General features: G+C 37.2%; 5 protein-coding genes and 1 long non-coding RNA gene across 8 annotated transcripts; 3 read left to right on the forward strand and 3 right to left on the reverse strand.

The window, feature by feature from the left end:
• Window positions 1-54,666: 54,666 nt before the first annotated feature.
• LOC106930738 (uncharacterized) lies at window positions 54,667-55,824 on the reverse strand. The gene is made up of 2 exons (XR_001420907.2): window positions 55,234-55,824; window positions 54,667-55,104 (listed from the first exon to the last, which is right to left on the reverse strand). It is a non-coding gene; the product is annotated as an uncharacterized LOC106930738 (long non-coding RNA).
• Window positions 55,825-62,329: 6,505 nt separating this feature from the next.
• katnbl1 (katanin p80 subunit B-like 1) lies at window positions 62,330-68,317 on the forward strand. 3 transcript variants are annotated; one of them, XM_015008490.2, is made up of 10 exons: window positions 62,330-62,470; window positions 62,964-63,088; window positions 63,219-63,256; window positions 64,466-64,736; window positions 64,815-64,930; window positions 65,012-65,062; window positions 65,699-65,788; window positions 66,463-66,567; window positions 67,743-67,836; window positions 67,952-68,317. In XM_015008490.2, exons 2-10 carry the CDS (start codon window positions 62,975-62,977, stop codon window positions 67,982-67,984), a joined length of 912 nt encoding a protein of 303 aa, XP_014863976.2. In that variant the 5' UTR covers window positions 62,330-62,470; window positions 62,964-62,974; the 3' UTR covers window positions 67,985-68,317. The 3 variants fall into 3 exon arrangements, with proteins under 3 accessions (XP_014863976.2, XP_014863978.2, XP_014863977.2); XM_015008492.2 differs by having other exon boundaries at window positions 62,364-62,470; window positions 62,982-63,088; XM_015008491.2 differs by having other exon boundaries at window positions 62,372-62,498.
• An 852-nt stretch (window positions 68,318-69,169) lies between these two features.
• On the forward strand, window positions 69,170-73,356 carry emc7b (ER membrane protein complex subunit 7b). Its single transcript, XM_015008493.2, has 5 exons — window positions 69,170-69,524; window positions 70,464-70,583; window positions 70,663-70,801; window positions 71,038-71,118; window positions 72,540-73,356. Exons 1-5 carry the CDS (start codon window positions 69,292-69,294, stop codon window positions 72,690-72,692), a joined length of 726 nt encoding a protein of 241 aa, XP_014863979.1. The 5' UTR covers window positions 69,170-69,291; the 3' UTR covers window positions 72,693-73,356.
• Window positions 73,357-77,044: 3,688 nt separating this feature from the next.
• On the reverse strand, window positions 77,045-92,461 carry chrm5b (cholinergic receptor, muscarinic 5b). Its single transcript, XM_015008485.2, has 2 exons — window positions 91,772-92,461; window positions 77,045-79,461 (listed from the first exon to the last, which is right to left on the reverse strand). The coding sequence occupies exon 2, from the start codon at window positions 79,385-79,387 to the stop codon at window positions 77,906-77,908; it is 1,482 nt and encodes a 493-aa protein (XP_014863971.2). The 5' UTR covers window positions 79,388-79,461; window positions 91,772-92,461; the 3' UTR covers window positions 77,045-77,905.
• Window positions 79,942-124,650, forward strand: aven (apoptosis and caspase activation inhibitor). Its single transcript, XM_015008486.2, has 7 exons — window positions 79,942-80,256; window positions 81,295-81,466; window positions 114,735-114,805; window positions 114,942-115,037; window positions 115,367-115,640; window positions 116,017-116,184; window positions 123,630-124,650. The coding sequence occupies exons 1-6, from the start codon at window positions 80,062-80,064 to the stop codon at window positions 116,151-116,153; spliced, it is 945 nt and encodes a 314-aa protein (XP_014863972.1). The 5' UTR covers window positions 79,942-80,061; the 3' UTR covers window positions 116,154-116,184; window positions 123,630-124,650.
• On the reverse strand, window positions 116,350-243,301 carry ryr3 (ryanodine receptor 3). The gene is made up of 109 exons (XM_088002273.1): window positions 243,254-243,301; window positions 242,994-243,115; window positions 231,117-231,228; window positions 225,958-226,182; window positions 222,974-223,078; window positions 217,726-217,746; window positions 211,813-211,887; window positions 210,291-210,369; window positions 209,977-210,089; window positions 206,781-206,880; window positions 205,518-205,611; window positions 203,988-204,062; window positions 202,910-203,066; window positions 201,798-201,962; window positions 199,559-199,680; window positions 199,297-199,477; window positions 197,709-197,844; window positions 196,251-196,346; window positions 196,053-196,171; window positions 195,742-195,875; window positions 192,411-192,652; window positions 191,206-191,398; window positions 189,829-190,045; window positions 189,164-189,268; window positions 187,218-187,321; window positions 185,431-185,514; window positions 185,189-185,348; window positions 183,687-183,831; window positions 182,537-182,742; window positions 182,274-182,448; window positions 181,971-182,179; window positions 181,596-181,759; window positions 180,840-180,888; window positions 180,575-180,735; window positions 179,119-179,281; window positions 178,177-178,263; window positions 177,786-178,012; window positions 175,614-175,826; window positions 173,162-173,765; window positions 172,260-172,460; window positions 171,048-171,150; window positions 170,221-170,355; window positions 167,479-167,752; window positions 167,290-167,404; window positions 165,460-165,592; window positions 162,285-162,388; window positions 161,250-161,385; window positions 160,653-160,814; window positions 158,811-158,953; window positions 158,463-158,583; window positions 157,698-157,867; window positions 157,029-157,249; window positions 155,992-156,082; window positions 155,643-155,783; window positions 154,370-154,533; window positions 154,173-154,251; window positions 153,984-154,073; window positions 151,821-151,964; window positions 151,529-151,591; window positions 151,380-151,455; window positions 151,172-151,298; window positions 150,865-150,980; window positions 150,720-150,787; window positions 150,516-150,637; window positions 149,792-149,841; window positions 149,656-149,716; window positions 149,324-149,562; window positions 148,752-148,833; window positions 147,881-148,011; window positions 147,668-147,786; window positions 146,729-146,927; window positions 146,292-146,386; window positions 144,829-144,974; window positions 143,733-143,820; window positions 143,563-143,655; window positions 143,303-143,470; window positions 142,104-142,163; window positions 141,880-142,014; window positions 141,096-141,208; window positions 138,739-138,835; window positions 136,967-137,079; window positions 136,151-136,202; window positions 136,020-136,076; window positions 135,835-135,934; window positions 135,503-135,582; window positions 135,343-135,419; window positions 134,506-134,579; window positions 133,847-133,861; window positions 130,888-130,968; window positions 130,726-130,814; window positions 130,514-130,642; window positions 130,335-130,439; window positions 129,523-129,604; window positions 128,156-129,438; window positions 127,171-127,223; window positions 126,936-127,098; window positions 126,338-126,424; window positions 126,017-126,214; window positions 125,796-125,926; window positions 125,682-125,724; window positions 124,708-124,835; window positions 123,885-123,945; window positions 123,646-123,792; window positions 119,804-119,938; window positions 119,335-119,491; window positions 119,196-119,260; window positions 118,019-118,119; window positions 117,896-117,947; window positions 116,350-117,207 (listed from the first exon to the last, which is right to left on the reverse strand). Exons 1-109 carry the CDS (start codon window positions 243,299-243,301, stop codon window positions 117,112-117,114), a joined length of 14,916 nt encoding a protein of 4,971 aa, XP_087858399.1. The 3' UTR covers window positions 116,350-117,111.
• Window positions 243,302-243,793: the final 492 nt, after the last annotated feature.

Consider the following 243,793-nt stretch of genomic DNA (forward strand, 5'->3'; position numbering starts at 1 on the left):
CTTCACATCTCTGATATTAATCACAAAGCTTTTAGGGAAACCAGAGTTTATCTTTTCTGAATGATGTCACCGCTCTTCTCCTCGTTTCTCTTTAAATTAAATAAAAATCATAAATGCCTTGAAAAGCAAGAACAGCCTCGAGACAAAAAGTGTCACATCCTCATCTTTAGCGAACGCCAACAAAAGCCAAGAGATGTTTTCTGAGCTCGGAACATGTCACTGCTGACATGATTATCCTCTGCTTGGCAGGACAGGAAAAATTCAACAAAATAGTGTTTAATACCAAGTGTAACAGGTTTAGGAGTAGTAGCAGTAAAATGTTGAAGATTTAAGGCTTGTCTTCTTTTTTTATTTTTTGAGTAAAAGTTTCAGTAACACTTAATTGGAAGGGGTGTGTATAAGATTGACATAAACATGATATAACACCTGTCATGGACAGGAATGACTCTTCGTAAATGTTTACAACTGTTGTCATGAAGTGTCATTCAGTAAATAATGACACTTTTATTGCAACGGTTCACTAAAAGCTGCATTAAAAGTCAGTTAAAAGTGTCAACTTTTCTTTATTCAATAAATGACACTTTTAATGCAAAGTTCAATTAAAACTTGCATTAAAAGTTAATCTAAAGTGTCAACTATGCATTATTCGGTAAATAATGTGAACATTTGTGCACCCTTTAATGCAAAGGTGCACTGAAAGTTACAATAAAAGTTAATTAAAAGTGTCAACTTTGCATTATTCTGTAACTAATGACTCTTTTAATGCGAAGTTCAATTAAAACTTGCGTTAAAAGTAACCTAAAAGTGTCAACTTTGTATCAAGAGTGTCATTATTTACCGAATGACACTTCATACCAGTCGTAAACATTTATAAAGACTCCTTGATGCTCATAACAGGTGTTATATCATGTTTATGACGGTATTATACACACCCCTTCCAATAAAGTTTTACCAAAATTTCTGAAGCAGACCGAATTTAGCAGAGCTTTGTTTAAAACTGTGTACACAGGACAAGTTATGCGAACGCATAATAAACTGCTGCAAGTTCATCAACAGATTGTTAAAGTGATGGCGTGAAGGCACAGAGCGGAAAGTAAACGCTGCTGAGTAATGACTGGAGCGCTGGTGGCTGTTTGGGTTTAGATGGAATCACATCGGGAGTGTTGAAAAGAACACATTCCTCCACTGTTCCTTGTCTGCCGCCCAATCGGGCGGCTTCTGTGATTCGGACTGCGCCGGGTGTTATTAGCTTTATCTGCACCAGGCCTGCCACTGAACTATGCGGCTCCTCGGTGCTTCCGCTGCCTCGTTTGCAGATAGGATCTGGGCTAAGTTGGAGCATCACACCAACAGCAGGGCATCCAGGAATAATCTGAGAAAAGCTGCACTGCAAAAACACAAAATACCTGGTAAAACTCTTGAGCCTGTGTCTACTGTCTTCTACTCTTCAAGTTAAATAAATTCAGCACGTTTTAGATTTTGAACCTAAATGTGCGATTTTGACTTAAAACAAGCTTTTATATCTTGTTTGATAAGTTACTTAAAAGTTAGTTTTATCTTTATTCAAGTGTACCAAGATATTTGTGGATGTTGACGTTAGAGCACAAAGTATTGACCATTTGAACGTGACGTTACTCTCTTTGAAACTCTGCCCTCCCCGCCATGATGGACGTCGAAACAACCAATGCGCTCCTATAAAGCCCATCAAAAAACGTACATCTGGTGGCCTAATATCGCTTTTATTTAATTGATTTCGCAGTAAAAGTGGTCACAAGGTGCTGCACAAAGAGACAAGGGTGAAAACCAAGCTTGTCATTTGATTTTAATAACTTTTAATGAGGAAAGATGCGGCGGTGATGGATAGAAGCCGTCAATCATAATGACTGTTAGCCCTCGGTGTAACCGCGGATTTGCAGCGAACACTTTTTACAAGGTAAGAAGATTAACATTCATTTACTTTATAAGTAAGTATTATTAGACGGATATGAAATATTGCATTATGGCGAAGGTACGCGTCTAACCGTTAGTAACCATGGAAACAATGCTCCACCGTCATGTAGCCTAGCATGTATGGAAAAAGCTGGTTAGCATCTCGTGTTCTGTACGTTTTTAATGCTGCACCGGTTTAAGTGGAAACGTTGTTTATGACATAGTAACATGAATCATGTGGTGTGAATTCAGGCAGAGTCGGTAATTTGATCAGGAGGGACGAGGTAGGGTCGGTTTCTAAGCCAACTTTTGTAAATCCCGCCGTCTGTCAGCCTCAACCAAGTGTGTCACGTTCACAGATAAATTAGCTCGACTCGAACAAGTAGAAACCATGAATAAACGGACAAAAACAACTTTGGAAAACAAATTCAGTCGCTCTGTTCAATACTCCTGTCCCTCACTGCCGACGTCCATCATGGCGTCTTGAGTTGCAAAGGGTCAATATTAAAGAATTTAAGAGGTTTTTTGTTGTTGTTTTTTTTACAGTAGCAGATAAACTAACCCCCTCCATAAAATGTGTTGATGGTGTACAGTGCAGTGAAACAGGTGGCTCATTAAAAGCTTATGCAGCTGCTTTGCTTGCTGGACTTAGACCCCTATTCATCCGTAGGCAGGAAAGGAAATCACATTAACAGTAACCCAACACATTCCTGCTTCAGATGCAATTTGCGCTGCAGCACTTTCACAATACACTTCAATCAGTGCTTTTTATCCTCCCGATATAAAAAAATCTCTTCTACTTTGTACCAGGGGGGAAACTTAACATTAGTCTGCTTGACAGATACTTATTAGTGGACAAGGTTTTAATCATGTTTTTGTTTTTCACACTGTGATTCTCATTATGTGCTGCATGCAAACCTCAAACCTCAGCCTTTACTCACCGCTCTCTTGCAGTCTTTACTCGCTTTGATCGGATGTTGTTGAAAGAAAGATGGAAAAAAAGTTACAAGTGGTACAGCAGGGGTGGGGGGGTAATTATTTTGATGTGGTTTTGTTCTAAATATTTGATCTGTGTTGGTGCAACAGCCGGAGAGATGCAGCAGGCTGTAGCAGCCGAGATTTTCCGGTTACGGTAAATGTGATCCAGAAGAAATCATTAGAGCTGTGTTGTGTCTGCTGGCCTTTGAGGGTGTTTGTCACAATTCATTCTGCTTTGAAGAGAGGAGAATAGCTGGATTTTATTTATTATTAATTTTACTAACACGTTTTTACAGGAGCAATAGAGAAAACAATCAAATTATACTGCAAAATCTTATCCAAGTTTTTGGACTAGTTCTTGTACACTTGAAACAAGACAAAACTAACTTAAAGTAATTTTTCTGCAAGATATAGGAGCTTGTATTAGTAATTATTTAATATTGCTTAAGAAGCTTTAGTTCCACAGGCAGATTATTTCACTTATATCAAAACATTTTTACATATTTTAAGTGAAATAATCTGCCGGTGGAACTAGAGAAGAAGATTTGGACATCTTCATGGAAAAGAATCATCCTCAACCATTTGAGTTCATTACAGTTCAGCTTTTATGTCTTCAGTGATGAGCATCTGCTGTGTGAAAGAATCAAAAATAGTTTCCCTCCAAATGTATCTATAAAGACAGAAGAAGCTTCTGGACTAGTTATTCTGCCTTTAACCTTTTTTATTATATCTAAGTCTTGATATTGTAAAGGTGGAAAAAGAGGATTTTTGAGCATCTGCAATATCTTTCCGTCATCTTTAAAACATCCATTTTAACCAAAAATCCACCAAATTCAGTCACACACCTGCAATTTTTGTTAAAGTTTTACAAGTCTTTGAATGAAAGAAACTGATTTTGAAAATTTATTTTGTATGATTTTGTTATTTTTTGTTACTAATATGAATTATTGTAATTTCCATCAGTAAAATACCAAAATTTCCACTTAACTTTATATTTTATTTTTACATATTAAATTATTGCTAATCTGACCAGTTACTCAGTACTGGAGTAGACTTTACACCAAATATTTTTTTACTCTTACTAATTTCTTGTATGGAAACGTTTTATTTTAACTTGAGTAAAAATATGTTGAAGTAGTACTAAACTTATTTGAGTATAATTTTTGGATTCTCCAACCACCTCTGGTGATGCGTCACATATGTAGTGATGAGGATTATTTTCTAAAAACCTGCAGCAGTGAAGGACTCTTTGTAAGTCACATCTGGTAACGTGATCTGTGTTTGGGTTTGCATTGTTGGCATTCCTCCGCGGCTTTCGCTTACTGTATGTCAGTGTTTCACACCGCCGCTCTTCACACACGTCGCTTTGTGCACCGACCCAGCCTGGTAGGAGGCAGCGAGGGAGACTTCTGCATGTGAAGCTGATGCAATTTATAATCAAAACTAAGATGGATGGAGAGTTTGTTTAAGCTACTGGATGGTTTCAGTAAATGTGAGAGATCTTTTCTGTAAGAATCAAGTTTCTTTGGCCGAATCGCAGCTATCCAAATATTTGGATGGGTGTGTTTTTTGGAGCATTTTAAGTTTAAAAAAGCATCAGATTTTTTTTCCCTTCAAACACTCAAAGGGTTTCCTAAAATATCTCTGTAAAATAAGAAGTGACAAAATCTTTCTAGACCTGCAAAATGTGCTAAATTCTGGGGGTGGGGTTTTGTTTAATTTCCCATGACCCACTGTCAAAGGCCAATTGGGTTTCAGCTAGTCTGCGATCTTGACCCAGAAAGCTGAGAGCAGTGAAGTCATTATTAAACCACTGGAAGAGCCAAAAGCAGCCTCACTCACTCAGTCAAGCCAGAAAGATCTGAAACAATATCTGAGGTCTCAGTTTCTCCAAAGAAACATGTTTTTCCACGTGTTTATTTAGTTTGCAGCTACTTTATTAGCAGAAATGAAGGTAATTTAAAAAGGTGTAAGAGGAATTACTTCATTTTGATTGTAAATAATTCCCAGGGGTTTGGCAGTGAGATACATGCTAACTTAACAGCTGGCTCATGAGGTAACAAATCTGGACTACAAAAAACTTAGAAAGTTCAAACTTATTATCTAGAATATATATAAATTATTCCTGTTTGGATGTAAATTTGATACAAAACATATTACAAATGAGAATGCTTAAGCAAAATGGCAAAGTAGCCCCAAAACATGTACACTGTAAAACATTTGAAGGTGGTTTAACTTGAAAATAAAAGTCCACTTGCTCCCTTGAAAATGCAATTTAATCCAACAAGAAAACTGTTTTGGTTTTAACTCAGAAATTAAAGTTCATGAGGGTTTTTTTTTAACAACAAGGGACAATATTAAGGAATTGTTTACACAATAGGAACTCTTATATCTGGCTGAAAAGTTACTTAAGTTAATTTTGTCTTAATTGAAGCTAGTCCAAAAATTCTTGGTAAGATTTTGTGCTTTTGTAAATTAACTCTGAGTTCTGTGTTTGTAGCAACAAAATGGTGTAACATAAACTACTCTATATACACACATACACACCTTTCAGTTTTAACTTCAAGGAGTGAAGTAAAAACATTGGAATGGTGAAACTAAAAATCCAGTTAACATAAATCCTCCAACACCTTGTGATTGTGCATTTGCAAACTGTCTCCAGGCAAGCACAGAAGCTAATTTGAAAGGATGTGCAGGTTGTCATTGGCTTTGACCACTCAAGATTTATTGGAACTGAGAAATGTGGAGCAATTTCTGACTGCCTGATGATGGCTGTAGCATGATGGGGTAATAAAATTTCTGGTGGACCAAACCCCTCTGCAGTCCCTTGTTAGCTCATTAGTGGTCGTTTCTTGGCGACTCTTTCAATGTTTGATAAAAATGACTGCCTTGGGGATTTTGTCACAATTTTAAGCCAAACAGTGACATAAGGTTTGGTAAAAACCCACTTTCTGCTTTTAGGTGACTGCAACGAAGACTTACCATCTGCGATTCAGTAACTGAAGCCATTTGTGACTTTGGGAGAAGCTTCACTCAAAATTAAATCTTCTGAACTCTGCTTTTCTGGGCATCATTTCATCTTTTTCTGTCATCCTCAGTTGAACTCTGTTGGAACATGCTGCTGCTTATTTCCAGTGGAGGTTTATGTTAAAGGGATCCATGAGTAGTTGTAACAATAGACTTTATGTGGGAAACATTTATTTTAGATGTAAAAGCAATACAGTAATAATACTGTAGGTTGTTTAGTTTTTATAAATTTTAATAAAATATTGTCACACAAATGTTGCCATGTTGTTCATGCTCCAGTGCATTATGGGAAAATGACATCAAATGGACGGACTGTGTGATCCGGTAAGTACTTCTATAGCTTTGTGTCCGGTTTGGCAGCAGCTGTTTAGGGTCTGATTTTCGTCCGGTATCGATAGTGGTTTTACATTGAGCACCAGTGTTCTAGCTTCGTTAACATGTCAAGTAGCAATAGTTCTGTTTGCATTTCAAGTAGCAATAGCTCTGTTAGTGCTGCTTGTGTTTGATGTTTCTCCCAGCGTCTGTAGCGCTGTGTCCAGTTCGGCAACAGCTGTTTAGGTTCCTGCCGTGGTCAAGTCGGATCGGTGGGTTCATATTCAGTACCTGCTGCAGTACAGCTCCGTTAGCATTATAAAGAGCTTCCAGCTCTACCTGGCTCAGCACAGCATTTATTTTTAGCTCATTAAGGTAATGATAACCTGTTAGAGCCTTTGTCAGTTTTGCTCATACAAATGACTCGAAGTCTTCTGGAGAGAAATGTTGAGCGCACAAATGTAGGTCCTTCGGAAGTTGTTTTCTTCTCCAGCTCCTCCCGCTGCACTCTGCTTACATCCAACAGTGACACAGTGTGGCATTATCTAAAATTGCAACAGTCAAACGCAATATGAGGTAAAATTAGCCTTCCTGTGTTTACAGATTCCAGTACAGAATGGACCTAAACATGTCAATAACCGAGGGGGTGAAAAACATGGCAACCTCCATGGGTGAAAAATATAACAAAAGATGTACATTTTAAAGTAATTATGAGTTTTGGCGTATCACAAACATCTATTTTTTTAGTTGATAGGAAAATTACAACACATCTAGGCCAACATGGTCAACTAATTCAGGGCTCTTCACTGAATCACAGAGGTGGTCCAACAGTTCATGTGGGCAATGTAACCTTTTTGGATGGAGAACAGTGAAGTCAACCAGACAAGCCTATTTACAGATGAAGATTCCTGGCACCAAATATTGACAAAGATTTAGATTTACCCTCTAAATCTTGTGTCAAACTCTTAAGGTCACGCCCTACAAAACCCCACTGCCTTGTTTAAAATCCCAAAATGGACCTTAACTACATTCCTGTGTCTCTCCTCAAACTGAAAGTGTGTAATAAGAGTAGAGTTTGTTTATTAAAGATTATGATTACATATTTAGTATCAACACATATGCTTGAACTCTGATACGCTCTGCCTCTAATTTAATGTTACATAAGTGTTCAAATTTTCTGGGAGTTTTTGGAAACTTTAAATGTCTGTAGCCGCCGCCATCACAAACTGAAGCTCACAGTCAACACAGCAACAAACCAATCAAAGAAAGAGTGAATCAGCATGAAAAAACTGCACAAATGACTCCAAAATCCCCACCTCTACCTCATGTTAATAACAGCAGCTGTGGGTATGAGACATCCAGCGCACAAGACAAAACATGATACCAGGTTCATAAGAATAAGACAAAGTTTTTATGATACTGATTAAAGTTTTCACAAAACACAAACTATCTAAAAAGCTGCAAAACTAGTCCAAGGAGCTTCAAACAATAAAGTATTCACTCCATGCCACAAGAACTCGTTACATCACTAATACCAGCATATTCAGATCATAGCCATTTTTATACCCTCTAAATCTTGTTCGGCTGTATGGAAGAGGATTAGTGCCACTGAAAAACAAAAAAGAAATCTGACTACTTTTTTCTCAGAATTTTTACTTTAAGTTTGAAATTAGTCAGAATGCTGAGATAAGTCATTTTCTTTTTCAGTGGCTTTAGTCCTCTTTCATACAGCTCTCTTCTTCAACAACACAATGTTAATTGCTCAGGCTACTATTGGTTGGTTTCGCATAACATCCCATTGCTATGCTGGGACTAATGGATTAGCATAAGTGGAGCAACCAGTAGCCAACAAAAGCAGAAAGCACAGAGCAGAAGAGCACCATGAAACACGGCAGGAAAAGGGATATCATCACAACATGCATAACTTTTCTTGAATGAAATAGCATGTGTAACTACAACGGCATATCAGGGCTATTGTGGATATCTATATATATAAAAGGAGAGTACATATCTGCCAAAGATCTCAGAAATGTTCCCAAAGAAATTTCCTGAACATTTCTGAGTTTCATATTTAAATAAAATTTCTAAGATGAATCTAAAATGTTTACTTTTTTTTTTTTTAGCAAATTTTCAACTTTTCAAACTCTGAATTCTTTTCTAGAAAATCTCTGAGCTAAATCTCAAAAGTTCTTTTTTTTTCTAAAAATTTTTGAATTTCAAACTCAGAAATTTCCATGTTTTTTAGAAAATTTCTTAGATTAATCTCAAAATTTGTTTTTTTTTTCTAGCGAATATTTGACTTTTGACACTCAGAAACTTCCATATTTTTCTAGAAAATTTCTCAGATGAATCTCAAAAGGGAATTTTTTTCTAGCATTTTTGTCTACTTTTCAAATTCGGACACCTCTTTTTTTTTTTTTTTTTTTTTTTTTTTTTTTTTTTTTTAGATTAATCTCAAAACTTTTTTTTGCAATATTTTAATTTTACAAACTAAAACTTTTGTGTTTTTCTAGAACATTTGTGAGATGAATTTCAAAATTAAATTTTTTTCTAGCAAATTTTTAACTTTTCAAACTCAAACTTCCATATTTTTTCAAGATTTTGGCAGAAATGTGTTCCTTTTTTTCTATCTATAATGACCCTAAAACGCTGTGGTATAAAACAGCATCACGAAAGCTTAAGCCAGGATATGAACTATTGCCTTACTATTTTACTTCCAATGAATAATTAAAACTCCTCCAGGCACAACCACTGCGGTAAGTTGATTTGCAGCCTTGTTTTTCATTTAATAATAATCTTGGCTGTCAGCACATTGTTATTTGTCAATGCTATGAACTAATTAAAACATTGTAATAAAGCTTAAACAAGTCACAACAAAAAAAAAAATCATTAGTCAAAGGAAAGAATAAAGACCTGCACAGTCTAGGAGAAATTCTCGTCTGCATTCAGTCATCTGTGAGGTTCAGGCCTGTCAGATCATGTCCAGTCTCTGATTTGCTTTTTCTCTCTCCAGCAAACTTGTTCTTGGAATGGTTTTCAGCAAAAATCATTAGCAGATTGTGTCTGTCTTTGCTTGTCTACGGTTTCCTCTTAAGTTGGGCTTTTGTTAAGCTTGTCACACTATGATGTTGCTTGTTGGAGAGAATAGTGGAGAATTTGTGCCTGCGGGGTCAGCATACTTCTCAGATTTAATATCTCCCTCTGAACCTGGAAGATAAAAGGATTTAATCATGGCTGAAGCAGCTGGAAAATAATCTTCATAACACCGCCTTATTAATGCAAACAGTGAATGTTGGCAACATTCACAAGATTTCAAGATTATTTGGGCATAACCCAAAACAATTGGTAAAAAAAGACTTTTCATTGCACATGTTTTTTATTTTTTATTGTTTTGAAATATCTATTCTCTGATTTAAACTTCCAGTTGGTACCTAGAATTGGGAGATTAAAATTCCAAATTGAATCTTAAGTTACCATTTTGACTTGATCAAAGTTTTGTACAAAGTTGAGTAATAAATGGGTTTCAAACGTTTTAAACCAGATATCAGATCCTGAGAACGACATTTTTACATGAAATGGAACATAATCTTAGACTGTTTCAACTTTTCTGGCTTTCACAGTTGTATTGTACAGCACACACCAGTTTGTTCAAAACAATCTCGGTTTTTCATGACAATCTAAGTGTTTCTTACAGCAGACGACTATCGGCTGCTAAAGCTTTCTTCAGTTTGTTCCAGAGAATGAAGCAACAAGTCATATCAAAACAAAGGATAAAATGCACAAAGCAATTAAGAACCTGAGACTTTTACTAACATTCTTGAGTTTTGAAACTGGATGTAACTTGTTATTCTGATGCTCTAAAATGTATTTTGAAAAATGCTGCCTTTTTATATTTATTGTTGCTCATTTTCTTTGCATTTTAGGTGCACAACAGTCATATCAATCAATCTTGAATCTTCTATGTGATGCTAACACACTTAATCTTGGGAATTGTGTTTAAACCAGTAAAGCACTTGGTTAAATTTTTGGTAAGGTAATTTCAGTGATTAATAAATAATTTTAGTTTTCCTACGTATTCATGCTCACCTAAAATTTGTAGACTCCATCAAAACAGCAGTTATTTAAAGTGCGAGAGCCATTCAAGCCTACATTATACTTTATTGCTACTCCTTGGATACCATTAATCATTTAAACATCTCATCATAAATGCCCGTAACTGAGTGGTTGTAAAAGAGCTACAGATGGAAAATGTTGGTGCAGAGCTTTATTTAATTCCTCTTCCCATAAAAATGTGATCAGACGCTTGAAAAACACGCTGTCATAATAGAAAACGGCAAAAGTCTACAAAATAAGTTACCCCCACCCCCCATATTGTTCTCATCCTAATTTGCAAGTGCACACACATCTTGCTAATTGTTTCAGTGAGGGCCTCGTTTACGATTTGCCCACACGATTACCAACCGTCACTCCTTATTTTCTCTTTTATAGATATTCTGACTCTGAGCTGTGTGAGAGCTCGCGTCTCTCTGAGAACGTTTGGGTTTCAGTGCGAGTGATACTCTTGGGAATAGCCGCAGCTCTTCGGCACATGAAAAGCGTCGTGTCGCTGCGGCGATGCTTAGACTGTCTGGCTCTGCCTTTGTCCTTCTGACTCACTGTCATCGCCGGCGTCGAGGCTCCTCTCATCCACCGGCCCTGTCCAAGCTCTTGTCTGGAGCGGCGCAGTAAAATCTTTCTTGGGTCGGACCGCATCACGGTTGTCAGAACTGAGAACTCCAAGTGCTGACTTCCAGTTGAGTCCTGAAGTCTTTCCCACTGCCTGAGCCAAAGCATAAGCAAAATATCTGACGTAGATTTGGCAGATGTTGATAAATAAGTTCTCTCAAGCTGCGAAAAAGTGCAGGATGTTTTAAAACTTTCACTTCTCATAGATGTCATCATTAGCAAGGGATCTAAAGTCGGAATAAAACCAACATTAATGTAAAATGTTCTGTTATCTAACTGCTTTTTTATGCAGTTCTCTAAAAGTGTCCATGTGGATCATTAAGCAGTGAAAGCACATGATTCTGCTGAAGGGGGATTGTATATCTTCTGGCAAAAAAAAACTAATATTTTTGTAAATATCTCTTGAAAAATTTCCAAAAAGAGAAAAATGTAAATACCAAAACAATTTATTTATTGAGGTCCAAATTTGGCCCAAGTTGGTTTGTTTTTAGCCCATCATGTCTAGTGTGCATCCATACAGAACGTTAATTTTACTTATTTTTTTAATACCAGCTGGGTAGAGATGCTTCACATTCCTTTGCTTGTAAGTTTAATAAATCGGAAGGATGTGGTTTAATCCTCCAGGCCTGTTGTTTTGCAGAGAGAGAGGAACTGTTGCTGTTGGGAACAGAGATCATCCTGTTCTTAGTAAAACTGCTACATGTCAAGATAATAAAGCTGTGCACCTAAGTGGACATTTGTTGGACTTTTGGGATAAAGGAGAACAAGAGTCGCTGGCTTAAGTTGGCTAAAGCTTTTCAGTTCAACCTGCTCCTGCCATTTTAACAAGATTAACATCTTTTTTTTGTTAGTGGAGGTATTTTACATAACTGAAGCCGAGTCAGACAAAAACTGTTCCCAAGGACGTAAGACTGAGACTGTGGGTGAAAATGGATAGAAATTCTCTTAACCTTGCTAAAATGTTGTTGCGTAATGATCTTTTTATTGCATCTCATCTCATGGATTTCACATGTGGGCCATTATGATCCAAGCACAATCAATATTTTTTATTATTACTGATGATTTTATGGAAAAGCAAAATACAATCTTCTGATTGCTCTTCAACTGGCATGCTTAAAACTATTTAGATTTGTTCTTAAATCCACCCTGACTCATTGATTTAGATTTATGTCTCAGTGAAAATACTCATGCTCTTTGACTGACATGACTTCTTCTGTGGATTAGCTGTTGAAAGGTTTGCATCTGTCCTAATCAGCTGTTTTTCTCGCTGCCTGCTCTCTGTGATGAAGCGGTAATAAACGTGACTCCCTGCTGAGCCTAGAAACCAACACAAAAAAGAACTCCAATAAGCAGATTTCACTCACTTTGGCCTCAAATCACAAGCTTTTGTTCACTTTCTTTGTCTGAGCGGACGCTGTGGACCACTGGGGAACCGTTTAACCAAAAGGAGGAAGAAGAGAGAAGTGTACATGTTACATAACTTTTTCCAAACTGAAACAGATTCCTGGCAAATTTGCTAATTCCTTTTTTTCTATTTTTTAATCCACTTCCCAATCCATTAAAAGTTGGACAGCTTTGATGTGATTTCCCCTAATATAGTTCTGGCCCATTTGCTTCTAATTTGATGGTTTGTAGCACACTCCATTTCCTCACTCTGAACCATTCACAGAGCTTTAATCGGGCACTTTTCTTGAGACTTTGAACCAAAGTTTTGGAGCATGGGGCGTGATTGTGTTGAGAACAAATTCCTTGTATAACTCTGAAATTGCTAATAATAGGGTTGGAAATCTAGATTAAGCAGAGAAATGTGTTTAATCATGGACTCGGGTTTAATAAAAATAGATTTGTTTGTTACCAAGCTATTGTTGTGAATACGCCACAAATTCCAGAAGATCATCAAAACAAATTCTTGGATGCAAGTTCAGATTCAAGCTTTTCCAATTTTAATGAAGTGGACGAAAATCACTAATGTGTCATTTTCTCAATTTAGTTTAAGTTGCACATATTGAACCAGTCCAAAGCAAAAGGCCTCCACATCTGGCTGCAGTGATTGCTAACTCAGCTGTCTTCTGTTTGCATGACTCAAACTTTTTACTTTGAGATGAAACTCGGCACACTTTGCGATTTTATCACCATTCGTTTGGACAAAACGAAAAAAATGTTGATATCAGAATGTACATCGCATTTATTTGATACAACTTCTCCTCAAATTTGTCACTTTTCTTTCTTTCATAATTAAGCAACTCTTCTGAATTTTGACCAATCTCTTTAGACCCCCAGCCCCGTCGAATTTAACTTCCTGTTTCTTGAAGTCTCTTGGTAAAACGTGATGCTACACAGTAAAATTAGCCTTGTTCTTTCTTTTTTTGCAGATTTTCTGCAGGATTTGCTTATCCTGTGCACACTTTTCATGTTAACTCTTCTTTTTCACTTTGACAACTCTTCAGGACGTGATTTCATTTAAATTTAATTTCTGTAACTTACCTGAAAATGTTATTTGCACTTTAAAAATCCTGTCATTTTGGGAAAGCTATGTGCAGCAATTTCAACTTTTTTGTCATCCATGTTATGGCAAAAACAGAAATCTCAACTTTAACCGACACTTCTTGAAAAAGGTGCTGCGAACGATCACAAAAAACAAACAAACATTGCAGTATTCTGCGGTGCAATGCTAAATATTTCCAAAAACAACTGTGACTCCAGTTTTCTTGGCCTCTGCTCACAACTTTTCTCTCACTCATCAACTTCTTCAGCTTCCATTTGAAGTAAAATTAATATTCAACTCATAAAAACGGCTTCATCATTGTTGTGCTTTTTAGCACAGATGGTGAAAAAGCCATTTCTGCAGAACCATTTCTAAGATTTTTTTTTAATATCCACAAAGTTGTGCCTTGTTTATTATTATTTTCCACCTTGTACGTGACACATTTTGCCTGTTTGTGTGACTTGGACCTATGAATCACTCGGCCTTTAAGCAGTTCCTGAACTCAACTTATGAACCAGTGTTGTTTTGAGACATAAAAGCATCAAATAACTGTACTGTGAATCCCTCATACTTCATTCGCAACACATTTCAAGCCTGAAACTTCAGGAAATACGATTCATTCATATGTCTGTTGTGTCGTCTTTGCTCATTTCACATCAGACGCTCGGTCCACTTCCTCTCAGCAGCTGCCTATAATCCACGCCATCTTCGTCTGGCACACAAGCCGTGAGTCATCTCACCTGAGGCTGATTTTTTTTAGCAGGAGGAATCCACCAGATGAACAGTTTTTGGAAAAGAGGATCTCTGGCTTCTGGAAATGGTTTGGATGTGCTTCCATAAAAATAAAAAAAGAACGTGCAATTTTAACTGTAGAATTATGAAACAATTATTCCTTCAGTTAATAACTTGATCAACAGTTATGCATCTTAGACATGCATTACTGAAAGGTTAGTGATAATCAGCGATAAGAGAGATGAACTTTGAATGAATTGAACACCTTGTGCAGACATTTAAATGTTATTAATGACCTTTTACTGCCTGATTAATGTTGGAAGTATTTTTGCTGTCTGCTTTCTCAGGATAACGCACCATAAGCATGCTTTTAAATAAATTAGAATAATTTCATCAGATTTTACAGGATAAGAACAAGAGAAGCCCAAATCTTCGCCATGCCAAAACACATGTATGCAATTTATTTTTATTAATTTTTTTATTTCTTGCCTATTTTATCTGAAAAAGTATATTTCCAAATACTGTCTGGCTTTTTCACATGAACATTTTTAAGCTATTTTTAAAATGGTTGCCTAACTAATAACATGGAGGCAATAAGACCAAACTTGTTAGTCTCATCTTACTTTATTTTTATCTTTTTGCATTTTACGAGTAAACATTAAGTGAACTGTAGATGTCTTTTTCACATATCTTCTCCCATAAAACAAGATGGACCAATCCAATCATGCTTGATCATTAGCCACATCCATCAAACATCATTGCACAAACTGAAAACATTTAGTTTTTACTTACCTCCCTGTAAAAAAATCATAATTAGTTCATTTTTGTTGTGAATTCATGTATGCCTATCTGAATCGTTTCATGGCATAACTTTCTGCAACAGTAAAGTCTTTGCTTCCTGTACACAGACGTGTCTATTTCCCCATGCTGAGATAATTGGCGCTTGCGTTCCTACGTGGAGCCCAGAGCAGGAAAACGCCACGCTGCTACCAGCCTCTTACAGAGCTGGGCTTGTTCGCAGCGGCGGCGGTGGGTGGCCTGAGCCTCTCAGACTGCAGCAGCGGGCCAAGGGAGCTGATGAGGTCAATGCCAAGCAACACAGGCAGAAGATAAGACTGTGTGTTTATGCAAACCGTGTGAGAAAAGTCACACACAAGTCTGGAAATGTTGCCTTTTGAAAGCATTCGCCGTTCTTTAAATGGCTCGCTTTGATTGGTCAAAGTAATGAGCAAAGTGAAGATTACGGTCAGTAATTTGAGCATTAGAAGGTTTCTGATGCATGATGGGTGGATGGATGAAAATTTGCCTGGCTAAATATAACTAAACTTCATTAAAAGTAAACATTTTTAATTAGTAACACTTTAGTTGAAGGGGTGTCTTAAGGCTGGCGTAATACTGTCATAAACATAATATAACACCTGTTATGAACATAAAAGAGTCTTCATGAATACTTATGACTGTCGTTTGGTAAATAATGACACTTAATACAAAGTTGACACTTTTGATTGAGTTTTAATGGAATTAAAAGTTTAATTATTTACCATGACAACAGTTCATGACAGTCCCATGTCAGTCTTATGCACAACCTGTCAAATAAAGTGTTAATAAATTATTTTTATTATCTTAGAAAAAGATATCGACTGAGTTCTCACACATTATTCCTGACCAAATACTACATGCTTCAGACTCAAATTTACAGTTTTACCATATAAATTCTCCATAAATTTAAAGAATACATTTCTGTCAAGGTCAGGCTTAAACAGATGAGATGCAGATTGGAGAAGCAGAAGAAGTAATGGATAGATAAATGGGGAAAGATGAATGGATAAACAAATGAGGAGGAATAAAATCTGAAAATATAAAATACTTTTCCAGACTTGTTCAGATCTGGGAAATACTTAAAGGACTCTCATTTTTATAACGATACCATCTGGGCATTGAAAAGGGAACTATTGTGTGCCAAAACAGGTAAACCCTCCTTTCATCCAAACCCAGCATTACACAAGTTTTTCTCATTCAAAAGTTTTTCTATGGATCTAAAAGAAATTATGAAATACTGTCTGTTTTTTCCCCCAAGTTTTATTAATACTGTACACTTTTAAAAAGCCAAGTCATTTTTTTCACTTTCACTCTTAAAAATTTCACCCTCAAAGCAAAGTAACTCCTATATTTGTCTTTAAAAATGCATTTTTCTTACTCTGACTGTGTGTATGCTCCTGTTTTCTGCACATGCGTGTGTACGTTTTCGTTTAGTCTCTAAAAACATTCCTGTTCTGTTCTGCACTCAGCACTTTCATAAACTGCTCTGAAGAAAGTGCAGGCCTTGTCTCAGCTACGTGAGAATCTAGAGAACTGTTTTATTTTACCAAACATCCTGCGAGAACCGGCAGTGGCAAGCATAACCCTTTCTTCCTTTTGGTGAGGTTGGAAAGGGAATGGAAAGAACGAGGTGGACGAACTCTTGAGATTATCAGTGACTGTCAGCGCGAAAGGAAACACATGCTGTTTTCTGAGTCTGTTTTAACACGGGACCACTTACTGTCAGGAGAATTTTCTCTTTGTTTGATGGATTCAAGGAGAACTGGTGAGTTTATTCCCAGGGATGGAGGCAGGCGCCTTACTGCTGCTACCTAAAGAGTTTTACTCACCTATTCTGGAATAGACTACTATGATGACATTACAGCAGACTCAGACTTTACTCGTCATTAACAATTTACTAAATTGTAATGTTTAAGGACTTAAGCACTTAAATCTTGGCTTTCCTTTCACTCTGGGCATAATAAAAAATAATCTGCAAGCCTAAACTTAAATAATTAACCATAGTCTAATGAACACGTTTTGCTAAATACTTCTCCTTAACACTTATTTATTTAAAACAGCTTCACAAAGTGTGGAGAAAAACCAATCTGTTCCACAGTTTAACCTCTTGTCATGCCTTCAAGACATTACGCAGGGCAAATCTGACCCACCCACCTCTACTGGTTGCCCGCCTATCAGACAATGAGAAGGGCAAGTTAACCAACGAGAGCGGCGGAGTGAAACGAGACTCATTTTAACGTAAAAATAACTGTTTATAAATCACATTATGACTTTCTCTAACATCCGCACAGCTTAGCTACTTTTTTAGGGAACATTTCTGAGTGTTTGGTTCCAAGATACACTTCTGTAAATATGTTGTTTCATTCCTAGATTTGGACAGATTTTGAAATGGTTCCGGTTGCCCAGCAACACCCATCATCTGTATTTTGTCAGTCGGAAACGGGTAGATTAATTTTTATAACACTTAAAAATGATTTAGTAGCTTAAAATCTATTAATGTCTTGTGTGCTTTCTGACCAAAACCAAAACCTGACGCTGGCTGGACTCAGCTAGCATGCTAGAATGTTCAGATTACGTGAACGTCGTTCGCCGAACGTGCGCGATGACGTTTTCTGGACGTCAAAATAAAACACCAGCAGAAGTCCAGCGGACTTTCAGTTGAACGTTCGCTGTAGGTCAAAATAAAATGCTATAAATGGTTCTGCCAGGTGTGTGGAAATGCTAACATGGCAGCAATTTTCATTGAAATGCAAAGTTTTCATGTAACAAATTGGAAAATTGATTATAGCTACTTAAAACACTTGGCAAATAATTTATTAATTTCACATTATTAACACTACAGACAACCAGGACAAAAAAGGGATCATACTTATTCATGTATAAGGCGTTAATGAGCCTTCCTTTGAACAAAGTAAATTGGTACAGTACAAATCAGGCAAAATCAGCACTTAAAAACCAACCACTGCTTAGAGATATGGATTTAAAAGAGATTTGTATTTATGTTTGTTTCCATATGTGCAAGTTTGGTTCATACCAGCGTTTTATTCATTTAATGTAAATAAATGCAACTCTATAACTAGAATATCCTTTAAAAGAGATTAATATTTGAAATTGATTTATTTACTTGAAGAATAAAGGTTTATATATTTTATATTTCACGTTATGTAAAAGCTAACCAACATGAAATGGAGCCTTGTATGTGATCAATTACAGGAAATGATTTGGCACCAGCCATCCAGTGCAGTCCAAACATCGACTGTACCCCCTGATGCTTCTGAGAAACCCTCAGTCATCATCCCAGCTTTATCTCCTGCTGCTTGGCTTAGATGTTGGATGTGTGTCGCATGTGTCTGTGGTAGATTTCAGTGTGAAACTGCACAAACAGGAAAAGTTGGTTTCCTTCCACATGGAGAAGATTGGCACAGGAAGTCGTCGTTCACACTCTGACAGAAGCTGTTTGTACATATTTGGTTTCTCAATTCAGAGTTTGACAAAAACTATTGTGCAGCCTAGAGACCACATTGCAGAAAAACTGAAGGATCCGCCTTTGTTGTGGTCGGACTCTCAGCTCATCGGCCTTCATGAGTGTGTGAAGTTAAACGCTCCTTAATGTGGGAATCAAAAATACTGAAAACACTCTCATTGAAACTCAATTAGGTACAAAGTGCTGGGTTCAGATGTTCTGGAAATTAAGATTCAGTCCACAGTTGTGGTATTTTAGAGAAATTAAGAGGAACTGAGCAATTATCATTAAACACTGATGGTTGACTAAACAAAAGCCTTGATGATAAAGGAGGAACCAACAATAACATAAAATATTCAGTCAGGACTTTGGGGTTTTATGCATGTTTATTATTGTGACTTCCAGTAGAATGATTTCCTTTTCTTTTTATCTACAATCTGCCAACTTAAGTATTGGTTAAAATATGGATTATTTTGACTGCCTTACTGTTTTAAAATGACATTAGGAGTTTCGTATTGATCAATAACAGATGTGTGCCTTCATGGATAGAAAACAAAGTTCACTCATGACACAAACCGTCGCTATTTTATATGTGAATTTGTTTTATTACTCACCTGTGAACCTTAACAAACATCCTGCACAGGTAAAGGATTAGGTTTAAACCCAATTAACATCATGACATAAATATAAACAACACAATTTAATGTCAACATTAGGAGGCAGTTTCAGCAGGTCCAGATAACTGAGTGACAGCAGTAAGTCATAAGGTAAAGCTATTATTATCGTGTGAAAACCTGCTAGATGTTCAAACCCAAAGCTGCTTTATAACTGGTTAAAGTTTGAGCAAATGCCATATAAGCTGCATTCATGGCTAATGAGAGCTTTCCATTTTCTTGGGCTCAAGCTTTTTGGGACCCAAAGTGAGGTTGAGGTTTTCTGTGTTGACTTGTTGTGCAGTGAATTTAACATTTAGGGGATATTCTGTCGACTGCCAGATTTAGATTGATCACAGGATAAATATTCTATAGTCCTCTTTGTTTCACCAAAAAGACAAAGAAACATTTGAATAAAGGCTTGTGAAAGTACACTGCGTTTCTCAAGCCTTTACTAAGGTCATTAAAATATTAATGCTGCTGATAGGTTACAGGAAGTGTGTGCTAAGAAGCTTCGAGACGGAGCTTTGTGTTTCACCATTTAGCTCACCACACAACAACGAAACTCACCTTTTAGGTTTTTCTTTGGACATGTCAGTAATTAGTGCTGATGTGATAATTGTAAATAATTAGGATCTCCACATGGAAGGTTATCACAATGGAACCAAAACCCTCCGTTACAAAACATGGGAGTGTGGAAGGCAGCAGCTAGGACCAGCGCCAGCAGGAACAATAGTTGCTCTGTGTTTCTTTCTTGGCTTTGAAAGCATCACTGGGTTCCTACGGTCGCCTTCTTGTTTGGGAGGCATTCCTCGCATTCTGCAAGTCCACAATTTACACGGTGGAAACTGATATTATGGACGTTTATTTTTTATTTAACTTTAAAGCAACCAACAGAAGGGTGCAAGTGTTAAAAACTAACATTTTGATGTGGACTGTAAGGATTTCACCCAGTTCTAAATCTAATGAGAAAACTGCTGAAACCAAGAGAGGCCAGTGCACTGTGAAACATTTGAACCACATCAGCGGTGTCAAACTAATTTTCGTTTTGGGCCAAATCAGGATGATGAATGCTCTTAAAGGGCCGGTGTTGCCAGAATGTATTGATAAAACCTGTAAACAAACTGTTAAAATATCAATGAATCCTTAAAATTAAATATAACTGAACATCTTTCATGAACGTTAATTTCTGAGTTAAACACAAAACAATTTTCTTGCTGACTTAAGTTGCATTTGAAAGCAGTTGGTGAACTTTTATTTTCAACTTAAACCACCTTGAACCTATTTTACAGTGTACTGAATTTTTTTTATTAGCAGTGACTTGCTATTGGAACTGAAATGGATGATTCAGAGAAAGGAAACCACCTCATCTGACCTACTGCAGGCACTATTAATTATCCTTTCTAAGCTTTTCCCCTCAATTAGAACTCAGAGTTCCAGGCTGTAAAACTCTTAACTCTGAATTACTTTGAGCCTGTTAAGTTCAACATTTAATTACCGCAAATTGACTTGTGAAAATTCAATTTTGTAGGATTAGTCTGTCCAATTTTTTCTTTTTTTTATCTTTATGATCTGTGTTCTGGTTTTCTCACTTAGGTTCTCGTTTTCATCAATTAGGCAGGCAAATACGACCCAAATCAATCAATGCAGTCCATATCTTGTTTAATATCACATATGAATTTATCATTCTGAACGCTCATGTTGCATTTTATCTGAGTTTTGCGTCACTGATGTGAGACATGCATCATAATTTTGCACCAGAGGAAACCAGATGCAGTAAATCTGGATGTAAATTGAAATGTATAATTATACAAAAACTGAACTTTCTGAAAAAATCTGTGTCTCTGAATCGCCGCTCTTGGCTCTGACTGCATCCAAAAAGACTTCCCTGCTGAAGTTGCAGTCAATGTTCCAGAAAATACCCCAACTATTAGTTGTGCTTTCTTTTTATTAGCTTCCTTCATGTTGTTATGAACTTGTGAAAATCACGTCGGCTGCCATTGCTCAACGACTCCATCCATTATTACGTCCGTAAACAATGTGCTGCTTTGATCCTTTGTTCCCCTGCACGTGCAAGTCGCTTTGGCGCTGTAAACTGGTCACACAGAAGTCTGATTGTGGTCACATTTAACAAGTTGTTTGAATAAACATTGGGATTTCAGCAAAAAAAAATCAAAACTGAGTTATAATACCTGCTATTTTGCTCTTTTTGCATTTAGTTTGGACTCTTTATTTTTGTGCTTTTCAATTTGTAATGCATTGTTTCCATCATAATAAGATCTGACAAGCTCATAAAGGAATAAGAGTCACAAACAGTTGAAATTCAAAAAGTGACCATAAAGTGCATTTTCATTCGTCAAAATACTTAATATAAATAAGCTGTAAAATAAAAACCACTAGCCTGATGAAGCTAAGTGAGGCCTAAATTTAACATGTTTTTGTCTAAGTGAACTAAGCGAAACGTAGCAGTCACGGCTCAGCTTCTTGGTTGGATTCCTAATGAAACCACATGGTTGCTAAATGGCATTAAAAGAAGTGCTGACGTGTTTGTGGGATGAGCAGTGGAGCGTTTGTGCCTCTGACAGCTTCGTGTTCTTTGTGCAGCTGTCGTGATATGGGGACGTTATGCGTCATATCTGCAGGAAAATAAGAAGTTTGATACAGCGTTCTTATTTAAAAGGGCATTACCAGCATATCTGTGAAAAAAAGGACATAATTTCCGTTTGTAACACGACTGATGTCCATATCTGGGCTCTGGCAGCTTTTTATTTGACAACAATGACGGTCTTCCAACAAACAAAACAAACTAAATATCTGAAAACCTTCATGCCTATAAAAGGACAGAGTCAGTTGTTTAAAAAAACAAAACAGTTTTTTCCCATGAATGTCTCTCAGCTGAGAGTGTTTGGCCTCATGGAAAGTATTAAGACATAAGTTACAGTTTGCACAAGAATCTGAATTAGTTTATTGGCAAATAATTGAATGATAAATTGTAAAAAGTGAAGTAAAACCTCAGCCAATTGATCCAAGTTATCGATTTTGCAGCAATCCAGACTCCTGAGCAAGCATGTGGGGACAGTAGAGAAGAACGACTCGCTTTTAACAGGAATCTGCAAAAATACCTAAATACAAAAACAAGTGAGGCACTGAAGACCTGAGTCACTTCCTGTGGTGAATAAAAAGCCTTTTATTTTAGAAATCCTTTGAAAAATTGTGATTTAAAAAATAATTTTGAGGAACAAGGATCTCAATAAGGATTTTTTCAACTTAAAAACAGAACATTCATTCACATGGACAAAGTTTATATTGTAGTAGTGTAACAAATGTATGTTTTATGAGCTTTTTAAAAGAAAACAAACTTTGTTTTATTAAAAAATTACATTTTGTTGATTCCTCCTAAGAAAATGTCAACCAAATGTTGATTTCTGAACTCTTCCTGAGTTAAAACATTAATATAACTTGTCCTCTTTGCTTATTCTGCATCTTTTTTTGTTATTTTGACCGTTTCTCATTTTCTGCAAATAAATACTAAATTTTTGTTTGTAATTTCAGAGACATGTTGTCCGTTGTTTACGGAATAAAAGAACAATGTTCATTTTACTTAAACATAAACGTATAAAAAGCTAAATCAGAGAAACTGATCATTTTAAGTGGCTATTTAATTTTTTTTGCAGTTTGCTTTCAGGTCGTTTGGTTTCTGCTGAGACTGCGAGTGAAAGTTCACCTTAGATAAAATTTAACCAAAGTGAGAAAAGCTGTTTGCAGAGGAACCCCACACAGCGCTGACCCGTTTCTGCTCCTGCAGGGGATTACATTCCTAACAGATGACTCAGACGTAAAAATTTAATTTGTCATATTCACCTGGCCGTATAACCAGCCCAGAAACGGTTCCACCGGTCGTCTTGTTTTCCATCTTTGCGCACATTAATCACCTTAAGCAGCCGGTAAGCTACATGATTCATGCTGGCGTTTACACCAGTATCTGTGCAAATACATGAGAGGCGTTTGATGCCTCGCCGAATCCAAAATAAATTTATGAAAGCCTAATTTTGAAGCTCATTTAATCATGTTTATTTTTATTATAATGTGCAGATGTTTGAGCTGATTAGACATTAATCCCTATGAATTTCCCAGAATGCTGCTTTAATGAATTACTTTGAAGAGTTCACCTCGTGATTTATCGTCGCCCTCAATAGAATAAATAATTAATAACTAGTCCAGCGTGTTATTAGAAAGGCGGTAAATGGGAACGGGCGTACATTCACAGAGTTTCTTTACAGACTGACACAGTATGGCAGGGGTGTCCAAAGTGCGGCCCGGGGGCCATTTGTGGCCCCTGTACTGATTCTGCAATTCAAAAATGATAGATGCAGATGGAGACTTTTGTAATCAAGGTAAAAATTGTTACCAATATCATTTTCTTTGTGTTTTTGTTACCAAGCTTATCCAGAGACATTTGCTGAAAATCCAACGTTGCTGCACCCCGTACATTTTTGCCCCCCAAAAAACCCATCTCAGAAAATTTAATGAAAAAACAAGGAAATTTGTTAGGAAAAAAAATGTCCGAATTTCAAATGTCAAAAATTTTCCATTAACAATTTGTTTTCTAGAGAAATTTCTGAGCTTAATCACAAAATTTCTGAGCTTTTGGAGGAAATTTACTCCACACTAGCCCTAATACACCGTCATAAAAAATCCCTTTTAAGTTTTGGATCTACAATAAATATGGAGCCACTTTATTTGTTTGATTTTAAGTTTGGTTTTTGGACTTTTAAGTCTACAATTTTGCCCCATTTGGCAAAAAGTTTGGACACCCCTACGGTATGGAATTTCAGAAAAGTATTTTCAGGAAAAAGAAGTCATTGGGAAACAATAGAAAAATGTTATCTACATTTTATTTCCATCCACTTATCTATTTTTAATCATCCATTCCTCTATTTATTTCTTCTTCATTGGTTTTCAGAGGTTCTGTATTCAAAGTCTTACCACTTTTGCCATATTGTTCCTCAAATGTCATGAAATTGATTATATTTTGCCTGGAAACCAACTGAATTTTAAACTGGAGAAGAATTAAGTTTTTACAAGATAATGTTTTGGAAGCATGTAATCGTCTTTTACAGCTGTTTTCACATCCATTTTCTGATTTAAAAGAATAAATCGACACCACTTCCAGTTGATTGATTAATGACAAGAATAATTGTATCGGCAAATATGATGTAATCATCATATTTGTTAGTAACAATTTGCTCAAATTCAGCAACAGAGGGTAAAAAATGGATGAAAAAACCAGAAGGAAAACTGTGATGAGCTCACCTTTACAAGTTGCTTCATAAAATTCACAATTTTGCTACAGCTGCAACCAGAATTGTCTTTGTTTGCCCCAGAGGAAAAACCCTGCAGAGGAAGATGAATATAAGCTTTAAAATGTGTTTTACTTGTAAAAGAAAATGCTTAGCGGATGCTCCACTGTGTTTAGGTCAGTAAAATATGAGAATGATGCTCTTGTGAACGTCAGGAACTCTTGGGAGTAGAAATATTTTTATGTTAATAAGCTTGCTTTTGTTTAGACAAATTCGGAAAAAGATTTTCACATGAATCTTTTGCCAGGTGAAACCTAACCTAGCCTATTTGACAAATGCCATGAAAACCACTAAATTTGTTCATTTTCATGCCAAGCTAATAACTTAATGGGACTTTTTGTGCTGCATATGCTTGGCCAGTTGGCAACACTGAACTCCTCTCTTTAGGCTTCCCCTGCCAGTGAAAGAGTAGTCACCAAAATGTTTTCCTTAAAGATCTGAGTGCAAGGAGACAGAAAACTCTCATAGATGAATCAGGAATCTGTTTAACTCCAGTCATTTCTTGCAGGAACCCTAGTCTTCTTGCAGAAGAAGACTGGAAAACAAAGATCTGCGCTCATTTCTTTGTTTTCCTCAAAGAAAACTCATAGATGGTTGATCTATGAGAGTTTTCTGTCTCCTTGAACTCTCATTTTTGAGGAAAACAAAGATCGGAGTGCATGTAGACAGAAAACTCTCATAGATGAATCATGAAACTCTAATCGGTTCTTGCAGGAAGACCAGTCTTCTTGCAGAAGAAGTCTAGAAAACAAAGATCTGCGCCCTGATCTTTGTTTTCCTCAACGATCTGAGTGCATGGAGACAGAAAACTCCTAGATGAATCATGAAACTCTAATCGGTTCTTGCAGGAAGACCAGTCTTCTTGCAGAAGAAGTCTAGAAAACAAAGATCTGCACCCTGATCTTTGTTTTCCTCAACGATCTGAGTGCATGGAGACAGAAAACTCCTAGATGAATCATGAAACTCTAATCGGTTCTTGCAGGAAGACCAGTCTTCTTGCAGAAGAAGTCTAGAAAACAAAGATCTGCGCCCTGATCTTTGTTTTCCTCAACGATCGGAGTGCATGGAGACAGAAAACTCCTAGATGAATCATGAAACTCTAATCGGTTCTTGCAGGAAGACCAGTCTTCTTGCAGAAGAAGTCTAGAAAACAAAGATCTGCACCCTGATCTTTGTTTTCCTCAACGATCTGAGTGCATGGAGACAGAAAACTCCTAGATGAATCATGAAACTCTAATCGGTTCTTGCAGGAAGACCAGTCTTCTTGCAGAAGAAGTCTTGAAAACAAAGATCTGCGCCCTGATCTTTGTTTTCCTCAACGATCTGAGTGCATGGAGACAGAAAACTCTCCTAGATGAATCATGAAACCCCAATCGCTTCTCGCAGTAAGACTAGTCTTCCTCCTTGTCTTCCAAGGGCTCCAGCCTGATCCACTGTTGATGAGACAGTTGTGATGACACCCACTCATCCTTCTGCTGCTGTTTGATAGTAAAGTAAGGGCTTTCCTGGAGAATATCCCCAGGCAGAGCGCTCTGTCCTCGTCTTTGAACATTCAGCGGGTTTACATTAGGAAGACGTGAGAACAAAGGAGTCCAGGGGACGGTGCGCTCCGCTTTCTGAGGCCCGCTTCTCGTCGTATTGTTTTAAGATGAGGAGAGAAACAGCAAGGTGTTATCCAGGAGAGGCAGAAATAAAACAGATGCAGAAAATTCCTGAAGACTGGAGAAGTTTAGACTGCAACACGTGGGGAAGGATTTCATAAGTTTCTCTTTTCATTTCCCTTTTTCTTTGATTTTTTTGTATTATAAAACACAAAGTCAACATTAGCGACTATTGGTTGGTCGAGAGCTGAACATTATTAGTGCTCGAAGCTAAATTAGGAGCTGAAAACCTTAAAGTTTTTGTAAGTAAATCTACTTTTTTGTTGATATGAAATTCACACAGATTGTGAACAACAATACAGTAAGCAAAACAACAAATTGATCCCCCCCAAAAACGTTATGGGTAAAAGATTGGATTGGTACGGAAGCCCCTACGGGACATGGGGAAAATGTTTCTTTTGCGTTCCCTTGCAATAAGCAAATACACCCTGGTCTATTTTGTATACAGTCACTAATGTCAGTTTAAAATTTCAAATATATTAAAAAGCCTCAGTAAAGTACAAAAAACTGACTGAAAATCAATTTATTAAATGCATGTCTGTTTGTGTAAGGTTGACTGTTAGTTTCCATTCAGACGACCAACACACAAAGACAATCAAGGCTGTCAGAAATAACTTCATTATCCCATGAAAATAACTCAGAAATAAGCCAAATAGTTTGGATGTCGTTGTTCTCTCTTTCTTTCCTTATCACAGAAAGTTTCTGTTTATATCTTAAGAGATGGAAGCCCATGTTTGGCCTGTTTTGCTTTTGTGTTTTGCACATAGGTTTGGTGCATTTCTATGCTCAAGAAAAAGACATAAAACTTCAGATATCTCACAAATGAGATGGAAAAAAACTTACAAAAACCTGATATTAGCAGAAAGTACAGTGGACACATTAAGAAAGACTTTCAGTGTTCAGTTATGCCTCATGAACTCATCACTACGTTATTGTGAGAGATCGCAAAAGAAAAAAAATCCTCCATGTCCCTTAGGGGGCTCCGTAGGATGTCACGGGGGATAATAAATAATGTGCACATTTACTAAATCCTTTGTGGAAAAGCTTTGTTTTTTTGTTTTCTAATCAAAGGAGTGTTTTGCTCTCATCTGACTTTATTCTTCTTTGTCCAAATCTTCTGAAGGGAACTTTAAACAGGCTTAAACATCCATTTTTTTCAGCAGTGGAGTCTTGTGCAGTGACTTTGCTTGGTATTTCTATGTTTGTGAAACTCTTTTATGGTGTATTCATGTTCTTTCTTCTTCTTTCTCACTGGAAGTCCAGAGATGCTGCTGTAACCATTTGCTGTTACTGCGGTTATGTGCAGTAAAACATAAGAAACCCTCTTCATAGACCATCAGTTAATATTAAACCAGCTGATATTCATTTGAACAGTGGGAAAGCTTTTTAAACACAAACAGATTTCAGCTGATTTAATGGGTTTTTTCCCACATGCTTTTATTCAAATGTACCATTCCAATTTATTACATATTACGTAACACGTGACACAGAGCTGATTTGTTTGATAATATGCTTCAGGTTATAGTAGGAGTATTCACTTCCAAGTCCAGAGTCAAGAAACTTGCAGCGAAATGTTGATGAGGAGTTACAGGAGTACGTATGGATCAGCAAACCTTTAATCAATTCATAAGTGTTTACTTTAAACTAGAGATCATTCAATCAAGGCAGCTTGTTTTCTGAATCAGGGGAAGTCAAGAAATATACTAGACAGTCAGTAACGTAGAGATCTAACAGTGTGGCACCCTATCTAAAGATTTAAAAGCTCCAATACCAATTCAAAAAACAAAAATGGATGATCAGATGCAACTTTTTTGACAATCAGTAAAGAAATGGAATCTGAAAACACATATTGTTCCTTTTTCCATACTTATTTCCACTATAATACTTGAATTCGATAGTTTACCAGAATAAATAGTAACCATTAAGTTAATTGTCTTATACAAAAACGTTTGTCCCAATTAGGTCAATTTAAGCTAACGCTATGCATGATATACAGACAGCAGCACTGTCTTTCATTTGGCTCAGACATTGTGGAAAAAAGAAGCTAATTATCCTGAGTAAAAAGATGTAGAGGTAAAAACTGTAAAATTACTGTGCTTTGACACAACTACAAAAGACTCTAAGGAACGTTTATAAATAAACCCAAATATCTTTTGTTTATATCTCCTTGCAGAGGACAGAGTTTCCTCCGTTCTGCAGTTTTCATCAGCAGGTCTCCCAAGTGAAGATGCAGAAAGCTCTCCTGAAGAGAAACCGCCTTCAGGACGACCACTCATACCAAAACACTGAGTGTGAGAATAAAAACAACTGCGAAGTCTGGCTTCACATGACAGAAGTTATCCACTGTTACTCTCACAGCAGCAATTACCATCCATATGAAGCTCATAAATAGCATCCAGATGTTGAATTAAACATTCCCAGCCTTCCTTTTCAATTGCTTTCACATTCAACTTTTGCAACTGTTCAGCCATCGCCTCTCACAGTCGTCTCTCGACAGCAACCTCGTGTTCCTGCTTAGTCATAGCAGAAGATTGCATGATGTCACATGAAGGAGACTGACAACAGATGTAGACTGAAGTCACTTTTAGGTATCTGTCTAAAGGTGAGACAAACCTCCATCCTGTTTGTCCAGAAGCTTTTCTGATGTTTACAGCTTCATATCACAAACTGCCTGACCCAAACAACAGAACTGCAAGATTACTTAAAATTTCATGACATTTTTCCAGTGATGTTGAGAGTTAATACTACACTGTAAAACATTTGAAAATGAAAGTCCACCTGCTGCCTTGAAAATGCAACTTAAGTCAGCAAGAAAATTGTTTTGGCTTTAACTCAAATTAAAGTTCATGAAGATGATTCAGCAACAGAGACAAATTGTCTAAACATTGGTTTTTAAGTTCATTAATCTTGAATTGTTTTAACTTAAACCAAATAATAATTTCACAATATGCAAGAAAAAACCTATCCTCATCTAGTTAAACATTTCTCTATTATTTTCACTCACATTGTCCAGTTAAAATAACTTCTTATTTTACTTTAAAATGATTTAAATTCTTGTTTCAAATTGAATGAACACAATTTCTGATCTGATAATGAAGTTTATTACCAGATTATTTGCAAAATGAAATTGCATTAAATAAATATTTATTTACAATAAAACACAAGAGTCAGATCAATGTAACGCACTTCTGACGCTAAGCATTCTGGGAAATAGTTCCCACTCTTTTTCTTCTTTCAGTTGCTAACCTAAAAACTAGTTTATTCAACAATTAATAAAAAGTTAACACAAGTTACTGCTGTAAGTTTATCTTTCACAAATTCACACATTTTAGTCTAAATTTATTTGACTTAAAGGGTAGAAGACAACAAAATGTGGCTCAAATGTTTTACAGTGTACAACTGTGATTGTGAGCAGTTAAATTAATGTGTCGGTTTATTTTGAAGATTGGGATATTTTTAGTGCTTTATATTAACAGAAAGGGGTTTTTGTTTGTTTTAGATGAGATACAAACACTAGTGAGGCGTAAAAGTTGTCTTGAGTTTTTAAAGAAATCCCTGTATTTTCTTTGTAGTACTAACCTAAAAACTCTAGTTTATTAAACTCTTGTAGGTTTGACAAAATTAATAAAAAGTTGACACAACTTTCTGCTGTAATCATGGAGAGAATATGAGATATTTACTGGTCCTTCCCTCTCAAAGCTCCACCTCTACAGTTCCTGGTAATTTTGAAAGCATTACTCAGGTAATCTGTTTTTACCCTGGTAGATTCGCTGAATCAGAGGTTTAATAATGGCTCAAGAAAACTACCCTTCTTCCTGAAAATACTTCATGAAGTAAAAAAGCAGCCAGCGGCACTATTCCACTCTATGAAATGCTTATAGGGCCCGTTTTAGTCAGCACCATTCGCACCATCTGCTTGTCCGTTCCTTTTCCATACTCGCATAAAGCTATTTATTGAATTTGCATTGCGTATCCTCAAATGAAATAAATCTCAAGAATTATTTGCAAAAAAAATAAAAAATAAAATATCTTGGTGACAATTTAATTTATTAGTCCTGAAATAGACGGTGACAGAATCTCCTGTAGTGGTCAGTATCACAGAATATCTGAAAAAGCCTCGGACTAACGCTTGGTTGTACGAATATGTGTAACTACTATCTGATGAGATGAAGCTAAATGTGTTAACTACTTTCTTTTTAAAAAAACAGCTGACATTGTAGAAAAATAACCTGCTTGTAAATTTAAGTTAATCAATGTTCCTACTATCATATGTGTCAAACTCAAGGCTCGGGGGCCAAATTTGGCCCACCATAGCTATTTATGCTGCCCTTTGGACTCCAGAGGAACGCATAAATAAAACCTTTAACAAAACATGTGTGCTTAAATATTATTGTATCAATCAAATCAAAGCATTTTGCTATTCCACCATCATGGAACATCAACACTTTTTTACGATAATGCTTAAATTGTGAGTTTACTGCAAATTTTCCATCAACATGGTCAGAAACATTTTGTTTTATGTGATACGAACTCCCACCAGCAGGTGGCAGTATTTCTAACTTCTACTACACTTCTTCCTCAGCTTTACTTGGTGTCATGTAATGGGCTCTTTGCACTGTATGGTGTTGACGTCACATCTGCATGAAACAATGCGGCTCACTTGTTTCCGCTTTGAGTTACCATGAGAGCTAGAAAAGACAGTCATATTTCAGAGGCAAAAAAAGAGAAATACTATGAACATTGGTGTCTTCCTAATATAATGGGCTTTTAAGTTTTCATTCATTTCCAAGCGATCTTGAATTAAGAAGTCGGTGGCTTGTAAATATCTGTCGCTACCAGCTAACGCCGCACAGCAAAGTTTGCAGCCTTCACTTCACTCCGGATCAGCCTAAAACTACCGGGGATACGGATGGTAAATAAAGGAGCCTCCCTGGGTTATTTCCATGGAATCACTTCTATATTCAGCCTGAAAGAGTTTATGGGAACCAGAGAGCAGACCAGAGCCAGACAGCCGAGCAACTGATCCACCTGTATATACTGCTGTAAACACCGTCCTATCTGAGCTCTTCAAGAAACAAGGTAATAAAACGAAATAACATGGAAACATGAAGCAACACGGTCATATTTTTCTAAAAGCAACAACGTTTGACCTGAACAGCTGAACTGTCAAGCTATGAGGCTTGTTGAGCTTCGTTGTGCTTCGGAAGTAAAAAGCCCGAACCGTAACCGAACCCCGTTAGTCTGTGACACTAACGACAATACACACACACAGAATACCTGAAAATAAGGTAAAAACATTGTCCGTTGGAATGTTTAGATACTTAAATAGCACATTTTTACAAGAACAATGTCCGAGAATATTGCCTACTAGCATAAGCTAAGGTTAATGTTAGCCACAAAGTTTAAGAAAGTAAAACTCACCTTCGTGTCAGTGAATGTATAACGAGGCGAACATCTTAAAACCGTTCTCCAGCTGACTTGTTGGGGCTTCGGATCGATGTACAAACCTTGGCCAAGCCCTGAAAGCACCTAGTGTAAAAGGCCATTTTCAATAGATCGGAAACAACCGAGCCGCTTTTCCCCAAACGCGGAAACTGAGGTGCAAAGAGTCCATAGTCGAACAAAGGTCACAAAAATAAAAAAAAAAGATTACTAACTCTCAGAGGGACTGATCAGTTTCAAAACATGTCCAATATTATTTCATTTTAAGAAGTTCTTATCGGGGCCATACACCGTTATTCATTGATATTTTAACATTTTAATGGGTTTTTATCAATACATTCTAGCACAACTGGCCGTTTATGAACATCTATGATGCTGAAAAGGCCCAAAATGACTTGTGGCCTCAAGTGACCGAAAGATCCTAAAGATGATGAGGAACCACTGACTCAAATTAGTGTCCAGGTTTACATTTACAGTAAGCTCTAAAAGAGCTACGGTGCTTTATGAATCTGCGCTGCTGAGTCATCCATTTAGTTTACTCGTCCAACCGCCAACATTGATTTATTGCAGTTTACTGGACTTTGAAGCGTTGAGTTTCATATTTAGCATCCTGCCGATAAAGACAAGCGGGTCACTGTGAGATGTGAACCCTGTTTTATGTTCCTGGTTGGAAAGGAATGTTGACTTAAAGCTGCAGAAGGTTAGATAAATACTTTTTCTGAGCATCAAAGGGGAATAACTGTGAATCCAAGATGGAATAAGTCTGGGAATATGGGCTGTGTGGGATGATAGCGGGATTAGAGAGCATGAGTAAAGCTACTGCTGAGTTATATCTTACAAATATCTCCATCCTGTCTTAAATCCTAATACGTAACAAGGTTTTACTGTATGTACAGTCCTGAATGCTCTATTTATTCCTGGTAAATGGGGATATTTGCTTTATAAGTACTTAAATGAATGAATATTACATCCAGTTTATCTGGCTCAGAGTGAAGCCACAGATTACCTTCTATAAATAGTCTGAAAAATGCACAAAGAGTGATTCAGTTATTGAAAAATAATGCATGCTGCGAGACATTTTGAATGTGGAAAACAATCTTTACTTCCAGAAGATTATCCTTAATATAAGAGGAGCAGCTGGCAACATAATGTTAGGCAAAAACCCTCAACATAATGGTTTGGAGCTAAAATGGTTTACGCAAAGCAAAATCATTTGCTGCTAGGATGGTCCAGTCAAAGCCCAGAACTAAATAACATTGAAGACTGACTTGAAAATAACTTCCTGATCCAGTCTTTTGAAGCATGTATGTAGTTTATGTTGTATATGTAATTGTATTTTAATAAATACACTAAAATAGTGTAAATTTTACACCCTTCGTTAAAATACACTTCATGTGTTATTAAAGAGTAAATTTCTTTTTTCCACTCTCTGGGATTAAAAGTTTAACGCTTTATACAAAGTCTATGAGTGCCACTAAGTGGAGAAATAAATATTAGGTGAATTATTCAGAAAATAGGTCTGCGTATCAAGCATTTGGCATGATGAGGTGAGTGAACCTTCTGGACCACTTAAATATTTTAGTTCTATAATAAATTAAGTTTTCACTTTTCTCAAAACACCACAACAGTTTCCAAATGAGCTTTAAAACTTCATGTGTGTGTTTGCAAACACTTAGAAATCGGTAGCTTATGTTCTTTAAACCAAGGCACGTTTGAGGCAAACTATTTAAATTTACGTGAGTTAAAGGTTTGGTGTCAGGATGAAAGTAAAACATGGACAGGTCATAAAAGAGGAAGATGCATTACGATTGCTGTCAGTCCAGATTGTAGATTCCTTCTGCGTCTGCCAACCCAAGTATTTTTGACTTTACAGTTAATAAATCTTCCGTTCTCTTTCACACACACTGACATGCCTGTTATGCTAATCGGTGCCATTTCCCTCTCTGTGTCCAGTAAAAGGCCAGTTTCTCTGTGATATTAAACACAACCTTTCCGTGTTCAGGTTTTTTTGGCTCGGCGGCACCAGCTCTGTGCCCACTTCCTGTAGGATCTTTCTGCTGCCAGCACATCATTTGTGCTGTAGGTCCAGACCTCAAGTTTGGACATGGAAACTCCACGATGTCAACTCTGAGCTGGAAAGATTTCCAACATGGACTCAACTCATCCAGAACCGAATCAGAACATGTTTAAATGTGAGATTTCTAACAGTGGAGGAACTAAAACTAACCAGATGATTTGGTTCAGCACTGAAAGAATATTGCTAGAGATTTGGAAGATCAAGGATAAATAATTTTCCTAACATTGTGTAAAGTAAAAATGTGAAAAGTGTGCTGTGCATTTTTGTTGAGACCCCCTAATTAATGCTGTTGAAACCAGAAGTTTTTTCCTGCTCCCTAAAGTTAAATCCTAACAAACTTCTCTTGTTTAGATTTACCCAAATTGTTTCTATTTGCAAAATACCAAAATAATGAAAGAATCTCTCAGAGATTTATTCATGAATGTCCTCAAAACCATTAGTGTTTATGCCTTTGTACCGTTTAATTTGAGTCAAACCCTTCAAAATCTCATCACAACATCTTGCTGGAGAAAATGATTTAATTTGGGATTAGTAGTTCCAATCTATTCTTTCCTGTATGTAGCTCAGTCCTTAACGCCTGGAGGCATAACATGAAATGGTGGAATATGTATTGTTGGATTTTGCTATCTTTAAATCAGATTAAAGTAATTTTAAAACCTGCTTAAGATTAGATGACATTTTAATGTTAAAGTTGATGGACTTTAAACCTACTTTTATAAAAGACAACTAAATCAAAATAAGGGACAATATAATTTTGTCCATGTCATGTCAATCATTTGGGTTTATATTGACATTTAGTTTAAAAAAAACTTTCTAAATTACATTTTCAAACAACATGCATGTGTTAAAATACCAAAAGTAATTTACAATCAGTATAAGTTTAAATATATAGGTATTAAATCCTAAATCATAACTGAGACATGTCAAAAACTGAGCCAATTCATGTATTTTCGGGTGGTTTTGCAACAATAGTACAAAGCCCACCAACATGAAGCTCCTGTTTCAGTACAACATTAAAATCCACCCCAGAATGCACAGGTCTTACAGCTTTTACTACACATTTGATGAATCTATGATAGCAATCAACAATCCTATAAATTTTCATCTTCTCACGTTGAGTTATGAAGTTCTGAAACTGTTTTCTCCTTCTAACAATGCAGACTATCAGTCTGGAGATTACAGAAACCCAAGGATAATAAAAAACAGAAGTTGATCTATTTGAGATGTGCAGCTAAAATACAAAATAAAGATAAATTAGAAATCAGAAAATAAATGACCTCATGCAACTGCAATGTTGATGAAGACGCATTGAGCTCTGGGGAAAGATTTGGGGAGCAGAGAGAGTTTAGCAGACAAGTCTAATTTGTCTCGGTCTCTGTGATAAATTTAAAATGTCATCACGGGAAAAAAAAAGCCTCGATTCACTGTTGGCACTCAGCTTTTTCTGACGTTAGATTCAGGAACCACTCAGCAAAACGGGTACCATGAAACAAAAAGTAGATGGTAGTTAGTGTGTTTCAGTAACTCTAACAGTGGTGGGCTGTCAGGACCTTCTCTGCTAGTCCTATAAAATTGAAAAGAAAAAGTGTAAAATGTAATCATATTTAATTTAATCTATAATGCAATTGTTATTCTACAAACGAGTTGCTTATTGGTGTTACTGAGATTTCTCTGTAATTTCCTACTTTAAAAAAGTGCCTTAAACACATCTGGCGAGCTGCTCCTCCTCAGGACCAAAGACATAATATTATTTTATCTTACCGTATATTATGTCTGAGTCCGGACTGCCGTACGCCGCAACAGACCATACTTAGCGTGACTGACAGAATTATCAGCCAATCAGAATTGACGTACAATGACGGTGCGTTCCACAGGCCCAGCTGTAAGTGAAGAGCTTCCCTTCCCCACGTGGTATTTACAAAATGGCAGCCGCATCCGCTTCTGGTTCACCTACTTGCTGACCTGTTAAAATCGCGTTTTTTAAGGCGCTCTTTCACGGACAAAATATAATAATTAATTAAAGCTGCAAGCAGCCTCGTTAAAATATGTAAATTTTATATGGGCTCTATGGCCAAGTTTGGTGAGTTTTTGAACATGATAAAGCCCCAAAAAGCCAATTCATTTGTGACAAGAATCATAATAATAAACAGCAGGATTACAATAGGCCTTCACAGCGCTTAGCTGCTCGGGCCTAATAATGGAAAATCCACACCAATCCTGGATTTACTAACACAGACCAGTAAGAACTTTGTAAGGCATTTTAAAGACTTTAACCATGAACGCTATGAGTGGCTAACAGCTAGCACTGAGCAAAACTAGCTATTTTGCTGGCCGTGTTTACTTTTCAACTCCAACAGGGGACATGGAATTACACTGGATTTTTTATTTAATTTACAAATAATGGGTGAGTGTTACTTTTCTATTACTTTCTCATACTACTAGGGATGCTCCAATCAGGTTTTCTGCTGCCGATTTTGATACTGATCATCCATGAGGCTGATCTCTGCTGTTCACCGATCTTTGCCGATCGCCTGGAATGGCTGTTAATCTTTTTGGTTTAGGTATAAATTATAGTGTTACGTGGCAAAATGAATGCTAATCAGAGTGGGTGTTGGTAGTTGTGCGCAACTTTACCTGCTATCTGGTCTATTTTTTCTGCATTGAGCCTGGATATAGCTAAACTCCGTCAAGTGCTTGTTTTTTAAATCCCATATTAGATTTGTTATGTTGCTGCATTTTGACGTGCTTCACCCCTGAGTTAATTTTCCGCCGCAACACGCAAACATCCTTGTTCACATTCAGAGTGTTATAGTTCCACACGGCAGGATTTGTTGCTGCGCGATTGCGCAGTGTGAAGGAAAGAGATGAGCTGCACACGCAGATTTTGGTGATCGGTAACAAGAGTCGGTGATCGGCGATAACCGATCATACACTTTTTCACGGAAATCTGCCGATTATGATCGGTGGCTGATTGATCGGCACACCTCCAGTATTTTTATTTATTTGCATATTATTGGATGCCTGTTGCTTGGTGTAGTGTAGTTATTGCATTGTCTTGTGTACTGTTCAGGTGTAGTTGGCATCTATTGAAGGCCCTGACTGAAACCCCATGGCACACCACTGCTCTCAAATATAAGACTTCCCCTTTCTTGAACTATTCAAACAGTGCCACTTTACTGCATATTGCTGCACACACACTGTACAGCAGATCTCCCTGTGTTACTTGAAGAATAGTGTGTCTCCTCCTGCAGGTGTGCATCAGGCTCATAAAGAGATGTCTGTCTGCGTCATGTTTGCCCTCTGCCCATATCATCATTAATGAAGTGGGATGAGAAAATAAGCGCCGAGGGGGGAAAAGCAACCGGCAGCCGGCCGTCTCAGCTTACCAATTTATGAAGCAGCTTTCATGAGCGCACAGGGGCCCCTGCTGCAGTCCCCGTCGAACACACGGCTATCTGTTTGCAAAGGGAGCTCTCGTGGTCTGCCTCTTCTGGCATGCAGCCTTGCATCCGTGCACTCCTCCTTTGCAAACCCTCATACATACCACTAACTGCACTTTCCACCTTTTAACCATTCATACCTCTCCACAGCCCTACAGCCTCTTTGATTCCCCCTCATTCTTAATCCGTTGCTTGGCTTCGCCCTCGCCTGGAATGTTTTTTCCACAGAGAAAAAAATATACCGCCATGCATCAACACCAGACACTGAAAATCTCCTCAATTTAGAGTGTGCCAGAGGTGAACAAGAGAGGCAAGTGCACAGAAGTTTACATGCAGTTGTAAGTTGATCCGCCTTGGAAATGTTTACCTGAAAATCCCGTGTCATTTTTTCCTTCGGGGCTGCTGTTCCTCTTTCAGTCTCCACAGAATGGGGCCTTTGTAAGCGAGAGGTTTGCCTTTAGAGCGCCTTCCTGGATACTCCGCTACTTTCTATAGCAAGTGCCTCATCAAATCACCTCCACAACTGCAGACCCTCTAAAATCCAAACGATGGCCACCATTCCCATATGAATGTGTCACACACACTGTAAAACAGCTGAAGGTGCTTTAAGTTGAAAATGAAAATCCACCTGCTGCCCTGAAAATGCAAATTAAGTCGGCAAGAAAATTGTTTTGTGATTTACTCAGAAATTAAAGTTCATGAAGTCAATTTAACAACAGAGACAAGTTGTCTAAACATTGTTTTTTTTAGGTTCATTAATTTTGAATTGTAAGTTTTAACTTAATGCTGCAACTTAAACCAAATAATTATTTCACAATAAGCAAGAAAATAAAATCTGAAAACTCTGAAAAATAGTTGTTTTAAACTTTGACATAATTTACAGTTCTGTACAGTAAGGTCACAGATTGTTATGGCCATCAAAATCTGTGACTAGTGTGATCCTGGCTATTTGAACATTAAATATTGCAACTGTAGGTATGACTCCCTCAAAATGCTCGTATGTGCTTATTTGTATGGTTGCAACACTAAATATACCTTAATATGCATTAACACATATAGTGGAAACCATCTTAGCATCACAGCAGAAGCAAACATCCATTGTCTTCCATGTTTGACGCTCTTGCTTAGAATTAACTGCTTTGCAAATGCCAATCAATAATGTGTGAAGGAAAACTTCACTTAGATATTTCAGCTTCTTGACCTGCATTTTTTATATGTTCTATGGAAAATTCTGCAAACATGGACATTTTTCACAAATAATTTAGTGACGCTGTGTTCATTGCATTACGAGTTCTGGTTATATGAAGTTTAGAAAGTTTGAAAAAGCATCAGCAAGCAAAACATTTGACTCTACAAAGTACAATTTCACACATTTTACCTTCAAATTGAAGAAAAGCAATAACGATAAACTTTTTTATGCTGGCCTAATGTTGCAGAATCAAGCAGAAAAACTGAAACTCGGTCACTTTTCCAGATCCTAAATGACATCTAAACATTTGTAAATAGCCAGCTGTATGTTAGGTGTGATAAAGTTTCAGAGAGCACTGACTGCCTCAGTCAGTCTGCGTCCTCTGGGACGTTTAGTGGTACAGACTGTCCCCAGGACCAAAGGCAGGTTAGGTAAGTTTACCATGCAGCAGCACTGCTAGAGCCCATCAGATAAAATGTCCCAGGACATTCCTGAGTGCCCAGCCGGAGCAAGAATTCCCGCAAAAGCTGGAATGCCCGGACTGGACTGATCCACCGGAGGATTACGTTAAACCTGGTGTAGCCGAGCCAGACGTAAAGGAAACACTGCAGCTAATATCGGCAAGAGATTAATTATTCTCATCTGTATTAACATACCACAAAATGTTCTTTGTGTTGTTTATTTCAAAAGATCAGACTTGGAAATTCGACAGACATGATCCAATAACCGTTATATGACTACACATTATACAATTCTGAGAAAAGGGTAGAATATTTTTTACTTTTGTCTAATAATCTAGTAATATTCAACTGTCAAGTACGAGATACAGTTTAAACCACGAGTCAGACTCGCCGTAGCTTTTTATGTGGTCCTCTAGACTCCAAATTACATCAAGACGTTCTTCCAGTTTTTCACAAATCTACATAATTTATAAAATCATTAAATCTCCCAAAAGAAAATCCTGTTTTACCACAAATTTCTCTCAAAATTGGTCAAAAGCATTGAGTTTAAGTGACTATTGCTTCAGCCTTACGTGATGTCAAGTTATAGTTGGTAATTGATACGGCGAGTAATAAAAAGTCACATCTAACATCATTCGTTAGTGCAATATCGTAAAAATTCCTTACAAATATTTCTAAATTGGCCGATTTCTAAATCTGCAATTTAGATTCCAAAAAAAACCAACAAACACAAGTTTTTGATAAGTTCCGAAATGAAAATGAGTTTGATACCCAGGACTTAAAGAAACTTCACATCTGTAATATTGTTCAAATAAAACCTTGCTTTAGGAATGGTGGGAATGTGTTGATACAAACGTCCGTCATAATTTTGTGATTATAATTTTTTTCAGCCATTGTTTACGTCCTGCAGAGTGACGATGCACGTCTTCCATCAATGATGATTTTTAGTGACCTGATGCATGAACAAACTTATTTATGAGTGATTTTAATTGCATTCCTTATTTAACTGAAACACCGCAATTGCAAAATTGTGGGTCTTTTTGACATTAAAGGAATATTGACAAAGTTTTGCACACTTTTGTGATGGAAACGCAGAGATAACCAATCCCATCACTTCAGCAACTCGTGGTGTCCATCGAATCCCCTTTCTTTTATTTTCTTAGCTGTATTCCTCTTTCGAGCTGCTCTCAAAAATACTTTTAGGCGAAGGAAAGAATGAATATGATCTTCTGTCTTTAAAAAGTTCAGACGGAAACCAGAGAAAGTGCCAAAAATCTGAACTGCCAAAATACTTGAACAGTGTCATCAGCCATTCGTATGTTAGAGTGTGAAACTTCACTTCTAAGAAATGCTAATAAATATTTTAAGATCAAACTCTTCCCACAATGCTCTGCAAGAAATGGGCAAGCAGTTATGCATAGCAAGCAATTACTTTTATGGGACATTTTCCACATTGATGCAAACGATACAGAGAGCTTGTATTTAAAACTGATGGAAGTTTTGCAGATGGCAGCAAAAGTGGAATATTAACTTCAGTACCTGCAGCCTCTACTGTAATATTTTATCTAAAAAAAAAAGGTCAATTTGTAAAGGAAAACAGAACTCTTCCTTCTCTGCAGTGTGTGCCAGCAACGTCTGGCCCTCAAGCATCAACAGCACCATTGTTTGTGAGCCATGTAGCAGAACTGCCTTTTTGATTTGGCCTGTATCCTCTGCAGTTGCTCCTGCGCCACAGGTAGAGTAAACATAGTTGGTGTGAGGTAGTTTTAGCAGGACCTCAGTGTATTCTGCTGAAGGTCAAAGTGCCTGTGAACAAGCTGTTCCCACTGTGAGGCAGCAGTGGATCCTGGCATTATGACAAGCCAGGATTTGGGTCTGAACTTCAAAAAGAAGAGAGCAGAAACTCTCCTATTTGGAAGCTAAGTTTATCTGAACTTGGGCTACAATTACCAGTCAATAAACTCTAAATTCATATGAAAACTGAACCTAAATTTGACCCATTTAATTGCTTTTCATGTCTCAACAAATACAAGTTGTAGATCAATACATAAACTGAATATAAAATCTAAGAGTTAAAGCACTGGTTCTGTCTGTATGTTTTCCATTGATTTAATCAACAGAATTTGGTAACGTTACCATGATTAAGGTTTGTTTAACAAGGCCTTCGTGGTCACAGTTAAACATGCGTGACTGACAGCTACTGGAGCAATTTCTATTAAATTGCAGTCATCTGGATGCAGACATGATGCACTAATATGATTAGTCAACAGTCAGACGTGCAGAATTGGCCACACGTGTCATGTTCTACAACCAAAGATGGCCGCACTGATTAAAGGCTGACCCACACAAAGGCTCCTGAAATCAGAACGAGTTGTTCTTCATTGTTCTTCGGTTGAAGGGATTGTTATTGTTATAATCAGTGAAATACAGTAATTTTTTTAATCTCCTTGCCAAACTGAAGACCCTCATTTAGCTTGATTTCTGTCGGGTTTGAACAGACAGCCACATGTTCGTGGTGTGGCTTCACCCCCAGTTCCTACATCTGCTTCCTGTGGATGGTGTGAACAGAATATGAATTAGATTCTGCTACTTGTGAGGACTTCTGTTTCAGATTTGGGTCAGCAGCGCCTGTACTGCAGCTCCTATCACTTCAACAAATTTGCTCTCTGGTGCAGAGCCAGGACCTCCACCCACAATGCACTCCTGTTCTGCAGTCTCCTTCTCCATGTTTGCAATATCGATACTACAGTTTCACATGCGTGGGAAGTTTCTAACAGTACATATTTTGTTGGTATTTTATGTTAAAACAAAATAAATAAAATGCACAGAATCATATGGGGCATCTGAATTATTTTTATAAGTAAAAATATGAAACTCTGGTGTGTGTTTTGCATTCATCTTTGGTAAAACTGACCTTGAAGATTTGGAGTCAGATTTTTTTCTTCTCTGCAAAGTATCTCAAGCTCAGTTAGATTGCTGTAAACATTACATTTACACATCTTGCCAAATACATTTACTAGAATCTTTTGCTGTTCGGGTTTGTTTTGGATTTTGCTTCCCTGCTTTCTTGCTTGTTCATAATTAGCTTTAGTTTCTGTCTACATTTGGCCACTTTTTTAGTAGTAGTTGTTTATGTAGGTTAGATCTGTTGTTCATTCCCTGTGTTTAGGTATTCCTTGTTGTTGTTAGATTTATGTTTTCCCACCCACTTCCCCTTACTACTCATCTCTCTCTCTCCCTCAGCCTGCCTTCTTCTCCACCCTCACAGCTGCACTCAGTTTGTAGTTGGTCTTGATTGTTCACACTTTCAGTGTTTAACCACCTCTCCTTTACACTCTCCTCACCATTTCCTTAAATTTGCTTCATATTTCCTTATATTGAATGGCAAATTAAGATCGACAGCCATATCTTGGTAGGTTTCCAGCTGTTTTAGATAATCAGTTGAAAATTAATTTAAGATGTTCAAATCTTGGGATATTTTTAGATGACCTAAACCTACTTAAAACTTCCCCAATCTATCTGTATCAATAATGCTTTTTGTTTACTAACAAACCAATCAAGCCATGACAAAACCATTTTATTTAGAGGTGCCAGTGTAAACGCGGATCACATTGCAAAATTTTATTTGTAAAAAAATCAATCCTCCAGTCTTCTTTCGTTGGTCTGTCACATAAAATCCCACTATAATTTGTTTATTGTAGTTAGAATCTGATAAAATAAACTGAAAAGGTTCAAGTGGTGAGAAAGAACAAAAATTAAGGAATTATTTTTTTAGGAAGTATGTTTTGCTGACCACTTAATGCAGGTTCTAATGTTTAGTGTGGCAGAAGAATAATTATTTGAACAACGTGGTAAGACAGGCTTCAATAAAACAGACAAGTTTATTTTCACCAACTTATTGAGTAAATAAAAATGGCAACTTCAAAAACCACTAATAAAAACCGCAAGGAAAGCATCTGCAACAGTTATATCACCCGTTCATAGATCCACTTATTTTCTCACTTCCTTGCAAGATTCGTTTGCAAATATCGCTCTGCTGGCTGACAACCACAGGCCTGTCTCACAGCTTTACCTGCTAACTTCCTCCGCCTCCTTCCGCTCAATTTATTTAATTTTCCTTCTTCTGGATTAGAGACCAAGCAGCCTCCAAAGGCTTCAGTGTGGCTGGTTAAAAGCTGGCCTCTGTTCCCTGAACCCTCACCCTGGTACCAGGAAGAGATTAAATTTCATTTAAAATAAATTTATGGTGTTGAAATGAGTGAAGCAACTGTAAAGAGACAGCTTTTTACATCAGATTCATGAGTTGTAACTTATTTTAAGCTAATATTTGTGGTCATTACAATGTGACTCATTTTATTCTAACAGCTAATTAAGCAGAACTACAACAATAAAATTAAACTGGTTTAAATGCATGCATCGTTAGGATCAATGTTAATTTGAGGCATTAATGATTGATCCAAGTTTGAATTTACAATGAATTTTCTTTAATACATGAATAGCAGCAGCTACCCATTGCCCTCGTATCTTTCCTCATTAAAAGTTATAAAATACAATGACAAGTTTGTCTGTTTGTGTCCCATGACCCATTTTTAAAGTGAAATCGACCAAATAGAAGCGATATTAGGTTATAGATGTCTGTTTTTAGACTAGCTTTAAAGGAGTACATTGGTTGTTTTGACATCCGTCATGGCGGAGTGGGCAGAGTTCTGGATAGCGTGACGTCAAAGGGTCAATAGGCCTGTTATGGAGACAACAATGTGTTCTGCCATCATCTCTTAAGGTAGCAGTGGCAGCCAATATAGAAGATTTCTGCACAGAATTATCTTTGTATCTTCATACAACTGTACACAACTCTGGGTAGGGCAAAACGGTAAACTCCGATGGTTATTGCAAGCCACATATGCTTGCAATAACATGCCACTTCATTGGTGTTCTGGCATGTCCTTGCCTAGCTTACCAAAGAGTTTCTCAAATTCACAGAGGCAGGTGTGCCAATGCTAGTACGCTCCTCATTCATCTTCTGCACAGCACTGCTCTGTGTGAAGCCCCAAAACCGCAGCTTCATTAACGGTTACATAACAGCTCAACAGATGCTCAGTGTGATGGTCCTTTGACCGAGCACTGACGCCTCTCTAGTAGACACTGATGTATGACCCTGAAACAGCCAGGCCCCGAAATCTTTTTCCAATCAAACACATGTGGGAAATTTGTCCGGACTGCTTCAGCGTCTCCAAGAAAACAGAGCCGTACTCGTACAGTTTCAATAACGTCAAGCTGTACTTAAAGCAACATTATGGACTAAAAATATACAGAACTCTGAGTAACTTTGGTGTGTCCTGACCTGACTGCTGCTGCTACATTTTCAAATAGTAACTGTTAAGTTCTGAGCAATTGGTGCAGATGTGTGCTTAAAAACACAAGATTGGAGAGAAAGGTGACATGGTTGCCATCGCAACTCACAGGTGGAGAAAATTTACACTAATAGCCTTGTTGCTAGGAAACTGACAGAAAATTAGGTTTTCTGGCTACAGTTCAAATGCAAAATGTATTTGTTACACTGGCATTATATGCAGTGACAATGAGTAATGAGGATGAAGAAAAATTGCAAACTGTTATAGGGTATCGTAGGATTTTCATCCATCCGCCGTCTATGCTGTGTAGAACAGTCTTTCTCAAACCTTTACAGACTGAGGACCACTTCCCCCATTTAACAAACACTCACAAACTCTCTAACCGAAATAGCATAACATCTTAATATACAACCTGAAATGAAAATAGTCTCTTAACTCATTGTCTTTGAAGGGTGGCCCTGTTTTGTAAATGTGATTAGCCACAGTTAAACCATGAATACATCTACTCAGAGTGTTTTGAGTTATTTACAGAGTCTGAAAGCATGGAATATAAGCTTTCCAATGATAGAAAACCCATGGAAATCAAAAAAGTTCCTTACTACAAGTGTTGTGTGCACTAATAACATTTTAGGGCTATTTGTAATTTAGAATCATAATGCAAGAAAAATAGACTTGACTTGCATTGGCAAAAACAGTATTTAGCCCAAGATAATTTTATTTTAGGTGTTAAGATGCAGTTAGTCAGCATGGGGCGTAGCTCTCTATGACCTACTCTCTTTCACCTAGGTAATGTTCTGAAACTCACCCTGAGAAACGTTCCACCAGCATCTTCGGGCTTGTGTGTGACTGCCACACACAGTACAATAAAGGTTAATAATGTTCTTTCTTGGAAGGATGCAGCTCTAATCCCCAAACATAGGAAAGGTAGATTTGATCTCAAGGTCATCAGACGGAGTTAAGTTTGGAAGGTAAAATATGCAGAAGTCCTGGGCCCCTCTGTTTCTGTAGTCTCAGGGCATATCTGAAGAGTTATGTCAGCAATATCAAACCGTACCTTGTCGAGCTGCCCAGACAGAAAGGGTCATTGTAAAACTACCTGACTCAAGTCCTAAAGGATCACAGTATCCGACACCCCCCCAGGATCACCGTGTTCTACTGTAGCCCAACCAAGATAACCCTTAATTCACTATTCAATAAACTGAAAAATGAGGCTTTGCTGAAAGCATATTTGGTTTTTGTTTGTCTCCCTTTCAACTCTTATTGAGCCCTTGTCATTCACCTAAAAGGATCCATGATTAGTTGTAACAATAGACTTTATTTGAGAAATATTTATTTTAGATGTAAAAACAATACAGTAACAATACTGTAAGTTGTTTAGTTTTTATAAATTTTAATAAGATATTGTCACACGAATGTTGCCATCCACCCATGGATGGATGGAGGTCAGACTGCTCTAGCTTCGTCCTTCGTTAGCATTTAAAGAGCTTCCAGTGCTGTCTGTCTATTGTTCCTCCCAGGGTTTTTCGCTCTGGCGGCAGTGGGGTTTAGGTGCTTTGTGGATAAAAACTGGTACGGCATTTATTTCTAGCTTAATGTGACAATCATCTGTTGGAGTCTTCATCAGTTTTGCTCGTATAAATGACTCAAAGTCTTCTGGAGAGAAATGTTGAGAGCGCAAATGTAGGTCCTTTGGAAATTGTGTTCGGCTCTTGCTTTCTCCCACTTTTATGTTTCTTTATTCATGTCACAAACGGCTATTCTTTTTAGTTAATAGGAAAATTACAACATGTTCACCTAATCTTGGATTACCTTAAATAAACCACTTCTTTCTCAAAACACTGATCTGACTATGCGGTAATGATAAAACTGTAACTGATCACTTTAATTTGAAATGAAAGAAGGTGGAAGAGAGTAGGTCATAGCTTAAAGTGACTCAGAAAGCCAGTGTCAGAATGAACTTTGACCTGTGGAAATAAAACATAATGAACTTCTGCAGGCTGTTTCACGGCTCCTGCTTGCAGATTTTATGTACAGAAGCATAAAAAGAAAAGGGTGAACAGCAAACCATCGACAAAATCCTCTGGCTGATCTCTAACAGATTACCTCACATTACCCGGGAATCTGTGAAGCAGCTTGTGATTTTGAGGGAATCAAAAATAGGCTAGTAAAAATTTCATTGCAGAAGCTCTGACGCACGAGTTCAAACTTTTTGGTATCAATCATTTGATTCCACCATGTGTTGAATTTATCACATGATAAATTTGTGCCTAAATTGAATTCGGCTTTTTTGATGTCTGTTTCCAACAAAATATTTGCTTCTGGAAGACTTCATAAAAAAGGACAAAAGAGAAATTCAAACTGGAAAACAATTCATCTATTCTATTCACATCTGCATCAAATTAAAATACATCCTTCCTAACATTTAATGCAAATCACTTCCTCGTTACCTAGGTAGGAGCAGAGTTGTATAGTAAATTTACTTGAGTAACTTTTTAAAAATTACTCTTAGCAGTATTTTTACTACGCTGTACTTTTTACTTTTACTTTGGTAATTTTATTATGAAGTATCGCTACTGTTATTTGAATAAAATTTCTAGATTCTCTAACCACTGAATGAAAAACAAACATGTTTTAACCAAAAATTCACCAGACACATACACACACCTGCAGTTTTGTTAAAGTTTCATAAGACTTATTTTTTTAAAAATTGATTTGGAAAATTTTTCTTTTGCCTGATTTTATTTTTTTGTTACTTATATGAATTGTTGTCATTTTGGTCCTTAAATACCAAAAATTTCCACTTAACTTTATAATCTGGTCCATCTGCTTATTTTTAATATTTATTTGGTAAACGTTTTGCCAAATACTTTTTTACTCGAGTAATTTCTTGGATAGATACTTTCTACTTGAGTAAAAATATGTTGAAGTAGTGCTGCTCTTACTTGAGTACTATATTTTTTTATGCCACCAACCTCTGCCTAGAAGAGGAATTTTAGTTTCAACCTACGTAACAGATATTAATATAATAAAAAGTTTATTTCTCAGTTAGCTTTGTTAAAGTTTACAGAAGCAAAAACAGATGATGTTGCTCTGTGGGGTTGTGGTAGATGCATTTAACGGGAAAATAGGCTTTTGTAAAATCTTCTTTAGGATTTTTTTTCCACTTATCTCATCTTATCACTTTAAAATGACTTGAGCATCTGCAAGCTTCATTGTAAAGATAGTAGCAAGATCTAAAGCAATGAGCTTTTTTTGTATCCTGGGTTGCAATGCCAGTCTCTTTTGCCTGTTTCAGTAAGTTTGGCCCCTAATGTCTTCCATACTTTGTGCCTAAATTGAGATTTCTTTCTGGTTGGACATGCTTGTAATACCTCATCTGGAAGCTGTCTGCATGGAATCTCAACAATCTTAATTGCTTCAGATAGAAACAAGCAGCAGCTCTACAGCCATGTCAGCTCCTCACTACATCTCAAAGGGTTAGGCCAGACACCCTTGAGAAAAGGCTCATTTTAATGGGTCTTATCTGCAAAATTGTTTTTTCAGTTGCAGCCTACAGCTTGTCACCAATGACTGACCAAAAAATGTTTATTATCCTTATAGTAGCAACTTTATAATTTTTTTGTACATTTTAGATCAACACCAATTTTGAGTCTCAGAAAGTGAACACCTTAATTTTTTTTTTATGCATTTAGATTTATTTTGCACAAGAACAAACCTTCCTTGTTATTAACCTGGATGTTTTAGAGCACTGGTTCTCAAACAAGAAGCAACTCAATAAATCTGTTTTACAGGTACCATTATTCTGATCCCCAGTTAAAATTGTTGTACAAAAGGACAGTAAAAGGTCTTGCACAAATTCTGTCCTGTTTGAACTGTTTCCTCAACAAAATTACTCATTAAACACTGCATATTATTAAAATTGTCTAAAACGTGTTAAAATATAATAATTCTAAAGAAAACACAGAGCTGATCCTAATACATAGCACAGTCACAATGAGCAACAGAAAAAAGGGGGAGGAGCTGTAGCTTACTGGTTGCTATGGTAACCACCAAACGCCAAGAGCAGGAGCTGTCAGTTACTGGTTGCTATGGTAACCGCCAACTGCCAAAAGCAGCATGACAGAACTTAATGCACCAATAAAAGTCTGGAGAAACAACTTCTTGACTGAACAAAATAAATTGAAAGAATAGATAAATTTTGACAAACTTCATGTCTGGTCAAGCTAAACATCATTGTATAAAAATAGACAAAAAAGAGTTTACTCACTAATTTTTATGTTTTCCTGAAAAAATATCAACACCTGTGCTTCAATTTAACTCAATTATCTAGTGAATCCTACTAATCCATGGCATCATCAATCAATTTCCCAAGTTGTTTAAAGGGAAAGTAATGTTAGTTTGTCCACTTTTCACCTGGAAGAAAGTATAGAAAAATCCTGATTCTTTTGGCAGTAAGTAAATAAAATGTTAGTTATCCTGTCTGACCTACAGGAAAAGCTTAGTCTGATTTAACGTCAGAATATGAGGAATAAAGTCTTTTTGTACAGTTATCTGTGTTCGACTGTGTACGTATGTATTGAAACCTACATATGTACAGTAGTACTGAATGCAAGTCAGTTCATGTTTGTCTTTCTCGTTGCGCCTAAGGTAACATAGCAACAAAAAAAGTGTGTTGCTTTCAGTACATCCTTCTTTAACCTTATGAATGAACGCAGTCAGTGCAGAGTCACGCAAACCACTGAAGAAGAATGTTTACACAAAAAAAAAACATTTAAAAAAAAACTGTTTGATCATCTTGCAGTTTTAGGTGATTCTTTGATGAGCGGGTTGTGCAGGTTTTTGCTAATGCATGCTGAATCTCCTCTGTAAGGTACACAGCCTGAACTGGGACATAAGCGAAGCTTTGAGTCGATTCAGGAGCAGACAGTGAAGATTAGATGTGCAGACAGATGAGGATGAGGAAGGGATGTCTTTTCAGAGTGGTTCCCTCATGGGAAAGGAAACACAATATTGTGCAGGTAGCCTCAAAAGAACGCAAGTTGTACTTTTTTTTTCAATATCACATTTAGCTAAAATTTAAAGAAGTTACATAATATAACAAGATAAAACTTCAAATGTACAGTTGAAAGAAGAAACTTACATATATGCCACACTGGGCTATAAGCCGCTAATATCTCCGCTGCTCTCGGTTTTTCACATCAATCTGTGATTTATTAAGGACGCAGCCCTACGTCACCAACGCCGAACCATGGATTCGGTCATGGCCGACCTTACGTGCAGCGGCTTTCGATCTGTACTGCCAGATCGAAAGGCTTCAACTTAAAAGATGCATCGTATGAACTTCTTCGTGTGGTTTCCTTGATGAGGGGGTATGAGTGTGAAGAAATTTCTCCAGCTGCTAGCATGTGCTTGTTCTACATGAAAATCAGCGCTTTCTTTTTCATTTCCTATTTTGACTTCCAATGATTCACTTCCTGCTAAAGAGCCCCACGGTGGTAGAAGAAAAATCCACATAAAAGCCGCACCGGGCTAATTATTTCTATTTGCAAAATGCCAGAAAACCTAGCGAGAACATAGAGATTTTTATTTTTTTAACTTTCTTTTAATTCAGAAGTTTACACATTCAGTCAGTATCAGGGATAATTGTGTTTCAAACTGTATGACTTGGGTCAAACCATTTGGGTTAGTTTCTTTCTCACAGCAGTTTGCTGGAGTTCTGGCCCATTCCTCCTGACAGAATTGGTATAACTGAGTCCTTTCTGTAGGCCGTCTCATTTGCAAACACTGTTTCTACCCTCTATTTCTCTGCACTGCTTATTGGTATCATCAAGATTCAAAAGTATTTAAGAAATTAACTAAAATGGAGGAAAACCAAAACAAGTGGGAACCAATAAACCTGACTGATAATCTGAATATGAGTTAAACTGAGGTACCATATCTTCACTGAGAGGTTCAAACTGAAAATATAAAAGAAATAGTTTGGTGCTGATGTATCAAACAGTAAAAAAAATTGAAAAAACATAATGTAGACTCGAACCAAACACGCACACACTCCTCCATACAACCTTTGAAAACTAAGAAAAAACAAAACCTTCAAATGTCTGTGTTTTACTGCTAAACATAAACTGTAATCAAAAGAAAATTTCAGTGTTTGTGTTGTATCTGTAAAACTGCTGCGGTCAAACCAATAGCATGTATGTGGTTTAGCTAAAGAGAAGAGAAAATTACTTATCACAATATTTTGAAATTATGTATCAATTTCAATTATTTTAAACCTTTATTTTTAAGTCTTTTCAGCATCTGAACATCTATGAAGTTCTGTATGGACTTAAAATGTGATAGAAAGCAAATTGTCCCTCCTTTTGGATGATGTTCAACAATATGGCTATTTTAACTGAATATTCCTGAAAATCAGAAAAGGTTGGCACAAGACCATGTTTTAGGCAGAAGCAGACTTAATTTTCCCAGCAACCATCCTCAAATGGTTCTGCTGTATCAGTCCTGAAGGCACGTCGTCTTTTTGGTGGGATGAACCTGAAAAATATCCAAAATGATATCATCTGACTCCTATTTAAATAATAGTAGTAGACTAAACTTTAATCATAAAGTTTGCTTCTGTAACTTTGACTTTTTATTGAATTTCTTTGAAAGTCGAACTAATTGGGAGCTACCATTGCTTGTTTCACCAACATTTTTTGTCCTCTCTTGAATCCTACAGCTGGATTTGACATCTGAAAAACGTTTTTGACATGCAGTCCATGCAACTTATCAGACACTTTCTGTTTATTCGATTTCTAATAGTGCCTGTGATTTGTGCAAACCACCAGATGTGTCTACTTTGTTGATGTTTGTTTGGTTTTTTTGTAGCTGGAATTACTACATGTTGGTGAGAAATATTTCTCTGTTTTTGCTATCAAGTGTGCACATGTGAGTCCATAATTTTACAAAATCCTCCAAGCATGTGATTTTCTGTCCTTTGTATTCAGTAAGCTAAACATTGCGCTCATACCGGCTGATTGTTGTTAAGATTTCAGGCTTATTTCACTTTGTTGTGCCCTAACCAGTGGTATTTGATGTGGAAGGCTGTTGACTGGGGTTCTTGTGTTTCCTCCTGATCAAAGAAGCATGCAGAAGCTATTTGGGTTTATTTATCCTGAAAGTCAACAAGGAGTTACTTCTACATCTGTGTTGATCCCATGTTTGCATGTTGCTGTGTTCATACCAAGAGTTTCATGTTGAGAAACGCTTTCCTGTGAAGATCGAATGTCACGTTAGAACCCAGTGGTTTAGTTTTTGCAGGTTTGTGCTTCATCACGTTGTCTCGAGAGAGGAGCTGTTATCAGTTTCATCATGTTTATACCTCAAAAAAGGTCAGCCTCTCAACAGGTTCTGGTTGTGAGCTGATAACGTGTACAGTATACGCCACATTCCTCCTGGCCTGACGTGGGTAATGTGATCCTCTATGAATGTCACTGATTAAGTTGTATTTTTTTTTTCCTTCTACTTCTTCATTGACTGGTGTGGAGCAGTAATGCTGCTGCTCTGGTTCTCACTAAAACCAGGAAGATGAAGCTCATCACCTCAGTTCTGCAGTCCTTATTCCAGCTCCCTGTAACTCAGAGAAAAGACTTTACCCTGTGTCACTCAAAAACACTAAAGACACTGCAAAAACACAACATTTTACCATGTATTTTTGTTCTAGTTTCTAGTCCAAATTTAGTAGACCTGAAATAAGACAAAACTAACTTACAGGTAATTTTTCAGCAAGAAATATGAGCTTATTTTAAGCCAGTAAATCCTTAATATTGGTAAAAAAAAAATACTAGTTCCATTGGCAGATTATTTCACTGTACCATGGGAAAAATATATTGTTATAAGTGAATTTATCTGCCAATGGAACAAGTATTGTTTTTCACCAATATTAAGGATCTTTGACTGAATATAAGCTCCTATATTTCACCAAAAAGTTACTTGTATGTTAGTTTTGTCGTACTTCAAATCCGCTAAGATATTTGGACTAGAAACTAAATCAGAAATACTTGGTAGGACTTCTGTCTTAGTAGGATTTTGTTTTTTGCAACCTTCCAGACCTCTCAGGGTTCTGGTTCTGGTTCTGGTTCTGCTTTGCATCCCCAGAACCGGAACCAAACATGGAGAAGCAGCAATCTGGAACAAACTTCCATAAAACTACAAAACAGCTGAAACACTGAGTTCCTTTCAATCAAGGCTAAAAACACCACATGTTTAGCGATGCCTTTGATAAAAAAAAAAACTGGAACATTAATTAATGTATTTGATCAATATATGATTAATATTCTTGATGATTTTGACGGTGGTATTTGACAAAATGTAATGTCTATTGCTCTTTTGGTTACTGTATCAGGTATTTATCATGTGAACTCCCTTGTTGCTGAAATGTGCTTTAAAAATAAACTTGCCTTGATCTGAGACCGATCTAATCTTCTGTCTGGGTTTATAAGATCGACCTTACTAGTAGAAATCAAAGCCGTTACTCATTTCTCTCCTTCAAGTCTTGCTAGATCAGTCCAGGTGATCTAGGAATCGCTGGATCCGTGAGTTCAGGAACAAGATGGTGCAATTTGGGGACCACTAAAAGCATAAAATGCTAGATGAAGTGAAGTTTTTCATGAAAAGAGAGATTCATTTTTGATCTAAGGTTTGCATTTCAGTTGAAACAAAACTAAAACCCCTGAAACAGACAGAAAAACGTTTTATTTTTATTAAATGTTTCTATATTATGAAACCACAAATTCATAGGTTGGTTATGAAGTATTTATGGATTTCTCTGTTAAATGAACTCCCAGATAGTTTAAGCAACCGCAGAGCATCCACCCTGCTCCATCAAGGTTTGAGCTGTATATAATTTAATAACAGGCTGGAAACCACTGAACGGTAACTGCAGCCTTTCGACAAGCCCACGTCTGGACACCCATTCTTGTCATGCCTGGAATCGCTCAGTAACTCGGCATTAAGAGACAAAACCTGGCAAGCAGGACGTCGGGGTCCAGAGGCCAGGCATTTGCTGGTGTTAAAGTCTTATGACCTCAGATACTCCAGGAATAAAACATTGACAAGCCTTGAGAGCAATCTGGCAACCGGGAGCAGGCAATGTGAAAGAGGGGATCAGAATGCATTTTACTTGCAGCTGAAGTGGGGTGCGGGCTGCTAATCTGTTCCAAAAAGTTTGCAAAATACTGTTTGATTTAGCTACTGTGGCCTGTTTGGGATTGGTATCATTTTGAGATTTCGTAACTCTTTTCTTGCCTCTGATTTTTGTTTTTGTGCCAGGAAAACAGTCCAGTGTTCAGTTAAATTAGTTATGCTTACTTGCAGATAAGCTATTGACTGTTTACAGCCTCTTTGTGGAACCACATCTGAACAAATCTGTGCAATTTCTTCAACATCTGACATTCAAAAATATGTAATGCTTAATGCTGTGCATTCTAACAACACTCCCAGAACCTTTGAAACAGAAACGAGCCCGCAGCATCACCAGCTCTCCACACCTGAGTGAAGTTGGTCCCCCAACTTCTTCAAATCAGACAAAATTGGTGTAGCATGTTTGTGCAGCAAAACATTTCGTCTGTGCTGCTATCATTTTAAAGATATTAAGAAATGTTTCCAGAGGTCATGAAAGGTCAACCATCCCTCCCACCTTCTTCAAACCAGATAAAATTAGTGTCAATGAACTCGACTGCATTTGTGCTGGTTTGTGCAGCAACAATGTTTTTGTGCTTCTTTGGCTTTGCAGATATTACTGAAAGTTTCAAGGTGATTTTGATTTAGTAAAAGTGTGGGGCCGGTTGACCTTTTGACCTTTAAACTTTCATTAAAACCAGCACAAACTTAGTCGAGTTGATCGACACCAATTTCGTCTGATTTGTGAGGGGGCTGGTTGACCTTTCATGACCTCTGGAAACATTTCTTATGTTTAAAATGACAGCAGCACAACTGAAAATTTTTGCTGCACAAACATTTGACACCATTTTTGTCTGATTTGAACAGCAACTTAACTCAGGTGCTCTTCCACCATACTTTTTCTTTTCAATGCCTTCCTGTAGTTTAAAAATAGAAACATAAATATTATTTCTCTGACTCCTTTCTTGTATCTTGAGTGACTTTAATTCAAAGTGTTGGATGCTTATCACTCCATGTTTGGTCACAAGTTGCGTGACAGCCTGCCCTGGACCGTGATGCAGACTTCACCTTTATGTACATAATGTTATTTTTTTTCCCACTGGGCCATTAATTTTCTGTTTGTGATTTTTAGTTCTTTAACTTTCTCACCAGCCTGCATACATTTCCTGTGGAAAATCAGCATTATAATCGATTTTCCATTTATGTTATGGTAGTCTGTTTGCAGTCGCAACTCTTATTTTAAATGTTTTGAAAAAAGAGCACAAGTTCAAACGTGCAGCTGAAGAACTGGGTCTGAAAAAGCGAAAAGAAAAGAAAGTCTGAGTGTGCTGTTTTTGTAACAGCACCGAACCTTTTTGTTTAGAGTCCATTGTAAAGACAAATACTCATGCAAACACATTTAATAACCTTCCGTCTTTTTTTCATCAGCTTTTAATACACAAATGACAGCTTCAACCTCCAACCTTTTTCCTGTAATCCTCGAAACTGAGGCTGTTCCTCCTCTAATGTCAATAAGATGAAGATTTAAAGGAGAAAAATAAAAGTATTGCACTATTTCTAGGAGCTTAAATACGACTTTTGTTGGGCTTTTGTTCAGAACAGTCGGTGTATTCTGTATTCATAGTTTCTAAGAGTTATCAGCTGATTTGACTACAAACCCAACATAAACTTTACATTCAGCTCCGGAGTTTAAAGAACAAGCAGGTGAGTTAAGTATCCTCTCCACCTGCAGGACGACAGAACAACAAGCTGCTTTTCTTCTTCATAAAGCCATTTGTTGATCAGTATTCCAGCAGACAGGTCTACCACATCTCTCCAACAAGTTTCATTGTATTTAGTTTCTGTAGAAAAACAAAATAATCCCAGTGAATTGAGCTGGTGGTCTTGTCTGTGGACAGATGCTTTCCATTCAAACACTCTCATGGTTCAACACATCATCAGGCTTGTGGCTCATTGACAGAGATGTTTACCTCTTCATGGATTGTGGAGGAGAATGTGCCCCCTCAGCTCCTTTCAGCTCTGCATATTTGATCCAAAGAGTGGTTGGATATTTTTTTGGTGAAGTGATCCGTGATGCATGCCAGGTGTGCCTCATTACTACTCAAGTGGGAGTTGAAGGGTGAGTGAGGGAGCAGCTGGGGCAGGATGGTGCAGTTTTGAGCACCTGTGTGGAAGAAGAACAGGAAGAGATAGAAATCACTGAGACACGGACATGTTGACGAACCTAGTACATTAACCCTCCATGTTTATCTGCAGCTCAGGGAAAGATGTATAGCAAAAAAATAAACGTAAAAAAAAAAATCTCATTAGTTTATGTAGCACATAAAACAGGGTTTATTCTGGCGTTGACAACCGGTGAGAACTGCTCACCAACGAAACCGACAACAAAATAACATATCAGAACTGATTCTCATACTTTGTATCTTTGTATTCTCCTCTCCTCTATCATTTCTCTTGCATATTTCTAATATTTATCTTCAGTTTTTACAATTCTTTCTTTCTCTGTGCGTCTCACGGCTTGTATGGAACTTAAATATAAACAAAATTAACTTCTATAATTTACTGCTACATGGTGCAAAAGTTGGGATGTACAGCTCAATGGAACATTAAGTGTAAAAATACTATTTATTATAGTTTGTCAATTTTTACCAACTAGCATATCGATAATGTTAGCACCAAGCATGAGACATTTTTGGCAGGGAACTTGTCTGAAGCTGCAACAACTACATGAAATTTCAAACAGAGAATCAAGTTTCAAGAACACTAACTACATAAAATGTATTTGTTTTAAGTTAAAAATAAAGAACCACAATTTCATACCTAATGAAGTTTTAGGACCAGAAATTTCTTACAAAAAGTAAATTGTGATGTTTTATAATCTCAACTCTCAAACAAGTCTATTTCTGACCACATCAGGACTTTTTATTGACTTCCAGTTAGTTTAGTTTCTCATTTTTTATGTGTAAACCTAAAGTTTAACCATTAAAATCAGATTTAGAACCCAAACTTTAACCTAAACCTTATTAAAACTTTAGCCTTGACTCCCAACTCCAACAAATGAGAGTTTGCCACGTTAGATTTATTGCTGGCATTGCAGCCATACCTGCTACTGTCACACATCCATTCGCATCCTGTTAATGTCCGGATTGCAAAATTAAAGATTATTTTTTGTAGTCAGCGATGCAGATCCTTAAAGTTTATTCATCTGTACCTACACTCTGCTGTATACTGACTTCATTCCTGGATGCTGGAAGTGGCACAATGAACGTCCTGTGCTGGGTCACTCTTGCATGTCTTCTTTTGGCTTCTTTCAGGCAAGCATCTTTAATTTCTGGGCTTACCAAAACACAGCAGGAAAGAAGCAAAACAAAAAAAAGGCTTGTGGTAGAAAAAAAAACGTTCTTGTCCATCATCAAAGAATCTAAAGCGGCTGGTTCTTCTTTGATGAAGGGAAGTTTCTTATTTGGACGAGTCGTGTGAGTGGGGCAGTGTGGCTAAAGGTTTAACAGGGTGGACTGTGTCTTACCTGGAAAATGCTGCTCCTGTGATGAATAAATCCAGCTCTTTAGGTCCTCTGAATCTGTGAAACTCTTGTTTCCTAACATTTAACCCCAATTTGTTGGTTGAGCTTCTACCAATATTTTTGCTCAAAAACTAAAACTCCAAAGCAAAAGCGATTAGGATAATCCAATATGTTTCTCAGACTATTCTTTTTTTCTGTGAAACATAAAACTTCCTTCTTTATCTCCTGATAATTTATTTTGTTGTGATGTTGCTCTTTGTAGGTCTGGGATACATCACTATCCCAGACTGAGGAATATTTTTTGGAGATAACAGATGCATGTTTTTGTTTTCTTGATCTAAAAATGGCAAAAACTGATTTAAATTTGGCAATCAAGTGAAAACATTTTCACATATGCAACTGGTTCAAACTGAATTTTTTTTTGATTTATCAGCATTATTATAATAAATCTTGCTATTTTATATGGATCTTACCAACAATGCTGGCTTGTTTTGATCAGTCTTAGCTGTAAGTCAGCATAAATACTCTGAACTTTATCTGCTCAGAGTCTAAATGCTCTGCATACACATTTAAAACAAGGTTTTTCTAGGTCAAGTGTGTCAAACTCGAGGTCTGTGGGCCAAATCTGGCCTGCTATAACTTGTGTGTGCTTAAATATCAATCAAATCAATGCAATTATTATCTGTTTACTGCCAAATTATATCAATCAGTCCCTCCAGTTTCTTGAGAATTATCGTGGAAATTCATGAAAAATCAACAAATCCCTGCACTTTTTTGCGCTGATAATTGGGAATTGATCGCAGATTTTTCTCAGGAATTTTCAAAACAGCTGCCTCAGCTTTAATTGAAGTCAGATTATAGTCCATGATCTAAACAGCGAGTGATAAAAAGTCACATTTACTGTCATAAATAAACGCAAATATTTCCAAATTGGTACCACAAACACTTTGATTTTTGTTGCATAAAATCACAAAAAGAATCATGAAATTCTGGAGGAACTGAAAAGAGGATTCATTGGTATTTTATCAGTTTGTGAACAGGTTTTATCAACACATTCTGGCACAACCGGCCCTTTAAGAGCATTCATGATCTTGATTTGGCCCAAAACGAAATGAGTTTGACGCCCCTGGTCTAGGTGACCTGTCAACTTTTAAAACCTCTGAGAGAAACGAGTCCAAATCTAAATCTAATAAAGCATTTTATAATCCTGTTAAACAAAATATGCAACCGTGTTTTTCATGCCAACTCTTTTGACTCTGTAATTGTCTTATTTTGGCGTGTGATTTAAAAACCTCTCTGGGACTTTGGTAATCATTTGGCAGTCTAAAAATCCCAGTGAAACCATTAAAGGAGATCTGAACAGCTGGATCTACCAGCTTTAATCAGTTACAGACAAACGCTGCCATCTAGTGCTGGAATGTGCATTTAACAATCTCTCAGTGTCTGTCATCTGTTTGCTGTGATGGGCCACCTACTTTGAGATTCATCTCATCAGACTATCAAAAAGAGATTCTCTGCTCCATTTTGATGGTCTGAAAAAGCTTGAATGTTGATGCAGAAGGTTCAAATGTTCTTGAACTTTCTGTTTTCTCTTTTTGTCAAGCTGTAATCATCACTGTATTTTATTTAGATTTGACGTGGTTGACCATCTCACAGTAGCATACCAACGTGAGATCAAAGAAAATGATACATGGTGATGATGCAAAAATTAGCCATGTTACTCTGATGCCCCTAAATTAAATTACAGAAGCCTCTGTATCGCTGTAAATATGCCAAACTTTTCATAGTTTATTTTATTTTATGATTCTCTCTTCATTTTTGTGTCAGTCACACAAAACACAATGAAATATACTGAAGGTTGAGGTTAGTTACATGTCAAATAAAAAAAAATGGTGAGAAGATTTTTGAGGTGTGAATACTTGGAAGTCTTGTTGTGTTATTTATCCATGGATGGTAAAAATCTTTCCTTTATGGAAACATTTTTTTTATTTCAATCTCATAATTTTAACTTTAATCTCAGAATTCTTCCTTTTTGTTCAGAATTCTGACTTTTTTCTCAGAATTCTGATTTTAATCTCAGAATTCTTAGTTTGTTTGTTTTTTTTAAGAATTCTGGCTTCTTCTTTTTTTGTCAGAATTCTAACTTTTCTCCAAGAATTCAGATTTTTAAATCAGAATGATTGTTTTCCCAGAATGCTGACACTAATATTCACAAATCAAAGTTAGATTTTTTTTTTCCAGTGGCCCTATTCATCTTCCATATTTATTTAGAAATATGGCACTTATTATTCCCACTCAAAGGCATAGGTAAAGTCCAGTCCTGTTTTTTACTTATAATTACACGCAGAGCCTGGTTCTGTTTAGGAGAAAAATCTGAGATACAGATGAACTTTCTGAACAGTGTAAAGGTTCCCACGCTGATCCAACCAGCTGGTGGCTTTTATTTCAGGGAAATTGCATCAGTGTCTCCTGCTGGCTTTCTGGTGATGCTCTCTTGCTGCCAGATGAAAAGAGGAGCTCCACCAAACACAGGATCTGTGGGGAATAATGGAAATATATACATCAGCTGAGGTTGGGCTAAGAGGGAGTTTTATGTTTTTGGAGCATCTACATTAAAATTCCTCTGGGATTTTTAATCTGAGCCCCAAAGCTCTCTGTCTGCTTTGAGATATTCACCCAGGAATGTTGAAATCTCTGCCTCCGCTGCTCTCTTGATGTCTTTGTCATCTTTTTCATTTCATTTGCACTTTGCAAACAAGAAGCCTTTTGTTTATGCGCTGAGCTGATTGGGTAACAGAGAGACTGTCATTTCAAAAATATTTCCAAATGATGTCAGTGCATTTACTTACGGTATATGGAACTCTGGATGCAAGGATAGCAGGTCAAAAAAACATTTCTAATCCCCGATCAGACGGTGTGACATGGAAAATGTCACACGGGCAGTAATTTTTTTATTTGCCAAAGTATAGAAAAGCAGAGTGTAGAATAAGAGAAATATGGAAGAGGATTAGGGCCACTGACTTTAATCTCAGTCAGTGGCCCTCACTTTAATCAGACTTATTCCTCAGAATTCTGAGACTAAATTCGGAATTCTGACTTATTCAGAATTGTGACTTTTTTGAGAATTCTGAGATTTGAGTCAGAATTCTGAGAAAAAGTCAGAATTCAGAGATTAAAGTCAAAATTCTATTTTTTTCCCCCCCAGTGGCCCTAAAACCAGGCACCCTGTAGTAATCTGTAAATTGAGAGTTTTTTTCTCCTTCCTTGTTTTGATAAAAGAAATTTGATCTACATCATTTCAAGATTCTCCACTTTTAGACCTGAAATATCCTCATATTTTATGAATACTTGACAAAAATGTCATGTTTTCTCTGCTTATTGTAATATACTTACCTGTGAAAGCGAAACGCAAATAAAGCAGAAAGGGTAATAGATTTCCAGGAGTTTGGTCAAATAAACTGGTCAATTTTAGTTAATTATTACATAAGTGCTGTAGAATTATTGGTCTTTTTTTTTTCAGAAAGTTGGAGTTGATTTCTTTGAGCTTCGTTTAAATAACAGTTTCTTTCACTCACAGCCGGAAGAGATTTTTTTCTGCACTCGCAAACGTCCTGCTTAGCAGTAAGCACATCCTGCTAAAAGAGACTTTCACAAGTATGGAGGGGATTTTATGCACCTCAGCCAATTTCCAGCTTAAATTTCAAACACCCACAGACTCCAGCAAACACTCTGCTTTTATCCGGGTGAAACCTTGTAATGTAAATCCTTCCTTGCTGATGTAAATCTGATAATGCTCTTAGTCTCTTTGTGGGTGGTTGTTTTTATCTGAGAAGATCAGACATTGAAATCTTTCCAAGTTATTACTTAAAATGTTTCCAATAAGCCTTAAGGGAGCTGGAATAAACAAGGTTTGTTGTGATATAATTGATTTATATCTGCTAGATGTTCAGAACTGCAAAAGAATGGGCAGAAAATGTTGAAATATTTTTTACAACCTTATAAAATTATTGATTTAGATTCAACTTTTTTATTTGAGCCCATTCACAGCCTGCTTTTACCTAAACTCATCATAAGACATCAATAAAAATGTCTGAACTCTTAAAAACACTCCATTTACCCTTTCAGATCCCTTCACTGTCATCTGCAGGGCCCTCTGGTTTGCTATTTTTCAGTTTAGTCAGTAACTTTTGCTGTTATTTGTTACAAAACTCCTACAGTGAAATAAAACAAGCACTTCTTATTCTAAATAACTTACAGTCAAAAATGTCACTAAAAATGCTTAGAGAAGTAGAGTTGGATCTAAATATCTTCCAGATAAAATGGAAATCAAACGACTTGGCCTCTTAATGCACCACAGATTAAGCTAAGAAAAAAAAAGAAAAAGAAAAACTTTAATCAAATATAGACATTTGTTTTGGAATATTGATCAGTTTGTCTGAAAAGAGAAACTCATAATTTGGTGTTTTTGTGTCGTGTATGCAGCTGGAGGCTGATCATGATCAGCCACAGATCACCAGAAATGTTCATATTTGTGGTTGTCTGGAGACAGAAACATCCACATTTTAAATGTGCAAGTTTCTCCAAAACAAAGCCCCATTGGTATGTGTTGGTTCATTTTCAATTCTTCCAGTATATGTTGGCTGGATTTTACATGCATTACCATAATGAATGAACCGTTAAACCTTCCAAAGAAAATTGGGTCACTGGTTTGTTATTGTTCCTATTGTCTTTGAATTAAGAGAATCAAAATGTCTGGCATCCAGATTGTCAATTAAATAAAAATATAATCTTGTCTGGGGAGAATTTCAGATATTTCCATGTTAATACTTAGACGGAGGAGCAACAAACAAATGTCATGCGAAGGAAAGCTTCTTTGTATGACATTGAAGGTAAGTATCATTGGCTTCCAGATTTATGTACTGAAGATTTCTATTAGTTTGATATACAGCAAATACATATTGAAATGCATAAGTTATATAAACACAGAAAAGGTAACATTAATTGGTGAAAGATTACATACACTCATCTTTTCATAAAGTTTAATTTTTCATGACCCTCTGTCTACACAGATCAGCATTAATAATAAAATCAGCATTTTATATCAGTATTAATAATAAAAATAAATATAAATACACAAAACGTGTTGGAAGAGTGTTTGGTGGCTGACTGAGAACATGAGAACGTTAGAAGAGGACTGATTCTCTGTCATTAAAAACAAAACAGAAAACTGTAAGAAGAACCCCACACACAAGACCAGGTCTATTTATTTATTTTAGACTTTTGTTGTTTTAACAGCTGTCGATTAAACTGAAAGTTACAACCTTGACATTATTTTGTGAGTCGTTTTACTTAGAAATCGTCCAGAAGCGCCGTGAAAATGCCGCTCTACCTTTACCAATCTGCAGTGCAGACTACCTACCACATGATGGCGCCATAGCGTGGCGTTACAAATGCTTGTTTGACAACGTCCACCAGTCGTCGCTAAAACTACCCAAACTCCATTCCTTTCTTTGCCAAAATCAATCCCACAATCCCGCACACCGGTGGTGTATTCATTTGAATGGTTAAACTGTGAGGCGTTAACATCGAGGTGGAGTTTTCAGTCTGAGTTTAACCAGTTTTTCACGTATTTTTTGGATTTGCACACCTGCGGGAGCTCTTACTACATCCTACAAAATGAGTCGGTTGGTATTCGATCCCCCGATGTAAATGGTGAAAACAGTAGCTTGTCGGAATTACCATTTGTTTTTATGTGAAGCCATATGTTCCCTGAAGGTGGCGAGGCTAACCTGTTAGCCAGCTAGCTCGTAGCAGCGGCCCAGCTCGTTACTTTCGACGTCTCCGTGTTTTCTTCGCAGTTGAGCTAAATGCTAAAAGTTAAAGCCACTTGTAACGTCAGTTGAGTAGTATTAACTGCCGTTTTATCAGCTAATGCTCACTTCCTTACATGGCCTGTTTTCATCTTTATGAGAGCTAGAAGTGTATTCTGAACTTTAATTTCGACTTTTGTTGCAGCTTAACGAGTCTAAATCGGGAAACGCCTATTTAATTAAAACGTCTACACTTAGATGTACCTTTTACATTCTTAGTTGATGTTGTGTTAAAAGATAGCCTTAATGTTAGTTGCCAGCTCCGGATATGTGAGTTATGCTATCAATGATTATGTTTGTTCAACAGTGTCCCTTATTATGGCAGCTGGCAACCATTGTAAGCAACGGGAAGTCTTTAAGGTCAGCTGCCATAAATCCAATGGCTTTCTGCGGTCCTGCCTGCATGTTTCTACTGAAAAGAACATGAAGCAGGTATGAATACCAAGAACTATGGTTTAATGCATTAATACAGTAAATGTGTGTTAAATCCTGGTGAAAGTGAAGTGTAGATCAGTGGTTTCTAGTAGTGGTAGTGCCCTCATCCCCTATCCTTTTGTTTTAGGTGGATTTTATTAATAAGGAAGAATTAGATAAGGACAGGTGAGTCTCTAATTTCACATCCGTGGGGTTTGTCCAAATATAATCATTCACTCACCGTCCCACAGGTTAGCCCTGGAATATTACAGGTAGACCTCAAGAAATTAGAATATCATCAAACCTTTTAAGTGATTGAAATCTAAAATGTAGCATTCACATGTTGCATTATCTTTAAATGTAGAATTAGATAGTTCAAGATCATTTCTGTTAATTTCACCTTATCAAAACACAACATTCAGTTTTTAAAAGAATTGGTGTACATTTTTGATTTGCCGTATCCAAACATATTCATTCAAATTATGTAGAAGGAAATTAGTAGGAAAAAATTGAGAAGGAACAGGGACAGTTACAAATTTGAGAATATTTTTTGAAGCAAAGTCCATTCAAATGGGGAGGTGTATAAGTTATGTGTTGTGGCTGACTTGATTTCATTGTAAACATAAATCCTAGATAAAAATCCACCCAGTTACTGGAAAATAATTGCATGTATTTTGATCCAAACAACACAGTTTTGTGAAAAAGTTACAACTGTATCCATCTGAAGTTTTGGAAAAGAAATAACTTTATTGTAATATTTTAATGAGTTTACAATAGTATCTTAAAACTTAAAAGTTTTTTCTTTTTCTGCAACCTTTAGTTAAATAAAACCAATTTATAACCCAAAATATTATGGGCTTTTAAATTTTGATAACCAATTTCCTGTACTAGATATTTGTCATTTTTAAACAGTCCCCATTTTATTTCTAGACTCCAACATAAGGACAAACATTAAACTTTTGCCAAAAATTGATGAGTAAAAATTTCTTCTTTACCTCATAATTTTGAAACTCACAAGAAAAATGGATCCCCATAAAAATATGCGAACAAACAGCTAAAACTTAATATTTAAATATTTATTTAAAAAGATTGAAATATTAAGTTTGAATAATAGTTTGGCCGTTTTTAGTCGAAGTTATTAAGGTCTGAAGAGCAGCAGATTGAAGATTCCTGGGTGGGCTAATAATTGTTTTGAAAGCTGAATTTTGTGTTTTCATTAGCTGTTGGTCATAATCTATAATTAATATAGTTAGTTTTCAGTGATATTCTAATTGATTGAGATGCTCCTGTAAGTCATCTTCCCATTCCATCAACACAGAATGTTTTGTGGCATTGACTCTCACTTCCTGCCTGAACGACCGCTGCTTTGGCCCACCTCTGTGTTTCTCCCCTCAGATTCCAGGTGCATCACAGAGTGCAGAGTCTGGGGAAAACACAGCGGCCGTTGCCTTGCAAGAGGAGGAGTTGTTCATCGGTGGAGGTGGGCGCAAAGCTGCACCGAAGGTCATCAAATGTAGGCCGTCTCCGTGGCCCTGGCATGGCCAACAAGGAAAATGAGGTGACATGCTCCGATGACGTGCGGGGCGTTCACTCCAGGCCGCCGATGAACCCTGCTGAGGCTTCCAAGATGGCAGGGGCCAGCTCCAAGTACGCGGACTTTACCGAGGTGAGAAACGGACTTGTAAAAGAACATTCACCGTCTTGGTTTTTCTCTTACACACAAGGATTTTTTATTTCTTACAAGTTATCAAAGGACCATGAAGCTATGACCCACATTCTCTTTGGAAGAGATCTCCGACTTAAAGTAGCCCTGACACTATGGCGAAGAAATGCCAGCGAGCTGGTGTCCTACCTTATCAGGTAAAAGTATATCGTATTATTTGGTGCTTTGGGCTTTTTCTCAAACCATGTGACTCATTTTTAGTTGTTTTTGCTCCTCAGAATACAAGACACAGGAGTGCTGCTTGACTGCTTACCTGTCTTAACTAACAAGTGAGTCACATTTCATTTTTCACAACTGGTGGTTTTAAAACGTAACATGTAGGATAGGATTATACAGCTGAACCTATAAGTTTACATACAGCAAATAAAAATGGATACACATTTATTTCTCACTCTCTGAAGCTAAATTAGACCAAACTTTTCTGGTTTTGTCAGTCAGAAGTACTGAAATTATTTCTATTTGGTAAATGTTAGAAACCTTATTGAGATTTTTTTTGTGACCATCTTTGAATTCAGAAGGTTACATATCAGGGAAATTTGTCTTTTAAACTTCTGGTTTCAACCGTACCTTGTCAATATATATTATGGTTATATTAATACAAATAAAAACACTTAAAAATATCAATAAATACCACAATAAATTATAAAAATCAATGTATTTTTAGTGATCTCAACTTCTTTTTCTTCATTTCATTTAAATATGAGTTGTGCTATTTTATGGCTGAACTGATTGTGTGACATAAATAGATGCTAAAGAGAGTCTACTGCTTTAATGAAATAAAGTATTTTACTTTTCTGCCTCTTCTATAGAAAATCCAGGTGTTCGATCATTAAATCCCCTTCGGTCAACTGTGAATCGTCATCCATTGATTATTTATGCTTCTTTTTTTTTCCTGATTTTATTAGCCTTCAAACTGAAGCACCATGTTTGTCACTTGGCTGCTGTGTTGACCTGCTGCCCCAAGTCAAAGTCATTCTTTCCAGCAAATTTGAAGAGTAAGTTCCTCTGATATCATCAATGTTGTATCACCACATCCATCCAAGAAGTTTTAGCTGTTGTGATTTCTTCCCTTACCTTTCCCTGCTAACCGTGGAGCTGAAGAAATACTAGTTTTTGTGAAAAGGAGGAAGGTGACAATCTTGGACTGCTTTGGTCACTTTATTCTGTATTTTGGAGTGTAAACTGTGAGAAAATATTTTAAATATAAGGGTCAAAATTTCTTAAGGACTTAAGAGATTGTTTTTCCTTCCATATTTGGGGAAATGCTGAAGCAGAAATTCCTTTCATTAGTTTTTCAGTTCCACTTAATGAAAGTATTACAACATAAACTGATGTATTAAAACACTTATTTAGTGTTTTTACACACTGAATCATTGTGCATAAGATAAGATGTTGTGTGCAAGTAAAAATATAAAACTGATGTAATTTTAATGTTACCAGAAATTACGAGAGGCAGAGGATGATATGACTAAAGTAAAGGAGTCGTACCGTTGGTTCAACACAATGCTACCTGCTCCCTTTAGCTAATTCTGCTTGCCATTACATAACCAGGGGGGCGCTCTTCTTCTTACATTATACAAACCTGTTGTTTGCGTCTAAGAATGACTGGGATGGGGTGAAAACCAGTCAGGCCTAACTACTGCATTTATTTATTAATTTGTTTTGACAGACACATAACGGTGGCTTTACACTGGGTTCAGTCCGTCATCAGGAAATGGTGGCCTGAACTTTCCAAAGCCGAGAAGAGACTGCAGGACAGTTGTTCAGAGGACAGGTGGGTGTGCCATGTTGATTACCGTCTTGAAGAATCTCTAAAGTTGAACCTTTGATCGTCTTGTGACACTCATATTTCAGAATGAGCGAGGATTTTAGCTCTGTTGACGACGGCAGCTGAATGTAGAACAAAATAAAATGCGTTCAGTTGAAATTAGTGCTTTCTTTAGTTCATATTAAAAGACAGGGTCAAGACTTTGGCATGTGCACTTAAAAAAAACTATCCAGAGGCTTTTTGGCAATAAGTTCATGTTTTGTGGTGTCTAGATAATGAGCTGTTTCAAAAACCTTTGAAATGTAAGGTTACAAATCAACAAGGACAGCCCCTCACCTAGCAACCGCAGGAAAGCCCATCCTGTCACCTAGCAACCAGAGCTGAGCTCCAGGATGTTTGGTCAGCAGGTTAAACTGCTGTACAATGGCTGCTGGAAAAGACAAGTGTTTTGTTTTTTACTTGCCATCCCAAAATCACCTACTAAATTATTGTTGATTGTGTAGGAGGCTCTACTAATGCTTTTCAAAGATGTATGGTTGTATGACCGTGCATCTGTTTGCAGTCATTTTCACATGCGAGTGTAAATGCTGATTTTTGGGGCAACTTATTTGGATTTGAAATGACTAGAGGCCCAAAAACGGGTAATTCTGAAAGGAGCTCAATAACATATGGAAATCTGATTATCTAAGAATTATTCTGTGCAAAACATTTATTAGGCCTATCCTAACCTGTTCAAGGAAGCATAGCGGGTCATTTTCCAAGGTTTCTCTCAGAAAACCTGGTGGTTGAGCGCTAGGGCAGTCATTCACCCTGCAGCCCGTTGTGTTTTTGAGTTAAAAAATGTTTAAAGTTAACGGAAAATTGGAAATGTCACTTAATAATTATGTATTATTAAAAGATTGGAAGATTAATACCTGAAAACCAACTATAAAGTCTTAAAAAATATAAACATTTTAAAAAGACTTAAAAAAATAAGCAATCCTTAGCCTGGTGGAGGCACAAGTAAAGCCTGGTGGCCCGCCAGGCTTAAAATACACCAGGGAAACTATGGCTTTAAGTTTGTAAGTTCTGGTAGTTTTCCAGGTTCTAGTTAAAGTATTGGTTGGTGTTGGCAGCTACGAGTTGTCAGCCTGTAAGAACCACTAGACAACACGTTGATAACACTTTTGTGTTTGTTTCAGGAATGTCGATGTCATGAAGCAACGACTGAAGGACTTGTGGAAGGAAGGATCTCGATTATGTTTGGTTACAGGATCAGTGGGAGAGCTGGCGAAAGTAAGTCCACTTCAACTGTAGTCTCTGAATATTTTTATTCAGTTTTAGTATTGTTTAATGACTTAAAAAATTATATTTTAATTAATTATCATGCTCTCTCTCTTTTGTTTTGCAGACCATTGAATCTCATCTCTCTCAACTGCCCTGACAGCTAATAAATGTAGCACTCTGAGGCATGTGACCACTACTGCTGATCATGGCTGTATTTTGAACTGAAAATGTTTGGCAGAGAAATGGACTGGTTCACTCTGCGGACACTCAAACCTCTTAACTGGGACTGAACTTGATCATTCAGACAAATCTCCTCAGCTGGAGCTGGGGATTCCTCTGGAGGAGGGCAGCAAGCCTGCACAGAAAATGACTACTTCACATTGAAGTGGACCGTCTTGTGAAGGGGCATGTTTAGTGGACCTCATGAGACCGGCCGTTATAATGCTCTATGAAGTGCCAATGTCTTTGTCTCTCACTAAATCACTTGTCTTTGAAATGCCCTGTTTTTTCTTCTTCTGTGTGCCTGGTTTCTCTGGAATCAGGAACTTGAATCTCCAAGAGTCTTTAAGTTATTAGTTGTCTTGCCTCTTCTCGTTTTGTTTGACCACCAAATGTCTAAACAAGTGATTCTTTTAATTTTCTTTTAAATAAATTTCCTAAAAAAAAATACAGTATTGCTTTTCTTCTTGCTGTGATTTGTCTATGCATTTTTGTTGAACCAGTCTTCTGTGACATTCAACATCAGCCTTCATAATATTGGATATCTCTGCTCTAGTCAAGTATATGATTGTAACGCTAGAAAAAAACTGTTTGGTCCTCCTTGAGAAAAAAGAAAATGTCCAGTTTGTGGTGATGGTTTTGGACAAAACAACAAAAATAAACTCAGACAAATTATAAGCAAAGTAAATGCAACTTTAAATCTCAAAACTTAAGCTAGAAACTTATTGCCAAATGTATACAGTTTAGTAGATGGAAGTGCAGTGAAAGCATATTAGATTGTTCCCACCAATCTTTGGCAATTAAAAACAGATGAAATGCCTAACCTAACAATCCACGATAGATTAATAATTTTTTATTTTTATAAAACTTTACCTTTTTTTTTTTTCTTCAGTCAGAGGCTCCACCTAGATCTCTGTAATACTGACCGCTACAGGAGATCGTTCTTACCAACAGCATTTACCTCTCTTTGAAGGAAATTATTTAATGTGTTGATACAACTTAATTTATCTCTGGTTATAAAATAATTTTTGAATTGAATTCAGTTATTCTAGTAAGAGTAATAAATAAAACAATTAAAAAAAAACATTTGGTACCGAAATTTGTATATCGTTTTTCCGGATGTGACGTCACTTCCCCGCAGAGACAGCTGATGTTGAAATAAGCGCTTCTCCCATAACCTGCCATCAAATACATGTCACTGCGAAGATTATTTGAGGTCGCTTTACTTTAACACCAACGGACAGCATGTCACAGAGGGGAAGCGTGCCGCTGTTATGGCTTTTCATTCAGGCCGGGCTCGTCCTGGTTAGCTGTTTCACCGACATGGAAACGGGGCCTGGTGCAGGCGTATCGACGCAGCCGAACGGAGATAAGTTCAAAATCGAGGGAAGAGCGATCGTTCCTGGCGTGAAAACGCAAGACTGGGTCTCTACGGCCAGAGTCTTGGTAGAAGGCGAGGAATATGTGGGATTTTTAAGGTAAGAAATTACTAAAGACTCTCCAGCGGTTAGCTTGTTTGCTAAGTGTTTAGCGTTAGCAGTGCTGGTTAGCATGTCAAGATCAGGTGACCGCACGGTTGATGCAGAACACAAATAATGGCTTAAAACTGGTAGATTACTTACATGTTAATACACCTGGATATAACTATACTAACCATGTACAAGAATTTGGTTAATTTCTACATAAACAGCACCTAAGGCCCGCATGCTAAATGCTACGTGTGGGCCTCTTGAGAGTAGAGTCTGTTGTCAACATGGTAACAGTTCAAACCAATGTTTTCTACAAAACATGACGGGTAATGGCTTCTTATTATACAAAACATTTATCTGCAAAGTTGTTTTCAAATATTGGAGCTAATGAGAATAACATGTTTACAGTACAAAACAATACATAACAGTCCTTTTAATTTCTTTTCTCTATGGATACAAACCAAACACTCGTTTCCAGGTGTAGTTCTGTGTTTAGATTGCTGTCGTTTCTCCTCCTCTCGTGGAGGAGAATTGCTTTCCAATTGCTTTGGAATTGCTTTCCAAAAAGCAATTTTTCCATACGTCATAACTCAAATGCAAAATGCACATAATAGTCAGTTATAATTGAACACAATTATTAAATATGCAATTAAATAATTACTGCCATATATGTATGTGTTACCCCAGATACGACAGTTGTCACTCTTGTACAGGAGGTTGGTGTCTTTCAGAAAATTGTGTGTTTACATTATCTTTCAGTGTTATTTCACTCAACTATTTAGCATATCTCAAACAAAAACAACACAATTTTTTTAATGTTGCTTTAATATTAAGGATACGATGTGTTGTGGTTGCAGAATGTATGATTTAAATCTGTTTTTAATAATATAGAAATCTTTAAAAATTACTATATTATTTGCAAACATTGTGCCTTTTTTTTCTTTACAGAACTGATGGGAGTTTTGCAGTTAATGACATCCCTTCTGGATCTTATGTTGTGGAAGTTGTTACCCCTACATATAGATTTGAACCAGTTCGTGTTGATATAACTTCCAAAGGGAAAATGAGGTAAGGCTTTACCATAATTTAAGCCAAAAACACATTAGTTTCAGCAGTGACCCATATTGAAAACATGTCTCCTCCACAGGGCGCGTCTTGTGAACTACATTAAGACTTCAGAGGTGATTCGTCAGCCTTACCCACTTCAGATCAGAGCCAGCGGTCCTCACAGTTACTTCATGAAGAGAGAAACTTGGGGCTGGACAGATTTCCTCATGAATCCAATGGTAATAAAACTAATCAGTGGCTCACTTAGAAATGACAATATCAGGAAAGCAATACTAGAGCTCAGGTCCTGTAAAAGGAATATTAAACTCGTTTATATTTCCTGTAAAATTAATTATCACTAATTGTGATGTAGATCTTGTCACATTCAGTTTACATATGAACCTGTTTAGACTTTTGTCACCAATGAATTGAACTCCAGGTGAATTCCTCATTTAGATGTTTGTTGCTTCTGCAGGTGATGATGATGGTTTTACCTCTGCTCATAATTGTTCTGCTGCCCAAAGTCGTCAACACCAACGACCCAGAGATGAGGAAGGTAAGGAACACCTTCAGGTCTCCGGTTGGGTGTTTATAACAAGCAGCATTTTTAACTGGTGTAAAAGGCATTCTGGCGTTTAAATGTTGACCTCGTTATACTGATTTGTAATTTAATAACTTTCTCTTAGAGAACTCTAAGGAATAAAATCAACTTTCTAGGCAACGACTGGCCAGAAAAGAGGGTTTTCGAGTTTCTTATCTGATTCAGGTCAACAGTCAATTTCTTGTTTAACATTTATTTACTTTGCTTTGGAGGAGAAGAGGAAGGTGTGATCATAGCAGAGAGAGAAAAGGGAAAGCAACCGTGCAGAATTGACAGTAGGGACTTTGAAAGTTAAAACCAGGACGGGTAAAGTTAAGAGAGTTGGACATGAAGCAGAGAAGAAGAAGGGTGGTATAAGATCTGTCAGGAGACCAAACGGAAAGGAAGCAAGGCTAGAAGCTGAAGAGCAGGGCTCACACTGCTCTACTTCAGTGTAGATGAAAAGAGAAATGAGGAGTTTATTCAGGACCTTCTGGTAGTGAAAAGAGTTTCAGATAGACTGATGAACCTGAAGCTCGAAATTTGAAATAATCATGGTCGGTATTCAGAGTTTCCCCCAGAAAACCTGCTAAGCTCGGTGGTAGAGCAGCCCACTGTGATTTTCTGTTTAATGTTAAAAGTCAGAAAAATTCAAAGGTGTACCAGCAGGCATCATAATTTGGAAATAACAGTGTGAGGCTTAAGCAGGGGACGCACACTTAATGCACACCCCTTTGCTTATTCCCTCTTTACTGTCAGTGGTGTATTAAAAATCCTATTTGAATTAAACAATGCTTAGCCTGGTGGGGAGGCAAGTAAAGCCTGGTGGCCCGCCAGGCTTATAATACACTCAGGGGAAACGTTGGGTATTGTTGGTGGTTATTCCCCACAACTGGGAAAAGAGGTGATGGGCAGGTTTGGTGTCTAGGGAAAAGACAACGAGGAACAGATGGGAAAGGGATGGAAATGGTTCTGAAGAGGCAGGAACACAGAGTGACTTATGATGGAGAACTTCAGCTTTTGTAGACATTATTAGTAACTTCAGCACAGTGGTTTTCAATGTGGGTACACCTTATTTGACTTATTTTGCATAAGTCTGAAATGAAACTGCCATAAACATGACGTAACGCCTGCTATGAACATGAATGACTCTTCATAAATATTTACACTGTCATGAAGTGTCATTCAGTAAATAATGACACTTTTAATGGAAAGATCAATTAAAACCTGCATTAAGTGTCATTACAACCCTTCATGACGTTCATGAAGACTCCTTCATGTTCATAACAGGTGTTATATCATGTTTATGACAGTCTTATGCACACCCCTAAATACAGCATTACAGACGACCGAAGGATGCTGGTCTGTAGTTTCTTAAATCCCTTCCATGTGTGCAGGAGATGGAGCAGTCCATGAACATGCTGAACCCCAACCCTGAGCTTCCAGACGTCTCTGAGCTCATGACCAAGCTCTTCTCCGGCTCCAAGGGCTCCAGCAAGACCGCCAGCAGCAGCAGCAAGGGCAGCAGGCCCGCAGCCAAGCGGAGGTAGTACCGTACCAACCTGCTGGAACTGACTCACTACGTCAAAGCAACATTTTTCAAGTGTCATTTCCCCCCTTTCCCATTCACCTGGGTCTGCTGTACAGTTTTCTCCATCAGTAAATGTTCTGAGCACACCGTGGTTTCCAGTATACTGTCTGAAACGGAGCTGAGTGTTTTGGTTTCAAGCTGCACTGTGGAAAATGTTTGCTAAAGCTATTATTCCTACTTTCTGATTGTCTGTCCTACTTGTGTAGTTTTCCCACTGCTGCTAAATTCCTCTATCTAAAGACAAAAAGAGCCTATATACATATTCAGAGTTTTTCTTTTCCTGGAACGTTTTGGTAATCCGACTGTGAATGAAATTGAAATTTTAAGATGAGTTCTTATTTAAAAGTATAGATAAATAAATTAAAATGCTATATAATCTTTTTTTATTTGAGAAGATCTGATTTGTTTGGGAGAAAACACTTGACCTCATTCTATGAATTATTATAGTGCACTGTATGCTTACATACTGTACATGATGTGCCTGAGGTGTATAAATTAAAGCAACAGTGGTTGGCAGGTAAAGAGTAAAGGAGGTGTGGCTGGTTTTCCAGGACTGCAGATTGTTGCTGGTTTTGCTTTTTAATAAAGTGGGAAGTAAAGTCAATATTAAAATCATTAACTCAGTTGTTTGTGTAAAATGTCCTTATTTCTTGATATTTAAGATTTTCCACATCTTTTCTACTAAGGCTGCACGTAGCGATTAATTTTCAAACATTCAATTCCTTTTTTTTAAATAAGAAAATAAACATTTTATTGCCCAAAATGCAACAGCATTGCATTTCTTTAATATACGCTTGATAATTTGTAGCAAAGGATGCATCTACTGCTAAAAAATACTTTCAATGTGATTAATTAATTAATAACTGAATAGCAGTTACAGAATTTGAACAAAGTGACGCAAACACTTTTACTTGAGGAGTACTGGGTAAAATATATTTACAAAGGTTATTTTTTATTTATTTAAAATGCTAAAATGACATGTATATAAATCATTCTTTTTTTTGTAAGTACAAACACATGGTTGGGGGGAAAACGACTTGTACGGAAGTGGTTATGGCTTGGCAATATGGCTGAAAAACATATTACGATATAAGCATTTCCCATCAGTCGACATTGACAATTAGATTTTTGTATTAAATATCCAAAATACTGCTAAACTAATGATGTGACCTTTCCTCTTTTATCTGCAATTTCTTTATGAGTTGCTTTGATTTTCTCCTTTCACCCCTATTTGTTTTTTTTTAAGCAGTTATGGGTATTTTGGATATTTTAAACAAAAACTAATCAGTAATTTTTGATATGAACTGATATGAAATGCACCCTATGTCCCCTGTTTTTTTCCTATCGTTTTTGGATGGGGTGTACTGAAATAAATTTTAAGATTTGGTACAATAACAAAAAAGCATTCATTCATTTTATCTTGATACTTTTTTTCGGCCATATTGCCCAGTCTTAGAGGAGATTATAAATATTTTTGACATGCTATTTCAATTAAAAAATAGAACATTGTTTTTCAAAAATTAAACTATTCTCTATTGTGTTTTTAAAGATGCCCGACTTATTTAGTTCTTGGTTGAATAAAACTGACTTGGGGTGCGAATAATTTTGACCCCAACCATAATATTTTCCTACCTGGAAACAGAATTACTGAAATAATGAACATGACTTTCACACTGTTGAGTCTTTATGAACGTCTGTCTGACTTTGTTTCTTTCTGCATTTATTTGGATTGTAAAAGTAAAAGTTCAGAGCAGCACAGATTCAGTCACAAATATAAACAAAACAAAAGGCACAGAGTTTATAACTAAATTCAACAGTGACAGATTTACAGTTGGAGCAGTATCGACCCTTTGCGCGTGACGTCACTGCCTTCAGAACTCTTTCCGCTCCGCCATGACGGAAGTCAAAACAACCAATGCGCTCCTGTAAAAAACGCACATCTGGGAGCCTAATATCACTTTTATTAAGTCGATTTCGCAGTAAAAATGGTCACAGGGTGCTGCGCAGTCGGCTGCACAAATAGACAAGGGTGAAAACCATTCTTGTCATTTTATTTTGTAACTTTTAATGAGGAAAGATGCGGCTGTAATGGAGAGCAGCCGTTAATCATAATGACTGTCAGCCCTCGGTGTAACCGCGGATTTGCAACGAACACTTTTTACAAGATAAGAACTTTTATAAACTTCATATGTAAGTTTGATTAGAAAGATGATATTCAATATTGCATTATGTACGTGTAACCATTGGTAACCATGGAGACGATGCCGCCATGTAGGCTAGCATGTATGGAAAGAAGTGGCTAGCATCTTGTCTTTTCTACCTTTTTAAGGCTTTCTCTGTGTAAAGGGGAATCGCCGATAATGACATAATCACATAAATCATGTGGTGTGAATTCAGGCAAAGTCGGTAATTTGATCAACACGTCAGGAAGGAGGAAGTATGGGTCGGTTTCTAAGCTAGCTGCTTCCTACTTCCGTAAATACCTCCGTCTATGATTCCCAATCAGGTGTGTTACATTCACAGATAAATGAGCTGAACTTGAACAAGTAGAAGCCATAAATAAACTGGCAAAAACAACTTTGGAAAACAATTTCAGTCGCTCTGTTTAATGCTCCCTTCCCTCACTTCCGCCGTCCATCATGGCGCCTTGAATAATTTAGTGACGTAGTTGCAAAGGGTCAATACAAAGTCATCATTCAAACATATAAAGTCTTTTTTACATGATGGATACTGGTAGGGATGTTATCCTTAAATAATCTCACATGTACATTACTGTTCAACTACTGCTTTTTAAAATTCACAAAATGCACAAGTTAGCCCTTAAACACAAGATAAGTTCCCAAAAGCCAGAAACAGAATGGAAGAAAACATCACCAAACCCAAACAGTGTACGTAATTTACATTTAATATTTACGGGTGTGAAACTTCACATATTCTGGTAAATATCTTTATACATAATTAATCAGATTCAGTGTTATTTACTGTATGTTCGGTTGAGGAATGGAGCATTTCTCTAAAACTTAGCAACAGTCATTTTGAATGCATATGAAGAGTTTAACATTAAAACCGATGTGCATCTTGTACAAGAACCTTACGGAACAGTATAAAATAAAACTTTAGATTGGGAAATTTAAACAGTTAAGCATATAAATTATAAATAAACTGTTACAATGTCTATTTTTCAAATTCAATCTCCCTGTTTTAACACTGTAATTGATGAAACTGCAGAATAAACAAACACTACTGCTATCTATATTTTGTACATGTATAAACACAAGTCCATATTGCTGCTCACTAAAGTCAGGTTGTTACAGCTCAGTGTTTTTTATATTCTAATTTTAATTTTAAGACATTCTTGATCTTGATGTGGCCTGAAATGAAAATGAGTTTGATATAGCATAAAACAAATTACAAATATCTGGCAAATAAACATGTTTACTGTTGAGTACAGTGGAGGATCCATGATGCTTTGGGCCTCTTTCGCTTCCAAAGAAAGGAATCTTGTTGCCTCTGCCAGAAACGTGAAAGTAGGGCTTCATTTCAACTGGCTGATTATCCTAAACATACGACTGAATCAACACAGAAATCATTCACCACTCTGAGAAAGTCTTCTCAGTCATCCAGAATATTCTCCAAAATTACCTAAAAGACGAGAAACGGTGAAGAAGCTGAATGAATTTCTGTGAAATGTTCTTTGTGTATAGTGGGACAACAGTCTCCTTTATTCTCTACATGCCTGGATTTATGAATAGGATTCCATGATGAAATCTTTTTCTTTTAAGATTTCATCGAGGCCTGGATAAAATCTCCTAAAACTTGATGGAAAAATGTTTTCTGGACTGATGAAACCAGAAAATAAAGATCTGGGGCACAAATTGAAAAGGTACACAAATTAGGAACGAAATATCTCAGTGAAGCATGGTGGTGGCAGCGTCATGCTCTGGAGTTGCCTTTAGTCATACTGAGAAAAACATTTTGTTGTGGATAAAATTAACAGCTGGAATAAGAGTTTCTTTTAGGATCAGTGAATGCCACTTTCATTTTGAAAATATTAAGTTACTTTAAAGTTGAATTGTACAGAATTTTTCATAAAAAACAAAGTAAAAAAAGCTTTATTTTGGTTGCTTATCCCAAAAACCTGGCTGGGTTTTGCACACCTTTGAGAACTATAGCATAATTATTTGCAATTTTTGACATATTTAAATTCACAAAGTTTATTTTATTCAATCTTAATTTGAGAAAAAGTGACTGAACTCAACTTTTTGTTTCTTTTTTGAAAAGTCACAATCACAGATACCTAACATCCCCTCGTTGTTATAGTTATAGTTAGAATTTTATTCAGAAGACATAATTAACAGCTGAGTTGTGAGTCTCAAAACAAAATACTTTTCCAGATAAATCACATCAAGAACCAGCAAGAAAATAAATACTGAAAATGCAAGCAGCATTAGCAGCAATAAGCAAGTGAATGATGGGTAATCTCGTACTAAGAAACACAAATTAATGTGGCGGGATGAAAAGTAAGGAGATTTTTCAGATACATCACCAAATCAACCTGTGTATCTGAATCAGCATTGAAAAAGATCAGTACTATGCAACAAATATAATAAACGAGCACTTCAAGCTTTTTGCACTTCTGTAACTTATGCTGGACCCAGAAACACAGATTGAAGACAACACCTAGAAAAGATACACTGAATTATCCTTATTTAATCAGTTTTTCTTGCTGTGAATAGTGGCAGCATCATTAACCACCATGGTACACAAATCACAGATTCTTCATTCTGAGGTTTGGAGGCATCAGCATCTGAAGCATCCGTTTCAAGAAAGGTTTTGGTTTTTTCATTCGTTCACATCGGCTCTTTTATACAAAAGTGTTTGAAAATCCGAGGTATGTTCATTCAGGGTAACTTTTGCAAAGCCTTTAACTCCTTCTAAATACACCCATCTACTGGGAAATGATGTGAAAATAGCCTTCAAATAAATCCATCTTTTACACAGAGGGGTGCTTATCTACTTTAATATGCTGAGTAAACTTTCCTTCCAGTCATTTTGACTTTTTCTCATTTTCTACCAACGTATATTAAATACAAAAACCACCACATTGCAAATGAATACTAGCAAATATCAACGGACGCCGTCATGTGGGGATAAAACGCATTAACCACCACATCAGTTCATTTTATTGTTGCCTCGCCTCCTCTTCCTCCACTGGCAGAGCAGGAGCATGCGGAAGGTCTTCTGGAAGGTCTTGTTGCACAGAGCGTAGCACATCGGGTTGACGGTGCTGTTGACGTAGCACAGCCAGTAGCCCAAGTGCCAAAGGGACTCAGGGATGCAGTTGGAGCAGAACGCGGAGATGAGCACCATGATGTTGTACGGCGTCCATGTGAGAATGAAGGCCAGGAGAATGGCGCTGAGGGTTTGGGCTGCCTTCTTCTCCTTCACAAGCACCATCCTCTTCCTCTTGGTGATCCTGTTCTTCATGGCGGAGTCTATGGGCTTAGAAGCGGTGGAGGATGACGAGGTGGACGGCTTTTTGACCGGCTGCTCTGGCTCTGGAGGGCACGGTTTTGGACTCGGTGGATTGTCATTTTTACCCTTTGAGCTACCTTTGAACTTGTAAGAAATTAAGCTTTTATGGCTCTTCCCCTGAGGAGTGGAACAAAACTCCTCCTCTGGATAATCTGGAACCTCTCCGTTCTTATTACTCTGTCCCGTCTGCTGCTCTTTGAATGATCCTTGTGGGGTTTCTATTGAAACCCGATGCTCCTCCTCCTCTGATGATGTGTAGCTGTTGAAAGAAGTGGTCTGATCTGCTTTCACCCATGCTTCATCTGACCTGCTGGTCATTTTAGTAACGTTACTTTGAGTAGACGAAGACCAAGAGGCCTGACTCTGGTCTCTTCTTTCTCTGGGGAAATGAAAACAAGACCGAATCATTGTCTTCTGTGGTTTATTCCCCTCTGGTACATTCCCAGTTGTGAGTCCTTGAAGCTCTGCAAGGTCTTTTGTCCGTTTCTGTGTCTCCTTGTAGATCCTCCAGTAGAGGATGGTCATAATTGAGACCGGGATGTAGAAAGCAGCAATTGCCGTTCCAAACGTGATCACGGGCTCGGTTAAAAACTGGATTTCGCACTTGTCGGGAGAAACTGTTCTCCTTCCTACAAAGTACTGCCAGCATAGAATGGGTGGCGCCCAAAGGACAAAAGACACCAGCCAAGCTAGCCCAATCATAATGGCGGCTCTCTTCGGTGTCCTCTTTGCCCTGTAAGTCAGTGGCCTTGTGATGGAGAAGTATCTGTCAAAGCTAATCACAAGCAGGTTCATGACTGAGGCATTGCTGGCCACATAATCCACTGCCAGCCAGAGGTCACAGGCAATGTTTCCCAAGGGCCACTTGTCCATCAGTATATACATGGTGTACAAGTTCATGGACAGCACTCCTATGATGAGGTCAGCAAAGGCCAAACTAAGCAGGTAGTAGTTGTTTACGGTCTTAAGCTGGCTATTTACTTTGAATGAGAGCAACACCAGTACGTTTCCAACTATAGTTATCAGACTGACGATGGCTGACACTGTAGCGATGGCTATGACCTCTAAGAGGCTGTAGGGAACTGTCCCATTGCCTAAAGTGCTGTTGTGGACATCCATTGTCTTCTGTTATTAGTTTTTCCTTAGTAGTAGTCAGTCTCCTCTTTGGGTCCCCATCAAGACGAGTTGGCAGCCTAAAATAAAAAACAACAACAATGTTGATACATTAATATAGAAAATATGATACAATGCTTAATTAATCATCAATAACTTTTTTTAAATGACTTTTTAATGATTTTAGAGATAAAATGGCTGCTACCAGCTCTGAGTAATTTCAGATTTTTAAATTGTGTTTTTGTGTTCAGAAAAGCTGAGTTTGGGTTACATTTAAGGTGGAAAGGGTTCAATCACAGTCTGACTACCCTCAAGCCATAAAAAGTAGTATGGTGATTTTTCATGTGCGAAATCATTTAATATATTAAACACATTTCCAACTTTTGTTTTCAAAGCTGCTATAGTAAAAACACTTTACTTTTTAAAAACAACTTTATAGGTTATTTTTTTTGCAATATCCATTTTATTTTTACTTCTTAATAAGCTTCTTATTAGACTTCATTTTGATATATGTTGTATTTTATATTTTATTATACTGTCAGTATTTAACTCTGAAAAGAATATTCATTGAGAAAAAAAAACTCAACCGGAAACATTTTTACGGGGACATATTTTGCGGCAGTACCGCTTAGGCGGTGCCACTCGCTAATGTGTCCGACACTCAGTTAACAACAACTGTTATGGAAGGTAGAGTCATGCGAGGCAGGGGAGGCGGATGGAGGAGAGGCGGCCGGGGTGGACACGACGCTGACGGCCATAACAGTGAGCACAGAGGCCGGGGGAGAGGCGGCCAACACCGCGGCAGGGGCAGGCGGGACCACCGGGGACGCGGACGCGGTGGAGGCTACCACGCCGCAGCAGACGCTCCCCAGCAGGTGAGAACCGCTGCACCAAACTTCATTGAATAGGATTACAACTCTTACTTTTTTTGTCTGCGAGTTAACAAACTCGGTTCTAGATAATAGTTTAAGCTTAAAATAAGGTTGTCTTCAATTCGGCATAGATTGGAGTTTAGTTGCATGTTTTAGACGTCCCCTTGTTCAACACACCTGAATTGAATGAATGTTTAATTAGGAGGCCACTGCACAAGTTCAAACATGTTGAGCTTGCTGTTCAAACAGCTGCATTGGAGCAGGGACACATCTAATATATGCAGGACACTGACTTTTGAGAACTGTTGCCTCCTCTAAATAAATGTAATGTTCATGTGTGACTCTGTAAACACTTTTACAATGAACATCCAGAACCTCAGCCTTTGAAATTACACCTAATTTCCTCCAGCTTGTTGAGTCATGTGATGCTTCTGACAGAATTGGAGGATAAACAATAGGGGCTCCTTGATTGCAATCATAGAAATAAGTTTTGTTACTTGGGGGCTCTTTGATTGCAATCATAAAAATCTCCCTGGTGCATCCACGCCTGCCGTGTGGTGTCTAATGACATGGCTGGGGGCGAGAATGGGCATCCTTTAGCTTGACTTAAAAGAAAGAAAGAAAATTTACTTTAGCATGTTTCCAGAGAATCATTACTGGAATAACTGCAGACAAACAGGAAGAGCCACGACTCCAACAAATTTAATGAGTCCACTGTTGACATGGCATGCTGTTTATCTTTTAACAGTAGGCATTGCTTACAGTTATGAATTACAAGAAAGTGTATGAAGTCCTTTTCTAAAGTGTGGGTTATTATAAATGAATGATTTGAGCAGATAAACTTTGATTAGTCTTAATTTCTGTGTTAAAACCATAAACGGTCATCATTTGATTAAATAGTGAAAATGTTTAAAATATAAATCAGTTCAAGTTTCATGATTGTTTTGAAAGAACACTACAATAATACTTCCCAGTTTTTTTGTTTTCCATTTGTCTTTAATTTTAGGTATTTTTTCCAACTTCTGTTTTGTTTTCCTTCAGCACCAAGACGAGGGGGAGAACCTTGAAGATGAAGACGACAGGACAGCGGTGTTCTCCAGAAGAAAGCTGGAGTCCAACTGGGACCGTTACGAGGCGTCGGAGAGGGCGGAGGAAGACGACGGCACGCCGTCTCAGAGAGGAACCGACTTCCATGTGCTGCTGGCGTCAGCGGGTAAGAGCAGATCCACTTCTGTTTTACTTTCTACTCTTTCTGCTCTCCAGTATCAGATTGTTTGCTGATGTTGCTTCAGTTTTTTTTTTTTGTAGAGAAAATCTGTTGTTGAATATCCCTGACAGTATTTGTTTTCTAATTGGCTATGCTGTGTTGCTTTGTGTGGGTTCTGATGTCGGCTTTGCCGCCTAGACAACGGCTTTGTTTTGTTTGGATCCCCTGGACTCTTTGATTTTGTTAATTATGTACTGCAAATGATCCAGAAAAATGTACAGTGCTGGTTCATTGAAGTCAAGCTAACAATGGCGGCATTGTTCTTACAGTGGGAGGAAAATATTACTATAATTGTTTCAGATTTTCTTTCTAAATCCGTCAGGTTGCCGTTTGAAATGTCAAAGCTTCAGCTTTCTTCACAGATTGTCTCTGCAGGCTGGTTAGATCACCCTACAAACTAAATGTGTTTAATTACTTTAAAAATTAATTAAGTAAAGGGCCAAATTACACATATAAAACAAATATTTAAAAATCTCTTCTTTTCTGTATAGAAAGTATTCAGACCTCTTTAAATGTTTCACACTTTGTTTCAATAGTCATTTGCTAAAATCAAAAAAGTTCATATTATTTCTCATGAATGTACACTCAGCATCCCATTTCAACAGAAAAACTGAAATGTAGGAATTTTTTGCAAATTTATGAAAAAATTAAAACTGAAATATCACACCTACAATGTCAAATATGTGACCTGAACTGATAAATAAAAAATAACTCTCAGGTCAATCAGAGTCCTAAAGTTTAAAAGACAAAGACAAATCTTTATATCACAACTTCTAGGTAAAATATAATACCATAAATCACTAGTTACTAGTATTTAAATGAGTGTATTATTTAGCAGATTGTCTTCTGAAATGTATTCTTATTATCTTTACAACTGAATGTAGAAAAATTGGTGTAATTTCATTAATTTCTGTGTTTTCCTTGGACTCACTGATACTGGGAACCGCGAACTTCATATCTTCTTCACTCAGTAATACCATCCACACTCAAGGTGTTTGTTAGTAGTTTGACCTAGTTGTGCTCTCACTGATGGGGGTTGGGGGGAGGAAACCGCCTATTTTTCCATCTAATCCACCCTAATCCTGCAGAGCTCTTATTTTAAAGTTTCCTCTAAATCACGGTAGAAGTAGCTGTACATCTTCATAACAAAAGTATTTGAATTTATTTTAATTAAAATGTTTTAATCCCCTAATTAATTAAAACAATTGTTTGTTCTACTAGATTAATATCTTTACTTGCATTAAAATAAAAGTATTATAAGAGCTGGAGACTGTTATTTTAATCAGCAGGTAATTATTAATGATTATGTATCCCATAATCCACATGTCAAACTCAAGGCCCGTGGGCCAAATCTGGCCCGCCGTAGCTTTTTATGTGGCCCTCTAGATTCTAGACCAAACACTAAGAGTGCTTAAATATTATATTATCAATCAAATCAATTCAGTTTTTATCTGTTTACCGCCAAATTATATCAATCAGTCCCTCCAGGTGCTTGAGAATTATCCTGGAAATTCATATAAAATCAACAAATCCCTGCATCTTTTTGCACTAATACATAATTGAGAGTTTATTGCAGAATTTTCTCAAAAATTGTCAAAAACCTTTTCTTGTACTAAACAGCTGCCTCAGCTTTAATTGATGTCAGATTATAGTCCATGATCTGTTCAGAAAAGTCACATTTACCGTCATAAATAAGCTCAAATATTTCCATATTAGAACCACAAACACTTAGATTTTTATTGTAGAAAATTACAAAAAGAATCACGAAATCGTGGAGGGACTGAAAAGACGTTCAATAATATTTAATTTTAAGCATTCATTAATATTTTAACAGGTTTTATCAATAGGTTCTGGCACAACTGGCCCTTTAAGATCATTCATGATCTGGATTTGGCCCAAAACCAAAATGAGTTTGACATTCCTGCCATCGTTCTTCCATATCTGAGTCACGTTTATCCTGTAGAAAATTCCAGAATCAGTAAATTAGGACAGATTACTTCACTTCTCTAATCTGCAGCTCTTCTTCTTGGTCTGCACGCTGTGGCCGTGACCTTCAACCTCTGCCTGCGTTCATACTTCCATTTTGTGCTTCTCATTTTCACGGATACAATTTTGTTGCATTTTTCTGATGTTTTGCGCTTTGAAGCCTGAAATGGGTTTCCTCGCTTTCAGGCCGGATCTTTGCTGTTTGTGTCATCTCTGACAGAACTACTGACGATTATCTGCCTCAGAAATCCCAGTCAGTGGGGCCTGTGGGAGCTGCGATCGGTTTGCTCGAGTTGTTTGTGTTTTCTCTCTGGCATATGCCAGATTTTCTAAAATGCTGAAAGTCTGTAATCATTTAATTTTTAGTAATGCTGGTTGACTTATTTTGCAGCGTTTCCAGTCAAATCTTACAGTGAGATGAAAGATCTAAATGCATCAGAAGTTGATGCTAAGTGTTTTTTTTTTCGTAATTGCAAGGGATTGCAAGGGGGAAAAACACTTAAGCATTTCAACAGAAACTAAAATTTATGAATTAAATCTAAACAATCTATTTGTCTAAAATGTCGTCACATGATGTCCCTACCAGCCTTTTTGTTTTTCTTTCCAACAGCCGACTTATTTTTCATGACAGATTGAAATTAAGCAGCCTTTCCTAATCCATTTAGCCTTTTTGTTGTCTCGCTCTCCAAGCAGCCGACGGCTTCTCTTATGAGTAATTCTGATATTTGCAAAACAATTTCCACACCTCTGTTTGCTTAGCACACGTCGTTATGTGTCTCTCTGTCAACATTAAAATATCTCCAAAGGACACAGTGAGCTAACAGACTGCCTGTCTCGGCTCTGGCAGCTGGTTCACTTCATAAAAATCAGACGAAACGATTTGCAGCAAACACTGTTTGAAGTACAGACCAATAAACATAATCAACTTACTTGTGCTGGTTTCTTTAAACAGCAGTTTAATAAGTGGCTCCTGATCTTGCAGCATTATATTTATATCTGCGTCTTACTATGAATTAGAAAAACTTCTCATGGTGTTTAATGCAACATGCACCATTATAATAAGTATCTAAAAGGCCTTAAAGACCAATTTGAGGAAGATTAAAACTTTTAGAATCAAATACTCTAACAAATAAAAGTCTATAGGCTCTTTAGGTAAATAAACTACCCATTCAATTGGTAGTTTATATGATATTTAGCTACTTACTGAAACTTTTTTCTCTCTCCTTCTACCAAAAACTGGAAGATAAAAGTTTTCAGTTTGGTGTTTTTGTCTCAAGTAGCCCTTTTTTTTTTTGAAGGATAATTTTGTATCCAAAGACTTCAAAATTAGTTTTGTTATTTTGTTTATTTACTTTGGATATTTAAAATGTCTTCCAGTTCCAGTGTTTAAATGTTGATTATAATTTAAAGTTCACTCATCTTTTAGAATGTGTTCTTGCATTAATGTTTGTCATTACATTATATTACTTAAAATTTATCTCAAAACAACAGTTTATCACAGTAACAGGAAAAATTTGTTGTCCAGCAGAATTTATGCTCTTCTTTGTGTGAATTCATTGAGATTTGCAGACACACTGAACCTTTTTAAGGTCCCATCGCAGCATTTTTTACAGGGATGAAGGCTTTGACTGGACCGTTTTGCAGTCTGAGCTTCAGCTGTCAGACAGATGGTCTCATGTTTTATCACTGTAATACTTTGGGTTTCAGAGGATTCTGTGGTTTACTCAGCGACGTCTACAAAAATAAAAACCAAAACCAGATCCTAACCTTTCCAACACCTGACAATCAGCATGCAGTATTTGGTTTAACGTCATAATATACGTTCTGGTTTCTCCTAAATATGGTGCTGATTTATTATGGTCTCATCCATCCATAATATACTGAACTAAATAGATAGATTTCATGCTGTAACTTCTTTTCTTGTTCACTATTTTTCTAATTATTCTGGATTATTCAAAAACTGTTTTTTGTTTTTTTTGGTAATTTGTCTTTACACCACATTTTGTCTGAATTTTTTCTCATTCCAGTCAATCTTTTACACTTTTTCACTGTATTAAGGGTGTATTAATTTTTCAACAAATGGCTTTTGAAGTTCAGTTTTTATTTCATCCTCTTACTACAGCGTAACTGAGTTGGTGTGTTTTTATTCATTGATTTTATTTAAAAAACTATTTGAAAACCTAGAAGTGAACACAGATGTACTTTCTTTCTACTGTAAATTTTAATACAGCTCTGGAAAAAATTAAGGAACCACTTAAAATGCTCAGTTCCTCTGATTTTACTTTTTATAGGTTTATGTTTGAGTAAAACGAACTTTTATTCTATGAACTACTGACATGTCTCTGAAATTACAATTTAGTTTTTATTGGCAGAAGATGAGAAATGGTCAAAATAATAAAAGATGCATTGTTTTCACTATTCAAACAAGCTAATATTAATTTGTAAACAACAATGCTCATGTTTTAACTCAGAGTTCAGAGGTCAACGTTTAACCAGCAGGTTTTCAACGGCGCTCAGTGCAGCGGGTTCTTGGTTTTCTCCAGAGCTGTACATTAAAGCGTTCCTGTTTTTCTGGTTGTTGTAGTGTAAATGTAAAGTTGTTCTTTTAAGTTTTTTTGACTCATCTTCCTTGCCTCTGTGTTTTGTTGCATTAGTCACCTACAGCAAGAGGCTGCTGCTCTCTAGAGGAGACATAATTGTACGTGGGCGGTAATGCTTTCACAAGTTGTTTTCTTTTATTTCACCATATGATATGACCAAAAAAAAAGAAGTACTGGAATCTACAAAACGTATACCGTCACCTTTTGGCTGGAGCTACTATAGATTACATATTATGCTTCTGCTTTCTGCTGTAAAGTGAAATCTGGCCAGAATCTACCAGAAGTATTTGGAGATTTTCTGTATTTTGGGAGAGGAATGGCCTGCAGCAATGTTTCTCACCATTTTGTAATGCATCTCATAAGGCTTGCGAATTTTAAAAATCTCAGGGCAGAAAGGTTGAAAGCAGAGCTCTACTTACGGCGATGGTGGAGGCGTTGGAAAGGAGTTTCATTATAGGAAGGTTTTTCAACATTTTAATCGACAAGCAAACGTATTTTATCTTTTTATCTCTAATGCCAGATTCTGCAAAATGAGAGCTTTAGAAATCCAGTTTAAATTTATTTTTTTGACAAGAGTTTCACACCTAACTCATATTTCCAGGATCAGTTCATTTCATTTTATTAACTCTGAAAGGAATATATAGGAACTGGACGTCGCCATTCCTCTTTTCGGACGACTCTTATGCAACCTGCTCTTGAAGTTTGCTGGTTTGCTGTTGCTGAATATTTAAATGTTAGATAACGTATCAAGATCAGCCTGCTGTTAAAGATATTATTAATGCAAATTAGCTATAAAGTATTCCAGGTTATGCAAAAGTAGCAACAGTGCAGCTGCTGCTGTCTTGGTCAGGTCTCCCTTGTAAAAATATAAAATATCTCAATGGGACTAACCTGGTTAAATAAATAGAATATGACTTTGATTTCATTCAGTTTTAAGTCGGACATGTGATGTTTTAATATGTATCCTGGAGGGACTGAAGAGATGTTCAATAATAAGTCATTTTAAGGATTCATTGATATTTTAACAGTTTGTGATCAGGTTTTATCAACACATTCTGGCACAACCAGCCCTTTAAGAGCATTTATGATCTTGAATTAATTAAAATTAAGCTCATGTTGGAGAAGCTCTGCTTCGTTACTTTTGATCTTTTTAAACACTTTTGATTCTTGTTTCTTGTGTTTTTCTTCTGGTTTGGATTCTGTGCAGCTGAAAGGATTTTTTTTTCCCCAAAAAATATTTTATTGAGATTTTTCACTTTGGAAATACAATCATGTATGTAAAAATGTATTCCATGATTTGGAATACATTTCCAAACGTGTTCAGATACGTATCTGAACACGTTTTCTTTGTGGTTATTACATCACCGTAATTATTCTTTCTCAACACAGAGAAATGAAAACAAAGAAAGAGAAAAACAAAACAAGAAACAGCTTCTCAAAAACAGGGGTATTCAAGCAGATTACAAACTGGTTACATGTAAATGTACACATCTATACAGCCTAGTACACTGCAGGTTCTGGCAAATCAAAACTCAAACAGTCCCTCTGACAAGTCTGAATTCTTAATAAAATTAATGAAAAGCCCCCAAATCCTCTCAAAAAGATACTGTTTGGATTTCCTAATATACGTTATTCTTTCTAGTGGCAAATTAGATGCCATCTGCTTTAACCACTGCGTGGCACTAGGTCTGCTGACATTGTTCCAAGCCAAAGCAATACATCTTTTTGCAGCTAATGAGCTTATATCTATAAAAGTACATTTATGCTTGCTGAAAGGATTTTTGCTCTTAGTTTTTTACTTTTAGGCAGTTGTTGTAGATGTGTAACCATGGCAACAATGCATTTTTTTCCTCTTTTTTTTTAACAACTGACGGCATCTGATTAGCATCTCAAAATTTCAAATGACACCTGAACTAGAACCTCAATTCCCTGAGGAGTTGAAACTGGAGCTTCCTGAATGTAGAGCAGGGAGAGAAAGAGGAAGTTCAAACCATCTGATAGAGGTGGAAAGATGGTTCAAACCATCTTTCCAACTACTGATGATGTCAGAGGCTTCTTCAGAGTTGTTGCGACACTGACTGCTACTGGAGATCCTCCTCTAATGCGTTACAGCAACATTTAGTTTACATTTTCTAATAAATAAAATGGTTTTGAATTTGATCATTAGTCTGCAAAAAGTTACAAAGCCATGTCCCAGTTAAGGTTCATGATTCCACAATAAGAAGGAGACTCTACAGAAACTGCATCTGTGAGAGTTTGAAGGAAAAAATTAAAATTAAAAATACATTTTCAGAGAAGTAAAAGCTTAAAGCTTCTCATGTATTCAGTCTGTTTTAGCTGACCGTAGCAGTTTAAAACAACTTGTACTTTTCCAGTCGACTAGAATAATTATACCTCATGTTAGTCAAGTCTACAATCTTATCTTTGTTAATTTGGCGCAATTTTTTTTAGCCGTTCAACATCTGTACATTTGCTTTTATCTAAAAAGGTTCAGAGAACTAGGAGATTTAGAAAGTAGAGGAACATAACGTCTTTGATACTAATTGTTGCACAATTGACACAAAGTTCAAATGTTCACTTTTGCTCAAAGATACTCCAAATAAAAACATGATGTTCAGCTGAAAAAACAGAACCAATCATAACCGTTTTGTGAAGACGCCTATCAGAGCGGTCTCTCCTCTTTATATGAGCATTTGTAGTTAGCTATTAGCATTCACCACTCGCTACATTTTCAAAGAGCTTCATGCCGTCGCCTGTGACTTCGGTCAAAACATTTTCTGGAGTTTTTCAGCTGTTTTAGGGCAATTTTGATCTGCTGAATCCTAAAATCACATTGGTTTTGCTCCATCAGGTCAACTTTCTGAGCTATGGGGCAACATAAACATCAAAATGCTTCTCAGGAGAATGCTTGTTCTCCTGAGGATCTGGGATCAATGTTCAGGAATTATTTACTTATAAGCATCTATATCTTATTAAAAGTTGATTTTAAGTTAGTGTTGTCTTACTTCAGGTTTACTTAGATATTTGCATTAGAAACTAGACCAAAAGTACTTCGTAAAATCTTGTGTTTTTGCAGTGAAGCTACATATTATAGTTCCAGTGTTTTTATAACCGCTATTAAAATCTGCATTTTACTGCGTGGCATTAGGGGAAAATGACATAAAATTATGTAAGCAAACTGTTTGCTTTAAATTCAAGGTCAGGCACATTTCAGATGCTTTCATGCGTCATCGATGTGTTTTCTAAAACCCATCCCGGCTGGATTTAATGAACATTTTGTGTCCTCCGTGATGGAAGGCAGCGGATATTTTTCAAGGTTGAAAACTTGATTAAATATTTTCAGAAAGGTTTTCATCACCTGGTTCATTTGCACCAGTTTGTTATTTATTCTGTTTGTTTCTCATCGGTGTTCCTGCGATGCTGGGGGTTGATTGTGTCGTCGCTGACGTCGGTGCGCCTGGTGCCATCCTGATATTATGAGTCTGTAAGACTCGGGGAAATTGCTGCCCAGTTATTTTCATCCTGGCGCTGTAATCCATCCGCACACATTAACACGAGGATCAATCCTCCTCCCCCGCAGCCGTAGTTTACCGAGGCCGCTAATGGGCACCTATCAAGGCTCAATCATAATGAAACAAAAGGAAATCGCATTACGGCGTCACTGATTTGGCCAACTGGATCAACAAACGCAAGGATGATTTCCTAACTGAGACAAATCTTCCCAATCATGTCGTTGATTAAGATTTTCCAGTTTGGTTGAGGATACGGCTGAACAGGTTGGACTCAAAGCGGAGGAATGATCGCAGTCGTTCAATTAGATCCTGGACGAAAATAGGAAGTGAATCATCGCAGGTGTTTGGTCCGTTTGTCTCCAAGTACCGACATGTGGAACAGCCCACTGAACAATCCGTGGAGTTGTTTAAAAATAATCATCTTTACAAAACCCAGAACAAATCCAAACCTGATTTGAATTCATAGCTGTTGCGTTTAGATCAGGGGTGTCAAACTCATTTTGGTTTTGGGCCAAATCCAGATCCTGAACGCTCTTAAAGGGCCGGTTGTGTCAGAGTGTATTGATAAAACCTGATCACAAACTGTTAAAATATCAGTGAATCCTTAACATTAAATATTATTGAAGATCTTTCCAGTTCCTCCAGGATTTCATGATTCTTTTTGTGATTTTTTTTTTTTTTTTAATAAAAAAAGCAGTCAGTTCTAATTTGGAAATATTTGCACTTATTCATGACAGTAAATGCAACTTTTTATTCCTCACTGTAAAGATCATAGACTATAATCTGACATCAATTAAGGCTGAGGCAGATGTTTAATACAAATAAAAAAGATTTAAAACATTTTTGACAAAAATCTACAATAAACTCAAGATTGTTGGTGCAATTTGTTGATTTTGTGTGAATTTCCACAATAATTCTCAATAAACTGGAGGGACTGATTGATATAATTTGGGAATAAATTGATAAAAACTACATTGGTTTGATTGATAACATGATACTTAAGCACACTTAGTGTTTAGTCTAGAACTTAGAGGACCACATAAAAAGCTGTAGCGGGCCAGATTTGGCTCCCGGGCCTCGAGTTTGACACCTGTGCTTTGAATGTTTTTGTTTGAGAAAGTGTAGCAGAAAAAAGCAGAAGTAGTGAAAGTTGATGCTTGATCTTACTAATATTAGTTTTTTTAAATGAGTGGATTTATTAGATTTAAATGTGATAGCTAGTGATTAGCTTGTATAAATCTGTTATCTGCTGCTTTTAGGAAGAAAACCTTTTACCAAAAGTCACAGCAAGCTGAAGTTGATTGTTTTCTGTTTAAGGTGGATTGGTTTGTTTTGTTGGTAATTATACATACACTTAATTAAGCTGAGTTTAATTACAAAAGTAAATCAAGGTTAAAGCCACCTACTTTGATTGATACTGTAAATCTTTTTTTTTATTATTTAAAAGTTATCCCTCTATTAAACAAGCTGCAGGTTATTTTTTACCTCTTAGGTGTTTACAAGAAGAAAAAAAACAGGAATCATCATTAGTCTGCAAAACCCTTATTGGTTCATTTACAAAATTATCAGGGTAAATATTAGATCTTTAAAAATGCAGATTTTGAACATTTTCTATTTCATGAAGGGGATTTTTATGTTTTGTATGTTGAGTCAGAAAGGCAGCTCATTTTTTATTTTAACTGCAAGGTGAGCTGCAAATTTAATTAAAAACAATCAGTTTAAGGAGATCTGGGTTTCTTCAGGAGGACCCTAACAGGAATTTTATTAACAAAACATACAGCAATTTAAAAAAAATCTAGTGTCATATTTTGATATAAATTTTCATTTTTTGCATCAACATGTCGCAATGAGCAGAATATTTTTTCCTCTACTGAAAGTATCATTTTTGGGGTTTTAAACATGTTTTGCTTTTAGTGTAAGGAACATTAAAAGTGTTTTAATGCTCCTTACTCTTGAATTATCTCAAATTTATTCAGCAATTTGGGTAAGTTAAGCGTTGATTAAATAACCTTTTGTTGCATAAGAAAATGCAGTTTCCCACCCAAGTTGAATGACAGTTGACATATTTTATATAAACTACGCCTGCATTTACGATGCAGCAATTAAAAATGGGTGATGTTGGAAGCCTGCTCTCATATTTGTCATGTACTCACCGCGACGCTCCAGAACAAAATGGGCGTTTGACCAGATCTTAATTTTTTTTCCCTCCCTCCTCCTCCTGTCTGGCATCGGTCGCTCAGTCTCTTCTCTCCGCGGTGCGAGTCATTTCTCCTCTCAAAGCGCTTGCCTCGCACCTTTCCCTCCCCTGCTTCTCCCTCTGCGCTCTCCTCTCCAACGAGGTGAAAAACACACTTATCAAATACAGGTAGGTCGCCACGCCATCTCGCATCCTCACCAGTTGCTAAGAACAGAGCACTTTTATGCAAACAAGTTTGTCAGGATCGTACGAGTTCTGCATCCTGCAGCTTTTTTTTTTTTTCCTCTTTAAGTCGAGGTGGCAGAAGCAACAGCTGTTGAGTATCTGCCTGGCAAAACCAGCCGAGGTTCTTCGAAGCCTCTGCCCAGATCTCTCGCCCGACAAACACGAATTCCCAAGAAGGACTTCTGGTTCCTGGGAGCAGTAATCACAGTTCACCGACCATGCCCTCTCCAGATCTGTGTTTTGGAGAGTCGGTCGTAAAGTTTCTCCAGCTGGAATTAAAGTGCAGTCAAAGTGTTAATCCTCAAGGCTGCACAGGATGAATCACTTTTTGTCACCTCACTGCTGCTCGGACGCCGATTCAGCCGTGAGCTGCTGCTGCTGCTGCATGACATTCCCTCGTAGATGGACCTCTCATGCTGCTTCAGAGCCCCGAGCAACACGCGAAAGAGGAGGTGGAGGAGACGGAGGAGGTGGAGGAGTAGGATGAAACGGAGGGGAGGAGCTGGAGGAGGAGCTGATGTGGGTGTCTGTCGTGCTTCAGGAAAATCTGAATGTTTGTTGATGCGATGACGGCGCAGCAGATCTTTATGCTCTCATAAGCTCTCCTTCAGTTTAACTTTCTTTAGACGGATTGTTTTATATTAAAACCACAATTATTTAAAATGATTCCTTGGAAAGTTTTGGACAAGAACAGTGTGTTGGCTTTAATGTTAAATTTATTTTAAATCTAGCAGTTATTTTTAATAAACTATTTATTAAAAATAACCTAAAATCTGCAATTATTGGTACTTTAACAAACACTGTGAAACAAAATACAAAATTTGTGACGCTATAGAACAAGAACCTAATAATATATACGTATAAGAAACTCAGGCTGCAGCTAACAATTATTTCAGTAATTGATTTTTCTGCACTGCAAAAACACAAAATCCTACCAAGTATTTTTAGTTCCTTATGCAAATGTCTTAGTTTTGTCATAATTCAACTTTACTAACTTAAAAGTAGCTTCGTGCCTAAAGTAATAATTTTATTTATTACCTTAAACATTTTAAGTAAATGACTCAAGTTCTTGTTCCATTGGCAGATTATTTTACGTGTTAAGATATTTTTCCCGTGTTAAAAGTTAAATTATCTGCCAATGAACAAAGTACTTCTTCATTAATAAAGAAATAATTTAACAACTGCGTCTGTCTTGGTGAAATGTTTTGCTGATTATTATTTAAATAATCAGTTCATCGCTATTGATCCAATTAATTGTTTCATCCCTGTAAGAAACGCACAAAGTGGTTTATCGTGTTGCAGACAGAACATCATATTTTGAACGTTTGAAGCAAACATGTTCCCACACAAATGAACAGACCAGCTTATTTATTTACTAAACCCTGCTGCGCCTCCTCTGCTCTTTCTGGTGCCGATTCTTCGAAATGCGGCCGCATGACGGCCAGACTTTTGGAGCAGTGGAAACCTGCAGCAGTTGGAATAATGCAACGTAATGCTGTGATGCAGCAGCAAATAAATAGATTATATTTTTTCCCTCCCAAAACAATATACGTCAGTCACTAAAAATATCCAGGGCGGTGGGTGTCCAGTCACTCTGGGCAAATTATTGATCTGCAGATTATGAAATTTTGATACTTGAAATATAATAACCCAGTAAATATTACACTCACTGACGATGATGTATTTGTGCAGCTCAGAGAGGGAAAATTTAGGAAAGCAAACGTCTAGTCACACAGATTTACCTATTACATTAAGTTTTCAGCTGCAAACTGCTGTTATTGCTGCACAAAAACATTTTGCAACTCTTGACATTTTTGTAACAATAATAAAGCTGTTCAACATTCAGAAAACATTACAAAATTAATGCTTGTGATTAACCCATATTTTACTCACTCAAACATGTATTTATGTAGACTTTCTCAATGTAAACAACATTTATGTTGTTTTTTTTTCTTCCTTTTTTCCACATCCTGTTAAACGATTTACTTGGTCATTGTTTAAGTAATCTCCATAAAGCTGGACAAATAGGCTTAACCAGCCAGATGGTTAAAAATGTTCCAGTGTATACAAATGGCCGGATCATGGTCACCAAGTGTCCGAATAACTAAGGGTGTTCCCCAGGGCTCAATGGTTGGACTACTTTTATTCAATATTTATTCAACCTATCATTTTTATGCAGGTGGTTATAATCATTCACTGGACTTGCAGTTCTTTAGTGCAGACTTTTAAAACTCTTCTTTCTGCTTTTAGTCAGGTTCAGTTGCACCAGATTCAGCTCAAGCTGGTTTTAAGTGGAAACAAATCATTACTCGCAGTTATTCCAACAATTAAAACTACCAATAGGGCAGAAACTGAGACGGTCATCTCTTTTTGAGTACCCGGTTGTGACCAGAGATGATACTTTCCTTAAAGAGCTCATTATTGTGTCCAAATTAAAATCTAAATTGAGTTACTTTTACAGAAACGAAACCTGTTTCACTCGAGTCTGAAATCTCATGAGATTCTCTTTTGGACTTTGGTCAATTGTTTATGAATTAACCCGAACAATATCTCCAGAAACTGGAATATCTGGTTAAGTAAAGGAAGTTATGACTAAATACATGTCCTTATGAATCATTGAGAATCAAAGTACTCGGCTGTAAAGGCTCAGAGGTTGTTGTGTTTGAATTCAGGAAGCATTTTCCACTCTGCAGAGAAACCTGTAGGGACTTCTGTTAATGCCGTTAGCACTCACTAAATGTACAAGTACAAGAAATGACATCACAGCAGCAAAGAAGATGAATCAGCTGATGTTATTTTTGTCTTAATTTTAGGTTCATAGGTATTTATAGACTTCACGGCTTTTCAGTTTACACTCTCTTGGTTCTCTGTCTGGGAAACAGAGTCAGTCCTTATGGAGTCCTTGTGGTTTTCCCTTATGGTTAATAAAAATCATAATTAATTATGATTAGGCGTCAGATTGTTGGTATTGTTTTTAGAAAGTATTCCAGTAGGCATCTGGGCTGTATTTATCTGATTAGGGCTTCCATAAACTCAGGATGAGTCTGAAAATCGGTTATTGAATCCGGTACACGTCACTTTCGCTGACCTGGGCCTCCTTTGCCTTCTGAACTGACTGCCTTACTCCTTTTGTGGCATAGATTCGGGTGACCAAGTTCCTCAAATGTTGGTCCATTTTGACCCAAAAAGAAACCCGAGAGCAAACATTTTCAGTCTGAAAGCAGGATTCTACGTCTGTCTCCTCTAAACTTCTCCTCCCGCTCACGCTTAGTCTCTGCTCGGAGCCAATCTTTTCTTGCAAAATTCAGAATACTCAGTTCCTGAGTATTTCAGAAACAGTTGACCTTCTGACACAATCTTGTGGACGAAAGACGTCAGAGTGCAACAACCAAACAGGTTCAAGACGACAGGCAACAGCAGCTCAACCTTGAAGCAGAAAAAACAAGTTGAAGGAGATGCAGCTGAAATTTCATTGTTTAGAAACAAAGCTGAATACTCAGACTTTAGTTTCTTTCGTCAGGAGATTATATGCAGTTATATCAGAGCGATGCTTCGTAATACCGTTTAATTTTCAAAACCTGAGCCAGTTATTTAAAAAAACTAAACGGTACGTTTCATACAATAAAAAACCCAACAAATTAGTCATTTAATGGTGCGCTCCCCAGCCTCAATTAACGATAATTGCCTTGTGTACTTCACACCTCCCACACTGCTCGTCTTCTGGTAACAATAGCAGCACCGATAATTGCGACGCATGAACCTTTCCACCAGCAGCGCGTCCTCAGCCGTCTCTCTGAATATTTTCAGGTTTTATCATCGACTCAGGTTTCTCATTAGCTGTGGCCAACCAAACGTAAAATTCCTCATCAGTCAGACAAACATCAGACAGTTTGCAGACAATTTTCTGCAGGCGGACACTCGTGTCATTAGTTACCCGGGACGTCAAGGAGCTGTAACTACTTTGGGATACTTTCATGATAATCTGCCTGATGTGGGGAATACATTATTAACTTGATTGATTGGATTGTCTTTTAGTGTCTCCCGTTAATCTGGAATGTGAAAGTAAGTCTGAGGAAAACTAGATGAATGGCAGCCATTAAGGCAAAGAAAGACGAGCTTAAGAAGGAGATTAAATTATTTGTTCTTCTGTTTTATCATTTGAAAACCCAGATTTATAGAGAAGCTCTGAGGGAAAAATGAGCGGGTTGTCTGGGATAATTGCTGTTGACTTGATGACCCGGGCCGTCTGACCCGCGTCTGACAGCATGACCCATCTGGGTGAGTAGACAGGGATTTTAAATTGCATGGAAACATTGCTCTTTCTCATGCTTCATTAAAAAATCACAAACTCGCATCCTTTACCCTTGGAGAATAGATTCTGAATCCCTTGTCTGCTCATATTAGTCTCTGAAGTTTGTAAGGCTGGGATTTTAAAACGCCTCTTCTCTGTGGATTTATGATCTCAACTTGATTTTCTTGATGCAACTGAACGGTGGTTGCTGTTTTTAACTGCAGCATTACAATGAAATATCCAGAGCCAAAATCGTCATTGAGTCGGAAATGTCATTTTTACGGCGACACTCGGCTGTCAGCAATTCACCGTGATTCCCTGCTTGTGTAAACTTGTTTGACCTGAAAGAAAACCAATGCAGAAGGTGGAATCAAAGGACGCGAAAACCAAACAGGACGGAGGAGCAGAGCCAGCCGTTGGCACAGATACTCTGGTCATTTTACAGAGAATCAAATCAAACTTGATTTGAATATCACATTTCAGCAACAAGGCTTTATATGATAAAAATAGAAAGTCATTGAACGCACAGTCAGCAGTTGAGCATGACTTTTTACTGTCGTCACACAGCAGAAACTTGATTGTTTCATTAATTATGTTTCAAAAGCAACTCAGTGTTTCAGCTGTTTTGCAGTTTTCTGGAAGTTCTTCCTCTTAAGAAACTTTTAGTCTCAGTAATAATCCTAACATTTTAGGAGCTTCTTAAAGTTACAGTGCAACTTTTATATAAAAAAAGTGTTTGTTTTTTTACATATTTGTTAAAACTGCCACAATGTTGAGACAGATAATCTTGATCTCCTCCCTGAGCTACTATTACCGCCTGAAGAAATGGAAAAACAGCCAAGCAGAGCCAGGAGGAGGATCTTAGCACTGCCAATCATCCTTATGTACTCGCTGCTAATGGGAGAGAAACAACTTACGGTGCGTTCACACCAAACGCCTTTTGAGACATCTGGTTTACATTCAGAGTGTATATGGAGGCGCGTCTCGCTGCGCGATTTGAAGCGTTTTGAGCGTTTGAGGTGCGTCTGACGCTGGAGTCAAAAAATCCGAACTTTTGCCGCTCAATGCAGAGCGTCAACCAATCAACAGAGACACATTTTCCAATGTGATCTCAGAAATAAAAAATAAAAAAAAACGATGGATGATAAACTAATTGTTTGCTCTCATCCTACAATCCATGACCAATCACGTTATGACTGCAGAGACAGGAATAGAAAGGATCTTGCTTGGATGAGGATCAGTGAGGAAGTTGGGATGTCGAGTACAGAAACGTTGAGTCGCATTAAATAAACGTTAAATATATTTATTTAGACGAAATATGCAGGAGACAGTGGAAGAGTTTGAGGGACACGTAAACCAAGGAGTTTCCTCTCAAGGCCTGACTAGAGCGATTTTGACACGTCTACAGCAAAATGTCAAGCGTCTGACTTCAAAATGCACACGCGTCGAACTTGAAGCATCAAACGTGTTTTTTACGCACAAAGCGCGTGCGTTGTGGATGCAGCATCACTGTCACAGGAAAATGGTTTATCTGCCATTGGTGGTGGTCATGCTAACTAGCTGTAGCATCCTCAACAGCAGAGAGGACATGATTGACAGCGCCAAGACCCTCCTCCTGGCTCTGATTGGTTGTTTTCGTCTCCTACTGTCACAACACATGGATAGTTTTACCAAATATGTAAAAAGGATATATTTTTATAAAAGCTGCAGCTCTAAGGCCTAAGAAGCCGTTCAGATTTTACGGTGGTAAAATTCAGTTCCATAAATTATAAAAATTTCCCTAAAATCTTAGGATTCTTGAAGGAAATGGTTGCATCTGTATTATCAGTCTAGACAGGAAAGAAAAACATCGCATGACCTTGAAGAACCCGTCTAACAAGTGGTGCGGTTTTTCAGGGGAAACGACGTCCCTGGATTGCGTGTGTGCGTAGCTGGGAACACGGTGAGCGATGCTATATGTCCTGTAGGCGTGCCTTTACAGAGTTTCACCGGAGCGTTTGGTTTGACTCAGCCGGACCGCAGCATCACTCTCTGTGTCTCTTCATGGTTTAGGTGAAGACGCCAACCTGTGTGACTGGTCTGGATGTGGTGTTTGAATTTCTGACTTTGTTCTTGTCACGTTTTATCCAGTCACGCTTTGTTTGAGTTTGGTGCTTATTTAAGGCGATCCTCAGATCTTTATTTAGATGCCTGAACGCGTTTTATTCTCATCTTCCTTTTGAGTCCATTTATATTTAAATATTTCACCTTATAATCAGATATGTTCACAAATCAGTCAAATAGAGGCTGGTAAAATAGATTAAAAACTGTCTGAGCTTTGTATCGGATCAGGACTTTATATTTTTAATGTCTTCCTGGACGTGGGTTCAAGTTTTGGATCAGTTTAAAATTCTGCTTCAGCTTAATTTTTTTTCTAATAGATTATCTTTCCCAAACACCCTGTGATACACTGTAAAATTCATGGTTGATTCTGTTAACTGGTTTCATTTCATTTAATTAACTTATTTCAAAGAGGTTTTTGAAAAAGTAGGACAAGAAAAAACCAGGAACAAAATAATTATCGTCTGAAAATGCTTAGGAAGAAGTGAACACGTGTTTAATCCTACTCCTTATCTCAGTTTAATGAAGTATGTTGAGCTAAGCAGCAAACATGAAGTTTTATTTATGCATTTCTATGTCAGATTTTTAGTTCTTACATTAACTGATTGAAAAATGAGACAGTAAAGAGAGAGTCAGATGTTTTCTTGACGCGTTCCCCATTCCTTTGTCAGTTTCTTTCTCTACGCCGAGTTTGAAATGTAGCCAGAAAAGTCTTTTCCTGTTCGGCTGTAGAGCAGCGGTGTCAAACTCACTTTCGTTTTGGGCCGAATCCAGATCATAAATGCTCTTAAAGGGCCAGTTGGGCCAGAATGTATTGATAAAACCTGATCACAAACTGTTAAAATATCAATGAATCCTTAAAATCAAATATTATCGAACATCTTTTCAGTCCCTCCAGGATTTCATGATTCTTTTTTAAATGTTTTTCAGTAAAAATCACAAAATAACGTTTTTGCTCAGACACTCACATGAAGTGGAAATGAAAACTGTCACTATTGATGTTTTTAATGTCTCAGCCAAGAACTAAGATTTAACAATTTCCCCAAAGTTGTTCCCTGAATGCAAAGATTAAAAAACATCAAGGAAGTGCATCTGACAGAAAAAGTCCGTCATGTTGCAAATGTATTTTTAGGAACAGATTTTAAAGTGATTACATTGGAACTTTTTAATAAAATATATAGAATTCATCTACTAATGAATAATAATAATAATACATGACACCTAGGAAGGCCACTTTAACATGAAAGCTATTAAAGATTTCTGAATCTGTTTGGAAATACTTGAGCTTATTTATGACGGTAAATGTGACTTTTTGTATGGATCCTGGATTATAATCTGACATCAATTAAAGCTGAGGCAGCTGTTTACAAGTAAGAAAGTTTTTGACAATTTTTGAGGAAAATCTGCAATAAACTCCCAGTTTTTAGCATAAAAAGTTCAGGGATTTGTTGATTTTGTGTGAATTTTGTGAATAATTCTCAAGAAACTGGAGGAACAGGTTGATTTGTCAGTAAACGGATAAAAACTGCATTGATTTGATTGATAACATGATGTTTAAATTCACTTCTAGAGCCGCGGTGGGCCTTTATTTGGCCCACAGGCCATAAGTTTTGACACGTTTGCTCTAGACGTTTTCATGTGTAATGAGAATCGACTTCTCTCTGTGCAGCAGACATGCAGACCTCGCCATCTGCTCGATTCATGGAGGTGAATCTCCAAGTCGGAGTCATTTGCTGCTGATCAACTATGTGATCAAAGCCTTTCATTCGCTCTCTGATTATTTTGTCTTTTTGATGGAAGAATGGAGACGGTTTTACTTTGAGTGCAACAGAACGGTTTAAATTACTCCCATCATGTTTCTGCATGGAGCCTTTCTCTCAATATCTTCTTGGTTTTCATACATCGGCTTCATTTCTTACTGGATATTTTGTGGCATTATCCTGAATTTGGGCTGATTGTGCAGAAAAATATCAGATACTCAGATACAGAGTAACGTATTAATGTAGAAATAATCAGTTCAGAGGATATATAGTGGTTCAGTAACTTGACCTGCTAACCAGCGGCACCAAAATCACCAAAACACCTGAAATAAACAGACCAGAATCAAACGTCTGATGTACTTACACCCTTTGGAGCGAATGCAAAAGTTTGGACTCTTTGCTGTCAAAGATACAAAAAGTAAATTATACTTAACTACTCATAGTGTTCTGAACTGGAAAACAAATGAAAATGTAGACTGATGTTTTGTCTACTTGTACTCCAGAGAAAGTGAGTTTTCTGGACGTGTTTTTGTACGTTGGTGTCAAAACTGGACAGGCGTGCAACTTCTCTATGCTTCAACATGCATCAGTATCGATTCAGAGGGACACTGAGGGTATGACTCAAACTCAGTTATTGACAAATAAACGCAGTGGAATAGTGATTACACCATTGTTTTTATTGCAGAAATAAAAACTGAGAAAGGCCGATGTGCAAAATGAGTTGTTAATGTGAAAGTTATTTTAAAAACAAAAGCTCTCTGCTCCACCCTCAACACGTTGCTGTAGCAAGCAGGTAGAAATGACGTATTAGAGCCGATAATACAGCGCAGTGGAAGCACCAATGCTACTATTTATACACCTTCCCTTCTTCCAATCTCACCAAAACACAGGATAAATCACCCAACAGCAATAATAACCACTACCAGACACTATCACTGTGTTACTTCTATGTAGTTGTGCATGTGAAGCGCACTTATCCAAACGGCGAATAAACAAAGATGAGCTGAGAATAAAAATCTGCGCTTACTTGCAGACGAGGTTATCTCCTTCTGTGAGCAGCAGCTGTTCATTCGTGGGATTCTGCCGCCATAAATCCAGTGGAATCGGCAAAGTCGTCTAATGAATCACAACCCGCTCTGCTGAGGCATTTTGCCTCTTCATTGAGGAAATATGTCCTGTTCGACTCGTTCTGAAAAGCTTTTGGTGGGAAAAACTTCTGAGGACTGAATACGAGTCCAAGTTGCTTTATAGACGCCGACTTCCTGGAGGACTGACTCATTACGCTTGTGGAGTCATGTCACAACAAACCAGTTGTATGTCAACCATACAACTGTAGTTTTATATTTAGTGTTGACCGGCCTGAAATATCAGAGAAAATATCGGCATGTTGTTTCAAAGTAGGGGAAGATTTGTGGCTCTTTTGGTTTGGAAACACTAGCAGGGTTGGTCAAGCAAAATGTGTGGTTTTAAAACTGTTGTTTAAGGTTGAATACAGAATTATTTTGACAATAAAAGGCTGCAAATCTGTCTGCATGAATAGCTGTGGACGGGGAACAGGTTAAGTTAAAACGTTAAGGTATTTATATAACCCTTTAGAGAATATAAGTCTAATATCACAAAATGTGGCTTCAGGGACAATTTTTCTTTCCCCAATAATTAGAGTATTTTATCTTGTTTCTAATTGTTAACTTATGGCTTCTGTTTAATTTTGTTATGATATTAAGTAGGTTGGTTGTCCCAATATTTCTTTTTTATTGGAGATACCATGGTAGTAAATAATAATAAGAGTAAACACATATTCCAATATGCATTATTTTTAAAGTTTAACACAATATGTTTATATTAAAAAGAAAAGAATATTTTCAGTTTTTCCTATCCAGCATCCTGAGTGTCTGTATCACTTTTAATAAAGTTACAAATCAGTCAGTATAAAAAATTTAAATTACAAGTAAATAAAATAAAAAATCAGAGAATATGTCACAAATTTACAGAAAGGCTGAAACGGCGACAGTTGTGCAGGGTTTGTTAGTAACAGCATATTTGGAGTCACAAATTATTACTAAATAACATTTGTAGTCACATAATGTCCACATAAAGATGTGCAAAATATTCTGTAATACAACATAAAACATTGACAGAGAAGTTGGCTTATTGTGTCAGGAAAAAGCTATTTAAATATCTGCCCATGATTTTTTGTAGAGCGCTTAAAATCTGACTTTATGTAACAAATTGAACTTGGATAAATTATGATGTACAGTATTACTGAATAAATTTAAATATTATTGAAAAGTAAATTTATTTCTGTAACTCAGTTCACAGACTGTAATGTTCTGACATTTAAAATTAAGTTTTACATCAGAGCAATAAAAAACATTTTCAATACAGAAATATGGGCTTAATTAAAAGCATGTTTATTATTTAATCTTATTTCTCAAAAAGTGCAATTAATCTAATAAGTACACTTCTTCCAAACGCATATCCTAATCTGTTGAATATTATTGGGTTTGAATGGATTGAACAGGTTAACATACGTCACTTAGTCTATCAATTTTTTTTAATTTTTTTGTAAAATAATATGATTATTATAGTAAAATAGCTCTAAATTAATGAAACTGGAGTCGGGGTTGTAATTATCTGCAGCTAGCAGCAGGACAAGTCATCTTACTTTCATGTTTTTTTTTTTGTTTTGACTCAAATAATCAATTTATGTAAATGTATAAGTGCCAGACTGGCTCTTAACCAAGAGCGTCCAGCAGAGAAGATAGCAGGAATTTATTATGATTGATGAATTTTGAAGTAGGAAGTGGTTGAGCCTCTCGCCTCTAAACAAATAAAAAACCTCACGCCTAATGAGAGCAGAGCCTCGGGTGGATTGGCGCTCCACTGATATGACTTTGACACAAACACAGCCTCGCCATTAAAAGTTAAGAGCAAAGACCTTCGCTCCTCTTCATCGCCTCGCCTGGTTTGCTCAGGATTTTAATTGCAATTAGCTCCGACAGTGATTTATCGACGCGTAGTGGGTTTCAGCGCCATGTCGCGGCGGACTAATTGGTTTGGTTAAAAAGGCGTGACAGGGAGGCGCTGCAGCTCTCAGCGGGAACATCGACTCTACAGGAAAGTTTACAGCTTTCCCTTCATCTTCCTCACCTTTCAAATCATAAACAATCAAATTTTATTTCTGTACAACATTTCAGCAGCAAGGCATTTCAAAGTGTTTCACGTCATAAAAACACAAAAATACAAATTACATTTTGCCGTCGTTGCACATCAGAAATATTGATTAATGTTTCACTGATTAAGTTTCAAACTCAGCTCCAACCAGGTGGGTTTTTAGTCTAGATTTAAAGGAACTCAACGTTTCGGCTGTTTTGCAGTTTTCTCTAAGTTTGTTCCAGATTTGTGGTGCATAGAAGCTGAATGCTGCTTCTCCATGCTTGGTTTTGGTTCTGGGAACCAGAACCAGAAGACCTGAGAGGTTCTGGAAGGTTGCTATGACAACAGATGATCTTTAATGTATTTCCTTACGAAGCCGTTCAGTGATTTATAAACTAACAGTATTTTAAAGTCTATTCTCTGAGCTGCAGGGAGCCAGTGAAGGACTGTAGAACTGGGTGATGTGCTCCATCTTCCTGGTTTTAGTCAGAACTCCAGCAGCAGCGTTCCGGATCAGCTGCAGCTGTCTGAGGTGACTAAAGATAAACGCATGGACGAGTTTCTCTAGAATAAAGATGTCAAACACGAGGCCGAGGGGCCAAATCTGGCCCATTGTCGCTTTTCATGCGGCCCTCTCGACTCCAAATTACATCAATAACTTCCTCCAGTTTTTCACAAACCCGCAATACTCACACAAAATCAACAGATTCTCACATTTTTTCTGATTTTACTGCACATTTTTCTCAAAATTGAGCGAAAACATTGGATTTAAGTGACTGCTGCCTTACTTGATGTCTAGTTGTAGTCTGTCATCGATACGCTGATTAATAAAAAGTGACATTTAACATCATTCATTACCGCTGATATCGTAAAAATTCTTTGTAAACATTTCTAAATTGGCACCATAAAATTTGTAAACTTGAATGCAAATCCTGGAGAGACTTGATCACTATGGAAAAATTTTCAATATTATTACATTTTAAGAAACACTTATTGAATGTTAAACAAACAGCTATTTATTAATATTTTAAAAGTTCTGTGGGTTTTTATCAACCGGCCCTTTAAGAACATTCAGATTTTTGATATGACCCAAAATGAAAATGAGTTTGACATCCCTGCTCTAGATCCTGAGATGTTAGTCCTCTCATTCTGTAAATGTTCTTCAGGCGATAGAAGGCCGACTTTGTAACAGTCTTTATATGGCTCTGAAGGTTCAGGTCGTCTCTACACCCAGATTTCGGGTCTGATCACTGGTTTTTAGTTGTAATAACTGACACTGTGCAGTTATTACAGATATTTCCATCCTCTCTGCACTTTGTTAGATGATCAAATCTGATTTGTCAGGCTTGTAATAGCGTTCAATTGCTCCTAAGTTTTCTTTGAAGCTGCTTCGCTTGATCTCATCTGGTATCTTGCGAGGATTTGCTGACGCTGTGTTTAAAAAGAGAAGAAATCATTCTCTGATGTCGGACCATTAATCTACAGATAAATGGAGGCGAAAGAGGGGACAGGGAATGAGTTTTCCTCTTCCAGTCACACAAAATGTCAACATTTCAATACAAAGTGTTACTGGAGACAGAGCAGCGGGAAAGTTTCACCTCCTGGTTCTGCTCAGTTACTGGCTGCTCCAGGTTCATGTGTGAAGGTTGTGTGTTTAGGGAGTATCCTAACCGTTCAGAGTAAACCGCTGCGGTGTTTGCACTGCGTGACGGTGAGCAGTGACAAAGTTTGGATAAAGTATTAGCAACACTGTACACAACACCGCACATCCATGGAGACCCGAGGTGTGTTTGAGATCGTTTCTGATTGGATAGAAATAATCTTTTGGATGATTCAGATTCAGAGTCTCTGGTTCATGCATGAATTATAATTCTTTGTCAGGATTTTCTTCTCAGTGTTTTTTCATAAAAATGAAAACATTTTTGTAAAAAAATCTTTTCTAAGTGATCAGTTGTAATTTTCAAGAAATACAAAGTTGTTTGGAAAATTACTTCATGTCACTATATATATATATATATATATATATATATATATATATATATATATATATATATTTGAGAGTTTCTACAGAAGGAGTAAGGAGTGGATGTTCCTGAGCTGCTTTTTCGTCTGTCGGCCATATTGGATTTAACAAAAAAAAATAAAAAATACTGATTTCTGAACTCTTCCTGAGTTAAAACATTAGTGTTGTTGTTTCTAAATGAAGATAAATTTGTTTTCTTTGAATTACTTGAGTTCTGAAAGCTCTGCATCTTTTTCATTATTTTGACCATTTCTCATTTTCTGCAAATGCTACATTTTTCTTTTCAGACATGTTGTCAGTAGTTCATATAATAAAAGAACAATGTTCATTTTACTCAAACATAAACATATAAAGACTAAAATCAGAGAAACTGATCATTTTAAATGGTCTCTTAATTTTTTCCAGACCATTATGTTCAGTGTTCCACAGATGGGGTTTGTAGGCTCGATCTAAAGGAACTCAGTTTAATATATTGATAAAAAAAATTAATCAAACGCAAATAAAATTTTGTGTAGCTTATTTTAGAATCATAAAAACAGATAGAATTTTACATTTTTCCTTAATTACGGTACAAAAGCAAGTCTCAACAGGCAGGTTTTCAGTCTATATTTAAAACAGCTCAGTGTTTCGGCTGGTTTGTAGTTTTCTGTAAGTTTGTTCCACTTTTGGTTCTGCAGATGCATTTAATTGCATTTAAGCTATTGCCACTGCATTTTTTAACTGAACACACTGTATTCCTAATTTTAATTTTTGTAATTTTTTCCCCCAAACAAGCTAATATGTTTAATGATCTTTAAAAAGCTGTTTTACTCGACGCTACTCAAGGATCTTTTTTTATTTAATTTTTCTCCATCATATACAACTGGTATGCATGTTTTCACAATGCGAGTGAGATAGAAATAAACACGCTTTAACAAGGTCCATGTTTATCACAAATCCACCTGCTTTGACTTTAGAAAATAGTTTCTGTACATTTTTAAGTTTGAGCCAAAAATTGGTGTGAGATTCAACACGACACTGTTTTGAGAAACATGTCGTTGCGTAGGTTTTCTTTTATCTCCAGCTTTAGTAGCAGAATCATTTCCTGTGAAAGCAGTTAAATAAACATGACGATGAGGGAAATAAGCATCATAAAAATAAAATCAAATAAAACAGGTTCTATAAACCTCAAACTGTGTTTCTCTGTCCCCAACAACATCCCATTTTCTCTCCAAATTCGGCTTTTTGAAGCTCTTGACTGAAGAGGTTTAGTCCTTCAGTGAAGCAGTGGATGTGCAGAGTGTAAATTATTTAAACAACAAACCCACATATTGAATCTGCACAAACTCATTCAGGACTATTTAACCTCTTCACAAAGTTATATTTTCATTACAGCACTACTGAAAAGTTCAGGAGCAAAACTTTTTGTTGTCTTTTTAAATATTGGTCCAAATTACAACAAATATAATCTGAAATAATTAACGATACAGAAAGTTCAATTTAAAGGATACAAATTCAGTTAATATCAATAATTTTATTATGTTACTTTAATATTCAGAACAAAATAATTCCAATCCATGGATTTTAGAAGGCTAGTTGATAAGAATAAAAATGTTTTAAAAAGTCGGCCATTTGCAAGAACTTTGAGGTTTCACAGTAACTTCTCAATTTGAGGATTTATTGGTTAATTTATGTTACAAAATAAAAAATCTTTTCAGATAAGTAGTTGGAATTTAAGCATAGGATTTCTAAAAGAAAATTAGAAAAATACTTATTTTATTTCACTAACACATTATATAAACTTTTAAATCCTATATTTCAGTTATTAGGATGTTGTTCCATTTAAGATTAAAATATTACACCAGATCCTTTTTAAAACCCGACTGAAATCTTATTTTTACTCATTTGCCTTCAACGTAATTATTCTTAGCTTTTATTGGTATTGTTTTTTAATTTTTTAACTGCTTTTTTATGCTTTATCTTATTTATCTATTACTGATTTTCAGCAATGTGTTTCAGCTGCGACTGGTTTAAAAAAAAAGTTTATACAAAAACTTGGGTTTAATGAAAAGTAAGAATTTCTTAAATGTTATTTCAAAAGTTAGTTTTAGACAAATGAGCCTCATCAGAATACAAATCCTAATTTCCTAAAATGTGTCTGTAATTTGCCCATTTTGTTCATGTTTAACAAAAACTCCCAAAATTTTGATGAGATATTTTCTTAAGAAAATTCTCATTTGGGAAGTTGGAGCGTAAGAAGAAGTTGAAATGAGTCTCATCTACATGATTTTGGCTTACAACAGGTTAATTTGTCTAAAACGGAGCGAAAACTTGGGATTTATAGTTAAAGTGATTCAGATCCAGCAGTCCTTATTTTTACGCCGAGGCTCAGCGCGGCGGGTGCAGAGCTGGGATGAAGATGAACAGCAGGGAGGTGAAAACACGGCGGCGCTGAGTGGAACAGGAAAAGAGCAGAAGCCAGCGAGGGCGAACAAAACAACCAAAATATAAAATCTAAGTGAAAAACGGGTAACAAAAAAATATGTTAGCATGAGATTTCAAGAGTTAATATGGCTCTGAAGTTATACAATATCCTAGAAAGATGATAAATGATTATTGAGCTTCTTTAAATATTGATTTCAGTTGAGCTCAATTCAATAAGCAATAAATCAATTAATCACATAGTAAATTAAAATGAGCTTGTTAATTTCCATTGTGATAATTAACATTTTTCAAAGAGGATTTTTGTTTACCGAAACTCTGTAATCCATTTCTATTTTGAGTGCTGTTTTTATTTTGTTTTAGGTAGTTTTGTTCATTTATTTTAGATATTATTGAGTTAAGTGTCCTTCACAAAATTAAAATGTATTTTTCTTTGAGATTATGAACTTTATCATTATTGTTAGGAATCCACGATATGTTTGCACCAACATCAGTATCAGCCGATTTTTAACATATCGAAATCAATCCAATAATAATAAAAAAATAAAAAAACTGGGATATGAACAACCAGTATTTTTTTATCTGTTTGTGGTTGGGTTTTTTCTATAGGTGTTGAAACAATACCGAATTATATATAGTATTGGTAAATATTAATATTAGATATCAATATCGTCCCTAATTATTATATTACTCCACATTACAATATTTTTTGTTTATTTGCAGTAATTTCTGGAACAATTTATCGTCCAGTTGTTATGGTAACAGACCTGGTTTGGGGTTTTTCTTCACTGAAAGTATTTGTCACTAGTGGTCTGCGGGGTGCCCCCTAGTGGTCTGACAGGAACTGCATGTTAACCGTTTACTTGCTGTGACGTCAGGTCAAAGTGCGACACTACAGTTAGCTTACCAAAGGATTGTTTAAAAATAATGGATAAATAACTGAAGACCTGGTCACTAAAAAGAAAACCTGAAGATACCAGTGGAAAGTCTGCAGAACTTTTGTTTTTGCATGTTATAATGATACATAACATGCCACAGGTATGCAGATCTAGGTCTGTGACTTTGCTGAATGCGATATGATGGTGACGATGCGTGAGCAGAGCTGTGCCCCACGCTGACTAACTACATCTCAACACCTAAAATAAAATTATTTACGTTGGGCCATCTACTGTCCGAAAGAAAATGTTTGTGCTTATTGTGTTCCTAAGTTACAAACGCCCCTAAAACATTATTAATGCACACAACACTTGGTAGTAAAAAAGTTCTAGATTTCCATCTGTTTTCTATCATTTAAATAACTCAAAACGTCACGAGTCGACTTGATTGTGGTTTTATTGTGACCAATCACATTTTCAAAACAGCGCCACCTTTTCACTTCAGGAGGAACAAAAACAATGAGTTAAGAGAAGATGTTGTGTTGATAAACTGGTCTAAACCTGAATATCAAACACATTTATTAAATGTTGCATTCAGCTGACTCTCTTTCCTGTGTTTTAGAAATTTGACAGCCATTTTTCTCGTCTTGGTTGGCATCTGTTGCTATGGTTCTGTCGGTACGACATGAGATGCTATTTCTATGGACACAGATCAGGAGGACACAGGCGGTGTAGGTGGGAGACATCAGCAGGTCTCTGCGTTAGACCGAACAAAGACGCTGAGGGAGGAAGAGGAGGATTAGGAAGATATTAAACAGAGAGGAGCAGGAGCCCAAACAGATGGAATGTGAGAGTGAGAGACTGAAGTGTTTTCAAAGTGAGACGCAGTTTGGCTTTAATGCAGATTTACCTTTTAGCACAGAAAGTTGGGATTTAGATCACAAGGCTGTTTTTACGGCATCATATAATTATCTAAAAACTGACTTGGTGTGAATAAATAAAACAGAATTGGGGATATTGATGCCACCGGGAGGTGTAGATTCACAAAGATCACTGTCATCAATAGGAAACAGTAAATGAATGAGTCAAACCAACTGCAGCATTTGCATTAATTAATCCATTAAATTGTGAAGAGGATCCGGCGGATGGCGCTGACCTCGTTCAGATGTGGTCTGCGTCGCGTATGGTGGCTTCTCTTTTAGCGGCCTGAACACAAATGTGCTCTGGACTTCATTCAGCCGTCGCCCACGCATCTGCTGTGCCTCCGCTGACTAACCGGCAAAGTTTTAGACAAGATTTGTCCAGAGAAAAAAGAAAAAAAATGTGTGAAACAGAGTTTGAATCAGTTACACAATTTATTCGCTTTTCATTTAGTCGGCAGACTCTTTCGTTCAGATGTGATCTATTGCAGATTTATCATTTACAAAAATGTATAAGTTCACAGGAGTTTTAAAACAATATTTTGGTTTAATTTATTTAAATTTTATGCTACTCCTACTGTTTTGTCAAAAGCCGTTTTATTTTAGTATGTTACAATCTGTATGTGGCATTTATTGCACACCACAAAAACATTATAAAACTGAAGTATAATAAGATAAATACGAAGGTTTGTTTTGTGTCTTGCATGTTTTTAAAAAGTCTGAATATCAAATATAATCAAACAAGAAATAATCAAAAATAGAAATAGATGCTATTAACTCTTTAAAACCGCACGTAGACCACAACAAGGTATTTTTTAAATATGTTTTTACAACATATCTGTTGCATCTATTAACTGTATATATTATTTATTGGGTTATTTGATTATATTTTAAGTTCAATATTATCAGTTAAGGCTGAGGCAGCTGTTTAGCACAAGTAAGAAAGTATTTGACAATTTTTGAGACAAATCTGCGATAAACACTCCAATTATGTTTTAGCGCAACAAAGTACAGTGATTTGTTGATTTTGTGTAAATTTGCACAATAATTCTGATGAAGTTGGAGGGACTGGTTGCTGTAATTGGTCAGTAACAAGAAAAAAACTGCATTGATTTGATAATTTAATCACACATTTAGTCGAGAATCTATTGGGCCACATAAGAAGCTACGGTGGGCCAGATTTGGCCCATGGGCCTCCAGTTTGACGTGACATAAAGAGCTGATGTTGATGTATTGATTATGTTGACTGGTCTAAGCAGTATTAGTAAATTAAACCAATCTAAAACATCAGTAAATGAGATATTTTATTGTTCATGATTATTGGCACCTTTGGATTTCCATCATGATGATTTTAATTTGTTTTAATTCATGTAGCTGCTAATGAAATTCCTGCAAAAGTAATGAAGAAATATGTTAACATATAAACTAAGTTCTGAAGTTAATAATTACTGTTAAAGATATTTTTTCCCCAAAGATCGTTTACGTCTCTGACTTTTCCTCTCGTTTCTTCATATAAATGTATTTCCAAAATGAACCGATGATAATTTAAAGGCCTTGATTTACATTTATTTGATCAGCAGTGCAGCTCAGGAATCAAATGACATCAGATCCTTATCATTTCACATCCTTAGCTTTTTATTATTCTCTCTCTTATATCATCTGTTACATAATGAAGCCAAGTTTGGAGGGATACAGCTATCAGGTGACTCATGTGCTCTCTCAAACTTGCGTCTCTGCCTATATCTGAATGTAAAATGAAACTTTGTAGAAACATAAATCTGCTGGAGAAGAAAACTGACTGTGTGGGCTGATGGTGGGATTTATTTCCAAATAAAAGATTATGAGATAAACGGTGCAAATTAATACCTGCTGCAGCTTTAATCTGAGCCGTTGTCCAAAGTTCACTGAATATTCGGTCAAACTCACGATGTGACGTCATAGTTTTATGCTTTATAGTGGATCGCCACAGAGTGGGAGTGATTATAGAGCACATGTGTCAAAATCGAGGCCCGTGGGCCAAATCCAGTCCACCGTAGCTTTTTATGTGGCCCTCTAGATTCTAAACACTGAGTGTGATTAAATATCATGTTCTCAATGCAGTTTTTATCCGTTTACAGTCCCTCCAGTTTCTTGGGAATTACTGTGAAAATTCACGCAAAATCAACAAATTGTGCTAAAAACTATAGAAGTTTATTGGAGATTTTTCTCAGAAATTGTCAAAAACCTTCTTACTTTCTTACTAACAGCAGCTTTAATTAACGTCAGATTAAAGTCCATGATTTATACAGAAAGTAATAAAAAGTTGCATTTACCGTCATAAATAAGCGCAAATATTGGAAATATTTCCAGATTAGTGCCACAAAGATTGACAAAAAGAATAACAAAATCTTAGAGGGACTGAAAAGATGTTCAATAATATTATTTAATTAATAAACTCATTGATATTTTAACAGTTTGAACAGGTTTTATCAATACATTCTGGCACAACCGGCCCTTTGCTTTAAATGAAATTTTTATCCAAATAATGCAAATCTGGCCATTTTAATGGACTTTTAATCCAAGCTTTAGTGCAACTTTGCATTGAAAGTGTCATTATTTACTGAATGACGCTTCCTAACAGTCGTAAACATTCATGAAGACTCCTTCGTGTTCATAACAGACCTCGTCACATTACCATTCAGTCTTCTAAAAACTGCTTTTTCTAGTTGCTGATTTATTAGATCTGAAATGAGCGTAAATACTGACTCTAGGCTATGTTATGTTACAGTCTGATAGCATTGAGTTTCTTTAGGTTCTAGTTAGTTCTGTTGCAAAATCAACGCCTGCTTTCATGTTATCACAGATCCCGCTTTTCACTAAATATTATCTGTTGACTTCTGATCAGCTTAAGATAGCATCTGGAGCTAAAATCGATTTCACTCCCGCCCCAGGCAGGATTTATGTGGTAAGACCCGAAAAGATCAGCTGTTATTGCGGATATCAATCACGCTCATGGCCGAACATAAAGGCATCTGTCGTTGAGCCTTCACTTCAAGCTGACATTCACATTTCCTTCTCTTATCCATCTGCGTCACAGTCGCTGTGTTCTCCGTAACGCCAGCCGGACTCAGTCTGACGGACACAAAGCCCTCCTGTAGCTGCGGCAGGTTGACCTCACTCACTTTTCATACAGCCAAGATACCAAGGACAACTGCAGATGGTGCCGATGAAGGCCGAGTGTAAAGCAGGAGAGTAAAATGAGCAGCAGTGACCGACGGCGTACATCATCTCCCGCTGACTGTCCATCTGCGTACGGCAGGCTGAATAAAAAATAGACATTACTTTAACAAGGAGATCTAACAAAAATGAAACCTGATCTTCCAGTCCTCTGGTTGTGTCCCATTTTCCCCCTGAAAGCCACAGAAAGCTGTAGTTTGAGAAAACTACAGCTCTGATAATGAAATCAAAATCCTGGTACGTACTTTTATTCTTCAAAATAATTTTGTGTTGTGTCCAGCCGATGTTCAAAATTGGTTCAAAATTTGATGCCAGCAAATGATTCTGACGCAGGTCATCACTTGTAATTAATAATTAAACATATATATATCTATATATATATATATATATATATAGATCTTTGGTACATCAACCTGAAGTTTTCGTTTTATTGGTTGGCTTGTGCAGTTTTTTTTCTATCTTTCCTTTTGCACTTCTGGTCTTCCATATAGATAGTAACAATCATATTGATGCTGCAGATATTGACCCTTTGCAACTACGTCACTAAATCATTTTAGCCGCCATGATTGACGTCGGAAGTGAGAATCGGGAGTATTACTGAAATTGTTTTCCAAACTTGTTTTTGCCAGTTTATTCATGGTTTCTACTTGTTAGCGTCGAGCTAATTTGTCTGTGAACGTAACACACCTGGTTGAGGCTCATAGACAGTGGTATTTACAAAAGTTGGACATAGCTAGCTTAGAAACCGACCCATTCCTCCTCCCTCCTGACATGTTGATATAATTACCAACTCTCCCTGAATTCACACCACATGATTTGTCACTTTGTCATAAACAGCGATTCCCTTTACACCGGATCAGCCGTACAAAAGATGAGATGCTAACCCGTTTTTTCGTACTAGGCTACGTGACGATGCGGCATTGTTTCCATGGTTACTAAGGGTTAGACACGGACCTTCTCCATAATGCGACATTTCATATATTTCTAATCATACTTATTTATAAAGTTTATGAACGATAATTTTCTTGTAAAGTGTTCGCTACAAATCCGCGGTTACACCGAGGGCTAACGGTCATTATGGTTAACGGCTGGTATCCATCGCCGCTGCGTCTTTCCTGATTAAAGGATTTTACAGTAAAATGACAAGTTTGGTTTTCATCCTGTGACCATTTTTACTGTCAAATCAACTTAATAAAAGAGATACTGGACGTCCATTTCTGTGTTTTTTGACCCATTGGTTGTTTAGACGTCCGTCATGGCGGAGCGGGAACAGTTTGTAAGAGGGTGACGTCACGTGCAAAGGGTCAATATTTTCCTGCAGTTCTTCTTTTTTTAGACGTCTTAGTTTTGTTGTCTGTTTTCTTTAATAGCTAAAATGTTTCTCTTCTCCTTCTGCCTCAAAGAAAGGACCGACTTACTGTTTGTTTCCTCTCTGTTTTGCATTTAAGAATTTTTAGCTTGCTTTTTGAACAAAGGCAGCCTTTCATCATGTTGTGTAAAAATACCCACAGGCGGCCTTTTATTCCACCCAAAGTGACATCCTTCTGCAGTGCTGCAGAGATAACCACATGCACGAAGCGGGCAGAGTGGTGCTTCACACCTGACACTGTGTCCTTGTTGTGCTGGATGTTGTGATTTCACTGAGCTTTCTGCTGCAGCGGTGTCTCGTTCAAACACCACAAGTTTTCTGTTATTTTTTATGAGTTTTAGCACCCTGACTCTGTTTATTAATAACACATTCTCGGTGTCTGTGGAGTGTTGCACACCAGAGCTATTGCTGTTAATGTTGTGAAAAGTTGGAGCTGCTGTAGCTCTCCAACAGCTCACACAAAGATGCTGATTGACTTCCGAAACGTTTTCAGATATTTTTGCAGCAAAGTGACGAATAAATTGAAACAGATGCTCATGAAGTTATTTCTGTTCGTCTTCCAGGGGATTCGTTCAGTCAGTTCCGGTTTGCAGAAGAGAAGGACTGGGAGACGGATCCATTCACAGCCAATCAGGTCAAACTTTCACTTTCATTAACCTAAATCAGGGTGTTAAAACCTTTTCATGATTTCTGTTTTATGGCTGCTTTGAGTCTTTGTGCTGCCTTTTCCTTTCAGAGGCGTTTGATTTTCTTTATTTTTTAATCTTCAGATGTCGCCGGTGGTTTTGGACCTTCCTGCTCTCGCCCAGAGTCTCCAACAAGTTCCTCTCCATCGGAGACTGAATCTGGAAGCTGAACTGGTTCAGGTTGGAGCTTTTTCTTACGTCTCAGGTGGAATTGAAGTGGTTGAAATAAAGTTGTGGCGTAAAAGATAATTAGGTTATCACTTAAAGGTATTTCTGTCTTTGACATTTAAAACAAGTGTATAAAGGGAATTAAATAACCTTTATGAGAAGCTGCTTCTAAGATGATGATTTTCCTTTTCTTAGCCATCGTTAGCATAGCTCTGTAAGAACACAGTTTGTTTTTAACTGTGGCTGTAAGTTTAGAAAGGTGGAAAATTACTTCCAGTTATCCTGATCTGTGTTTTTAAATAATTTCTTTAAGGTATTTACTCTTTGTCTTCATGTTTCAGGTCTCGGCACCAGCAGAGCTGCCAGCTGTGAGCCTCACACCTAAACAGGAAGTACCCAAATTTCCTCCTCTGTCTGCTGCCTTTAAAGGCCTCGGTACCGGTCAGAAACCAGCAGTGGGTTTGAACTCCCAGGTTTCCTCTGTGGCCGTTAAGCCTGAGGAGGAGGGTGATGAAGAGCTGGATGAGCTACTTGGTTTACAGAAACCCGGGTCAGATGATGCAGGACATCAGCTGAGCTGCAGTCCAAACGAGGAGAGACGATCTCCAGAGAAAGGCAAGTTTTATTACCGCCTGTTCTGCAGGTTGATGCTACTGATGATTTTTTAAGCATTATTTGTTAAATTTTTACAAATAATTATTTTTGTGTGTCCTTAGTTCTTTCACTATTAGAATTTTATTCTCAGAATTTAAAAAATAAAATCAACTTAGCCCTGATATTATGTTGTAGAGTAAAACTTAATTCAAAGTCCAAATAATTAGAAGCTGAAAATCAAGATGACGGCTCTGCGTGTGCTGATGTCAAAGTTTAACTTAAATCTATTTTCGGTTTTTGAATATTTATCGCCCAGCCCTGTATATGAAATGTTACCGAGATGCTTTAATCTTGTGTGGATTCAAACTTTCTTCTACCTTAATATTTTCTTCTGAAGGGTTTGAAGAAGTGAAGGAAGTTGCATCGGAAGAAAAAGCTTTAGACGAGGATGTAGCCCCTCCTAAGGCTGCGGAGGTCAAAGAGGCGATGACTGAGGAGGACCTGGAGGACTGGCTGGACAGCATGATCTCCTGACCATGAAGAAGATGCAGTTTAAAGACTGGAGGTAAAACAGGACCATCCGCTGTGAGGTTTGCAGGAATGTCTTGCATTTCTTTGGCTGAAGACAGCCGGCATGTTTCCGAAGTCAGGGCGTCCCAACCTGTGTTCAGTACCGTACGTTTCTCTGCCAGAGATTGATGGTCAAACAGGCTACAGAGGACACAATATATCATATTGCATCAGTTTATTATTTTCCTCCTACATACGTACAAATGGCCGCACAGTTTCAGCCAATAAATCATTGAACCAAGTTTCATAACTCTCCTCTGTTGTGGGGTTCGTCTACTGTGGAGAAGAAGTGCAGGGTGGGCAGGACACCACAGAGTAGGAACACAACCAAACTAAGCAACATTTACACAAGAAATGTCTAGATTTATACAACAAATGTTTTCTTTTTGTTCATTTAAAAGCCAAAAAACCGATGTGATTAAGACCAGAACTAGAGCACTGCTTGTGTTAAGAGGAACAAAGACTCGTTTTTGCATAGTTAATTCTTCCAAAGGCACGTTGGCACTTGATAGACACCTAACAGATTCGGCTCTGGTCCTGAAGGAACCACGTTCGTTTCGTTACACGCTCGAGCCAGCGTTGAAAAGGCAAATCATTTAACTCAATCAGCACTGATCCATTCCAGGAGCAAACGTCCACTCAGGTTGACGAGAAATTGTGCATTTACGGACATTCAGTCGTCATGCTGTAACCCTTAGCCGTGTTTCAGATGTCTACACACAACACATGGTGGGTTTAAGCAGGTGGGAAAGGCAATGTGAGTCAGAATCAAAACAAAGAGCTTTGCATAAATGAGCCGTTGGCATCTACCGCTCACTGGACGCACAAATCCGGAGCGTCCAGTGAGCGGTAGAATTCAAAATGCGTTCAGGTTCTGGTAACAGGGCGACGTCAAGTAGGGGAGGGGCGGACCGCCCCCCTCCTAGCCCAGCTGGTCCTCGTATTGCTTGCGGAAGCAGTCTCCTGCCGGGAAGAAGTCCCAGCATCTCTCCTGGTACATCTTCCACACGTACGACTCCTGGAAGAGGAAATGGGAAACGTCCGGTTGGGATGAAAAATTCAGCAAGGCGAGAAACCAGTGGTGTAAAACTTCACTGACTTTTTTATTTTATCTGATCAATGCCGTATTTTCCGGCGCATTAAGCTAAACAAAACAGGTCAGTCAAAGCACAGTGTGTACGCTGCAAAAACGCAAATATCTTAGTTTTGTCTTATTTCAAGTGAACTAACTTAAAAGTAACTTTGTAGCTACAAATAGAGGCTCGTTCCACTGGCAGATTATTCAAGACATTTTTCCCAAAAGCTGTTCAATAGTATTATTTAAGGATTCAATGATATTTTAACAGTTAGTGAACATGTTTTTTATCAATACATTCTGGCACAACCGGCCCTTTAAGAGCGTTCATGATCTGGATTTGGCCCAAAACAAAAACTGTCCAAACTGGATCCTGTAGTTGAGGCCACAAATGGCCCCCTAACCTCATTTTGGACACCGCTGGCTTAGACTGACAGTAGCTGCATATCAAATAAAAGCAACTTAAACCTCAGGTGCACCGAAATTGTCAAAGTGAGCCCACGCGTTGCTTCATTCCCCTGCAACATTCCAGCCCACTTGAAATGTTGCATAAGTAAAGACCTGGAGCCGGAGCTTCCTGTCCGTCCTCTGCTGTCTTAGTGTGCAGAGGCACCAACAGGTTTTCACGTACCTGACCCGTGTGTTCAGTCTCATCCTTGTTGATTAGGTACATCAAGAAGAACCTGCACAAGGAGGGCAGGAGTTATTTAAAATGCGTAAAGTACTCAGAGTTTAAGTGTGTTGCTGCTCTTACAGGTAGTTGGCCAGGTTGTGCTCTTGCAGGGTGTGAGTTTCAAACCCGTGAGGCGTCCGATCAAAGTAGTCGTTCCCGATGCCGCAGATGAAGCATTTGGTCTGACGGAAACAATCGGGAATTACATATTTGGATTTTAGAAACTGTTAGAACTTTTAAGTACATTTATGTATATATTCTCTGTATCCCCACTTTTATTTTGTGAGAAATGAGCAATAAATTAATCGCTAATTTCCATTGCAGTATTTTTTGAAATGCAGTTTTGCTTATTGAGACATTATAACCCATTTTAATCATGGTTTTGGTTGTAGGTGGTTTTTATTTCTGCTGTGTTTAACGTCCCATTTTGGATATTAAAATATTTCCCAGTGCTAAGTGTTGTTTGTCTTATATTACTTTAAAATGGTCCAAAAACAACAATATTTTTGTTTATCGCGATAATTACTGGGACAATTTATCATCCAGCAAGAAGAAAAATAAAAAAATATTCATTTAGACTATACCCCAAACTGTTTAACTAAAAAACAGCTGAATTTGTGTTTAGACTTTTATTCTGAAAAAGCCTAAAGTTGTAAATGTAATTCAATGTGATTCTTTTATTTTTAATTACAGTCTTGTTCTAAGTTTTTGGTTCTGCATTTCTAAAATATTTGGGGGGGAGAAAATGCAGTTAGAGAAACTGAAATACCTACCAGACTTTCCCGCAGTGCATTATAAGCCTGGCGGGCCTCCAGGCTTAACATTATTTATTATTGCCTTTTTAAAGACTTTAGGTATTAATTTTCCAGCCTCCCATTAACACAAAGCTACCAATGATATTTTAAAATTTCCTGCCAACTTTAAACATTTTTTAACTCAAAAACATGGCAGCCGGCTGGACGAATGACGGCTGTAGCGACTCAGGCTTAACAAGTTTTCTGAAATGCAGAACCAAAAACTTAGAACAAGACTGTAATTAAAAATAAAAGAATCAGATTAAAACTCTGACCTACACACCAGAAAATCCAGGAGTGTCATTAATTTTCTTTGGACTTCCAAGAAACAAGGAAGCCTGTAGATGCTAGCTTTGGTTTTAGTGCCAAGATGGCTTCCACTGTGTGTTTGAGTTATTAAAATATGCAGTTCTGAGCATTTTTAGAGGAGTTTCAAGGTTTCACAGGTGAGACGCGAGTCTTACCTCCATGTCCTCCTTGACCTGCTCCTGCTGGTCTCTCAGCTCCCCAAAGGCGTCGATGATCAAACCTACGGCAGGTTGGGGAGTTCTGATCAGTCAGGGAGTACTTCTGGATCTGCTCTGATCGGGAGTAAATACTTACCCTGAATGATGGCCAGCAGGATGACGATGACGAAGAAGAAGAAGGTGATGTCAAACAGGATGCGGTAGAGTTCGTAGGGATCTCCGGCCGGGTCCTCCAGCTCGTCTCCGATGCCTCCGCCGGCTCTCACCCCCACATACATGTGGAACAAGTAGCACTGAAACCAGTTAAAGGACAAAATCATTGAAACTTTCATTATTTTGATGGAGACAGCATTACGTTTATGTCATGAATTTACGTTAAGCGCGATTGTGATGGAAACTGTCAAGGTATTCTAAAGGAATTAAAAGCTTAAGAATCATTCTTTCTGCTCAGTCGTGTCTTCGTGCTGCGATCAAGGCCAGTAGGACCTGATCGTCATCGGCTCAGAATAAAAGCCAGAGGAATCTCTTTCAGCTGGAAACAAAGTGAAGTTATTTTCCAATTTCATGCCTTTTCTTTGTCCTAAACAAACGGAGGTTAGACGTACCGTCATCATGTCGTCACACTTCATGTCGGGCTCGTCTTCGTCCTCGCTCTTGTTGTAGAACTTTCTGAAGAAGTTGAAGGCCACCACAGTGTAGAGGTAGACGACCACGGCCAGCAGACCGACGGTCAGCACAAGCTGAGGGGAACCATTAAACTTCCTTTACAAATATTCTGTCCAGGTGAAAAAACTACTTCACACATTCAAGGCTGGACTTGCTGCAGCTGTTTACTAACAGGAAGTTCAGTTGAGATTAAAAACAGAGATCATACTTCTCCTATTTTTGCTCCCTGTCAAAACCAGAATACAATTAAAGATTCTCGCTTTTATCCACACACCGGCTAAGCTTACATCCTCGTGGACTTCGGTGAAGTCTTTTACCCACAATTCATTGCTGCATGTGACATTTTGAATTAAAATGTGAAGTATTTAAATCATTTTTCCTTTCTTTGTATTCAACAAGTCATAATATCTTTTGGACACCAAAATAATTGCATGCTGTACGTCTAAAATCGAACTGCCTTCTGGAATGATGAGAGGAAATCTAAGAAATAAACTAAATAACTTTAGTTTGTTCAGGGACCGAGACCCTCAGGAAGAACCCAGTCCTTCCTGAGGGACCCGGTCCTTCTTGAGGGTCCTTCCTGAAGGAGTCCGTAAAAGTGACACATACATGTTGAAGATATTTCTGGTTCCAAGCAAGAAGGCGGTTACTAAATGTTGGCTCCATTTATATTATAAACATTATCCATGATATGGACTTTTTCAATACGTCTCCATCAGGAGAAAGGAGAGAGATGTTGGGAAAAACGGGATTGTTTTATAGCCAAAGACTTGCAGCAGTTAATTGTTGATTTTTTGCTCCTGGGTGATTCTTTTTTTGCGGCAGCATTCCATGTCCCCATGTTTTGCTTACAATTATTTTTTTGTAAAATGTGCCAAATATTTACAATAAAGTATTTTAATTATATTTATATGTTTGCCATTATTCAAATATAAATTAAATGCCTTTTAAATATTATTTTGTTCTTTACACACCTTTTTGGTGACCAACATGTTCAGTTTCATTGCGCCCCCAGTGCAATGTAATAGACTCCCTCATGAAGTTTAAACTATAAAATATATTTTTATGTTTTTCTTCAATAAGTTGATTGACTGGGCTAAACATAATTTTAATATGCATTGAATCTGTTGAAACTATTTTTCCTATTTGATATTTCCTCATATTATACATGTCCCAGTACTAACTTCTCACCCCGTTAGGATTTTTCCTTTTTGCCTTAGAAAAGTATAAAATTCCATAAAAACCATTTAATGTGACATCAACTGGTTTTGAAGTGAATTTAACCATGGAAAACAACGTAAGCTTCAACTGTCACCATCTCTGTACATTTTCTTATCTTGAAAGAGGCAATCCTGCAACCAATGATGAAAATCGTCAGATTTTAGAATCGAAGACACTGATTTTCCATTCCACACAGGTTTTTATTAAATATTGTTACAGAAACATTAAGTACTGTGAATTTTTCTGTGCCATGTTGGGAGTTGAAGACCAATAAATGCAAATATTGGTATAAGTTTTTAAAATTACCAATATTTTCAATGCTGTCAGTAATGAGTAAAAAAAGTTTTTTTCTTTACAGACATAAATAATTCGTAACTACATGATGTTAGAATTTCAAAAATAAAACATATATAGTAAAAGGGGCACACTCTAAGAAAGTCATTGTTTTTCAAAATTTACATGTTTAACTACTTGTGGCCTATATGTAAATGTTCATAACAGGGTGGAACACATTCAGACCTGTAATTAATTTATCCAATCCTGAGCTTGCCCATTATTCATTTATTATTGTTAAACATGTCAGTGTTGTAACACAATATTTAAAACTTAAAACATTAATACTTTTTTTTTCAAATGTCCTGAGGCCGAAATGTTGCCCCAAAAAGAACCACCCTCCTCTGGTTGACTGTAACCGAATGTTTTTCTTTTTCTGGGACTGGCTGTTGCTTGGTTTGGCCCTAACCTTCATGTTTTGGTTCATTCTGCATAAAAACAAAGTTTAAAAAAGTAAATACGCTTTCTGTGCACTGAGTCCACTCTTCAGAGGCTGTGAAGCAGACACCATGTGAATAAACTGACCAATTCTCCCACTTTTTCCTTCGACTCTCCAATGTTTCGCTGCAACTCGACACAAACTGCTGGGTTTCCTCAGATTAAAGACTTCTAACTGAATTATAAACCGACTGTAATGTTACTGACCGGGCTCATATTTATTTATGAGACGACGTTTTGTGAATTGACACTTTGTAAATAAACAGAACTGAATGTTAACTGTGTCACTGTTTTTAATATTTTCCTTACAGTTTATTATTATTCCTCAGGTGTGAATTTATGAGCCTCAGCAGATCAACCTCATTTAAAAACAGTCCATCAAAGTTATGAGGTTTTTTCAGTCACTAAATTAATCTCAGTAAGAAGTTTGAACTGTTCCAATGTAAATGTTATGGAAATGCCTAATTTTCTTAGTTTGAACCTGGATTAATAAAAAGTCATTTATTTCCATCCAGCTGCTTTGGTTTAGCGACATTCTTGATGCTGTACAAGTCTTAAATCTTCAATAAATCAAATTACTTTATTCTTTTTAATCATGTCATTTTGTTCTTCATCAATTTTCTTTTAGTTTAGTCCAGTGTTTTTCAACCGCTGTGCCGCGGCACACTAATGTACCGTGAGTGATCGTCAGGTGTCCCGTGGAAATTATCCAATTTCACCTCCCGTATTTTCCGGACTATAAGCTGCTACTTTTTTCCTAAACTTTTGAACATGCGGCTTTTCTGTGGATTTTTCTTCAACCACCAGGGGGCTCTCTAGCAGGAAGTGAATCATTGGAAGTCAAAATAGGAAATCAAAGAAGAACGCGCTAATTTTCATTTAGAACAAGCGCATGCTAGCAGCAGGCATGACGGAGAAATGTCCTCAAACTCATATGATGCAGCTTCTAAGTTGAGGAGTATCGATCTGGCACTGCAGGAGGGAAATAGAGCCGCTGCATGTAAACTCGGCGTGAACAAAACCGGATTTGGAGACGGAGAACTGCGTCCTTAATATATCCAGCAGTTATTAGGACGCAGCCCTCTGCTGGCTCCTTATGGGAAACCGGGAGCGGCAGAGATACCAGCGGCCTGGAGCCCGGCGCGGCTGATATTATGTAAGTTTTCAGGGGTGGGAGTGGGGGGTTTCAAAAAATGTATAGTATGGTGCGCTCATAGTCTGGAAAATACGGTAGTTGGTCTTAAAAGATTTTTTGAAAAATTAATTATCTGTAAATAACGCCATCTTTGAGTGTCTTTGCTGTAGTAGTGACTAGTGGCGTAATCATGTAATTTTATTACCACTAGATGGCAGTAGGTAGAGAGCATTTTATATTAAAACAAGAGAATTAGTGATGCATGAATGTTACAACATTCATGATGTTACTACATTCATGCATCACACACCACAGTGTTGTGGCCCTGTTCAGGTGTATTTTTGAAGTGAACATGTTACGTGCAATTTGAAATAAGAAATGTAAAATATGATAAAAAATAGATTTTTGTGTTTATTTGATTCCTATTCAAGACACTTTGATAAGAATGACTAATATATGTAATATAAGCGGCTACAGAGTATCTTTGTTTACATTTTGGTTGGTGGTGTGCCTCGTGATTTTTTAAATTAAAACAATGTACCTTGGCTCAAAAAAGGTTGAAAAACACTGAATTAGACCTTATTTTCTGTCATAATGGCGTCCAGTAAAACATTTACAAACACTTTGGCTCCCTCTAGTGGCCGACGCCCTCACCTGCTTGCCGTTGTGAGTGACGGAGGACAGGATGGTGCGCAGCGTCTTGAAGCCCATGGCGATGTCCAGCAGATGTGCAGCGAAGAAGAAGTTGTTGAAGTGTCCAAAGATGGACATGGTGGTGTACCAGATGAGATACAGGAAGTACTGGAGGACAGAGACGGACAGAAGCCTGAATTTAGAGGAAAACATCCATCCTGGCTCCTGTGATGTTGCTTTACACCGATGAATAAACTCACGTTGTCGGTCAAAACCACTCCCAGTTTCCAGATGTGGTACTTTGTGTCAATAGAGCTCAGCCTGTTGGGGAGGAAAATGTTTATTTTAGAAATATCAAACCAGCAGAGTTTATTTTACAAAACAGATTCTGGACTGGAAAACCTGACAATATAATAAAAATCACATAATTACTGAATAGAATACATTGGACTTGAAAAATAGCGTTTTAAAATCTGCTGGTGATGTGAAAATATGTCAATAATGGAGGAGACAAAACAGCATCTACCATCAGTCCAAATTAATTTTGAAGCTAATAAATAACTAGCATGTATTGGATATGGTTTATTTGTTATAAATAATCCACATTTCTGATTTTTTTTTTTTAATATTCTAATCTTTTATGCCGTGGTTTCATTGGCTGTAAGCAGAAAATCTTCATAATTACCAGAAATGAAGGCTGTAATTAAATCAACTCTGAATTGAGTTACTAAAATAAATTGGCATTTAATTATGATTCTGATTTATTTAATTTATATAGCATTATCACCTTCCTCCAGCAGCTGTGAGAACAAACTCAAGTGTTTACATTCCTGTCGTTATCCACATTTCTTTTTTATTTCTTGTAATGTGTTGTTTTTAAGCACAAATATATGCGCACATCTATGTTGATAACTGCTGTAGATTTGCCCTTACTCCACAGGTTGCTCTTATTTTTTATTTTTTGGTAAACTGCATGCTTCCATTTTCCACTGAGGGACAATAAAGGAGATTTCTATTGCTTTCTAATACGACATGAGTCTGTTTTTTGCTTTTTCTTGTATTATAAGGACTGAATCGTCTCACCAGGACAGCAGGGACGCCTCCTTCTCCACCGTCTCCACGGTGGGGTCAAAGTCCAGAGCGCTCTTATCCAGACCCAAAAGCTCAGCGATGCGCTCCGCCCCATACATGTCGCCATATTTGTTGATCACCTACATGCACAGAGGAAGTACATATTATTACTCAAATCAAGCTAAGGACAGCTGAACAAATATTCATTTAAATATTTCCTGATGGCTTTGTATATATTGAATGTGCCAAGTTACAAATAAAATTACAGCAAAACAATAAACGTTCAAAGGAGAGGGTAGAAGTATAAACTTATTAAAACCCAAACTTTCTCCAGTAACGTCAGAAAATCATCTCCTCCTATTTAAAGGTCAGGAATCCTTCACTCTTCTTTCAGTTTCATTCAGTGATGTGCCAATAATAACTAATGCAGTAATATTGACGACTCCATCATCATGTTTGTTTACTTTGGGTCAGAAGTTGTACAATAGAGCCGTGCTGCCATCTAGTGGACATTGTGTTATTAATCGTTTCAGCTGAACTGCTCTGCTGTCCTTCAGATAAATAAAGTCCAAATGTGTCCAAGTTCATTTTTAATAATTAGTTTAATATTGTGCAGAATAGAAAACTTCTTTCTATGTCTTCCAGCTAACTTTCAAGCTAAGCTACATTGATAGCTGAGGTCTAGTTGCCTTTCCACATATTTTATTTTGTGTTTTGTTATAGTTTCATAAAAGAGTTTAACGTAAAAGAGTAGCAAATAAAACCAGAAACCATCAAGGACTGGGTTATTTTCCAACTCAGATGTTAGCTAGCCGTCTAGGGCGTCATAAATGCTGTGGAACAACAACAGGAAACATCAATAAAACCTTTTTAAATAAACTTCTTATTTAGAGCTTTACATTTTGACTCTGAACCAAACTCGTACCTAAGCATTTAAATTGTAGTTTGACTCCTACGTCGTGTGTGTGTTTGAGCCGGACACTCACCTTGCGCTTGATAAACTTGTCCCAGTAGTTGTTGGGAAAAGATCTGAAATCCAGAAAAAATAGCTGTAACTCTGGAGTTAGTCAGTAAAACGACAAAGGTCTTGGTTGACGTACGGCGTGTTGATGACGAGTCGATCCCACTGGCCCTTGATGTCGTCGTCGGACGGCTGCTCAGTGATGTATAAACCGTCAAACTCCAGCTTCCTGGCGATCTCCTTCTCCCTCTTGAACACCACGAGAGGAACCTGACAGCAAAACACAAAGAGCGCAATAACCAACACATCTAATCGAACCCAAACGGCTGGATCTGCTGGAGGTTTGATGCAAATCTGCACCTTCAGGCAGTAGTAGCCAACCAGGCAGAGCAGCGAGATGACGGTGTGGAAGATGGCCAGGAAGCGCAGCGTCGGCAGCATGTACCCGGTGCTCTCCTGCAGCACAAACTCGTCCATGTCGAACAGCGTGTTCTCGTCATCATCGTCACCCCAGCGGTTCTCCTCGTCTTCCTCCTCTTCCTCAGCTTCACCAGTGACCTAAAAACACGACATGTTTTATGCCACGAGTTTCATCTCAACTCCTCAATATGTTGTGGAAATTAGCAGCATTTCAGCCTGCAGTTCTGTGAAAAACCCTGGGGAGATTTTTGGAATCGTTACCTTGTAAAAGAGCAGGATGAAGTTGATGGCGAAGCAAACAAACAGAGCCAGGAAACGGAGGTTGTAGAAGTTACGAGCCAGGTAGTTCTGCAATGAAAACGTTTGTTATGGGCGAGAACGGCTGCTTCCCAGCAATCCAAAAATAATAATGCTCTCCAAGTTTCCCTCATTTTCTTCTATTTTTATTCGCAGAAGATGGATTTTTTGTAACGTCTTCACTTGAGTAGAAATGCGCTAACCAAAGTTTCTTAATTTAAGAGATTTTTTTGAAGGGTTAAAACACATAAGAGGAAACAAAATGATGCAGGATCCTTAAGAGAGACAGAAGTTTAGAATAAAAAAGATTATCCCATTTCTGCGTGAAAGAAAGAAATAAAACTTGAAAAAACTGCATCAAAGTGCTGCATATGGTTCTCACCAATGCATCCATAGACTGACCAAAAATACTTGGTAGGATTTAATGTTTTTGCAGTGCAAAGAATAAAATCCTGCAGACAAGAGGTTGGAATGAGCTTCCCTGGTTTGAGCATTAAAGAGCTCCAGATGATCCAACTGCTGATCTGTGACTGCGAAACGTTTTGAGTTTAGTTCCGCTCACCAGTATCTTATTCAGATAGACGTCAAGAATGGCAAAGACGGTTGACATGAAGGCCGGAGACGCCTCTTTGGGCTGACTGGATCTGGGTTTGGGTTTCTCCTCCACAGCTGGTTCCTTCGCCTCCTCCTCCTTTGGTTTGTCCTCCTTCTCCCGGGTCTCTGTGCTGCAGCGATAAATAAACGTGTAAACGGGAGACGTCGCTCTGACTTCAGTTCTACTTCACTCCTTTACTCACTCTGCTTTTTCCGTCTCACTCTCAGAGGGAGCAGCCGTCTTGGCAGCGGCTTTCTGCAACACAGTTTTATTAGACGACGGAAATTTACTGTCTGAGCAGGACAGCAAAACACAAGAGGGCAACTGAGAAAAGCATCTGTATTTTTTCAGAATTACAACTTCTATTTCTTTCTCAGAATTGTTTTTTTTTTACTTCAGGTTTTTTTCCTCAAAATTCCAAACCATTTGTCAGATTTCCAACTTTTTCTTAGAATTCCGATTTTTTTATTTTAGAATTCCTAGTTCTTTTTCAAAATTCTGACTTTGATCTCACTTTAATTCTGCTTTCTTAGAATTAAAACTTTTTTTATCAATTTTTTTTTTACTGAATTCTGATTTTTTTCCTTAGAATTCAAATTTTTGTCAATTCCAAGTTCTTTTCTCAGAATTGCGAGTTGTTTTGTTTTTTTTGTTGCTGTTTTTTTTACCCAAAATTCTGACTTTAATTTCAGAATTCCAACTTTTTTGTCAGATTTCTGATTTTTTTTCTTTATTATTTCTCAGAATTCCAACTTTTGAGAATTCTGACTATTTTCTCAGAATTCCAATGTTTTTTGTAGAATTCTGTTTGGTCAGAATTCTGAGAGTTTTTTCCCCCCAAAATTTTGACTTTAATCTCAGATTTCTTACCTTTTTCCAGATTTTTTTCTCAGAATAGTTTTATTTTATTTTATTCAGATTTTTTTCTCAGGATTCTAATTTTTTTCTGTTTTTTTTTTTTGGTCAGAATTCTGAGGGGGATTTTTTTCAAAATTTTGACCATAAGCTCAGAATTCCACGTTGTTTCAGTTTTTTTCTCAGAATTGTTCTTATTTTATCCAGATTTTTTTCATCTGAATTCTGACTTTTTAAAAAAATCAGAAATCTTAAAATTCAGATTTTAATTCTGAGATTAAAATTCCTTCATTTTCCCAGTAAGGCCAGTTGAACAGAGGAAGCTGAAGCACCTTCTTGCTGTCTGCAGCGGAGGACTCCCCGCTCAGCTCCGACACGTCCCCCAGGCCGGGCTCCACGTGTTTCCCTCCCTCCTTCTTAGGCGTCAGCATCTCCAGCATCACGTCCACCTCAGTGGCGTCTCCTGCAGGAGCCATGGCTTTGTCCAAGCTGCCCGACGACTCCATGGCTTCCACTTTGTCTCCTTCCCCCACGTCGCCGTGGATGCCGAACTGCGTCGGGTCCGGCATGTTGCCCAGGATGTCCGTCACCTTTATGTTCTTGGCTCCTTCAACAAGCCCTCCGCCGAACATGGATGACCAGATGACGTGGAAGAAACCGAACACGAGGCTGATAATCCCCTTAAAGAAGCCGATGAAGATCATCCAGAAGAAGGAGAAGAAGCCGGTGATCAGCTCCTTGATGCTCAGCTTCTTGATTTTCTTGAACTGCTTGCGCGCCGTTTTAATGGTGAAGATCTGCCGGATTTCTGAGAGGCTCTTCTTGACCGAACGACAGGCGGTGGTGAACGCCGAGGTGGACTCCAGGGCGGCGGCGTCTCCCCCAGAAAGCTCCTCCAGGATGTTGTGCACCTCTTCCTCCTCCTCCTCCTCCGGCTGCTCCACGGCGTCCGGCTCGGAGATCTGCGAGGCCAGCTGCATCTCAAAGATGGTGTCCTCGCAGAAGTTCACAAACATCTCCATCTTCTCGCTCTCTCCTCCCTCGTTCACCACGTCAAAGATGAACTGCCGCTTGGACTCCTTCACCTGCGGCTTTTCCCACTGCTCGCGGCTCGACTCGCTGATCTCGAAGTAAACGCGTTCGATTCGCTTGGCGCTGCCCAGGATCTCGATGCGCCCCAGGTACGGCTCGAAGTAGCTGAGGACGCTTTCGGCCAGGTCCAGGAAGGTGGCGAGCCGGGCGTCGTGCGGCATGTGTTCGGACAGGTTGGTCAGCAGCACGGCCACGTTGAACCCGATGTCCTTGGCCGGCTCGTGGAATCGCTCCACAAACTCCTTGTAGTTGAACATGTCGTTCTCGTCGGCCTCCGCGCACGACAGCAGGAACTCGATTTCTGACTGGTTGTACTGCTTCTGGCTCTCCATCGACTTCTGGAACTCCTTCTTGGAAATAATGCCTTTGCATTCCGGGTCGTACTCCTTAAAGTTGTCGGACGTGGTGAGGTCTTTCAGTTTGAGGAACATGTCGAAGAACTTCAGGATCATCTCCACGTTACTGGAAGACTCCACCAGAGTGTCGACCATCTGCTTCCCGATTGTCCCGTTCACCACGTTTCCTGGAGAGGCACCAAACCACTCTGCTTACTTTACGACTTTAAAATTATATTAAATTAAATAAAACAACATTTTCACCATCTTACCCTCAAGGAGAGACAGCAGCATGACAACCATGTCCTTCTGTAAATCCATCAGTTCCTTCAACAACTCAATCTGACTGGCATCCTTAAAATTAAAACAAATTTTAAGATTTTTTTTTTTCTGTTCTTGCAACAAAACAGAGCTACTGAAGTTAACCAGATATTTACTGCGAAAACACAAAATATTAAAAAGATTAAATGAACTTACAAATAGCTTTTCAGCAAGAAATATGAGCTTATTTTTAAAATGTTTAATATTGGTGAAAACGTTCCATTGGCAGATTATTTCACTTTCACTATTCCTGTATTTTTACTGAAATAATCTCAATGTAGCTAATTTTTTTGTTTTATTTACTTAAACAAACCCTACATGTTGCTGAGAAGTTAAAACCCTAGAAATAAGAGAAAACTAAGATATTTGCACTAGAAACTGGACCAAAATGCCTGGTCAGATTTTGTGTTCTTGCAGTTTTTTCTAAACTCTAAAGAGAAAAAAATGGTTAAAAGAGGAAAATAAAAATCAAATTTTTTTCTCTTTTAAACCAGTTAACTGTAATTATAGATTTATTGATCTTTGCTACATGGCAAATATTTAGGCAGATTATCATTGTAGTCGGTGGTTTTTGTATCTTAAGTACTTTTTCTAGTCGCTCCTTAGATTGGAGTCCTTACATTCAGGACGGTTTTCAGTTTGCTTCCTTTTTTCACAAACTAATTACTTGAAGTCAAATCTGAACATCGTTGGCTTTTACAACACATTATACACGATGTTTTTTGTGATTTGTGACAAAAATAAAGCCTGAGTTTGGGTTAACCTGTGAAAGCTTCATCTGCATGTTTGCAAACACATGCAGGAAGCCGACGACTGCATCCCACAGTCTGCTGTGAGCTAAACTCTGCTGGTTTCCAATGCAAGGCCCCTGCAGGTGAGAGAAAACACCATGAAATCCACGATAAAAACATCAATACCTGACTTTATTTATGAGTCTCCTACCTGAATGTACTCAGTGAGCGAGTTAAAAATCTGCTTGGCTACAGATAAAGCTTTGGAGAAGTTGTGCTTCCCAGTTTCATCAATTACATCTTTCCCAGAATAATACCAGTAAAAATCACTGATCGATTCCTAAACGGGAGACGAAGAGCAGCAGATATGATCACAGGAACAAACAGGCGTGATGAAGAGGAGGGTGTGAGCGTGTGCGCCACCTGGAGGCGGAGCAGGTAGTCCACAGTGCTGATGATGATGTTCACTGTGGTCGTGTTTCCAGTTTGGGTTCTCAGGAAGTTCTGGAAATCTGACGGAAGGAAAAGTTTAACTTAAAAGTGACTCTGTGCTCCAGTGCGTCTGTTTTTAAACTCGCTCCTCACCTCCGTTGTGTCCCTCACAGAGAAGTTGCAAAAAGCGGAACAGATCTTTGGTGAATTCGTCGTTCTGAAGCACCTTGGAGCCTTGAAAAAGATTTTCACGTTAATGCAGATCCAAAGTTTTAAATCATTTATTTAAAACTATTTAAAACTATCGTCCCTTGCAAAAGTTTTTGTACCCATTTTGTCACATTTCAGTTTGATTGGGATTTTATCTGACAGAGCGACACATAAAATGTCCCGTTCTTCTGTTTTTAGAAAAACAAACTTTTTTAACAAATACCCAAAATCTGGTGGAGGGAAACTAAAACTTTACGTCTTTGTGAAAACAATGGCTGTGTCCGAATTCAGGGTCTGCATGCAGACCCTGAATTCGGACACAGCTAGTATCTTCATGATGGATGGAGGCAAACGAAGCGTATCCTGGAAGAAAATCTGTCAGTGGAGCAAACGACGAAACATACAGCTCTGGAAAAAATTTATTTTTTAGTTTCTCTGACTTTACTTTTATTTTGTTCTTTGTCCTAAGAAAATGTCTGGGATTAGCTTTTTTCTAACAAATTTTTCACTTTTCAAACTCAGAAACTTCCTTTCTTCTTCTAGATAATATCCGAGATTAAACTCAAAATTTCTGGGAGTTTTTGTTTTTGTTTTTTCAAACCTTTGGAGCTCAGAAATTAATTTTTTCTAGAGTGTTTCTGAGATTCATCTAAAAATATCGGTTCTTTATTTAAAGCATATTTTCAACTTTTTGAGCTCAGAACTATTGTTTTTTCTAGAAAATTTCAAACTAAGATTTCACATCTTGGTGAAAACAGCATCTCCATGGTGGGTGTAAAGATGGAAGCAAAGTTCTGGAAGAAAATCTTTTGGTGGCCACAAAAGACTAAAGATGCAGCTCTGGAAAAAATTAAGAAACCACTAAGAATGATCAGTTTCTCTTATTTTACTCTTTGTAGGTTTATGTTTGAGTAAAATGAACTTTTATTCTATGAACTACTGGCAACATGTCTCTGAAATTACAAGTAAAAATTTATTATACTTGCAGAAAATGAGAAATGGTCAAAATAATGAAAAAGATGCAAAGAAAACAAGTTTATATTCATTTAGAAACAGCAATACTGATGTCAGAAATCAATACTTGGTGGAAAAACCAGGTTTTCAACGGGGTTCACTGCAGTGGGCTCTTAGTTTTTTCCAGAGCTGTATATTCTGTTAGAGTGGTCTAGTCAAAGTCCACACATAAATCCAATTGAGAATATATAAAAAATATATATGTTTGGTTTCCATCTAACCTGCCTGAGCTTAAACTATTTTACAAAGACGAAATGTGCCAGCTGACTAAAAAACCACGAGCACAAATGCATAAAACGTTTTTCTGATTTTCATAAAAACTTTTAATTTTATCTGTAAATCTGTTTTGTTCTGATTTGTCACATAAAATCCCCCCAAATCAATGAAGTTTCCAGTAGTAATGAGACAAAATGTGAAAAAGTCTAAGAGGCATCAATACTTTTGCAAAGCACTGCGTCATGTAAAGGCAGGCCGGGCATTTCTGATGTCCAGGTTTCTGAGCCTTTAGATTACAGGTGGAAAACTGAATCCAAAGAGCCGATTTATAAAATAAAATAAAATCAACAACGAAACACCAGGACATTTCCTTAAGCTGGAGGGAGCTGGAAAACTTTCACATGCAGGCCGTGAAGAGGCCCGACGAAAACAGCGGACAAACGGGTTTACAATTCATCTTAACCGGCTAATCCAGTCAGAATAAATCACATCAGGTGGATTGAAATCTGAACGCTACGATGGAATAACAGGGCCACTGCAGGGAGAAGAAGAGAGCAAGTTTGCTAGAAAAGAATCAGACATTTTCTGGGAGAAACAAGACAATTCAGTCAAATATTTTCAAGAAAAAACTCAGGACTTTTGAGATTAACCTCTAAGATTTTCTAGAAAAAAAAAACAAGAAAATTTCTGAGTTTGAAAAGTCAAAAATTAGCTGGAAAAACATCTGAAAATTTGAGATTAATCTCTGAATTTTTCTAGAAAAAAGTGTAAATTTATGAGTTTGAAAAGTTGAATTTTTTTTAAATTTTCAAACAGAAATTCCATGTTTTTCCTAGAAAATCTCTGAGAAAAATCTCAAATTTTCTTTTTTGGGGCATATTTTCAACTTTCAGAGCTCAGAATGTTTGTTCTTTTTTTCTAGAAAATTTCTGAGGTAATTTCTACATTTCTAATTTTTTTCTAGTGTATTTTCAACTTTTCAAACTCAGAAATTTTGTTTCTTCTAAAACATTTCTGAGATTAATCTCAAAATTTCGTGTGTTTTTTTTGGCATATTTTCAACTTTTAAAACTCAGAAATTTTGTTCTTTTTTTCTAGAATATTTCTGACGTGTATCAAAGAAAATTCTTAGACTTTTCTAGCAAAGTTTTGACTTCAAACTTGTTTATTTCCCAGAAAATGTGAGTTTTCTGGTAAAGAAAAGCGGGGGAATGTTTTCCGTTTTTGCTCTACCTACAGCAGCCCTCCCACGCCGTCGTAGAAAGCAGCTTGTGACACCATGTGAAAGTTGATAATTACAAAACAGAACCAGCTTTGTGGAATAGCCCCCAAATCCAAAGCAAGCCAAAGCTTTGCTTGAGCTGTGGAAGAGCCCACAGACCTATTTAGTCAAACCTGTTGAAGTGGCACTGAAACATATCTGAGCAGCACTAATCAGGACTGGCATTAGTAAATGTTAACATGGGAGGGAGACTTGAACAAAAAGCAGGATAAAACAGAAAACAGGCAGTGGGTTGATGTAATGGCCCACTTTGGGTGTTCTCCATCAGCATGCTCCCTGCAGACAGCAGGAGCGTCACAAATAAAAGCAGGGAGGATGGACCACATGTATGGAGGGGACATTCAGGGAGGAAGCAGAGCCATATCACGATGATCTAAATTTGCTATTTACCCCGCTGAGTGTTGACTGCCATCGATGGGTTTTTAAAATGACAGGAAGGAGACAAACGGCACACGAAGACATAAGCAAAAAGAGAGGACACCGAGTTACAATACAAAGAGATATGAATACATCAGCTACGAGTGGAAAAACAAAGACATGCTGCTTAGGACGACGGGGGAAACCAGAGGTCTGGGTTGCATCTAACAGAACAGGAACGGAGTCATGGTGAAAGGTTCGAAACGGCTACAGAGACAACAGTAGTTACAGTGAATTGTTAAATCTCAGTGGAAATGATGATGAGGAGACAAACAGTTTGATGAGACGGGGGGTTTGTGGTGAAAGTTAGAGAGGCGAGAGCTTTGAGTGCTAAACCAAGTCTTCCTCATCTTCGCTCCGGTTCCATCAGAATATTAGCCTACGGTGGGATTTTTCTGGGGGCTGCGGTGAAAAACTTATCCCTACTTTCATTACACTCAAAAGACGTCACACCGAAAACTTCACTGACTCCAAGACAAGCAGCAAACTGAATCAAAATTCATCATTTTGATTTGTCAAAAGTCCAGGCACTGATCCACACATTTCAGACACCGATACTGGAAAGGTCCAGCTTTACTCAGCTGCAAAGGAAAGTTTAAAAATACGAACCAGGAGAAAATCTTCAGACTTACTTGAACCTTCTTCCGTCACCATGCCAAGTCCTTCTGCCTTGTTTTGCCTCTCAAATGCATTCAGATCCAGGACACTGAGAGAACAAAGGAGGATAGAAATAGTTAGCTCCACTTCAGGAGATAGACACATGCTGCTAATATTTAATTAGCATGCTGCTAGCTTCTTAGTTTTTAGCATCCTGAACATTTCTTCTTGAAGATTTCATCAATCAGGGTTGTTACACATTTCTCATGGTTTTTATTATTCCCTTTTTTTATCATTTCCTTTTCAAGGCATTAATTAAAAACCTCTCTGAACTATTTTGTTAGCCAACCAAACATTTAGGTAGCAACCAAGTATTTAGTTCAAAGTTAACATATAGTTAGCAAGCTAAATATCTAGGTAGCGAGCAAAACACCTAGCTTCATAAATACAGTAAGTAAGCTAACTATTTAGCTCCAAACTAAATATCTAATCCTGAGCTAGCTAATTTAAACCAGCCCCAAGCAAGCCAAACACTAAGCTAGCTAAACATTTATCTCTGAACTAGCTAAACATTAAGCTAACTATGCGCTAGCGAATCATTTCTTGTCAGAATTTCTTAAATTTCTTCCTTGCTATGCTAGCTTATGGAGCAAAGCAACTTGAATTTGGCAGCCAGTCAGAAAATTAGCAACAGAAATAACATTTAAAGTAATTATTTTAACTTATATTTTATTTTAAAATAATTGAGTAGCAGAAAAAAATTCTGATGAAAAAACTTTTAAAAACACAGTTTGCTACCATAAAAGCAACAGAGTTGGAAAGAAAACAACATTTCTGTCCGTCTCAAAGCTTTTTGCCCCAACAGTCCCTACCTGCACGACTGCATCAGTCCTGACAGACTCTTGAAAAAGCCTGCGTCTCTTTTGTCCGTCAAGTAACCGAGCATTTTCTGCGATAAAGGAAGATTATGAGATCATAAAGCTCTGCCATCATGCAGCTCATGGCAGGTTGTTGGACGGGAGCAGAGGTCACCTGTTGAACTTGCACGTTGCCTCCATTTAGGATGGAGATGCCCAGTTTGAGGGTGCAGGTCACCATGGGGCCCAGACGACCTGATGGAGGAGATAAAGGTCAGCCGGTTTTTATCCTGTTCCTCTAAAAGCATCTCATGAAAACTCAATCCAAGAAAATACAAGGTTTCTACAGAGCATGAAAAAGTCTGGAGTCTGATTTTAGTATTCAACATAAAAAAAATAATGAGGCTGAGAAATAAAAGCTTTGTTTTCCAAAACACATCCTAGCATAAAGTCCTGGATTATTTCTCCAGACGTTCAGATGGTTTTTCCCAGGTGGATCATTGGTACCTTTGCTGGCGCTGATCATCTGCAGCACCATCTCTGCAGCCCCACGCGCGTGCAGCCTCGCCTGCTGGTACAGGATCTTCTGCTTCTCCATCTCCTTTTCCTGAGGGGGAAAAGCGAAAACATGCCTCACAAAAGACATAAAAACAGTTTCAGAGCTGCTTCCCCAAGCAGCAATATCCCAGTACCTCAAAAGTCTTTTCCCGCCCTTCTTCTTCCTCTTCCTCCTCATCCTCTGCACAGCTCTGACAAAATACAGGGTCATGATTTAAAAACTTTAATTAATAGAGTCTGTTGCAGCTATTCAAAAGGAAAATACCTTTGCCATCATGTCTGCATATGCAATATATAAAGGATCAACTTCCAGGTGGCTGGAAAAAAGAAAAATCACAATATTATGAAAACGTATTAAACCAAAGTCAGCAGAATATTTTAGAAACGCCACAAAAGGAGCAGATGACTTAGAGCACAGGGGTGGCTTCTGGATTCTAGACTAAACACTAAATGTGATTAAATATCATGTTATCAATCAAATCAATGCAGTTTTTATCTGTTTATTGTAAAATTATATCAATCAGTCCCTCCAGGTTCTTGGGAATTATCGTTGAAATTCAAGCAAAATCAACAAACTGAACTAAAAACTGAGTTTTTACAGATTTTTCTCAAAACCTTTACTTGTACTGAACAGCTGCCTCAGCTTCAATAAAATAAAAATCATTTCAAAATAATTTTATTCTATTTTGAAAATAAAATTCAAAATAAAATTTGAATTTTATTTTCAATTTTTATTTTGAAAATAAAATTTCAAAATTTTATTTTGAAATCTCAAAATAAAATTTAGGTAATCTCCTAATAAGTAGATAGAGTCCACCTGGGCAAACATATAAAATGATTTGAAAGTTGATTTTGTGAAGAAAAGTTGGCAAACATTTCTCTCTCTAGACATATAAAACTAGAAAATAATTTAAAAAAAAACTTAAAGTTGTGACCGTGGTTAAGATTCAAAGTATTTCCTTCCCAATAAATCATTAACATTTGTAGTTTTACCATCTGAGAAAAAGCTCTAAAAACAGACGCATGTATTTGTACTAATCGACATTCATGTGGCGGTTCTGAGTTTTCAGCCTCTTCTCACCTTCTCTCTGTCAGAGCGTTGTGGCTGAAGTGGAGGATGAGCTGGTGGAGCGGATCCGGCTTGATCTCAGCCACCTCCTCCTCCTCTTCCTCCACGATCTTCATTGGTGTTTTCTACAGAAGTCAACAAGCTGCATCACTCATCCCGCAGGAGATTCTCTCACTCGTTCTCCTTCTTCCTCTCATGAATATAATCAACGTTATTTATTTAAAGGCGACCTATTATGCTTCTCTGAATAGGTTAGGACAAGTCTATGGCCTAAACAAATCATGTTTTTGCATCAGATTTTAGTTTGTTTTGAGCTCCTTTCAGAATGTTTTTGGGTCTCTGTCACTTTAAATCCAAACAAACTGCTGCTGGCCACGCCCCCAACTCAATGTTTACACTCGCACGTGAAAATGGCTGCGAACACATGTGCAATCATACATCTTCGAAAAGCAAAATTGGAGCCTCCTGCACAACCAACACAAATTCACCAAGTGGTTTCTGGATGGTGAGTCAACAATAAAACACCTGTCTTTTTCAGCAGCCATTGTACGGCGGTATAACCAGACATCCTGCTGGGGTTGCTAGGGAACGGGAGCAGAGCTTGGTTGATGTGGCGTTGTTTGAAACAGCTAATTTTTCAGAAACCAAAAAAAATCGACTTATTGGGTGTTTTTTTTAATTTTTTTTTTAGATTTTTTAATGTTTTTAGATTCAAAACTGAAGTACAAACAATGTGAATTAGCATAACAGGTCCCCTTTAAAGCACATGAAAGAGTCGGTTACGTCTCACCAGCATGCAGATTTTGTTTGCAAGGTGATTCGTGGAGAGAATGAGGAAATTTGAGCTCATTCTAAAAGCATGCATGATGCAACAAACAGATGCAAGCACACTGCAAAAACACAAAATCTTACAAAGTGTTTTTGGTTTATAGTGCAAATATCTTAAAACATAAAACAAAACTAACTTAAAAGTAACTTATTAGTAAGATAAAGAGGCTTGTTGTCAGTAAATAATTCCTTAATATTAATTAAAAAGTTCCAGTTACTTAAATTAACTTACAAGGGAAAACGTCTCATTATAGGTTAAATAATTTGTCAATGGAACTAGAACTTTTTCATCAATATTAAGGAATTATTTACTGACAACAAGCCTCTATATCTTACTAATAAGTTACTTTTAAGTTAGTTTTGTCTTATTTCAAGTGTACTAAGAAATTTGCACTATAAACCAGACCAAAGATACTTGGTAAGATTTTGTATTTGTTGCTAACATGAAGAATGATCCTCGTCCAAAACGGTAATCTTCATAAACTCAAACTAACATGACGGACTGAAAACTAGACCTAAACTTGGACTCAGTAGGAAAACGTTTCACAGTTTGACAGAGATAAAATGTGACTCTCCATGCCCACAGAACCGCACTGCACCGCCACACACGTCTTACAGAGTAAAGCGCAAAGACAACTGATGGGTTGGATCTGGGTCCGAACAGCCTCCTGCTGCGGGGTGAGAACCCTCCTTACCGCCGCCGCCGTCAGAACGCCACCGCCTGCTTTTCTGGCCCTGCGCCTCCTGAGCTCATCATGCAGCCTCTGACTCCTGACGGATCTCTGTCTGAAGGGCTTAGCATGCCTGCTGCGCGGGCCGCCGGGCGCTTTGGGCGGCGTCCCCGCCCCGACTCGCTCCCAAGGCTCAACGAGCGCCAATCTAAGGAAGCATTCTGCAAACAGGACCGGCAGAGGGGTGCCAACGCAGGGCAGGGGCGGGGTGGGCCCCGTACTTACTGCCAGGTCCTGAACTAGCTTTTCCTCAAAGGAGTACTCCTCTGCCTCTATCCAAAGTCTCTCATAGGCCGGGATGAAGAAGTTGATAGCACGATGCCTGGGGAGGGGTTAGGGGGGATGGAGGGATGAAGAGGAGGTGGAGGGAGGAAGAGTGGCATTAGGATGGGTTCTGGTGAGGGTTCCCTCCTTTTTGTGAGAAGAAAGGAAAGAGATGTCAGGGTGGAGGAGAGGGTTACAGGAGGTGTATTTCAGGCAGGGTTGTGATGTAGGATCCACTGGCTCTTCTGACTGGTCAAGTTTAGGCATTTAACACATTTTCTTAAAAAGGATGAACAAATGTAGGAAGATTATTGAATCTTTCAATCAAAACAGGAGGAAAAATGACTTAAGATTTACTGAATTCTTCAACAAAGAGCTGGAAAACATTTCACATGCTGCAAAAGCACAAAATTATACCAAGAATTTTTATTCTAGTTTCTAGATCAAATGTGTTAGTGTAATAGATACAATATAAAACTGACTTAAAAGTAAATTTCAGCCTGTTTTAAGTTGATAATTCCTTAATATTGGTTTTATAACAAGGTGTCAAACTGATTTTGGTTCTGGGCCAAATCCAGACCATGAACGCTCTTAAGGGGCCGGTTGTGCAAGAATGTATTGATTAGACCTGATCACAAACTGTTATCAACAAATCCTTAAAATTAAATATTACTGAACATCTTTTCAGTCCCTCCAGGATTTTGAGATTCTTTTTGTGATTTTTTGGAATAAAACTCAAAGTGTTTGTGGTTCTAATTTGGAAATATTAACACTTATTCATTATGGTAAGTGTGACTTTTTATTCCTTGCTGTAAAGATCGCAGACTATAATCTGATTTTGACAATTTTTGAGAAAAATCTGTTATAAACTCCCAGTTTTAGCTCAATTTGTTGATTTTGCATGAATGTCCATAATTATTCCCAAGAACCTGGAGGGACTGATTGGTATAATTTGGCAGTAAACAGATAAAAACTGCAACATGATATTTAAGCACACTTAAGTGTTTAGTCCAGTGTTTCTCAACCCTGGTCCTCACCGCCCCCCTGCTCTGCATGTTTTAGATGTGCCTCTATTCCAGAACAGCTGATTCAAATGATTGCATGACCATCAAGTACTGCAGAAGCCTGTTAATCACCCAGAGATACAATTCAGGTGTGTGGCTGAAGGGAAATACCGAAAACATGCAGGACAGGGGGGCCCTGAGGACCAGGGTTGAGAAACACTGGTTTAGTCTACACTCTAGAGCAGGGGTCCCCAAACTTTTTCCTGTGAGGGCCACATAGCTGTTCCTTTCTCTGGTCAGGGCAGGGGCCGGTCTCAGTTTTTGGAGAAAGAAATCTTAGAAAATTCTTGTCAACGGGGGGGGGGGGGGCTGTTCTGTCTTTGAAACTGTCGAGCGGGGGGGTGGGGGTGTGTGTGACTGGGACTGACTAGTATATATTCCATTGAGGGAAAGTTAGTTTCACATCTGCTCAAGCCCCCTGGTGGTTGAAGAAAAATCCACATATAAACCGGAAAATACAATATATGAAAAAAACACTGAATGCTCTCTGGTATGAGGAGGCGGGCCGGATCTGGCATTGTTCAGGGGGCCAGACCAAATGACGTGGTGGGCCGGATCCGGCCCGCGGGCCGTAGTTTGGGGACCCCTGCTCTAGAGGGACACATAAAAAGTTATGGTGGGCCAGATTTGGTCTATAAGCCTCGAGTTTGACATATGTGACTTATAACCTGCCAGTAGAACTTGTACTTTCTCATCAATATTATTAAATTACTGACCTAAAATAAGCAGCTATAAGTTATTTCTGTTGTAAGTCAAGTGTACTAGAAACCAGGCCAAAAATACTTTGTAAAATTTTGTGTTTTTGCAGTGCAAATAGCCCAAAACATTCTTAATTACTGCTTTGCATCAATTTCTCCAGGCGAGCCGACCAATCAGAATCAGCGGTTGGTTGCTAGGCAGCCACTGTTCCACAGCCTGGCGGATGAGAAGGGGGGGTCTGAAGGCGGGAAGCTGTTGCAACGTCACTTTACCGTCAGCAGGGAGAACAGGCGGTCAAAGCTGGAGGCTTTGAACGCCCTTTCCAGCCAAACCTCCCGATAGCCATTCAGGAAGTAATTATTATTTTTGTATCTGAGAGGAGGGAGGGCGAGGTAGTGTTAAAAAAACAACACAGAGGAGAGAAGGTCAGCGGGAACGGGATGAAGGCCACCGGTTAAGTAACAGACCCATTATGTAGGACGATGAGGAAAAGCTGTATTTTATATTATTTTAAAGCCAGTATTTAAATTGACAGTTAAAAAGATAAACGCTCACCTGGGTAAGTTGTAGAGTGGAGCCATGCGGAAACAAGCAACGACGGCTCGCTTACGCTGCTTGGACAGCAGCTTCTGGACGATGCACTTCTTGTTCCTCAGAGGCTGTTCCACCTGGGAGGGAAAAATGTTTAAAAATCTGTTTAAAATCAGATAAAACAATCAGACATTAAAAATCTGTGATTTTGTTGACTTAGTTTGCTTAACTGTTTAACACAGATATAGAATAATAAAAAAATAAATAATTCTTATCTTTTAAAAGAAAATTTAATTCAAACAATTTTTAAATTTTGTCATAAATTATATTTTTATGGGACTTTATGTGAAAGCTTAAGTTGAATGTAAATTAAACGTTTAAAAAAGTGTAAGGAAAAAGATCTGAAAAGTGTGGCGTGCATTTATATTTACCCCCTTTTTTCAAAACTCCCCTAAAAAATATAGAGTACAATAAACTACTTGCAGTTGTCATTTTATTAAGAGACGCCACTTATGTGTAATTTCATATTCATAGCTGTGGCAGCATCATGCTGTGGGAATGTTTCACCAGGAACAAATCCATGCAACAGTTTTTTTTTTTTATTTCATTGGAATGAATTAAAATTTGTTTAAAAAAGTTAAATGCTATTAAGGCAGTGATGTGTGTATTTATGTCAAAAGCAAATAATTTAAAAAAATGCCAGGGTTAAAATCTTAAGTGTTAAACAAAAATTACAATTACTGCTGTTTTTACTGTGTTTTTCGTTCTTGTATATCTAATCTTGATTTGTATTTGAAATAATTTTTACCTGCTCCAAATTAAAGACAGCTGCAGAGATGCTCTGGATTCTGTCCACCGTGTGCTCCGAATCCGACGGCTCCTCCGATTTCACCACTACGTCTTTATAAAGGTTCAGCTGCCAGTGAACTGCTGGATCATCAGACTAGAATTACAAAAATAATCAACAATCAAGCAAATTGTGTTCAAGGGATTTCTGCTCTGCTCTGCTTGAAATGCTGAGGATGATTTCACCTTTTCCTGCAGGTGGAGGTTCTGACGCAAATGCTCTTTCACCTCATCGTCCGTGTCTTTCTGCGAAAACATGGTTTGTTCAAAACACCGTTAATAAATGTCGGAATAATTTATTTATTATTTTAGAAACTGAACCTTAAATATCTTTGATTAGAGAATGCCGAACTTCTGGAATTTGTCTTTATTTTGGACTCAACTCTTAGCTAAAATACAATCATCACACATGAAAAGACTTGGAGGTTACGCTCAAAAATTGTACTCAAGTAAAAGTAAAAAGTAGCCATCTTAGAAATTACTTGAGCAAGAATGAAAAAGTATTTGGCAAAAGAACTGAGTAACTGATCAAATGATCAATGATTTAATATTTAAAAATTACATCATCATATGGATGAAAATATAAAGTAAAGTGAACATTTTGGGACCAAAAAATGACAAAAAGTAAAATCAGGCAAAACAAAATGTTTCTAAATCAGTTTCTTTCAATAAAAAAAACCTTATGAAACTAACAAAAACTGCAGGTTTTTGGTGAATTTTTGGTTAAAACATTTTTGTTGTCATTCAGTGGGTAGAAAATCCAGACATTTTACTCCAGTAAGAGTAGAAATACTTTATAATAAAATTACTGAAGTAAAAGTAAAAATTAAACTTCTAAGAAATTACCCAAGAGTAAAAAGTATTTAGTGAAAAGTCTACTGAAGTACTGAGTAATTGATTAAAGTTAATATTTAAAAATAACAGACAAAAATATAAAGCTAAGGAAAAATTTTGGTATTTTAAAGACCAAAATGACCAAAAATATTTTTTATAAGTAACAAAAAAATAAAATCAGGAAAAAATTATTTTTTTCTTTCAATACAAAATTTAAGAAACTAAAAAACTGCAGGTGTGTGTTTGGTTTGTTCTTCATTCATTGAGTAGAAAATCCACAAATTTTACTCCAGTAAGAGTAGAGACACTTCAGAACACAAATACTCAAGTGAAAGTAAAAAGTACAGCATAGTAAAAATACTCCTAAAAGTATTTTGTTTTTCAAAAACGTAAATGTAACTGAGTAAGTGTAGCTAGTCCCTAAAAAACTCTGGACAGGCCAAATTTGACCTCTTCATGAATAAAAGTAACTGCTTGCCAAAATCTGCAGCTGTGAGAACCGGGTTTGCATTTAAAGGTCTAAAAGTCAAAGCGTCGGGTCGGTTTCTTACCAGGCTGTAGCGAATCTTTGCCAAAGAGATGAGCTCCTGGTCTCCCGGTGTGCACATGTTCAAGCCGATGGGCAGCAGCTTCTTGAGCGCAGCTACGATCAGAGACGTCTGGATGGAGTAATATTCACCGCGGCGCCGTTTATGTTTCCGCTCCTGGTCTCCACCAGACTGCAGACGGAAACCAGAGTGAGAACACCACCAGTGAAACAACACACTTCTTTTTTTTACTATGTAAAGAACGTTCTCCTGATGAAAATCACCTTGGACATCTTGGACTTGCCCTCCCCGGTCAGGAAGCCCAGATTGTTGATCTCGTTCTGAATCACAAAGTTTTGCTCCTCACGCTTGAAGTTCTGCATCAGGAGAGAAAAGCAGACGTCTGACGCTGGAGCACGAGGGGTTAAGGTGACGCCCGAGCAGAGGGACCTACGTTGGATTTGCACCAGAGGATGAAAATCTCAGCCACCATCCTGAAGAGCTCAGTGGAGTCTGCATCCGGCTCCTTCAGCCACCTGGACCTGGACGGGACAGAGAGATACTTTAACTATACCATCCTACGTAAACAACAGGCCTGTCACGGTGACTAATGTTAGAATTACTGACATAAATTGTAGTATTGTTGTTTTGAGACAGTTTTATTATAAATATATTTATAATCAGAGTTGGGTAGTAACGCCAGTTACTTGAGTAACATTTTAGGAGTATTTTTACTAAAAAGTACTTCAGTAATTTTATTATGAAGTATTTCTACTTCAACATGTTTTAACCAAAAATTCACCAGACAGAAATTTCTTTAAAGTTTTATTTTGAAAGAAACTGATTTGGAAAAATTTTGTTTTGCCTGATTTTGTTATTCTTTTGTTACTTTTTGTTATTTTTGTCCTTTAAATGCAAAAATTTCACTTAACTTTATATTTTGGTCCATCTGATGATGTAGTTTTGCAAATATTAAATTGAGTAATTTCTAATATGACTACTTTTTTAGTTTTTCTAAGTATTTCTACTCTTATTTGAGTAAAATTTCTGGATTTTCTTCCTACTGAATGAGAAACAAACATGTTTTAACCAAAGATTCACAAGACACAGACATACACCTGCAGTTTTTATTAAAGTTTCACAAGTTTTATATATTTAGATTTTAATTTTTATTACTTTTTGTCATTTTTGTCCCAAAATACCAAAATTTCCACTTATCTTATTCCGTCTGATGTAGTTTTTAAATATTAAAAGTATTAAATTGAGTAATAACTTTTTACTTTTACTTGAGTAAAAATATGTTGAAGTACAGCTACTCTTACTTGGATACTTTATAATGTTAGTGACATTTCATCCTCTCAAAAACAAATATTTCATTTCCATGAGAACCGGAAGATATTTTATATATTCAAGTAAAACAACCAAAAACAATAACTAAAACAGAAATTAAAAACACACACACAACTGAAATGATAAATAAAATGAATTATGATGTTTCCAAACAAAACTGAGCTTCAAAAAGCATTAAAAGGTGAAGTCTGCAGCTGCACCTGTTGTTGTCCACGTAGCGGATGAGCATGGGGTAGAAAGCGTAGAGGTCCCTGCAGAGCACTGCAAACTCGTCCAGGATGAGCAGCTCTGCTTCCTGGTTGTCTCCTTTCCCATCGGCCTTCAGCAGCTCCTCCTCAGACACAACCTGCAGTCAGACAGAAATCTGATTATTCCTGATCGCACTTTAACGCATCACAAATCAAAACCAAATTTTAATTGTGTAGCGGGTTTCAGCAGCAACGCATTTGAAAGTGCTTTACATCACAACAAACACAAAAACAAAACATGACATTAAGTCAAATGCCGTCGCTAAATTCGTAATTGATTACGTTTCAAATACGACTCTAAACAGGGGGCGTTTAAAGGAAGTCAGTGTTTCAGCTGTTTTACAGTTTTCTGGAAGTTTGTTCCAGATTTGTGGAGCATAAAAGCTGAGTACTGCTTCTCCTGCAGAAGTAGATCTTTAATGTATCATGGTGTTAACCTGTTCAGTGATTTATAAACTAACAACAGTATTTTAAAGTCTGTTCTCTGAGCTACAGGGAGCCAGTGAAGGACTCTGGTGTTATGGGCTCCATCTTCCTGGTTTTAGTCAGAACACCAGCAGCAGCATCTGGATCAGCTGAAGCTGGAGGACTGATTTGTTGGATAGATCTGTGAAGACGCTGCTGCAGTGATCAATGCGACTAAAGATAAACGCATGGATGAGTTTCTCTAGATCTCGCTGAGACATCAGTCTTCTGATCACAAGACCATTTGGTTTCAAGACACTAAAGTTACTGAACTTAAACGAGCCTCGTTTGAGAAAAATTTATTTTATTGATCAATCTAGTTTGAAGATTTGATATTTGGAAAATCAGATTTTGTTTTTCCCACCAATGAACGCAGTGTTTGGGTTTCCAAAGTTGAGAGTGATGTCATCACGCCAATAGCCGCCATTTTGTTTGAGAGGCGTGTTTCACCGCTTCTACTTATTGGACTTTGAATTAAGGCACCAAACATGAATATATTCATAAAATTACAAGAATAAAACTGTAATATCAGAATAGAGCTTTATTTTTTGAGAACGGAAAAGTAATAAAAAACTGAAATGAGGAATTTTGAGCATCTTGTGAAGTTATACAGAAAATACTTCATATTGAAAAACAACTGTGCCTACTTCAAAGAAAGTATTCAAATTCAAAAATACCTTATTAATCCCAAAGGGAAATTAAAAAATATTTTAACAAATATAGTTTGTTATTTAGAAAAGAAAGCAAGAGCAAATAAATTAATTAAAATAAAAAATTTAATCTGAAATGAAAAAATCTGATTTTATTTTTAAGGGATACTGATCATACTTCACACAACTTCAACTTTACAGAAGCGATTACTAAACTTAACAGAAAAATATATATTGTAAGGATGTTACTGGTTTACCAAGGAAGTAAAAAACAGTTTGCAGTGCATTCATGGTTCTTACCTTCACCGTCTTCTTCTTCAGTTTCTCCATTGTGGGCAGAAAGTGGGTTCTCAACAAATCAGCTCCAGCTTTGCAGATGATTGGCTGCGAGTAAACTGGAGACCAGAATGATGAGTTATAACTGGGAGACACAGAAGTATAACTGGAAGCAGGAAGAATCTGTAGAAGAGGCTTTTCCCCAAAATAAGTTTCTTGTTTTAGGAGAGGAAACAAAAATGGCTGTTCAGATTTTTCTGCTTTTGTTTAATCAATCAGGCTTAAAACGTCTTGTAAATGTACCCACCTAAGCATATTTAGGCTTTAATTACTTATAGGCTGACAATTTGTTGCATTTACCGATGCCTCCCATTACATGTAGATTTATGGAAATGACACAACTTGACTGGAGTTAAACGGCATTTTAAGTGCAGCTAAAAGGTGAAATCTTAGTGATTCACCTGCAATCCTCTTCATCCAGGGAGCGTCATCAATGCCCAGGTTGTTGTTGAGGATCTTCAGGATGTTTCCCAGAATGATGCTCAGGTGTTCAGACGTCACCATGGTGCAGCAGTCGGTGTCCGGCGGCGAGTTCTCCGGGCCTTTCTCCCACCAGTAGGACAAGTAGTTGCACAGCATGGGGAGGACGACCTCAATGACCTGCAGGAAACGGCTGGAGGTCACACTTCGACACAAAGGTCGGGTCAAACTGACAGGGAGAGTGTAACGTTCAGAAATTACCAGGTCAAAGGTTAGAATATGAAATACAACTCTTGCAAATTTGGTAAATAAGTAAGGAAATCTCAAATATTTTGATACCAATTTAGGTTTGTTCTGACATTAATCTCAGAACAAACCTGATTCTGATTAGGTTTGTTATATAATATATAATTTATATATTATAATTATATAAATTATAATTTATAATTTAATTATAATTAATTTATGGATTTAATTATGATTAAATTCATAATTTCTTAGAGTTATGAATTTAATCTCAGAATTACATTTTTTTAGTCCAAGACTTCTAACTTTTTTTTTCTTGGAATTTTGAAATTAATCTCAGAGTTCTGATTTTATTTCTTAGAATTTTGAATTTAATCTCAGAATTCTGACTTTTTTCTTAGAATTTTGAATTTAATCTCAGAATTTTGACTTTTCTTCTTGGAATTTTAAATTTAATCTCAAAATTCTGAATTTATTTCTCAGAATTTTAACTGTTTCTCTAGAATTTTGACATTTGATTTCAGAAGATTAAAATCAAATTTCTGAGAAAATATTTTTTAGTTGCCCTAATCTTCTTTCAAATGTTCCAGTTGGATCAAAAAAGAAAAAAAAAATTAGTCCTAATTTTTTACATAATTTCTCAAAAGCAGCAGCAGTTCAGATAAAAAGCGGACCTGTGGCATGTCACTGTAGCGAGCGCCGCACTCCGACACGTCATTGACGTCCTTGAGCAGCTTGTCGAGGCGAGGCATTTCTGGACACATCTCCTCCACCGTGTCGGGCATGCTCAGGACTGAAACGCAGAAACATCCATCACCGTGAGCGAACAAAGGCACCGCAGCCTCGGCGAGCGTCAGAGATGAGCCGAGGCTTGGCTGGAAACTCACTGGCTCGTTCTCGGGCCGTCTTGGTGTTGAAAACTGAAAGTGGGTTGTGGGCGTTAAGATGAGGCTCCAGGAACGCCACCGGCATCGCTCCCACCAAGATCGCCAGACTCTCCCCAATCGCTGGCAGATGCCTGAAAAGCAGCAAATAAACTCATGCAACTGATCACATGTCAGGAAATATGATAAACAGATAAGAGAAAGGCTCACCTAATGTTTGATTTACAGATTCCTGTGATGGCAAATAAAAGCTAAACTGCAATAGTAAATATTTTGTAAGCAAATTGTGAGCACAGAGAAAAAAAATTATAGTAAAAGTATTTTAGATTAGGAAAAAGGATATTTTAACTCAAGAAGTTGGGAAAAGATCTGGAAATTTCTCACTGGCTTTGGTTTGGAAAATTATGTGGCTAAAGGTTTGTGTCCTAACAGAAATAAAAACACACGACAGATCTGATTCGTTTCTCTTTTCCCCAAACTCCACCAAGGACAGATCATTTTGAACACATAATTAATTAAAGGATAATTTAGTCAGTGATCAAAATCTCACATTTTCTCTCTAGTTTTCAGTTCAAACAGAGCTAAATTTGAACTTCTCCCTGATTTTCTAAATATGTAAAAGCTTAAAACAAAAACTGACTTGGACTCGTAGACACAGATTATGTCCTGGAACACTTTTGTTTCAAGCTTCACAAAGATGAAATATGTAGGACTTATTGTAATTTTTTTATTTTATTTCTGTTGAATTTGAGCTTCTTGTTGGCATTAGATCATTGGCTTACTGAAAAAATAGCTGTAGTTCTTGCAAATAAAATTTAAATGAGCCAAAACAATAACTTTCAGGTCAGGACCGTTAAAGATCTTGACCTCTCACCTCTCCACAAAGACATTCTTTCCGGTTCCCAGGCTGTAGAAACACATCAGGATTCGGTAGCAGGACAGCTGCACATCATCCACTAACAAACAAACACAGAAATAAAACATTAATGAATAAATCACTGAGTAAAGCAGGTTGAGAATCCTGACAGGAAATGGATAAGTTTAATTTGGCTCCATTCTGTTTTATCCAAAATAAATACAACACAGTTCAACATGATTCTGCCAAAAAATAAAAATGGCTGAATGTCGGCTCTCTAAAATTTCTTGCCCTGCAAAAAAAGTATTTTTGCTCCAGTTTCTAGTGCAAATGTCTTAGCAAACTTAAAATAAGGCAAAGTAACTTACAAGTAACTTTGTAGCAAGATATAGAAGCTTTTTTAAGTAAATAATTCCTTGATATTGATGAAAAAGTGTTTGTTCTAGTGGCAGACAAATTAATTTATAACATGGGAAAAATGTCCTGTTATAAGTTGAATAAACTGCCAGTAGAACTGAGATATTTGCACTAGAAATTAGGCTAAAACTACTTGGTAAGTGTTTTTGCAGAGCTCGAGCTGCTGGTCTTACCGAGCAGGTCCACGTCAAACTCATACGTCCTGATGTGTTCAAACAGGGCAGTGAGGATGGGCAGCAGGGCCACGGTCACATAGTTGATGCTCTGAGTGACGCTCTTCATCTGCGCGCGCGACTGCATGAACTTCCCCAGCTTCAGCATCTCCACCAGCTTCTCCAAGTCCTCCGCCGCGTTCTCAAAGAAGGCCTTGAAGCCGACTTTGACCAGCTCTGCGCCGGATTTCATCACTGTTCTGAGGAAAAGTTGGACGTTTTGATAACCGTAAGTCACATGACGGCACATTTCCAGAGCTTTGTTAGTGGAGACGGCGTGGAGGTTTGTGTACCTCGTGTCGAGTGAGTGGGACAGGATGTGAAGACAGCTCACCATGATCGCAGAGTCACTTCCTGAAACAGAAAGACATGTTTCTATCGTCTGCTGGAACAAAGTCAAACTCCAGACAGAGACAGAGGCGACCTTACCAAAGAGAGAAATCCTGTGTCTAACAAGAGCTGCCATCTTACAGAACAGGCTGGAAAAGGAGAGGAAATAAAGGCAGAACTGAAGAAAAGCTGACAGGAAAGAAAAGTGAAAGAAATTAAAAGTGACCTATTGTGGTCTATCAGATCGTAGTACCTAAATGAAGCCATTCTTAGATTTTAGTCTGCTCCGTTCTGCCTATTTTAAGCTCCTAAATCTAAATAAACTGCTACTGACCACGCCTCCGCAACTCAACGTTTACAAAATGGCTGCAAACAGATGTACAATTATATGACCGTACATCTTTGAAAAGCAGAAGTGGAGCCTCCTGCACAACCAACAACAAAAAAAATTTAAAAATCTTGTCATTGTACAGTGGATACAGCAGTACAACCAGATGACCAAATGTGCTGGAGCTCAGCTATGGTTGCTAGGTGACCGGGCTGGGCTCGGCTGTGGTTGCTAGGTAACGGTTGTGACTCAACATTTCTGAGGTTTTTGAAATGGCTCATTTTCCAGACACCAAAAAAGCATCAACCTATCGCCAAAAAAACGTCTTTGCTGTTTTCAGAATAAGTTGCGACCCAAATGGAAGAATGAAAAACATTAAAAAAGTTAAATTTTCCATAATAGATGCCCTTTAAGAAAAGGTTTTGGGAACATATAAAAGTGCCAGACAACTCCACTCCACCAGTTTAAAGGAGAAGGCCGTGATTTGTTTGATACCTGGTGAGCATCTCCTTCTCCTTGTTGGAGGCGCAACCACAGCTGCTCAGGTTCTTGCTGGGTGTGGACAGGAAGTAAAGGCAGTGGTTCTTAAATGTCTGATCAATCAATGGAAGTAAAACCTGAGGAGAATAAAAAGAAAACCTCAGTAAAAATAAAAACTTTCTGAAAACAAGTGGAGTAATTCCAAATCCTCATCCACACCTTTGCAAAGAACTTGATCTCCTGGTCATGGGGGGACTTGTCAGTTTTCCCACTGGTGGCCATCGCCTCTGTAAACGGTGGAGTCAGTATTTTAGTTTTTACATCTCAGCGATTGATAATATTAGTATTAGTGCTGCAGACTCACCCAGATGGGCGATAAACTCCTGAGCAGAGTCGATATTCTTCAGCAGCCTCTTTAGGAACTTGTAGGCAAAACGTTTTTCCATGGATGACGAGTCCTGCTCCATGTCCTTCAGACCTCTGAGACCGAAAGACAGATCAACTCCAGCCAATTAGTTTTTACTCATAACTTCAATAGTCCACAAAATTCACACGCAAGAAAATCAAACATTCATAATCTTGCATGTTTTCATCACTCCAAAATGAATTTGAGTTGTAGATTTAGGAATCATAGACCGACAAACAAAATAATCTATTTAAAAGAGGCTCACCTTGTGATAGCATAGCCACTTATCTGCAGGAACTTGAAGAGCTCTTGGGCCTTTTCTTTGTCTCTGTACTTCTCTTTAGCAGTCAGGGTATCATAGGGAACAAGCAGCGGGTGAGCCAACCCTCCTCCTGTTCGGTCAAAGACAATTAATTCAAAATTATGTTTAAAAAATTGCTTATTTTTTTAGCAAAGCTTTTTAATTTCGACACCTTTACTCAGAAGTTCTGACTTCTTCTTCTTAGCCCAGATGTTGTGGTAATTTTCTGCAACCACTTCCACCATACTCTGTGGAAATAAAAAAGTAAGCTTGAACAGTGGAGAGTCTTTTTCCCGCAAACCAACATGAGCTGAGACGTACCTGTAACTCTCGGGACAAAGTGACATTGTGCAGGTCCATCGGAGCAGGACTGAATCCGTTAGACTGCACAAATTAAACAGAGAGGATGCAAATAAGGCAGCAGATGCATATCCTCCTTTTTCAGACTAACCAGTTTTCAGTCAGAAACTCTACTAGACTCAATGACTTAGTCTCAGTTGTAAATAAGAAAGTTGTTGAACGCTGGATCGCGAGGAGTAGATTTTGGGAATCAACACAACAAAAAAGACAACAGATTTTGCAATGTGATGGCGTCAGAATCTGAAGGAGCTACCTGAGTTTCTGAGAGCTTCCTCTGTTTTTCACTCTCTCGCTGCTGGAACATGGCTTCTCCCTCCTTGGTCCTCTCAATGTTCCAGTTCATCGCCAGCATGCTCTTCAGGGACTCTTTCACAGGCCAGCGGTACGTCTCCCTCTCCTGCAAATTACACACGAAACACTGAACTCATTGTCCTCTGTAAGACTCTACATCACCGGTGTCAAACTCATTTTGGTTTTGGGCCAAATCCAGATCCTGAAGGCTCTTAAAGGGCCGGTTGTGCCACAATGTATTGATAAAACCTGATCACAAACTGTTAAAGTATCAATTAATTCTTAAAATTAATTAATATTATTGAACATCTTTTCAGACTCTCCAGGATTTTGTGATTCTTAAGTGTTTGTGGTACTAATTTGGAAATATTTGTGATATTTGCTCTCATTTATGACAGTAAATGCTACCTTTTACTACTGTATGGACTATAATGTGACTGTAATATAGATCATGGTCTATAATCTGACATCAGTTAAGGCTGAGGCAGCTGCTTAGTACAAGTAAGAAAGTTTTTCACAATGTTTGAGAAAAATCTGTAATAAAATCCCAATAGAAAAAAAGTGTAGGGATTTTGCGTGAATTTCTACAATAAGATCAAGAAACTGGAGAGATGGATATAATCAGGCAGTAAACGGATAAAAACCGCATTCATTTGATTGATAACATAATATTTAATCACATTTAGTGTTTAGTTTAGAATCTAGAGGGCCACATAAAAAGCTGTGGCGGACCAGATTTGGCCCACGGGCCTCAAGTTCGACACCTGTGATCTACATGTTCACTAATAAGAAAAAAATATAAGTGTCTCCTATTTTTATCTATATGACTAAAGATTAAAGTCAGAAAGACTCAACTTTGCAAGTATTTAATATTTATTTTAATTTACCATCAGTGTATAAATCATTTGGAGTGGAAGCAATTCAAGCAACACATTCAGCTGTAAAATGAATGTTATTGATGCCATATACTTTGTGGATCGTATTTTCTGGTTGTAAACTACAATAAAAGTCGCGTTGGATGATTAATATTTCATCCTGGATGACAGAATGAAGATCAAATCAAATTCTGCTCAGGGATTTAATACCGGCTCTGTTTTTGCAGGATTTCGATTCCTTTTGGTTCCTTTTGGTTGCTTTGACACTGAGTTTTTGCTTGCATAATTCATCCTTCAGGAAGTGTCCATTTATTATATAATATACTTAGTTATGTACATAAAAGTAATGTCTTTCCAAGATAATACCCCCTTGTTCCATCATTTTGTTTTGTTTTTGTAAATGGAAATGTCATGAGAAGGAATTTTGTATCTGATCACAGACTGAAATTGTGCTTTTGTAATCCTCTCAATACCTTAAAAATAAAGATTTTTAAAACAAAATATGTATAATACACAGATTGTAGGAACGTTCACAAATTTCCCTATATTTAAATTTATTCACATATATTTTTAATCACACCTTATTTCAATGGATTTCAGTTCTGAAGCATGTTTGGGTCAGTGAACTTGTCTGAATTATTCCACTGGTGTATTATAAGCCTGGCGGGCCACCAGGCTTTACTTGTGCCCCCACCAGGCTAAGCTTTGCTTATTTATTTAAGTTTTTTTTAAGTGTTTGCACTTTTTAAGACTTTATATTTGGTGTTCAGGTATTAATCTTCCAATAACATAATTATCAAGTGATATTTTCAAATTTCTTGTCAACTTTAAACATCTTTTTACTCATAAACACGGCGAGTCGCTGGATGAATGACTGCCTTAGTGCCCAACCACCAGGCTTAGCAGGTTTTCTGGGAGAAACTTTCAATCAAGGCAACTATTAGTTGAAACTTTGTGGGACAGAACGTCATAACATAAAAGAACATGTAGTTTATTTTCATTCATTGAGAACGTTAACACATAATTATCTCTTTCCTGCAATTTTGATGAAGACATTATCAGCTTTTTGAAACAAGTTACTCTAAAGCGCTGCAGAGCAGGGAAAATATCAGTAATCCCATAAGAAATCAACATAACTTGAGTTTTTTAAGTCATATTTGAATTGTTCTGACTTTGCAATAAAAACAGCGAGTAAAAACCAACAAATAAGGGAGATTCTTTGTTTTTGGAGACAGTGCAGCGCTCCATACCTTCTCACTTAAAGATTTATACGGCTTCAGCAGCGGATGGGCTTTGGCCTGCTCGTCCAAACTGTCTCCGTGTTTCCAGCCAGCCGACATCTACAGATGCAGGTTATCAGAGTCATTACTGCACCTCTGAGCAACACACGCTGCATGGGTAAAATATGCAGATGTGGTACAGAAAGAGGAGGTTCTGACCTTCTCTGAAGCCCACTTGTCGTGGGAATGCTCTGCATACTTATTAGCAATGTAGTCAAGTTTTTCAGGAAGGGAGATGCTGGAAAAGAGAAATGACTGCTTAAATATCTGTCATTAGCCAAAAGTCAGCTGCTTTGCATGTGTTTTAAATACATTCTTGCATAACATTGTGCACAAACACAAGTAAAATCTCATACTTGGCAGTGTTGATGGGTTTGGGCTCAAAGTTTCCCTGTGCATCCACCGACTCCTGCTTCTCCACCGTCGCCCCTAAGCTGGTGTCCACGAAGTCTGGAGGCAAAGCTCCAGCAATGGCACACAGGCACGACTTGGCCATTTTAAACAGCTCAGAATCATATTTCTACAACACAAACAAAAGGCTTAGGAAGCTGGTTTCTGCCTTTTTGATTTATTTGTGAATGTTGTTACGTTACAGCCACAAATGTCAACGCAGAATCTAACCTGAACTGCAGAAACACAAAATCCTGCCAAGCATTTTTGGTCTGATTTCTACTGCAAATATCTTATTACACTTGAAATAAGACTAAACTAACTTACAACCAACTTTTCAGCAAATATAGGAGGTTCTTTTAGTCAATAATTCCAGTGGAACAAGATATTTTCCCCACATTATAAGTTATTATATGGGACTATTAACTACTGATTCCTTAATATTAAGGAATTATCCACTTGTAAGTTTGTTTTGTCTTGTTTCAAGTGTACTAAGATTTTTGCACTAATAATACTTGGTAAGAGTTTATGTTTTTCCAGTGACAGATCAACACAAACTAAAAATTGTAAGTAAAAGGATACATAGTTTTTAAAAGTATGGCATGCACATTTTCTCAGCCCCCTTTACTCTGAAACTCCAAAATAAAATCCAGTGCCACCAAATTTTATCAAAAGTGAACAGAGTAATTCAATCTCAGTGCAGCAGTTTTTTTTTTTTTTGAAGATGTCAAATACTGATTCAGAGGGACTAAACATAAATGCAAGCCACACTTTTCAGATATTTATTTGTAAAATATGTTAACCATTCAATTGTTTCTTCCACTTTATTTTTATTCCCAACTTGGTTCTCATCGGTAAGATACAGTATTGACAAAATATTTTCAATCTTGTATTTATGACATGAGAAAAAAGACACTGTGGACAGTTTGGAGTTGATGTGAAATCTGGTAAAGTGTGCGTTGAAACAGACCCTGTCACAGACTGATAAATGATCAATCTGGGCTTTGCTTCAGCTGCAAGGCTCACAGCACTTCATTATGCATTCAGTACAAAACCGTCTCTCTCAGGAAAGCAAAGCTCGAGAAATTACCATAAAACAGAGCAAAAAGAAAACAAAAAGCCGGCGAGAGCCTAATTACTGGAAGCATTTTGTTTTTATAAAATATTGAGCTGTTCCCACTTTTTAAAAGAAGCAGCAGCAAAACAAATTTATTTGAAGATAACAGAAAGCCAACATACCTTCTGAGAAAGAGAGTCAAAAATTCCCCAGAAGAGTTTCTTTGTGAGCAGCAGCTCTTCCTCAGAGGCCATGCCGAAGCCGCCCATCCCAGACGGCAGGCAGTAGTACTTCCAGTTCTGCTCATAGTGGTTGGTCAGCAGCTGCAGAAACATGCAAGAGGCAAAACCTAATTCAGTGAAATACTATAATGAAAATAAATTATCTTGTGCACCGTGTTTTAGCTCAAATTTGTAAAGATAAACAAGGAAACTAGAGGAGCATGAGTGCTGGATATTCTGGAGGAGGGTGAAGGAAATCAGGTGTAAAATGTTCGACGTCTGCAAGAAGAAAACAGATGTGCTCCCTCACCCGGAGAGGCATCTTGCAGTATTCAGTGAGCAGAGGAACATCGAAGACGAGGCGCCTGAGCAGCTGCTGCATCATGGATGGTCGAAGATGCCTGCAGACAATTAGAGAAGCACATGAAAAATAAAAGACATCTCAAAGCAGGTTGTGATGACAGCAATAATAGCACAAACAGGAAGAAGAAGTCAAATAACTTCAGTGGGATTTCCTTAGATATCATTTTAATTCCTAGTTTTACTTTTACAATTAATTCTGCAGGATGGATGATCGCTGTTCTGTGAACCGCTCACATGTACAACAGCAGATTAGGGAAAAAGGAGATAATTTCTGCCAAAAAAAGAAAATAATTAGGAATTTAAGTTAAAAATCTGCTAGTAAAAAGTTATGTTTTTAGAGAGAAAACTTCTGCATTTCTGAGTTTGATAAGTCAAACATTTTTAACTTTTGGAAATTTTTCAAAACACAACTTCCCCCAAAAAATTACACATTGTTTGGGACATGTGTTCCAAAAGATGGACACTTTCAAATTTTGGAACTCAAATATTTCCATGCTTTTTGTTCTATAAAATTTCTTTAACAAATTTTAAATTATCAAACTCAGAAATCTCAGTTTTTTTTTTTAATAAATAAATAAATTCAGCAGTTAACCTAAAGATTTCTGAGTTTTTCTTGCAAATCTTTGACTTTTCTAAATTAGAAATTTCCAAGTTTCTTCTAGGATATTTCTTAAATTAATTTCAAAATTTCAGATTTTTTCTTGCAAATTTTCAACCTACTAGAGCTCAGAAATATCCCATTTTTATTGAGAAAATATGAGATTAACCTAAAGATTTATGAGCTTTTTCTCACAATTTTTTAGCTTTTGGAGCTCAGAAATTTCCTAATTTATTTTTGGAAAATCTTTTGGTTTTTGGCGTAAATTTGATCCTTTTTTAATGTACAATGGCCCTAATACACTATCAGACACATGAGACTTCAGATAAAAGTCCTGTAGATCTATTTCTCTCCCTGTTTTTGTGCCAAACCAAGTGAGTGCGTACTTGCAGATGGCCAGCAGACACTCCTCAATGGCGTCCCGCTGGGCTTTAGTGAGCGAGCGACCTTTGGACAGCCGATAGATGGTCTCCAGCGTGGAGTCGACCAGATGTGCGTAGTGCTCCGTGTTGCCGAACAGAGCGGCGCAGCGGGTCAGCAGAGGAAGCAGAGCTGAACCGATGTAGCGATTCATGGCCAGCGCCGTCTCCGTGGTGCTCAGTACTTCCTGTGGGACGGAGAACCGACATCCGGTCCAGTTTTCACACAAACATAAACTAAAAAAGTGTTTTTATACCTGGTGCCTCATTTCAGAAAGGAAAGCAGAAGTTTTCTGAATAAAACTGAAGCTTAAAAGTGAAAAAGTAAAAAATTACTGGAAGTATTTCCAGATATTTGTTAGCAGATTGCAGAACTTTTTGGCTTATAATAAAAAAAAACAAATGAGACATAAATCTGAAACATTGGACATTTTCAGACAGAAATTCCCATGGTGCTCACACCTGCATATGGTTAGATAAAAGTGGCGCCTCGTGACATCTAAAATCGTGATATTTCACTAATAAATCAGACGTCTGAGACGCTTTTGAGAAGTTTTTTCTTCCCTTCAAGTGGCTTAATGGTGTAGTTATTTTAGTTTAGAGTTGTGAATTAGACGAAGGTTCTTTTGGACTCACCGTGTCCAGAGACGCCGAGGCCTTGAGGTCCGGCAGGAACCCGACTTCCAGCATCTGCAGCAGGAAACTCTGGTCCTCAATGCCGTAAACTCTGTCCAGGAAAAGCACCATGGGGGCCTTGTGGTCCGGGCAGAAGCAGGCCGACATGTCAGGTTCTGTCACGGATCCGTCTGTAGTCCAGATTAAACACCTCAGATTAAACAACTCGGATTAAACACTGCATCTAATGTCACAGTGTGCTTTAGAAAGCTACTAAAGACTTCATAATGAGGGTATGAGCACAAAGTTAACTGAAAGTAAAAAGTTAATAGTTTAAAACAATACCAAATGATGCATATGCCACAATAAAAACGTGGAAAATAAAAAAGTAGCAGTGCAGAGATATTTCAGAATTTGTTGCTGCTGCCACATTTGTACACAATAATTGAGGTAAAATGATGTATTCACATTGTTACAGAAAAAGGAAAACTGCTGTTTGTTTAGTAGCAAAGGCTAAAAAAGCCAAAAAAGTTGATGGATGTTTACATAATATAATTGAAAAAGACTATTTGAGATACTTAGATAGAAAATTTATCAAATTATTTTAGTTCCATTGTGAATATTCCATTTTCTGAGATGTGATCTGTGCATAAAAAAGCAGCAGGATGGTTTATGAGAGCAAAAACATGATTATAACTTTAAAACTAAACACCATTTCCTGCTACAGTTGAAAGCTTTTTACTCTCACATTTCCAGAAATGACTCCAGCCACTAAAATGTGCCGACCTTTGTTAATCACAGGCATCTTGAGGGGGATGCTGATGATGCCCACCAGGTCTGACGTGGGAACCAGAGAGCGCAGGATGGCTCTGATACGCAACGCTTCACCTTTCCCTGCATTGATAAGCTGCAAAGAAAAGAAGAAACACTGAAGACTGGATCATGCAAACTGCAAAAAAGCCCAAATGAATTTTTGTTTTCAAAGTCAGTCATGACTGGAAATATCTCCAGTAAACAGACTTGGAACTTTTGTGAAAAATGTGCCGGAAGCCTGTTAATTGATTTATAATTAATTATTTACCAAGCAGCCATTAACTGAGGCGTAAATGTAATTTAATCAACAGTTTCCCTCACATGCATCTCTGGAGCGCAGCGTCCCAGCAGGTCGATGAGGGCGGAGTAGAAGGACATGATGGCGTTGCCCATGTGGATAACTTCTCCTTCCTCTTCACCAGACCTGCAGCACAGAAACAGGAGCCTGGGATCAACTTTCTGGCCTCTATCACAGCTTCTTTTTGGAGTTTTCTTGGTGTGTAGCTGCGTTTTGAGCTCCTTTCTGCCCATTGCATTGTATATTTCACTGATTGTAATTCCAAAATGCCTGGCTTCGCCTCAGGCTACAAATACATTCAGCATTAAAGCTCCACTGTGTTTCAGCTTCTGCATAACAATGTGAACAAACACCGAAGAAAGCAGCTGCAGCGCCAGTAAATATCAAAGCTACAACTATGTTTTTTCGCCTTAAATCACCTAATTAAATCTGTAGCTTTGTAAAAATGTTGCTAGAGAAGATAAAAATAAAAACCTTCAGTCTATCATACTGGGATTTTCTAGATAAACACAAAGCAGTTCATAACTGGGAAGTGAACGGAGCCGACTGGGGGACATGAGGAAAAACTTTTCTTTTTTATTCCCTCGCAACAAATAAATACCCTGGTTAATACAGACACAAATGTCAATTTAACATTTTAAATATATAAACATTTAAAGAGGCTCAGTGAAGACGTGTTTATTATAAAAACTGAGTTTTAAAATGAGAAAGTTAAGACTTTTTCCTGTGGATGGAGGACAATGAAGCTGCTTTGGATCTTTAGCAACACAATAAATTCATAATTAAAAACAAAGACTTGCCCTATAAAACAGATCCAGCCTGGATTCCTTTGGAAAAACTCAATGAAGAGCATCTGAGCCTCTGATTTCCCTTGGGGTTTTTAAACAATCTGATGAGGTCGATGTAATTGATCAAGGGTGGAATGAGAGCAGCATCTCTCTTTCGAGCAAAATAAAAGCTTCTCAACAGTATCTGATTGTTTTTAGCTTTAAGCTGACCTTCAAAGCTTCACTCAGAAATTATTTATAACCTTTAAAAGTGACATATGCTTCTTTGAACAGGATAGCCTTATGTGCAATACAAAACATATTCATAGTATTTTTTTTTTGGACAAAATCATTCTAGATAGTGAGATTTTAGTCTGCTTAGTTCTGCATATTTCGCAGACTGAGCTGTTTTAGGGCCTCTTGTCACTTTAAATCCAAACTTAAAGTGCCAAGATTTATATTCGCACAAACAAAATGGCTGCAAACAGATGCATAATTACGCAACCGTCCATCTTTGAAAAGCAGAAGTAGAGCCTTCTGTGCAACCAACAAAAAGTAGCAAAAGGTTTCTGGATATTAAATCAACAACTAAACACTTGTCTTTTCCAGCAGCCACTGTACAGCACATACAGTGATAAAACCAAATGACCAAACGTGCTGGAACTCAGCAGGGGTTGCTAGGTAACGGGCTGTAACTCAGCTGGGGTTGCTAGGTAACAGGCTGGAACCCAGCTGGGGTTGCTAGGTAACAGGCTGGAACTCAGCTGGGGTTGCTAGGTAACAGGCTGGAACTCAGCTGGGGTTGCTAGGTAACGGGCTGGAACTCAGCTGGGGTTGCTAGGTAATGACACAGAGCCAGTGAGGCTCATTTTCTAGACACCAAAAAACATTAACTTATTGCCAAAATAATGACTGGGTGTTTCTTTTAAGAGCTTGGGTTGTTTTTAGAAGCAATTGAGACCCAAATGGAAATACAAAAACGTGAATTTTGCAGAGGAGGTTCCCTTTTAAATAGGATTTTGACCATGTCTGGTTTACAAGCTAGAGGGAGCCAGTGAAACTGGAGATATTTCTACCCTGCGGTGGCTCCAGCCGGGCTCTTGGGCAGGTCCAGCGCGGGATCCTCAGAGATCTTGATGGCCTCCTTCATCGCAGCCAGAAGACCTTGTCCCCCCTCGCCTCTCAGGGCGGGGCCGAAGCACTCGGGACGTCGGATCAGCAGCTTCACCACCACGTTAGCATTTTCCTCCACGCTCTCACCTACAGCCAGAAGGAGCTCCACATTAATCTTCCACGCACATTAACGATTCATATCACGCACAAAAGGAATGGATGGAGTCAGCTGGAGCACAGTTATTACTGGAAGTGTTGAAAAAGCTGACCAACATTTTTACTTCTTAGTCCTGGCTACTCAGCAGCAGCTTGGCAGCCTTTCCTGGCAGATTTCTTTTAGTCACAGCATATCCTGTTCTCATTTCTATCAACATAATGCATTTTTCTATGAATCTGTGTACACAGTTCATATTTACCTACATAATCTATTCTAAATGATCCCTTTTTAAACACAACCACTACTTTTCTAAGCTATACAATTCAATTTCAAGGTAATCACTCCTGATTGTCGGAGCTACACTATTTAATTCACTGAAAGATTATCTCTGAGGGAATATTTGATATGAAAGTTGACTGACGTACCATTGCAGAAGACGACAAATCTCAGGAATGAGAGGTAACGCTCTCCCTCTATGGGGTTCCAGCCCAGGTCCGGGTAACCCTTGGCAACCAGTATGGCACAGCTCTGCAGGCCGCAGCCTGCCAGGTACATCACCACCTGAACAAACACACGTCTGGGTAAGACTCCTGGACGTTTCTGACATTATTTACAACAACTAAATGTGTGAAAATATGGACTTGTGATTCTAATCCCAAAATTATATCCAAAATGGAAACATTTGTCCTGAACCAATAAGTTTTTTGTATTTTTATGCAAAACGTGACTAGAGCAAACTGAATTATGCTTCAAAAATCACATTGTTTGATAAAAACAGTCAGCAGGAGGAAAAAAAAATAAGACTACCAGCTTTGTTTGGTTCACCAATAAATGGATCATGGATGTTTTCGGAGAGTTTCAGAGTATTAAGACAAACATGCACGCAGAAACCAAATACTTTTTATTAATTTATTATATGAAATTCAAACTGTGCAGCCTCAAAAAGGTTGTTTTTTTAAATATAGAAGTACAAATTAATATAGCATATCACTACAACTCTTATTTTACTTTTTATAGGTTTTTGTTTGAGTAAAATAAATATTTTCTTTTGTTCTATGAACTACTGACAACATGTCTCTGAAATTACAAGCAAAAATATTGTATTTATTTGCAGAAAATGAGAAATGCAGTGCTTTCAGAGCTCCAATAATGCAAAGATCATATTCATTTAGAAACAACACTGATGTTGGAGGAAAAACTAGGAGGTTTTCAATGGAGTTCACTGCAGTGGGCTCTTCATTTTTATCAGTAAGTTAAAGAAATAAATGATTTCTCTAATTAGCATCACTTTAATAAAACTCAGTTAAAATTTGTTATAATTTATTGAAATGTACCTGTAAGTGTGTCATTTTCACTCATTATTTCAAATCTTACAACAGATTGATAGTTTGAGGCTAACCTGGCATGTTTAGTTGTTTAAACTTTGTTATTTAGACTGAGATTTTCCAGGTTTGTCAAACCTTTTCCAGGTCAGGTTCCTCCAGAGCTAAAGCCAGACCGTTGTTGTCCATCACTGAAGATGCTGCGACATCCAGAGGAGTAGAGCCTCGCATCGCTTCAGACGCTGAACACAAACGAAAAAAAAGTTCATTTTAAATGAAACAATAAAAGGTGGCAACGTATCACATCAGATTCAATGTTTCTGTTTCTACTGCAAAGCCTTGAAAAAGTGCTCAAACTTTTCTTTTCGTGTAAAATGATCCACGGACTTCAAATTATTTACAACAATCTGAAAGGTTTGGTTTTATCACCCTGAATCCACCTGTGTGTCATTTAATCTCAAAATAAATGCAGCTGTCAGATCATGACAGGATAAATTACCCACAGGAGCTAGGAGGAGAAAGTAAAATATTTATACTTTAAGAGAACAGTCACAACCACTTAGCCTCGCAGCGGTCACAGCTTTGAACCAGGCAAGAAAAAAACTCATCCTATTTTTAGCTACATGTCACCGAGGCGTGGGTTTTTTTTTATTTATTTTTTACTTTATTTAAAAATTAAATACTTCTCCAAGGTTTTTGTTTTAATTATTTTACATGAGATTTACAGTTAAGTTTATAATAATTTTATACTCTTTCCACTGGAATATCATAGAATCATCTATTTGTCTGTTACCACAAATCATAAATTTGGTTTCATTACAATTTGTCTGTAAACCTCTCAAGTTTAGACATTTTATAGACAAACTAAAAATTCTATACAATTTTTTACAAAAAACATTATGATCAGCAAAAGAAAAAAGTTAATATTTTATATGTCATAAATGTTCTTAAAATATAATATAAAAAAAACTTTGGTCCAAGCACTGAACCCTGGGGGACTCCACATTTAATCTCCTCTTAAACATCTGATCTTTTATTTTGTAATTGTACGAACTATTTCCTATTTGTCAAATAATTACTTAACCAGTAGTAAAATGTCCCTTTTCTCCCACATTCATGTAATTTAAGAGTAATAAAGTGTGGTTAGCTGTATCAACTGCTTTCCTTAAATACATTTTTCCATTTGTACCAAGAAATTTCCACAATATATTTTGTTTCTTTTCTATTGCTGCTCTAATTTAATAATTTAATTCTAATAATGTTAACAGTGGACAGTAAATTGGGAATTTATCATCTTTTTTTATAATCTAAACATTTAAAGGTCTTGGACTTTGGCATACACTTAGTGTAACAGTTTTGCCAAACTAAAAATCTGAATTTTAATTTTAACAAAATTAAAAATGTTAACATTCAAATTAAGAGCATTCAAGTCAGCTTATGAAAACATGTTTTCACAAGAGCAAACCAATCAATAATAAAATTATCTTTCCAGATCATAAACTTCTAATGATTTGTCACGAAAACAAATTTTGCTGGACAATAAATTGTTATCGCAATAAACAATATTGTTTTTTTTAAAGACCATTTTCAGCTAATACAAAGAACACATAATCAAAGATCAATTGCATTTAAATTCTAATGAATATTTAACACTGGAAGTGGAGAACATTTTAAATATTCATAATTTATAAAACAAAGAAAAAAATAAAATAAAATCAATTATGAAGTCTCTGTGAACCAAATTGGCTGGTTGGGGCCAGCGAAGACTTTTGTCATCCAGTTTTTGTCTCTCCTATTGTTTCATGATCTTATTTTGAAAGTCACATTATACAGACGATGCCCTCCAAGTATTTTCTCCAGATCAAATTATGCTTTTAAAGAGACTTGGCAAACGTCTGAAGCAGGGAGTGCCCAGCTTCAGTCCTTGAGGGTCGATGTCCGCCAAGTTTCAGGCGCATCGCTCCAACACAGCTGATTCAAATGACTAATTAACCTCTTCTTCAACATGTCTTCAGGTTCTCCACTGGTGAACCAATCATTTGATTCAGGAGGAAATCTAAAACCTGTATGACTTTGGAAGCCTCTGATCTAATGTGTTTTGTTGGACAACAACTGTTGTGTGTCGTCGTCAGTCCCACCCTGCGTGTCTCACCGTTTCGCCATCCTGCTCAGTCCACCAACTGCCTTTCTCTTAACCTGATATCTTGGCTGCATTTGGAAACACGGCCTGTTTATGACTGAGTTTTAATATTGATTGGCTGAAAACTCTTTAAAACAACTTGGCATTTTAATACAAAACACGCAGCATGAGTAAATACCTCGGTTCTCGTATGATTTTATTTAGAAATTCCTTATTTTTCCAGATTTCTGCAGTTTTACTAACAACAACAACAACAACAACCTTAAAATAGTAGTCAGAGCTAATTATCTGTCAGTTCCAGAAATTACAAAACAGGATGTTAATTTTCAGAATGGGGCCCCAAGCCTTTTGGGGCCCTAAGCAGAGTTTACTTTGGGGTGCCTCATACCAACATGTCAAAACCAGATACTTCATCATTCCTAAGCTACATTCTGCACATACAGTACCTACTATTATTAGCTCATTGTGCAAAAACACAAAATCTTACCAAGTGTTTTTAGTCTAGTTTCTAGAGAACTATGTTACTGCACTTGAAATAAGACAAAATTAGCTCAGAAGCAACATTTTAGCAAGATAAAGGAGCTTGTTTTAAGTCAATAATTCCTTGTTATTGATTAAATGTCTTTTATAATTGAGACATTTCCTCACTTATAGTATGAGGAAATATCTTTGTATTATTTCCTCATATTAGTGGAACCAATACTTAGGAATATTAATCAGTATTAAGGAATTATTGATTTAAAACAAGCTCCTACATCTTGCTGAAGAGCTAATTTTAAGTTAGTTCACTTGAAATAAGACAAAACTAAGAAATTTACACTAGACACTAGACCAAAAATACTTGGTAAAACTTGTATTTTTTGCAGAGTACATCATACCGGTGTTATTATGGTTCTTAATTTAAATATTACAGAAGTAGCAAACAAGCAAAGATGCTCTAATTAATTTGCATTTCGAAATGGAGAGTGGTATTTACTAGAGATGCTTCGATCAGTTTTTTTGATGCTGATTCTGATACCGATCATCCAGGAGGCCGATCTCTGCCAATTCATTGATAGTTTAACAGTTTGTGAACAGGTTTTATCAATACATTCTGGCACAACTGGCCCTTTAAGAGCATTGATGATCTGGATTTGGTCCGACATGAAAAAGAGTTCAACACCGCTGCCTTACCCAGTCCAACGCTGCTGTTCTCCAGCAGGTAGCTCAGGTGGTCAAACATGGCCTTCTGGTTCTGCCGGCTGATGCGGCAGAAATAGCACAGAAATCGACAGCAGCTGGCCACCATTTTGGGAAAGGCAATCTCCTGTAGAAAACAGAGGCACACAGTTTTAGCTTCACTTTAATACAACTGGGAGATCCAGAGAGTAACTTTTTTTTGCATATCAATCAGTCGACTGATCCCAGAATTGAGTTAAAATTATGGTAAAATATTGACAAATGGTGAAAAATACAACTAATGTTTTAAAGAAAATCTCATTAAGCAGCTGCTTAACTTTCAATCACACCAAGTCCAACTTGAGTCATGAGCAGATCTGGACGACTAAAGCAACTTCTCTGAATGTCCATCTATCATAAAGCCTTTTTAGCTATTAAAATGTTATTTTATTATCAACCATAAAGAACCTGATTGTATAAATAAAAGCTAATTAATGATGCAACCTAGATGGTCATAAAATACATATTACAGCCCCCGGGAGCTTTATATGGCCACAGTGAGAGGCGTATCGAGTGGCGGACTGGAATCCGTCTCTGACTGATCCGATCGTCAGCGTCAGTCATCGGGTCTTAGAGCTTCCCAGAGGTCCGTCTGTCTGTCAGGCTGAGGCTCAATCCCTGTTTGGTTCTGGCATTCAATCCCAGCTGGCTCCTCCAGCTTCTGTCAGCACGCATTCAGAAGCCGCTCTCAAGCCGGGTCCAGTCCCTGCGCCGTCTCCGTTACTCCTGTGGTTCTTCAGGGTGTTAGGCTGTTGCTTTAGGCTCCTCTTGAGTCTTAGGATAAAATTTGTTTTAAGTACAACCCAATATGAATTTAAATTTAGCCTTTGCTTATATTTCACGACAATTCCTGATTTTATAGGAGATGCTATGACCAAATAATTAAAATATATTAAATAGCACCGTCTACAATTACCAAAGTAAAAGTTCCCAGAAAACATCCCACATTAAGAAATATATTTTTAAAAATGCATAAGTGCCACACAAATGAAATATGTTTGCTGCAGTAAGCAATAAATCAAATACCATATGTTTTATGGCATTTAGCAAATATAAATAATTTAGGTAATTCTAGCTAAGATAAAACAAGAAAAGCTTGGTTGATTTCACTTCAGACAGTGAGAAAAAATGTGTATATGTCTTTTCATTCGGTGTATGTAGTGTGTAATATATTTATTGAAAAGTGTTTATTACAGATACACAAGCATACAAGAGATACCAATGAGAAAAAGAAAATAATAATTAAAAAAATCTATTTCTCACTGTCATTGAAGAGTGCAAAAAAATATATTCGGCTATACAATACCAGATCGACCAGCATAACTAGAAACCATCTTTTCCTGAACCTGTGTTGAGGGTAGATTAAAGAAAATAAGATTATTTATTTTCTGAGCTGCTCATTACACATCTGATTTTGTTCAGTTTTAATTTGGATAATTCATCCCTAATCCAGAGTCATCTGGTGTATGTAAATATCTGGTTTAAACTGCGTGTGTGTGTGTGTATGCGTGTACCAGGTTTTCATATCCTTATGGGAACCCATTACAATGTGGGTTTATGGGGACCACTACTCCTTGTGGGGACATTTTCTTAGTCCTCATGAGGGAAATTGTTTTTGGGTTAGTGGTTAGGTATGTGATGGTTAGGTTTAGGGTAAAAGTTAAAGTAAGGGTTAGGCTGTAGAAATTTAATGGAAGTCAATATGAAGTCCCCACAAGTGATGAAAACACAACTGTGTGTGCGCGCGCGTGTGCGTGTGTGTGTGCGTGCGTGTGCGTGCTTTACCTGGGACTTGTCTCCACCCAGGACGTTGACCATGACCTCCATGACCGTCTCATGCATTCCCAAAACTCTCATCAGATTGGGATGCTGGTAGAAAACCTTGTTGTTCATGATGTCCCTGTAACCACAAAAACAAAATGTGCTTTAGGTCACCGTTCATCTCCAGATCCATGTTCCCTTCGGTTCTCTTACCCGAGCCCATCGATCATGAGCTTCTCCTCCTCCTTGCCCATGCGCACTGAAAGCAGCGACCTGATTTGACCCAGAGAGGCCAGCAGATTGATGCCGTCCTGCACCGAGGCGGCGCTGATGGTGTATGACTTCTTCATGGCCCGCAGCAGTTCGCCGATGCCGTCATACTGCCTCCTCAGCAGGCTGAACATGACTCGGACCAGCTCCGGGTCCTGGATGTGGGACTCCTGGGCCCAGCTGGTGATCGTCTGAGAAATCAGCTCCTTCAGGTTGGCTGGAGGAGGAAGGAAAACGCATCAATCTCCATCAACTCAGCCACACTGAGAGGCTTTTAAACATGAACGATCGGTTTAAAGTCGTGACTCTGCATCTCAATTTTTGACTGCGCCACTAAAAAAACCTTAATTTTGTTTTGGAGCCTTTCAGTAATTAACTTCCTGGTGTGATTTGGATCTTTCTTCAGCTACTTGTGCATCACACTGCCACCGCCATGTTTGACTGCAGGTACGATGTCCTTTAGTATTAGTGTTGCTCAATAAGAATGAGGCAAACTACGATGGCACATTGGGGCCATTATGAACAGAAAAAAGAAGGAAATTTCTGAGTTTTGAAAGTTGAAAATTTGCTAGAAAAAAACTTAAATTCTTGGATTAATCTCGGAATATGTCGAGAAATAAAATCAAGAACATTTCAGTCAAAAATTTGCAGGAAAAATTGTTGGATTAATATTGGAAATTTTCTAGAAAAATACAAGGAAATTTCTGAGCTTGAAAAGTTTAATATTTGCTAGAAAAAATATTTAATTCTTAGATTAATCCCAGAAATTTTCTAGAAAAAACATGAAAACTTTTCAGATTTAAAAGTCAAAAAATTGCTAGAAAAAACTTAAATTCACTGATTAAACTCAGAAATTGTCTAGAAAAAATACTGAAAATTTTGGAGTTTGAAAAGCCAAAACCTTGCTAAAAGGAAAATTTAAAGTTTTAGATTAAACTCAGAAATTTTCTAGAAAAATTTGAAAATTTCAGAATTTCTGTAATTCGTACAGAACAGACAGTTTTTTCAGAGCACTGCAAGAAACTTGATATTTTTCATCTGAAACAAAAGAACTCAAATAATATCCAAATATATTTCATTTGACATTTGAAATTAAACTTTAAATATAATCCCAGAAGTGTTCAAATAAAACCTTATGACACGTGTTAAACTCAAGGCCCGTGGGCCAAATCTGGCCCGTCAGATTTATATGTGGCCCTCTGGATTCCAGACTAAACATCAAGTGTGATTAAATATGATGTTATCAATCAAATCAATGCAGTTTTTATCTGTTTACTGCCAAATTATATCAATCAGTCCCTCCAGTTTCTTCAGACTTATCATGGAAATTCATGCAAAAAGCAATAAATTCCTGCCCTTTTCTACCCTAATAAATGGGAGTTTATGGCAGATTTTTCTCAAAAATTGTCAAAAACTTTCTTCTTTCTTACCAACAGAATCACAAAATGCTGGAGGGACTGAAAAGATGAAAACATATTATTTAATGTTAAGGATTTAAAAGTTTGTGAACGGATTTTATCAATACATTCTGGCACAACCGGCCTTTTAAGAGAATTCATGACCTTGATTTGGCCCAAAATGAAAATGAGTTCGACATCCCTGCCTTAGGATATAATTTGGCTACTTTATTCACTTTAAAACAGAAAGGATAGCACTGCAGCTAATCTCATAAACCTGAAGTAGCCACTCTCCTCTCTTAGATAAACGTTGTGAAACTCTCTGTGATAACATCGGCACACCAAAGGCATTGCTGAACTTTGAGAGTTTCAAAGCACAACATCTGTAGCAAACAAAGGGTCGTATTCCAGCAGAATCCTAATGAGGGATGAGGCAGGGAGCCGAACGCCCTGAAGGTGAAACTCCGACAGCTTCACAGCTGCTCTGTGTCATCTACCCTTTTTACACTTTTAACAAGGGAGTTTAAACACAAAATAACCCACGCTTGCTGGTTTTTCTCCATTGCAAAAGCCCTGAAAGCTTTAAAGTCACACTAGCATTGTGCTGTATTACAACTTCATCTCTGGAACAAAGTTCAACAAAGCAATTAACCTGATAACCTAAATCACTAGCAAAGCGTTTTTCAAACTCAACTCAAATCTCACTGTTTGCAGATAAAATTCCTAAAAGTAGGGCCTCAACACTAAATTGTGTTTCAGAATCATCCCGGTTATCATTTGTCACCTCTATGTAGCTCCTCAATTATGCAGGCTAGCTGGGCGAGAAAGGAGCACAGCATTAAAATTCATAGCCTCAAGTCTTACAGACTCGGCAGATTAGTCTTTCTATTATATGAACCTGGACAAAGCCACACATTCAGCAAAAGGAAGCAAGTAAAGTGTAAAAACCACTGACCCCAGCCTGAACTGAAGTCCAGCACTTACCAACAAGTATCTGAATAAAAACAGGGATAAAGAAATCTCAGATCACCAGATTTCTCATATTATTATTTTGGAATTAAAGAGGACTTGATTTGATCTTGAACTGAAGCCGTTTGATGTGAAGCTGGATAAATATTTAGACATTTACTTTAATGACGCAGGCAGATCCTGGAGGATGATTTGGTTCTTTTCCTAACATGAAACTGATCAGGTTTTCACAAATCACCCTCGTAATCTGTAGAGCTCCCAGAAATGTCAGCTGTTGGATCACCAGAACATTTTCCTCATCAGTGTGTTGTTGGCTTACTCGGAGCGGCCTGTTCTGTCTCTGCGGGCTCCTCCTCTGTCTTCTGAGGCGGGCCCTTGATCTTGTAGAGCAGAGCCAGGAGCCGACCTTTAATCGACGTGTCCTGCTCTTCCTCCTCCTCCTCCACAGGGATTCCTGCCAGGGCAAACGCCTTTCTTTGAGTTTTAATGCGATGGTTCAACATTTACAACAAAGTTGCTGCTAAATCAGGCGTAAATAATCTCCATCAAGTCTTTAAAATAAAGACATTTATTTAGCCCAGAGGTTTGCAACCTGTGGCTCTTTGGAACTTCGACAGTTCTTCCTAACTGATTTGTTTAAAATGTTTTTATTTGTTTCTCATTATTTTATGTTATCTAACAAGAATGAGTCACGTTTCTTAATTACATTGATTTAATTATAATTTGTTGATCTTACAGTCTGATTTTTAATAACATATTGATGGTTAAAGTGAAACTTGCACATTGCAGCAAAACAGTATTTAGATTTTTTAATGTAGACGACAAAACAAATGCAGCCTGGCAGGTTTTTCTTCAATATTTGTAGTAAATTTCCTCAAACAATGACGCTAAAAGTACCAACAATATAATTTTTTTCTTGTCATTAGGTTGCAAATCATTTTCTATACCACAGATTAAAAATTGCCTTTATACTAAATCCTAAACGTAGAAATAAAATGGTGGTTTTTAAAAAATACATAGCATCGATGTCTATAAGTTGTCTTTTGTTGTAAAAATCCCGTTACAGTTGCAGCTCTGTGTGGACTGAGAGCAGAAACCCCTGGTTTAGTCGTGATTGTCTAACTATAATGAGCAGCTGAACTCTACCACAGTGCAGCCGTAATTCTTCATGGAAAGACGTGAGTTCATCCTGGATCTCCTCGGGACAAGGGCAGTCCTCCCCTGCGCTGAAGTTCAGCAGAATATTGATCTGAAAGAAACAAGATGAGCTACAGAAGGTTAGAGGAACAAAAAGTCGAGGGAAACTTGAGAGAAGAAGAATTAATGAGGATGAAATGAGCAAATAAGATGCTTGTGTAAAGACTTAATCAATGAAAATGAAATTTAAACCAGGAATAAGAGTGGAGATCAAATTATCTGAGAAACAGTCACGTGAATAATTACTTGCATAATCCCTCAGAAATGTCTCCCAATGACTTGGATTTTAAAACTAGAACTGGAGAATAACACGAGGAATAAAGAAAAAAAAATCTTAGATTAAGAAAATGTATCTGAGCACCTTAACCAACATGAATAAATAATGATGCTGTATGATTACGAATCACAAACCAGTGTTAAATAAACCCAACCTTTCTATTTAAGAGCACATAAAAAAGCTCCATACAGACTTTTATTTACTAAAACATTAATACGTTCTTCCTTAAAAATTTTATATTATATTTTCATCAACGTCAGACTTATATGATGTGCTTAAAATCTTCCACAACACATTACGACGACCTTCAAACTTTAAATTGAAAACATAAAACACTTTCAGCGCCATCATTTCATATTTTCCTGCTCTTAAATGCCAGATGTTGGGCTCGACCGCACAGCCGATTCAATTTAGCTTCACATGCGGTCCAAGCTGCCCTTTGGGTATTCCAACCCGAAATGAAGTTAGGAGACGATGGAAACCGAAAGCATTTTGAGGACTAACAAACCTCTGTGAAGGGCTCTGACTGATGAGTTTTTAAAGGGTTTTTCTCTGATGGGGAAAAAATTAAACAGGAAGAGTTGAAAGGACGAGGGAATCAGGTGATTTAATGATTTCTCAGGAGATTCAGCACCTAAAGTTCACGTTTTTCCAGCTAATTTGAACAATTAGGTATGCAGAGTGAAAAATACTCAGAATTATGAGACTCAAGACAAACGTACAAGAATATTCCCTAACATATTGGCCTGCCTTTAACTTCTATTAATGAGAGAATATTAACTATTGCTCTAAAACTCCTCTAGTAATGAAATAAACATCTGTCCACCTCTCTTTTAATCATAAGCTAATAGCTTTTCATGCGTAGAGCCGTTAAAGTGCGGCACCTGTTCATGTGGCGGCGAGCGAAACTCCTTGGTCTTCTTGGCCGTGACGGCGGCGGACATGTTGAAAGCCTGCATCAGCTCGTTGTAGCGAAACTTCTGGTTGTACTGCAGTTTGGAGACGAAGCGGTCGGAGAAGGAGACGATGGCCTCGATGCGGTGCTGCAGCTCACAGTCGCAGAAGTAGTGCAGCAGCTCGCACATCTGGAAACAGCAGAAATCTGATCAGATAAAGAACTTTTTTTTTATCTCTATCTGATGAAATAAAGGTAGCTTTGATTTAATTAGATCTTGAAGGTGACCTATTATGGTTCCTGGAACAGGTCAGGACAGGTCGATAGGCTCAACAGAACATGTTCATTACATTTTTTGTACAAAATTATTCTTAGGTGAAAAAAAAAGAAGTTTTGAACTGTTTTAGGGCCTCTGTCACTTTAAATCTAGATAGGTTGCTGCCATGCCCCACAACTCAGCATTTACATTCTCACATGAAAATGGCTGCAAACAGTTCCACAATTATATGGCCATACATCTTTGAAAAGCAGAAGTGGAACCTCCTGCACAACCAACAAGGATGCAGCAAGTGTTTTCTGGATGGCCAGTCAACAACAGAACACTTATCTTTTCCAGCAACCATTGTACAGTGGTAAAACCAGCTGACCAAACATGCTGGAGTTAAGCTTGGGTTACTAGGTAACAGCCATTGGGATTGCTAATTTAAGCTAATTCGGCCATTTGGAAGGTTTTTGAAACAGAGCAAAAGTCATTAACTTGCTGCTAAAAAACCAGCTGGAAATTTTTTTTAAACCACTTGAGCTGTTTTTAGAAGCAGTAAGAGCCAAATAGATTTATAATACATCCCCAAGCATTCAGCATTTTTTCACTGAAATAAAATATTTCGTCACCTGGTGTTTAACAGACTCCGGCAGGGACTTCTCCAGCAGGCCTTTGGCGGCCGGTTTGCTCTCCTTGGTCTCCTCCTCTCCCGCCTCCACAGCCTTCTCCTCGTTCTTGCTCACCTCCTCTTTCTCCCCTGCCACCACCACCTCGCTCCCCTCTTCTCCCTCCTTGGCCTCCCCAAACACGTTGGGCTCGATGAGGAGGAGAATCAGCCTCACCTCGTCGCTGGTCAGCACTCCCATGATGAGCAGCGTTCCGATGAGCTTCAGGATGGGGACGAACTGGTACTCTAGGCTCCCGCCTACCGGGTCTCGGATGTGGGAGCCTCCTCCCTGCACGGCCTCCGTCAGCATGCTGATGGCTTTCTCCTTCAGAATGCCCAGGGGGATCTGGGGGCTGTAGAGGAGCTGGTGGCGTTTGGTGCTGATGATGCCGACCGGGGAGAAGTTGACTCGGGGTTTGAGGGAAGTGCTCAGGCCGACTCCGGGAAGAGAATGCCGCTTAGATTCATCTGGGAACAGCTTGATGGACCGGGTCTCGTCCGTCACAGGGATGATGAATTCGTTGTTCATCATTAGCCGTGCCTCTTTCGCCGTCTCAAGATGAATGCTGGATGAAAAAAAAAAGAAAAGGTGGTGGTGATTTTAGATCATCATAATTAATCCAATGTAACTGGCAGGATAACTGCCAGTTACATTGGATTAACCCACGAGACAAAACATCCCACTATGAAGATGAAATCAGATCAAATTCAAACACAACCTTTTTTAAAATGGCCTATGATGCAAAATTCATATTTTGCACATTTGTATGCTTCCTTCTAAAAACAACCCAAGTGCTTAAAAAACAAGAAGCTAATTTTTTTTTTGTGTCTGGAAAATGAGCTGTTTCAAAAACCTTACTACTGACAGGCACTGCACCGTTACCTAGCAACCTAAGCTGAGCTCCAGCAGGATTGGTCAGCTAATTTTACTGCTGTATGAGCTGTACAATGGCTGCTGGAAAAGACAAGTGTTTTGTTACTGACTTGCAGTTCAGAAACTACTTGCTGCATTCTTGTTGGTTGTGCAGGAGGCTCCACTTCTGCTTTTCAAAGCTGTACAGTTAGATAATTGGTCGTCTGTTTGCAGCCGTTTTCATGCGAGTGTAAACATTGAATTGGGGGTGTGGCCAGCAGCGGCTGATTTCAATTTAAAGGCCCTAAAACAGCTCAATCTGAGAGGAACTCAAAGTAGGAAAAACTGAACACTAAAATCTCATTATCCAAGAATAATCTGGTGCAAAAACTGTAATGAACATTTATTTTGTACCTAAATCAATAAGTCACCATCTTCATTTTTTATTTATTTTTTTTGGCTCTAGTGGCTTTTTTTTTGATAGTTAATTGACAGGAAGGTGGGTAATGAGAGAGAGAGAGGGGGAAGACATGCAGTGAAGGTCGCCAAGGCCGGAAATCGAACCTGCGACGGCTGCGTCAAGGACTAAGGCCTCCATATGTGGGTTGTGCTTAACCCCTGCACCACCACAGAACACCCCACTATCTTCTATTTTTTAATCAAATTAAAACTTTCTTGGTTTTGGACAGTTGGAATTACTAAAACTGTTAGTGCCAGAAAAATCTGGACTTTTCTCAAAACGCTTACGCATCCTGAAGTGCCTTGAACACACTGCTTCTTTGTGTGGCATGGTAGAAAAAAATGAACAACAACTAAAAAGTGAATCAAACTGCATCTATGGAACATGCTGCTACGAACAAATTGCCAAAAAAAAGCTAATTTTTTTAGCCAACTTCTCTTTTATGCCTTTGAGTTTGGGAGCCTCAGCCTGAATGAGTCATAAGTCACAGTTAAGTGGCTTAAATGACAGATATTTCTCTGAAAATGGTCCGATAATATCGTGAAAGTGTGTGAAATTACCCAAAAATCAGAGAAAAGACTTCAAAAGAGCCTCAGAAAAGTGGGATCACTTCAAAAGCTACAGGAAAGCTCAGTTCAGAGAGAAAATACACAGCTGAGGGAAACTGAAGGCAGAGATGGATTCATAAAAGAAGGATATTCAGACGCAGGAGATGTGAGCTGGCTACATAAATACATCTCTTCCATTAATTTGATTTACTGAGTAAATGTGACGTTGATTGTGTTTACCACTTCATCACATTAGCACTTATTGGCACTGAAGCTGACACTGAAACAGCCATACATCAGGATCATTTTTTCTCTATCCTTTGCTGAGATGAAACCATGAGGCGGGTTTTGTTTTTTATAATCACCTAAAAGAAAAAGGAACAAACAAATAAAGAAGGTGTTGCTCCACATATGGAGGCGTTAGTCCTCGCTGCGGTAGTCGCAGGTTCGATTCCCGGCCTGGCGATATTTACCCCTCTCTCATTACCCTCTTTCCTGTCAAACTACTTTCAAGTAAAGGCCACTAGAGCTTTAAAATAAATAGATTCTCCACCTGATGAGGACGTCGTAGAAGCCTTCTCTGAGCATGCCCGACAGGTACTGGTTGTCGATGGTGTAGAGAAGCTGTGATTGGTCTAAGTGGCTGCAGAGAGCGTGAGCCACACGCGTGTTTCCCAGAGCACAGAGGGCGCAGTACAACTTCAGAGTGTGGGAGTGAAACTTCCTCAGGTCTTCATGCTCTGACAGCTCCATGATGTCCAAACACCTGCAGAACGACAGAAAAATATCTACCATTCGTTGAGCCTTGATTTAGGGAAACGTTTTGTCTCTCGTTTGGCCTCTAGGGTTCATCCTGTTTGGGGTCTATTTCCAAAAAAACCTAATTTGCGGTTGCACTGCTCTGCAGAGATTTAAATGCACCTGTTTTAGGTAATTATGACAAAATTATCTTAAAAACAGGATTGTGTTTTGTAAGATAATAAAATCTTACAAAACAAGATTTAGTTATTCTAAGATAAGATTTATCTTTTGTAATTTTTTTATTTTTTAGATTTCCTGTAAGATAATCTTTTTTTAGTTCTGCTAAAAAAATTCAAATATTTTTTATTTAAAATAAAAATTATGTTTTTGCTTTAAATAAAAAAAATTAATTTTATAAATTTAATTTAAATTTAAAAATTTCAAATTGTTATAAAATACAAAATTGCATAAAAATTTGAAATTTTTATAAATTTAAAATTTACTCAAATATTTTTGTATTTTAGCAGAACTAAATACAAAAATATTATATTTGAACAATGAAATTCCTTAATCCATTTCCACAATGCTACTTTAAGTCATCCATTTCACTTTTGGCTGTAAACTCGACACAATGGCTGATCAGGTTCCTCCCTGAAATATGTGATATTTCAGTTTTTCTTTCTTAATAAATGTGTAAATATGTCCAAATTTCTGTTTTTTTCTGGCAATCTGGTATCCTGATTGTACATTCATGAGAAATAATATGAACGTTTTGGTTTTTAGCTAGTGGCTACAATGAAATAGAGGAAAAATTTTTAAATACTTTCTGCACCCAGTCCACAATTAGAGGATTTATAATCCATGTTTTTCACTAAATCTCACTTGGATTACTGTAAATCCCACTGTCCAGTTCCTGATAAAAGCTCAAGGTGGATTTAATCTGATGCCCAGCTGCAGGCTGGGCTGGACGGAGACTAAAATAATAACCCCTGCATGATTATTTATCTGATATGAGAGGGCACACAGCGTACTGGAGGGCACATGTGCACATTTGTTTCAAAAATTTAAATAAAGCCCAGCAGCGTACAAGGAGGAGAGTAGCCATGTGAAAAATTGATAGGCTCTTTCTTTACTCTCAGGGACTTTCATTTTGGGAGAGACGGCCAGAGTCACAATTCCCATCTTGAAGTGAAAATGGATGTCAAAGAAACACTGCTAGATGTTTGAACCCAGTGACACATTTAAACTGGTCTTGGAGGCTAATCTTAAGCTTCCAAAATCGCTTTCTCAACTCCTTGATGTCTTAAATGCTGAGAATGCTCCAGTAAAACAAATCAACTACACCAATTCTTACCCCCGTAGTGTTAAGTTTCAAGTCTCTGCTTGGATATTTTTGCTTTTTTTAATTGTTTGCAGGTCTTTAAATGTCCTGTGAGTAAATATATTTGCCCATTTATCCATAACAACTGGAACTTCTGATATTTAGCAGTTTTTTTTCGCAATTTACCGTCTATTAAAAGAAACATGCTCTGTGCTACGACAGGACTAAAATTACTGTAATAACCCGATACTGGCTGGAAAGTGCAACGTCTCTCCTTTCAGAAACCGTTGGAGTTTGTCAGATAGCACAAAGTATAGCAGAGTTACGGTACTACAAATTTGGCTGCGTCGTTGACATGTTCGGTGAAGAAGGGTTAAGAAGAGTGGTCAAAAATCCTGACCGAATTATTACAACAAGCTTGTTGATGACTTCCAGAAATGGTATCTGTTCAACTTGCTGACATTTATCTGAATATTATTCCTGTTAATAACTGAATTTTTTCCAACTCCAGAAGAAAAGCAGCTCAAATGCAAGTCAAGCCCATTATTTTCTACAATGGCTGCATGTAAACTTCTGAAAGACAAAAAAACCTGACAATTCAAAGCTGCCCTGAGGAACACATTCAGTCAGATGAGACGCATCCGTCAGTCTTTCACATGCTACCTGTTCTCTTCAGGTATGTGCACGGCCATCATCTGCAGAGGCTCCAGACACTGCACCACCCAGCCGTGCCGCTCGCTGACCCGAGCCGTCTCCACGTTCAGGAAGGTGTTTGGCATCCGGCTCCAAAGCACGGCCACGATGGTTTGCACATCCAGACGCGGCGGACACTGAGGAACCGGGTTCCGCTGCTCACTTCTGAACATGGCTGACGACAGCGGCATGGCATCCTGGGATACGACAGGGGGGGGCAGAGGAAACCATCTTTGGTTCCTTCAATTCATAAAAGTTTGTTCTTCAGAAAGATTAACGTGAATATGTAGCTCTAACGCAGCCTTTTGAAACACCCTTGCATATTAAATATAATGTTTAATGGAAGCAAATTGAGACAAACCTTTATTTTGACAAATTCAAACTGGAAGAGGTTGGAACTGGTGGGGCAGCAAAACACAGCCGGGAACAGCTTGGTGTTTGGCTCCACCTGGAAACAAACAAACCAAAGTAACGACATGCATCACTAAATGAACAGAGAAGATTTTTCAAATTTATTCCCCAAAATATTCAAACAGCAAAGCATCATTGATATGTGGAAGATCAACAATAATCTGAACGATCAACAATTCTGAGATCCAGTTGAAAAAATCATTAATAAATGATGCAGGAAAAAGATTTTTACTTTTTAAAAACATTTACAATACTGAGCTGTGATACTGGAGCTGCTTTTCAAGAACAATTTAATATTAAGTAACCAAAAACAATCTGACAAAGTAATTTCTGAAATTCAAGACCCATGAAATAAATACAACTTATTTATCTTAAGATAAATAAATTTACTTATAAATCTATTATAAATAATCTTTATCTGTTCTGTGGATGAACAGATAAACCAATGGACAAAAAGGAAACAGATGGAAAGATAAATAAGCAAATGGATAAAAATAGAAAATTAAATTAATTTGAAAAAAATTAAATATGAAGATGATTTCTTGCAAAAGATTTACTTATTTTGAATTGGATCAAACTGTATTGTTTGATCCAATATTGTTGAAAAAGGGAGGTTTTAATAAATTTAATGAACAGAGACGAAAAAGATAGAAAATTTACTTTTAATGTTTTATCACTTCATTATTTACCAAAACAACTTTGAAAAGTTTATTCTGCAGAGAGTTTACCGTCCACTGAAAAACAAAAATAGATAAAAAATGTATATACATCCCAATTTAGTTCTGTTTTGCCTTCCGGCTGAATTGGATGGATGTGCTGCCGTAAATAAGCCTCCCATCGAAGCGGGTTCCCTGTGGCATCCCCGCTTTTATGACGGTAGAGTCTTACTAACCTGATACGCTGTAGGCAGTTCTTTGCCGTTGGCGGTGAAGGAGACGAGGCCGGTGGCCAAGTCGACCAGACAGCCGATTTCCAGGTCGGTGTTTGAGCGGCTGGAGGAAGACGGGCCGAGTGCATCTGCTGCACAGACCATGTAGCAGTTGCTCCTCTGGATACTGCAGCAAGAGGAGCAACAGGAAGAGCTCAGAAACTTTGAAACATTCCCAATAATTCAGATTGGATTTGTGTTTTGCAGAATAAAAAAAAAACTAAAAATCCCAGGTAAAATTAAGCCTATGAACAAATATCGAACTTGGGTTTCAATGCTGATCTAAAGAAATTAATAGCTTTCTATAATGAGGGTCATGTAACTTCAATAACTTCTCTATTGTTTGAAAGATAAAGCTATATTTTTTAAGCTACTGCAATGATTTCTGGAAAATGTAGTTGCTTTGAAAAACTGAACACATTAAAATAAGAGGAAAAATATGATGATAGACATTCATGCTGAATGAAATGCAGAAAAACTGATTGTAGAAACTATTTCTATGTGAGCAGATTTAGCTGCATATCTGTACAATAATGTAACCATCCAATAATGTAACCATCCAATAATGGAAACATCCAATAATGTAACCATCCAATAATGGAAACATCCAATAATGGAACCATCCAATAATGTAACCATCCAATAATGGAACCATCCAAATAATGGAACATTTTAGATCAGGGGTGTCAAACTCATTTTGGTTTTGGGCCAAATCCAGATCATGAATGGGCCGGTTGTACCAGATTATATTGATAAAACTTGATCACAAACTGCTAAAATATCAATGAATCCTTAAAATTAAATATTACTGAACATCTTTTCAGTTCCTCCAGGATTTCATGCTTCTTTTTGTGATTTTTTTTCCAATAAAAATCAGTATTTGCGGTTCTAATTTGGAAATATTTTCACTTATTTATGACAGTAAGTGTGACTTTTTATTACTCTCTGACATCAATTAAGGCTGAGGCAGCTGTTTAGCACAAGTAAGAAAGTTTTTGACAATTCTTGAGAAAAATCTGCAATAAACTCCCAATTATGTATTGGTGCAATTTGATGATTTTGCATGAATTTCCACGGTAATTCTCAAGAAACTGTAGGGACTGACTGATATGATATAGCAGTAAACAGATAAAAACTTAATTGATTTGATAGATAATGTAATATTTAAGCTCACTTAGTGTTTAGCCTAGAATCTAGAGGGCCACATAAAAAGCTACGGCGTGCCAGATTTGGCCCACGGGCCTTATGTTTGATGTGTTCTAGATAAATCTGCTTTATTTCCCATAATTCAGATAAACTGTGATGTTTTATTATTCACTTTAATTTGACTTCAGTTTCTAGGTCTGGTCAGAGGAATGACATTATTGAAGAATATCCTCTGAACGTAGTTTATTCCCAGATTTAAAAACCAGCAGCTTGCCTCTCGTGGACCCGGCCCCGCTCGTCTCCCAGGGTGACGGTGACAGTTTGCGTCTTGCTGAGACTGAAGTTCTTGCTGTAGTAGTGATAGTCTGGTGTGACCCAGCCCACCCACACGCTGGCAGGGTCCTGTCCGGCAAACACTCTCACTGAGTGGTAGTACTGCAGATTTAAAAATAAAAATAATTCAACGAAATGGGAAAGCATATTGTGAAGATTAAAAAATGATGTTTTATCAGTAAGTTTAGGAATTAGTGGTGATTTACGGTTGTGATGCTTCCATAGTCAATACTTCCATCTTCTTTGGGAGGTTGGCTGAAAAAACAAACATGTTTAAATAAAAGGTTTCTGACAGCAGCTGGGAGAAAGGAAACAGATGGATGGATGAATAAACAAATGAATGAAAAGAAAGAAAAATCAATAGATACATGGATAAATAGAAAAGAAAATGGATGGATAAATGGATAAGTGAATAAATAAAAATAAAAGAAACAGATGATTGAATACATAAGCAAATGAATAAGAAGAAAACAGATGGACAAATAAACAAATGGATGAAAAGAAAAGAAACGGATGAATGAATAGACAAGTGAGAAGATAAAAAGAAAGCAGATGGAAGTATAAATAAAAGGATTAATAGAAAAGAAAATGGATAGGTAAATAGATGGATGAATAAAGAGAAAGGAAATGGATGGATGAACAGATAAACCAATGGATGAAAAGCAAATACATGATAGATAAATAAGCAAATGGATAAAAAAGGAAAACAAAGAAATAGATTAATGGATAAAAAGAAAGGAATTGGACAGATAAATATACGGATGGAAGGAAACAGTTTTTCCATTCTCTATTTGCCAACCTCATCCATTCCTGGAAAACATTTCAGTTCAACTCCATACGTTTCCAAACCACATTGGAAACTTGAACAAAAGTAACCTTAGATTTTGCATTAATTGTTTTATTAAAAGAAAAAAACAGGCTGTAGTGAGGATGAAACCTCAACCTGAGTGCAGAAGCCTCACCTGAGCTTCAGCGACTCGTCCAGCAGCCTGTCTGCAGAGTAGAACTCCACCGGCATGCTCAGCCTGCAGTAAACCATGTCGCTGTTGCTGTTCTGGGTGCCAAACGTCTTATGTGTGACCTTGAGACACGGGGGGCTGTCCACTGTCCCGTCAATCCTGGTAACCTAAGAGGACAAGAAACAAATCCCTTACATCACTTATCACGTGAAGAAGCTTATTCACGTCTGATTTTAACTGTATTTCTTAATTAATGGAAACACTGCAATTGCGAGGTTGTGTTTTTCTATGTTAGCAGAATAAAAAACTTTGGCACACATCTGAAATGGAAACGCGGCTCATGCAAAGCTGCAGATAATAAGGGATGGTGTTCTATACCTCGATGTGCATGTGGTCCTGGGGTACGTTGAAAAAGGTGGGCAAACGCTTGCTGAACCACATGGTTATCTCCCTGTTCATGTTGACAGCAAAGGGCTCGAAGCCCTCCTGGAGGCCACACATGGTGTAGTACTTAAACGTGCTGGCGTCCTTTCCGAGGTTCATGTGGCCGATCTGAGACATCCCGAGGCTGCACACCGGAATAAAACCTGCATTAAGGCAAGAAGTTAGAGGACAATTAGTTCTTGTGTTACGTTTTTCATTTCTGAAACTAAATACTGAAAGAATCTGAGAAGTTCTCACCATCCTCTGTTTCAAAGTCAGCGAAGCCGAGCTCAGAGCCCTTGCTGGTGATCAGGAGCTCTCCGTTCAGAGTGAAAATCATGGATTTGTCCTCCATGTTGATCATGCAACCAACCACGTCGCCCTTCTTCCACGGATGCCCAAAGTAACGGCTACCAGCATGCATCCGTCGACCCTGAAGAAACGAAAGCATTATGAGAAACAAAACTGACAGACTCTTGCTTGGATTTCATTGCAAACGATGCGCAGCTGTTTCAGTTTACCCTGTATCCATCAAAGACGTAGGCCTGGTCATCGGTTCCCAGCTCCACGTCGGGCCTGCAGCCTGGCCTGGCCCAGCCAACCCTCATGTCGCCTCCGCTCAGGACCTCAAACTCAAAGTACCACTTCCCGGTCTTCACGGCGTACGTTTGCTCCACACGGAAAAAGCGGATTGTCTCGATGCTCTGATTGTCTATTGCATGCACAACTTTGGTCCGGAGAGAAAAAGAAGAGCCGTGTAATTTAAAAATGCAAATAATGAAATATGATGATACTTCCAAACAACAAGAGCAGAGAAAAAAAATATTTTATGAATTAGTTCCTAATTTTAAAGGTCAAATAAGGATTTTTTTCTGCACTGATAGCTCAGGTCATCCTGAGTTGAATTTGAAATCATCCCGCTATTTTACTTCACAGATATTACTCACTCTGCATTAAGTACAACTTTAGCTACTATTCATTTTGTGTTGATTTGGTTCAAAGCTTTGGTATTCAGATGCACTGCAAAAACACAAAATATTACTAAGTACTTTGTGTTTAGTTTCTAGTGCAAATATCTGAGTACACTTAAAATTTAAAATCTTTTCAGCAACAAATAGGAGCTTCATAATATCGTCCTTAATATCAATGTAAAATTATTAGTTACAGGTTAAATAATCTTCCAGTGGAAGAAGACATTAGTCTAGTTCTAGTTACTCGATAAAGCTGTTTGTGTTGCCCTGAAGTTTTTCACAATTCTGCAATCGAGGAAATTGATGCAAAAAATAAAATCAGCAGATCCCTGTGAGTTTATTGGTCGAAAACAATGCTGCCTCTGCTTTAGTTGATGTTAGAGTACGTCATCAATACGGTAAGTAAAAAACGTCACATCTATCCATTTATCATACATCTGCGCGAATACCGCAAAATTTCTTGCAAATACTTCTAAATTTGCACCACAAAATCATTGCAAAAGTCACAAAAACAATCATAAAATCCTGGAGGGACTGATCAACGTAAGAAAATGTTCAATATTTAATTTTACAAGTACTTACTGACTTAATAATGGTTTTATCAACGCATTTTGGGGACAATTGTCCCTTTAAGAACATTCGTGACCCAAAATGGAGATTAGCTTTAGATTTAGATAATTGATCAGAATCAGAGCCTCACCCTCCTGGTCTGGAGGGTCGATGTCATATCCGTATCCAACCATCGTCCGAATGGCCTCTCTCAGACTGTCTCTGTTAGATTTCTTTGTGCGTTCATCCAATAAAGCATATGGCACCAAGCGAGGGTTACGTCTGCTCTTCACATCCTGCAGCACAATTTCATTTATGAACTCTGCATCAACATCTTAGTTAGGCCTGTCACGATAACGAATTTTTCTGAGCGATTGTCAAAAAAATTATTGTGATACACGATAATATTGTTTCAAGACCTTCTGACACTGATTTAATGGAAATGACTAATAATGCATGTGATTTCCTGCCATAAATAGATACATTTTATTTTCAAAAGAACACATAACACTGGAACTGATAAACTAAATAAACAAAACAACCAAAAACAAAAATGGATTTTCAGTCTCCATTAACAAGAAGCGTACTTGAATAAAAACTAAACAACATAAAGCCAAAGTGGAATTAAATACTGCATTCAACCAAGAGTGCAGATTATGAAGTCTGTATACTATATTGGCCTTCAGTAATCACTAGATTTAACCTAATGCAATAGTTCACACTACACGGGTTTTTTTTGCCCCTTTTTCCCCTTAGGACAATCTTAGAACGTTGGTCGATCTAAGATTGTCGCTGGTGATTTCATAACCGATCATCCTGCAGTGTGATGTAGATCGTCTTAGCCGCTCCGATCTAAATCAGGGGTTTTCCCCGACTGGGAGCTTAATGCTGAATGTGACAGGCAGCCAATCAGAAAGCACGGATTCTTCTCGGTGCTTTCTGAGGGGAAATTACGGAGGGGAATCCCAAAAAGCTGACACAACCTGAAGTCCAGCAGACATATTATCAGAGATGATATGTGGAAACGACATTAATGTTCAACATTTCGTGCAAAGAATACAGAAATGACCAGGAGAGGAGTTGGAGCCAAATTGCTACCGCAGTTGATAAACCCGGTAACTTTTCAGCTGTTCTTCGTTAACGTGACATAAATAGGTTATAATAATTTTCATTCAGTCAGAACTTTACGCTGACTCTAGCCACATGCGTCACAGGTAGATTCTAGTAAAACATTGATTAATACCCGATTTTAAAATTAGTTAACTGGACTTGTAGCCATTATTTTGTGCCCAGGTGGCTGGACAACACACGGCACGACGAACCCAATTGAACCGTTATACCTAGAATTTCTGTGGCTAATGTGTCTCTCAGGTTTTGAAAATGGGCCGACAATCGGCCAACAACTCATGTAGTGTGAGCTGGACATTACGCTAAGGAAATAGGAAGGAAGGGTCAGTGCAGAGCACTGGAGTTGAGCCTTTTTTTATTCAGTGTCATCAAGAGAAAGAAAAAAAGGCAGGAAGAGACGATAAAGCAGATAATTAAAATTAAGTCAATAGGTTTAATTTATCGTGCGATTAATTGATTTATCGTTTATCGCGACAGGCCTAATCTTTGTCTGTCTGAACAGAACCTTAGGAAGGTTTCATTTACCTGCTGGATGCCATAGGTCCATCCTTGTTTGATTCTGTCTTTGGCCCAAACGTTGTGTGCGTTTTCGGCCAGTTTATCAACCAGAACCTCTTGACCTGGAGTCAGTTTCACGTCAGAGAGTTCCAGTGGCGCAGGCTTGTATCCATTAGACATCATGTAGCTGGAAGATTTATCAAGGTAGAATTACAAAATGTGGAAATTCGTACAAATAAGCCAAAAAAGATGGAAAATGTAGACCATACTCTTTTGGTAATTTGATTTTCTTCAGGTCCTCTTCAGCGTGAACATTAACCTGGGCAACATGGCAGCCAAGTGCCAACAGCGTCCTGCGGTAAACAAGAACAATGACAATCCTAATCAATACAATACCACTAAACTTCATTCAGCTTTGACTGTCTGATTAAACGGCTCTTTAACAGGAAGTTCCTCTAATGAGGTGAGCCAAATGTTTTTACAGTAACATGACTCAGTACTCAACTTGAAAAGCCTCTGGAGCCAATATCTCCTAGAAATCAATGCTGGAGCTGCACCAGAAGACGAATGTCATTACAAGTGCTGCTTTAATCTTATTCTTAATCTTGTGCTGCTAAGCATTATGCAGAAAACTGCTGCTGCTAGGAATGGATAACTGGATTATTTAACGGCATAAAACATATAACCCTTTTCTAGTGGCGTACAATCTAAAAATCTTGCAAGCAAAAAGGAACATGTCAAATAAATATATAGTTACTAATTGTGGCAATAAGGGAAGGAGTGAGCAATCCGACTTTCCTCAAGGATTAAGAAAACAAAACTGAAGTTAATATCTTTGGACCTAAAGAGGAGTGATCGAGAGTCGACGCACAGTTTCAGTTATTACAACTAAAATCCAGCGAACAGGCTTGAAATCTGGGAGTAGTGATGGAGTCAGATCTGAACCTTCAGAGCCACATGAAGACGGTTACAAAGTCGGGCTTCTGTCACCTGAAGAACATCTCCAGGATTAAAGGACTAATGTCTCAGCGCGATCTAGAGAAATTCATCCATGTGTTTATCTTTAGTCGCATTGATTACTGCAACAGTGTCTTCTCAGGTCAGCCTAAAACATCAATCAGACCAAAACGCTGCTGCTGATGTTCTGACTAAAACCAGGAAGTTAGAGAACATCAGCCAGTTAAAAAGTCCTTCACTGGGTCCCTGTGGCTCAGAAAATAGACTTTAAAATACTGTTGATAGTTTATAAATCATTAAACATTAGAGATTTGCTGTTGTCATAGCAACCTTCCAGTCTCCACAGGTCTTCTGGTTCTGACTAGCATCCCCAGAACCAGAACCAAACGGGGAGAAGCAGCATTCAGCTTCTATGGACCACAAACTGTAAAACAGCCGAAACACCGAGTTCCTTTAACCTTTCTAGACCAAACGTAGTGGCGACGGCACAGCCAAATTTCCAGTACTGTAACTCTGTGACACTTTGTGCTGTCTGAAAAATCCCAACGGTTTCGGAAAGGAGAGACGTTGAGCTTTCCAGCCGATATTGAGTTATTACGGTAATTTCACTCCCACTGAAGCAGGAAGCATGTTTTCCTTTGGTTTAATTTGATGAAACACTCTTAATAGAGCGAAAATAACTGCTGAATATTTAAAGTCTCAGTTGTCGATAAATGGGCAAATATATTTACTCACAGGACATTTAAAGAACTTTGTACAATTAAAATAAATAAAAATATCCAAATGGACACTTGAAACTCAGGACTCAGTCTAAAACCCCACCTGTTTAGAGTTGCTTTTGAAACATACTATTTGAAATACTAACCAACATTTTGATCTGTAATGACATCTGTAATGAAATTAATATTTCAAATGTTCATTTTTGTTGTTTTTATGACGGAAAGCACTTTAAACAGCCTTGTTACTGATAATAAAATAAAAAATAAAATCTGATTGATTCTGTACCCATTTTGATTAGAAATGAATACTGTGATCTCTTGCTGAACTCTAAAAGTAAAACCATGAATTTTCCTACTTTGAGGGTCACCCGCAGCCTTACTTGAGTGTTTCGCTTGACATCTGCACGTTGTAGTTCTTTTCAGTTTCAGGCAGCTTGCTGAAATCCACAAGACAAGGGTGCTGCCTCTTGTTGTCGTCGCGAACCTGTGGAGATAGGAAACCGGCATCTCTGTTCAAAGTTTCCTCTCACAACGCCCTCGTCTTGTCTGCTGCAGAAATACATTTTAAAAGCCTGACTCTGCACTCAAAGCCAGGAAGAAGTCCCATTTATCTGCTTTTAGTTCAGTTCAAGTCTCTGAACTTTACGAGTTGCTTAGACTAAAGCGTTGCAGTGGATTATGTTTTAATTAGCGCCTTTACTGTCTGCAGGAGACCTGATTAAGAGAGATTTACGGCTATCATGACATTCACCAAGACTCTCACTGATAATACTCTCTGCTACAGAATTACAGCAATACACAGTGCGAACCAAGCAAACAGATGTGAAGTTTAACACATTCCTGCTTGCCAAATATCCACAAAGAGGAATCTGACCTGGAATTATAGGAACGTCACTCTGGGCTCACTGTTACAGCACATGTTTTATCCCAGGCATCTATTTGGACCTAAACGTAGGCCTTGAGATTTTTTTAGACCTTTTATCCCAGCCTTAATTACTGTGGATGTTACATTCTTGGAATAGAAAAGGGATTCATTAATATTGGCTGAATGGCCTCTGTGGGAGCAGCCTCAGAGGAATATCATCCTGTGATAACTACAACAGTAGAAAAAAGAGGCTAACTGTGTGATCAGACTTCTGATGGCGCTTCTGCAGTGATGAGAGAGAGAGTTACTGATGGTAAAATCATGGAAGGAGACCAGAGTGATGAAGATGTCTTTGGATAGTGAACAAAGTAATTCACGTTAATGCAGTTTTAGCTCATTTGTTTTACCTAGAGCATGTTAGCTGAAGCCCTAAAGCGTTTACTGTATTTTTCCTTCAAAATACTTTTGAAGGACAGTCAAAAGTTTCCAAAACAATAGAACCCTGACAATTTCAACTAAAATAAATCAAACTATTAAGGGAAAACTAGCAGCATTACCCAGAATTTTTTTCTGTTTTCTAAAGATGTGTAAATTACTGACAGTCTACAGAACAAATTGCAGTGAATACGTTCGAGATTGTGCAAATTCACAACAAAATTAAATTTCACGGCATTTGATCAGACAAATGAGACCAATTAATATCCCATTAAAGCATCTCTGAAGTGTACACACTGCTGTTATTAGCTCATGTTTTGTGACATACAAAATTAGACCGTAATAAATTACACGATGAAGGAGGACATTAATAACTGGATAAAATGAGGGACTAAAGAGACATCATAAAGTCTAGATGGTTTTCCAAAATACATGAAAACAAAAGCTGACAACTGGACAACAGCAGCTGGGAATTTATATACAGATGAAACCAAACAACTTTTTTTTAATCACTGTTTATAGTTAAATCAGACCATTTTTATGTTAGCAAATAGAAATCATTTTTATAATTCTAAGTGACCTAAAACGAGAGTCTTGATCTGATTTAACTTCAGACATTTAGGGGGAAAAAGGTGAACGTGTCTTCTTAGACGTTTGGTTTCAACTGTATGTGTAGAGCTGCAAGACGGACACATTTCCTTTAAGGACAATCATCATAAAATCTCCTACAGTATTGTGGGACATTTTGTCATAGTCTGACGGTACTAAACATGAAAAAAAAGAAGAAGCACACTTTGTGTCACAAAAAAGGAACACAATTATACAAGCAGTGGAACATGGAAATGGCAGCGAATAACTTTTGCTTGATTTATCTCCCTGATCATAATACGTTTCTGCATCTGCGAGCAATAAATCATTTTTCAGACGGGATGACATGGTGAAACATTTTCAGGTTACTGTCTGCAGCTCTGCATCATCAGTCATGAGTTTCAACAACCAGCATCTCCTTTTTCACAGCAGGTTTACCTTGCCATACGTCCAGCCCAGTTCGATCTTATTCATTCCCCAAAGTTCGTGGATGTTTTCTGCCAACTTGTCGCGGATGTTCTCCAGATGAGGCGGCAGAACAATCTGCAGAGAAAGAGAAAAAATAAATAGAATGCATTAAAGAAAGTCATTAGGGAAGCGTTTATTTATCTTATACAAGAGGAGAAATACTCAGAAATACTAAGCTTCCAAAAGGAGAATAAGCTTTTCAAATATCCTAAAAACTGAATTTATACTGTACAAACTAACAAACAAAACTAAAATTAGACGCTCTTTAACCCTTTCATGCATGAATTATGATCCTCTGTGTCAGGATTTTTTTCCTTTTTTTTTTCTTAAAGCACAAGAGTCGTCTGCAGTAGAAGGAGGGACCGGGTCAGTTGGCATGCTTTTCTGTCTGTCGGCCATGTTGGATTTAACAAAAATAATTTATTGCATTTGCAGCTGATGGCCAGTAGTTGATGGTGTATTTTATGATGCATTAGTGTCCACTTCAGTGGTCTGTGTGCATTTATAACATAACAATCCAGAGATAGCTGTCCACTGTAGTGACCACTATGCATGAAAGAGTTAAAGTTGCTTATAATGTTCATTATTGCTTTGATATACATTCAACATGCAGCCCAGAGAGTGGGTAGGCTCACCTGGCTGGTGTCAACCGGAGTGGGAATAAAGGAGGCCTGGGACAGGAACTGGGTGGTTCCCAGCAGGTCACGGACCCCGTCATGGTCCCGCTTGTACTCCTTCACAGGCTCCACATGCATCTTCTCCTTGGGCAGGAGCGCTTCGTAGCACGGAGAGTAACCGGCTGGCGGCAGGAACTTAAAGTCTCCGTGGCGCCCACCCAGCAGGAAACGGGCTCTGAGAACAAAAGTCACACAAACTGTTTATTACAGCACATGACAAATATTCAGGAAGATTTTAGATTATTTGGAAAGCAGCCTTTTTTATTGCATTTTAAAGGTATTTTTTGGGGCTTTTTTTAGTTCTTTTTACTAATCCTTGAAAAACATTCCCATGTAAAATAGACTTCTCCAGGATTCCTCTGCCTTAAAAAAGTGTAATTTATTTAATTAAACTGTACACAGTAACTGAATTGAATTATAATGTTGACGTTTGTATGTTTTTAATGCTGCTCCAGTTTAAGGGGAAGTGCTGTTCATGACATAGCGACATAAATAATGTGGTGTGAATTCAGGCAAAGTTGGTAATTAGATCAACACGTCAGGAGGGAGGAGGTACTGGTCGGTTTCTAAGCTAGCTGTTTCCAACTTTTGTAAATCCCTACATCTGTGAGCCCCATTCAGGTGTGTTAAGTTCACAGACAAATTAACTCGACTCCAACAAGTAGAAACCATGAATAAACTGGCAAAAACAACTTTGGAAAACCATTTCCAATACTCCCTATCCTCACTTCCGTCATTCATCATGGCGCCTTGAATGATTAAGTGATGTAGCCAACACTAGGAATGACTGTCAGGGTTTCTCTGAGAGTATTATAAGCCTGGCGGGCCACCAGGCTTTACTTGTGCCCCTACCAGGCTTAGCACTGCTTAATTATTTAATTTTTTTTAATGTTAGCATTTTTTAAGACTTTATAGTTGGTGTTCACATATTAATCTTCCAATCACACATAAATATCAAGTAATATTTTAAAATTTCGTGTCAACTTTAAACATTTTTGGTAACACTTTATTTGAAGGGGTGTGCATAAGACTGACATGACACTGTCAAAAACATGACATAACACCTGTCATGAACATAAATAAGTCTTTATGAATGTTTGACAGTTGTCATAAAGTGTCCTTAGGTAAATAATGACACTTAATGCAATGTTTCTCTAAAAGTCCATTAAAAATGCCAACTTTGCATTAAATTATCATAATTTACAAAATCATGCAAAGTTGGCACTCAAAAACACAACGGGCCGCTGGATGAATGACTGTCGAGCGCCCCAATCACCAAGCTTAGCAAGTTTTCTGTGGGGAACCTTTATTGTAAAGTTTGTTATTCCGTCTTACTTCACTCCAGCAGAGAAGCTGACGACGGGGAAGAAGAATCCGTCTGTGTTAAAGTCCTCAAACATGCCCTGCACCGGCTGCCCGTTGATCCTGAAGGACATGCTGGGAGCGCCCAGATCCAAGCAGCAACTGACCACGTCGTCCGAGTTCAGCAGGTGCTGGTTAATGGAGGCCACGGCTCTGGGGATCCGACCTGGGAGGCGAGAGCGGATCTCAGTTACAGCAGCAAAGTCACAGCAAATGTAGGACAGAATGATAAGTGAGGAGAAGAGACGGGGCAGAGGGGCAGAGAGACGTCTGATGAATGCTTTAACAGGAGTGACATAAAATGGATGAGCGGGGAGATGTAATGGATCTTTTAGAGGCTTTGGAAGTGAAAAAATCATGAAGATGTGGAGCAGATTTTCAGTCAGCTGGAACTTTTAGTGGCAGGATCTGCATCACGTTTGATGCAGGACGTTTAATGACAGGCAGTGTGTTTACAACAGCTTAAGTTTGTCCTTCAGGGGAGATGATTAAACGCGACATTTTCAGTAGAAGTGAGCAATGCTGCATATTCTGGAATTGATTCATCACTTTTACCAATACTTTTTATCATTTAAGTTTGATCTATCATCAAACTTATGTCCTTTACATGTTTTTGTAGAATCATTTTGTTAAAACCTGGGAGAGAATTTGGATAAAGTTTATAGGTGTCTACAGAATACTCCAATACATTTTTGACAAAAAAAGCAAATAAATTTGTGAGCATTTTTCCTAAATAAAGAGGAAAACAATATAATTTGATTGCAAATTAAAACTCCTTTTGATTTTTTGTTTTGAGAAACTACAGTATAAAAATAAAATAAAATTCCAAGACGAAATCTGAATCTTGACCCAATACTGACTTATAATAATACTGATTTTTTTTCTAGCAATTCTCTACCTTTATTTTTCATTGGAAAACTTTAATGTGTACTCAATTATGTTAAAAAAAACAAAAAACTAATATACATATATAATTTTCATAATAATACAGTTTAAACATAAAACATAATTCAGTTTAAGAAGGGAAAAAAAGCATTTTTTACTACAAACATGTGAAATACTTTAAGGTTTAGCTGCTTTTTCACACAGCCAACCAAACCGGCTTCATTCAGACTTAATCAACAGTAGGAAAACTGAGTTATTAAAGAAAGCCCAGGCAATTTAACTGAGTTTCCCACCTGACCACAGATGAAGTCCATCAAAGCTGTAGGAGTAAAGGTCATCCCCAACGCCGTTTCCACCCCAGCCCTCTCCTCCGCCAGGATACGGAGCGTAGCCTTTGGTGTTGGCCCAGCCCACTCTCAGGTGGGTCGGCTCTCCGGTCACAAAGTGGTCCACCTGGTCGATGACCAACTCGTAGTACCACTTCTTATACTGAGCCGAACCTTCAGCGATGCCCAGGAAGATGTTGGGCCTCATGCTGGAGTCAAAGGCAGAAGATAAGCAAGACTGCAGATTAATACATGACTGTATATTAATACTAGACTGTATATTAATACTAGACTGCAGATTAATACATGACTGTATATTAATACTAGACTGTATATTAATACTAGACTGCAGATTAATACGACTGTATATTAATACTAGACTGTATATTAATACATGACTATATTAATACTAGACTGTATATTAATACTAGACTGCAGATTAATACATGACTGTATATTAATACTAGACTGCAGATTAATACGACTGTATATTAATACTAGACTGTATATTAATACATGACTATATTAATACTAGACTGTATATTAATACTAGACTGCAGATTAATACATGACTGTATATTAATACTAGACTGTATATTAATACATGACTATATTAATACTAGACTGTATATTAATACTAGACTGTATATTAATACTAGACTGCAGATTAATACATGACTGTATATTAATACATGACTGCAGATTAATACATGACTGTATATTAATACATGACTGTATATTAATACATGACTGCAGATTAATACATGACTGTATATTAATACATGACTGCAGATTAATACATGACTGTATATTAATACATGACTGTATATTAATACTAGACTGCAGATTAATACGACTGTATATTAATACTAGACTGTATATTAATACATGACTATATTAATACTAGACTGTATATTAATACTAGACTGCAGATTAATACATGACTGTATATTAATACTAGACTGTATATTAATACATGACTATATTAATACTATACTGTATATTAATACTAGACTGTATATTAATACTAGACTGCAGATTAATACATGACTGTATATTAATACATGACTGCAGATTAATACATGACTGTATATTAATACATGACTGCAGATTAATACATGACTGTATATTAATACATGACTGCAGATTAATACATGACTGTATATTAATACATGACTGCAGATTAATACATGACTGTATATTAATACTAGACTGCAGATTAATACATGACTGTATATTAATACTAGACTGTATATTAATACATGACTGCAGATTAATACATGACTGTATATTAATACATGACTGCAGATTAATACATGACTGCAGATTAATACATGACTGTATATTAATACATGACTGTATATTAATACATGACTGCAGATTAATACATGACTGTATATTAATACATGACTGTATATTAATACATGACTGCATATTAATACATGACTGTATATTAATACTAGACTGCAGATTAATACATGACTGTATATTAATACTAGACTGTATATTAATACTAGACTGCAGATTAATACATGACTGTATATTAATACTAGACTGTATATTAATACTAGACTGCAGATTAATACTAGACTGTATATTAATACTAGACTGCAGATTAATACATGACTGCATATTAATACATGACTGTATATTAATACTAGACTGCAGATTAATACTAGACTGTATATTAATACTAGACTGCAGATTAATACTAGACTGTATATTAATACTAGACTGCAGATTAATACATGACTGTATATTAATACATGACTGCAGATTAATACATGACTGTATATTAATACTAGACTGCAGATTAATACATGACTGTATATTAATACTAGACTGCAGATTAATACATGACTGTATATTAATACTAGACTGCAGATTAATACATGACTGCATATTAATACATGACTGTATATTAATACATGACTGCAGATTAATACATGACTGTATATTAATACATGACTGTATATTAATACTAGACTGCAGATTAATACATGACTGTATATTAATACATGACTGCAGATTAATACATGACTGCAGATTAATACATGACTGTATATTAATACTAGACTGCAGATTAATACATGACTGTATATTAATACATGACTGCAGATTAATACTAGACTGTATATTAATACTAGACTGCAGATTAATACATGACTGTATATTAATACTAGACTGTATATTAATACTAGACTGCAGATTAATACATGACTGTATATTAATACTAGACTGTATATTAATACTAGACTGCAGATTAATACATGACTGTATATTAATACATGACTGCATATTAATACTAGATTGTATATTAGGGTTGAAAGATGTAACAATGTCGGTGTGTCCACTATTTACATCGCTAATGTTTGGAGTGCAAATAATTGTTTGTCTATATTCCAATTGTTACGAAGATGAATTTTCACATGCTAATGTAATACAATTACCCTGAGGGAAAATCCCAAATTAAGTTAATAAAATAAATAGGTATCTAAGTAAAGTAAGGTACATAAGTAATGTTAGGAAAGTAAGTAATGAAAGTAAGGCAAGTAAGTAAGGTAAATGAATTAAGTAAGTAGAGTTAGATAAGTAAATAAGTAAAGTAAGTCGGGTACCACAACCCACAAAGCATTAAAAGTCACAGTGATGGAAGCACAGACGAAAAAGAGGAATTAAGAAAAATATGCATAAATCCCCATTAATATTGTCTTCACAATATTTACCACTATTATTGCATCAGCGAGATTTTCTAATATCATGTAGCCCATAATAACTGAACAACATATTTGATGTGTATTGATGATTTTAATGATGGCATTTGTCAAAATGTAATGTTTACCAGTTTCACAATTGTTTTTTATGTTTTTTTTTTTTATGATGTAAATCACTTTGAACTGCTTTGCTGCTGAAATGTGCTATAAAAATACACTTTGACACTGTATATGTCTCTCAAGGAATAATCAAGAATTTTTGTTGTACGCAAAGAGTTTCAACAATAGTTTGTTGAAATAAAAGTTTTGAATGAAAAGGAGCAGCTGGAAGGAAAAAAAGTGTTGTATAGTCTACCTTTTCTTTCAAACGTCAAATTGAAAATCGACGTTTTCAATTTTTTGAAAATTGACGTTTTCAATTTTTTGAAAATTGACGTTTTCAATTTTGACGTTTTCTTTCAAACGTCAATTTGATCCAACATTAGCAAACATCCATACAAACAAATCTTTAGACACAAAACAGGCAATGTGTGTGTATATATTTATATATGTATATTGAAATAAACAACTTTTCAGCATGTTACCTTTGAACATCGTTGACCAGTCTGGTCTGGAGCAGCAGGTCCCTCTTTGGCAGCAGGTTGTCACAGATCAGATTCTGATTGGTTCTCACTGCCACCCCATTGCACACACACAGAGAGCACAGCACATCCAGAATCTAAAGGGCAAAAAGTAAGAAGTATTTTCTTTTTTCATTCATGCAACACATTGTTTTAACTCAGTAAATCATGTAACGACTTATAATTAAATCTTGTTTCTGTTTAAATCCAGAATGATTTTTTGACAATGATGAATGCAATTACTGATAAAATCCAGACCAATTTTCCCAGCCCACCTTGTGGTTGCGTCCATGCTTGTAGAGAAGAGAAATTATGGATTTAATGTGACCTTTCTGAATGATGTTCAGGGCTTCTGGACTTTCCACCAAGATACAGTGGAGGACTTCTAGGATTCCTGCAAAACAAAGTTAAAACAAATCATCCGTCATTCCATGTTTTATCAATTAGAAGAAAAACAAAGAGACTTGTGATACCTGATGACGACTCCATTCTTTCCAGTTTGCTGACCAGCCAGTCCAAGTTTCGGGAGAACTGGGTGCAGTTGGTCCGGTTTCCACGAATCAGTGCAGCTGAACAAAACACACAGTTTGACTCTCAACACAATGTTTTTTTTTTAACTGTTGGGTGAACATGAAGCCAAAAGCTCTGAGCTCTATAATTATTTAGGATTTCTTTTGGACTTTCTTTGCTACTAAGACATTTAGAAGCCTTGTTCCATTTTGTTTCAGGGACACCAGGTTGACTAAATGCCAGCAAATCTACTTTCTGAATACTGATTTTGACCAACACTGGGTGTCAAGAAAGCTCTAATTCAGCATGAACACATGAACAGAGCCACACTGGTGACCAAGAGTAAATTATGTCAAAATAAATGACATGAAGGTAATTTAAAAAAAAAAAAAACAATGCCAAATTGTGATTTCATTAGCAGTTTAATCATTGCTTGGACTGCCACACAATCTTGTAATTTGGATGCACTCAACTTACATTTAAGCTCAAAATTATTCACACCAAATTTAAATTTATTTTTACAGGCAATTTAATTTTTCCTTCATGTTTTTCTCTGATAAAATGCCAGTGGCAAAAATCTGGTAAGCAATTATAAGAAGCATTTTATTACTGTAATTATTTTTCTACATATTAAGATACTTTTTAAAAAATTTTTATTAAAATGTCAATAAAAGGAAGATACACTTGTAACTCCTTCTTGTTTTTTTAGATACCCCAGTCAAGTTCCAAGAATCAAACAAATAACTTGAAATCAAAATCCTCCAGAGATTTGAATGATTTCAAACACAAATTGAGTTTGACACGTTTTAGAGGAACATCCACCTCTTATGGATGCGTGATTAACGTCAAATTATAAAAACTGATGCTTAATGAACAAATTAAATAAATAACTTGGACTATTAAGCTCATTCCCCTTTATACTGAAAGGAAAGGCAGAACAAACAATCCATCATGAAAATCTGCCTCCTCAGAGGCAACCCCACCGAAGGGGCAGCAATAATTTACGATTAGCTGTGTGTTTGTGGGCTAGACCTGTGCACACACGTGAGCGGCTCCAGGATAGGGAATGATGAATGTAAGGGTGGTCAAGGTGAGCCTGACCACCCTGGAAGAATGCCAGCGACAGGAAAACAAAACACCCTCTGAGCTTTGAAAATAAAAACAGTGGAAAATGTAGGACCCGGTAAGGTTCACGTGACATACAGGTTATTTATTTTGAGACAAATGAATCTGCAAAAAGCTGTGAACTTTAAACATGCTCAAAAGAATGCTAGCGAAGGATGAAATGAAGGACTGCAGAGAGATGAGAGAAGAGGAGTCCAAAGGGGAAAAAGGGATTCAGGGAGGGATGATAAATACTTCATGTCCACTCAGACTGAACAGGTGCTGACAGGAGATATTTTCTGTGATCCATCACTCACCCAGGAGTTCATAGAGGAGGTTGAGGATGTCCTTCCACGCTGCACCAGCTTCCTCCCCGGCCATCTCTCCGAAGTGGGCCGCACTATCATACAGGTTCATCCGGTCAATGCATTTGGAGAGCAGGGCCAGCATACCCTGACGGAAAATACATGCATTATTATGTATAGCTATTAATCATGAGATGTGGAATTTGCTTTAAGTTCAGTATAAACTTATATTTTGTCTTATTAGAAACATTTTATTTAAAAAAAGAACACAAAGTAGTGCTTATATTTCTAGTGAAAGTAAATTATTACAAGAATTCAACATTTATTTGGCAGAAAATGAATATAATCTGGAAAGTGCTGAATGAATAATGACAAAATAAAGCACTGTATTGAAATATGCAAGTATAAACACGTAGGCCTGTCACAATAATCAATAAATCAATTAATTGCATGATAAATTAAAACAAACTCAATTATTTCCATTGGCATAATTTATCGTTTATCTCTTTTTTTTCTCTTTCTACCAAAAGCTGGAAGATAAAAGTTTTTAGTTTTGGTGTTTTAGCCTCAACCAGCCCTTTTTTTGATGGACAATTTTGTTTACAATGACTTCAAAATTCATTTTATTTGTTGTTTTGTTTATTTATTTTGGATATTTAATATGTCTTCTAGTTCCAGTGTTAAATGTTCATTAGAATTTAAAGCTTATTGTTCTTTTATTTTTTAATTACCATTATATCACTTAAAAATGGTCTCAAAACAACAATATTATAAATTATCGCAATAACTTCTGGAACAATTTATTTAATTTGTTATCGTGACAGGCATGTAAACAGACAAAGATATTACAAAAGAGATAGTTTGTCTATTGTTAGTCAAGACATTGAAACATGTTATTTTGTTGTGGTTATCACAATAATGCTGTTTTTAACTTTAATCTTTTTGCTTTGTTGCAATTATTTTTTAAATAAGATTTGATTTTTATTTATAAAAGTCAGTTTTATAAGTAAAAACTGATTTATAAGTAACTTTTAATCAAGATATTATTGTTTCTGGCACCAAAAAGATTTAAAAGCCTTCACTGTTAGAAAAATAGTAAATTCTGGAGTATTGTTTTGTAAATTGCATTTCCTTTGTTGAAAGCAATAAATGATGATATTCATAAATCACCACAAATTGTTATGGCTTTAGTCAAACCCATGATTACGGCCACATTTATGGTTTTGTACCTCAGGAGTCTTTATGGACTCCACTTTATAAATTAGACTTAAACAGACTTAATTAAAAACTACAGTTTTTTAAAAAAGAATAAAATAATTAAATTTTTAATTAAAGATAATTAAAAACTGTAATTTACCAAAATCATCCCTTTAAAATCTCTCAAATATAAAGTATTAGCTAAGATTATTTCCATATTTACATTATTTTTTTTCTATTTTGATAAGTCAACTCAAGATTTTTCCTCTGATTCTCCAAACTGAGGTTACTTTGAATTTTTCCAATAAACTGAAGATGCTGCCAGATTCTTTAAATCCCACATGACATTATTTACCAGATAAAACAAAAGCCCAGTCTCTGCGGACTGATTCAGCCGACTTACCTCCTCCTTGAAGAGGTCTTGTTGTTTGATGAGTGAGCGAAGCCTCGCCTGTTTTTCCTCGTGCTCTAGATCTACGTCGGGCTGCTTGAAATATTCAATCAGATCGTTCAGCGTCTGCAGCACCTCTTCAACATATCCGGCCACCGCATTCGTCTCTCCGGCTGCAGCGCTGTCCAGTGCCCTGAAAGTCAAAAATCAGACTTTTAAATTTTAATTTGATTCGCTTTGGAATCACATGTTGGCTCTGAAGTTTTTTACCCACTTTATGAAGTTTCTGAAGAGGAATGTGGTGTTTCGGATGATGCGAGCAGCCCGAGACTCCTCATGCTGGCAGCGCTGCAGGATGAGACCATCATCCATGTGGCCCTCAGAGTGAAGGCAGGCCTAGATCAGAAAAACATGCATAATGTAAAAAAAACATTTTTCTGATTGGAATGACTGAAATATTACCTCAGATTCACAAAAAACCTATGAAAAAACCCTGAGTTGGTGGAAATCCAGCAGCTTAAGGATCAAACAGGCAGAGATGGATTTAGTTGTAAACTGGCCATCACCTTCAGCTTGTCAGGCGTTTGGCCAACGCTCAAGCCTGCAGACGCTGCCTTGCATCATCACAAGGTATCATCTCTGCAGGAAGACTCAGCCTTGAGCAGCAGACAAGAGCCAAACTCATTTACTGTCCCAGCTCAAGTGCCCATCACTCCTAATGAGACAATTTCTGCTGCCAGCAGAGTAAAAGTGAAGCCTGGTTTTTAATAGTAATATGAGCTGTATAAACAAGTTTGATGGACTGTGATTTGATTCTGCAAATGTCACTTTTGTCCTGGACTTTTCAGCCTTCCAGGACAATTTTACCTTGTGGCAAACAAAACCTTTTAAAAAACCTGTTCCCCTATTCGCCTGTGGTGGCGCTGCAACAAGAACTACCGAAGGAAATGTCATGAAAACCTCTGAAGAAGAAATTAGTGCAACTTTCTTCTTCACAAAATGCAAACAAAAATGGTGTTATGTCAGATTTTAGCGGTTGTAGGATTTCTCCAGAGCCATTTCACTGCAAAAGCACACAATCTTACAAAGTACTTTTGTCTAGTTTTGTAGTGCAAATATCTTAGTAAGGTTGAATTAAGATAAAGCTAACTTAAAAGTTACTTATCAGCAAGCTATAGAAGCTTATTTCAAGAAAATAATTCCTTCATAATGATTAAAAAATACTCGTTCCAGACTATTTCACTAATTATTCAAATAAAACAAGCTTCTATATCTTGCTGAAAAGATACTTGAAAGTTAGTTTTGTTTTATTTCAAGTGTAATAAGATATTTGCACCAGAAACAAGAGTAAAACTGTTTGGTAAAATATGGTGTTTTTGCAGTGGATCCCACTAGCACTAGATTCTTGCCTTTTATCTACCCAGAATCCCCTGCACTTTAGTCCACTTCCTGCTTTTGGAGCAGTCTCCAGTCTGCTTTGCATCCACATATGCATTCAAACCGCACCTGAGTTCAATTCAACCAAACCGAGACTTAGGGTTTTAGGTCAGGGGTCGTTTCTTTGGTGCACATTAGAGTTTGAATGTTTATTCGAATTCTAACGTTTATTCACAACTCAGCAAATTGTTGTGAATAATGTTAAGCAAATGAACTAGAGTTTGGTTAAAGTGGACTAAACGGGGTTGGTGTGAATGTACCCTTAGATTCCGTCATTTCCTTTCCCTTCCACTCTGTTAAAATACCAGTAACACCATCATGGTACCACATTGGTCTTCAGTGAGTGTGTTGCCAAATCTTCCACAAATGTTTGTGGAAGCAGATGACTAGATTTTAGATTTCAATTCAATGATTGCAGATATCCACAGTTACTTTCCTCTATTGGTTTATATACTTTATTCACCTGGAATCCACTTTAAACATAAATTAATGGATTTAAGTCAGTGGTGTCCAAATATTTTGAAGATGAGAGAACTCGAGGGCTTCATTTTTATCTATTTTTTTATTAAAACTGGAAAGATTTATTTCTTAAGACATTTCTTGTCTCTCTTGCCTCGATAATATACCAAATAGACAACATTCTAATAAAACATAGTAGTTTATTTTTTTGTAGAAAAGGAATCTGTAAATGCATTGCGTTTCTGTGTTATTTTCAAAAACTTTATTGGGGTTTATTATCCTTTTTTTTCCATCACCTTTGGCAACACATCAAGTGTAATCAATGAATAAAAGAAAAATACTTTTCCTTGTAGCTAAATGAATAAAAGTAAGAAGAATTTTTTTGTGTGTAAAAATATCAAATTAATCGAAAAGTCACTCCATTCTTGTATTGTGGACCAAGGGCCCAAACAAAATCATCCAAAGGGCAGAAAATGGCCCTCAGGCCACACTTTGGACATCCCTGATTTAAGTAAAATGTACTAGATAGAGTTAAACCTTTATAAATTCTCTAAATAAAGGCAGACCAAAAGATGAGTGAAATATTTATTCCCACTGTCTGCAAACAAAATATTTACCCTTCTTTTCAGGGGACCAAGACGAGACGATTTGGCATCAGGTGCCAGGTAGGACAGCCACAGTCCGGTGGCCACGTGCATGACAAAACAGACGGAGTCACCGTACTTTATCTCAGGGACTCCCATCCCATCAATATCCCTCTTCATGCCAGAATCGCCTTTTTCCTGGTTTATTCAGAATGAGAAGGAAAACGAAGATTAGCAAAGAAAACAAAGCAGAAAGGCCAAATCCACTCACATGGCTGGAAATACGACACAAAGTCCATCAAACACGATGAAAAATTGGCATTAGATGATAATCACAGGTTCAGGACATCAGTTTCAATGGAGGCTCAGGCAGGGATCATTAGCTTGGCCACTTGTCAGACAGAGATGGAGTGATTCAACTGATTAATGTCAACAGCAAGTTGGGAGGAACATATTAATGCAATGTTGAGCACGACGAGGATTTGACCTTCCTTGATAAAGGAGCCGATGGAGTAGAAAAGATGGAGGAATTAGCTAAAAATAGAGTAAATAAAGACCATAAGTATGAGTCCTGAGTGATAACTCTAGGAGGAGTGGTTATTGGCAGAAGGGTCATTACTCTCTGTTGTCAGGAGTTTTATAAGACTTTAGATAAAAAGGTTCTGAAGGTGACTCATGCAGCTCATTTCTGGGAGTTTTTACTAAGGAAAACAAGCAGGGATTGTTTGCATAATAAAACAAATAGTCGCACAAGATGGAAAACCAAACAAATTCATTGTGTACTATAATCCAACACTTGGAAAGCTCTCGAGAGCACAACCTGTAAACCTGTACATCGTGTCACTAATTAAATTGTTTTCCACACATTTTTCAAAGTCGTACACTTTCAGTGGTTAAATTTGAATTAGATGGTAAATAAATCTCGATGTATTGATACATTTCTCCTCGCATTCTCTGTGAAAAGTGGCCTGAATCAAAACAGGACAACATGAATGTTTGCTCTAATCTGTCAACAGTGCAGTTTGTTCTGCAGCAGAGAAAAGGTCAGATTATGGTGGTGACAGTATCTCATTAGAGGCTCCCTGAAACAGTCATGCTTATGGAGTAAAAACAAGGTCTAGTTAAAGTCTGAGAAGACGAGTAACCTTGGATGGCTTAAAGCAAAAAGCAGTGGCTTTGGTGTGGCACTTCTCTCTGTCCTCCAGGACCAAACCACGGTCTTCAGTCAAGGCCAGATAGCGACCAGTGGAGAGATGACGCAGACGGAAAGACTGGCCCCATCGAATGTGGCTGCCGCTCCAGCTAAACACACAGAACAGATGTTAAAAGCTCTGAAACACTGTCACATAATAAAATTAGTTAATTCATGTTTTTGTTCAGCTGTACTGAATTTCTTCCAATCAAAATGTCTTTTTTTTTGGGACAAATTTCAATTGTAAATACTGCATTTTATTTCATATGATCTCAAGTTACCAACACTTGTTTGGTAAATATTTCTAAGTTTTCTCAAAAGGGCTTTTATGATGATGTGCCATTTGAAAGTTTTCAAACCTACGCTCTGTTCAAGCATTCAATTTTTGCAGTTTCAGATACAAGCAGAAAATTTTAAGACGACGAGTTCATATTTGACTTGAATGTCCATCCTGCACATCGCAATATAGTTATTTTTTTGGAATTTATAATGATTCAAACAGTTGTGATATTTGCTGAGTTATTTAGGCAACAAATCTCAATTAGCCCAATCACAGGGTGAAACAGTTGGTATGAAAGTCACAGTAAAGATCTGAGTTTTCTCAGAGATAAACTTTACTGTCCACATAATGAGGAAATATCAATAAGAGCAGTCTTCTGTTTTTAAACGACAAGAAGTCAATCAAGAAATTCATTAGAAATATAGTTATAAAAAAATTATTTTATAAAGGACTTTCCCACAGACAGTTAATTTAAGCTATCTGGTAGCACTGTCTAATTTTAACAATCCTGTTTTCTATCATGCTTTGACAAAAACATAAAAAAACAGGAATGTCAGACAGGACTTCACATTCTGCAGGACTTAGCCAGCTAATTGGCAGTGACACCTAAGGACAGAGGCAGGGGAGTTTTAAATATAGTCTACAGTGCTTGACACATGCAAGAGAGGTGAGCAGTGAAATTTACCAAGCTTGAAAAAATGTGTGTGTATGAGCTATCCTCAGTCCATTCGGCCATTTTGTTTTGTCTTACCTGATCCTGAGAGGCTCCAGTCTCCACAGGGAGCGGGCTCTTGACGCTCCCTTCCCCGCCTCGTAGTTCACTATTCTGTCAAAACAACAACAAATAGGGGTTTTCATAATTCTGATTACTCAAATCATATAAAATGAAGAGGTGGAAGAGAAAACACCAGTCACACAAAATGTAATACTTTTTTAACCCTTTCATACATAGGGGTCAATACAGTGGACAGCTGTCTAAAAGCCATTTTCTTGTGCTTCTTGTGGATTTTTATGTTATAAATGCACACAGACCACTGAAGTAGACACTAATGCATCATGAAATACACTATCAACTAATGGCCATCAGCTGCAAATGCAAGAAATTATTTTTGTTAAATCCAATATGGCTGACAGACAAAAAAGCATGCCAAACGACCCGGTCCCTCCTTCTACTGTAGACGACTCTTGCAGGTAAAAAACATATTGTGACATCAGATAACCCCTAAAGAACAATACTACTGATGTATTTTTTAAATAACTTTGTATTTGGAGAAAATTACAATTGATCACCTAAAAAGAAAAAAAAAAGTTTTTTTTTTTTTTTTTTTTTACAAATTTCTTTCCTACCTTTTTTTATGCCTTAAGAAAAAAAGATTGAAAAAAAAAAATCCTAACGCAAAGGATCATAATTCATGCATGAAAGGGTTAAAGAAACGGAATAAAATTAAAGCAGCAATATTGCTTAATATTATATATCTGTGTATATGTTTATGCCATCGGAGGGCTTCAAATAGTTTTTTTTATGTATAAACTTACAGAAATTAAAGATAATATAACATGATATAATATAATATAAATAGATAATATACATTTATTTATTTTATTTACAAAAATTTGCTGCTAAATTTTTGGACTTAATCTTTAACTTCCTGTGTTTAGATAAAGTGGAAGCCAGATGCACTGCTCAAAAACACCATTAAATTGCTTAATTAAATATTTAAAAAGGATCAAACATTTCCTGTTGTATGTCTATTAGGATTGCCAAAATATTTTTATCTACTGAATGCCAGAATAATTACACTTTATACATTTATTTTTGTACTTTTTGTTTAATTCATAAATGAAAACCCATACATTTATTGAGTATTTGGTAGGTTGGTAGATTGAGTATTATTCAACAAGTTTCTGACAGTATCTTGCTGTAATTTCCTCCTGATAGAGGTGGTGTAACTGAGTCAGGATTTTTAGGTTGCCTTCCTGTCACACACCTTTTAATCTCTGAATACTTATATGTTACTGGGATCAACACAAAACACTGATTTTGTTTCTCTTAAGCCACTTTGTAAACAATATATTGGTATATTTAAGGTAATTTTCAATTTGTAGAACTCATTTAAACCCAACCTTTTAATTTCAAGGCTCATATACTTCCATTCAGCAACTAAAGACCCCATCTTCATACGTATAACCCCTTTCTCAAAGCTTTGGAGAACAAACATATTCTCTCAAGATGAACTAAGTGTGTTCTAGATTTAAATCTCTTCAGCAGTTTATTACAAACCTTTGCTCCTCTTCACTCTTATCTGCTCCAGGGATCGTCAAGCTCTCGTCGTGACCATGACAGAGACGCATCACATGCCCGCCAATCAAATACCCTTAGAAAAAAGAAGCAGAACGGAGTCAAACGGTAAATGGAGAGAATTTATTTCATGCTCTTTTAGTGATACAGAAACACTTTACACTAGAGCCACTACTTTTCCCACTGTTACAGTTACCTGACATAATAACATCACAGTTTTAAAAGTAACCTATAATTCTTCGTTTAATATGTTACCATAGGCGCATAAAGCGGTAAAAGTAACTGACCAAACATTCTAGAGCTCAGTTTGGGTTGCTAGGTGACGTGCTGGACTTCGGTTGCTAGGTAACGGGCTGGGTTGCTAGGTGAGGAGCAGTTCCTGCTGATTTGTAATGTTACATTACTGAGATTTTTGAAACAGCTCATTTTCCAGACACTGAAAAACATCAACTTATTACTTATAACTTATTATTAATTATTTCTTATTATTTAAGCACTTGGTCTGTTTTTAGAAGCAGTAGAAACCCAAATGGAAGTAAAATGTGACATTTTCTGAATACGTCCCACTTCAATCTTTCAATTTCTGAAAGAAAATGATGTAAACATTTGTCTGTGGCTACGTTCACACTGCAGCCTGACATGACCCAATTCTGATTTTTTGTGAAATCAGATTTTTTTGGCGTGGTTGTTCACACTTCCAAAATATATCCGATTTGTATGTGATCTCCAGTGTGAACTGCAAACGACCTGAAAGTGTCCCTCGTGTGCAGTAATGTTACATGCTCAGTGTTTTGCCAACCGCCAGAAAAAAGAATTGCTCCATGTTTGCGGAAGTAAAGATGGATGCTTACGATTTTCTAGTTGTTGTCCGACCAGAGTTAGCACATTAACAACTTAATCCTCATTACAGTCCGCCTTCGTTGTTGTTTTTCTTCCCGCTCGTGCCTATCAGGATGCAGAATAGTGACATTTGTCGAGTATCAGTGATGTGCAGATCGGATGAGTGCGACCTGGTCATTAGGTCACATATGAATCGGATGCATGTCGGATATCCAAGGGGCCTGGGTCGCATTTGAAAAGAATCCAACCTGTGTTGTTCAGACTGTCATGAAAAGATCAGATCCAGGTCGCATTACGTCAAAGAACAAACAAAACAAAAAAAACTACGGAATTGGGTCACTTCAGGCTGCAGTGTGAATACAGCCTAAGATTGCTGCTGTCATTGATGGAGGATGAAGGACCCACCTACAGCCATGCTGCCTGACGAACACGTAGGCTGGACGTTCCAGAGGGTTTGCATGAAGGAGGCGTCTACCTGAATGTTGCCGTTACAGTTCGAGAGATGCTGAAACAGAAAAGCAGGTTAAGCAGGACTTCAGATAGAATGGAAGACAACTGCTGCAGACAAAACAATCTATTACATTTAGCTTTACTTATGCATTATTCAAGTCATTCAGGCCCTGAAGCAGTAAAGCAGCACCATCACACTTCCACCAAATGTTACTGTCAGTCTAATCTGAAATGCTGTATACCAGATTTAACAGAAAATTTCACTTAGTTCACAGAATATTTTCCTAGAGGTGTTTAGGACGTCACCAGAAAGTATGTGCATCTCGGTTGCTGGGGTTAAGCCGTGGAATAGTTTTGCAGAAAATCTTAAACTAAGTAAAAACATAAGATTCAAAAGTAGAGGTGTGCAGATCGATCGGTCACCGATCATAATCGGGACGATTTTCGTGAAAAAGTGCATGATCGGTGATCGGCGATCATTGTCTCTTTTACCGATACCGATCACCTGCTTCTCATTTCGCAGCCTGCCTGTGCAGCTGGTCTCCTTTTTCCTTCACTCTGCGCAAACGCGCAGCAACAAATCCTAAGCGATGTGGAACTATAACTCACTGAGTGAATGGGGAAGTTTGCGTGTTGGGCGGAAAATTGAAGCAGTCAAAATGCATCAACACAACGAATCTAATACGACATAAAAACAATGACATACTTGACGGAGTTTGGCTACATCGAGGCTCACTGCAGTAAAAAAGACATACGGAGGATCAGACAGCAGGTAAAGCAGCGCACAGCTACAAACACTCACCTGGATTAGCATGACGGTCAGAAAGCTAAACAAATAACCCGCAAAATTATTTAAGTCTTGGAGCTGCGATGTCAGACGCTGGTTCTGCGCTCGCTGTTGAGCCGCTGCTACGCTACAGGTAGTAATATTTGACAGACGGAGCTTCGCTTCTGCTCCACCTGGTAGTGACTCTCACACCGAACCTCTGTTTAAAGCTGCAGCATCTAACTTAAAAATTACATTTTACATACATATTAAAACTTTCGCTGTCCTAACATGAGACAGATAATCTCTAAAAAAATAATCGATCTCCTCCCTGTTCTGCATAATTACTCCGCTCAGTCAGAAACAGCCAATCAGAGCTAGCAGTAATCAGCTAGCCGCCATGCTAACAGGAAGTTTTCATTCAGTAACTCTGGATTGTTTATTCTAATGGAACCTGTTTTTGCCTTTGAATGTTAAGTTTTATACTTGATTTTTTTTTGGCAATGTTGAGAGGTTTTAATTTGGCTCTTTGTATAATTTAGCCTCTTCAGAGCCTTCATATGTTATCAGTCTGTTAAAGGTAGTATATCAATAGCAGTACAATTTGCACAATGCCTGTTTTGTTTAGTTTTCTTCTTGAAAAAAGTTATTAAAAAAAAAGTTTTTATCTAAATTAAGGTGAATTCATGGTTCCTTTTTCCACATAATGTAACCGGTAGTGTTTATGATAAAAAAATAATAATAATAATTATGAGATCGGTATCTGTGATCGGCCCTCATGGGTGATCGGTATCGGTATCGGGAGGAAAAAACCTGATCGGCACATCTCTATTCAAAAGGGAATAAAAACAGAATGAATGAAAGTTACACTGCAAAAAGACAAAATCTAGTTTCAGTATAAATATCTTTGTACTCTTAGAAATAGCTTTTCTGCAACACACTGGAGCTTCTTTTATGTAAGGAAACAATTCCTTAAAATTGATGAAAAAGTACTAGTTCCAGTGGCAGATTATTTCACTTGTAACATGGGAAAATGTTTTATTATAAGTTAAATAATCTGCCACTGGAACCAGTATGTTTTTTTTCCATCAATTGACTTAAAACAAGCAGAAAAGTTACTTTTAATTTAGTTTTGTCTTATTTCAATGTAGTAAGATATTTCCTCTGGAAACTTGACCAAAAACATTTGGTTAAAATTTGTGTTTTGCAGTGTATAAATATTTGACATCTGATTGAAACCTTCATGATGGCAATTTACTTACTTTTTTATTCTGCTTTTTGATTATTTTTTGTGTGTATTTTTGTTAATATTTCTCATGCTAAAGCTATGAAGAGTAAAAATGGTTTATTTGTAATGAACACAGCAGGGTACGCATGTAAAAGCAGAATAGATTCAGCCGACAACTTTTCAATCTCTCTTTTCATAAACCCTCAGATATTAAAATATATACAGTAATAAAGAAAACATATTCAGTGACTGGATCAAGTGTGCAAACCAGTAAAAATCTTTAGGTTATATGCTGGTATAGATTCTCAGTCAACCAAGATATGCAAGTCGTAAGTGCTTAAGGAGAAGACAACTAAATTTCTCTGAATTTCTCAAAAATTACAGAAAAGAAAAACATTTACTGAGTAATTTACCTTGACAAAGCAAATCAGAATAATTTGGATTCCAAAAAAACTCTTCAAATAATTGCATTTTTGGAAGTCAGTTTTGAAGTTCCTGAACTGACTGATTATGTCCGTGCAGAAGAGATAAAAGTCTGGATTTTTGCCAGTTTTGCTATAATTCAGTACCTTCATCACTGGAGGCGGTTAGAGCACCCAGCATAAAGTATTTCTAAAAAAGTTTCATATGCTTAGCACGTCACAGTGGCTCCCTTTAGGCAATTTCACTCTCTGCCTCCAGCTCTCCCTTCTGAAATCCCTCTCTCCACTTTCACAGAGCAAGTTAATTGGGGTCAGGTGTGGAGCTGAGCTTAGGAGACAGCATTAACTTTAAACCCATCTGTCAGATGAGTAAGAACATCGCAAATTGTTTTTAATATGCATAGAGGTGTTTTACAGGTAATCTGGTTTCCAGCTCAGGTAGCAGAGCAAAGGTATGCTGCTTTCAACTCAAATTGTCTTGTCACTCTGATGTTAGCTGGAGCTAGACTGATCAGAGCTTGGATAGCTAATCAGAGAACCAGGGTATGCATGTATATATGTGTATATATAAATAAAGTGGATGCTTTATCAGGTACACCTTGCTAGTACCATGTTGGGCCTCCTTCTGCCTTAATCCTTCATGGCATAGATTAAACAAGGTACCTGAAACATTCAGCAGAGTGTATTTAAAGCTTTACAGTCTTTCCTCGGGTGAGTTTTAAAAATGTGACTTGCCAGATATCTCTCAGTGGACACGCTGACGAGAATCAGATCATCTCCAATGCGGACTTTCTCTCCTTCTGATCTTTGCTTGGACGCCGGATGAATCGTCCACCAGCAGGCTTCTCCTAAAGGCAGAAACACAGAAATATGTTGATCAGGTGGAATCTTTTAACATCTCCCATTATTCAAAAACATCAGAGAGGGTAAAATGTGTAGATGTTTCACAGCACATAGAGTTATATTTCAATCATATCCAGTACTTACTTAATCTCAAGGTTAATACAAACTGGTTCATATTGGTTGAGTGTTCATTAGTCATACTGTACCTACTGAATCTTCTTGCAGTCCGACATCAAATGACAGCTTGTCTGTCAGAGACCTTGATGTCTTCAAACAGGTCAAGTACTGGTGAGTGAAAAATGAATTAGTGTTGGGTCAAAGGAAATGGAGCTCTAATGCAAACTGGAAAAATATTAATGTTTTAGAAGAAGGAATGTGAAGTTTTAGTGCTGAATAATAAGTGTATTAATGTATTAGTCAATTAACTCGGTAACCAAGTTTCTGAATAAGAACAGCACTATGGGAAAAACAGACATGTTCTTGTATAGTATTTGTATCAAAGTATCATACAAAAAAAATCCAGCAAACACCAGGATCTACTTTATACCAGTTTGAAGAAACACTAAACTAGTCATAAAAAGAATTTCCTTTGAAAATTATCATGGACAAAAACTGAGTAAAAAGCAACAAAATCTAAAAGAAAACTTTTATAGACTTTCAGATTATCAAAGGAAATATTTCTTGAGACCATTTTAACAGATTACAAGAAAGTCTGACTTTCTTGTAATTTTGAATACAAAAAGAAATACAAAATGTCTCAAGAACTTTATCACTTTATATGCAATAGATTTATCTGAATTGTTTGTATTGACTCTTTGCAACTACGTCACTTAATCATTCGAGGTGCCATGATGGACGTCGGAAGTGAGAATCGGGAGTATTGAACAGAGCGACTGAAATTGTTTTCCAAAGTTGTTTTTGCCAGTTTATTCATGGCTTCTACTTGTTTGAATCAACCTAATTTGTCTGTGAACGTAACACACCTGGTTGAGGCTCATAGATGGTGATATTTACAAAAGTTGGACATAGCTAGCTTAGAAACCGACCCATACCTCCTCCCTCCTGACGTTTTGATCAAATTACCGACTTTGCCTGAATTCACACCACATGATTTATATCACTAAGTCATAAACAGCGCTTCCCTTTACACCGAAGCACATTAAAAACGCACAGAAGACGAGATGCTAAACAGTTTTTTTCCCATATGCTAGGCTACATGACGGTGCGGCACTGTCTCCATGGTTACCAATGGTTAGACACGTACCTTCTCCGTAATGCAATATTTCATATCTTTCGAATCCTACATACTTATAAAGTATATAACCGGTAATCTTCTTGTAAAAAGTATCCGCTGCAAATCCATGGTTACACCGAGGGCTGACGTCATTATGATTAACAGCTGCTCTCCATCACAGCCGTCTTTCCTCATTAAAGTTATACAATAAAATGACATGTTTGGTTTTCACCCTTTTTTTTCTGCAGTCGATCGCGCAGCACCCTGTGACTTTTTTTTTTTAACTGTGAAATCAACTTAATAAAAGCGATATTAGGCTACTCTAGTTTTTTGGAGCGCATAATTTTGACGTCCGTCATGGCGGAACGGACCGAGTTTCAAAGAAAGTCAATATTTAACAAAAATAGCAGTTACACAACCACAGTAACAGAATGTCTGACAATTATCAAAGTACAATTTATCTCCATCTTCGTCATTTTAGTGTAAATACTCACCATGTCACTGAAGGAGTGACGTAAGAGGATGGCGTGACCGTAGAGCAGGGTCCGGTGTCCGCCTCCCTGACCCGCCTGCCAACAGATTCATAACATCACTGCGCGTCCCAAAATCTACGTCATGTTGATGTACAAAAGGGGGAACAGGAAGCTGGTTGTAGAGCTGCACAATATTATAGTTGGTGAAGGTTGCGACAACGACATAACGAGTGATAAAGTAAAAAAAAACAAAAAACTGAAAAGTGTTAAAGTTACGAACACATATCCTGAATAATGAGGAACAAGGATTTATTTAAAAAGTTCCTCAGCTGTTTTAGCATTAAATCAACTTAGCTGAAGTTTTTTAACCACTTTACCACCTTACCAGCTATTTATGTTGCATTAAATAAAGATTAACTAAATAACTGGAACAAATGTCCAAATTATTTGTGGAAAATCCACCCATTTTTGGATGTGTTCGTGGATGATATCTAGATAGAAGCCAATATATTGACGCACAATGCTACCCGACATTCTATTGGCTGTCGTTTGGAAAGCAGCCAATCCAGAAAGGGCATTTATTTTTATTGCTACTGATTGGCTGAACCCCAGAAAGCAATATAAAGAAGAATATGAATGCAGTAGAGCCAAGATGGCTTCCACTGTGCGTTTTAGTGTATATTAAGCTATAATTGGTGTTGAAATATGCAGCTATAAACGACTTCAGAGGGGGTATAAAGAAATGTTTTTTTCCCTTTCCACCGGAGAATGTAATTTCTGTACTTTTGTGTGCATGCGTGCTCCGGCAATGACATTTTATTGCCAATTTCACTGATGTATCTTTGTGCAACGACAATAAAATAAGTGATATTGCAATAATAACTTGCACTAATATATTGTGCAGCCATACTTGATTCCCTACTGTTTTTGCATTTTGCTCACAAACAACAATAGTCTCAAATTTCCATGATATTTTAATGTTGGGAGACAGAATATGAAGCAAAAATCCAGAAAGAACACATTACATGTAGTTAAATTTGTAACTTACATTTTGTTGAGTTAAATTAATATTTGACTCTCTACCACTGGCAAACAAACATCTGCTCACACAATTAATTTGTTCCATTTCTACCTTTTCACTACCATCAGCAAGTCCAAACAGGACATCAAGAACAAGATGGCAGATCTGCACAACCTTGAGATAATTAATCTAAAAATGCAAGAAAAATAAAATAACCATTGATTGCCCTCTATTTGTAGCTTCATAAAGTATTTTTTTTCTCATTGAGGAATGCTTAGTATGACCCAAAAACACCATCCTTACAGTCTATAACTGAGGTGGAAACATTCAGATTTTTCAAATGAATCTGTCTAACCTTTCTTTCTCAGCCAGAAAGAAATGACTGGCTATAGAAGAATCACTTTAAGGTATTTCACTGGTCTCCACCTCAATCCTACACATAATCTGTGTTTTGATAAGTAACGATTTTCCACCAAATCCTTCCTAAGGTGTATGAAAACCTTCTGAACGCCTGCAGAAAATATTTTAGCTCCGCAGCCAATGAAGATTTCAATACCTACTTCCTCCAGTGATGTGAAAATTCATCTTCAACTCATGCAATGTGTATTTCCTTGATTTTTGATTCTGTCTTCATCAAAATCAAGCTACCATAAAGATTAGAAACTTATTTTCTCGTCAAGTGAGCAAACATACAAAATTTGCAGAATCTCTCAGCTTATCCTCCCCACTGTAACATTTACACTGCAAGCTAATATCTTTCACTTCACCTTTGTGTGAGATATTAAAACCGAGTTGCCATTACTTTACGTCTTTTGAGTAAAGTCTGAAACTCGAGGGGTTATATTTTTGGTACTTATTTCAAAGTGCAAGCAACAGATAGAGGAACTAACAAGAATACACACAACTATGCTCACAATTAAAGATGAAAACAAACACATGATCACACTTAATGCCAACACTTGCTCAACAACAGAGAAATTTGTTCTTTTTACCCGAAGGACAAACACTTTCCGGCCTAAACATTTCATACTTCACAAGAATTCAAGTGCAGAACTCCTGGGAAGTTTTCACAGGTTTCTCCCACCAGCGGTACCGCCGTACCGGTTCAGACACCACAGAAGAAAAAACGCTCTACCCAGAATATGCATCAAGAAAAGAAAACCAAAGCTGCAAAAACAAAATATAATTTCTATCAGGAGGAGATCAGAATAATTTCTAATGTTTATTATACATCAGGGGTGTCAAACTTATTTTCATTTTGGGACAAATCAAGATCTTGAATGCTCTTAAAGGGCCGACTCTGCCAGAACATATTTTAAAAACCTGTTCAAACTGTTAAAATATCAATGAATTATTAAAATTAAATAATATTATTGGACATCTTTTCAGTCCCTCCAGGATTTTCTGATTCTTTTTGCTAGAAAAATCAAAATGTTTGGAAATATTTGCGATATTTGAGCTTATTTATGACGATAAATGTGACTTCTTATTATTCTCTGTATAGATCATGGATTATAATCTGACATCAATTAAAGCCGAGGAAGCTGTTTAGTACAAGAAAGAAAGCTTTTGATAATTTTTGAGAAAAATCTCCAATAAACTCCCAGTTTTTGGCTCATTTTGTTGATTTTTGCATGAATTTGCACAATAATTCTCAAGAAACTGGAGGGACTGATTGATATAATTTGGCAGTAAACAGATAAAAACTACATTAATTTGATGGATAACAATATTTAAACATGCTTAGTGTCTAGTCTAGAATCTAGAAGGCCACATAAAAAGCTGTGGCGGGCCAGATTTGGCCCAGGGGCCTCGAATTTGACACCTGTGATTTTGTTCTTGTATCTCTAGGAGAAAGAGCAAATTTCTCTGTTCTTGCCTTCAGATGGCTCATTCTTGTGATGAACAAGAATAAGTACGACATCCACTTGCCAAACACCTGAGGAAACGTGGAGGAAGGTTATGCAAGAAGGAACGAAGTGGGATTTCTGTCATCACAACACAAACAGGAGCACCTACCTTTTTAATTAACCTCTAGCAGCAGGGGGAAATGAACAAAATTAAACCAGTGGAGCTCCTGAGAAGTTTCCAACACTTTGCTTCTTTTCTTATTTGATTCTTTTTTCCAAGCTTCTCATATAAACGGCATCTAATTTCTTTCAAAGTAATTAAATGTAATTTATTTGAAGCTTAGGTCTTATTAGTTTATACAAAGAAACTCCTGGGGTACTTATTCTGTTTAGCAACCCCGAAAAAGAAATAAAACCTACTAGTTAGAGCAAACTTTGGATCCAGAGAAACTGCTGTTAGTTTACCTAGAGCAGGGGTGTCAAACTCACTTTCATTGAGTTTTTTCATTCATCTGGTTGTGCCAGAATCTGTTGATAAAAGCCATTAAACTGTTAAAATATTAATAAATAGCTGTTCCTCCAGGAGTTTGACTGTTTTTGTGGGGGTTTTTTGCAATGTGATGATAATGTATGAATATTTGTAAGGAATTATTATGATATTTGAGCTAATGTGTGATGTTACATGTGACTTTTTATTACTTGACACCATATAAGGCTTAGGCATCAGTCAATTAAAGTCAATGTTTTTGACCAATTTTGAGAAACATTTGCAGGAAGACCAGAAAAAATGTGGGGATCTGTTAATTTTGTGTGAATTTTGAGGATTCGTGAAAAACTGGAGGAAATTATTGATGTAATTTGGAGCCTAGAGGGCCACATAAAAAACTACGGCGGGCCAGATTTAGCCCCCGGGCCTTAAGTTTGAAACGTGATTTAAGTTTTGTTTTTCTGTTTTGTTTTTCCTCAAACACATCATTTTTAAAGACAACAAAAAAAGATTAGCCCTAAAGTGGTTCATAAATTAACCCTCTGGTAATTCCTCCTATTTGATTTTTTTTTTTTATTCTTCACGGTTTATTTGGGACAGACAAAAAAAAATTAATGAAAAGATGACAGGGAAATTTTCAAGCCACAGCTGAGAGGAAGAGGAGGATGTAATCCTGTAGTCCAGGCCTGCTGCCATGTTGGCAAATGGCTCCCAGGAACTGCTGTGACCTTTGACACATAGCTATGACCTTTGATATGCGTCGGCCATCTTAGTGCAAAACACAATCCTGAACATGAAGATCCTGGCTTGTTAGTGTACATGTAAGTTAGTTGGATCATTGTTGCACACAAAGTGTACTCTATTTAGCTCCATCATTCATTAAATCAATGAAATATGTTAAAATTAATTAATCCACAGAAACACTGGACTGAAATATTGAAGCTAAAAGCTGCATTGACTGCTGTGAAAAGGGCATTTTACAGTCAACAAATATTAATTAAGTCATAAAGGTCATCTCTGGAAACTCAAATCTCTAAAATTAATTTGTCAAAACTAAAACTAGAGCTCATTTAAATGCAGATTTATGCTAATCAAGAACAATTTACTCAACCCTCATAGGCAGATATTTATTTAGCTCCTTAGTTTTTAATTAGGTCTATAAATCCTTTATTTCTGCATCATCTTCTATTACTTTCTCATTCTTAATCCTAATCCTTCAAACTCTTTGCTCCTGTACTCGTTTTCTTCCTTAATCCCTTTTTCTCCTATTCCTTGCTCATTTTCATCTTTCAACAGTGACTTACTCAACTATTTTCTCCTAACTCCTTACTCATTCCTTTTTCTTCAATTCCTCAATTATTTCCTCAGCTGCTTCCCTTACATAATCTGTCTTTAATTTTCTCATTTCATTCCCATTTCTTCTTTGCTCAATTCCTTTTTCAACATTAATCATTCTTCAATTCTTTACTTCATCCTTTCATTGTTTCTGCAGTTTGCTCAGTTTATTTATTCACTTATTTATTCAATTCTTTTCTCAGCCTTTGTTTCCCCACAAATGGCAAATTCAGGATATTAATTCCCGTCTTTCCTCCTTTATTCAATTTCTTGCTCAGTTCCTTCAGCTAAGAATAAAAACATATTAGTAAATAAAAAAAAAATTAACATACAATTTTATTTTAGTTTATTCTGAAAATATTAATTTTATTCTTTTTTATTAATTTTTTAGTGCGGTCCTAATATTCTGTTGGCTTTATTTTCTTAATCTCCCCGATCCTTACTCAATTTCTTCCTAATTTCCAGGATTACCAAATCAAATATTCCTGAATTGCTTCCTCAACTACACCAAATGCATTTTTTCCCTACATAATTCATTAAATCTTTTTTTCATAGCGTTCATGTTGCATTTAGTTTTTACTGTTTTCTGTTAAGATGTTTTCTGAAAATTAGAACAATCAGAAACCAGACTAGATAAATAATGTTTTCAATCCCTGAATTCAGAATTGATTTCAGAACATTTCCTCTTGTCAATGTTTCAGACTTTTAGTTAAAAGATCAAACTCAGAGAAAACAGAGCAACACTCCCAGACAGCAAACCGACGTCTCTGCCAATTTTGAAGTTTAATTACATTTACAGTTTTCATTTGACTAAATCTCCACAATCTTCTCTTAAAAGTGCAGCTAAACTGAAAAAAAAAGACTATTATGAATAAGAAACAAACCTTCGATATGAAATGCTTGGACATTTGCACACTGAAGGGGGCAGGCCACACATTCACTCATGTAAACAAAATAAATGCATCTATTTCAAGATTGCCATATTTTAAATTTCACTGGCTTTTAAAAGTTTCCAGGATAGCCAATGTGAGCTAAATGTTTTTCCAGAAAGTTAATTCAACACTCTAATGCAAATTTTGTCACATCCTCATTGATTAGATGATTTCCCTTTAACAAATGCAGCTATGACAGTCGAGAAATAAGCATCACATTGAGTGAAAGTGCCTGAAGTTCGGCCCCTCGGATTAGCGGTCGGTCATGCACACTGGCAACATGATGGATGAACAAACTGATGAACCTACCCATTTTTCATGGTCGGCTTTCTAGTAACAAACAAATACAAGTGAGAAGAATGTGTTACTGGGAAGAACGGCAGTGGATTACACCAGTGTGAGCAACAAGAGGGTAGAAAAGGGGCCTTACAGTGGGATCTGGGGGAGGTGATTTATTAGCCTCGCTATCAGAGAGTTTGTATTCCAGCCAACATCATGTTGTCCTGCCAAACAAGGCCAGCCAACAGTGTTGCACTGTGGAGCACAAAGCAAATCTGCTACCCAGGCTAATAACAATGCAGGTCCAACTCCCCGGCGAAGCGCTGTACAAAATAAAATACTTAAAGAACTGTCTGTGCCAGAGGGCGATGTTGTGCATGAAAGGACAAATGTGGTTACTGTAACCCAGAACAACCTGCAACTTTTCTTTTTTTATGAAAATATTGCAGGGTTTGTTTTTGTTTTTGTACCCAATTACGGTGCTGCACTTTCCACATCTGTGTTTCACAACAACGTTTGCTGATTTAGACGATTTATTCCTGGAATACCAGTGGTCTCGTTAAAATATCCAATAACAATTTGGGGTTATTTCGAGGGATTGCTTCGTAAATTAAATCAGACCACGCGTATCCAGAAGGAAATGTGATTTTTTTTTCGTCAAGCAGTACCAAGCAACTTATTCCAAATAATATCAGCTCGTATAAGAAGTAAGCATTGTTTTCTCTTTGTTTTTAAATTTAAAATTCCCATCTCATGATTTCCGCCTTCATTTCAATCATTCATTTTCTATTTAAAGATTTTATTTCATATTTTTTTAAGCTACAGCTCTGGAGAAAATGAAGAGCCCACTGCAGTGAACCCCATTGAAAACCTCCTGGTTATTCCTCTAAATATTAATATTTCTGAACTCTTCCTGAGTTAAAACGTTAGTATTGCTGGTTCTAAATGAATATGAACTTGTTTTCTTTCGATTATTTGAAGTCTGAAATCTCTGCATCTTTTTGTTATTTTCTGCAAATAAAAACTAAATTTTTTTCAGACATGTCAGTAGCTCATAGAATAAAAAACAATGTTCATTTTACTCAAACATAAACCTATATAAAGTAAAATCAGAGAAACAGATCATTTTAAGTGGTCTCTTAATTTTTTTCCAGAGCTGTATATGAGCCCACCCTTCCCCCACCTGTTTCTGTGCAAAGCAGCATATTATCCTTTCATTTCATCTACAAGAAAGAGCAATTTGGCTGATTGGAAATATTTGTGGTTGTGAAAATAAAGCAGTCTAATCATCTGTCTAATCAAAGCAAACTCATTTAACCTAAAATAGTAAAGCAGCGACTAATTAATCAGATAATATCAGGGTTTTTATAGAACTGTTTAGCATTATACAAAAGGTTTTACTGACTTTTACTGATTTTCACAGAATTTTTCTAAGCAATCAGAATTTTCACACAACATATTTAACAGTAGGAAGCTCGTTGTTTTCAGTCGCACTTCTGTGGGAAGAGCAGAGAATCCACAGGATCCAAGATTACCTAAACATGCTGAGTGGGCTCAAGCAGAGCCGAGAGAAACGAGTCTGAGCTTTTCAGTTTAAACCAAGGATGCAGAGGGTGCAACAGTGAACCCCAAAAAATATTTCCCTCGTTTGTTTTGAAGTTAGTGAATTTTAATTTATCAAAACCTTTCGAAATGCTTTGGGAAGCCTTAAATAATGTAGAGAATATGTTGACTACAAGTACACAAAATCAAGTTGTCATCCGCTGAATGACAATTACTCAAAATGTTTAATTTTTATGTAAACTAGAGGGACAGCATTGTGCAAAATGTATAAATCCAATTAGTTCATTTTCTTATTTAAAGTTTTTTCTACTCATGAACAGATTGTCTTCTATGGGGGAATTTTTCTGCCATAATTCGAGAGCACACATTTTCGATTTGAGTCTTTCTATCTATTGACAGGAAGATATAGATAGTGTGTGGCGCAGGTTGATGCAATCAATAGTAGCCACACAGGCACGCCCACTAGAAGGAAACAAACGCACCCAGTAGAACACTTGTATTCTATTGGCTGAGAGGTTGCCAGGCAATGGTACCTCTTTGTTCCAAGCGGGCAGAAAATGTTTCACAAGCGAGCAGAGAGGCTTGCAAGCAGAGATTTGATCCGAGCAGAGACAAGTTTTGAGCGTGAGGAGAAAGGTTTGAGAGAGCAGAGTGAATATTTGAAAGAGAGCAGAAGTTTGGAGTACAAGAATTGCAAGTTTTAGAAGAAAGACATGAAATCCTGCTGTCAAACTGAAAATGTAAGCGTGAGTATTTAAAGTTTTAAAAACAAAAGTTTTATTTGTTTCATCTCTGAAACAAATAAACAAATGGTTTAAATACACTTAAGTATTGAAAAACATCATATATTAAAAATATTTTTGAAAGAAAATATAAGCAGGATTTTCAGTCCGAACTCCTGCTTTCAAACTGAAAATGTGCTCTTGAATTATGGGAGGAAAATTTCCCATATTCTTCAGGCTTTTTAAATATTTTTAAAAGGTTTTCTTTGGAAGTTGGCTGTTTAGAGAGCTTGGTTTCTCTCCACTGTAGCCACATGCTTGCTTGTAAACTTCCCTAATTAATACCTTATCAAAAAGCATTAGATATACAATCTGTATCTACATTATTGGACTGAGTTGAACTGAATTTGGACCAAGAATTGTTTTATTCATTCATATTGTATATTACCTTATGATAACAGTTTTTTTTTCCATTTGCCTTTTATAAGAAAACTGAATTGAAGACATTCTGTTCCACTTTCTTTAGCAGATTTAATGTAAAATATCAAATATTATTCACTGACAAGCAGAAAACTGTATTTAAGCGCCAACAACATGATTTCTAAGGAGGCATTTGAGAAGTTTGCCAAACTGTAGTTCCTGTCTGCTGGATATTTCAGTAAATTCTTAAAAAATGTGCACTGTTTATCTGATGTTTATTGAATTTTTAATTATCCTTTCCATTTGATAAAATTTTTTAGAGCACATTACACATAATGTCATGTACAGGTTTAAAGACAAAGCAAATTTCGTCTCTGAAACAAATAAAAAAATAGTTTATATACAATTAAATATTGAAAAACATCATCTATTAAAAATCTTTTTGAAAGATAATATAAGCTGAGACTTTGTAAGTGTAAAACTCAGAAAAAGTTTGGATGTTTGATGCTAAACAGTAATTTTTTTTGTCCCGTCTTGAATATATATTGGCACATAATAAAATTACTTCATATCTTCATTTTCTGACACTTGAAATATAAATTTGTGAATGTGCGACAGCATTTTAAATATTGCTTTTTGGACAGGAATCAAGGCAGATCAAGGCAGATCTTGACCCAGATTTGAAGGACTCAAAATATCACTGACACATTCGGCAAAGGTTCTTTTTGCAGAATCAGAACATTTTCACTTCCACAATTTTATTTTCTCTGCCTGAAAGAGTTTATTTCTGAATGCTTTCAGTAAAATTTCTTTGATTACTGTAAAGAGGACAAAAAAACGGATGATTTAACTCATAACTTGGCCTGTGAGGAAGGAAAAACTAATTTCTCATAGATTTATTGGCAACAGTTTTGATACCAATTAATCTTTTTTTACAACCACAAATTTTAATATTGACAGATACAAAGTGGCACAAAAGGAAAAATATAAATGTTTTTTTTAGACATTCTTACACATACAAAACTGAACAGTGTGGTGTGCACATTTGGCCTCCAAAAGCCCAAACTTGGCAGAGATAACATTTGCTGCAGTTACTTTGGTGGGTATTTTTTGTGGACGACTCCAATTTGGGGCTCCACAGTGGCACAGTTGGTAGAGCTGATGCCTTGCAGCAAGAAGGCTCTGGGTTCGATTCCCAGCCCCGGTCCTTCTGCATGGAGTTTGCATGTTCTCCCTGTGCATGCTGGGTTTTCTCCGGGTACTCCGGTTTCCTCCAAAAACATGTCAGTTTTTTTGACAGACTGGCGACCTGTCCAGGATGTACCCCGCCTCTCGCCCGGAACGATAGCTGGAGATAGGCACCAGCAACCCTCCCGATCCCACTTTGGACAAGGGTGTAAAGAAAATGGATGGATGGACTCTAATTTGTGCAAAAATAGCTAAACTTCGATTGGCGGTCTGGGGTTAGACTAGGCCGCTCTAAAACATGAATATGCTGTGATCTAAACCATTCCATTGCAGCTCTGACTGTATGTTCAGGATCGTTCTCCTGTTAGTCTCTTTCAGCTTCAAGCAAACTGCAGATGGAAATGAGCATTTAGCTGAATCTGGTATATTGTGTATGTAGATATGAACTGTCCCATTTAAATAAAATCAATTCAAGTTTTCCATCAGGATTTCCTTGCATTTAAATTCATCCATCTTCCCACCAACTCAGTTTTTCTTCCGTCTTCCTGTCAAGAAAAGCATGTTGCTGCAAAATAATGTGAACTGTTAGTTTTCCTCTCTTTAGAACCACAATTCTAATTACTAATTAGGTAATGTTGGAAGGCAATTGACAGCGCCCCCAGGTTATTATCGGAGGGTACGCACAATACTATCACTGCGCCTGACCCACAAGAGCACAACCACATCTCCAACATGTATCATGTGTAATAAAATAGACAGGAAAGCAAAGCCGAGCCGTGTGATCCACAGGAGGAGGAGGATGGAGATTCCCAGGTTCAGGTGGTGTGTCAGATGTCCAGAGGAGGAGAAGGTGAAGCAACAGTATTTGCTTAATTTCTCCTCTTTTGGCAAACGTTTTGACTAAATTTAATTGTTTAACCCGCAATCTTAGCACAACGCTCAGGAAGAGCGCGGCAGATGTCACGGTAATATCATGTTATCAATCAAATCAATGCAGTTTTTATTTGTTTACTGCCAAATTATATAAATCAATCCCTCCAGTTTTATTGAATTATTGTGGAAATTCACACAAACTCAAAAAGGAAAATCTCAAGGTATACTCAGTGTGTCCAGCCGTACAGCTGCAGGTGCTACTGGGCAACGCTGTGTTTTTATTATGGGTATTAGAGTAAGTTTGGCTGAAAACATGTGCGCACCATACTTTTCAGAACTTTATGAAATAAGGTTGGAAAACAACGCACCATTTTCCCTAAACTTTGCAACATTTGCACCACTTTTATTTAAATTTGTGGTTGTACCAGGAGAAAATGTGAAAAGGTTAAAGGTCACTGAACGTTTTTGTGTGTATATTAACACTGCGCATAAAGTTTGAAGATCGTACTCACCCCTTCGCTGCTCGCTCCGGTGTTAGCCAGCATCTCCTGCAGGGCGCGGACCGACAGCGACTGCTCCAGCACAAAGTTACAAATGCACATGTCTGGAGGAACATACTGCAGGACAGAGGGGGCAGAAAGGCAAACGGAGGGCAAATCAAATCACACATTCATTATATGAGCAACGAAAAATGCATCATGGCTCCACAGTTAAGTAGAAAAGTTTTATGTTTCCTGAATTTCTTCTTATGTTACCTTTGGGGCCGCAGAAGGAAAACAGCAGCTTCTCGCCTTTCTCCTCTATCTGATATAAAAATGCCTGGTTAAACCTGAGACCCAGAACTTTAGAGTAGAACTATTTTAGAAACACTTTTATGATTTAAAATTCAAAATTTATGTGGGTGGTATCTGATATGCACAGAGTGACCTAGATAGAAAACATCGTCTGTGAATAACAAAAACTAAAAACTGGTTAAAAGCTACTAAACTTATGATCAACAAACAGGGTTTGGTTATTTATTAAGCATAATTATACATATATAAAATAATAATAGATTATACTGGTCAAATGCAACAACAGTTTATCACAGTATAAATTATTTATTCTGTAAACAGGATTAATTTAAAAAGATTTAAAATAAGCAATGAAGCCACATTTCCTTACTCTCTATAATTAGAAAATTTGCAGTGCTGTGTTAGGGTAAATTTGGCTAAAAACATGCATGCCACACTTTTCAGAACTTCATGTAATACGGTTGGAAAACAATGCATTATTCTCCCTAAGCTTCGCAACATTTTACATTACAAGTTAAAGTTAATTCAGTAATTGTACATATTAAGTACAATATGGATTATTTTAGATGGCGCCAACATCACACAAAACAAAAATATTGAATTCAAAAATATCTGAACGATTAACTCAGATTTCCTACTTGCTGTTATGGAAACAACAGAACAAATGCATATTTTTGTTTTTTCTGGTTCTTTGGTGCTCAATCTGCTGTACTTCCAACAAAGTATATAATATTTGGAATGCAATTTGTCACATCTGTGTTTCTATAACATTTCTTCTGAAATGTTCACTAAACTTACAAGACAGAAGCTCTCGTTCTAGATCAAATGTGTCAAACTCGAGGCTCGTGGGCCAAATCCGGCCCGCAGTAGCTTTTCAGATGTGAATTTTATGCTTTAAAGTTAAATATTGGTAAATATTTCCCTTCTATGCAAAGTCTTCATGCAGGTCAAATTTTAAAAACTACGTCAGCCGTCTAGTTAAAACACTTTCATTGGGTGCATCCTAAAAATTACACTGTGAGAACCACAATTTAAATTTAAATATATATATGAAAATAAATGAAGTAAAATCCAGTAAACATAAATGACTCACTAGAAGCTGGGAGCAAAAACAGATGAGGAAATCTGACAAACTGATAGGAGAGAAGCTAAAAAGTAACACAAGTGTAAACAATTAAACTGAACAAGCAGGACAGCCAGGAAGTGACACACATAGCAATTTACTTTCAAAATAAAACACAATAATTAAAAGAAAACTAAATTTCTGCAGAAAGTCATTTTTAACCTTTTGGGATGTAAAAGTTAGACTTTAGATCCAACTTAAATCCATTAGCTTCAGCATAGTTAGTTCAATTAATTTTATCTTTGCTTACTTGTGTTGCAGCAAACAGCATTAAAACTGGCCAGATTTTGTATTTTGGGAATTTATGTCTTTCAAAATAACATAAAGAAATATACTAGTAACATTTCTCTAGCAATTTCTAAGCATTTTTGTGTCCAAAACATGCACATTTATCACAAAAAAAAGAAAAAAAGGAAGCTTCAGCTTTCCTCAACAGGCTTCTAAATAAATTTACAAAATAAATTCAAAACCCACTTAGAGCTCCTTTTGTTTTGTGGTGCCTCTAAATCCTGCCGAACGTGTCGGAGTGCACACAGCTCATAAAGAGCGTGTTGGCGGCAGAGAGATTTATGATCATGAGATTATCACCTGACATGTAAAGATGGTGTGCGCAGATTCCTGCTGGACAGGAAACATGCCGTCGTAGAAATGCAACACAAACGTCTCCGGAGAGGGATTGTTATGGAGCTAAATTGGTGCCATAAAGTTTGATTAAAAGAAGAAGAAAAAAGTTTGAAACTGAAAAGATGTGTAACCTTTTTGGGGGTTTCAAAGTGATTTTTAATTTTGTACTTTGTTGTCTTTGCTGTAATATTTATTTTAGTTGTGGTGAAGATTTGAGAACAAAGCAGCAATTATTGGAGAGAGAGGAATGTTAATAAAGTTCAGATAGAAACCAAGAATTTAGAAAAGTATAACTGCTTCATTTGCATTTAACATATGATGACATATTTTTGTAGATAGAAAAAATAAAAAGTAGGAGTAAATTCCTGCCAAAACATTCAGAAATTTTGAGATTAATCTCACACTTGACTTAATTTCTGACTTTCAAAACTTAAAAATCTTCTAGAAACAACTTGGATATTTTCAGATTGATCTCACAAATTTTCTAGAAAAAAAATTGGAAATTTCTGAGTTTCAAAAGTCAAAAATGTTCAACTTTTTAAGTGATTTTCTCCTTATTTTTCCCTCTTTCTGTGATACCCCAGTACGCAGTCATATTTACTGAGTTGTGGCGAAGGTTTCAAAAGAAAAAAGAGTCAATTATTGGAAAAAAAAACAAAAAACTTTGATTTGCATGATGGCATGATAACCGGAAATCTGTAATTACTTTTTTCTTGCTTTAGAACAAACTTTATGGCCGCAATGTAGCTCCATATTGTCTCCTGAGCTACATTTAAATACAAACTTTTTTGAAACTGCATAGGAGAAAACTGACGTTCTCAGATTCTGTTAAACTTTTCAAAGTGAAACTCTACTGCTGCAATAAAACAGGATCCTCACATTTTCTCCTGCTTCTATTGATGACATTTCTCTATGAAATCATCTACGTTGACACAAAGCTGTGCGCCGTTCCCACCTTGGCTTCAGAGGTGGGTTCCAAGTAACACAGGCGGTTCCCGAGTCCCTCCACGGCCAGGCAGAACTTGCGATGCTCCTTCTGGATGGTGGCCACGCTCTGGAGCACCACCTCATCGTCCTGCCAGGGAGAGACAGGAGTGTTACTGCCAATAATGTTCCGGTAGCGACCAAACGGAGAGAAACAACATGCCTCCCTGACCGAGAAGGTAGAAAAGTATGACAACTAATTCATCTTGCATTTAATGCCTGACGATGGCAGCTGAGGGTCATTGTAGGTAGAAAAAATAAAAAAAGGTGGAGTACGTTTCCAGCAAAACACTCAAATATTTTGAGATTAATCTCAGAAACTTTGTAGAAAGTTTCTAGATTTAAACATTTCTGAGTTTCAAAACTTGAAAATTTGCCAGAAACAACTTGGACATTTCTGACTTTCAAAAATCAAACATTTTTAACTTTTTAAACGATTTCCTTCTCCTTTCTTTGTGTCTACAATGGCATTGAAGTTTTAAAAAAAAAAAATCCTTCAAAACTTGAAAATTTGCTTGAAACGACTTGGAAATTTTCATTTTAATCTAAAACAAATTCTAGAAAAACTTGGAAATTTCTGAGTTTCAAAAGTCAAAAATGTGCTAGAAATCCTGAAAATTTTGAGATTTATCTCAGAAAATTTCTAGAAAAGACTTGGAAATCTTTAGATTAATCTCGGAAATTTTCCAGAAAAAATTGGAAATTCCTGACTTTCAAAAGTCAAAAATTTTGGACTTTTTAAGTGATTTTCTCCTCCTTTTTTCAATCTACGATGACCCTGGCATGCCGTCACATTTACTGAGTCGCGGGAATGGTTTCAGAAAAAAACTTCAAAATTCAAAAATTTGCTGGAAACAACTTGGAAATTTACATTTTCTAGAAAAAACTTGGAATTTTTTACTTTCAAAAGTCAAAAATTTTGGACCTTTTAAGTGATTTTCTCCTTTTTTCTGCCTACAGCAGCCCTACTCCGCCGTCATATTTACTAATTTGTGGTGAGAAGAAAAATAGAGATAATTATTGGACAGAAAACTCCTTTGATTTGCATTATTTGTGGGATGACAACCACAAATCTGTAATTACATTCATAGCAACAAATGCACCAGTGGAAAAGACGTAAATTAATCAATAACAGAAAATTATTTCTAAGACCCCGAGGGGAAGAAGAAAACCTCGACTCAATCAGTCCAGCCAACAATTGAACATCTGTTTCTGTCGGGCTGCAGCGGGTCAGGCTCTACTAAGCAACCAGCACACGTACTTATTGATTTTGTGTGTGTGTGTGTGTGTGTGTGTGTGTGCGTGTGTGTGTGTGTGTGTGTGTGCGTGTGCGTGTGTGTGTGTGTGAGTGTGTCTAAAGCCAACTTACATCCCACACTAATCTCAGTTAAGGGTTGCCATGGCAGAAACGGCGATAAATGCTCCTGAAAATGTTTAAAACAGCGGCTGAATTAGAAGTGAATGCAAAGTTATAAATATTTTTGGTCTGATTTAGAAAATTTAAACAAGAGGGAAGTGAACAAGTGTGCAGAACCGGTTTGTTGTTTCAGGATGCAGAAACTTAACCCAGTCAGCTGAGTGACCAAAGGCTTCACACTTCATTAAAATCGAGTAAATAAATCTCTTTCTATTTGGCTGTTTGACATTCTGGAGGCCTTATGACCCAGCAGGCTCTGGCACCGTTACTCAACAAATTGTCTTCATGCCTGCATGTGAACCAGCTGCAGGTTTTTACATATAAAGACATGAGACGGGCCGTTTGGCTTATAAATAGTTTCCTAGATTTCAGAATAAAATGTCACGTAATTCATCTGAAAACCTTCCAACTAGTGCAGTTTTTTTTCTCACTTGTTTTGTAATATTTGCTGTTTGTTTTTCAAAATTTTCAATTTAAATTTACTAAATTTGAACATATGTAACGATTGAAACATCCTATGCAGATCAGAAGTAAGACTTACATCAGGGGTGTACAAACTGTCTGTTGAGTTAAAAACACTGAAAAAAAAATTAAAAATTAAATAAAATGAAGCAAATAAAGTAGACTGATTTTATTTTGTTTGTTTTTGTAGGAAAGGGATGTTACTTATAAAGTGTAAAAATAATTTTGTACATTTGCTGTGTTAAAAGATGAATTTTTACACAGTTATAATTACAGGATTTGGGTCACTTTCTCTCAAAATGGCTGCTATGGTTAGCCAAGTTCAAGAAATAAAATAAAAGTTGATTCGGGTGCAGCAACGTTTAGAGAAAATCTCTGGATAGACGAGTACTTTGTGTTGTACTTAGGAAAATTATGTGAGTTTCACCCTGATTAAAAACAAAAAGGTTTGATAAACAAATCTGTGTCAGTCCTGAACTGTAGTTTGGGTCCAAAACAAATTAGTCCCTGATATAAGAACATGATTTTAATGTATCTACAAAATTTAAACCTTTCCACTGGAGTTCAGCGCAACAGTTTTAGCTCAAAGCATATTTGTGCAATATAATGGCCTAATCAAAGTCTAGATGTAAATCCAATTGAGAATCACTGATTCTCAATTGGATTTTCATCAAATCTGAAACTATTTTACAAAGAATTAAGGAAATTTAAAATTTAGCAACATGCAAAACTTGAAGTGATAAAACTTTGAAGTTCTAGATCAGGCGAGTCAAACTCATTTTCGTTTTGGGCCAAATCCAGATCATGAATGCTTTTAAAGGGCCGGTTGTGCCAAAACGTATTGATAAAACCTGGTCACAAACTGTTAAAATATCAATGAAACCTTAAAATTAAATATTATTGCTGAACATCTTTTAGTCCCTCGAGGATTTTCTGATTCTTTATGTGATTTCTGTCATTAAAAATCAAAGTGTTTGTGGTTCTAATATGGAAATATTTGTGTTTATTTATGGTGGTAAATGTGACTTTTTAATCCTCGTTGTTTAGATCATGGACTATAATCTGACATCAATTAAAGCTGAGGCAGCTGTTTAATACAAGTAAAAAAGGTTTTGACAATTTTTGAGAAAAATCAGAAATAAACTCCCAGTTTGTAGCTCAATTTGTTGATTTTGCATGAATTTCCATGATATTTCTCAAGAAACTGGAGGGACTGATTGATATAATTTGGCAGTAAACAGATAAAAACGGCATTAATTCGATTGATTACATGATATTTAATCACACTTAGTGTTTAGTCTAGAATCTAGAGGACCACATAAAATCTATGGCAGGCCAGATTTGGCCCACGGGCCCCGAGTTTGACACCTGTTCTAGAAAGTAATGACTGACAAATGTTTTGAATATAAAAACCATAAATAATTTTTACTCCTCTTGACAATTTAGCTTAAATTTTTGTAGATCCCCAATCCATTTTTTTGTAAATTGATTTTCAACAAAACTTCTTTCATGTCTTCTACTTGTTTGCTTTCCAAACAAGATGGCAACATTTTTTAAAACCAGTATAACTCCACAGTGATTTATCCAGAAGCCTGAAATAAACTCACCAACAGCAGGAAAACAGTTTCTGAAGTATTTGATTTTCTCAACAGAAGCTGTTTGCTTCTAAATATTGGAGCCGAACAGAGAGACAGTGAATCCTGGGGTTCAGTCCAGTCTTCAACCCAGAGAAACAAAATGAACACCGCCTGAGGTCAGAGGTCGCTGAGCAGCTCAAACTTCAATATCAGAAGCAGAGAAAATTGCAAGTATGAATTGTTTATTGGGACTTTTGGCATTTTCCACCTCATTAAAGCAAAGTTATGCACAACCTCTATTTGTCAGCATGTTCCTGTAAAACAGCAGCGGTTGAGACCAACTGGTTGAAAATGTTACAACTAAACCTTAAAGCTCCAACAGAAACATCAAACGCAACCTATATTAAAATAAATTATAAAATGGTTACTTTTCAACCTCAACAATACTTGATAGCCAGCATTTCTGTGGCTTCAGTAAAACGTCTAATCCACAGGTGTCAAACTCGAGGTCCGTGGGCCAAATCTGGCCCACTGCAGCTTTTTATGTGGCCCTGAAGATTCTAGACTAAACACTAAATGTGATTAAATGTTATGTTATCAATCAAATCAATGCAGTTTTTATCTGTTTACTGCCAAATTATATCAATCAGTCCCTCCAGTTTCTTGAGAATTATTGTGGAAATTCACGCAAAATCAACAAATTGAGCTAAAAGTTGGAAATTATTGCAGATTTTTCTCAAAAATTGTCAAAATCTTTCTGACTTGTACTAAACAGCTGCCTCAGCTTTAATTGATGTCAGATTATAGTCCATAATCTATACAGCAAGTAATAAAAAGTCACATTTACCACCATAAATAAGCACAAATATTTTCAAATTAGAACCACAAACAGAGGAGCTGAGAAGATGTTCAATAATATTTAATTTCAAGGATTCACTGATATTTTAACAGTTTGTGATCAGGTTTTATCAGTACATTCTGGCACAACCGCCCCTTTAAGAGCATTCATGATCTTGATTTGGTCCAAAATGACAATGAGTTTGACATCCTGATCTACAGGATAAAGAAACACTGAAAACACTTTAAAATGTTCATTTTCTCTACCTGTGTTTCCATTCGCCATAAAATTGCACAAATTTGAATTACTAAATAAATTTGCTTAATGAAAACATAATTTTGAAAAACTCATGTTTTTGATCAAAAGATTTTATGCTAGCATGAGCATTAGCATGACTGCTAGTATTTTTATACATATCTCAGTAGTGACTTCAATTGCATTTCTTATTTAACGGAAACACAGCAATTGTGAAATTATGTTTTTACAACATCAACAGAATATCGACAAAGTTGTGCGAACATTTATAACATAAACTTCAAGCAGAAGTGTTCAGTCTGACTCCAAACGCTTTACTTCGATTTAAACTCCCGGCTTTGGATGCTAACTTCAGACTCAACTAAGTTGCATCTTGCAACATCCACAAGACAAAAAAACTAGAAACTTTTTAAATTGTGTTTATGAGTTTAGACCGAACCCTGTCTAGACCGAAGGAGGACGAGGGAGCAGAAATGGCCGACGTAGTGCCCAATAAATAGAATCATATTTGACAGATTTTTCACGGGTCTTATCACCAATAAAAAAAGGTTCGGGTTCTAATGAAGCGGTGTGTGGCTGACATTTTGAGACAGTTTCTGCCTCTGCACTCCTGACTTGGTCCCAGGCCAGAGAATCTGTAGACGCTGAGGCACAGCGATCTTTGCGACAGCACAGTGACCATCTGCTAGACAGCTAGACAGATAAGAAGCAGCTTCATTACTATGTATAGGGATCTGGTAGGAGGAGGTAAGTGAGGGCTGGGTGGATGTGTGCAGAGGGGGGAACTTGACCCTGGCCTCTCCCTCCCGTCTCCAACATGTCTGCACCAATATCAGTGTTATAACACGGCGAGAACAGGAAAATATGCTGCTTTCTTTCGCAATCGTTTGGTTTCTCTTGGCGCTTTTGGGAGGGTTGACCCTCCAGAAGAAACCATGAGTATTTCTCATCCCGTTTGTTCTTCCCATTCAGTCTTTGTGCTAGATAACCGGCGTGTGTGTGACAGCAGCAGGTGTGTGTGTGTGTGTGTGTGTGTGAGACCTGATGCATCCACCAAACGAAACCCGAGATCTCTCCCGATGCTCCTGCGTGCCAAATAAACTCCTACAATTCACCCGCCGCTGCCACCAATGTGAACTTGAGAAAAGTTGAATCTGTTGCTGCTATTTTGACGCACTTGCTTCTCGATATACTTGAGAGAGCAACGCTTGTTGAGTTTTTTTGAAGGGGGGAAAAAAGGACAGAGGACGACTTGAAATCCAAATTAATTAGAGGAATTCCAGAAAATTTGTCTCCTTGTTCACACCATCTTCGAGTGTAATCTGTTTAAACTGGTCTGGCTTGACAGGAGTCATGTTTCTCATAAATGTCAGGCGGGGTGCTAAGTATACGGACTGAGCTGGGTGTTTTTAGTGAAGCTTTGCTAACAACATTTAGAGAGAAGCAGATACTGTGTAGATGTGTGAAAACAAGAGCAGGATACTCTGCATCAGAGCCGCAAATTTAGTTACAGGAAGGACTTTCTCTGCTTGAGGAGAGAAATCAACTTAGGTTGGAAAAAATGAGTATTTATACTAATTAAACTTAAAAAATAACACATTAATGTTATATTATTGTTAACCCTGTATGGTCTGGGGTTTAATTTTTAATTTATTCTTATATTTTCACCTTGAAAACTACTTACCTTGCCTTTTTGGTGTTATTTTCAGCACAACCTCAGCTTTGTGATTTTACAGTGTTTGTTTCATTTTGACAAAATGCATTTTCACAATGGACCAAAAAACGCATAAAAAACCCAAACAAAAACCAACTTAGGTTGTAAAAAATTAATATTTAAACAAATTAAGCTTTAAAAATAACACATTAATGCTACATTATTGTTAAATTGACGTTTTGAGTTCAAACTCAGTCAGACTGAACGGAGAGAATCTGTGAACATCAGCTTTCAGAGTGTCAATTGGATTAGGGATTTGACTAGGCCACTCTGAAACTTGAATATCCTGTAATCTGTGTCTGCAAGTTTTAAAATCCCAAAAGCCACTTTTGCTTTCAGTTCAGCTAACTAAAAGTTAAGATTTTTTTTTTAAAAACAGCTTATATATTCCTACAGTAGGAAATTTGTTGTAATTTATTGTTCAACTAGAAAAAATATTATATATAATAAAATATATTTTAAAATACTTTCATGCACTTTTACTCTCATTCTGTTTTGTGAATTTAATCCAATTAAGCCAGAAAATACTAAAAAAACTGCTACAACCTGGATTTGTTTTGTATTTTTATCTAAAAATATTAAATGGTTCCTTGTTATTTTATTCAAAAAGTCTCTTGCAGCTCTGCAGCTGCAGGTTGCAGACCCTGGAAATAAATCATTCAGACTGTCTTCTTGCAGGTTTTCTGCAGGTCACCCTGTACTGAACATTTCTGACTACAAGTTAAAGGAATACAAAGACATTTGTAGCATTTAAAAAGTCAAATTGTCACAAAAGACTAAACATACAGCTCTGGAAAAAAAAATAAGAGACCACTTAAAAAGTTCAGTTTCTCTGATTTTACTTTTTATAGGTTTATATCTGAGTGAAATGAACATTGTTCTTTTATTGTATGAACTACTGACAACATGCCTCTGAAATTACAAGCAAAAAATTTAGTTTTTATTTGCAGAAAATGAGAAACGGTTAAAGATATGTCCTTTTCTCTTGTCCCATCACCTGTTTCTTACAATACATCTGTATTCCCTGACAGTTCCCTGCAGAGGCTAATAAAGTATTCTCTCAGTAAAATGCTCAGAGAAAACGTTAACTTGTCATTCCTAACAGAATAATGTTGGTTCCAATCGGCAGAGCCGCCATCGTGTGGCGTGCTTCAGTCTGCTGCTTTAAAACATCAATAAATGGAGGAAAGTGAAGAAAATCAGGGCTCAAAAACTGAGTTCACTGCAGTGAAAGTGTTATAAGGAACTCTATCAAGTTAGTAAAAATAAAAAAACTACAACAGAAAATGCAATTATCTGAAAATTATTTCAAATAGGAAACAAAATCTGATTTTTTTTTTACTGCAAGGTTTAGAGCACCTATTGACAAAGTATCGAGCCGCTCTGACCAAAATTGTCTACATCAATCCACAAAAACCCAAACCTGATCGCAGTGAAAAGCAAACTTCATCATCCAACAAGTTATCACAGTAAAAAAAACAAAACAAAAAAAAACAGAAATAAATCCCCACAAGTCTTTACAGAGTTTACAAAGCAGATAAATGATTTCAAAACAATTTTTCCCACAAAAATGGGCTTTGTGGAGTCTCTCTAGGAAACTGAATAAGTAAGAATCAGCAGAGCACAAGAGTTCTTTACAGATAAGACTTTCTATATATGCATTATGTTATTGGCAACACAAACAAAAAAGATAAAGTGAGTTTTTTACTTTTAAAAAAGTAAAAAACTCACTTTATCTTTTTTTTCTAAACACTTTCTGCTCCAGGATTGAGAAACAATTAAAACATCTTTAGATAACAGATAGCATTATTTAATCTGCCTTTTCAAATGTTCCTCCATGTTTCACCCACAATATTTTTGCTTCAGCTGCAAAATCCCTGCTCAGTAGATTGAAAGCCAATATTTTCCCATTATAATTTTAGAGTTAAATTATATGTTGAAAATTAGCAACTGTAAACAAATTTCTCATCATAGATACTTAGTTTTTTACATCAATGCATACATACATCACATTTTCATGCAGTTTGCCAACAGAGCCATTTTTCTCTGCTCTGCTTATCTATCATACCTTGGATTGATGCATCTAATATGCCGCCAGCATCATCTTTATGCACAAACATATAAGCATAAATTATTTGTGTAGGTGTATGTATAAGTACAAGTGCATAAATGCATAGGTCAAGATGAATAATGCATTACACATTAGGCTACATGTTAGAAAACATAAATTATATTCGCTGCCAGGCTGCCTCCTGTGTGGCGTCCGCCTAGCAAATTGGATTTTCTGGGCTTACTTTGCATGCATATTGCCTTTAAATAATGAAAGCCTCCACGCATGCAGGAGCAACTCATCCAGCTAAACAGAAAGAAACAATTGAGTGAGTTTCTGTTTCACCGTTCATCACCACAGGGCAGCAGAAACGCTGCGCGAAGCGGCTCGACGAGTTGTTTTATGTCTGAGAGGCGAAAAAGAGCCAAGATCAGGAGAAGTTAAGACATCGACCAACGTAAAGCCAAGCAGCTAGCCGTTAGCGCTGTTCGTGTTTCACATTTATGTGCTGCACAATTACCTCCTCAGAAAATGCATCACTTAGTACGCAGGTGTCAAACTCTAGGCCCGTGGGCCAGATCCGGCCCGCTGCAGCTTTTTATGTGGCCCTCTAGATTCTAGACTAAACACTAAGTGTGACTGTCACAATTACAAATTTTGCTGGTCAATAAACTGTTCCAGTAGTTATTGTGATAAACTATAATATTGTTGTTTTGAGACCATTTTTAAATAATATAACGGTAATGAAAAAATATTAATGCAAGAGCACATTCTCAAACTTCAGTAAACTTTAAATTCTAACGAACATTTAACACTGGAAGACATTTAAAATATCCAAAATAAATAAACAAAACAACAAATAAAATTAATCTTAAAGTCTTTGTAAACAAAATTGTCCTTCAAGATAAGGGCTGGTTGAGACCAAAACACCAAACAGAAGATTTTTATTCTCCAGTTTTTGGTACATAGAGAGAAAAAGAGGTAAACGTTGAATCATGCCAATGGAAATTATAGTTTTAATTTATCACGCAATTAGTTGATTTATTGATTACTGTGACAGACCTAACTAAGTGATCTTAAATATTATGTTATCAATCAAATTAATGCAGTTTTTATCTATTTACTACCAAATTATATCAATCAGTCCCTCCAGTTTCTAGAGAAATTCACACAAAATCAACAAATTTCTCAAAAATTGTCAAAAAATTTCCTATTTGTACTAAACAGCTGCATCAGCCTTAATTGATGTCAGATTATAGTCCGTGATCTATACAGAGAAGTAATAAAAAGTCACATTTACCATCATAAACTAAAATATTTCCAAATTAGAACCACAAACACTTTGATTTTTATTCCAAAAATCACAAAATCCTGGAGGAACTGAATAGACGTTCAATAATATTATTTAATTTTAAGGATTCATTAATATTTTAACAGTTTGTGATCAGGTTTGATCAATATATCCTGGTACAACCAGCCCTTTAAGATCATTCATGATCTGGATTTGGCCCAAAATGAGTTTGACACCCCTGCTTTAGTAGTAACTTAGTAAATAAAGAAAAGACGCAGGATGAAATGTTTCATGAAGGGAGACATTACATTTCTACCTCAGCATATTCTGTAGCAGCTAAGTCAGAGCATCTGAAAAACTGAGCTGAGTTACTCTCTCCCACACGTCACCACAACTTAAAGTATCCTCCTTGTACTATTTCGTCTGTTGTTGTATGTATTATTTACTAGCAGTCAGTATCTTACTCACAAAAAGAAACAGTCTGTTAATTTATGGTTTGGAGAATGAAAGGGAAATACTCATGTGAGTGAAACTAACTTTAATTCCATCTGAAATAGTAATTTACTGATCCGAATTTAGGTTTTGTCTACCTCAAGTTGTTTTTAAATGATTTCTATTGGAGTCAAGGCTAACCTGGTCAGCCATTTTGCAAAAATCCCTGCTGTTTTCAAGTGCATGGCTGATGTATTATGTCGTCAATCTTACAATGTGTTTGTAGCCAGCAGCTAGCATCCCAGTATAGATGCACAGAGCTGAAACAGGAATCAGTAAATATTTCTGAAAGGTCCGAAACAGGAAAATAACTTGTTTTTATTTTTGTTCATTCTGTACAAAACCGCAATGAAACACATCCGACCCAAATTATCAATAAGTCGTATAAAAACAAAGAGGAAAGATGATAACATTAGCCTAGCATTTTTGGATATTTGAGTTACATGAAAACATAATTACCAGGAGCCAGAGATGAAATTAGTGTAGCTGTATGTGTTGAGTAGAGGTTAAAACAGCTTTCTTAACCAAATTAGCCCATTTTGAAGCAGCGCATTGAGACTATTGCCCAAAAACTCAACATGTGACAAAATATTTAAACTGAAACACAAATCTGCTAACTCATGAGTGGATGTCAGCAGTACTACATGGCTTCTGGTTTTTAAACATGCAGGTAGCATACCGACTGTTTATCACTACTCCACACAGCCCCACTTCGAGCCAATCCAAAAGTAGGAAGAAAAAATAAAGACAAATAAAAATCAATTCAGCTCCAGCAAAGCTGTAAGCTCTCTCGGGATCCTGTAAAATTATTTTCATGAGATCATGCAAATGTATGAAAAACTACTAACAACTCAAAGTTTGAAAATAGAAAAGACTGATCAATAATGCAAACCAACCAACAGAAACCAGCATTTCTTTTACTCTCTATTGAATACTGAAGGAAGCCCAGCCACTGACTTTCTTGTTACCTGCTACATTTATATTTAATAACTGTGAAAATACAAAAAGAGTTTACAGACAATAATTCAAAACAGTGTATCATAGTGGAAGCGCCAAGTGTGTCATAAAAGGTCATGCTATTAGTAATTAGCTCTTCCTGCAGTATTTAAATGGAAACTGAAAAGAGAAAAATGTCGTCACCGCTCCTTCATGTTTTATAGGTAGGGAGTTACGTAACCGAAATCCAAATATCCCATGAGGCAAACTTAAGTCACCCCTTTTCCAGCGGGGAAATGCTAAGCTAACGCAACTCCATCCAGTCATGCATAATTTAAACGATCAATTAATGAGATCTCCTCCATTACACCCCTGACATTTCATTTACAAATTAAAGTAAAAGTCGTTGCGTTGAACCCAGCTGGAGTTAAATCATGTGTTTCTGTGACTGATGGCGCCGGCGGCCGCCTCCCTGTCCTTCATTGCAGATGACTGAGAGCACACACTGGTCCTCCGCCAGCCTGGCCTGCTAAATCAATACAGAGGAAATCCTTCACATTTCATTTGGGTCCAGCTGGGAGAGCTTCACCTGATGGTTTAGGACACATCCACAAGAGAGGCAAACTTTGCAAGGACATCAGCGAGTGACACGGAGGAAATGCAGCATACTGGAATAATGATGCAGTGACTCACACAGGAAGTTTCCTTTTTTTCTTTCTAAAATGTCTGCTGTCCATTCAAGAGTCTTTCTTATATCTAAGAGTGTCTTTCCACACTTCCAGATAAGATAATCTGTCAATATTCTATAAAATAATAATAATTTCTAAAGTTTATTATACAGCAGGGGTGTCAGACTCATTTCGTTTTGGGCCAAATCCAGATCATGAACGCACTTAAAGGGCCGGTTGTGCCAGAGTGTATTGATAAAACCTGCTCACAGACTGCTAAAATATCAATGAATCCTTAAAACTGAATAGTATTGAACATCTTTCCAGTTCCTCGAGAATTTTGTGATTCTTTTTGTGATTTTTTTGCAATAAAAATCAAAGTGCTTGTGGTTCTAATCTGAAAATATTTGCGCTCATTTATTATGGTAAATGTGACTTTTTATTCCTTGCTGTTTAGATCATGGACTATAATCTGACATCAATTAAAGCTGAGGCAGCTGTTTAGCACAAGAAAGAAAGTTTTTGACAATTTTTGAGAAAAATCAGAAATAAACTCCCAGTTTTTAAGCTCAATTTGTTGATTTTGCGTGAATTTCCACGATAATTCTCAAGAAACTGGAGGGACTGATTGATATAATTTGGCAGTAAACAGATAAAAACTGCATTGATTTGATTGATAACATGATATTTAATCACACTTAGTGTTTAGTCTAGAATCTAGAGGACCAACTAAAGAGCTATGGTGTGCCAGATTTGGCCCACGGGCCTTGAGTTTGACACACGTTATACAATATATTTTACTTTTAAAAAGTGATCAGAAGCTTTTTGTATGACAGAGGAACGTCCCTCTTTGCAACTCTTAATATCTTTCAATCTTTATAACTCAGAAAAACGCCACAGGAATATAGTTGACACATTGTTGGAATGCAAAGCATTTCTAGGAAATTATGCCATTATTAATAACTGGATTATTAAATGATTTTTGAAGCAGATAATGATTAAAAACACTGCACTATAATTTAAGCAAGTTATAATCCAACTCATTTTTATTTTGTTTATTTCTTGTCCCATAAATCATGAAGAATAAAATAAATAATCTCTTGAACCCACTACCAATCCTGAAATAGTCAAAGTCAGTTCTACTTCTTTATTTTTCTCAACATTTCAAGATTTTAAAGGAATGCAGTGGGTTTAAAGTGGATAAGTCAAAGGGTGAAATCCATCATTTTTCTATGATGGATTTCATTGTAAGGAGCATTTTATAAGTTGAAGAGCACTTAAACCTGCCTACAACTATCACTTTTAATTTAAAATCCCCCAAACATCTGTCAACTTTTTAAACCTGTCTATTACCAGACACACTAAGCTCCAGAAAATTGTGTATATTACTCAGTGGTTACATTTAAATGCTACTTCATCCCCATAAAAATGGTGTTTAAGTGTTTCGAGTCTTGTGCTGTCATTGCTAAAGCAGCTCCCCTTGGTGTGGTTTAGTGCCAGGCCAGCAGAGCTGTATGTGCTTGGGAAGCATCGTCTTAAAAAAGGCTAAATTTAAACCCCCAGAGTCTCCGGCTTGGTATGCACAAGGCTTCCAGAACAACATAAACTCCAAATAAGCCCAGCAGAGAAGCTGCTGCCGCCGCCATACGAGCGTCAATCACCTGCGTTTGAGAAAAGGTGCAACTCACCTGCCCTGCTGCCGGCAAAAAGGACTTTCAGTCGTCTTATGTATTGGTACAAAAAAAATAAATAAACTCAACTTGGCTGAGTAGGAGAACATGAGTCAGGTTTTTCTGGCGTGTGACTTTTGCAGAATACAAAAAAGATGATAAATATTTCACTAGTTGAAATGTATTTTTATATTTTTCTCAACTGTTTTCTCCAGTCAGTTTAATTATCTTGATGCCAAAAGCGTCAGGAATTAAACTGTGTTACGTTTGAACTTTTAAATCTTCCAAAAAGAAACAAGCCTGTGACTAAACGGGTTTAGATTAGATGGCGAAGAAAGTTCTGTTTGTTTGTTCCTCTTGTGGTTGGCGGTATTACTCAAAAGAAAAGCTGTGGCATGACCCAACTTAGACGTTTGGGTTTCAGTCTGGATCTGGATCAACATCTTAACCAGTTCAGACACAGACTCTATTCTCGTTTTTGGTTTTATATTCTTGTCGAAGATAAAAGAATGATAAAATACAGATAGTTCTGATAAACATCTCAGATGGTGAATTTAGCAGCTTTGGCTTGGCATCAGTTTTTTTTAGAAATTTACTGTCAGAAAAAAACAACTAAATATTTACAAATCCAACCTTGTTTTTACCTGGTAAAACCGAGTGAAATTGTCTCCACAGCCGTAAACAAAACAACTGTGACTAGTTGGTTTCTAGAGCATTCTTCTTTCAGGACTTCCTGTAAAATCCCATTTCTCCCAGCTCTAAGAAGCTCAGGGAAAGACCGCCCTCCCCCTCTGACTCCGCCGCTCTCAAATCGCTGTTGTCATCAGATAAGCAGGATGCCAGTGTGACAGTAGAATCTGAGAGGCGTGGGTCAGCATATCACTGGCATCACAAATAGTAGGAGCTGTTAAGAACAAGGTCCCAATCTGCTTCCGACAGCTCAGCCCGGCCTTCAGGCTGCTTACAGCACATGTGTCAAACTCGAGGCGCGTGGGCCAAATCCGGCCCACCACAGCTTTTTATGTGGCCCTCTAGATTCTAGACTAAAAACTAAGTGAGCTTAAATATTATCAGTCAAATCAATGCAGTTTTTATCTGTTTACTGCCAGATTGGATCAATCAGTCCCTCCAGTTTCTTGAGAATTATCATGGAAATCAACAAATCCCCGCACTTTTAGCACTAATACATAATTGGGAGTTTAGTGCAGATTTTTCTCAAAAATTGTCAAAAACTTTTGGTAACACTTTATTTGAAGGGGTGTACACAAAGCTAACGTGACACTGTCATAAACATGACATAACACCAGTTATGAACATGAATCAGTCTTCATGAATGTTTATGACTGTTGTTGTAAACATTTGGTAAATAATGACACTTTTAATGCAACAGCCATTACCGCAGTTCGACTACAGCTCTCTATAGTATATATCGCACATTCCTATTCGTAAGTCACACAAATCAAGCATGTGTTGTTGTTCAGGATGCAACCCCAAATGTATGGAGCCAATGGAGGCACAAATGGCAACACCTCAAACAGTTTTTGCTTATATAACATTAATTTTGGTTGTTAGATTTGAAAGAAAAAGGGGGAAGCTTGTAAACCTGAGAGCACCATCTGAACTGTGAAGTACAGAGTCCAAGGGGATTTATGCACTTCACAAAAAATAATGTTAATGTGCAAATACTGAAGCAACATCTCAAGATGTTATCTAGGATTCAGTTTCAAGAAGGAATGGGCCAAAATTGCCACAAACTATTCTAAGAACTATGACTTGGTGTAACGCAAGTCATCCAGTTAAATGGTCATACTATGAAATGCTAAGGAAATGTATGTCCAGTTTTGAATTTAAAGAGTTAAAAACATTCACCAAAACAAAAAAATATCTCTCTCATTATTTATGTAAATAACCAAAAACATGAATTTTTTGGTCTGATTTAACTTCAGATCATCTCTGAAATCTGGTTCACTTCTCAAAGTCTGTGTGGGAATAACTATGAACTGAATGAATCAGAAATAAAGAAAGAGGGTCAACTGCCCCGCCACAGAGACCCACTGCTAGCATTTAGCATGTAGATCTGAGTGAATCTTCATCAGCGCAGACAAAGCATCTGCATAGCATAGAATATATGTTGAACTTATATAAATTTCGTAACAGTAGCACCTCTTTCAGATGTTTATATGAGCAAATATGAGTTGGAGTGCTCATATAACAGAATATAAAGAAGTAATGGCAGCCTGGCTTAGCTAGAAATCACACCATGTTATTGGTTTAAATCTGAATATCTTAACAATTCATGGCAACACAAAAACAATCCAGTAAAATATCTGAATGTTACTGTTTCTAATCACCAATTTGATGATTGGTTGTTTCAATCCGGGAAGCTGTCAGTGTTCACCAGGCAGGTCCAATGTTTGACGCCACTACACTGAATATTTAAAAATAAATCTAAAACATTCAAAACAAAAACTATCAATGCCTTCAAATCCTATTTCCAAGCAACTGGTAGACTTCAGCAAAGGTAAATCAACCGCTTGAATGACAAGGAACGTCATTCAAGCGTTCCACTGCAAAAGAGCTCAGAAAAACTGAGTTGAACAAAGAGTGAAATTTATTTTCTGATCTGAAGGTTCAAGCAGCGTCGCAAAAACAAACCACAAATTCTGAGGAAATGCCTCAACAACTGATATGACTAAGATACTTTCCAATCATAATATTGGTCCTTTCACAGTAACAATCAGTATGTGAATAAGGTAATTAGCATCTTAGCGTATCTTAGCTACTGCAGAAAGAAAATTAATTAAATTATTTTTCTTCATGGTAACATTTTGGTAGCAACAACCGTTTATTTAAGCTGAGCTTTATTTCCCAATGTGACCAAAAATGCTTTAAAATTTGGCATTTTTATGACTTGTATGCAAAACAAAGTCTCCAAATGATTAAAAATTCATGTATTTTTAGGTATGAAAAAAATCAATCACTTTTATTTTCAAATTGATTGAACAGTTTAGGAAAAATTAGCTACAACTTCCTAGATTTGTATGGTTGTTCAATTAATCGTTTTTGTCACTTTGGGTGTTTCAAATGCTTGTAATTAATACAGTTTTATAGAATTAGCTTCAATGAAGCTCAACTTAAAGATCTAGATAGTGTGACCATTTGTACTGCATCATTTTAATAAACCAAAAAGCAAATTAGTGCACACTTTGGATCTGAGATATTAAAATTGGACTAAATGCACATGATTTCCAACTAAATATCAAGACTATCTGTGACTCCTGACAATATCGCTCTTCATGCAGCACCAAAATAATAACGTTTTCTGAAGCAAGAGAGAATAATATGTGCTCTGTCAGGGCACCACTATATCTGTTCCCACCACACCAACACACAAGCTGTCATATCATTTACAATACCGCACAGAGAGGGACGCTGTAATCAATCTGCGCCAAACAACTAAAATAGTCACCGCGGAGGGCGGTTTGCGTGTAAGGACAACTTAGGTCTGAAACTCTTCTCCCCGAGGAGGTGGATGCGTCCATAAAAAGTCAAAGCAGCGGAGATAAACCTGACGTATTACTCGATCCACCTGGTCGTGGATTTTAACGCGATCAGATTAATTATTTCGCCCTTGCACCTGCGGATTGGATCGTCCCCACAGCCTGAGCGCTGCCGACAGGTGCGCCGTGGCCGCGGGGGCGCAGCGTGCAACCTGCGGCAACTTCCACACTCATCAATTGTGCAGACGCACCAGCGACACTGACGATGCAATGCAAGAACTTCCGCAGAAATACACTTTGGATGATTTGTAGTGTTGATGGGACTCGGAAACAATTCAGTCTGCTTGAAACGATGAAATATTAATTATTTCTCTCTCTCTTTTATTATTTTACTTACAGTTCTCAAGAACTGGATCTCATCCTCCCCTTCTCCGCCCTCAGCCATGGCTGTGAAGGAGCCTCCTCAGACTCTGGAAGCCACCGCTGACTGCCGGCAGAAACGCAAGCTGAGCCTTTCAAGCCGATATTAGCATAGAACTCATCCACAGCCATATAGGGCAGCCCGAGCGAGCCCCCCCTCCTCTCCTTTTACAACCCCTCACTCCTCCACGGACCTTATACCCCCTCCTCTTCCTCGCTGCACCCAGCAGCAGTGCAGAGCAGTGCGAGCCGGGGAAGCAGGGGACGAGTTACAGAGGGAGGGTGATGCTGCTGCTGCCGGAGCTGATGATGGTTACTGTGATTAAATGTTTGCAGCTTTTTTATCAAACCATGACGCATCCTGTTGAGTACCAGCAGCGGGTGAAGTTATGAATGGAGGGTTTGCAGGGAAACGTGTTAACAGGTGCATCCTAGTCAATTAGAACATAATTAAAAAGGTTTATATCAGTAATTCCATTACAAATGTGCGCTAAACTTTGTCAATATTCCTGCTAAT

The sequence above is a fragment of the Poecilia mexicana genome, unplaced genomic scaffold (assembly GCF_051168715.1).
Source record: "Poecilia mexicana isolate PSO_F unplaced genomic scaffold, ASM5116871v1 scaffold_21, whole genome shotgun sequence".
Lineage (NCBI taxonomy): Eukaryota > Metazoa > Chordata > Actinopteri > Cyprinodontiformes > Poeciliidae > Poecilia > Poecilia mexicana.

What these genes read in the sequence shown, in the direction of transcription:
- katnbl1 (XM_015008490.2), top strand. Translation starts at nt 62,975, where the DNA reads ATGGCAGCTGGCAACCATTGTAAGCAACGGGAAGTCTTTAAGGTCAGC. An exon ending in CTTTCCAGCAAATTTGAAGA is followed by an intron (nt 65,789 to 66,462) that starts GTAAGTTCCTCT and finishes TTGTTTTGACAG; the next exon opens with ACACATAACGGTGGCTTTAC. An exon ending in GACAGTTGTTCAGAGGACAG is followed by an intron (nt 66,568 to 67,742) that starts GTGGGTGTGCCA and finishes TGTTTGTTTCAG; the next exon opens with GAATGTCGATGTCATGAAGC.
- emc7b (XM_015008493.2), top strand. Translation starts at nt 69,292, where the DNA reads ATGTCACAGAGGGGAAGCGTGCCGCTGTTATGGCTTTTCATTCAGGCC. An exon ending in GAATATGTGGGATTTTTAAG is followed by an intron (nt 69,525 to 70,463) that starts GTAAGAAATTAC and finishes TTTTCTTTACAG; the next exon opens with AACTGATGGGAGTTTTGCAG. An exon ending in ACTTCCAAAGGGAAAATGAG is followed by an intron (nt 70,584 to 70,662) that starts GTAAGGCTTTAC and finishes TCTCCTCCACAG; the next exon opens with GGCGCGTCTTGTGAACTACA.
- chrm5b (XM_015008485.2), bottom strand. Translation starts at nt 79,387, where the DNA reads ATGGATGTCCACAACAGCACTTTAGGCAATGGGACAGTTCCCTACAGC.
- aven (XM_015008486.2), top strand. Translation starts at nt 80,062, where the DNA reads ATGGAAGGTAGAGTCATGCGAGGCAGGGGAGGCGGATGGAGGAGAGGC. An exon ending in CAGCAGACGCTCCCCAGCAG is followed by an intron (nt 80,257 to 81,294) that starts GTGAGAACCGCT and finishes GTTTTCCTTCAG; the next exon opens with CACCAAGACGAGGGGGAGAA. An exon ending in ATCCATTCACAGCCAATCAG is followed by an intron (nt 114,806 to 114,941) that starts GTCAAACTTTCA and finishes TTTAATCTTCAG; the next exon opens with ATGTCGCCGGTGGTTTTGGA.
- ryr3 (XM_088002273.1), bottom strand. Translation starts at nt 243,301, where the DNA reads ATGGCTGAGGGCGGAGAAGGGGAGGATGAGATCCAGTTCTTGAGAACT. An exon ending in AGCTAGTTCAGGACCTGGCA is followed by an intron (nt 137,080 to 138,738) that starts GTAAGTACGGGG and finishes TGACTTCTGTAG; the next exon opens with AAAACACCAATGAAGATCGT. An exon ending in TCATCCTGCTCTTTTACAAG is followed by an intron (nt 126,215 to 126,337) that starts GTAACGATTCCA and finishes TCGTGTTTTTAG; the next exon opens with GTCACTGGTGAAGCTGAGGA.